Below are 288358 nucleotides of genomic sequence, written 5' to 3'. Positions count from 1 at the left end.
CACTGCTCTTTTGAGGTCTATCCACAGATTTTCGATGATGTTTAGGTTGGGGGACTCTGAGGGCCATGGCAAAACCTTCAGCTTGCACCTCTTGATGTAGTCCATTGTGGATTTTGAGGTGTGTTTAGGATCATTACCCTGTTGTAGAAGCCATCCTCTTTTCATCTTCAGTTTTTACAGACAGTGTGCTGTTTGCTTCCAGAATTTGCTAGTATTTAATTGAATTCATTCTTCCCTCTACCAGTGAAACGTTCCCCGTGCCACTGGCTGCGACACAAGCCCAAAGCATGATTGATCCACCCCCGTGCTTGACAGTTGAAGAGGTGTTCTTTTCATGAAATTCTGCACCTTTTTTTCTCCAAACATACTTTTGCTCATTGCTGTCAAAAAGTTCTATTTTAACTTTATCAGTCCACGGGACTTGTTTCCAAAATGTATCGGGCTTGTTTAGATGTTCCTTTGCAAACTTCTGACGCTGAATTTTGTGGTGAGGATGCAGGAAAGATTTTCTTCTGATGACTCTTTTATGAAGGTCATATTTGTGCAGGTGTTGCTGCGCAGTGGAACAATGCACCACCACTCCAGGGTCTGCTAAATATTCCTGAAGGTCTTTTGCAGTCAAACAGGGGTTTTGATTTGCCTTTCTAGCAATCCTACGAGCAGTTCTCTCGGAAAGTTTTCTTGGTCTTCCAGACCTCAACTTGACCGCCACCGTTCCAGTTAACTGCCATTTCTTAATTACATTACGAACTGAGGAAACAGCTACCTGAAGACACTTTGCTATCTTCTTATAGCTTTCTCCTGCTTTGGGGGCATCATTTATTTTAATTTTCAGAGTGCTAAGCAGCTGCTTAGAGGAGCCCATAGCTGCTGATTGTTGGGACAAGGTTTCAGGAGTCAGGGTATTTATAAAGTTTTGAAATTTGCATCACCTGGCCTTTCCTAACAATGACTGTGAACAAGCCATAGTCCTAACAAGCTAATTAAGGTCCGACACCTTGGTAAAAGTTATGAGAGCTCAAATCTCTTGGGGTGCCCAAACTTTTGCATGGTGCTCCTTTCCTTTCTTTCCCCTCTAAGATTGTACAAAATAAAAATAATACACTTATCTTGCTTAAAATGTTGAAAAGAATGCTTCATCTTTAACTTTATGACTTTGAGAGATCAGTTCATCTTCTACTCACTGAATTATTCACAGCAACAGAAATTTTGACTGGGATGCCCAAACTTTTGTATGCCACTGAATATACTAAGACAAATGTTTGACTAACTGACGCTAATAAAGGCCGGATGTACTTGCTCCGACTTACGTACAAATCAAACTTAAAGACAGACTTGGGAACGGATCTCGTTCATAACCCGGGGACTGCCTGTACACCAGCAGGAAAAAGAATCTCAGGGTTGTATGTGGTGACATGTTTGTACACTGATAACAAATTTTACTTTCACTTTGATATGGAAGTGAGACAAAGCAGCGGCGAGGTCATGGACCCTATACAGATTACAGAGGAGGTCTTTGCTGTCAATGCACATCGGTGGATAAATCTCCAGAGCCGGACAAGGTGTTCCCTCAGACCCTATGGGAGGCAAGTCTAGAAATTGCAGGGACCCTAGCAGAGATGTTTAAATCATCCTTGGTGACAGGAGGGGTAACTGGAGGACTAGAAAATAGCTAATGTTGTTCCACTCTTTGAGAGACTCTTAAGATAAACCAGGAAATTATAGGCCGGTGAGTTTGACATCAGTAGTGGGAAAGTTATTGGAAGGTATCCTGAGGGACCGGATAGGTATTTGGACAGACAGGGATTGATCAGAGATAGTCAGCTTATCCTTGTGCAAGGCAGGTATTGCGTAACCAATCTTAGTGTTTTTGGATGAGATTACAAGGAAAGTTGATGAAGGCAAGGCAGTGGATGTTGTCTACATGGACCTCAGCAAGGCATTTGACAAGGTCTTGTGTAGGATGCTGGTCAATAAGGGTTCAGGGTGGAGTAGTAAATTGGATTAGACATTGGCTTTGTGGGAGATGCCAGAGAGTGATAGTAGAAGGTTGCCTCTCTGACTGCTGGAGGCCCTTGAGTAGTGGTGTGCTGCAGGGATTGGTGCTGGGTCATGTATATCAAAGGTCTGGATGATAATGTGGTTTAATGGAGAAGCAAATTTGTGGATGACATCAAGATTGGGAGTGTAGTAGACAGCAAAGCTTACAGCGGGATCTGGACTTGCTGGAAAAATAGGCTGAAAAATGGCAGATGGAATTTAATGCAGACAACTGAGAGATGTTGCACTTTTGGGAGGACCAACCAGGGTAGGTCTTACACAGTGAATGGTAGGCCACTGAGGAATGCAGAACAGAGGGATCAGGGAATACAGGTCCATAATTCATTGAAAGTGGTGGCACAAGTCATAAAGGCACTTTTGGCACATTGGCCTTCATAGATCAAAGTATCGAATACAGGAATTGGGATGTTATCTTGGAGTTGTTTAGGCCTAATCTGTGTTGAGTTTGGTCACCTATCCACAACAAAAATGTAAATAAGATTGAAAGAGTACAGAGAAATTTTACAGGGATGATGCCAGAACCTGAGCTACAAGATTGAATAGGTTAGAACTTTATTCCCTAGAAAGCAGAAGATTGAGGGGTGATTTGATAAAAGGTATGCAAAATTATGAGGGGTATAGGTGGGGTAAAACACAAGCATTCTTTATCCACCGAGGTCTTGGGTTAAGGGTGAAAGTGTGGCAAGTATGTGGAATGAGCTGCCAGCACAAGTGGTGGATACAATTTTGATTTCAATGGTTAAGTTCAGAGGGGTATGTGGATGGGAGGGGTACAGAGAACTATGGTCCAGGTGCAGGTCGATAAGACTAGGCAGATTAAATGGTTCAACATGGACCAGATGGGCTACAGGGACTGTTTCTATGCTGTAGGTTTCTATGACTCTGTGTAGCCAGATATGGATGAACAGACTCTTCAAATGTATGTGACAAAACAAAAATCAGTAATTTCACAAAAAAAACCAAACATCATAAAACTTTCTTTAAAAAAAAGCTCACTTAATATTTAACTACAGCAGGAATGCAGATCTGTTAAAGTCACTTGCCATTCAGACAATTTTCAGATCCTACAACCTGCTAATGTACAATTTCCTATCTAAATTTATCCCACTAGGCTTCTACTGTCTAGCTGTTGACTTGGATTTACTGCACAACTGCTCCCTTGGTGACTGAACCTGTTGGATCACCAGAGATATTGTTACAATTCTGTGGAAGAAAGGAAGGACAACAAATGGCAAAAAGTGTATCTAAATATAAATACTAAGGGATAAAATAAAATCAATAGCGAGCTGGCTGGTTTGGACATTTATCATTACATAACTGTATAAAAGAGAAGATTTCTGGAATGTCCACAAAACAATTTATTTTAACCAATGGTTATCATAATTCTTTTGTTAACTGGATAAAATGCCTTCTAACTGTTGGCAGGTCACTAAATATCTGTTTTGCCAGTGTTCAATGTTTCAATAAACTCTTTCATTTAAATTTCCTTTCTGTGTAATAGATACGTAAAGAAACTGCAATAAAATGGATTAGAAGGTGCAATTTCAAGGGGAAATCTCATCACAGAAAGCAATTGGGGCAGTTTTGATATTATTGAGACCGACAAATAAAATGCAGTTGATTACAGATAAATGCATATTCACTCTGGAATTAAAAGTACAACGTCAAAGGAGTTTATACATTTGAACTATTTTTCAAGGATGAAACGGTCTGAGAATAACATACCTATTATACATTCTAAATGGAAATTGAAACCACCAAACTGAACTGTCAAACTATTTAAATTTACAGCAAGTAGATTTACTTAACCTGTAGGAAAGTTAAGCAATTGCTTCGGTAACTGACTAAGAGTAGAGCACATCACAAATAGATTAACTGCCCATTTTATATTTGATTGTTCAGTGATGCATTGCTAGATTAATACATAACATGAAGATAGTAGAAATCAAATGCTTTTACAATAAGGAAGCGGGGAAGTACCAGTGGCACAAGAGAATCCAAAACAGAAGGAATTCTATAATTGAAAAATAGTATCTTAGCTGGACTTGTCATTGGTGGATTTAAGCAGTTGGTTTTCTTTTGAGAACATCACTAGCAGGAAAGATAGTGGTGGGTCTATTAATGTTGTCTAAAAGGGCTTCCTCAAGTTATATGATTAGTCTCTGTATAATACACTATAATCATAAATTACTGTGATCTTAGGAACAGGTGACATATTGGTTAGATAGTAGTAGATGGCAGGGCTTGGCAAAAGATGTGATCAGTGGAACTTTTAGATTTTCATCAGGTACATCAATTACCTAGATGAAGGAAAAATAAACTACCTAATTATGCAAGTGACATGGAAGGAAACATTAATCATTTATGCAATGTTATAAAGAAATACAAATCCAATTACTGTGCAAATTACTGTCATGGCTGGAGGTCAGTATGCAGAAGAGCAAAGTTTGAATCCAAAAATGACAATTTTTTCTTGTGTTAAGAGCTTAGTGACTGGAGTATGCTGGTGAATATACTTGTATCACCAAAAGAAATAAAAACATGGCAACAGGTACAAAAAGGTGAACAAAATTTTGGCTTTTAGGTCAAAAGGGAGAAATGTTTCTGTTCAGCAGTCTTGGTCAGATGCAGTCCTACAGTTTTAAGCACTTTCATATTGATGAGGAAGCGATGGAACAGATTTCTTTGACAGAAATGTACATAAACTTGTGGTAGATGATCATAAAAAGTAGTACCTAGCCCACTCTACATGCAATTCTAGTTGGCCCAGCAAACTGAAACACAAAGGTGAAGTGAACATTGGTACAAACTGATTAATTGAGGTGTCTAGAATGGGGGGGGGGGGGTGGCATCACAGTACCAATATAAGGTGTCAACCAATGAGGATGGACAAGGAGAAACTTCTTCACCATGATCATGAACCTTTGGCACTTTCTACCCAAGGCGGCTGTAAGGACTCAGCCAATAAGAGAATTAAGGAAATAGGATTAGTAGACACAAGGGACCAAATGGCTACTCAGTTTATTTTGACTGCTCTTATTGAAGAGAAAACATGTATTATTTGATCAATTGCTGACGAGATAATCAGTGTTGATAACCATGATGCCTTGGCATTTACCCTGTACATCTACAGTTTTGGCTCCTATTCACAAGGCATTTTTCTGCTCTTCTTCCTCTTCCCACAAAGCAAAAAGATTTATTCTGCCAATGTATCATATTAAAGAAAAGCACTCCGTGCAACAGAAACAAAAAATGTTAAGTGTACCAATAGGAAATTTTACAGGATACACATTTTACTTTTATTGTTGTCCCGTCTGATTTCCGCACATTTGGCACATCACAAGGCTGATGATTAGCTTCCAAACATCTGTCAGCATCATTAAGTTTATGCCTGCTGGGACTGGAGCATCTAGTTACAAAACTGACTCTGGGGAAACCAAAACTGAATCCCATTGCTCTGTAAAACTGAAGCTGCAGTATGAAAGTTCACAGAAACATTTAGTCACAACACGTCAAGCAATAATCCAGTGTGGTGCCCGCCCTTCCAGTGGATTTAAGTTTCATTTCAATGGAAATCACATGACCTTTGTGGAACAGGTTGTTTGAAACAAGTTGTTGCTTGGCAGATAGGCACAGAGTACAGGTATCTTGAAGACTAATATAACAAAGCAAACAATCCCACATGGAATGATGAACTATAATAACCATTAAATATGGAAAACATTGAAAAGAATGACCATTGTAATCTGCCTGAAACATCTTTTTAAAAATTTAATGCTCCAATTTCTTCAGTGAGATTTAATAGCCAAGTGTCGGCTTTTGATTTTATTATGCTGTGGGCTATTATTACCATCTTGTCCTAGGAATATGAAGCACTGCAGAACGTTTTTGTTCTATAGGATACAACTTCAGTTTCCATTTTTTCACATGACATGGGGTGGGTGGCCGTGGGAAGCCATATGCCCCATCAACAGCATGCTGACTCTTAAGAGTAATCCCATTAATCCCTCTTCTCATTGGTACCATCAGGTAGGAGGCACAGAAGCCTGAAGGCACACACTCAATGATTCAGAAACAGCTTCTTCCCCTCTGTCATATGATTCCTACATGGACATTGAACCCATGAGCATTACCTCATTGCTTTTTATTTCGGTTTTTGAACTACTTCTTTTACCTTAACTATTTAACAGGCATGTATATACTTACTGTAATTCAGTTTTTCTCTATATCATGTATTGCATTGTACTGCTACTATAAAATTAACAAATTTCACGGCATATGCCAATAATAGATCCGATTAATCACATTGCCCCAATTATTCCCCAACACTCAACTACCAACAGACCTTCACAGGGTAGCTTACAGTAACCAATTAACCTAGCAATCAGTGTCTTTGGGGTGTTGAAGGAAACCAGAAAGCCACAGGGTCGCAGGAAAAATGTGGAAACTTCAGAGACAGCAGACGTCAGGACTGAACCCAGGTGACTGGAGCTGTGCAGCAGCAACTCTTCCATTTGCTCCACTGTGCCTCCCAAATACCCAACTCCTCTGGGTTGCCTCATAGCCAGTGCATCAAACCAATGGAATGTAAACAGAGATTCTTTTATCAAGTATTTGTTGCAACATCAGAATAAAAGTGACACCCAATTACCTAACTGCAGTTATCTTTGCAGGGCAAACTTAGAAATAGGTACTCCCTTCCGGTTATAATTATATACATTTTAAATTGAATCCATAACAAATACAGTTGATTTTCACACGGTAATCATTTTCAACACCAGGAAAACTTTAATTTTCGTAGAAGGGATAAGTTAGAGGGCAATATTTCACTTCAGGGTCACAATGAGTTTTTCCTGCATGATTCACTCAAGCTGTCAGGCAACAGCTTATGGTCTTACTGCATCCGGAATGACCAAAGGGAATTTGTTGAAGTTCTAAAGTCAATTTTCTCATGTTTTGTTTGAAGATTTTCTTTCATGAAACAGAAAGTACTTAAGTCCCATCTATGACAAGGTTAGGTGAAAGTGGGAAAATGATTAGTTAAAGACTATATATAGTCTTTATATGTATATAGACCACAGAGGTTTATCGTATGACATAGCATTTATTTTAACGTTCTTATTGTTCAAGGAACTTCTGTTAAAGAAACTGGAAGCTCTGAGATTTACTTAGCTAAATCTTATAGTGAGAACATTATACAGTGTTATTCAATTTATCTGAAGATTTCATGTAGTATATGGTGATACAGCTTCATAGCAGGCCTCCGAAGTATCAGTGCACTCTGCCTTTGATAAGATCTTGTGTCTGGCAGATTCACCTATTGGGGAAGGGTCCACTGATCTATCATCATTTTAAACAATGGGCTGGGCAGTGCTAATTGGTAATAGGTGTAGTCAAGTGTAGACTTAGGGTCCTGAAAGTCTCAAAAAGCCAAATTTAATGGACATCCTTTGTATAAATATTTGAACAGCTAATAGCTATAAAAAGCACATCAAGAGTAAAGTTAAAATTAGGACTGGGAAGAAAAAGAGCAGTGCAATCCCACAATGTTTGGAACCAGAATGCTCTCTAGCCACTCTCCTTTTGACATCTCAAATTGCAGTACCTTTATTGAGATCGCTAATTCACAACTTAATACATAAATACCAGCAATAAATCATGAGCCCTGGACAAGAGGCATGTAAAAATCTTGCAAAGCATTATTTTTAAAAACAGATAAACACCAGCTTGTAAAAGTGTGGGTAGTGAACAACTCATTTGACATGAACACATTCCAGAAATATGAGTCGCTAGTCTGTACAGGGTTAATTTTAAATAAGACAGTGCTTGGTTCATGACAAATTGCTTTAGATGCAAATGAGCTGGAGAGAAACTGGATATGCTGGATTTTCTTTCCATTGGGATGAGGAGGATGAAGGGGAAAATCTAATAAAAATTGAGGGGCATTAATTGGGTGAATAGTGAGATGGTTTTCCTTCTAATAGATGACTAAAACCAGAGGGCATAGGTTTAGGTTGAGTAAGAGGGGTAGAGGGGATAAGAGGAATGAACACACACACACAGTCTGAGAGTGAAGGAGTTAGATAGTCTCAAAATGTTTTAAAAATATATCAGGATGAGCACTTGAATCACCAAGCCATAGAAGACTATCGAGCAAGTTCTGGCAAAAGATGAGCAGAGATGGGGATTGAACAGTCAGCAGGGGCAGTGTTCCTTCTAGAATCTTTTCTGGCAACTATTGCTAGAAAATATTCATAAAGAAAAGTCAGGAAGGGTTTGGGGTAATTGGAACGCCCTACATAGCTGGGCAGCCTGTTAGTGCTAAATGCCAAAGGTCACAAGAACAGCACTTCAGTACTGTCTCTCAGGAATTCAGGGCAGGCGTGAGAATAAGAATTGTGAGGCAGTGCTGATATACTAAAATTGAACTGTACAAGATCATGGCTTTAAAAGTTTGGGAAAGGGAGTTCCTTGTGGTGCTCCACAAAAGTGTAATTTTGTTTACACTTGCTGAAAAGCCTATTTATTCAGGTGTGGTCTGACAACAGGATATGATTAAACACAAGCACCCATCAAGGATGTACATTGCAAAGACCCGAGGAAATCAAGATCTTTATATTTATACAATGCCTTTGATATTCCACTTTCCTTGAATATCCAGATACTGCTCAGCACTCAGTTATCTTATTTTGGACAGTCTATGAGGCTATTCCAAGCTGGAGTCCATTAAAGCAGAGAGGCATCTGATAACATCAGAAGGTCCTTAAAGGATGAAATCTTTAAGTAAAAGCCAAGTAAAAAAAAATCAAAAATACAAATCTAATACATTGGCAGTAGCTTAATAGGATCAATTCAGTAGCCTCGAGCAAAGTATTGGGAACACCAGAAATCCAAATAGTACATCGGTAGAATGCAGACTTTGTTATTAATATCATTTAAAGATATTCCTTAATGAGGATTCCTTCACCTTGCTGAACGAGATGTGACTTGAATCTAGCAAAGAACCTGTTAAACATGTGAACTGTTTACTGATCTTTAAATGTCACAGATCCAACCCTCTTCCATTCCAATCAACAAAACATGTCAAAAAAAGATTTCACAATTCAGATTGCCCAATTAGTTAATTGCGATAATCTTTTACTTTCATCCTTTTAATACATTGCAGCCTAACAAGCAAGGCAAAAGTCATGATTGACTTACCAGTTCTGTATTTCAGCAAATGCCACTTTCATTTTCTTTATAGAAACATCTATTTCCTCTTTAATAACTGTCCGATATCTGGCTAGGGATACAGTGCATCGCTGTAGGTCTTTTGCTGACTTTTCTATATTTGTACCTTAAGAGAACAAATAAAAAATTAACATTCTAAGTACTTCAGAATTTGAGAATGCAGAAAACAAAAATGCAAGAACTCTTCAGCACTTCTAAGTATATCTGCTTCTATCAACATACCATCAAAAGACAAAAGGTGGGGATATAGGAACTTTAAAAAACATTGTTAACATGGGAGAAACAGTTCCCACAAACAGTAATGTTGTAATGACCAGATAATTTGTTTCTGTGATGTAGGCTGAGGGATTTTGGCCAGTATATTATGAGTTCCCTTCTTGATCTTTTACATTTAGAGCCTTGTAACATTCATCTTCTACATTTAGAGCCTCGATTTCAAAAGACAGAATTCCTGATGTTGCACCACCTCCAACAGCTCTGCACCAAGGAGATTTCTGTTCACTTAACATAGTCTACTGGGAAAGCACAAAAGATATATTTTTAGTTGACAGGACTTCCCCCATGCAAGGTCGCTTGAGCAAAGAATAAATTAAATCAAACCCCCAAAAACTGTAGATGCACTTGGATCTACCTGATACCATAAAATCTGACAAGCAGCATGAACCAGTTCTACAAGATAAATAGATTACAAGATTCTCTATGGGCCAGGAGCTATGACATAACACTGGCCATTAGATAATGCAATTTTGTGTTAGGTAGTACAACAGATTGTAAGTGGAAAAACAAAGATGTCTAAAGCTTGAACTAAATAACCATCCAGAAAAAAGCCTTTGGAAAATAGTACCAAAGAGAACTTGTGGGGACAGATAAGTGAAGATGTGTGATAGAGGAGGAAAAAAAACTAATCATGCCTATGCAAGGTTTCCAAAACTAAAAACGTTAAAATGATCTTGCTTTAGAAATCATGACTGATTTTGCAAACATTTGCACGTCCAGGGGAAGATACTGTCTGGATGCTCTTCCGAGTGTAGCTGTGGTTGAAGCTCCAGTTTAGAAACCCATTATGGATTGCCTGTTTCTCTACAAAACACAAGTTACTATCACAGTACTTTGTGTACCTGAAATAAACTCAGGCCATTATAAACTGTAGTTATGAACAGATTTGCTCAATGTTGTAGAGGCTAGATTCTGGTATGGAGTATACCACCCATGTTAAACCCACCGGTCTGCATGCCATTACAATGTATCAGATCCAACAGCAAGAGCTATAGCATTCCACCAATAGGAAAATACAGAATTTATGGAACATTAAAGGCATGTAAAACATTGGTGTTTAAACATTAAAGCCAAATATTGAAATTCTTTAGTTATTTGCAAAAGAATTTATCAGAACATTACTTAAGCATGCAGCTTTAAACCTTTACTCCAAAAACAAACAAAATGTATCCATTTAAGCTCCCAAATAACAGATTGGTATATGTCTGAACGCACACGAACACCAGGATCTGGGCACAAACAAATATGACAAATAAATTTATCTATTCAGCATGGTAACAGCTGGTCAACAACTTGTGAATAAGTCATTGGCACAAAGAAAACTTTAGAAGTCAGTTTTTGAAAAGTGAATTTTAATAAATTCACTAATGAAATATTCAGCAAAAAAATTGGCCTCAGTTTTTACATATTGAGACCAACTGAATTACCCAAAGAATGTGATCTCAGTCTTGTTTCTGAACGAATAAAGTAGCTATCAATCAAAAACAAATAATTTTGCTCAATCTACTGTTGCTGCTGCAACGTAGAAGGGCAGTGTAAATCAAACATTTTCCAGCTGCTGTTAATTCCCAGTCAGTGCCTCTCCTCAAAATAAAACCTGTGCTCTTAAAATTGTTTCTCAGATAATTCAATTAGAATAAAGTAGCCGGCACCGTGTCAGGCAAAATATGACCAATCCAAGTTAATTTTCTCTTCTGGAACATAATGGAGAAAGAAATTTGCTGTGGCATGAATTGCATAAAAGGAGTACCATCAATTCCCAACTTCTTTACTTATTTGCTTACAAAACCGATCACCATGTATTTCTTTTTCAGTGACCAGAAAATATGCCCATTTTCTTTCAATAAATAAGATGGAGATTTCAACTTGAATGATTTTTACGAGTTAGACCTTTAATAAGTTCAAATAACCCAGCGATGGTGCTGCACCTCAAATCAATCCAGCAGAAATAGTCATTTCAGAAGTACAAGGCAACGATTACTTTTTAAAAAAATAAAACAGCCGGTGCAGTTCTTTTTAGTCATAATTTAGAAGATGATAGGCAGGCCAAGATGAAAAGCCACTGACAGATCAGGAAATGTATGACATGAATAGGGACCTGCACCTTATATTTTAGAAAATTTGTAGTACTGTGTAACACAAACACGATAGCCCCAGTTGCATAAACTTAGCCAGCAGCTTAATGGTCCAGTAATATCAAATAATAAACTTGGCAATTTCACACCTCACAAAATCTGTATAGCACGCACAGTTTCTTGTCTTTAGGATCAAGACACAATGTCAAGCTAATGCTAGTTTTAGATGGAATTATTTGGCAGTATTTGAAACCTGGATATAAACTATGATGGACAGGAAGGACACACTTACGTTGATGTTTAGGGCCAAGTTGTTTGCTTTGAATAGACCAGATGGAAAATTTACTTCTGGTGGCATTCTCACAATTACTCAAAATTAATGCATTACTTTTTTTGAGAATCAACCTTCCAAATTTTCCATGAATAGTCTATGTGTAAACAGGGGACGTTGTACAATCTAGTACAGAGGTCGGCAACCTGCGGCTCCAGAGCCACATGCGGCTCTTTGATCTCTGTGATGCGGCTCCCCGTGGTTTGTTAGCTTTTGAAATGTAATTCGAAATTTGAAGATTATGGTGATCTTGTACAATATGAAAACTTTGCGGAGACACCGTTTCCTGGCACATCCGAACCGGCTCACAATTAGCTACCGTTCCGGCTAAGGGAGATAGCCTACGGGGGTTTGTGAGTACGTGCCTTTTGGAGCATCCACGCCCACGGGGACGGGTTGAGGGAGGCTTTAAAGCAAGGCTGTTTAGTTCGAATAAAGTTACCTTTGACTGCAGTCTTTATTTTAGCGCTGCGTGTAGCACACCGCTACAACGTGTTTTTTATCGCTATTAATATACATCACCACTGCCAATGCCTGACACCCGCCAGTGCGTGCTTTCTTTTAATTCTTCGATCCAAGGTAGGCTACCTACGGAGTAACCTTCAACCCAACGTCTTTTTTTCGGAGTTCAAAATGTTTTTGTTGCATGCAGAAATGTAATTTCGTTTTCTCTGCAGGAGTTCATCAATTTCATAAATGCAACACATTATAGTTTGTTTATACATAGCATAAAGGCAAAAAAAAACCCGTTGTATGCAGTGTTATTTCATTTTGTGGCTCCCAGTGTTTTCTTTTCTGTGGGAAATGGGTCCATATTGGCTCTTTCAGTGGTAAACGTTGCCGACCCCTGATCTAGTACATCAAGGGGAGCTTGGTTACTACCTCCATTTGTTGCTGAACATTGGAATGAGTCCCAAGTTGGGGAGGCAGTTTGTTTTATGAGTAATTAAAGTGATCAATGTGCAAACATGACTACAATTGGTTATATACATACTACTGGGATATACAATCTTAGCACAGACCTTTAATCCTTTGGTTAAACTATTTCGTGCAAACTGGGAAAGATCTTAGCAAGTTATCACAGAAGAAACAAACTTTATGCACGTTGCCTTGCCAGTTAAGGCTTTTGGGTATTTAATTAACATTGGAAAAATTAACCAGAGATCAACTCTAATTAGGGAAGTCAATTCTCAGTGCATTATATTTAGGTAAATCTATTTGTAGACTCTCTAACAACTAATTGTGCTTTTAATATTAACAGACTATTGTTTGAATAGCAGCTTGAAAAATTTTAATCAATTTCAAGTCATGTGCAGAAGCCTGGAAGTACTGCATGTCTGAAATTTAGTTGACATACAAATTGACAATAAGCGATAATTCACCATGTGTTTTTGAGATGTACAATATGGGTAGTACACACAAAATGTTGGAGGAACTCAGTAAGCCAGACAGCATTTATGGAAAAAAGTACAGTTGACATTTTGGGCCAAAAACCTTCAGCAGTCCTGCCAAAGGGGTTTGGCTCGAAACGTTGACTGTGCTTCTCCTCCCCCTCCCCACAGATGCTGCCTGGCCTGCTGAGTTCCTCCAGCATCTTGTGTGCTGCTCGGACTTCCAGTATCTGCAGGTTTTCTCTTGCTTGTGTAGTTTTTGTTCACAATAAAACAAGAATCCAAAAAAATCTCAGGATGATCACAAGCAATTTGTTAGAATACTGCACACAATGAACATGTACTGTCAAACTAATTCACAGTAGATATGGGTCTGAAGCAAAAATGCTCCATTATATAAAAATCCCCAAGGTAGCAAAACCACCTTGCAAAGGATACTTTACAAAAGTTCAAATGTGGGATCAATGAGGTTAGAGGCAATATAGCTTGTTTAAAAACAGGGACATTTAACCTACAGCTGAAATAGAAGTAATTAACCTGGAAGTGCTCAGTGCCGACAAGAGAGGCAAAACTGGGATAGTCATGATATCTACACCAAGAATATTCCAGGAGTTCAAATATATGGTAATATAAAAATGGAGCACAAAGCTGCCAAACATTGACATGAAATAACAATTTTACCTGTGATGGTACATGATGCATTCCTGTTTTTAGTCTTAGCACTGAAGTAGAGGTGCAAGGAAACAGTGAAAACACCAGGACAGGATTATATCAAATATTCAGATGATATGGCAAGGTAATCACATATCTCATGGTTAAAAGGAGATACTACCAGAGCACATGTGGCACAAACACAACAGATGCTGCAATTGCATCTTCAGATCTTGCAGAAATCCAACAGACAACATAACCCTTGGCTTCCCACAATCCTTCAGTTAAATGTTGAATTCACCCAAGAAAGTTGCTCTCAGAATGCTGCCATTTTTATTAAAAGGTAGATCTTAACAAGACTGGACCGCTTTAGGAGTGCAAGATCGGAAACAAAGGTACGGAAAAGACCTATATCAAAACTGAAGTTAAACACCCCCCCCACCCCCAAGGAAAGATGAAAAGGCTGGGTTTCCACACTTTTCCTTAAACCTGGTCATCCAAAACCCATTATGCCCCAAACCTCACCCACTGATCACCCCTCTTATTTCCACCCATGGTTAAGCAGCGCCTCTATTCCCATTTTTATTTTCAATGCCTTCAACAACTTCTTCTTTTGGTAGCTGCATCCAGCTGTAGATCTCTTCAAGAAATCAGTCTCCCTCCCTGAACCTCTTCACTTTTGTTCTCCTGTGTAGGATATTCCTGAAACCCTGTCACTTTGACCAACATTTTCTTTATTAGCTCAGCTTGATAACACTCTTCTGAAAATCCTGGATGCTTATTATGTTAAAGGCATTTTACAAATACAAGACAGCAATAAGAAAAGTCATCGAAAATTTACACAGGAGGCCACTCAGCCTGTTGCGTCTATGTTAACTGAAGAGCTAAGGGCCACAGTTCAAAAGCACATCCAAGGACCATAGATGTGTGATGAGAATTTCTACTTCTACAATACAAATTCCAGGACCTCCAATCTGACTAGGTGATAAACTATTTTCTTCATCTCCCCCTAACCATTCTTCCAATTACTTTAAATCTATGTGCTTCTTTAAAGGGAAACTGGTCCCTCCATTTTGCTCCCAACCATCCCTGATTAATTTAGACATTTTCATAAAATCTCCATCCAGCTTTCTTTATTTCACCTCACCACACAAGGAAAATAATCTTAGCTTATCCTATTTTTCGTAAGGCATTCGACAAGGTTCCCCAAGGTAGGCTCATCCAGAAAGTCAGGAGGCATGGGGTCCATGGGAACTCCTGGTTTTGTTCTTTCCCACACATGCAAACACCTTGCCCAGTCTTTCAAAGCATCTGTGAGAAAGACCAAAACTAGGAGGCCATGAATAAGATCGATAGCAAGGAAAAAATAAAGTGGTACGAATGCAGAACTGACTTATAGTGTAGTTGAGAGACAGACATTAAAACAAAAGCTATGAGGGAGAAGTATTACACAGAGGATGGATGGACAAGGGCTCAACTACAGTGTAAATACAGGCAAGGACTGGTGGCACTGAATGCACAATTTCTGACATATATTTCATGTTATTTTATAAAAAGCAAACACTCTACACTTAAAAGGCTGCACAATTTTTCTCATACATATCTTGATTCAACACACCCAACAATGACTGGACACCTTGATATGGCGAACATTTTTGCTTCCAAATTGGCCCTTAAATAGTAACAGAACTAAATTTAAGTACTTTAAGCCACATAAACCACTTTTGCAAATATCCCTTACCTATTTTTTTATTTTTAGGTGGAACAAATCCACTGTCATCTGGCATGACTACGGGGAGGGAGCCAGAGGACAGTGATCCTGAAGAAACATGCGATCTGGATTTGGCTGCATTGCTCTGTTGCTGCATTCTAGATCTGTGGGACTGTTGATTAGGTTGGAACTTTGATTCTGCTTTACACTTTTCATTCTCTACTGCAGATTCTGAAAAATATTAGTTAAAAGAATTGTCAGGGTGAATGTCGTAGACCAAAACATACATTTTCCTCAAGTCAAATATTTTAAATTTCAAAGATAAAAAGCAAAATCATACAGAGTTTTGAATTTTTCTCATTAGGTTATAGATACAAATCATTTAAAAACTCAAAGATTTAGTCTTTTCAATACAGGCTACAGCAAATATTGTGACTTTGTAAAGCAAGGAAACCACATCCTTCAAAGACTTACCTGAAAGAGCTTTTTCTTTTAAAAAAATAACTAAGATGGATTTTAGTCTAAATGAAATGTACAAGAGCAATGCACAAGCAAGCAGTTTCTCCCCTTCAAAGGGAAGAACTTGAGGGCGCCTGAAGTTTAAGCAGATACAACAGTTAAAGACTACACATTCAGACATACCACCTTATTGATGCAGTTACAAAAATAACTGGCCTCTATGTTAGATGACAGTAAGTTGTATAGTAATAAAATTAGCAAAGTCAAACCTTCACAAATGATTTGCAAAAGGTATTTTAATGCGTTAATTCACTGTTGATGTTTTAAAAATTTGTGCAGGCAGTCCCAAGATTACAACAGAGTTCCAGTTGTAACTGGAACAGTTTGTAATTTGAATATGAACAAAAAGTGTGTGGGAGAGAATCAGAGAAAAAGCGGCGGTGAGAGAGTAAGCAGCTGACTCACCCAATCCAAGTACGTCAGTGAGTCTGCACAGTGCTCCCAGTTCTGCTCAGCTTGACTCAGCCCCATTTGTTGTACTGGGGGGGGGGGGGTAATAGGGGGTGGGTGGCCAGAGAAAGCCCTGAGCCTGCAGCCCTATGGAAGCTAATAAGCTAATTCCACATCAGTCAGCCAAACACTCATCTGTACGCATGAACTGTTTGTATGTCAGGTATTTGCAACCTGCCATAATCGTACATGTACAAAGACACTTTAAGATGTATTAATTTTCAATTTCTGTACTATCATGTGATAAGAGTATTTAGGAATTTAAATATCATCAACATTCATTAGTCATTATTGATGAGAACCTGGGAGACCAAAAAAACATCATAAAGTTATTATTAAATTTTGTTTTGCAGTGGATTAGGGAGAAAAAGTACAGAATATACATTAAAATGAAATTTACTTTAAGTTTCATGATAAAAACCAACACTCGGCACATATGGCACACTTATAAGAAAAGAAAGCTATTTTGTTAGCGCTATTGATTATTGCATACCGGTGCTGGAATAGTGAAGCCAGAGAGCATTGTCATTAACAAGTTTCAGTGTTATATTTAGTTCAGTTTGTGCAGAGTAGAACATACTTTCATATTAGAGTCAACCCACTACCAAAAACAAAACTAGATTCTTAAAATTATTTGAGAGATCAAGAATAACAAAACATAGAAGAATGAATTTAAAAATGTGCACAAAAGAAAATATAATTAATCAATTAGAGTGATATTCAGATACACCGACCTATTATACCATTAATTTCAGGAGTCAATGATTCAGAATCGTCCAGCTCTTGGGCATCCACTGAGAAAGTCTCCAGGTGCTCACTGAGAGAATCCACTGACCCATCTTCATTCACAGATCCATTGATGTGATAACCATTTATTTCCTCCTTCTCCGAAGAAGCTGCAGATAATTCACCACCACTAGCTGCATTTTTTTCTGGCTGCAGTTGTTCTGGTTCTGCTTCGACTTTTGGCTTTGGTTTAATTTTCTTCTTCTTTTTGTTCTAGTATTGTTTTAAAAAACAGATACTTAAAATATTTACAACTTTTAAGACTTCAAATCCTTAAGGGAATTTTTTTTGACATCACAACTAGCTATGGCAAGTTTTCACAAAACTTGCTCTATATGAAATATGTTTTCTTCTTTTCTCTGCATCTAGTGTCGATATAAAAAAATGTCTTTGCTGTATAGGGATCAGGTGTAAGAGCAGATATCTCCTTGCCTGACCCCCAGACTCACTCATTAAATGTCATTCCTACAACATTTCCATTGTGTGCACCAACATCACATAGCTGTTAACTGACTACCCAGTTGAAAGCAAGATTATATTATAGCCCCTGTCTCATTTCAACTTTGTCAGATCACAACACACACTTCAACTAGATGTCTTTGAAGATATATCGAAAAGATCAAATTTGCTGGATGTGAATCTAGACAGCAGAGGTAAAGGTCTCTATTAACTCCATGGGTGAAATACTTTAAATTGTTTCTTTTCCTGTGAAGGAACTTCCAAAGTTCTTCATGCAGCAATAGATTTCTAAGTCAGTAGTTTTCAGATTGGAGAGGAACCTGCAGGTGCTGGAACTTCAATGAACCTGGAGCACATGCTCTTTTTAAGTGGTAAAGGTTATGGGTTTGTGGGTTGTTTGTCAGGATAGCCTAAGTTTTGTAAATGATACATATCATGGCTACGATGCACTAATTGTGCAGGGAGTGAATATTTAGAGTGGCAAATGGGGTGCTTTGTTCTGGATGGTTTTCAAGCTTTTTACAAAAATCTTTGCACTTATCCAGGGAAGTGATAAGCACTCCATTAGGTTTCTGATTTATTTCTTGCTAATGCTGGAAGGGCTTTGGGATTTTAGGTTACTTACCACAGGATACCCAGCTCTTGACCAAGTACGTACTTTGCTGGTCGAGTTGAGACTCCAGTTAATGGCAATATCCTGACATTGATGCTACCAGACTTGACAATTATGCCATTGATCATTAGCCTTGTATAGTTAAACACTTTTGATGGGATATGGTCACTGTCTTGTATTTATGTTACACTCATGTTACTTGCTATTTATCAGTCCATGCTTGTTTAGATTTTGTCAGACGTAGGCACAGGTGGACTCATTTATTGAGAAGGAACCAAAATAGCCAAATCCATATGGATAGAGAAATTTTCATGAACTAATTGCACATTGGTTAGAATTAAACACATATAAGTGAAGTGACCAAGTGGGACAAGAGATTTTATTTGTAGGCATCTTAAAGGGCAAATATTCAATTCCAGTATCTGTCACAGGACAAATACATAAAAGCTGGCAGGAGAGAAGCACTGGAACAAGAGGCTTGTTTGCTCATGTATGTGCAAAAGTTATACAAAATGAAAGAATCAAAGGTTATTGGAAACAGTATCAGGCAAAATTAACGGAGCAAGATTTAACAAAGGGCATAATTCAACAAATCTTGTTGTGATTGGTAGGTGGGGTGGCTGGCTGTTGGTTAAAGCAAATAGTGTGATGAATTAAAACTGCCTTTACATCTTGAAACTTTGTGCTTGAATCCAAGCCATAAGTCCACTAAGATAGGAGCCTTCTCTTATGCTATCTGGATTGTCATTTTAAAAATTAAACACAATAAACCTAATCAAGTTCCTACTTTACTTAACTCCACAGCACCAATTTGGTATTTAAAAAATAATGCAAGCAGGTAAATAAAAAGGCGGCCAGTAAATTAAATACATATTGAGATACTGAATAAAAGCTCATACAGTTTCTTCCTCCAAGCCATTAGACTCCTCAATTCCCAGAGTCTACACCGACACCAATCAACACACACTCAACTGAACACCACTCCATTCCCGTCGCAATTTTTGCTAATTTCTTTCTCAATTCCTGCTAAAACATCATTTACATTATATTGTAATTTGCCCTTTACTGTGCCTATTGTCTTGTTTATTAATTATTGTACTGTTCTGCACTGTTTTGTGCACTTTATGTAGTCTCGTGTAGGTCTGAAGTCTAGTGTAGTTTTGTGCTGTTTCATGTAGCACCATGGTCCTGGAAGAACACTGTCTCGTTTTTACTGTGTTCTGTACCAGCAGTTATGGTTGAAATGACAATAAAAGCGACTTGACTTGATACAACTTGGGTAATATTTGTAGGTATTAAACTGAATTTTCTTTCAAAAAAGTGAAGAGTTGAGTGCAATTACATGTCACAAACTCTACACAGGAGTCTAATCAAGATCAAGGCAATTCCAATAATAAAAGGGAATTGTCATTACTGAATTCCCTAATTAAAAGGATTCAAAAATAATTATTTTTCACTCAATGCCACATTCTATACAGCATTACTAGAACTCTTTAGTTTCATTCAAAAGATGTGGGTGACACTGCAAGAGCATCATTCACTGCCCACCCTTAATTGTACTTGAGATGTTGGCAGGAGAATTTTTGAACTGTTGAAGGCCAAGGTATTCCCACATACTATTTAGTGACTTCCAAAGTTTAAATCTAGCAATGTCAAACAATTATTTCCAAATTAAGACAAGTATAAGCTGCATAGAAGGGGGAAGAGACGGAGAACAAAGGATATATCTTGATGCAGAGATGGAAATGGAGAAAATTAATTAGGTTCAAGATTCGAAATTGTTTCATGTCATTTCCAGTGCACAAGTGTAAAGGAGAGCAAAATAATTGTTACTCTGGCTCAGATGCAGCACAATAAAAACAGTAAGATAAAGAACACAATAACAAAAACATAATAAATATAAATAGCTTTATACATAGACTAATTACATGTCCATAAAGTGATATTGGGCACGAATGTCTGCACATAAGGTGACAGACAGGAAATGATAAATAGTGGTGGCTGGGGTGTGGAATGGTGGGATAGTTGGAGGTGTTGATAAGCCTTACTGCTTGGGCAAAAGGTATTGTTTTTAAGTCTGGTGGTCCTGGCATGGGTGCGATGTAGCCTCCTCCCTAATGGGAGTGGGACAAACAGACCATGAGCAGGGAGAGTGGGATCTTTCACAATGTTAAGCAAATTAATGGCAGCAAAGAGGCAGTAGTGAAGGTAGCTAAAATGCCAGGAACAAATAGGACAGAACTTAGAACTGAAGAAAGAACAAAACAAAAACAAACCATTTTGCAACTGAGATAGCAGTTGTGGAAATCTGAAATAAAGGAGAATGCTGGAAAAGCCCAGAAGGCCAGGCAGTGTCTGTAGAGAAAGAAAAGCCAAATTATTGTTACAAGTCAATAACTTTGTCAAAACTGGTCAGAAATTGAAAAGCATAAAAATAACAGATGCTCAAAATCTGAAGAGAAACCCTAGAAAGCCTCAATGACCAAAAAATTATAAAACAAGAGAAGCAGGAGAATAAACTGCAGATATACAAGTGTAACTAAAGTAGGTGTTGGTCCCTTAGATGTAAGTGAGGAATTAATATGATAAGTAGAGAAATGACAGATTCTAAATAATTATTTTGAACCAGTCTTCATGGTTGCCAAACCATCCAAAGAATAATAGATAATCAAGGGGCTACAGGGAGACAGTAGTTTAAAAATAATCAGTCACTTGGACAGTACTAGGTAAACTGATGGGAGCTAAAAGCTGACAATCTCTTGTAGCTGATGGCATTCTAGTAGTTTAAAGAAAGTGGTTACAAAGATAGTGGATGTATTGGGTATAATCTACCAAAACTCCTCTCAATTCCAGAGGGGTCCCAGAGAATTGGAAAACAGATTTAATGCTGCCTTTGGACAAAAGATGAGACTGAAAGCAGGAAATTATTGGCTAGCTAGCCTAATGTCTGTCATTGGGAAAATGCTAGAATTCATTGAGGAAATAGCGGAGCATTTAGAAAATCTAAAGGCAATCCAGTAGTTAATGTGGTCTTATAAAAGGGAAATAATGTTTTATGAGTTTTGTTCCTGTTTTGAGAAAGCAATAAACATTGTTTTAGATTAAAAGTCAGTAATCAGTGGAGTGCCAAAGAATTTAGTCCTATACCCAGACTTTGCAAGGAAAACTGATAAAGCTAATTATTATTAAAATGGAGTGAGACTATAAAATTGGATACAAAGACATCTGGGAGTTCTGTGTATTAACATAAAGGGTTGACATGTAGGTGCAAAAAGGGATTGAAACAGCCATTATCATATTGAATGGTAGAGCAGGACCAGAGGCTAGTTGATCTACTCATACTCCTGTTTTGTATGCTCTTATGAGTAAGTTCTGCCGAACAGTGCTATCAAAGGCACCTTCCATTATTTTTCCCTAGGATTGAAAAAGCAACTGATGGGGATGTTATTAAATGTTTTGGATTTATCAGTTTCTAATTGTACAGATCGCACATAATTGGTAAATTTTCCATACTGAATCTAATCGGAATCCATGCCATTTTATGTGGTATCAATTAATACTGTCCTCAATCCTTTTTTGTTACTAGCATCACTGGAACATACACAAAAGACAAACAAAGCAAGAAAAACTACTTTTTCATTAACAAAATTACATTTGCAAACACGAGCCACCTTCATAAAATATTGATTTTTCACAATTGGAGTACTGTATTCAGTTCTAGGCAACTCACTTTAGGAAATGCGCAACATCTTTGGAGGGGGTGTAGAAAAATATTCACAAAGGTGATTCCAGGAAAGAGGGATTTCAATTACAGGAAGAGACTTAAGAAACCGGTACTATACCTCTAAGAGAGGAGGTTGTGAGGGGATCTGTCTGAAGTATTTAAATTTATTAAGGGCATAGACTGAAGAGTCAAACTGATCCCATTGATAAAAGGGTCAGGAGAGGATGACATGGTAGCGCAGCAGTTAGCACAATGCTTTACAGTACAGGTGACCTGGGTTCAATTCCCGCTGCTGCCTATAAGTAGTTTGTAGATTCTTCCCGTGACTGTGTGGGTTTCCTCCCACAGTCCAAAAACGTACTGGTTGGTAGGTTGACTGGTCATTGTAATGATCCTGTGATTAGGGTTGAATTAAATTGGGGGATAGCTGGGCAGCATGGCTCAAAGGGATGGAAGGGCTTATTCCATGTTGTGGCTCAATAAAAATAAAGCAGTGGAAACAGAATGGGGGTCACAGGTAAAAGAATTGAGATGAGGTAACACTTTCACATGAGTAGTTTGGGTCTGAAATGTCCTAAGGTAGCACCAGAGCTAAAAGTGGAAAAAGATTCAACTGTGGCTTTCAAAAGGAGGAATAGTACTTGCAGGTATATAGGAAGAGAGCATGGTGTTGAAATACTTAGTAAGAGTTGGTATGAACTCCAAGGGTTTAATTACTTTCTGTATTGCAACCATTTTGCAATCTTATCCCACTAAAACAGTTGGTTGTTTTAACCACTGTTTAAACTTTCCAATTAGAAAGTTTAAAGATAATTGAAAATTAATTGGGAGGCAGGGAATTGAATTGAGATTTGATTGGCAAGACGTAACAAGGGTCTGAAGTACAGCAATTATGATCTACTTGAATGCAGAGGAGCTTAAAAGCTAAGTGGTTTCCTACTGTTTTTATGTTTCTTACCTTCTTTTTCCCCGTTACATTCCATTCTTTTAAAACTTCTGTAGCATAACCTTGATTAAACAAATACACAAATCATTAAATTACAATTATTCAAAAGTAGCATCACCAACTACATTGTGAAACCTTTGAATTAACAAGAATTTATTTGAATTGTTATCTTATTGGCACAACCACAATTTGTACTATGTATTTTTTTGCTGGTGATGTTGATTTGGTGTTTTAGAATTGTGTAAATGCTTTCACATACTGCAGATATTTGCAACACATCTGAATCAAAAGGATTTAGTTGAAGAAAATAGGATGCTGATTTGGGCTCTTCATTGGTAACCACTAGGTTCTAGTTAAGGGTTCCAAAAAAATGACAATCCAAGAGCATCAGAAGAATTGTTATGCTTTTTCCAAGGACAAAATGTTATGCTTTTTCTGTTAAAGTAGGCAAATCAATTACTAAAATGACTAATATGCTGGAAAAAAGTTTCTAATATCTTTCTGAAGAGCAGTCATGGAACAGAAGATGGAGGAGTTGGACGTTAGTCTTTGATTTCCAATACTTGGATTCAAATCCAGCCCAAATTAACAAAATAGTGACCTTTGTCTTGTCTGTTTGCCTCTAAATTGCTAAGTATAGTAAGATTCAATGTCTTTCTAGTGGAAGCAGACACTAAGCACTAAACCATCCTGTTTCAGTATCAACAGAAAATGCTGGAGACACACAGGTGGTCAGTCAGCATCAACAGAGAGAAACAGAATACATTTTCAGATTAATGGAATTAATGGATTCAATGGAATTCAACAAATGCGTTTTAAATTGCAGAGGGGGAAAGAGTGGAAGGAACAAAAGGGATGTCTGAGAAGAGTGAAGACCAAAATTGTCAAAAGTAATCCTACTTTTAATACTAATGGAGACAGAGAAAGGCAAAAGAACAAATTGAAAATGAAAGGTAAAATAAGGTGCTGTTCCTTGAGCTTACATCAAGCTTCAATGGTAATGCCGGAAGCCAAAGGTAGAAGGAGAGGTCAAAATGGAAACAGGGCAGAGAACTATAGTGACAGCACCTAGTGGCTCAAGATTATCCATTCAGATTGAATAGAGGCTTTCTGGAAAGCAATCATTCTTCAACTTCAACCTGACACATTGATTCTACTTTTCTATCCATGGTTGCCACCTGACCTGCTGAGTGTTTCCATCTTTTTCTGCCTCATTTCTAATTACCAGCATCTTTTATGTACTTCTACCACAGAAGCTTCCATAACTTCTGCCATCTTAAACATGCCATAATGTAGCACACCTTCCCTTCCATTCCCTATTCAGCATTCCAAAGGGACAGTTTCCTCTGCAACTTGTTAGTTCACTCCTATATCCCTATCAACCACTCCTCAGCACTTTTCCATGCCATGGCAAGAGATGCCCTTTTTCTCTTCTTGCCATCCAGAAATCAAAAGTCCTTCCAGGTGAAGCAACAGTTCACTTTTATTTCTATCTATTTAGTGTACTGCATTTAGTGCTCACAATGTGTTTTTTTAAAAAAAACAGTGGAGAAATTAAATGCAAGCTGGGTGACTGTTTTGAAGAACACCACTGTTTAGTCTGCAAGGACGACTGAGGTTCCAGTCAACTGTCAATTTAATTTTCGGTCACACTACCTGCCTAAACTGTTGCAATGATGCCTGAAGCAAACTTGAGCAACAGCACCTCACTTTCCTTAGGATTCACCACAGGGCACTCTTCTCCCCCCCTCCACACCACATATATTATCATAGCTTTCAGTTTTAATTTGGTCCTTTTGTTTTCCTCTCGGGCAAGGGTTCCCAACCTGGGGTACAAGGACCGCGTGCTTAATGGTATTGGTCCACGGCATAAAAAAGGCTCCAAATCCCTGCTCTTCAGTAATGTTTGCCTTAATAACTTTGGTCTCCACCTTTTGCAGGCATTCCTGCTTCACCCTGCTCCATGCTTACAACTTAAAATGTTTGCTTTCCCACTTTCAGTTCCAAGGAAGGGTCATCGACTTGAAGCACTGGCCATTTCTCTGCTTAATGCTACTTGACTTGCACCATTGTCTGCTTTTGTTCATTCTGGATCTCCTGTTTCTGCAGTTTTTTTGCTTCCATTTCAGCATTATTTGGCAGATCAGGCACAAGGACAGTGAGTGTAGCAAAGGGAAATACCACAGCAGACTGTACTGTCAAACAACTTCTATATAAAGATAAGGGAAAGTGGTCTGAATAGGACATTCCAGTTTGGATCTCTGGTTAGTATCCAAGATAATGTATGGATTTTAGCTTGAAAATGTAGCTATGATTTGTGTTCAACATCTTTTTTGACCTTTGTTCAAACCTTAAGTGAAGTTTTTTTTGGGGAAGGATTAGCTGGGAAAAGCAAAGCAAAGCACAGAAATTTGCGTTAATATATCACTGACAGCCCAAATATTCTGACAGTAGGAATTCTATAATAGGAAATAACCCTTAGTGATGGTTGGCTGTTTCAAAGCAGAATTATGATGTTCACAGAAAACACAGTGAGCAAATGAATTTTGAAACAACGAACATAAACTCTGAAATTTTATTGCCTGTTTAAAAGTCAGGGTACGGCAAGTTGGCAGTTACATTCAGTACAAGTACAGTCGGCCCTCCTTATCTGCGAGGGATTGGTTCTGGGACCCCTCGCGGATACCAAAACACGCAGATGCTCAAGTCCCTTATTCAACCTGTCTCAATGTGGTGAACCTTAGGACCCAGTGGAACCCCAGACCTTATTTAACTTGTTTCAGTGCGGTGGACATTAGGACCCAGTGGTAGAGCTCTGAATCCAGTGTTTCTGTTCACGAAAATAATCACGAGCATGATTGAAAATAAAGTGGAAATAATAAAGCGATCGGAAAGAGGTGACGCCATCGGTCATTGGAAAAGCGTTAGGCTACAGTCCTGCCCCGATAAAAGGTACAATTATTACTAAACAACGCAGTGGTTTAATTATTAGGTTTTGGGTTTTTGATCCTCCATATCAACCAGGCACGGATGGGAATGTGCTCAGGAATGATCTGTCACTGGATCGAACTTGGGAACTTCTGTTCCCGAGCCCAGTGCTGAAACATACGTTCTTAAGTGTTTTATATGCACAGAAAGGTAAAATATATACTATATACTAAGACAAACGTTTGACTAACTGATGCTAAATAATACCAGATGTACCTGTTCCGACTTACTTAGTAAGAGAACTTACTATTTTTTTCAATCCTGATCCACGATAACCCACCTGTTTACTTTAAATCATCTCTAGATTACTTATAATACCTAACACAATGTAAATGCTATGTAAAATAGTTGTTATACTGCATTGTTTGGGGAATAATGACAAGAAAAAAAGTCTGTACATGCTTGAACAACATGTGCTGGAAGAGCACTTCCGGATTTTCTCGATTCATGGTTGGTTGAATTCACACATGCGGAACTCGCGGATAGGGAGGGTCGACTGTATCTAGAATCAACTGATGATTTAGACCAGTGGTTCTGAACCTTTTCTGATTGTGGACCATGTATAACTTCATTTATCTCTGTGGCCCCCACCCTCCACAGTCTCCATTAGTTGATAAAGTTTTTTTTTGTCATCTGCATTAATTATTCTAATATAGTCAACATTTGTTTTAACAGGTTATAGGTATTATATGTTAAATATAATGTTACAGGTGTATATGAAAAGCTATTTCAAATCTCTGAACAGAATATTTATATTCATCCATTCATTTTATTCATGGTTCCAATTAAATTACTGTATATAAATCAAAAATAAATGAATATGTAAACTTCATCAGAAACTCGTATGCCTCCCAATTTCTGATTTTAGAACACAGTTTCAGATTACAGGTTGGAGCTAATGTAGGACAGAACCCATTCTAATTCTACATTAACTAAAGGATGATTACTATTCAAAATACAATTGGTTGATTGTGCCTTTTAGTTTTAACCAGCAATTGAAGTTTGCTTGCAACAAAAAGAATCACTTAACACTAATGCTTTTACACACCTTAGTTCTAAACTTCCGCTCTCTTTATGCTTAATTTCAATAGCTATTGTCTACGTGCTTAGAGCAACACTGAAGTTAGTTGCATATTCAGTAGGAGGAGAAAAAAAAGGCTTACCTTCCATAAAAGCTTGCACAGCTTTGTCTACACAATTGTCATAATGTTGCAATACCAGAATGATCTCATTGTTACTCCTGTTGGGAACTATTGCACGAACAGCAGTAATCTGAGCAAGATAGTACAAATACATAACAAATCATATCAAAAGATAGTCTTAAAACAATTCTAGATAACATTGCATAAATAGACAACCATTCATTTTAATCTCTGCTGTAGTACACAATGACTTGAAATTATTTAAAATTTGTAAGGTGGCAAGATACAAACTGTTATTCTGACGTGAACAACGGCATCAAAGACATTCAAAAGATATGAATGTAACTTCAGCAGTACAATTGAGCCAATAGAGCATTGGCAGCATGGACTTCACTCTATTTAAATGTTCATTTCCATCCAGCTTTGTGCTGCTGCCCATAATTTACATCTCATTTACTTCTAAATTACATATCACAAGCAATGATTTGTTTAAACATTATCACCAGTGTTAGGGATCCATTCAAACAGCATAATAATTACCTCAAGATAAAATTGTAATAAAAAAAATCCCATCATATCTCAAAGTTTGGAGAAACCCCACCTCAGAGTGGAAGAGTAAAACTGAATAGCTCTCTTAGTGATCTAGAGATATCAGAATAAAAGATTTTGGGAGGATGGTAAAAGGAAATAATGTAATCATAAATGAAGCACTAAACTGTTGAATAGCTGGCAGTGATTTATATCCTTAATTCTTAAAAAGAGCATTACAGTTTCTGAAAAAAAAGTTATAGCTTCATGGGGTTTGTCAAAAGGACATCAAGAAAATGTGGACAGGAGTTACTTGAGGAATGCAAATATGTTTTCTGAGATTGAAATACAGATTGGTTTTAAAATTACTTTGCATGTGAAAAGGAAAACAGATTTCAGAGAAGCAAACCTTCTTGAAAGTTGTATATGATACATCTTAAAAACATATGAGCCTGTTAATATTTTATTATTTGCTATTGATATAATTAGTCCAGCTGAATGTGATAACACTTGAGTGGAAAACGAAGAAAGATTGGAGGTGAGACTTACTGAGGTGGGCCATATTACAAGGGGAGAATAAAAACTAATCAACCTGTTTGCTTCACAAACAAGAGAAAATCTGCAGATGCTGGAGATCCGAGCAACACACACAAAATGCTGAAGAAACTCCACAGGCTTGACAGCATCTAAGGGAAAAGGAAAGTCAACGTTTTGGCCCTTGTTTCAGCCTGAAACATCAACTGTGCTCCTCCCCTCCCCCCCATAGATGCTGCCTGGCCAGCTGAGTTCCTCTGAGGAGTGAGTGAGTGAGGAACCCATTTCCTTAGTAGAGGAGCTAATAACTTGGAGTATAGAGGAAAGATGAAAACCATATAACTTCACTTAAAGGCAGGAGGATTCCAGAACCCACTGTTTAAATGGGAGTTTGGGGCAGAAATCCTTGTCTGATTTAAAATTTACAGGGCTGTAGATATGCTGAGAGTTTGTGTTAGGTTGGGTTGCTCTTTTTATTGAGGTGCACAGGCACAGGTCCTGCCCAGCGTCACACATTTCGTTGTCCTCTCTATCAAACAGAATGGTCTGATAATTTGGGACTAGATTTATTAACTTATCCAAGCTTTTGAAGTGTCAGAACATGGATCCCATGCCTTTCTATTCATATGCCCCTTTTAAAATTGTACCACAAGTTTATGTCAGGTCTCTCTTCATTTTTCCAAAATGCACAAGCCAGTCTTCACTGCTGTTCAGAATCAGGACTGCATCAGTGATGGATCTCCAGCAAAACTGCCTTCCTATTTTCAACAGCAAGGTCACATTAAAACTGGCAGCAAGTCAACATTTCATTCAAAAGACTGAAAACTTTTCTTTGGAAGAAGAATAAACATCTAAATCCAATAAAGTTTCACAACAGTAAAACTAAAGACTGCAACAGAATCCTGGAAATACTCAGCAGGCTAGGTAGCATCTGTTGAGTGGTTCCAGCACTTTATTCTTCTTTCAGATTTTTACCACCTGCAGTTTTTCAACTGATCATACATATTTACTTCAGCTCACTTTAGTCTACTTTATGGATTGCTGATGGCACTGCTGAGAAAAACAAGGAGTAAGTGAGCTTAACAATGCAAGAAGAGGACCAACATCAGGCCCATCAGAGTGCTTAAATGGTGATGTAGTTAAAAAGAAAAGGGCACCTTTTTAAGAATTGCTGTCACAAAGCAAAAGGAATTGCTATAGCACTAGATATCCTGAATGTTCTTAGGGTCCTACGTAACTCACATTCTCTCCCCAAGTTGTTCTTCATCAGCCCAAGTATATACAAGAACAATTACGTGGAATTTAGCTCAGTTTTGGCAAGTATAATATATGACTCTTAATATAGATTTAAGCAAATAAATACACTGCTTAAAGACTTGTGCTATTCCAACAAGTTGCATTTCTAAAGCAAACACAAGGAAATCTGCAGATGCTGGAAATTCAAGCAACACACACAAAATGCTGGTGGAACGCAGCAGGCCAGGCAGCATCTATAGGGAGAAGCACCGTTGACATTTCAGGCCGAGACCCTTCGTCAGGATTAACTGAAAGGAAAGATAGCAAGAGATTTGAAAGTAAGAGGGGGAGGGGAAAATGCAAAATGATAGAAGACCTGAGGGGGTGGGGCAAAGCTGAGAGCCGGAAAGGTGATTGGCAAAAGGGATACAGAGCTGGAGAAGGGAAAAGATCATGGGACAGGAGGCCTAGGGAGAAAGGGGGAGGGGAGCACCAGAGGGAGATGGAGAACAGGCAGAGTGATGGGCAAAGAGAGAGAGAAAAAAAGTTGCATTTCTAGGTTGACACAAAATCTAGTCTTAATTTCCACCCAATGTACAAACAATTCTCATCCTTGAGGGAAATAAAATATACATTATTCATCTACATTAAATAGCTTTGGAGTTACAACCAGAAAAAAAAGTTATTGGAACACCACACTCAACTACTGCATAACAGTGGTCCACCTTCATTGTTTAAACCATGGTAGACACCACTCTCAGGCTCACATTGTCCTAAGCTTTCAAGCTTGCTAGCAATAAGCTTTCAGTCCGAAAAGCACTCTAGACAAGTATTTCCCAAAAAATAAGTGCCACATAAATTTATAACTGAAATAACTTTAGATCTAGAGCAATGTATAAAAAAATTAAAATTTGTTTAATAGTACTGTTAAATGCTTTTGCACTATAAAGGTTCAGAAAGGCTGTTGACAACTATGGACAGGTCAATATTCCCATCATGGCCTAAAAAGCTTAATTAAATTTAGTGCCAGTAGTAAGTAAAATACTAAAATTTCACAATGTAAAGGACATTTTGTTTAACCAAACATAGGTTGTGAAATGTTATTGTCATGCCATTTTGTTAAATATGATATATAAATATGTATTAAATTGAATGCTCATTCTTTAGTCTTCTTTACACTGAAGAAACCAAATGCAGTTTGTCTAAATGGTTTGCAGACTGCCTTCTTTCAGTAGGTAAGATAAACCCACTCACTTTTTATTTTAATTGCTCACCTCACTTCCACTCTGAACCTCCCTATGTTTGGCTCCTACATTGCTCCAAGCACCAAGGCGAGCTCAAGGAGAAGCATGTTCTCTTCCAAAAGCACTTTTACTTTGTTTCTGATTTCCAACACTTCCAGTTTTATTTTGCTCCAATAAATGCAAGTTATTGTTTGAAGCTAGATACACAAAATACCATTACCTTTTCCTTTATCTTGTCATTAGATCCGCCCTGGGCCATCACAGCTTTGGACCGTGTGTCAAACACAACTCCAGTGGGGTCTGTTCAGGAAAGAGTCACAGAATTACGGATTTTCTCTTTTCTATTTCACTTTTGTATGATCTCACTGCAATTCTAACACACTCCGACAGATACAGTGGATTCCAGTTAATTAGGCCATCAGTTAATCAGGGCAACTGCTTATTTGGGACAACTCTAAAAGAACAAAAACTAATTGATTAAATAGCTAGGATCCCTTTCATTTATTTGGGACACTATGCTGCTTAATTTGGGCAGGAGACTTGCTGAACAGTTTCTAACTAGCATCATTTGTGTATAGTGGTGTGGCCGTTACACACTATACCGTGGTTTTAAAATAGCATCAGTTGTGTGTGCTTGTGTTATGTTATCCATTTGGGCTGATAGACACAGATTCAAAAAGTAATTTTTGATAATTGATTTTTTAAAAAATCTTGACGAACATTTCAGACTCTTGCCAAGATGCCACAAAATGGAGACACCACCAGCTGAAAACATTTTACCAACTGGGCCAAATTAAAAAAGGTATTAACAATCATCTTGAATGTTACAATGAAATTGAAGATTTGGAGGGTGCATTTGCCAAAAGCATTGTATCAAAACAACAAGATGGGAAATATGAAGATGACGAAGGTGATGAAGATGACGAAGGTGATGAAGATGACACATCTAAACTTCAGCTAGTGACTACACAGGATGCCAGGAAATTTATTGTTGGATTATGATATTACTTCATGCAGGAATGCTATGAAAGCAGTCCATTATCCACACTAGGTGTTTGTGCTGATTTTGTTCATTTACAGTCATCAAACGAACATGGCAGCATACACGATGAATTTCTCTATTAATAATTATTAGGAACTAATGCAGTTTAATAGTACTGGTATTGGAAGTGTTCTAATTTGTGCTGTACAGTCTGATATGGGAACACTAATACCTTTGAGTGGAAAATCCTAATGAAGGTAGTGGATTACCCAGTACATCACGGGTAAAACCTCCAAAATATTGAGCACATCTAGATGAAACATTGCTGTAGAAAAGCAGTATTCATCAAAGATCCCCACCACCCAGGCCATGCTCTTTTCTCACTGCTGCTATCAGGTAGAAGGTACAGGAGCCTCAGGACTCTCACCACCAGGTTCAAGAACAGTTACTACCCCTCAACCATCAGGCTCTGGAACAAAAGGAGATAACTACACTAATTCTATTTCTGGTGTTCCCACAACTGATAATCTCACTTTAAGGACTCTTTATCTTGTTATTTCATGCTCTGGTTATTTATTGCTATTTATTTATATTTGCATTTGCAGTTTGTTCATTGATCCTGTTTACAGTCACTGTTTTACAGATTTGCTAAGTATGCCTGCAGAATATGAACCTCAGGGTTTTATGTGGTGACATGCATGTACTCTGATAATAAATTTTACTTCAAACTTTTAAATGGCAGTTGGTCTTTTTTTTTAAAAAAAACTCTTTTTAACTATTTCCATGAAACTTTGGCTAATCGGGGCAGTCACTTAATTGGTCCCAAAGTCTCCAAATTAACCAGACTCCACTGTACTTGATATAAACAATGAAGAAATAAAATTAACTGCTCTGCATTCAAATTTAAATATCAGAGAGAAAGCGACATTATTTTCTTACTCAGATGCAGTAACAGAACTTTGTTTTGTGGTGACACAGACGTCCCTTATTCAAACACCACAAAAACTATTTGCTGAAGGATGAAAAGCTTTGAAATAAATAAGGATCTTTTTAAAAGTACATTTGCCCCTTGTTAAATGATGCCAGTGCAATACAGTCCTTCATGTGGGAAATAATGAAGTTTGGCAAATATGAGCAGATCAATTCAATCAATTGTAACTCCCCGGGTCGCCTCAGGCTCGCTCAGCTCGTTCTTGTCTAGGGGGAGCTGCCTTCGGCCCCGCCAAACTGGGTAATCAGCTGGTGTGGATGCTGTGTGATGTCCCCGCCTCGCCCAAAACCAGACAGTACACCAAATGCGATTAAATGAGTACAATTTATAAATGTTACTATAACTAAGTGATTAATAACGATACAGTATATATGAAGAGAAAATTAAAGAAAAGGCGCCAAACTTATCAAAGTCCAAACCACTTTGTGCACAACCGTTGGAGCTCAATTACTGAAGTCTTCTGGCCCCTCCGAACTCCTCGACTCGCAGCTCAGGACCCTCCGAACTCCTCGACTCGCAGCTCAGGACCCTCCGAACTCCTCGACTCTCCAAACAGCTCAGGACCCTCCGAGTGGTCAACCAAGCACATCTAGCTTCATCCCCCCCCCTCGGAGAATCTCCCGGCCTCGGACCCCCCTTTGGGGTCCGATCCTCGCCCAGCTTAGAGCATTGCGTCCTCTCTCTCGACCCCCTCGCGCCGATCTGCCCAAAAGCCCGCCAGCAAAAACTTAGACTCAGAAGAAAGAACATTAATCCCCATTTGGTTTACAAAGGAATACCATTCTCGTTATCAGTAAATTAGCATTCCTGCTAGTTAACAAAAGGAAACCCTTTCCCAACAGTAACAAAGAAAAAAAAAGAAACCCCCTTTACACAATTATCAGGAAAAGGCTTCATTTTTAGATCCTTCCATGGTCTTGTTTGAACTTGAACTCTATTGTGAAGGCCAAGAGATACAGCTGGTACTTCTGAAAAGCTTGAGCTTTTGCTCAAGCTGTTTTATAAATGCAATATTCCCTGTTTAAAAAAAATTCTCAAACCTTTTTACCCCCCTAGTTGTACTTTAAGTTTCTGCGTAAATGGAGATGCAACACATCAGGGATTATGACTCTACAGTTCAAATTAGATTATTTCAGACAATAGGGTATTGAAAACAAGTGCGAAAAGTCCCCTAATCTCAATTTCCACAAACAATCTGCCACATGGAACTGTTTTTGTATTTTATCAAAAGCACAGCACTCAGTAATTTTGATCTGTTCTTTATATTGCTTTCCTAATGACATACTTTGAGTTGTCCTGAAGTACTAATACATTTCTTAAAGATTACATCGTGCATATTTTCAATGAAAAATCTAAATGTGCAGCTTTAAATTTGAAAGAACACATGACAGAACACATTGGCCCTTAATGTAATAATCTTGTTGACTGTAACAGAAGTTGCAACACAGACATTCGATGAATAAATAGAAAAGCTACTTTGTAGTGATGCAGAGTACAGAACATGCTTGGTAATGTGAACATTCTGCTGAAGAAAAATTTTTTAAGGTTAACTAATCTTTACCCAAGAACACAGGAAAGTTGGGTTTAGAGCAGCTTGGTCTGAAGCTATTTTTCTTTTAAATTGATTGATTTTAGACAGTTAAATACTACAGAAGGATTCCATTGGAGGAAATTATCTGAAATTTGGCAAGTGGCAGGATGGCACACAGATGTACCTATATCAATTCTTGTAAAGTGCTCTCAGCGAAGGAGGGGAGGCAAATATCAATGGTCCAAGTAGTAGGAATTGCTACTGACTTAAAGTTCTCTTTTTAGAATAGAAATTTGTCTGTATAACATAAATTACAGTTTCTGCTCCCTACTTAAGGGTGCAGTAGCTTCTATTACAAGGAAGACTCCAGAAAGGTGAAAACTATTGAAAACTATTTGCAGATGATACAAAGGTAGGTGGAGGGGCAGGTAGTGTTGAGGAAGCAATGTGATTGCAGAAGAACTTGGACAGATTGCAGGAATAGACAACGAAGTGGCAGATGGAATATAGTCGAGGGAAGTGTGTGATTACATTCTTTGGTAGAAGGAATAAAGGCAAGGACTATTTTGTAAATGAGGAGAAAATTCAAAAATCTGAGGTGCAGAGGGTCTTGGGAGCCTTCATGCAGGATTCCCTAAAGGTTAACTTACAGGTTAAGTCAGTAGTAAGGAGAAAATGCAATGTCAGCATTCATTTTGAGAGACCGGGTATACAAAGACAGGGATATAATGCTGAGGATTTATAAGGGATTGATCAGACTGCACTTGAGAGTATTGAGAGTAGTTTTGGACCCCTTATCTAAGGAAGGATGTGCTGGCATTGGTGGGGATCCAGAGGAGGTTCACATGATCACAGGAATGAAAGGGTTAACACACGAGGAGCATTTGATGGCTCTGGGCCTGTACTCTTAAGTTTAGAATGGGGGAATCTCATTGAAACCTATTGAATATTGTAAGGCCTGGATAAAGTGGATGTGGAGAGAATGTTTACTACAGTGGGAGAGTCTTGGGCCATAGGGCACAGCCTCAGAATTGAGGGATGTTCATTTAGAACAGGATGAGGAAAAAATTTCTTTAGCTGGAGGGTAGTGAATCTGTGGAATTCTTTACCACAGACAACTGTGCAGACCAAGTCATTGGGTATATTTAAGCTGAAGTTTGATGGGATCTTGATTAATCAGGGTGTCAAAGGTTACAGGGAAAAGGCAAGAGAATGAGGTTGAGAGGGATTCTAAATTAGCCATGATGGAATGGCGGAGTAGACATGATGTGGCAAATGATCTGACTACTCCTAGGTCTTATGGAATCTTACTGATACAATAAGCTGCTTTCTATAAGCTCATGCTTGGGGCTTGGGAAACCTGCATTGTTTTCAGTAATTATGAGATCTTACAAGAGGTGCCACAGTTCTTGTCTTTGTGAAATTGTAGGTTATAGATTATTGGACCTTAGTTTGTGTTAACCAGCTCCAAGCCCATGTATGGAGAAATTAGTAATTCAAGAAAACATTAAGTGCTTTAAAAGAAATGAAATTCCCAATTTGAATTCCAGGGTAAAACACATCAAAAACACAACTCACTTTAGGAGAAGAGTGTTGGGAGGGGAACATTGCATAGGAGAAAAACAGAAATAGAGACACATTTGGGCTTTAAAAATATTTAAGATATTTTAATAAGAAAATCAAACAGAAGATACTAGTGGACATGAGGAAATCTGCAGATGCTGGAAATTCAAGCAACACACACACAAAATGCTGGTGGAACGCAGCAGGCCAGGCAGCATCTGTAGGGAGAAGCACTGTTGACGTTTTGGGCTGAGACCCTTCATCAGGACTTGACGAAGGGTCCCAGCCCGAAACTTCGAAAGTGCTTTTCCCTATAGATGCTGCCTGGCCAGATACTAGTGAATGCTGCATTTATGAATCACATTCATCCATCCTGATTTGCTTTCTGTCTTCCTGAATAATGAATTGCCCATAATAAACAAAACTGATTTCAAAGTTTAAAACTTAAAATTACAGAGTGTACACAAATGTAAGCAATAAGTACAAAGTCGGTGGGCCATGCAAGATATATGCATCTCAAGAACACGTGAAATTGTTAAGGGCACTCTTTATGTGCTTAGTAGCTCCATAAATATGGCACACACCCAGTGGTCCGTGCTATCCAGATATTCAGAACCGAGAAAAATAGAGATACAAATCAAAGACTCACAGACCAGTAATGCAGAGAATGCTCAAAGTTTTACAAGGTGTATTATTTTTCATCTGAAGTGGACATCAGTATGGTTTCAATAATAAGTTATTTCAGAGGTACAAAATAAAATGCAATTTAAGAGACACCCTCACTGGAGACTTTGCTCTATATTCAAAAAATACTGAATTTCTGCATTGATATTAAAGAGGAATTTCTATGGAATGATCAACAAAATAGTTATATTGAAAACAAATCTTTCCCAGTTCTAATTTAAACAAATCACTAACGTGACATTGAAATACACTTGTATTCTCTCACTCCCCTCAGGCTGCCTGACATGGCCATTCCTAGTGCGTTTTAAATTCTGCATTTTCTGGCTTTAACAATGGTGATTAAATGACAGACAAAAATATTTCAGCATCAGATGGAAAAATATGCAAATTTGTCTCAAAATCCAAACTTACTGTTGCCTTAAGAAATGCCTCACCTTTTCAAGTGCTTTTGACTAAATGGATCACTGAAAAGCATCCCATGGACAATATCACACAACTAATTCAGAAATACAAAGTAACCTATGCTGGTAAGAGATGTACTATGAAGTCAACTGGTTACTTTGGGGTTTGGGTGAAGAATAAGCTTGCTAGTGACCAATCTATAAAGTACACAGAATGAACAAGATCTATTCTAAATAAGACCATAAGATATAGGAGCAGAAGTAGGCCATTCAACCCATTGAGTCTGCTCTGCCATTCAATCATGAGCTGATCCAATTCTTCCAGTCATCCTCACTCCCCTGTCTTCATCCCATACCCTTTGATGCCCTGGCTAATCAAGAACCTAGCTACCTCATGACACAAAGACATATTGATTCCAAAATGATTTGTATCTTTGAACATTCACTTGTTAAAATGTTATCGCAAGGCAATTAGAAAAATATGTGATTATCAGGCAAAAATCAAAGGAAATCACACTTGACCAAGTTATTGCCATTCTTTGAAGTTATAGACTGCAAATTGAAGAGGACTGTTTGATATTCTATGCTTCGATTTCCAGAAGGCATTTGATAAGGTGCCACATCTAAGGTAATCATGCAATTTAAAAACTCATGGCATAGTAGATAATATTTGACATAGACTCAAAATGAGCTGGCTAACAGGAAAAAGACAGTGGGCATAAATCCTTTTCCTGGTTGGCAAGGTGAATCAAATGTTGTACCACGAAGGATGGTGCAGGGGCTTCAACCTTTTTTTCCATTTTATACTTAAATGAAGGTACAGGAGGTATGGAGGCTGAATTCACTAAAAGCAAAGGTAAGTAAGAAACTAGAGGATATAAAAAGCTACAGAAAGGTATAGATAGATCATGAGTGGGTACAGTTCCAGTGAAGAGGATTCTGCAGAAACAGCACTACTGGCACTTTTCCAGTGCCATGAGGTGTTTGCTTTAGGTAGCCCAGGTTTCATAAGCAGTAAAAATGAATATAAATGGATACAATTAAATAAAATTGTAGGCATCAAAAATGTTTTTACTTATTGATATTTCTTGGTCACCCAAGTGTTTAGAGGCATATTTCTGGTTGTTTGGTCTCAATGAATAACAGTACAGTACAGGCCATGATGTTGTACTCATTTTTTTAACCTACACGAAGATCACTACCATTTCCCTCCACATAGCCTTCATGTTTCTTTCATCCATTTGCCCAAAGAGTCTTTGATGTCCTTAATGGATCTACTTCCACCCCTGGGAGTGCACTCCACACAGCCACCATGTAAAAACACACATGCCTCCAACCCCCCCCCCCCATAGTTTTCTCCAATCACTATTATGCTGTCCATACTATCTATGCCTTTTTAAAATCAACTTACACACTGCTCATCCTCCTTTGTTCCAAAGAGGAATGCCCTAGCTTGCTCAACCTATCCTCATAAGATATGTTCTCTAATCCAGGCAGTATTCTGGTAAATCTCTTCTGCACCCTCTCTATAAAGCTTCCACATCCTTCTTATGAGGTGACCAGAACTGAGCACAATACTCCAAGTATGGTCTACCAAAGTTGTACAGAGCTGCAATATTTCCTCACAGCTTTTGAATTCAATACCCTGATTAATGAAAGTCAACATATCATATGCTTTCTTTTGAGGGATCTATGGATGTGGACCCCAAGATCCCTCTATTCTTCCACAATGCTAAGAATCCTGCTATTCACCATGTACTCTGCCTTCAAGTTTGACCTTCCAAAGTGCATCACTTCACACTTTTTCCAGATTGAATTCCATCTGCCACTTCTTGGACCAGCTCTACATCCCATCAATGTCCTGTTGTAACCTATGACAATCTTCTACACTATCCGCACCACCACCAACCTTTGTCGTTTGCAAACTTACTAACTCACCCTTCCATTTCCTGATCCAAGACATTTATGAAGTTCATTAAGAGCAGGGGTCCTAGAACAGACCACTACAGAACACCATTGGTCACTGATCTCCAGCCAGAAAATGACCCATCTACGATCTTGTCTTCTGTAGGCAAGTGAATTCTGAATCCACACATTCAAGTTTCCCTGGCTCCCATGCCCCACGACTTTCTCAATGTGGATATCTACCATGGGGAACCTTGTCAAATGCCTTACTAAAATCCATATACAACACATCCTCAGCTCTACATTCAGTTTGTTTTGTCACTTCCTTGAAGAATTCAATCAGGCTTGTGAGGCACGACCAGCCCTCAAAGCCATGCTGGCTATCCCAAATCAGACGAAGCTTCTCCAAATACTCGCAAGTCCTATCTCTAAGAATCCTCTCCAATAGTACTCCCACCACTGATCTAAGACTCTCTGGTCTCTATACCTATGACCTTTCTTGAACAAAAGAATAACATTTGCCACTTTCCAATCTTCTGGTATTACACCTGGAACAAAGATCACCAAAGGCACATCTCTTGCATCCTGCAGTAATCTGGGGTATACCCCATCCAGTCCCTAATGTTTTTCAAAAGTTTAGTACATCTTTTTCTTAAAACAGCAACATGTTCCAGCATATTGGTGAGCTTAACACTGTCCTCACAAACATCAATGACCCTCTCCCTGGTGAATACTAAAACTAAGTATTAAGGACCTTCCCTACCTTGAGGCACCCATTTCCTCTTCCACCCCTAATCGATTCTACCCTCACTCTAGTCATCCTCCTGTTCTTCACATACGTATAGAACACCTTGGGGTTTTCTTTAATCCCACTTACCAAGACCTTCTCATGCCCCCTTCTAGCTCTAAATCCATTCTTCAGCTCCTTCCTGGCAACCTCTTAATTCTCAAGAGCTCTGCCTGATCCTTGCTTCCCGAACCTTAGTACACTTCTTCCTCTTGACTAGCTGTTCCACATCTCTTGTCAACCACAGTTCCCTCACCCCACCATCCTGTCCCTGCCTCAATGGGAGAAACCTCATTAGGACTCTCTGCAAGTACCCCTTAAGGAACCTCCATATTTCCCTGGTCTATTTTCCTGATTACATCTGTTCTCAATTAACACTCCCAAATTCCTACTTAATAATTCATCCTCCCCCAATTAAATACTTTCCATACCATCTGTTCCTAGCCCTGTCCAAGGCTATAGTGAAGGTCACAGAATTGTGGTCACTATCTCAGAATTCTCAGTGGATGAGCATTTCAGTCACCTGACCAGGTTCATGGCCTCTCCTCTAGTCAGCTTGTCCACACGTTTTGGACACCTTTCAAACCCCACCCCATCTAAACCTTTTGAACTAACGAAGTGTCGATCCATATTAGGGAAGTTGAAGTCATCTATAACAAGCCTGTTATTTTTGCACCTTCCTAAAATCCTGACCTGCTCCTCGGTGTCTGTTGCTATGGGGGGGGGGGGGTGAGTCTATAGAACACTCCCAACAGTGATTGCTCCTTTCGTGTTGTTTCTGATTCCACCAGACTGACTCAGTGGACCATCCCTCCTTAACATCCTCCCTGTCTGCAGCTGAGACTCTCTCCCTGATTTACCTCCCTCCCTGTCACTTCTTAAACATCTAAACCCTGGGACAGCCAGCAGTCGTCCCTGCCCTTGTGACAGCCAAGTCTCTGTAATAGCAACAACTTCATAGTTCCATGTACTGACCCTTGCTCAAAGTTCATCACCCTTGTCCCTGATACTTCCATTAAAAAAAATACATTTTAACCCACCCAACTACATTTATGCCCTATTCAATACATATCCTCCCTCAGTCTTTCTATATGCTGCATCTACCTTTACACCAACTGCTCTATCCTCTGACCCATCACTCTGGTTCCCATCCCTATCAAATTAGTTTGAAACCTCTCCCAATAGCTATAGCAAAACTGCCTGCAAGGACATTGGTCCCTTGAGGTCAGGTGTAAACCATCCCTTTTGTATAAGTCATACCTTTCCAAGAAGAGAGCTCAATGATTCACAAATCTGAAACCTGGCCCCCTGCACCATTTCTTCAGCAACACATTTATCTGCCAAATCACCCTCAATGGCATGTGGCACAGGCAGCAACCCAGAGATTTCTACCCTGGAGGTCCTGTTTTTAGCTTCCTACCTATGTTGCTGCTACCAATGTGTACCACAACTTCTGGCTGCTTACCCTCTCCTTAAGAATGCTGTGGGCCTGATCTGAGATGCCCCTGACCCTAGCACTTGGAAGGCAACATACCATCTAGGAGTTTCTTTCATGGTGACAAAATCTCTTATCTGTCCCCTTAACTACTGAATCCCCAATCACAACTGCTCTCTTGCAGCTTTCACACTGCACTGCCTGTTCCCTTTCCCTCTTCTACTAGTCACCCAGCAACCTGCCTCCTGCAACTTAGGGCTGACCGTCTTCCTGTAGCTCCCACCTATCAACTTCTCATTCTCTCAGCTTCAGTTCCAGGTCTGTAACATCGTTTGAAAGGAGCTGTACCCACGTGCATTTATCACAGATACAGCCATTAGGTCTCCCAGATCTTCCACATCTTGCAAGAGGAGCACACCACTGCTCTATAATCTACTGTTGCTGCTTTAACTGGGTACTAGTAAAGAAACAGAAATTTAACAGAAACCTCAATCTATCCGCTACTTCTTCTCACCAAAGCCTCTTGATCCAAAGCCTCAGTTCCCCACAATCGCTGCTCAGCTCAAACCCAATTCTATATATTAATAATTCCTGGCAATTACCTACTAACCCAAAAGGCATCAAGCCCAGCAGAAAATTCCAGAAGTCTTCTTCAGGAATTTACAATACAAAGTATCACACAGCCCAATGGAAGGGTAACACTTTTGCAATCACTGCCCCTGCACACTGTGCAAAAAGAATTTATTATGGGCTGTACCCACACTCCTTAGCAATGGTCAAGGGTGCTCTACAATGTGATTAAGCTACATTATGGTCAAATGACAGGAGTAAAACTTGCAGCCAATGTAAAACTTTTGTCACCTGGAAAGTGAACATTAAATAAAAGATGGAAATGGAGAAAATGAATCCTCAGCAGTACAAGTTCTGGAATTAATAAGCTCCAAGAGAACGAGACAAAGTAGAATTCCATATTGATGATCAATTTACTCCGAATTGATACATTTCCAAAATTCTCTACAGAAATGTTCCTGGAACATCAGTCCTAATAAAATTGAACCCTGATTGCTCTATTTTTATATAACACTCAAATGTTTATACAAGTTGTAGCTTATTTTGCAATTAACAATACAAGGGAAGACTGCACAGACTAGAGTCTTTCAATTTGATGAAAAACATCTGATCTTATAGGTGTATAAGGTTGTTAAGGAAAAGGAACAGATTAACACAAAAAGCAAGATGCTGAAAATACTCAGCAGACAGGCCATACCTGTGATGGGAGAACAGTTGACAATTTGTCTGTTTTGTAGGGCACTTGCAGTTTTATGCTTTTAGTTTAATACAAGATAACTTTAAACATAATGGTGGGAGCATGATAATAAAACTAGTAAAAGATTAGTAATTATTCAAACTAGTAAAAGATTAGTCTTAAAAATTTTATTTCAGGAAATCATTCTTCATGCAATGTGTAATGAATGGAATAGATTTCCAAGGAAAAAATAGGCAAAAGTACTCAATCTATCATTTAAAAAGATGAATACTGGAATAAGAAAGATAGGCAAAATGGACTTGTTCATCTGTAACCATCTTGTTAAATGGAACAAATAGCTCCAAACATACACAACTTTAATCAGGATGTTTAAGATTTTACAAAAGTAAACAGGAAACTGGTAAATTAGTGTCAGGGCAGGAGTCAGTCAAGAAAGATATTAGGGGTGAGACTTCCAAAATCTAGATATGCTTGGATGCCATGAAGCATATTAGCCTGGTAAAGCAAGAAGTGGAAGCTCATTAATCATTTCATTGATTAATATATTAGTAACAACATTATGGATTTGGGGAAAAAGAACAAGTCCTGTTGCTTACTTACATGTATTTCTTGCTTTACTATAAGAGACAAATTGCAATAAATGAAGCATTTTAGAAAACTTGTTCAAAAATTATTAATCTTTAAAAAGACAACTGGAAAATACATTTCTGAACATTATTATAACTGTATTGTATCCAAACACTGATATATACATCAGGTCTGCAAGAATTTCAAAACATATCATCCAAAATCATATTTTCTCGCAGCTGTCTAGCTGGCACCAAGCCAACATGGGATGTTTTTCTGTGAAAACATCTTGCTGCTTTTGGGTTGATAAAAAAGTAAAACAATTTGCTGCTTCATTTGGCAGTAAAGATCATCACTATATATCTTTTTATTATGGGTTGGGTCAAAATAATTGAGGGGTAGCTCTGCATGCCACAAATCAACAACTTAGGCATGTGTGCCACAGCTTTGCCACCCCTAGACTGGAGCATTACAAAAGCCACAGTAGTGAAATTAAGAGAAAATTAAAAGGATGCATGCAAGTTCAAGTAAAATCATGGTGAAATTAAAGATCTTTTATAAATGTGGAAAGGTAGAGAATAATTAATAATGGAGAACCTCTGGCCCACTGTTCTACTCTCTACACCTATGACTGTAGCTAGGCACAGCTCAAATGCCATCTATAAATTTGCTGATTGTTGGCAGAATTTCAGATGGTGTCGAGAAAGTGTATAGGAGCGGGAAATATCAGCTGGTTGAGTGGTGTCACAACAACCTTGCACTCAGTGTCAGTAACACCAAACAATTGATTGCAGACTTCAGAAAGGGCAACGAGGGAATACAAACCAATCCTCATAGACGGATCAAAAATGGAGAGAGTGAGCAGTTTCAAGTTCCTGGGTGTCAACATCTGAGAATCTATCCTGGGCCCAACAAACTGATACAGCTACAAAGTCAGTTATATCTCATTAGGAGTTTGAGGAGATTTTGTCGAGAGCATTCTAACTGGCTGCATCATCGTCTGGTGTAGTGGGAGGGGAGCATTGAACAGGATTGAAATAAGCTGCAGAAAGTTGTAAACTCAGCCAACTCCATCATGGGCATTAGCCTCCCCAGCATCCAGGACCTTTAAGGAGTGATGCCTCAAAAAAAAAGGTGGCATCCATTATTAAGGATCCCCAACACCCAGAACATGGTCTCTTCTCATTGCTACCATCAGGGAGGAGGTATAGAAGCCTGAAGGTACACACTTAACAATTCAGGAATAGCTTTTTCTCCTCTGCCAACAGATTTCTGAATGGACACTGAACCTATGAACACTACCTCACTACTCTTTTTGCACGATTATTCAACTTTTTATAAACATACACACAGTAAATTAGTCTTTATGTATTACATTGCACTGCTGCTGCATAACAACAAATTTCCACAACATATGCTGGTGATTTTAAACCCGATTGTGAAGTGTAAAGCCTATTAGAGATGAATGCAGAATTTGTGCATGGATATAGGAAAAATATCCATACATTTATAGGCAGCAGAGATAAGACAAGTAACTACAGGCTGGTGAGACTCAGGTCACTGTAAGGAAATTATTGGAAAAATCTAAGGGAAGGATTTATATACACTTGGAAAGGCAGAGATTGATCAGAAATAGATCATGGCTTTATGAAGGGGAAATACTGCCTTACTAAATGGATGGAGCTTGAGGAAGTAAAGATTGCCAAAGGCAGTATGTAGTCCTGTCCATATGGACTTCAGTAAGGCATTTGACAAGATGGGTCCAGAAAGTTAGGGTCTATGGGACCCAAGGTTTGATAACAGGAGTGGAGGGCAGCATTGGTAGGATACTTTTCATTCAATCTGTGACCAGAGGTGTACAGCAGGAAATTGCTGGGATCCTCTTTTGGATCTACTGTACATTAATGACTTGGATGTGAAAGCAAGAGCTATAATTAGTTAAGTTTGGGGATAACAAATGTTGGCGGTCTTGTGCATATTGAGAAAGGTTGACCAAGGTGACAGCATTGGCAAATAGAATGTAATGTAATCCTGACAAGTGTGAGGTCCGTGGTCCCCATTATCTTATTTTCACTATGGATGTCCAGTCCCTATACACCACCATCCCGCACAAGGAAGACCTCACAGCTCTGTTTCTTTCTGGACACCAGACCCAACCAGTTCTCCTCCACCACTATTCTCCTCCATCTAGTGGAACTTGTCCTCACTCTAAACTATTTCTCCTTTGGCTCCTCACTTCCTTCAAACAAAAGGGGTAGCCATGGGCACTTGCATGGGTCCCAGCTATGCTTGCCCTTTTGTTGGCTATGTGGAACAATTTCAATGCCTACACTGGTATCACTCCCCAACTCTTCCTACGCTACATCGATGACTGCATTGGGGCTGCTTCAGGCACCCATAATGAGCTTGTCAACTTCAACTTTGCCTCCAACTTTCATCCTGCCCTCAAATTTACCTGGTCCATTTCCATTTCCTGCCCTTTCTCAATCTCACTGTCTATTATAAACCCACAGACTCTCACAACTACCTGGACTATACCTCTTCCCACCCTGTTACCTATAAAAATGCCATCCCCTTATCTTAATTTCTCTGACTCTGCCACATCTGCTCCCAGGATAAGGCTTTTCATTCCAGAACGAAGAAGTCCATCTTTTTTCAAAGGGGCTACTTTCCTCCACCATCAATGCTGCTCTCAACCGCAGCTCTTCCATTTCACACACGCCTACTCTAACCCCATCTTCCCGTCACTCTACAAGGATGAAGGTTCCTCTTGTCCTCACTTACCACTCCACCAGCCTCCATATCCAGCACATAATTCTCTGCAACTTCCACCATCTCCAGAGGGATCCCACCACCAAGTACATCTTTCTCTCCCCCCCACTTTCTGCTTTCCACAGGGATCGCTCCCTATATGACACCCTTGTCCATTTGTCCTTCCCTGCTGATCTCCTTCCTGAAACTTATCCTTGCAAGTGGAACAAGTGCTACACCTGCCCCTACACCTTCTCTCACAACCATTCAGGGCCCAAAACAGTCCTTCCAGGTGAGGTGACACTTCAGCCGTGAGTCTGTTGAGGTCATATACTGTATCCAATGCTCCTCCCTATATATCGGGGAGACCCAACGTAGATTGGGAGACCGCTTCACTGAGCACCAATGCTCCATCTGCCAGGACAAGTGGGATCTCCCAGTGGCCATCATTTTAGTTGCACTTCCCATTCTGATACGTCAATCCATGGCCTCCTCTACTGTCGCAATGAGGCCACACTCAGGATGAAGGAACAACACCTCATACTCCATCATGGCAGATTCCAATCTGATGGCATGGGAAAACAAAAACACGATTTCTCAAACGTCTGGTAACTCTTCCCCCCACCCCCAACCATTCTCTCACCTTATCTTCTTGCCTGCCCTTCGCCTCCCTTTGGTGTTCCTCCCCCCTTTCTTCCATGACCTTCTGTCCTCTCCTATCAGACTCACTTCTCCAGCCCTGCATCTCTTTCACCAATCAACTTCCCAGCTGTTTACTTCACCCCACCCCCCTCCAGGTTTCACTTATCACCTTGTTTCTCACCCACCCGTAGACCTGTAGTGCCATTTTCAGGCAAGTATAGACTTGAACCAAAAGGTCCTGCTGTTCATCCTTATTCCTTGGCACCCTACCATTTACTATACCTGTCCTACCACTCTTTCCAAACTGCATCACCTCACACTTAAGAACAAACAAGCGGAAATTTGTAGATGCTAAAAATCCAAGTAACACACAGGCCAGGCAACATCGATGGAAAAGAGACTTGCCTGAAAATGGCACTACAGGTCTACGGGGTAGTGAAGGCAGCATATGGCATGCTTACTTCATAGATCAGAGCATATAATATAAAAGTTGAGGCAGTTTGCAATTTTAGTGAACACAGGCTAGGCTGCACTTCAAGTATTGTGTACAGTTCTGGTCACTGCACTGGAGAAAGAATACAGCTGTGCTGGAGAGGCTACAGAAGAGATTTATTAGTATGTTTCTAGTATTGGAGAACTGCAATAATGGGGATGGACTGGATAGATTGAGCTCATTTTGCAATGAAGCCAAAGGGTGAGAGACACTGACAGTGTTGATAGTCAGAATCTCCTCCCCCCCCCCCCCCCCCCCCCAGGTCGGGGTATCAAATACAGGAGGGCAAAAGTTTAATGTGAAAGAAAGGAGATTTAAAGTTGATTTCTTATTTTATTTATTTTGTTTATGCACAATACATGATTCAAACCTTTCCATTTCTGTGCTATGTGAATCTTATGATTCCAGTGTTTGAAGCATCAGGACAGTTTACTGGAAGAATTGTTAAAGTCAGTACTAATAAAATAACTTTCTTTACACTGATTATGGAGATCAACCAGTATATTTTTTTCTACACAGTTTGGAATTACTCCAAAAGTTCAGAACTGTGGAGAACATAATAGACAAAGTAGTAGTTCATATCATTTATAAAGTTACCAATGAAATGATACAATAATGACAATTAGACTACAGTTTTTCTCCAAGCTTACACGGCAAAAAAAAAATCTGCTATGAAGAACATTTTATAGGAGCATGGTGAAAATGCAAAAAGCTACATCTTTTCCTAGTGAGATCAATCACAAAAAAAAAATCAGAAATGTCTCTTGATTGTGAAACCAAAATAACTATGTACCAAAACTTAATTTCTCTGCTTTAAGAAACTTGCCCACTTTCTCAGTAACTGTAGAACAATCCACTCTGCACAGCTCTATTGAAGATTTGTACTGTAATTCTCTGCATTTTTATAAGCATTTCTGAATAATCTTTGGGTGTTTTCCAAATGTCACATTATAGCTGGGCACTCCAGTTCCTGTTTGGCCTGCTTCTAATTCTTGTACTTAAGACTATTGACATATTGCCAACAAGGATATTGCATCCCCCTCCACTGAAGGAAAGCATTGTAAAAGCATTGTATGGACTCATATTGGCCACAAGCTCTGATTATTCAATACCTTGTGCTTTAGAGCCTGGATTTTTCCCTTGATCCATGAACTACAAAGAAATCCAAAAATAATGAAACTGTAAACTAAAAAACACTCCACATTTTCTATGGGTACAAAAGATAAATTTGTGCAAAAACATGCTGATCTAAATTAAAAATAAAATTAGAAATGCTCAATAAATGCACAAAAACAAAAACAATTAAAAAACACTGACATTAACTTTTAACATCCAACAATTGAATCCTTCTGAATGATGCAATTGTTAAATGCTATGATTGACCAGGATTACAGATCATTAGTTCTGGTCTATGTTTAAACCCTACTTTCATTCAAATAGTCTTTGCCATGAGGACTATTAATGACAAGAATAATTGGCCCAATTAGTTACAAAGTGATGTCTGCTGCCTATTACGTGATTGTAGCATTCTGTTGAAATCTATTTCAAAAGAAAACCTTGGTTACCAAGTATTTTCTTCTGCTGATTAATTTGTTATGAGTAAAAATAATAAAAGCATGTCCAAAAATTATTGGTAATGATATACTGGAATACAGAATAGAGATTAAATTGCTGTAGACATCTAGAAAGAATTGCTCTAATACATACTGTCAATAGTTACCTCATTTAGCTCTGCATATCCAGATAAATGATTTATGAACCACAATCTAATAATATCATTAACCCAAACACAAGATTGCTCTGACGTACAGAATTATTTTAATACATATCGTCAATAGTTACCACCTTTCTCAAACACTGCAAACTAAAGTGACCTTTTGACAGGAACCTTTATCCTGTTATCAAAATTTTAGAGACAAAGTTAAATTAACATAAGTATACGTCAAAAGTACCCACCCAGCAACCAGAACAACAATTGCTCTACCTATTCTGGAATGTTTGAAAACCAGAACCGGAATTGGCCAATTAACTTTTCAAGATGATTTTGCCATTCATTTAGATCCTGGTTGACCTTCATTTTAATTAAAATCTCAAAATTCCAGTCTTGCAAATTTCTGATGAATCACTCAGCTTTTTTTTTTGAAGTGTAGGTTCTCTATTTCCACAACCCTTTTTTGAAAATGTGTTTTGTGCATTCCCTCTGAAATCAATGGTGTTTAGCTTTAAGATTTTTCTACAGGAGGGCAGATCTCTTGTAGATGTGTGATATTTAGCATCACATTACATGGATTAAAAAATCAAATTTATGTTACATGTCCTTATAATCTAGCCCTCAAAGCCATGTCATTCTGATGCAACTGAAATGCAGAAAATCTATTACCAATACATTCCTCCTGAAATGCAGTATCCAAAACTGAACAGTTTTTCAGAGGAATCTGACCAATGTCAAAGAACAAATTCCTGCCTTTTGTGCACCAGCCAGATAAAAATCCAATATTCGAATAGTTTGACTTTATACATGTGCAGTCTTTAATGATTTGTTTTGTTTCACAATGCAGTCAATAACATGGGAGGAATCTTGTATGATCGTGATCAAGTATACAATGTCCTTCCATCAATTCAACAAGGAGATCTAATGTTAATCCACTGGATAAATAAAATGCAGAAGTTGGTACTAACAAATAGCTCTTTTAATAACTGGGACTCATTTGACTGATCAGCAAATTATCACAAAAGTCCATTCTAACAGCTTTCCAAATCTATTCATTTCTATGCAATTCAAACAAATGAATCTTTGATAGCAAAGTAACCAGTTTGGATTGGCAACTACATCGTCGCCGCAGTTTCTAAAAGCACAGGTGCACCACAAGGCCATTGCTTAGCCCCCATTCCAAAGGCTTTACACCTGTGACCATGTGACTAAGCACAGCTCCAATGCCATATTCATGTTTGCTGATGACACCACTGTTGAGGGTCAAATCAAAGGTGATGATGTATCAGCAGATAGGAGGGAGATTGAAAACCTGCCTGAGTGGTACCATAACAGCAGCTTCTTACCAACAAGATCAAGAAGCTGATTATTGACTTCAGGAGAAGGAAACCAGAGGGCCATGAGCCAGTCCTCATCTGGGGGTGGGGGAGGGGGAAGGAGAGGAGGGAGGGAGAAAGGGAGAGAAAATCAGAGGGTCAGTAACTTTAAATTCCTTGGCATCATTATTTTGAAGGACCTGTCCAATTACGAAAAAAGCCCAGCAGTGACTTTACTTCCTTAGGAGTTTGCGAAGATTTGGCATGACATCTAAAACTTCAACAATCTTCTACTGATGTGTGGTGGACAGTGGAGAGTATACTGACTGGCTGCAACTGAGCCTAGTATGGAAACAACAATGCCCTTGAATGGAAAATTCCACAAAAAGTAGTGGATACGGCCCAGTCCATCACGGGTAAAGTTCATTGAGTATGTCTACGTGAAGTGTTGTCACAGGAAAGCAGCATCTATCATCAGGGATCCCCTACCATCCAGGTCATGCTGTCTTCTACCACCAGGAAGGTGCTACAGGACTCATACCATCAGGTTCAGGAACAGTTATTACTCAACTATCAGGCTTTTGAACCAGAGGAGATATCTATACTCATCACTTGGCCGTCATTGAACTGTTCCCTTAACCTATGGACTCACTTTCAAAGACTCCTCATCTCATGTTCTCGACGTTTATGCTTATTTATTTATTATTTCTTTCTGCTTGTATTTACACAGTTTGTTGTCTTTAGTCCACTGGTTGAATGCCCAAGTTGGTGTGGTCCTTCATTGATTCTGTTATGGTTACTATTCTATGAATTTACTATGTCTGCACGAAAATGAATCTCAGGGTTGTATATGGTGACACATGTGTACTTTAATAAATTTACTTTGAACTTTAAATCCATCCTTAAGGAGATTGTGCAGAAGTGACAATTAATTTACCAAACCTCGTCAAATGCAGTATCTTCCTTAAAGCTCCAACTGAACAGCATTACATCTGACTCACTGTGGCTGACTGCACAATTAGTTCATAAAATACTAAAAAAGAGCATCTTACAGGACTCAACTGACAAAATAAATTCAACTGACTTCTTGCTTCCAAAATGCAAATCTTCAGATTTTAATAAGCATTTTAACATGAATTTTCAACCTAAAGTTTAAAAAAAGATTTTCAACATCTGTGTTTTAATTCATTAAACACTCAACGCATTGGCATCTTCGGATAGGTACTATGAAAAGGTTTTTGATTTAAAACATTTAATTGTTTCTATCTTCACAAATGCTCCCCGAATTTCTGGGCATTTCCAGCATTTTGCATTTTGATTTCACCATTGGTTTATTCTTCTTAGAAAATTTGAAGCACAGTGAACAGTATTCAATCCATTTTGAAAAGTTCTCCTCACAATAGACACCAAGAGCTGTTCTCACAATGCTTGCTAAACAAATACTAAAAGATAGTATTGTGGTACCTGAGTAGAAGAAATAAGAGTTCTCAGTGTTCTGCCCAAAATTTCTCTCCAAATACAAACCAATTTCAAAGCACTTAAGCATAAATGTCTTTGATGCTGAAGGTACAAATGTCCACAGATGTTGCTACTATAGCCCAATGACATTTAAAAAAAAACTATGCAGCAGAGATCAGAGCAACACACAAAATGCTGGAAGAACTCAGCAGGCCAGGCAGCACCTATGGAAAAAAGTACAGTCGACATTTTGTGCCAAAAGCCTTTGGCAGGACCCTTGTTTATAGAGCAGAGATCAGTAGTTTGGTCTTGCAGAAATCTAGTCTTCTGGTCATCAAATATAGACCCAAAATAAACATGCATCAGGAAATGCACAAAGAAGCAACCAGTAAGGCTGAAATCACTTCCGACCTTCATATCTTATCAGTTCATTTTCATGAATGTACAGTTGCAAGAAAAAGTTTGTGAACCCTTGCAATTACCTAGTTTTCAGTGTTAGTCATAAAATGTGGTCTGATCTTAATCAAAGTCACAATAATCGACAAACATAATCTGCCTAAAGTAATAACGAATAATTTTCTTCTTCTGGTCAATACTAAGTACACCATTTAAAGAATTACAGCCTACGTTCAAAAAAGTATGTGACCCTCTGGAGTAACAATTTCTACAAAAGCTATTTGGAGTTGGGTGTTCCAATCAGTGAGATGAGATTGGAGGTGTGGGTTGTAGAGGTGCTCTGTCCTACACAAAAAAAAAGTCAGGTTACTGACAGAGCCTGCTCTTCTCAAGAATGAACTGTTTATGTGCACCAAGTCTCAATCAAAACAACTTTCAGAGGACCTTAAAAGAAGAATTGTAGAGATGCAGAAGCTGGAAAAGACTACAGAAGCATTTCTAAAGACCTGAGTGTTCATCACTCCACAGTAAGAGAAACTGTCTACAAATGGAGGAAACTCAGAACTGTTGCTACTCTCCCTAGGAGTGGATATCCTGCAAAGATCACATCAAGAGCACAACATGCAATGCTGAAGGAGGTGAAAAAGAACCCAAGGGTAACAGCAAAAGACCTGCAGAAATCTCCAGAACTGTTTTTCTTATGGTGGACACATGAACAACGAACAAGAATGGTGCTCGTGGAAGGACACCACAGCGGAAATCACTGATCTAAAAAAAATATTGCTACACGTCTTAAGTTTGCAAAAGACCACATGGATGTTCCACAACACTTCTAGGACAATGTTCTGTGGACAGATGAGACAAAAATTAAAACGTTTGGCAGAAATGCACGTTGCTATGTTTGGAGGAGAAAAGGCCAAGACCAAAACCTCAACCCAACTATGAGGCATAGTGGAAGACAGATCATGGTTTGGGGCTGCTTTGCAGCCTCAGGGCCCGGACAGTTTGCAATCATTGGTGGAAGAATGATTTCAAAATTGCATCAAGACATTTTACAGGAGAATGTCAGAGTAGCGATCCATCACATGAAGCTCAATAGAAGCTAGATAATGCAACAAGACAATGATCTGAAACACAAGAGTAAAACAACAGAATAGTTTAAAAAGAAAAATTGTGTTTTGGAATAACCAAGTCAGAGTCCAGACCTTAACCCAAAGGAGATGCTGTGGCATGACCTGAAGAGGCCTGTTTACACAAGGTAACCCAGAAATACTGGTGAACTGAAACAGTTTTATATGAAGGAATGGCCTAAATTTTCCTCTTGTCATTGAGCAACTGTGTTCAGCAGCTACAGGAAACGTTTGGTGGAGGTTATTGCTGTTAGGAGTTTCTACCGGTTATTAACTACAAGGGTTCACACACTTTTTCCAGTCTGGACTGTGAATGATTAAACAATGTGTTCAATAAAGACATGAAACATACAATTATTCGTGTTATAGTTTAGGCAGATTATGTTTGTCTATTATTGTGACTTAGATTAAGATCAGACCACATTTTGAGTGATTAATGCAGAAAACTAGGTAATTGCAAAGGGTTCACAAACTTTTTTTTGCAACTGCAAGTCAGTTCGCTACCTGCATTTCTATGCTTAACATATCTTGGAAGAAACAGCAATCTGATAATGCCCATTAGACACAGGACTATTTCCATATCTGAAGTTCTTTCTGGTGTTCAAATACAGCATTACACAAAACCCTGTATCACATTTAAATCAAGCAAATTATCAGAAAGCAGATTTAAAATAATATTTTAAAGAAAGGAGACTTTAATAACAAAAAAAGTATACATATGTTGTGTATTTTAGATGTATGCTCATAAAACCGGACATAATTTATTGAGGAATAACCACACCTTGGTTTATGCTTCTTTAAATCTCTGAAGTGGTCAATCAAGGAAGGCAGAGAAAATATAACCACTCACATGCACCGAGAAGAGTTGTCCCCTGAACTGGCAGTCACTTCTTAGGGGTTCCAGACAAGACAATGGAGCAGTTAGCTGACTTTAATACTAGTCAATGAAAAATAGTTTTGCAGGAACTGCTTTAACTATAATAAATTCAATAAACATTAACAAAATCTAGATGTTACCTGCTTGAAAAGGTCATATTCAATTATCCAAATTACTTAGGTGTAAGTACTATTGATTGCATTCAAGTAATTTGAAAAATCAAATTCAGATGTCTTCCCTGGTGCCGGTGTTATTTTTTAGCAAGAGGATTCCTTATTGGATAAGTCAATTCTATGAAAGACATTCATATTGATACCATAACAAAAACATACACGGAGCATAGGATCTGCAAATATGTTGTTCCCACAGTCAATATTAAACTCCATTACCTCTGGAGATTATTTCCTGGTCTGTTTAAAAAAAATACAAAGTAAATCACCAGAACTTCTAACGATGCCCCAAACTACTCCTGACTGATCACCTTTTCATGATCTTAATGTCCCAGAAAGTATCAACTTCCACAAAGCATTTACACTAGACACTGAAGTAGCTTTTCCTTCTGAAATAGCAATATGAATATACCCTTCAGCATTTTTTGAGATACTAGAATGGGAGCTGAAACTACTTGGATATTCTCTTGCACTAACTACATATTGTAAATAAAAATTATCCCTAAGAGAACCTGTCGTGCATTTGATATTGAACACGAACACGCAAGCAGGCACGCACACACACACACACACTAGACTCACATTTCAGACTCCTATGTGTTCCTTTGAATACATTTAATCTATTGAAGTTATAAAACACAAGTGTCGATGAGGTAGTTTTAAAAAAAAGTAAACCTAAGATGGCTACCGATCTGTTGAAGTGCAGCAAGACATCACAGGTTTAAAAAACACTCAGTGAGGAATGGCAAAAAACACACCATGGACAGAGGCTGTAGAGTTTAAAAAAAAATCAGAAAATGGAAGAATTCACTGGTTCATAAACAGGGCCAGGTGATGATAATCATAAAAAAGCAGAAATGGCTGGCTACATTGGAAAGATTGAAGCATTTGATTACACAACAGATAACTGGATTTTATATACTGAATGAATTGTACAGTATTTTGAAGCACATGAAATAACCAATGAGAAACAAGTACCAATTTTGCTGAGTGCATTGGGTTTAAAGGTATACAGCTTGCATTGAAGCTTAACTTCTACAACTAAACCAGCAGAAATGTGCTTTGCTGATATTGTGAAAGTAATGCTGGAACATTTAGAACCAAAGCCATTACAGATTACAGAACACTTTAAGGTTCATAAGCAGAATCAAAAAGGTCAAAAAGGGAGACCAATTCAGCACATTTGGCTAAATTGAAATGATTGAGCACCATCAGTTCAGTAATGGGCTTAATAATGCACTGAAAGAGGGTTTAGTTTGCAGAACCTACTAAAAAAAAAGCAACCAAAAATGGCTCCAACTAAAGCACAACTTACATTTAAGAGAACAGTTGAAATCACTGTTTCAGTGGAATCTGCAGAGGTGCAACTGAGTTGCAGTCAGGATTAAAAGTGAGTGTGAACAAAATTGTAGCACCCTGACAGAGGCCTGCCTGGCCAAACAAATTGTGTTACTGTTGTGGCAGGCACTCACATACACCAGACCAATGTAGGTATAAAGGTGAAATTTACAGAAAATGCAACAAAGTAGGCCCCATACAAAGAATATGTCCGGCAGACAAAAATAAATGGACCACACAGAGAAGAGCAGAAGTTAAGTCAAGTTGCAGTTTCAAAAAGAACACTAATCTGCATGCTGTTGATGGAAAATCTGATGATGATGAGAGTGACACAGGACTGGCTAGCTTTGAGACTTACAATGTGAAAGCTAACCACAGACAAGCAATATGGCTTACACCAGAAGTGAATGGCAAATTAATTAAAATGGAATTGAACACTGGGTTGGCTGTTTCAGTCATTCCATAAAGTGAGTTTGAATGGCATTTCAAAGATACTGAAGCCTGCAGATATCCAACTAAGAACTTGTACTGGAGAAAAGCCATCTCCTGTGGGAATGACATTTGTGAGTGAAATACAACCAACAAGCCACACTGAATTGAGCTTGTATGTGGTAAAAACAGAATGAATAGCCTTGTGGGGCCATTATTGGCTGAGTCAACTACAACTTGATCTCTGATTTGCAAACCACATCCCCTGCAAAAGAGTCAACTGAAAGCAAATTAAGTAAGGTGCTGGATGATGTCACAACTGTCTCCATGCTGAACACCATGAACCATTCCCCAACAGAGGGCAAACAGGTGTTGGTGTCAACCTCTGTGCCTCTGGCTGGAAAGCATATTGGAGCAAGGAAGGGACCATGCTGCTCAGGAATAGGGAAAGTGATGAAAGCAGTGGCCTGACTACAATAGTTTTTGTAGGCAACATATCTGAGAAAGCTTCTGATATGTTAACCAGGCAGTTACCTGTGAATTGTGGCTTGGTTTTAAGCTGGAAGAGAGTTTAGGGAGCTCAGGAAAGTTGCAAGTATTCAGCTTCTGTGGGTATTAAGAACCAGAATCTCCTCTGTGTGCATTAAAGTTATTGCATGATCTTCGAGTGGGAGACAAAAAGCTGCTGGTAAAAGTAGATGCAAAGACCAAAGCCCAGCTGGAGGAATGGAAGGCCAAATAGAAAGGAGTCAATGGAGATAAGAAAACAAGGAGGATTCATTAGATGTTGTAGATGAGGAAGCCAAAAGGAGAGATCAGACTGCAAAGGATACAATAGAAAGATTAAAGAGAGATACTCTAGTGAACTAAATGCACCTTCCCAAGATCAAGATGCACAGACTATTAGAAAAAAAGGTGGCCACTGCTGTCAGAACAACTTCCTGCAGTCTCAGAGTCAACTCCTACAACCACTACGGAGGAGGCTGCAGAACCTGAGATTGTTTCACAGCCACAAGTCTCACCTGCCAAGCAGAGTGACCACTCTCGTCAGGAAAGACATTATCCCACAAGAGTAAGAAATCCTCCACAGCGATTAAATCTTCAGGCCTGTATGGGACAACTTAAAATTTACTATGATGTGGATGTTGTCAAGTATTGTATATCGGAAAATACTTAACAGGCAGTGAGAAGAAATCAGATTAGGCAAGGCTGCAGATAGCATTTAGCCAAACAGCACTCAACATCCATAATTAAAACTGAAAAATCAGAAGAATTATTTTCTTTGACCAGCAACAATTCTCTCCAGGTTTCTTTGCTCCTACACTGTCTGATGCTCTTTTTTTGTTGAACAACGGGTTGAGCCCAAAGTACTGGTATTGCAAAATAATAATTTTTCTCCATTACATTCGGTTGGACACCAATTTCACTGAAATGATAATTAACTTTAAGGCCATTCCTTTTGTCATACTGCATATCAACTCCAACATCTGTGTAATGTGCAGATGGGAATCCTTCAATTAGTTGCCTTATATCCAAAGGACCTTTTTCGTCTGAGAACTCCAAGTCATCACTGACACAAAAGGACACTCTGCTTTTAACAAGTCATATGTTATGTGATTATTCCTTTTCATTCAGGAAATAGTTATTGCCACCTAGCTTCAGCAAAACCAATGAGAACACCTTTATTTTTTTTCAACCTTTTGTATTAACCCAAGACAAGTTTTATTGCAAAAAAGTCCTTTGAATCTTATGATAAAAATAGAATTACTAAATAATGGAAACCCAATTTTGCCTTTTGAGGGTAAAACATACAAGCTTTTCTGTAGTTTTTCATGAATTACATTTTCTGATGAAAATAAATTTTGCTGAGCAGAACAACACTTACAGACAATCTTCATAGTAAGATTGAACATAGAAAACCTACAGCACAATACAGGCCCTTCGGCCCACAAAGCTGTGCTAAACATGTTCCTACCTTAGAACTACCTAAGCTTTACCCATAGCCCTCTATTTTTCTAAGCTCCATGTACCTATCCAGGAGTCTCTTAGAAGACCCTACCATTTCAGCCTCCACCACCATTGTTGGCAACCCATTCCACACACTCACCACTCTCTGCGTAAAAAAAACTTACCCTTGACATCTCCTCTGTACCTACTTCCAAGCACCTTAAAACTATGGCCCCTCATGTTAGCCATTTCAGCCCAGGGAAAAAGCCTCTGTCTATCCACATGATCAATGCCTCTCATTATCTTGTACACCTCTATCAGGTCACCTCTCATCCTCCGTCGCTCCAAGGAGAAAAGGCCGAGTTCACTCAACCTATTCGCATAAGGCATGCTCCCCAACAAAGAGGGATTGTGACAGGATGCAGGTAGGTTTCATTTTGTAGGACAAAACAGATCTAGGAGCCACTGTTGGCAAAAAAGGTGTCACCTATTTAAGGTAGCTGAGGTGACGTTTTTGCTCTCAGAGTTGCAAGTCTTCAGAACACTCTTCCTCAAAGGATGGTGGAATCAGAGTCACTGAACATTTTAAGACAGATAGATAAATTTTTGATAAGGTAGAGAGGTGAAAGGTTACCAGGGGAAGGGGAACATATGGAAATAAGGCTTCAATTAAATCAGCAATGATCACACTGAATGACAGAGCAGGCTTGTGGACCTACTTCTGTCTTAGTTTATTTGTATGCAACATTTACCCTCTTTATCAAGGCAGATATACACCTCCACAGGGCACAATGCCATTAGCAACATTATTAGTTGGGGAGCACAAATATTAGCTTGATCAATCTACACAAGAACTGAATTAATCAAGATCTCTAAGCTAGTCCTTTTTGCTATGCCCATCAATAATATTTTTTCTAAATTGAAAGGGTGGGATGTATTCCCCAGGTAGATCTTGTTTGTATGGCAAAAATAATGAATATCAAAAAAAAACTCAGTTGCACCTGCCAGCTCCTCATAGAACATTTTGAACACAGGAGATAGTGTAAAAATTTTAATGTTCATTTATTTTCATATAATTACTAAAAGAATTGTCCCAAAAGTAACAAGGGACACTTGGACTCATACACAATTTAAACGTGAACATATCATTGACATCTTTCAAAATATGCAGGATGTTTGAAGGCAGCAATAACCAAATAGATTGTGTAATAGCCAATAAATTAATTCAATATATTAACTTGATGTCATTTCTTAGATGACACCACAGAACACCTTTACAGGCTACTTTAGTTATGTTGATATTCAAATACAATTTCTGCTTGCAGTCCAAATTAAATTGATTCTAAAGGGTCAACCCTATAGACTTTTCCACGTAAATTAGTTCAGTATTTATCAACTTCTTTGGCTTGCTTAACCTCTGACTGTCCTCCACACCCCCCCCCCCCCCCACCGGAGGAAATGCTTTCCAGTATGATTGTTTTCAGAAATTGTAATGCCACATCCACATTCTCCTCTCAAAGATATCAATATTTCAGAGAAGATGAAAAATAAACACTTTTATTCCCAGTTTACTAATTATCAGTGCACCTGCCAAACATAGTCAAGAATTTAAGATCAAATACTCTTCATTAATCAGATTTCTCTTCCACAATTGCAGATAATGAATTCTACATTTAGGCTTTGCTGATGTATATGGTTGACAAGTGCAAACAGATTTAAATTTTCAACAAGTACAAGAAACAATTTTAGCCAGACAATGTACCACTACAGGTGAAAATTACCCACTAAGTGCAGTTTCAAGACATTGTTATCCTTGTTTCTAGAAATTGTTTTACAACTATGGGAGTGAATGTTTAATTAACATTTGTTAACACTAACAAAATTTGAATACAATATACATTTCATAGTTCATCTAAACAATTTTGTTGAAGTACATGAAATTACTTAAAATAAATAACATTTAGTCAAGCAGCTGAAGTCAAGTTACCAAATTCTGTGCAGGTGCTCATTTTAATATAAATACATAAGATGGCCGGAACCAGCTGAAAATAAGTTGTAACCACACAAAGCTAACAGATTTTATTTTTCCACCGAGAATCAGTCATGTTTAACTGAGATCAATTTTTAAAACAGCAGTTCTCCACCTCCTTGATCTTTTGCTACACATTTGCAGCAAGTAATTCCCCACATCTTTTTTTGTTTCTAACTGCAATAAGTGGCAGTGAACAATGTCTAGAATAATCTCTGCACAAAACAACTCCAAGAAAAGTAATTGGAACGTGGTTGGGGATGGACGAAGAGGACAAGAAAATCATTTATTTATAACTAAATGTCCAGTAATCAGAATAGCACCACTTTCAATGGTAAGCAAGTGGTGTCCTTTTGAGAGTAACTCATTGTTTGTCATTATCTAGTTAAGCATCCACCACCTTTTCATTACTTTTACAACTCCATAGAAACTGCATGTCTCTATTTTTTGTCTAAACCAGAATTAATTGCCATTAATTATACCACGTTACTTTAAAGAGAGATTAGATATTAGGTTATACAGGTTGAGTACCTCATCTGAAATGCTTGGGGCCAGAATGTTTTGGATTTTGGAATATATATTAAAACAGCTTAGGCTCACCATCATCTCTGACTCAATGTACATGCTACCAGTAATCAGTCTTTCTGTAATGCTCTGGTTAAGATTTCTACTGCTACGCTGTGAGGTCATTTATATTAGCAATTTTGTGTAAAAGCAGTGTGCCATGCTGGAAAGTGTCTTTTTGTTTCGGCTAAGATAAGGAAACGTTGTCCAACTTAAGAGTGTGAGTCAGCCAATTATAATTGTGGGGAAGAGTTTTCTGTAGGACAGTAGTCTGGTTCGGGGCTTTTGGTGGGAGTGGTGGTGCAGTGGGCCAGAAGGGAAGATGCTGCAGAATGCCATTGGAAGGAGAGTCCTTGTTGCACAAAGTGCTTTGTGCAGATGAATACACCCGAGAGGGAGCCAGTTTGAGTTGGATTTTGAGGAAAGATCAGAATATGGTACGTGCTTACACACAGACCATGGCTCCAGTGTGCAAGTTAAAGACAACTCCAATATGCGCGCCAACAGTCTTGTGCACATTGGACTGGCTTAACTGTAACGGGCCCTTTTATTTTCTTTTACTTTTCTCTTTCCTATTAACTGTTTGATAATGCAGAAATTTGTAAATAAACTTTATTTATAATTTTAAGTGGTACTTGATCTATTATTGCTGGCCAACCCAGAATTCTCAAATTGAGGTTTCTTTAATTGGAATATCATGATGTTCCTGTTTGGTTGAACCTCAAAAAAATACAGACCCGAGACGTATATTGTTTTGAAAGGTGGCCTTCTCTCTGCTGAGTCACCAGCAGAACTAGCTGGTGAACCAAGTTTGCATACGAGTCCAGTGAGAGGGTTACACTTGTTCATGTACTGACAGCCATTCAGCTCGCCAGATTTTCATCAGGGACGACCTTGGCAAACTCAATGAACTTCTGTTGCTTTGTGATCAGCAGATGCTTTCTCACCACAAATTTTAAAAAATTTAATGTTGTGCCTTTTCTTAAATTTCTGCATCCTGCCTGCTGAATATTCACAATTACCTTCAATTTTCAAAGTTCATTGTGATAGATCTTGTTTCATGATCAGCATATCATTAAAGTTGCATATGTTCACTCCAATGCTGATGAATTCACTCTTTCAATACACATCAAGACCGTAATTTTCACTTTATGCAGGGTTTTTTTATTTTTTATAACTTCTGTTCATTACATAAGTGAGGTCATTTCTCAGAACTGTCTCTGATGTGCAGAGACCCGCCGATCAGCTGGGAACCTTCCCAGCATCTTGTGGAATTTTTCATTTGTGATATCACGTCAGCGCTCAAAACTTTCGGATTTTTGAACTTCAGATAAAGGGTAGTCAATCTGTAGTAGCTAGGAGTAGACTTTGCAAAAAAGAGAAACCAACTAAGAACTATCTGTCTAATTGTTTTCATGCAGTCTGAAGAATATCAAAACATACCTTGCTTGACCATTCAGTTCATAAACTTGACTCAAATTTCTACCTGTATTCCACACAAAGTCCTGCTCACTCGTTACCCATCCTCTCCAACATGTTCTAATATAGGTTTTCAAAATACCCTCTAATCTAAATGTTGGAGTGAAATTTTCCCCTTCTATACTCACTTTAAAAAAAAACAAATTTAATATACTAAATACCTCACAACATGAATACCATTTAAAAACATGAAAATGAGCCAAAGATTGCAATGGTTCATGCATGTTGTGTTGCTCAAATCCTTAGCCACTGATCTAGAAACATGGCAAAATCTTAAAAGGATTACTCCAAAGAATAATTGAATAATCAGGTCAAATACAAGATAGCTCATTTTCTCTTTTTTAAAAAACATTATCTGGACCAGCTTTAAGTATGTTGGATGAAATATAATAGAAGAGACTTTGAAAGTGAATGACATCACACAACCCTGCCAGAGTTGCTACCTTCAACTAACCTTTTAACAAGCTTCTCCACTTCATGGCAAATCCAAGATGTGAAGTTTTAAATTAAAATAAATGCTTTAATTGTCTGGACCAAGACCAGACCAATTTTGTTAATAATTGCAGCCTACTTCTCTTTGAACAAACCAGTCTTTGTTCAAATGCAGACTTTAAGGCAATAAAATCACTGAGAGGCTTAACTGCTAACAGATTTTGCTGCATCTCTTTGAAAACAAATTGTAGAGGGTTTTAGAGGTTTAAAATATCTTAAGAGCACATGGTACTGAAGTAATTTACCAACATTACAAAAGGGCCCAAAAATACCTCCTTAGCTATAGGACTGGTGCCAGAGGATTGGAGGACTGTTAACATATTGTTGTTTAAAAAAAGGAAGACATTAAATAGTTACAAGTCAATTTGTTTTACATCAGTCGTGGCCAATTGTGAAATTTAATTACTGACAGAAAAACTTTCATTTAGGACAGCTCCAATTAATCAGGGACAGTCCTCTTGGAATAGTTAAAGGACTGCTTGACTACCTTTATTGAATTTTGAGGGGGCAACAAGAAACTGGAGGACAATGTCTTTGATCTAGTCTACAGAGACTTCAGCAAGGCTCTTGACAAGGTTCCATATTACAGGCTGATCAGAAAAGTAAAAGTCGACGTGAAACTGAAGGTAACTAATCTTTAGATGATTCTATAAATCACTTCCAGATTACACACTACAAAAAAAAACACAGAGCATGCTGCAACATTATCAATGCAAACCTATGCTCTGGCCCTAATAAAAACAGAAAATGCTGGAAATGCAAGTCAGTTAGCTCTTGTGCAGACATGGTGGTAATATTTGGCCTGAAAATCTTTGATTTGTCTTTGATGTAGAATAACAAAACAGGAGCTTAGGATGATTTCCAAAATACTTGATAAGATACTACATAAATTAAGAGTCCATGGTATTGGAGGAAATGTATTAGAATTGTTTGAAACAGACTGCATATAGAAGACAGTTGGAATAAATGGATTATTTTCAGATAGGAGGATGTAACTAGTAGAGTATTCCAGGGATTGGTTTTTGGTCCACAATACTCATTATTTACACTAATAATGTGGGGAAGCACAAGGTCATACACTTCAGTACGAGGAAAATTTAGCAAGGGGACAGAGACTGCAAAGTTATTAGTTGTTCCAATGCACAAATCACTGAAAGCTAGCAGGCAGGTCCAACATAGAGTTAAGGTGGCAAACAGCATGTTGGCCATTAGAGTGAAAGGGTTGGAACTTAATAACTGTTACTATTGTACAGTGTGTTGGTGAAGACACCTGGAAAACTGCATAGTTTTGGTCCTCTTGTCTAAAGAAAGGATACCATAGCATTGGAGGCAGACTACAGGACATTTACCCGACTAATTTCTGGGGTGACAGGGTTTTCGTATCATGAGAGATTGCAGAGTTTGGGATGTACTCCTTGGAGCTCAGAAGAATGAGCAGCCACTTGGGTGACGGGATCAATGTTGAGATGTTTTCACGAGAGGTGGTAACTACAAACCAAGGGGGCAGATATAAACTGAAATACATAAGTATTTATTCTCTCAGAGGTTAGTGAATTTCTGGAAAACTTTGCCCCCAAGGTTGGTGGAGGCCAAATCATTTCCAGTCAAGATGGCACTGAGCTGTGGTCTCAATTGAGGTTGTGACTTATATTTAATTGATTTTTAGGTTTGTAGAGATGGTTTTGGGACAGAAGAGAGGCAAGGGATCAGATTAGTGCTTTAGGGATGTTCTGTGTTGTCCTGCGTTGTCCTGCTGAACATTGTAGGCATGCTATGTTGGTACTGGAATGTGTGGTGACACTTGCGGGCTGCCCCCTGCACATCCTTAGGCTGTGTTGGTTGTTAATGCAAACAACACATTTCACTGTAGGTTTTGATGATCATGTGATAAAGTGAATCTGGATCACAAGATGTAGCTTGGATGGAGATAAATACTTGAAAGATCAAGGAATTGTAGGTGAACTGGCAAGAGAAGTGAGGTCAGTACAGATCACCATAGATCAGCCATGATCATGTTGAATGGTATGAGGGGCCTGCTATTTTCTTCTGAAGCTTTCTGAAGTCTAATTTGACCCCAACTTAAATTAATGACAATCCTACTTTTAAAATATGCTTGCCCACCCCCTCCAACTCTATGCACACCCAGCGATGACAGACTATACAATGCAAGGTTTCTCATTTCTCTGTTTTCTCCTGTCCTTTCTCCATCCCTCTCAATAGAATATTTCCTTGCCATATATGTAGAGTGCAGCTTGAACTTGTTCAACATGCAAGTTTAGCCACAGTTTTATGAAATAATTGTAACACTATAATAATCATTGGTTTAAAATACTTTATTTCCAAACCCATTGTCAGGCTTCACTCCAACACACAGGGCAAGGCCAGCATTAAGGCCAGGACCAACAGGCTCCGGGACAGCTTCTTTCACCAGGCCATCAGATTTATCAGTACATGTTGATCAGATTGTGTATGACTGTACAGTATCCAATTGCACAAACATGGTATACAACCTTAGTGTTTGGGCAATATCCTCCCACAGTTCCCTTCCTCATTGCTTGTACATAGCAACAGAGATGCAACAAAGATTTTTATTCCCTCATGTTGTTAGATGGCTGTAAGGAATAAAATTCTAATTCTAAATCTAAAAAAAGACATTTGCCACAATATGCCAGCACAGCGGGAGTAAGGAGTGCTCTTGATCGACAGACGACTGGAGATCGGAGGATCAGCCGTTGTAGGTAGGCCGAGACCCTTGGACCTACCTGGACAGTACCCGAGGAGGAAGGTAAAACTGTGCAAGTGCGGGTGATGTCAGCGGTGAGCACGGGCTTTAAAAAGAGGCCCACTTTCAGGAGCGGGCAGTGGAGTGTGCAGGAGCAGAGTGCTGGGCTTTGGCTCAGCGGGCTTCGGTGCAAGAGGACTTTGGCAAGAAGCCTGCTTTTCATTTATTCTGACTAATCTGGGATCAGGTAATGGGGGAGACAGTTAGAGCAGTGGTGTGCTCCATATGCAATATGTGGGAGGTCAGGGTCGACACAGTTGTCCCTGATGACCACACCTGCAATAGGTGCATCCAGCTGCAGCTCCTATCAGACCGAGTTAGGGAATTGGAGCAGGAGCTGGATGAAATACGGATCATTCAGAGGCAAAGATAGATAAGAGTTATCGGGAGGTCGTCACACCGAAAAGACAGGAGGTAGGCAAATGGGTGACAGTCAAAAGAAGCAGGGGGAGCAGACAGAGAGAGAAGAGCACCCCTGTGGCCATTCCCATCAAAAATAAGTACACCGTTTTGGATACTGTTGGTGGGGATGACCTACCAGGAACAAGTTACAGTGGTCCTGTCTCTGGCACTGAGGTTGGACCCTCGACTAGGAAGGGGAGGAGGGAAGAGAAGAAAGCGGTAGTGATAGGGGATTCTATAGTCAGGGGAGCGGATAGGAGATTTTGTGGGAAAGATCGGGAGTCTCGGATGGTATGTTGCTTCCTTGGTGCCGGGGTCTGAGACATCTCAGATCGGGTGCAGGTTATTCTCGAGAGGGAGGGGAAGAATTCAGATGTTGTGGTCCATGTAGGGACCAACGACGTGGGTAGGATGAGTGAGGGGGTCCTGCGTAGGGAGTTCAGGGAGTTAGGTGCGAAGCTGAAGAGCAGGACCTCGAGGGTAACAATCTCAGGATTGCTACCTGTGCCACGTGCAAGTGAGGCAAGGAACAGAAAGATTTTACAGATTAATATGTGGCTGAGAGGATGGTGCAGGAGGGAGGGCTTCAGGTTTTTAGATAATTGGGCTTTGTTCCAGGGAAGGTGGGATCTGTTCCGACGGGCCGGTTTACACCTGAACTGGAGCGGTACTAACATTCTTGCAGGGAAGTTTGCTAGTGCTTCTTGGGGGTTTAAAACTAAATTTGCAGGGGGCGGGGATCCAGAATGTGAGAGAGGATAGCAAGAGGAAGAATAAAGGACAGGTGGGGACTACACGGTTCCGGAATATTAAGTGTGTAGTAGAGAAAGGTGAGACGGAACAAGTGATAAGGAGGACACATGTACAGAGGGATGGTCTGACAGAACATGGAGTTAGATGTGCAGAAAGAATAAGTAAATTTAGGAAGGACAACAAAATTCTAGGGGCGTATAGCCTGATGGGAGTTAGGGGAGCTGGGTTAAGCACAATAGGCAGCGATTCAAACAGAGAGGAGAAATGGGCTAAAAATTCTATATCTGAATGCACGAAGTGTCAGAAATAAGGCGGATGAGCTTGAAGCCCAGGTGCGAATGGGTAACTATGATGTTGTTGGGATAACGGAGACATGGCTGCCGGGAGATCAGACCTGGGAAATGAATGTACAAGGTTATACATGCTATCATAGGGACAGAAATGTGGGCAGAGGGGGTGGGGTGGTCCTGTTGGTGAGGAATGAGATTCAGTCCTTTGCAAGGGGGGACATAGGGTCAGGAGAAGTAGAGTCTGTGTGGATAGAACTGAGGAACAGTGAGGGCAAAAGGACCCTAATGGGTATTGTCTACAGGCCACCAAACAGTAGCATGGATATTGGGGGCAAGTTGAACAGGGAGTTAACATTGGCATGTGGCAAAGGTAATGTCACAGTAGTTATGGGGGATTTCAACATGCAGCTGAACCGGGAGAATCAGGTTTGTGCTGGACCACAGGATAGGGAGTTTGTAGAGTGCCTACGGGATGCATTCTTGGAACAGCTTGTACGAGAGCCGACCAGGGACAAGGCTATTCTGGATTTAGTGTTATGTAATGAACAGGATTTGATAAGCGATCTTGCAGTAAAGGAGCCATTAGGAGGTAGTGATCATAATATGATGTTTTTATCTGTAATTTGAGAAGGATAAGGGCAGCTCAGAAGTGTCAGTGTTGCAGTAGAACAGGGGAAACTATGGAGCCATGAGGGAGGAGCTGGCCAAAGTTAACTGGACGGATAGCCTAGCAGAAAAGACAGTGGAACAGCAATGGCAGGTATTCTTGGGAATAATGCACAAGGTGCAAAACCAGTTCATCGCCCAGAGAAGGAAGGATTCAAAGGGGGGAAAGGGGCCACAGTGGTTGACAAAGCAAGTCAGAGATTGCATAGCATTAAAAAAAAGTATGACAGAGCTAAGGTGAGTGGGAGGACAGATGATTGGGAAATTTTTAAGGAACAACAGAACTTAACTGAAAAGACAATACGGGAGAAAAAAATGAGGTACAAATGCAAGCTTGCCAGGAATATAAAGGAAGATAGCAAAAGCTTTTTTTTGGTATGTGAAGAGAAAGAAGATAGTTAAGAACAATGTTGGGCCCTTGAAGAATGAATTGGGTGAAATTGTTATGGGAAACAGAGAAATGGCAGAAGAATTTATTAAGTACTTTAGATCTGTCTTCACTAGGGAAGACACAAGCAATCTCCCAGATGTATGGATGGGCCAAGGACATTGGGTAACAGAGGAAATGAAACAGACTGACATTAGGAAGGAAACGGTGATGAGTAGACTGATGGGACTGAAGGCTGACAAATCCCCAGGTCCAGATGGTCTGCATCCTAGGGTACTAAAGAAGGTGGCCCTGGAAATTGTGGATGCATTGGTAATCATTTTCCAATGTTCCTTAGATTCAGGATCAGTTCCTGAGGATTGGAGAATGGCTAATGTTATCCCACTTTTTAAGAAAGGAGGGAGGGAGAAAACAGAACTACCGACCTGTTAGCCTGACATCGGTGGTGGGGAAGATGATAAGAGTCCATTATTAAGGATGAAATAGTGGCATATCTGGTTAGCAGTGATAGGATTGGGCTGAGCCAGCATGGATTTACCAAGGGCAAATCATGCTCGACTAATCTGTTGGAGTTTTTCGAGGATGTAACTAGGAAGTTAGACGGGGGAGGTCCAGTGGATGTAGTGTACCTCGATTTTCAGAAGGCATTTGATAAGGTCCCACATAGGAGATTGGTGGGTAAAATCAAAGCTCAGGGCATCAGGGGGAAGACATTGACATGGATAGAAAACTGGTTGGCAGATAGAAAGCAAAGGGTAGCGGTGAATGGGTGTTTCTCGGAATGGCAGGTGGTGACTAGTCGGGTGCCACAGGGCTCGGTATTGGGACCACAGCTGTTTACAATTTACGTCAACGATTTGGATGAAGGCATTGAGAATAACATCAGCAAATTTGCTGATGATACTAAGCTGGGTGGCATTGTGACATGTGAGGAGGATGTTAGAATTCAGGGTGACTTGGATAGGCTAGGTGAATGGGTAGATACTTGGCAGATGACGTTTAATGTGAATAAGTGTGAGGTTATCCACTTTGGGAGTAAGAACAGGAAAGCAGATTATTATCTGAACGGTGTAGAGTTAGGTAAGGGAGAAATACAAAGAGATCTATGAGTCCTTGTTCATCAGTCACTGAAGGTGAATGAGCAAGTACAGCAGGCAGTGAAGAAGGCTAATGGAATGTTGGCCTTTCTTACAAAGGGAATTGAGTACAAGAGCAAGGAAATCCTCTTGCATTTGTACAGGGCCCTGGTGAGACCACACCTGGAGTATTGTGTACAGTTTTGGTCTCCAGGGTCAAGGAAGGACATCCTGGCTGTAGAGGAAGTGCAGCGTAGATTCACAAGGTTAATTCCTGGGATGTCCGGACTGTCTTACGCAGAGAGGTTAGAGAGACTGGGCTTGTACACGCTGGATTTAAGGAGATTGAGAGGGGATCTGATTGAAACATACAAGTTTATTAAGGGATTGGACAAGATAGAGGCAGGAAATATGTTCCAGATGCTGGGAGAGTCCAGTACTAGAGGGCATGGTTTGAGAATAAGGGGTAGGTCATTTAGGACAGAGTTAAGGAAAAACTTCTTCTCCCAGAGAGTTGTGGGGGTCTGGAATGCACTGCCTCGGAAGGTCATGGAGGCCAATTCTCTGGATGCTTTCAAGAAGGAGCTAGATAGGTATCTTATGGATAGGGGAATCAAGGGACATGGGGACAAGGCAGGAACCAGGTATTGATAGTAGATGATCAGCCATGATCTCAAAATGGCAGTGCAGGCTCGAAGGGCCGAATGGTCTACTTCTGCACCTATTGTCTATTGTCTAATATATTGTCCAAGCACCAAACACTCTTCTTCATTAGCATCTGAAATTCTTCTGTGAACATTACCAAATGTTAAATTGGTAGAGGAAAGAACTGAAAGCTGATAGCATGCAAGACATCAGCAAGCTTTTGGCAAAAGTGAATATTAAGAACACCTCTAGCAAATGAAAGGAATATTCAAGACCTTGTTTGAGGTAATTGGATCTCTTTGGCTGAGTGAGCTAAGGAGCATCTTGTATGCCACCAATTGCAAAATAGCCCAGAATCCTCATTTTATGAAATGTACAGCAATACATGTCACAGTCACATTTCAAGAAGTCTGTACACTGGAATAGAACATTGACATAGTTGCTGAGGCCACAACCATCTTGTACGAAACTACACTATTGAAAATATAGAATGGTTTCACATGCAGGACAGAAAAAGGAATGACAAATCTATCTGTGGTAAAATGAAACTATATTTCACCACACCTGCAGATGATTTACAAATAGAGTCAAAGTGCATTTCATCGCTTCTCACAGGAGATCAGCAAGCAAAACAAGCATCTAATTTTGCTAGGATTGTTATTAACTACATTCGTAGCATTGAGGACACCATATTTTCACTTGACAATTTGCAACCAAAGAAATGCCACATTCAAGTAAAATACACAACACTGGTTAATGCACTATATCCAGAAGGGAGTGGCAACATTCATTTTGCAGCAAAACACTCATAACTAAGCCACAGTGTATTTTGTTTGACCATGTAGCTCCTGACTCACTAGATCACTTGAGTCCTGTGATCTTTTGCAGACCAACTTTAAGAATTCTTTACAGTGTACATGTCATCTCACCCATTACGAATCAGTTCCCATCACCAATCAACAGCTGTGGAGATAAGTAACCAAAGTGAATCCTTTCCTGGATGAGCTCCCTGATCAACTGAGCAGGGTACCAAACAACACACCCTTACCCATCACTTCTTCAGTTCTTCCTACATTCTCCAAACTCAAGCCGCCATGGGCCTCAGCTATGACTGTTTGTTGCAATAGTCCATGTTCCAAGACTTCCCTGGTAGTACTCTCCAATGCTTTCTGAGCTACACTTGATGACTGCATTAGCACTGCTTCATGTCCCCATGCAGAGCTTGTCAATTTTATCAACTTTATTTTCACCTTCAACCCTGCCCTCAACTTCAGTTGATCCATTTCTGACATCTCTCTTGATCTGTCTCCATCCCTGGAGACAAACTGTTTAACAACATATTTTTAAATACCTTCTGATTCACACAGCTATCTTGACTACACCTCTTCCCACACTGTACTGTCTCCTGTAAAAATGTCATTCTTTTTTCTCAGTTCCTTCGTCTCTGCTGCCTCTGATCCCAGGATGAGGCTTTCCTTTTCAGGAAAAGAGATATCCTCCTTCACAGAATAGGGTTTCCCTTCCTCCTCCATTGATGCTGCCCTCACCTGAATCTCCTTTATTTCCTGGACATCCACGCTCACCCCACCTTCCCACTGCCTTAACAGGGATAGAGTTCCTCTGGTCCTCACCTACCACCCCATGAGCCTCCACATCCAACACATCATTCTCTGCAACCTCCACCATCTTCAACAGAACCCTACCACCGAACACACCTTTATCTCTCCCCAAATCTCCGCTTTCCCACAGGGATCACTGCCTCCATGATTCCCTTGCCCATTTGCCCTTCAACACTAATCTCCCTCCTGGCACTTATCTCAGCAAGCAGAAGTGCTATACCTGTCCATTCACCTTCTCCCAACCTCCATTTAGGGTCCCAAACAGTCCTTCCAGCTGAGGCAACACTTCACCAGCGAATCTGCTGGTGTTGTCTATTGTATCCAGTACAATTAAAGATAGGTAAAGGTTAACAATGAAATAGTGGATGAACTGAATAAGTATTTGTCATCGGTCTTCATGGTGGAAGACTCTAGCAGTATGGTGGAAGTTCCAGGTGTCAGGGTTCATGAAGTGTGTGAAGTTACCATTACTAGGGAGAAGGTTTTTGAGAAACCAAAAGATCTGAAGGTAGGGAAGTCACCTGCGCTAAATGGTGTACACCCCAGAGTTCTGAGAGAGGTGGCTGAAGAGATTGTGGAGGCATTAGTAATGATCTTTCAGAAATCACTGGAAATCTGGAATTGTTCCAGAAGACTGGAAAATTGCTAACATCACTCCACTCTTCAAGAATGGAGAGGTGCAGAAGAAAAACTATAGGTCTGTTAGTCTGACCTCAGGGAGTCAATTATCAAGGATGAGGTCTCAGGGTACTTGGAGGCACATGATAAAATAGGCCATAGTCAGCATGGTTTCCTCAAGGGAAAATCATGCCTGATAAATCTGTTGGAATTTTTTGAGGAAATAACAGGCAGGTTAGACAAAGGAGAATCAGTTGATGTTGTCTACTTGGATTTTCAGAAGGCCTTTGACAAGGTGCCACATGAGGTTGCTTAACAAGCTATGAGCCCATGGTATTACAGGAAAGATTTAGCATGGATAAAGCAGTGGTTCATTAGCAGGAGGCAAAGAGTGTGAATGAAGGGAGCCTTTTCTGACTGGCTGCTGATGACTAGTGGTGTTCCACAGGGGGTCTGTGTTGGGACCGATTCTTTTTACATTACATGTCAATGATTTGGATGATGGAATTGATGGCTTTATTGCAAAGTTTGCAGACGATATGATGATAGTTTTAAGGGGTAGGTAGCTTTGGACTTAAGACACATTAGGAAAATGGGTAAAGAAGTGGCAGATGGAATACAGTGTCGGGAAGTGTATGGTCATGCACTTTGGTAGAAGAAATGAAAGGGTTGACTATTTTCTAAATGGAGAGAAAATACAAAAAACCCCGAGGTGCAAAGGCATCTGGGAGTCCTTGTGCAGGATTCCCTAAAGGTTAATTTGCAGGTTGAGTCTGTGATGAGGAAGGCAAATGCAAGATTAGCATTCATTTCAAGAGGACTAGAATATAAAAGCAAGGATGTAATGTTGGGACTTTATAAAGCACTGGTGAGGCTTCACTCAGTTTTGTGAGCAGGTTTGGGGCCCTCATCTTCGAAAGGATGTGCTGAAACTGGAGAGGGTTAAAAGGATGTGCATGAAAATGATTCCAGGATTGAATAGCTTGTCATATGAAGAGTGTTTGATGGCTCTGGGCCTGTATTTGCTGGAATTCAGAAGAATGAAACCTATCAAATGGTGAAAGGTCTTGTTAGAGTGCATTAGGAGAGATTTCCTATGGTAGTAGAGTCTAAAACCAGAGGACACAGCCTCAGAATAGAGGGGCATCCTTTTAGAATGGAGACGAGGAGGAATTTCTTTAGCCAGAGAGCGGTGAATCTGTGGAATTCTTTGCCACAGGCAGCTATGGGCCAAGTCTTTATGTATATTTAAGGCAGAGTTTGAAAGATTCTTGACTGGTCAGGGCATGATGGAGTGAGGGTCATTGTGTGTATTTGCAAGCAAGGTTGAGTACATTGATTTTTGTGACTCCATTAATATCCATATAAACATCATACTTTGGTATAATGAGTGCAAATTGAACATCGAAAATGTTTATAGTCATGATACATCACGGCAAAAACTTGCGATCAGAACTTCTTGCAACACCCATCCACTGTGCTAGGAACTGAGGACATTTTGATAGTTCTCTTGCCACTACATCCCAGGTCCCTTTTGAAACAGCCTTGGCAGGCTGCCTGCATCTCCTAACACAAAGCACATCATCTTCCTTCAATTGCTTCTCCATACCTCTCTGGGCATGTCAGGGCACAGACCTAATGCAATATCTTCTCCACACTGCACTGTCAAATCACTTACTACAGTATGTTTGACAATATTAGAAGGACACATGCAAATCCTTGATACGCACTAGAGTAGGGACCATCCAGATCAGGGGTGGCCAGCCTTTTACATTCCATGCATCAATTTTTCACGCACGAGTTCAGATGCGCCATTCAGCTCTTGTACCTCCATTCAATTCTTGTAATGTTAATATAGACATATTTAGCATTTTACATCATATATTGATTTAATATAAAAACAAGATGAACATTACTTAACTTAATGAGACTTAACAAATATATTTTGTCTTCTTTTGATTTCTTCCTTTTTCTTAATCATATATTCTTTCCGTAACTCAGACCCAAGCACTAGCTTCAGTTTTCCTTCTACTTCAGTCTGATGTTGTGTTTTATAGTGTCTATTAAGATCTTGTCTTCTATTATGTGAGAAAGTGTTTTCACAAACAATGCACAATGGTGTTCCTGATGGACCCGCTATAAATAAGAACTCATTTTCCCACTGTTCATTGAATTCACGCTTACTATCACTTTCTGCTTTTCTTTTGCTTATTTTCTTTTGCACTATGATGGGCAACTGAATGTAAAAACAAGGCTTAGTTTTTGAAGTATAAAACTGCAAATGTTCACAAAGGACAAACAAAGCACAACTCCGTAGCGCACAAGTGTCAACTGTAAACTGACTGGCAAAAACCTGCGACGCACCGCTGATGCAGACGCCTGGCACCTCAGGATCAAACAAGTATCAAAAGTGAATTGAACAGTTATTGAATGACCACTGAACAAAACTCCTTTCCTAGTTTGACTTATTGAACTTCTTTTAAAAATTAAAAACAGATTAATGCAAAAGATAACATTCGCCAAAAGATGTGCATGAAATAATAGTTGCTAAAAATAATTGCTAAGTTTTAGATTTATTCTCAGTAAAACCCATTTCTAGCTCTAAGCTACTTGAATTCCTGTTAGTTTTTTTTCTACAAATCTGTTTTTGGTTAATATTTTTTGCATGAGTAGGCTTACTTTTTTTTAAAATTATTATCACTGGGATACAATGCACCACTTCTAATCATCCAATGCGCCATAGGTTGGCCATCCCTGATCTAGATCATGGGCTCCCAGTCTTTCTTTTAAAACCCCATGGACCCCTACCATTAACTGAGGGGTCTGTGGACCCTAGGTTGGGAATCCCTTGCCCAGATAAACAATCTTAATTAGGTCTTTCCCAGCAAAGCCCAACAGTTCGGTCTCTTTAGTTGTCAGGTGGCAAATATAAATTTGAAATTAATGTTCAAAATCTTTTCCAAAAATGTGATTTTTCCTTAAATGCCATTTTCACTTTTCAATTGCCATTTATTTTACAAGCAAGGATTCCACATTCTAGTTCCAGGTCACTGATGACAGATTAAAAAAAAATCACGCTAAGTCAGAATCTCTAGTATACACAAAAGTAAACATCCTACAGTCATTGGTGAGTGATGGCTTAATTAGCCACAACAAGTGTCAGAAAACAGCCACATCAAATTTTCCCACAGATCTTATAAATGACCATGGAAGGAGTAAACCAAAGCTGCATGACCTGTTGATTGAGCATTTAAACATATTAAAATGCAAGCCCGCCTCTCAGACAAGGAAAAATAGCACACATCTACCTTGAACTTGCTTAATTTGACAATACTGATCCAATCTACTAGATTAACTATGCTACAGGAAAGATTGCTACCATTTTGGACCATATGATATACAAATGGTTGCTACTTAGTTCTGCCTGTTTCAGCGTTACAATCCTGCCATGCTAACATCAGAGAAAGATTAACCATTGTTACCAATGCTACAACAGTACTACAAAACTGTAATAGTTCCTAATAGTTATCAACGGAGGAATTCATCCAGTGTAATTTGTTGTTTTTTTTTGACTGTAAGTAACATCAGTGCAGACACCCAGTGCAGATGGTGGACTGCCTTCAAACAGTACTTTTGATGAATGCATCCTCCAAATCTTCATTTTCATAGTTACATTCAAGATGATTGTTATCTTCAAATCCTTTGTAGTTCCTAACTTGAAGTAGGGAAATAGTTTCAGTTTCACTCCCTGCCACTTCTGGCATCTCCACGCCTGAATGCTTGAAACCGCAGCGAGCATAATAGTTCTGAATTGTCTTACTGCTTACTACTCGGCAATTATCAGTGACAAAAATCACTACTTTTCAAATACAAACACATTCAAGTTACACTATTTAAAAAATGTTCACTCTAAGCATGGTGTAATGTTTAACAACTGCTCAGCAACAGCCTCCTGTCCAATTCGGCTGCATAATGTTCCAAATAAATGAAGGGCATCCTGGCTATTTTCTCATTTAGTTTTTGTTAAGGGTTGTCCCACATTACTGCCTGTCCCAATTAACTATATTTGCTGGCTTTGTTAATAAAAGTATAAATGCCACTGAGACAAAATTTGCTGATGTTGTTTCCTTTAGGTGTAGGCCTCAATGTCTAACATTTGTACAATTTTAATGAAAACAATATTAGACAGAAATAAGGAAGCAATTTCTAACATCTAGCACAATTCAAAAGGACTGCTGAACCAAAAAAAACATACATTAAAAATTTTTTTCCTGAGAAGTTGGAAAATGCAATCTACAGCTACAGTGTATAACGATTTTGCTGCTAAACTATTCCACTTGATAGATATTTAAATCCTAATTATCTACTCTACATACAAGACTAGTTTATAGTTTTATGCCAATGAACCATTAAATTTAGTCACTGCTGTGACGTAGTAAATAGATCAGTCAAACTACCCACAAAAGTCAAAGAAATTGTGAGAAAGTGACCAGATACCCAATTTTAATCATGTTAAGAGGAAATTATTTCCTTGTTGTCCTTCAAAATACCTACCTGCTTTAAGCAGGCTTCACTTATCCAGGTGCCCAAGAACATGGCAACCTGCTTCACAGACCATCATCCAGTCAAAGATGAACCTCATTAACTGCTGCCTGAGAAGCGACTTGGATCTGCTCCAATTTGCCTACCAGAGCAACAGGTCCACAGCAGATGCCATCTCATGGGCTCTTCACTCATCCTGGAGCATCTGGACAACAAAGATGCAAACATCAGGATGCTCTTTATTGACTACAGCTTGGCTTTCAATACCATAATCCCCTCAAAACTAATCAAAGTTTCAAGACCTTGGCTTCAATACTTGCTTGTGCAATTGAACCCTCAATTTCCTCACTTACAGACCCCAGTCAGTTCAAATTGGTACAACATCTCCTCCATGGTCTCTATTAGCACAGGTACACCACAAGGCTGTGTGCTTAGTGCCTGCTCTACTTGCTTTACACCTATGACTACGTGGCTAAGTACAGCTCCAATGTCATATTTAAGTTTGCTGACGACACCACTGTCGTAAGCTGAATCAAAGGTGATGATGAATCAGCATATAGGAGGGAGATTGAAAATCTGGCTGAGTGGTGCCACAACAACCACCTCTCACTCAATGTCAGCAAGATCGAACATTTAATTATCGACTTCAGGAGGAGGAAACCAGAGCCAGTTCTCATTGGAGGAGGAGGTGGAGAGGGTTAGCAAATTTAAATTCTTCTGTGTTATAATTTTGGAGGATCTGCCCTGGGTCCAGCATGCAGGTGCAATTACAAAGAATGCACAGCAGCAGTTTGCAAAAATTCAGCATGACATGTAAAACACTGATAAACATCTATTGACTGGCTGCATCACTACCTGGTTTGGAAACACCATTGCCCTTGAATGGAAAATCCTACAAAAGGTAGTGGATACAGCCCAGTCCATCACAGGTAAAGCCCTTCTCACCATTGAGCACATCTACATGAAACGCTGTCACAGGAAAGTGGCAACCATCAAACACCCCACCACCCGGTCATGCCATCTAGTACAGGAGCCTCAGGACTCACACCACCAGTTTCAGGATCAGTAAATACCCTTCAACCATCATGCTCTTCAAACAAAAAGGATAATGTCATGCAACTTCACCTGTCCCATCATTGAAATATTCTGACAACCTACGGACTCACTTTCAAGGACTCTTCATCTCGTGCTCTCAGTATTTATTGCTCATCTATTATTTTTTCTTTTTTATTTGCAGTTTGTTGTTTTTTGCATACTGGCTGAACACCCAAGTTGGTGCAATCTTTGTTGATCCTATTATGGTTATTATTCTATTATGGGTTTTTTGAATATGCCTGCAAAAAAAATATATAATCACAAGGTTGTATACAGGTACTTTGATAAAGTTACTTTTTTTACTTGAACTTGGCAAATAGTGCCATGGAGTCTTTCAGGTCCATGAATAAATCTTTCCCTTTCTCTGGCAGAGACTCAAAATTGAAAATGACTTGCTTCCAATCCAGTTCTGAGGAGCAGAGATGCCCACGTGCAAATTCTTGTAACATGGGATGGCCATTGCAGACCAGCTTCTACATCACCTTCACTGAGATAGGTCTTAGTTCATTGGCTGAGGTCCAAGATGAGTGGAGACTAGGCTCTGCCATACATGCAATATCTGACCATACCCTTTTCTTCTGCATTGCCCTGTCCTGATCCTCTCTCTCCTTCAGTTCATACTTCAGTCTCCCTACCTCTATTCTCCTCTCCCCAATAGCCAAATCTTTATTTACTTAATTCCCCCTAGATTCTACCATTCACTGACTCACACCCCCCTGGCCTTAGGTTACCATGTATTCTGAAAGAGTAAATTTAACAATATTGTCTCAGTATTGCACTGGGGCATTATTTACAGTACTGTGCAAAAACCTTAAGCAAACATGCTTTCTAAAATATTGAAATGAAGTTTCCAAATATTTAAAAAACTGTAAAGTAAACAGTAAAAACATTGATATTTGGTGTGACCACCCTTTGTCTTTAAAACTGCATCAATTCTCTTGGGTACATTGTTGTGCAGTTTTAAGAAAATCAGCTGGTGGGTTGTTCCAATCTGGGAGAACCTGCCACAGTTCTTCTGCAGACTTTGGTTGTCTCAGTTGTTTCTGTCTCTCCAGGTAATCCCAGACAGCCTCGATGATGTTGAGATCAGGGCTCTGTGGAGGCCACACCATCTGTTGCAGAAATCCTTGTTCTCTTTGCTTAAGATAGTTCCTTATGATCTTGGTCATGTGTTTGGGGCCATCCTGATGGATAAGAATCTGCTTGTACTTCTCAGCGTTAAGGAGTCTATTATTTCTGACCAGACCACCAACCCCATTTGCAGAAATGCAGCCCATAACCTGCAAAGAACCTCCAGAGTGCTTCACTATTGGCTGCAGACACTCATCCATGTCGCAGTCTCCAGCTCTTCTAAGGACAAACTGCCTCCTGTTTGAGCCAAAAAATTGACTCGTGGGTCCAGATCACTTGCCGCCATTGCTCAGCACCTCAGTCCTTGTTTTCCTGCATAGGAGAGTCTCTCGGCTTTGCTTCCGCTTCAGAGGAATGCTTTTTCACAGCAACTCTTCCACGAAAACCACTTCTGACAAGACCTGCCCGGACTGTAGAGGGGTGTACTGTATTTGGGTCCCAGTGGTTTCTGAGTACAGAGCCGACAGCAGTGCTGGATGACTTCTGATTTAGGAGGGACGTCAGTCTGATGCATCTCGTCTGCTGCACTCTGTTTCCATGGCCGACCACTGCGTTTCCGGTCCTCAACCTTGCTCGTTTACTTGCGCTTCTTCAGAAGAGTTTGGACGGCACATCTTGAAACTCCTGTCTGCTGTGAAATTTTTGTTTGAGAGAGGCCTTGCTGATGCAGGATGACCACCTGGTGACTTGTTGCTATGCTCACTCTTGCCGTGGTGGAAGAATTGATGATTTGAAGGTTAAACTGTCACATCCTCACCTATTCGTATGGCTGCCCTTCACCCAGTGTGATCCCTTCTACACCTGTTTCAGTGAATCAGTTTACTTCATTCAACTCATTATGTCATTGATCAGTAGCATCCTGTTTATCTTTATTTAATCATGCACTGGACCACACACATACAAAGTAATCACGTTTTCATTTGAAAAGTGGTTTATTACTTAATATATTACTTGCTTTAACTAAATACAAAAAAATCTGCAACATTTAATTTTTTGGAAAATGAAAGTTTGGAAATCTAAAATTTGCTCTTTTCTATTGACACTCATGCAGAAGACAAAAAAAATGAACATCTAAAACAAAATTTAGATGAAAAATCTAGGGTTTGCACAGTAGTGAATGTTCAAGCTCACTTTGTAGAACTTGAATCATCAGAGCTGATGAACAGCATCATCACTTGATCTATTGTACATCAGATTCCTGTAGTATTTTTGACTAAATTTGACTGCAGGTTTACAGGTACATTCATTCTCCTATAACAATTGGAGAGACACATTCATAGGAAGAATACAATAGCGATATATTCTGATTCTTAGTTATTGGATTAGTGATTTTTTTCTTGATTTTGTATATTATTCAAATGCATTGTTCCAATTTCTGTTCAAACTGAAGGAATGAACCCAAGCTGGCGTGAGAAGTATTTAAGGTGGAGGTAGATAAATTTTGAAAGGATTATTAGTTAAGGGGAACTGACATAAAAGGAATTGAGGCCATCATAATTCAGCCATGATGGTACTGAACAACCATGATGGGCAAGTTTGAAGACCCAGATACCAATTCTTTTTCCATACTTCTTTTGTGCATTAGGCATATGCTTCTACTGTTTTAAAATTAATCAGGGTGGCCACCTTTGAGTTTAGCCAACTCAATTTGAGCAAGCTGTGTGCAATGTTTCTACATTTCCAGCTTATTCTCACATCACTCTCTCTAGCTTCAGCCAAGATTTTATGCTAACAGAATCAGCCTTTTTTAATTGAATAAATCAAAATTATTCCATTTGTGTGTTAATTTGAATGTTCCTCATTGGTATATTTGATTCATTAGGGGCATGATAATTGATGTGAATGGACAAAGCTGGGTAGGAGCTATTTTCATTTACATGATAGTGTACTGGCCTTTAGAGTCCATGGCAATTGAAAACAATGCAATCGCCAAAGAAATCCAAGCTGCTAGCTTTATATTGTTGTTGCTTTGTTCTGATCTATGTGAAGCCAGCAAGAAACTAGTGCAAATTTACATTCCTGATATTCTGTATTAGATTGGGCTTAATGTGTCATCTGAACAGAATTCCCTCGATTGTGACAATGAATTTTGACCTAAAATAATAACTTTATTTTGCACAGATGCTGCCAAATCAGTTGAGTTTCTTCATTTCAGCACTCTATTATTGTACTATTATTAACATGGGTTATTTGCTCTAATACTTGGAGGATCCTATCCAATCTTGTGGTTCAGAGACAGTAGTGTTATCACTGACAAGTTGATACCTGTTAAGATTTATTATTTTAATCCATTATTTTTGCTCTTTTAGAAAATAGAATAGGACATGTGGACCTTGCATTTAAGCTCAGATTGGTTTATTATTGTCAAATGCATTGAGGTACAGTGAAAAACTGTTTTGCATGCTGTCCATACAGATCATTTCGTTACAACAGTGCATTGGGGATGTACAAGAGAAAACAGTATGAGAATGCAGAACTGTTACAGTTGCAGAGAATGTGCAATGCAGGCAGACAATAAGGTGCAACATAGATAATGAGGTGGAGAGTGCTGTCAAGAGTCCAAATCATAATACCATGGGACCAAGGAACAGAAGCTGTCCTTGAGCGTGGTGGTACACGTTTTCAGGCTTTTGTATCTTCTGCCCAATCTGAAAGGGGGAGAAGGGGGAGGTGGGTAGGGAAAAGGAGAGATGGATGGGAGTCGTCCTTGATTATGTTGGCTCTTTACCAAGGCAGCTTGAAGAGTAGACAGTTCACCGGGGGGGGGGGGGGGGGCTGGTTTCCATGATCTCTCTCACTCTCCCAACTCTGTCCTTCCAGGGTAAGGAAATAGAGGTACTTTAAGAAAAACAGTTGTATTCAATGAGAATACAATGTTTACCTCAGTCAGAAGGAGCCATTCTACAGGAATGTACATTGCAGCAAAGTTCCAATTGTGAAGCAACCAGATCAAGTGTCATAAGATATTGTGGTATCTCTCATTTCATATTAGACAAATTCAATGTTATGACGGCTTAAAGAATTCACAATTTCAATGAAGAGACAGGAGGGAAGGGGAAGCACCTTGTTTAAAATATCTTTCGGACTTTGATAACCACAAAAGCTTTGCATGTGCAATATAGAAAACAATGCACTGGTTTCTTCAATTATTAGCAGGTAATTATACCAGAAAATATCTACTTTAGAGGTTAAGATGATGTCTTTCCCACTTTTCATAGGACTGCACAAGTAATATTAATCAATTTTGAAAATAGCTACTTAAAGTTAATAAACTATTAACCAAGGAACATTAATCCAATGCAACTGAACAATTAATGAGCTAATGAAGCTCCATCCACTGTTTAAATATTACCTAAATCGAATACATTCAACCATTTTCTGTTTTAAAGGTGTTAATTTTACAGGTCAAATTTAAATAGGTCTATTTGCATCCTGCCAATTGTCAGTTTTGCTTACCTTCTTTGTGCCAAGCTGGATTGAGCTTTAACAGTTAGCTATTGCAGAGTTTTAACTTCACAAGTACAATTAGATGAAACAAACATGGTTTAGCCCATATCCCATTTCTAAACCTTTCCTATCCATGTACCTGAGCCATATGAAGAGAAGTGTTGGTTATGGAGGCAGGATCGAAGGAGCATATTAAGAGGAGGAAAGAGAGGGCAGCTTAGGAAAAGAACTCCAGAGCATAGGGCCTAGACAGTTGAAGGTACAACTACCAATGGTAGAGGGATTAAAGTCTAGGATTGAGCAAGAGGCCTAAATTGGACAAGACCAGAAATCTTGGAAGGATTGCAGGCATGGAGAAAGTTGCCATTTTCAGGGTGCGCAAACTACAAAATACTCACGTGCTACAAGTGAGCTAAAAAAAGGCTAACCACGTCTTGAGCAATCTCCACTTCAATAAGCTGCTGTTATTTTTATACAACAATTCTAACGGACAAGTAAAAATCAACAGCTTAATAAAGTTAGTTAATGATTTACCAATAGCCAGCAAGTAATCTATTGATTATTTCTGACATCAACCAGTATGTATACTGATAAAGCTGATATTGAATATATTGTTGACAAGGATTCTAAATTCCAATTTTCCAGACATGACCAACAGAATACAAGTGAAATCCATAAAATCACTTGATTGTCATTTTCTGCAACTGAAAAAATTTATCAAAGAATTTTACAATCTGAGGTTATACAATACTTGGTGGTTCCAACATAGCATAAAATACTGGACTTCAATCAGGATCAAATAACGTTCAACTCATCCTGCTACAATATTTTGTAAGAGTGAACATGTTAAGATTAGCACAAAAACTTGAGTTTCAATGTAAGCTTTTTTCAACCATTAATTTTAATTTATGATCTATATTGACAAGGTGCAGTCAAGGTAACAAATAACTATGTTTTACAGCCTTCAGGCTTGCATATTTCAAGATAGATGCCAATATTCTCCCAGTAAAGTGCAAGTACAGATTTGATATTAGAAGATGGTTTTGGAATTCTAGAAACATTAAATGCATGCACTTTAGTCATTAAAAATTATTAGCCTGCATTATTTCTTTTCAGGATGTGCACAGATTGTGTATTGCACAGTGATAATGTTACTGTCAAGAAAACTAGTGGCTACAAAGCTACCAGATTTTACAAGTTGAATGAATGGATTACTTTGTTCAGTGGATAGCTTATTGCGGATATGCTCTCGTACTTAATTGCAAAACACCTGGCATACAAATATAAAGTTCAAATAAAAATATGGATATCCAAATATTGTTACCTTAATTGAATCAGATGGTATGAGAATCACTGTGCAAATTTCTTAAACATAGCGGACTAGTTCAATGCTAAGCAATGCTACAGTAGATCTGACAGTTATAATTACTCCAAAAGTGCTTTAAAAATGAAGTTGTGCACCATCACATTCCAAAAGATGGTCTCCAATTCAGTAGTGTGCACTGACAAACAGGAGCATTAAAAACCAGGAAGCTGAGTTAAGAACAAGAATGTGATGAGTAAAGCACATGAATTATGAAAGAAAAGCTTTATGTAAATATATTCAAAAAGTAGCTCATGCAATCACAGAAATATTTGTGCCATGCATGAGGCTCTGCAATGAAGTTCTTTCAGTTGACTTTGCTACAAGTAGGTAACACGTCCCTTACAAAGCAGAGGAGTACTTTGTTTAAACAAACCCTCTTAGTTATTTATGTAAATATACCACACTGTAGGTGTTAAAAAGAGAATGCCTGCTTTTTTTAAAACCACATTGTATACTATTACTGACTTTGAAAAGCAAATGTACACTCAGTGGCCACTTTATTAGGTACATCTGAACACCAGCTCATTAATGCAAATAGCTAATCAGCCAATCATGTGGCAGCAAAAGAGCACACGGACATGGTCAAGAGGTCCAGTTGTTCAGACCAAACATCAGAATGGGAAAGAAAGGTGATCTAAGTGACTGATTGTGGAATGAGCTGGACGAGGTAGTTTGAGTATCTCAGAAGATGCTGGTCTACTGGGATTTTCACTCATCTCTAGAGTTTACAGAGAATGGTGCGAGAAGCAATAACGCACCCAAGTCAACAGTAGTTCTGTGGGTGAAAATGCTTTGTTAATGAAGTCAGGAGAATGGCCAGACTGGTTCAAACTGACAGGAAAACGACAGTAAACTGAAATAATCAGATACTATAACAGTGGTGTGTAGAGGAACATCTCCGAATGTACATGTTGAACCTTGAAGTGGATGGGCTACAGCAGTACAAGACCACAAACATACGCTCAGGAGCCACTGAGGTACCTAATGAAGTGATCACTGAATGTAACTCATGCTGCAAATAATCAAGTTTAGCCCTAATCAGCAAGTGATCAGTAGAAACACATGCACAGTAATGAATGACGCATTCAATACGCCAACAAAACTATTCAAAGGAAATGCTTCTTTCACTGTTTATCTTCCAGCTTCTCGGCAGTTCATCGCTTTCTGTTGTAGTCATATAATCAGAGTCATTGCACAAGAAATAATTTTTGACAAAAAGAAATATTACTTAACTGGGTGCCAAAACAGAATGGAAGAGGATAGAATGGCAGGATAATATTCCCTCCAAAAGAAAAATGGAGGAGGAAAAAAGTGTTTAAAAAAATCTGCAATTTTAAGGTATATCTTCTGGACCAGTATCACCTGTGTTGGCATGAAATGCAAGAGCCTTGAAATCTTGATCCAATCACCCTTCTCAACTATTTAGCCTCGAGTCAGTACCCCCCCCCCCCACCACCACTACCTAAAAGACTTGATACTTGTTGCCTTTGTATTTTCTATGTCTAAATTCATTAGTTTTGCAAGGTCAGCTGACTTATTTGCTATTTATTCCCAGCATAAGTTCTTTCTTACAAACTGCAATTTACTATTTCTACACTGAGCTGAATATTCATAATGAATTCAGCAACTAGAACTTCCTCTATTAGTGAGCCAATATGCTGATTCAAAAAAACCAACTTTGAGCATACTGTCTAATTGATCTACAAATTGTGCTCTCAAAAGATTTTCCTGTCTGTAATATATACCCGGAGTCTTTCCCTTCCAAGCTTGAGAAACTGAAGTTTGTCAAAATTCGTTAACTGAATGGAGTAACACCACCTCCAAATCAAAGAGCTGTACTTCTGAAATAATCTAAGCTCACTTCTGGAAAATAACTCTTCTCATATAGTAAATTAATGTGAAATTAAACAGATGGTGCTTTTAGAAAGCGGATTTAATACAAAATGAACAGGTATTTTTGAAGATGACGAATTTGAAAAGAAAAAAACATAAATTAGTATTAGAGAAATGCACGTCTTTTATTCCTTTAAACTCACCTTTTTGATTCTGCTTTTTAGCCATTGCCGTTTTCTGTTTCTTTAAAGTATGTAGCAAGCGAGTTCGACTTACTAAGCGAGAGTTCAATAACCACCCTTTCAAGTCTTCCAAGCAGAAGATGCAGCTTCCGTTAGTAAGTCCCTTCCTCTCAGTAGCGCTTCTGAGACGTCTTGGAAACCTTGCAAATCGACAATAATCAATCAGATCATTTGTGTCATATCTATTACAGGCTGTCAGGAAATTTTTGCAGGATTAATGAGCACGCCCGTCTTTAGTTCTCTTGCCCACGCAACAGTGTTTTACAAGAGAGAGATAGAAAGACAAACAACAGGGATAACTGAATCTAATTACCAGAAGGGGTTGTGTCACAAACACAGCCTTTCTTCTTGGGGGCGATTCTGCAGAGGGCCCAGTGGTCAGTCAGTACTTTCTGTCTTTTTGTCTTACAAAGACCCCGACTCCCAGCAAATGAAGCTTTCAGTTAGTCGCCAGCTTCCCTTCTTCGTCTTCAGTTGCTTTCTTTTATTTTCCACATTGGCTAGTTTAGAAGGGAACCTTTAGGGTCTCTTTCTGCCGGTTCCCCTCTACTTAATTGAAACAACCAGGTGGTCAGTCAGCCTGATCTCAACAGGACTATCTTGCAGTCTCAGAGAATCTAAGCCGAATTTTCTTGAAAAACTCACTCACCCAACTGGTGATCTTCCAATTGTTGAGGCTTAAAAAAATGCATTAAATCATTCATTTAATTTGAATTCTAAAGACGTGAACCTCCCTCTGGACAACCGACACCACCAACACCAGAAGCACTTCTCAGTATGGGACTCGCAACAAGCAAGGAAAAAACTCTCAGCAACTCGGCTACACTGCTCACTCCCAATACGTCACTTCCGGTTGACGGTACAGCTCATTGGCGAAAATACCCGATTGGTTCCGAAGTCGAAAGAGAAAGAGAGACGGAGAAGAGAGATGGCGATTAGGTTTCGTTGAAGTGATGAGGGTGAAGAAAGACTGCAATGCTAAAACGCAGAATCAAATTGATTTGAATTTAGTTGGATGTGGCCTGATTTAATCTCTCATTCGTATGCTTCTTTTCAAAATCGGCGTTACTTGTGTAAAACGCAAGTATTAAATAAATAGTATTTAAAACAATTGAAAGATAGGAAGCAAGCCTGTAAGGATCTGGAAAGTTTAATAATGTTGATTTCTATATATTTTTCTGGAAAATTTCCGTCGCTAGACACCAACTCATCCAAGGATAGGAATGATATTTTGGGATACGTTTTTCTTACTCTCTTTTGGGATAAACAGGAAATCAACCCTATTTTTGATAGACGGTTTAAGATGTCCACGCTGCCTTCAGCCAGTGTGTGGCCATCCTGAGGGAGAGCAGCACCACCTGCTGGGACCAAACCCACTCATACACTGCACGTAACCAACTCACTTTTCCCAAGGTACCAAGTGGGAAAAAATTAGGATGCAAAAAGAGATTCCCATCCCATCCTGTCCACGTTGGCTCCAAAATCTGTTGAGACTAAAAATAAATATGAAAATTACTGCAAACAAGCAGCGCTTATTCAGATATGTTTTAAATGTGGCGAGAATTTGAACCTCCATCTTCTCAGGCAGTAAGTTCCTGATGCACACTCGCTCCCCTCTAACCCTAGCAATTTCTTTAGATCTAATGCCCCCAGCCACTGACCTTGTCTTGACCTGTCAAAGCTTCTTCATTATCTACACCTCAATTAAATCTTTCCACAAATTTCCTTTAATCAGAAAAAGACAACCTCTTTCCTCACAATTATAATTCTCTAGACATGGCAATGCCCTACTAAATCTCATCGACATTCTCTATAGTACTGCTACAACCTTCCTGTAGTGTGGTGACCAAAATTGTAGACAATACTGTAGCTGTGGCCTAATTAGTGTTGTCTACTCTTCTAACATCAATCTTCTCTATTCCTTAAGCCCCTAAATGACCATTTACTGAAGCCAGAAATTCGAGAGTACTTGATGGTGTCAACTTCAAGGTCACATCACCAGGTGTTCTTTGGCTGGCCTCTCTAAGAAGGTGGACCAGTCCTGAGGCTTTGACAGACTTGTGGCTTTGTCACATGACTTCATATGTCTCTTAGGCAAAGCTCTCATGAATGAGGGCTTTGGAGCTTTTGTTGGCACTTCTGTAGCTCTGGATTTTTACAGGATGTGCTTGCTAGCCCTGTAGGGCAATGTAATTGGTGGAAACACACAGAATTCACAAACACTGGATTTGAGTTAGGGTACACTTTAAAAGGCTGGTCTGACGTGATGAGGTAATTATGTAAAGGACTTTTACTGCACTTTGTGTTCAGATTTTTTTGGTGTTCAATAAATGAGTTGCTTTGTTTTTTTCTAAACATAAAAACCTACAGCCCATGCCCAACCCTCCTTTAGCAGCTGGGCTTGGGACCATACTTGGCTTAAGACTCTCTGTTGGTCGGAGTCAACCATGGACGTTGTGCCCCAGCTGTGTAGATATGCGAGCCACGGCAGTACAATATGGAGAGCAAGCTGTTGCCTGTACCCCAGGCTCCCCCTCTCCATGCAGCTGATAAATCCAAAGGAACGGCAGAGACCGATACAGTCTAGCACCAGGGGCATCGCAGGAGTTACCAGTCAGTGTTGAGCTCAACATAGAACTGTCTTAGAGACTTCAGTTCTGGATTTTTCTTTGGGGGTTACTCCCAAAGCCTTTCCCATGAGTGGGTCAGGATACTAGGCAGCAGAAATTTGAGATCAGAGCTTTCCTTTTACTAGATAAGCTGCCAATCACAGCTGATGAGCCCCATTTGCCCAAGGTGGTTGGTTTTAAGGTACTGATAACCTGCCTTTGCCCCTCCTCCTATCTGTAGAAACAGTTCCGCTGGGCTTAGTAGCTAAGCCACATATGAAGGCCAGGAGCTGGACTTGGTTGTCAGAGACTATTTGAAATGCCCGTTATTGCACAGTCCATTGAATTATTAAGGCATCTTACATAATCTTGACTCATTTACCCTTATGCATAGATTCATGAGTGGGTGATCCAATTCAATCATGTAGATAAAAAGCAACTATGTTCTTTGATGGGACTATCTAGAGCAAGAGGATATGATCCTAAATAATAGCCCATTCAGGAAAGAGGAATCCATTCTTCACATAAAGTTAAAGAAATCCAGAACTCCCTTCATCAATAAAGATTCAAGAGTGCTTAATGCCACTTCCAGTACACTAGTGCAAAGGAGAAAGAAATAATTGTGTCCTGATGAAGGGTCTCGGCCCGAAACGTCGACTGTACTTCTTCCTATAGATGCTGCCTGGCCTGCTGCATTCCACCAGCATTTTGTGTGTGTTGCTGGAATAATTGTTACTCCAGATCTGATGCAGCACAAAAAAAACACAATAAGATAAAGAACACAATACTAATAACAAACACAATGAATACATAAGATAGCTTATAGATTGATTGTATGGCCATAAGGTGATGTTAGGCACAGGAGTATCTGTACATAAGGTGACTGCAGGAAGCAATAAAGTAGTGGTGGTTGGGGGTTAGTGGGTGGAGGTGTTGTTCAGCCTTACTGCTTGGGGAAAGTAACTTTTTGAGTCTGATTGTCTGGTGTGGATGCTACGTAGCCTCCTCCCTGGTGGCAGTAGGACAAACAGACCTTGAGCAAGGTGGCAAGGGTCTTTTATGATGTCACTAGCCCTTTTCCAGCACCTTTTTGTACATATGTCTTTGATGGTGGGTGGGCTGGTGCCAGTAATATGTTGGGAGGGTTTGACTACCTGTTGTAGAGCCTTCCTGTCCGCCGCAGTACAGTTTCTGTATCACGCAATGATGCAGTTTGTTTGGAAGCTCTCTACTGCGCATTTTGAGGAGTTATATGGGAGGCAGGGTTTGAGGGTCGGCACAACATTGTGGGCCAAAGGGCCTGTAATGTGCTGTACTATTCTATGTTCTATGTTCTATCTGTAGAATGATAGATGTCGTGTGGATGTGGAAAGCCCGGCTCCCTTCAGCTTCCCAGAAAGTAAGGGCATTGGTGAGCTAGAGGAAATCTGCAGATTCTGGAAATTCAAGCAACACACACACAATGCTCGTGGAACACAGCAGGCCAGGCAGCATCTGTAGGGAGAAGTGCTGTCGACATTTTGGGCCGAGACCGTTCCACCAGCATTTTGGGTGTGTTGCATTGGTGAGCTGTCCTGATTGTGTGGGATATGTTCTGGGACCATGAGAGGTTGTGCAAGATGTGCTCTCCCAGCAGTTTGAAACTGTTTGCAGTTTCCACTACCGTGCCGCTGATATGGAGAGGGGTGTGAGTGATGCGAGTTCTCTTGAACTTGATAACCATCTCCTTTGTGTTTGTATTGTTGACATTGAGGACAAGATTTGCCTGGCACCAGGTCTTAAGTTCTCCCACCTCCTCTCTGTAGGCTGTCTCATCACCTGAATGACAGGCAAACAAAAGCTCTTCACTGCATCATGTGCCAATAATAAACCAATTACCAGTTACTTTGAAGATAGACTACCAATATTTTTAAAATTTCATTAAGTCTGTGCATGTGGTTTGAAAGTGAATTGAGATAAAGAGCATGAATGATCTGAATCTGTTTCAACACTCACCTATTCCAGTGCAATCATGGTTGCTTCCCTTTTTCATTCTGCAAACCTGAGGTCATTCATAACTCAGCTGCATCTCTTCCAAGTTTTCCCCTGATGTCACTGATTTAAAATGGCTTCTGGTTCACCAGCACCATAAGTATAACTGACATCCTTGTGTTTGCAGTTCTCCACTGCATTACACTTGCCTGTTTCAGTGCTTCTTTAAAATGAGCATCTGATAGCTAAGCCATCAGCTAGCATGGTGTTATACTTTGGAATTTCCTTTCTACACCTTTTCCTTAAAGTGGTCCTTGAAACCTAGTTTTTAGTTATCTATCTTAATGTCTTCTTCCTTGGCCTTTGCAGATTTTGGTTAATCGGACTTCTTTGAAGTACTTTGTGAGCTTTCTACTACCTTAAAAATATTTATCAACACTGATAAATACAAGAAACACAATAGAATCAATGAAAGACCACACCCAAAAGGATGGACAAACAACCAATGTGCAAAAGACAACAAACTCTGCAAATACAAACCAAAAGAAAATAAATAAATAAATAAACAAACAATAAATATCGAGAACATGAGATGAAGAGTTCTTGAAAGTGAGACCATAGGTTGTGGGAAGAGTTCAGTGATGGGGTAAGTGAAGTTGAGTTAAGTTATTCCCTCTCATTCAAGAGCCTGATGGTTGAGGTGTAATAACCATTCCTGAACCTGGTGGTGTGGGTCCTGAGGCTCCTAAACCTTCTGCCTGATGGCAGCAGTGAGAAGAGAACATGGCTAGAATTGTGATGAATTATTATGGATGCTGCTTACCTGTGACAGCACTCTGTGTAGATGTGCTCTGTTGTGGGGAGGGCATTATCTATGATGGATTGGGCCATATCCACTACTTTTTGTAGGAATTTCTGCTCTAGGGCATTCGTTTCATACCAGGTCCCGACGCAACTGGCCAGTATACTCTTCATCACACATCTATAGAAGTTTGTCAAGGTTTTAGATAATATGCCAGATTTTCACGTACATCTAAGAAAGTAGAGGTGCTGCTGTGCTTTCTTCGTAATGGCACTTATGTGCTGGGCAGATCCTCTGAAATTATAACACCAAGGAACTTAAAGTTGCTGACCCTTTCCACTTCTCATCCCCCAATGAGGAGCAGCTCATGGACTTCTGGTTTCCTCCTCTTGAAGTCAATGATCATCTCCTTGGTCTTGCTGACATTGAGTCATTGAGGCTGCTGTTATGGCACCACTCAGCCAGATTTTTAATCTCCCTCCTATATGCTGATTCATTCCCACCTGTGATTTGGCTAATGACAATGGTGTCATTAGCAAACTTAAATATGGAATTGGAGCTGTGCTTAACCTCACAGTTATAAGTAAAAAGCAAGTAGAGCAGGGGGCTAAGCACACAGCCTCATGGTACATCTGTGCAGGTGGAAATCTAAAATGACTGGGGTCTGTAAGTGAGGAAATTGAGGACCCAATTGCAGAAGGAGGTATTGAGACCAAGTTCTTGAAGCTTTCTCAACACACACAAAATGCTGGTGGAACACATCAGGCCAGGCAGCATCTATAGGAAGAAGTACAGTCGACGTTTCGGGTCGAGACCCTTCGTCAGGACTAACTGAAAGAAGAGATGGTAAGAGATTTGAAAGTGGGAGGGGGAGGGGGAGACCTGAAATGATAGGAGAAGACAGAAGGGGGAGGGATGAAGCTAAGAGCTGGGAAGTGATTGGCAAAAGGGATACAAGGCTGGAGAAGGGGGAGTATCATAGGATGGAAGGCCTTGGAAGAAAGAAGGGGGGAGGGGAGCACCAGAGGAAGATGGAGAACAGGCAAGGATATATTGTGAGAGGGAAAGGGAGAATTTTTTTTAATTAAAAATTAAAAATTAGGGATGGGGTAAGAAGGGGAGGAGGGACATTAATGGAAGTTAGAGAAATCAATTCACTTCCCAATTCCTTGTCTCGGCTCATACAAACAGTTAGTATCTCCTGTCGCATCTTCAAACCCACGACGAACTTCAAATACTTTAACTCGTTTTTAAATACATTCGTTCGAGTAACGCTTGGAGAAAGAATGGAATCGCCAGCACCACCACCCCAAACACACACACACACCCCTCCCCCTCCCCCACCAGTTTAATCACTACAGCTAATTCAATCACACATAATGAACATAATCACTAACTTCCTTCTCTCCTACAAAAGGTTGTGTCCTTCTGGTTGAAAGTAGGCTCATGGAGGCAGGTAAATAGCTTGAATAGATAGTTTTCCTAGTATCCTTTAAGTTTACCAAGACTTTGCATTCCTGATTTGAGCTGCAGTATTGAAACAACTTATTGGTGAATTAGGAAGGTGATACTATATAGAACCGTATAGAACCAGACAAAGAATCAGAATTAGGCCATTCGGCCCATGAAGTTTGTTCCGCTATGTAGAGAAATCTGGCGTAACTCTGCTTTTGTGACATGGAATGAAAAAATATCTGACTGTCTGGCTGTGGAGATAGATGTCTTGGATTTTCAATTGAATCTCTGAGTAATGAGATATGCTTTCACTGAACGTCCAGAGAAATTCTTACTTTCTTGCCATCTATATTCATTCATTTTCCCTCTTTCTCCCCTTGTTTTAACACCTGTTATCCCATTTGCTGTGCAGCAAGCAACAACAATGCCCTCATTACAGCTAGATTGTGGAGCAGACAACGACATCCAGGGATTCAAGCAGTCTTTCGGTACACTAGACCCAACCTACTGTACTGTATTTAGTGATCACAATGTGGTCTCAGCATCATTGCAGAAACCACGTGCAGATTGGGTAACCATTTTTCAGAGCAGCTGCATTCAGTTAACTAATGTTGACCCCGAGCTTATTATTGCCCGCTATGTTAATTCTACATCGTGCTCCCACTATGGGCTGTCTGTGGCCTTTTGAAATGTTATAATGAGGCCTGAAAGAAACTCGAGGAATACCTATATCTCTTGATGATGACCTCTAGTTTTTTAATATGCTTTGTTAAGTACTGCCTGTAATGCCACTGGTGTTTAGGCCAGCTACGAAGGTCCTCCATCTCTGTCTGGCCTTGCCCTTGCCTATGCTTTGTAACTCCAAAACATAAAAATAATTGTAAGAAAAATACAGGATCCCAAGAGAATGTAATAGAGTCATAGAGAAATATAGCACAGAAACCGGCCCTTTGGCCCATCTAGTCCATTCCGAAACCATTTAAACTGCTTACTCCCATTGACCTGCACTGGGACTGAAGCCTTCCATATCCCTACTATCCATGTACCTATCCAAACTTTGCTTAAATGTTGAAATCAAGCTTGCATGCACTACTTGTGCTAGCAGCTGGTCCCACACTCTCACAACCCTTTGAGTGAAAAAGTTTCCCTTCATGTTCCCCTTAAACTTCTCACCCTTAAACCATGACCTCTGGTTATAGTCCCACTCAACCTCAGTGGAAAAAGTCTGGTTGCATTTACTATATCTATACTCATCATAATTTTGTATGTCTCTCTCAAATCTCCTTTCAATTTTCTCTGCTGTAAGTATACAGTCCTAACCCATTCAATCTTTCCATGTAATTCTGATCCTCCAGACCCATCAGCATCCTTGTAAATTTTCTCTACACTTTCTTTGTTTACATCTTTCCTGTAGGTAGCTGACCAAAACTCCACACAATGTTCCAAATTGGGCCTCACCAACACCTTATGTAACATCCCACCTTCTATACTCATTGCACTGATTTATAAAGGCCAATGTGCCAAAAGCTTTCTTTATGACCTTATCTACCCATGACGCCACTTTCAAGGAATTATGTACTTTGTATTCTCAGATCATTTTGTTCTACTGGACTCCTCAGTGCCCTACCCTGGTTGGTCCTCCTGAGGCGTAAACCCTCGCACTTGTCTGCATTAAGTTCCATCTGCCAATTTTTAGCTTATTTCTCCAGCTGGTGTAGTTCCCTCTGCAAGCCACGATAGCCTTCCTTACTGTCCACTACACCCTCAATCTTGGTGTCATCTGCAAATTTGCTGATCCAGTTAACCACATTATCATCCAAATCATTGATATAGATGACAAACAACAAAGGACCCAACACCGATTGCTGCAGTACGCCACTAGTCACAGGCCTCCCACATCTCCCACAAAGCCAATGTCTAATCCAATTTACTACCTCACCCTGAATGCCAAGTGACTAAACCTTCTTGACCAGCGTCCCACACAGGGCATGGTCAAATGCCTTACTAAAGTCCATGTAAACTATATCCACTGCCTTTCCTTCATCCACTTTCCTGGTGACTTCCTTGAAAAACTCTGTAAGATTGGTTAGACATGACCTACCATGCACAAACCCATGCTAACTACAAACAAGTGTTGCCATGCTAACTATCCTTAATCAGTCCATTTCTATCCAAATACTTATATATCTGGTCCCTTAGAATACCTTCCAATAACTTTCCCATTACTGATGTCAGACTCTCTGGCCTCTCATTTACTTGTTTTTGTTTAGTCAATTTTAAACAGGAACAACATTAACTATCTTCCAATCCTCTGGTACCTCTCCTGTTGCTAAGGATGTTTTAAATACAGTGCCTATAAAAATTATTCACCCCCCTGGATGTTTTCATGTTGTATTATTTTACAAAATTGAATAACAGTGGATTTAATTTGGCTTTTTTGACACTGATCAACAGAAAAAGACTCTTTAGTGTCAAAGTAAAAACAGATCTCTTCAAAGTGATCTAAATTAAACAAATATAACACCAAATAATTGATTGCATAAGTATTCACCCCCTTTAATATGACACACCAAATCATCACTGGTGCAACCAATTGGTTTTAGAAGTCACATAATTAGTTAAATGGAGTTCATCGTGTGCTGTCAATATGTTTCATTGACTGTGTTAAAAATACACCTGTACCTGAGAGGTCCAATTGCTGGTGAGTCAGTATCCTGGCAAAAACTACACTGTGAAGACATAAGAACACTTCCAGCAACTCTGTGAAAAGGTTATTGAAAAGCACAAGTCAGGAGATGGATACAAGAAAATTTCCAAATCACTGAATATCCCTTGGAGTTCAGTTAAGTCAATCATCAAAAAATGGAAAGAAAATGGCACAGCTGTGAATCTGCCTAGAGCAGGCCACCCTCAAAAACTGAGTAACCATGCAAGAAGGGGACTAGTGAGGGAGACTACCAAGAGACCAATGACAACTCTGGAGGAGTTACAAGCTTCAGTGGCTGAGATGGGAGAGACTGCACAAACAACAACTGTTGCCCGGGTGCTTCACCAGTCGCAGCTTTATGGGAGAGTGACAAAGAGAAAGCCACTGTTGATAAAACCTCACATGAAATCTCAGCTAGAGTTTGCCAGAAGGCATGTGGGAGACTGAAGTCAGCTGGAAGAAGGTTCTGTGGTCTGATGAAACCAAAATTTTTGGCCATCAGACTAAATGCTACGTTTGGTGTAAGACAAACACCACACATCATCAAAAACACACCATCCCTACCATGAAGCGTGGTGGTGGCTGCATCATGCTGTGGGGATGCTTCACTGCAGCAGGTCCTGGAAGGCTTGTGAAGGTAGAAGGTAAAATGAATGCAGCAAAATACAGGGAAATACTGGAGGAAAACCTGATGCAGTCATCAAGAGAACTGCGACTTGGGAGATTAGTTTTCCAGCAAGACAATGACCCCAAGCGTAAAGCTAAAGCAACACAGAAATGGCTTAAAAACAACAAAGTTAATGTCCTGGAGTGGCCAAGTCAGAGTCCAGACTTCAATCCAATTGAGAATTTGCAGCTGGACTTGAAAGGGCTATTTTCTCACGATCCCCATACAATCTGACAGGAGTTTGAGCAGTTCTGTAAAGAAAATAGGGGAAAAATGGCGGTGTCCAGATGTGCAAAGCTGATAGAGACCTGTCCACACAGACTCAAGGCTGTATTTGCTGCCAAAGGTGCATCTACTAAAGACTGACTTGAAGGTGGTGAATACTTGTGCAATCAATTATTTTGTGTTTTATATTTGTAATTACTTTGGATCACTTTGTAGTGATCTGTTTTTACTTTGACATGAAAGACTCTTTTTCTGTTGATCAGCATCAAAAGTGCCAAATTAAATCAATGATTCAATTTTGGAAAACAATAAAACATAAAAATTTTCAAGGGGGGGGGGTGTGAATACGTTTTATAAGCATCTCTGCTAGGGCTCAGGCAATTTCTGCAATTGCCTCCCATAGGGTCCAAGATAGCACGTTGTCAGGCCCTGGGATATTTATGCATCCTGATTTGCCTCAGGATAGCAAACACCTTCTCCTCTGTAATCTGTACAGGGTCCATGAAGTTGATGCCACTTTGCCTCACTTCTATAGACTCTATATCTGTTTCCCGAGTAAATACAGATGCGAAGAATAAGACTTCCTCCATATGATTTGGCTCCACATATGGATTAACATTCTGGAAGACCATTTTGTCCCTTGCAATCCTTTTGCTCTTAACATGTCTGTAGAATCCCTTAGGAATCTCCTTCACCTTGTCTGCTGGAGCAACTTCATGCCTCCTTTTAACCCTACTGATTTTTTTTCTTAACTGTTCTCTTGCATTTTTTATACTCCATAAGAACCTTATTTGTTCTACCTGATTATGCCTGCTTGCACCTCCTTTTATTCCTTAAGCAGTACTCCTTTCATTCCTTAAGCAGTACCTCAATAGTTCTTGAAAACCAAGATTTCCTACGCTTAGTATCTTTACCTTTTATTTTTACAGGCACATACAGACTTTGTACTCTCAAAATTTTGTTTTTGCAGTCCTCCCACTTTCCAAGTATACCTTTACCAAAAAACAGCCTGTTCCAATCCACACTTACCAGATAATTTCTGATACCATCAGAACTGGCCTTTCTCCAATGTAGAAACTCAAACCGCAAACTCGACCTATCTCTTTGCAAATTTACTTTGAGATTTTGGCATTGTGGTTACGGGATGCAAATGTTCCCCTACACAAACTTCTGTCATTTGCCCTGTCTCATTCCCGAATAGCAAATCCAGTATCACACACTCTCTTATCGGGACTGCTTCATTTCATTTTAACTTTGCAAAGGAGCGCACGTATGATGTGGTAGCATCATAATGTATCCAATTCATGTAGTTTTATGTATAACCCATAATGCATTATTTGAGCAAAGAATGCTTAATCAAACAATTTATTTAGAACAACACACACAAAATGCTGGTGGAACGCAGCAGGCCAGGCAGCATCTATAGGGAGAAGCACTGTCGACGTTTTGGGCCGAGACCCTTCATCAGGACTAACTGAAAGGAAAGATAGTAAGAGATTTGAAAGTAGAAGGGGAAAGGGAAAATGCAAAATGATAGAAGAAGACCGGAGGGGGTGGGGTGAAGCTGGGAGCCAGAAAGGTGATTGGCAAAAGGGATACTGAGCTAGAGAATGGAAAGGATCATGGGATGGGAGGCCTAGGGGGAGGGGACCACCAGAGGGAGATGGAGAACAGGCAGAGTGATGGGCAGAGAGAGAGAAAAAAACTAAATTTATCAGGGATGGGGTTAGAAGGGGAGGAGGGGCATTAACGGAAGTTAGAGAAGTCAATGTTCATGCCATCAGGTTGGAGGCTACCCAGCCGGTATATAAGGTGTTGTTCCTCCAACCTGAGTGTGGCTTCATCTTGACAGTAGAGGAGGCCATGGATAGACATATCAGAATGGGAATGGGATGTGGAATTAAAATGTGTGGCCACTGGGAGATCCTGCTTTCTCTGGCGGACCGGGCGTAGGTGTTCAGTGAAACAGTCTCCCAGTTTGCGTCTGGTCTCACCAATATATAAAAGGCCACACCGGGAGCACCGGACGCAGTATACCACACCAGCCGACTCACAGGTGAAGTGTCGCCTCACCTGGAAGGACTGTCTGGAGCCCTGAATGGTGGTGAGGGAGGAAGTGTAAGGGCAGGTGTAGCACTTGTTCCACTTGCAAGGATAAGTGCCAGGAGGGAGATCGGTAGGAAGGGATGGGGGTGGGGATGAACGGACAAGGGAGTCACGTATGGAGCGATCCCTGCGGAAAGCAGAAGGGGGGGAGGGAAAGATATGCTTGGTAGTGGGATCCCGTCGGAGGTGGCGGAAGTTACGGAGAATAATACGTTGGATCCGGAGGCTGGTGGGGTGGTAGCTGAGGACAAAGGGGACTCTATCCCGAGTGGGGTGGCGGGCAGATGGGTTGAGGGCAGATGAGTGGGAAATGGGAGAGATGCGTTTGAGAGCAGAGTTGATGGTGGAAGAAGGGAAGCCCTTTTGTTTAAAAAAGGAAGACATTTCCTTCGTCCTGGAATGAAAAGCCTCATCTTGAGAGCAGATGCGGTGGAGACGGAGGAATTATGAGAAGGAGATAGCATTTTTGCAAGAGACAGGGTGGGAAGAGGAATAGTCCAGGTAGTTGTGAGAGTCTGTAGGCTTATAATAGATATCAGTAGATAGGCTGTCTCCAGAGATGGAGACAGAAAGATCAAGAAAGGGGAGGGAGGTGTCAGAAATAGACCAGGTAAATTTGAGGGTAGGGTGAAAGTTGGAGGCAAAGTTAATGAAGTCAACGAGCTCAGCATGCGTGCAGGAGGCAGCGCCAATGCAGTCGTCGATGTAGTGAAGGAAAAGAGGGGGACGGATACCCGTATAGGCTTGGAACATGGACTGCTCCACAAAGCCAACAAAAAGGCAGGCATAACTGGGACCCACGCGGGTGCCCATGGCTGCACCTTTGGTTTGGAGGAAGTGGGAGGAGCCAAAGGAGAAATTATTGAGAGTAAGAACTAATTCCGCTAGACGGAAGACAGTGCTGGTAGAGGGGAATTGGTTAGGACTGGAATCCAAAAAGAAGCGGAGGGCTTTGAGACCTTCCTGGTGGGAAATGGAGGTATATAGGGACTGGATGTCCATGGTGAAAATAAGGCGGTGGGGGCCAGGGAACTTAAAATCATTGAAAAAATTCAAAGCGTGAGAAGTGTCCCGAACATAGGTGGGAAGGAATTGTTGAAATATTAAATACACAACACTCCTCACTGCTTTGTTATAAACTCCAACTCAATGTAGAATGCATCTCAACTATGCACAGTATATTATATAATACAATACTATGTAGACATCCACAGCATAGTAAATTTTAAATTGTCCTATTCAGCCCTAAAGAATTAATCACAGTGGAGAATTTCTTTGTCTTGTGGAATACATCTTTACTGGCAAGGCTGGTCACTCTGCTTGTCAAGTGAGACTTGTGGCTGTAAAACAACCTCAGGTTCTGGGGCCTCCTCCGTGATGGTTGTAGAAGTTGACTCTGGGACTGCAGAAAGTGGTTCTAACAGCTCTGGACACCTTACTTCTGGATGTGTTGGCATCCCAAACATCACATGGAAAGCTTCGCTGGATGATGTGGATCATAATGTGTAAATACAGTGTCTGACATCACAATTTCCTTTACTTTTTGGAAAGCCACCTCACATTGCTTTGTTCATTGCCATTTCTTCCTGATCTGTGGTAATGAGTTCAAGGGGTGGAGCACAGTAGCCAGGTTTGGTGGGAACATCATAGAGTAATTGATGAATAATAAAAACGAACGCAACTATGACACATCCTTTGTCATTGGGGGAATCCACCACAGCTTAAATTTTTTCAGCACATTTTTGTAAATTCTTGTGGGTCAGTTGGGTAACCAAAGTAAGTGATGCTTGGTTTAAAGAATTCACATTTATTGCATCATGCTGTGAGCCCATAATTTTCTAATCTTTATAAATCTGGCTTGAGATTTTGGAGATGTTACTTCTCATCCTTACAGGTAACAATGATGTCATCCAGGTAACACTGAGTGCCTGGGCAGCCTTGCAGCACTGGTCCATAGCATTCTGCCAGAATGCAGGTGTAGATGCTACTCCAGAAATAAGCCTATTACAGTGATAAAGCCCTTTGTGAGTGTGCAGAGGGTATTGATCTTCTTTCAGTACTGGGTTGATGGTGACCTTAAAATGATCACGGCTCCAGACAGACTCATTCTTCTTGGCTACTGGGACCACTGCCATTTCCCATGGGCTCCACTCAACCTTGGACAGAATTCCTTCAATCTCCATGTGATCATGCTCACTGGCTACTTTATCACCGATGCTATAAGAAGCTAGATGGGCTGTGTAAAACTTGGCATTTTCTTTTAACACTTTTTTTTAACTTTGATATGCTTGAGTTTTAAAATGCCATCCTTTGAACACAGCTGTGGCATCATCCAGTACCTTTCTTAATTCACTATCAGTTGACTTTAATGGTGGATGGATCTCCAATCAAGTTGTAGTTGTCTCAGCCAATCACTATCCCACATTGCTGGCCCTCCTGTTTTTATCACATACAATCCTAATGTGGTTTGTTGGATGTTGTATTTCATGGTTATGAATGTAATTTCCACAGGAGCTATCATTTTTCCCCCAGTATAAGTCCTTAATTGAATATCTGCAGACTTAAGTTTAATATCTTTGAAATACCATTCAAACTCATTTTGCGGAATAACTGAAACAATTGACCCAGTGTCCTATTCCATTTTCATTAATTTGCTGTTCACTTTTGGTGTAAGCCACAGTGGTATTCTATTGTTAGTTCTCACCTTGTAAATTTTTCAAGGCTATTCAGTCCTGTGTTATTCTTATCATGATCAGATTTTTCATCAATAGCATGTAGATTACTGCTCTTTTTGAAACTGCAACTTTGTTTTTGAGCTTTTTCTCTTCCATGTGCAGTCCATTTATTTTTGTCTGCCAGAAATTCTCTTTGTATGTATCCTACTTTGTTGCATTTTCTGCAAGTTTCACCTTTAAGCCTGCATCGGTCTGGTACATGAGAACCCCTGCCAAAACAATAACACAATTTGTTCGGCCAGGTTGTTTTCTGTTTCTGACAGTGCAATTTTGTTCATGTTCACTTTCGTTCCTGACTGCAACTTGGTTGCATCTCTTTCTGCTGTTTTCATCAATACAGCTATTTCAGCTGCTCTTTTAAATGTAAGTTGTACTTCAGTTAGGAGACATTTTCAAATACCTTCTTGTAAGATTGCACAAATGAAACGATCTCTGAGTGCATCATTAAGCCCATCATTGAATGCTTAGGCAATTCAGCCACCTACATGGAAATGGACTCCTCTTCCTTTTGATTCTGCAAATGAAACCAAAAGCATTCTGCTATCAACAATAATTGTGATTCTAAATGTTGCTGCATTATTTTTACAATATCAGCAAAGCTCTTTTCGGCTGGTTTGATTGATGCAGTTAAACTTCTAAGCAAATTGTATGCTATTAAATGCAATGCACTCAACAAACCTGCTACTTGCTTCTCATTGGTTATTTAATTTACTTCAAAATACTGCTCAATTTATTCAGTATATAAATTTCAGTTATTTCCTGTGCAATCAAATGTGTCTGTCTTTCTGATGTAGCCAGCCATTTCTGCTCTTTCTTTGTACTTATTATTATCACCCAGTACTCATTGTTTATGAACCTGTGAATTTTGTCCATTTCCTCCCCTTTTAAAAACTCAAACATTTTTCTCCACTTGCGAAGAAAGTGTGCTGTGCTTTTTAAAAACTTGAATGTCTTGCTGCACTTATTAAAAACTTAAATGTCTCTCTGCACTTCAACAGGTAGGCAGTCGTCTCAAGTTTGTTTAAAACTTCCTTGTTGCCACTGTATTGTTTTGTAACTCCAACACATAAACTGACTGAAAACTAAAATATCGAGCCTGGGACAACAGGTCTTAGTTTTGTTTTAACTTTAGTGAGATGCTCGTGTATGATGTAGTCGCAATTCACATATTTTTACATATAACCCATAATCTTTTTAAGCAAACAAAGAATGCTTAATCAAACAATGTATTTACAATATTTCTCAAATATTACTGAAATAGTAAATATGCAACAGCCATCTTCTCTATTGTTCAGGATCAGCCATGCAAGTCCTGGGTGGAGACTCAGGAAAACTATCACACACAAATGTAGAAGGATTCTTCATTGCTGTTTCCATAATAGCTTTGTTTGACCAGTCAGGGTTGTTAGCCCTGAGCTAAACCACTAAACCTGGAGGATCAGTGGACCACTCTTAGGCTGGCTTCTACCCTTTGACCTATATGGTATAGGTGACCCTACCAAGAGCCAAAGTATAATGCCCTGGCTCCAGCCAGCATAGCTCTCCAGGTCATTGAGGCATGCAAGTCTCCAAACCACAACAAGGTTGTGGTCCTCTTGGAGGATGCTTTGTTAACTTTGCTAATTTCCCCTTTCTTTCCTTCTGTATATTTTATCATTCCCACAGTTTTACTCTGTCTTATCTTATACTTGAAGAATATACAGCAGAGAAGCAGGCCCTTTTGGCCACCAATGGCCATCAATGCTGACCATGATTTCTATCTACCCAAATCCCATTTTCTCCATTAAGCTGGTAATCCTCTATGCTCTTCCTATCCAAGTACCTGTCCAAACATCTTTTAAATGCTGTAATTGTATTTGCCTCCACCACCTTCCTGTAGATGGAAGGTGACAATCATTCCAGGTAACCATCACCCTCTTTGGAAAAACTCAAGCATTTCCTTTAAATTTCTAGTCTCTCACCTTAAATCTTTGCTTACTTTTAGATTCCACTATTCAGGGACAAGGATTTTGACTATCCATCCTATCTATGCCCCTCATAATTTTATAAGCTCCTAACGGTCACCACTTGACCACCTATGTTCCATTAAGAATGCACCCAGTCTATCCAATCTCTACTTATAACGACAATCCTCTATTCCAGGGAACACCTTGGTGAATTTCCTCTCCTCTCTATTGCTGACATATCCTTGCTGTAGTGTGTTGATCAGAACTGTACACAATACTCTTAAGTACAAACTGCAACGTGACATCCCAACTCTCATACTCAAAGCCTTGGCCTATAAAGGCAAGCAATGCCTTCTTTACTACTCTATCCATTTGTGTTGCAACTTTTAGGGAACTATGAACTTGAACACCAAAGATCCTCTGTTTATCAACATTTCTTCATGCCCTCCCATTTACTGTATTTGTCCTAAAGTATTTGACTTCCCAAAATGCATCATCTTGCACTTGTTGGAATTAAATGCTTTCTGCCCCTGCTCTGCCCACTTTCCAGCACTACAGCACTACGTCCTGCTTTATCCTTAGATAACCTTCTTAGCTATCTATGTCTCCACCAATTTTTCTGTCAATTGCCGGCTTGCTAATCATACATTCTCATCCGTATTATTTATATATATTAGCAACAACAAGAGTTCTCACACCAATCCCAACAGCACTCCACTGGTACATATTTCCAGTCAGGAAAACACCCATCCACCAATACCCTCTGCATCATGTCATTCAACCAATTTGGTTTCAGTTTTCCAACACACCTTAGATCCTTTGCGCCTTAACCTTCTGGGCCAGACTATCATGTAGGACCTTGTCAAAAGTCTCACTGAAGTCCATGTAAATCTAATCTACCACTCTCCTCCATCAATTTTCTTAGCTTTTACATGCCTTTTTGTTTCCTGATATCTGTTCACTATGGAGCTACATATTTTGATATATCCTCTATATTTCTTGTCAGAGTTTTAAAAATGGTACGTTATGCACAATATATTTCAAAATAGGGGACTGTTTGCGTTGCCCCTTTTTAACTGTTTTTATGGGTCGGGTCCTCTTTCATTCAGTTAACTTATAATTCAAGTACCTTTTTTCATTAACTCCTTCCTCTGCTTTTAGTACTGTTGCTATTACTCAACTGCCCATTTAACTAAGTTTGTTTACTTGTGCTGCTTTGCTTCCCAGAAACATCATCATTCATGGTTCGATGTGGAACATACTAATGAAGGAAACAATCTAACTTTTCTTTTTTTATCTTATGCTGCATTTGGATATTTCAAATTTAGAAATCTCTTATTACTGCAACTGTGTTATTACTGTAAATATCTCTAAATTAGCTTGATTTCTTTCCCTCTATAATGTTGTCTCAATATGGTAATGAGATTCCTTTTCTTTCTTCACTGAAGGTGGTCTTCCCTTCACAATACTTATTCTTATTGAAAGAGCCTTAAGTGAATTTGGGTTCATTTTTCTTTCTTAATGTCTCCCCATGGGCTGTCAGATAAATTTCTCCCTTGAGTTTAATGCTTTAAACTTACACCCACGCCTTTATCTATTTTTGGTACCATTGCTGCCTCTTGAACTCATTTATGCCAGATGCTTCAATTGTCTTCCTTGGTAACTTAATTAAAGATGTTATTATACTTTACAACAACATGGCTGGATAGGACTTAAGAGAACTAGATTTTGCTACCATGCAAAACATTGCAGAGAAGTAAATTGAAAACAGTACTTGACAGGGAATCATGAAAAATGGAATATATTTAAATCTGTTATGCAGGACAAGGAAATAAAGTACATTTACCTGGAACTCTTTATGCACTTGATCTAAATGGAATACCCACAGCAGTTTTGTATATGGCTGTTGGAGATTATTTTTCTTATGTTTTTTCATTTCTTGGCTTTCAGTGTGAATTTTAAACGTCATGAATCCTGGGCCTTCTAGAACTGCGCATTTCCAGCAATCTGAATAACCTCTGCGCATTAGGAGCTCTCAGTGGAACTTCCCAAATGGAAATTTGTGTCAGTCCTGACAGTTTTGTCTTTAAGTAGCAAATGAAAGATGGTAAATAGCACCTCATGTATCTGACAGGCAATAGGGTATCAGAGATGGATACTCGGGCAAGTTTTGGAGTGCCTGCCCTCTTTACTCTCCAAAGAAATAAGGCGTGACGCCAGTGACACCAGTGAAATCAAGACTATCAGTAAATATTCATGGCATGCTTCTCTGATCAATATCTCTGACAGAAATCAGCCCTTCAACTAATGGTAGAATAGTTTTTCACCCCCAAGGCAGCCAAATGTCATGTTTACTCTGCTTGTTTGCAGGATACATTATTGCAGCAGCAAAGGCAAACATACTTTGCACACTGATTAATGTCAATGACTGCCAGCAACCTCTGCACGCATGCATGGAGGTGCGTGGTACCATCCACGTAGACACCTGTGGAAGTACTCATTTCTTTTAACAATAATTTAAGCATAAAAACATAATAATATAATGCATAGAAACCTTTTGCTGCAAGATAGAATTTCTAAAACATTATGTTTAAGTAATGAATAAACCTAGCTAGGCTTGGACCATTATTTAGAAGACCAAGGCTTAAACAATTAAACTAATTTTTCTCTGGAGGGAAGGAAATTGAGGAACTACTGTGAGAACAATACACAGTAGTTAATGTTGTAAATGCATAGGTAATTAGTTATTGGACGGGAAGCAATAGTATGAGAACTGAGACTGTGTGCTGCCTGAAACTATAAATAAAGTAACCATTTTTGAAGAGGCTGAAAATGAGAAGAGAGATAGCAAGGCAGCAGAGTTTGTGGAGGAAGATTGAGACGTTGAGGTGAATGCAGAAGGCGAGCGAGAGTTCAGCGCCAACTGATCACTGCCAAGAAAGAGTCTGTGAGCGGCCTATTGCTGAGTGGCAGGTGGGTAGGCCTCTTTGGCTTGTGTGGTGTCCCTCTCTTTCAACGAATGCTGGTGACATCAGAAGATGGCATCGTGGTTCTGTGTTTATGGACTGTGGACTTTTTCACACTTGTGGTTTTCATATTCTGTGTTTTTATCGCCTGTTTCTTTTCCATTTTGTTGTGCGAGGGGAGGGGGTTTGGGTGTTGATGTTCTGTTAGTTTTTTTTTGTGCAGGGAAGGGTTGTTATTTTGGGGGTCGATGTACCTGTCCATTTCATGCAGGGGGAGGGAGGTTTTGGGAATTGATGATCGGGATGCCATTCTTTTCCGTACGGGGGTGGGGGGGGATGGTTGATGTTTCTCTTGAATGACTTTCATGTTAATTCTTTGTTTCGTGGTTATCTGGAGAAGACAAATTTCAGAGTTGTATATGGATACATGCTTTGATAATAAATGAACCTTTGAACTTTTTTCTTACTATCCTCTCACTAATATCACTGAAATACCAAATTAATTCCAAAAATGAGATTGCATGCTCCATAATGCTCGATGAAACTGCTCATGTGTGTTTCACCTCTCATTACTAAAACAGCTGCCAGATGCAGAATAGCCATCTGTTGATTTGTTAATGACTTGATCATGAGCGGAAAGGAGAATCCGTGTGTATGCTCTGTGTATATAATTTACATCTGTTTCTTAAGAACTGTCATAAAATGGTGAAAAGATTCAGTGGGAGGTCAGTTTTCTTTTTAAATACAGACACAAGAGATTCTGCAGAGGCTGGAAATGCAGGGCGATACACACAAAATGCTGGAGGAACTCAGCAGGTCAGGAAGCATCTATGGAAATGAATAAACAATCAATATTTTGGGCCAAGACCCTTCTTGAGGACTGGAAAGGAAAGGGGAAGATGCCAGAATAAGAAGGTTGGCGGAGGGGAAGGAGGACCAGCTAGAAGGTGGTAGGTGAAGCCAGGTGGATGTGCGAGGAGGATGAAGTAAGAAGCTGGATGGTAGTGGGTGGGATAGGTAAAGGTCTGGAGAAGAAAGAATCTGATAGGAGAGGAGAGTTGACTGTGTGCAAAAGGGATGGAGGAGGGGCACCAGGGGGAGCTGATAAGCAGGTGAAGAGAAGAGGTAAGAGACTAAACTGTGGAATTGAAGAGGGAAAGGGAAGAATTATCAGAAGTTGGAGAAATTGATGTTCATGCCATCAGGTTGGAAGCTACCTAGACAGAATATGAAGTGTTCTTCCTCCAACCTGACTGGCCTCATGTGACAGAAGAGGAGATCATAGACCAACATGTTGGAACAGGAAGGGGGGGGACAGGAATTAAAATGATTGGCCACTGGGAAATTCCACATTTTGCAGACAGAGCAGAGGTGCTCGACAAAGCAGTCCCCCAATCTATGTCAGGTCTGACCAATGTAGAAGAAGCTACATTTGGAGCTCCGGATACAGTAGACAACTCCAAAAGATTTGCAGGTGAAGTGTTGCCTCATTTGGAAGGACTGTTTGGAATCTTGAATGGTGGTGAGGGAGGAGGTAATGCTGCCAGCAACCACATCTCCTCCATTTCCCAGACATCCGCACTCACCCCATCTTCCTACCACCTTAACAGGGATACAGTTTCTCTTATCCTCACCTACCACCCCATGAACCTTCTCATACTATACATCATACTCTGCAACTTACACCATCTTTTACGGGACTCTACCACCAAATGCATCTTTACCTCCCCCTCCCAATTCTTTGCTTTCCGCAGGAATCGCTCCCTCCATGAGTCCCTTGTCCATTCATCCCACCCTGCTGATCTCCCTCCTAGCACTTACCCCTGCAAGCAGCAGAAGTGCTACACCTGCCCCAACACCTCCTCCCTCACCTCCATTCAGGGCCCCAAACTGTCCTTCCAGGTGAGGAAATACTTCACTTGTGAATCTATTGGGGTTGTCTACTGTATCCAGTGCTCCACATGTGGCCTACTCTACACTGGTGAGACCTGTCGTAGATTAGGAAGTGCTTTGTTGAGCACCTGCATTCCAACTGCAAAAAGAGAAATTCCAACCATTTAAATTCCTATTCCCATTCCCATTCCGTCATGTTGGTCCGTGGCCTCCTCTTCTGCCATGAAGAGGCCACTCTCAGCTTGGAGGGGGAACACCTCATATTCTGTTAAAGGTAGCATCCAACCCGATGGCATAAACATTGATTTCTCCAACTTATGGTAATTTTTTTCTTTCCTCATTCCCTCTTCTTTAATTCCTCACTCTGGTCTCTTATCTCTTCTCTCACCTGCCTATCACCTCTCCCTGGTGCCCTTCTTCCTTCCCTTTCTGAAATGGTACACTCTCCTCTCCTGTCAGATTCATTCTTCTCCAGCACTTTGCTTTTTTCACCCATCATCTCCCAGCTTCTCACTTCATCCCCCTTCACCCACCCACTTGGCTTCACCTATCACCTTCTAGCTTGTACTTCCCCAACCCCCCACCTTCCTTTCCAGGCATCTTCCTCCTTCCTTTCCAGTCCTGATGAAGGGTCTTGGCCTAAAATGTCGATTGTTTTCCATAGATGCTGCCTGACCTGCTGAGGTCCTCCAGCATTTTGTGTGTGTTTCTTTGCAATAGTTGGTTTTGTCCACACTCCCATTTAAATTTTACTTAGTTTCCTTCTGCGCTGAAAGCATTAACCATGTGCTAGATAGTTAGATACTTAGAAACATAGAAAACCTACAGCACAGTACAGGCCCTTCTGCCCACAAAGTTGTGCTGCACATGTCTCTACCTTAGAAATTACTAGGCTTACCCATAGCCCTCTATTTTTCTGAGCTCCATGTACCTATTCAAAAGTATCTTAAAAGACCCTATCATATCCGTCTCCACCACCGTCGCCGGCAGCCCATTCCACGCACTCACCACTCTCTGAGTAAAAAACTTACCCCTGACATCTCCTCTGTACCTACTCCCCAGCACCTTAAACCTATGTCCTCTTGTGCAGCAATTTCAGCCCTGGGAAAAAGCCTCTGACTATCCACACGATCAATGCCTTTCATCATCTTGTACACCTCTATCAGGTCACCTCTCATCCTCCTTCACTCCAAGGAGAAAAGGCCGATTTCACTCAACCAATTCTCACAAGGCACGGTCCCCAATCCAGGCAACGTCCTTGTAAATCTCCTCTGCACCCTTTCTATGGCTTCCACATTCTTCCTGTAGTGAGGTGACCAGAACTGAGCTCAGTCCTCCAAGTGGGGTCAGACCAGGGTCCTATATAGCTGCAACATTACCTCTCAGCTCCTAAATTCCACGATTGATGAAGGCCAATACACCGTACACCTTCTTAACCACAGAGTCAACTTGCACAGTTGCTTTGAGTATCCTATGGACTCAGAGACCAAGATCCCTCTGATCCTCCACACTGCCAAGAGTTTTACCGTTAATACGATATTCTGTCATCATATTTGACCTACCAAAATGAAGCACTTCACACTTATCTGGGTTGAACTCCATCTGCCATTTCTCAGCCCAGTTTTACATCCTATCAATGTCCTGCTGTAACCTCTGACAGCCCTCCACATTATCCACAACACCTCCGACCTTTGTGTCATCTGCATACTTACAAACCCATCCCTCCACTTCCTCATCCAGGTCATTTATAAAAATCATGAGGAGTAAGGGTCCCAGAACAGATCCCTGAGGCACTCCACTGGTGACTGACCTCCATGCAGAATATGACCCGTCTACAACCACTCTTTGCCTTCTGTGGGCAAGCCAGTTCTGGATCCACAAAGCAATGTCCCCTTGGATCCCATGCCTCCTTACTTTCTCAATAAGCCTCGCATGGGGTACCTTATCGAATGCCTTGCTGAAATCCATTTACACTACATCTACTGCTTTTCTTTCATCAATGTGTTAATCACATCCTCAAAAAATTAAATCAGGCTCGTACGGCAGGACCTGCCCTTTACAAAGCCATGATGACTGTTCCTAATCATATTATACCTCTCCAAATGTTCATAAATCCTGCCTGTCAGGATCTTCTCCATCAACTTACCAACCACTGAGGTAAGACTCACTGGTCTATAATTTCCTGGGCTATCTCTACTCCCTTTCTTGAATAAAGGAACAACATCCGCAACCCTCCAATCCTCGAGAACCTCTCCCGTCCCCATTGATGCAAAGATCATCACCAGATGCTCAGTAATCTCCTCCCTCACCTCCCACAGTAGCCTGGGGTACATCTCATCCGGGCCCGGTGACTTATCCAACTTGACAATAACCACAAAGTACACTGCAGATGCTGTGGTCAAATCAACACGTACAAACAAGCTGGATGAACTCAGCAGGTCGGGCAGCATCCGTTGAAATGAGCAGTTAATATTTCGGGCTGAGATCCTTCATCAGGACTGAAGAAGGAGGGGGCAGGGGCCTTATAAAGAAGGTGGGGGAGAGGGTGGAAGGTGCCAGGTGAAAAAACAATCAGAGGAAAGATCACGGGGTGGGGGGAGGGGAAGCAGGGATAGGCAGGAGAGGTGAAGAAGGAATGTAAGGGGAATGCACTATGGGTAGTAAGAAGAAGGCAGAATCATGAGAGAGGTGCTAGGCAGCTGGAAGAATGAGGCAGAGTGAAAGTGGGATGGTGGAAGGGAGAGGGAGGGAATTTCTGGAAGTTGGAAAATTCGATGTTCACACCAAGGGGCTATAGACTACCCAGACAGTATATGAGGTGTTGCTTCTCCAACCTGAGTTTGGCCTCATCATGGCAGTAGAGGGGAGATCCTGTCTGTGGCCACTGAGTGTATGTCTGTGGTCTTTTGATGCTGTAGCCCATCCACTTCAAGGTTTGATGTGCTGTGCATTCAGAGATGCTCTTCTGCACACCACTGCTGTAATGTGTGGTTGAGCTACTGGGGTCTTCTTGTCAGCTTGAACCAGTCTGGCCATTCTCCTCTGACCTCTCACATCAGCAAGGCGTTTTCAACAACAGAACTGCCACTCACTGAATGTTTTTTGTTCTTCACACCATTCTCTGTAAACTCTAGTGACTGCTGTGCATGAAAATCCCAGGAGATCAGCAGTTTCTGAGATACTCAAACTCTCTCCTCTGGCACCAACGATCATTCCACAGTCAAAGTCACTTAGATCCCATTTCTTCCCCATTCTGATGTTTGGTCTGACAAACAACTGAACCACTTGACCATGTCTGTTGTGGCAGACGGAGCGGAGGTGCTCAACGAAGCAGTCCCCCAATCTGCGTTGGATCTCGCCGAGGTAGAGGAGGCTGCACCGGGAGCACCAGATGCAATAGATTACCCCAACAGACTCACAAGTGCAATGTTGCCTCACTTGGAAGGACTGTTTGGGGCCCTGAATGGTGGTAAGAGAGGAGGTGTAGGGGCACGTGTAGCACTTACGCTTGCAGGGATAAGTACCAGGTGGGAGATCTGTGGGGAGGGACTTGTTGTCCAGGCAGTTACAGAGGGAACAATCCCTGTGAAAAGCAGAGAGAGGTAGAGAGGGAAAGATGTGCTTCCATGAGACCGTAAGACAAAGGAGCAGGATTAGGTCATTTGGCCCATCGAGTCTGCTCCACCATTCAATCATGGCTGATCCTTTTCTCCCTCCTCAGCCCCACTCCCCAGCCTTCTCCCCATATCCAACCAAGAACCTATCCACAATAAATGGCCCCCACAGCTGCCTGTGGCAATAAATTCCAAAATTCACTACCCTCTGGCTAAAGAAATTTCTCCCCATCTCTGTTTTAAATGGATGTCCCTCTATCCTGAGGCTGTGCTCTCTTGTCCTAGACTCCCCCACCATGGAAAACATCCTTTCCACATCTACTCTGTCTAGGCTTTTCAACATTCGAAAGATTTCAATGAGATCCCCCCCCATCTTTCTAAATTCCAGTGTATACAGACCCAGAGTCATCAAACGTTCCTCGTATGATAACCCTTTCATTCCTGGAATCATCCATGTGAATCTCCTCTGTACCCTCTCCAATGCCAGCACATCTGTTCTAAGATGAGGGGCCCAAAACTGTTCACAATACTCAAGGTGAGGCCTCACCAGTGCCTTATAAAGCCTCAGCGTCTCATCCTTGCTCTTGTATTCCAGACCTCTTGAAATGCATACTAACATGGCATTTGCCTTCCTCACCACCAACTCAACCTGCAAGTTAACTTTTAGGGTGTTCTGCACAAGGACTCCCAAGTCCCTCTGCATCTCAGATTTTTGGATTTTCTCCCTGTTTAGAAAATAGTATGCACATTTATTTCTACTGCTAAAGTGCATGACCGTGCATTTTCCAACATTGTATTTCATTTGCCACATTCTTGCCCATTCTTCTAATCTGAGTCTTTCTGCAGCCTACCTGTTTCCTCAACACTACACACTTGGCAACAAAGCCAACTATTTCATCATCTAAATCATTTATATACAACATAAAGAGAAGTGATCCCAACACTGAAACCTGCGGAACACCACTAGTCACTGGCAGCCAACCAGAGAAGGATCCTTTTATTCCCACTCACCGCCTCCTACCAATCAGCCAATGCTCTAACCAATCCACTAACTTCCCTGTAATACCATGGGCTCTTAACTTGGTAAGCAGCCTCATGTGTGGCACCTTGTCAAAGGCCTTCTGAAAGTCCAAATATACAACATCCACTACATCTCCTTTATCCATCCTTCTTGTAATCTCCTCAAAGAATTCCAACAGGCTCATTATAGACTCTAATGGCTGAGGGTAAGAATGACCTCATATAGTGCTCTTTGGAGCAGCACAGTTATTTTGGTCTATTACTAAAAGTGCTCCTCTGTTCACCCAAGGTGGCATGCAGAGGGTGAGAAACATTGTCAGAATTGCCAGGATTTTCTGTAGGGTCCTTTGTTCTACCACAGACTCCAATATGTCCAGTTTGACTCTTATAACAGAGCCAGCCTTTCTAATCAGTTTATTGAGCCTGTTGGCATCACTCGTGTTAATGCCATTCCCCCAACACACCACCACACAGAAAATTGTACCGGCGAGGTATTTGTAGGTCCTCACCACATCCTCACCATCAATAGTAACAGGGAGCAGTGCAGGCTTAGTCTTCCTAAGTCCATCACCATCTCCTTTGTCTGACTGAGCTGCAGATGATTCAGCTTGCACCATTTGACAAAGTCCTCCACAAGGGCCCTGCATTCATCCTCCAGTCCTCCCTTTACACACCCAACTATTGCTGAGTCATCAGAGAATTACTGCAGATGACATAACTCAGTGTTGTATCTGAAGTCCAAGGTATACAGGGTAAACAGGAAGGGAGCCAAAACAATCCCCTGTGGGGTCTCAGTGCTGCTTATAGCCATGACAGACACACAGCTCTGAAGCTGCACAAACTGTGGTCTGCCAGTCAGGTAATCCATTATCCAGCATACAATGGAAGTGCCAACCTGCATTGAACGGAGCCTTTCCCCCAGCAATGAGGGCTGTCTGGTATTGAAGGCACTTGAGAAATCGAAAAACATGATCCTCACGGTAATGCCCTGCTTATCCGGATGGGAGTAGGCTCTGTTCAGCAGGGAGACGACAGCATCTTCATCTCCAATGTTCCCCTGGTAGGCAAAGTGCAGGGATCGAGGGCTGATCTGACCAGTGGTCGGTGGTGAGACAGGACCAGCCTCTCTAGGGTCTTCATGATGTGTGAATTCAGGGCCACTGGACGGTAGTCATTCAAGACTTTTAGTTGGCCCTTCTTGGGTACTGGGACCACACATGATGTTTTGCACATATTTGGGACCCTTTCCAGATTGAGACTCAGATTGAAATTGTGCTGGAGAACTCCACACAGCTGCTCAGCACACTCCTTCAGGACCCTGGGGTTCACACCATCCGGTCCCAATGCTTTGCCATGTCTGAGTTTCCCCAGAGCCCTTCTCACCTGCTCAGAGGTGAAGGAGAGTCCATGACGACCGGGGAGCTGGTGAAAGGTAGGGGCTGGGGGAGGTGAAGATTAGGACAATATCAATTGGTACGTGGAGGTGTTGATGGTAGGTGCAGGGGTAGGAGGGGATGTAGACAGTTGTAGCCTGTGTTGTTCATCCACGTGTTGAACTAGAGTGGGGAGGAGGGCAGGTGTTGGTGCTGAGGGATCATTGGGTACCTCTGCACCTGGACTGGTGTGCTGAGGGGAGTACGAACAGGAGGGCAATTGTCAAGCCTATTGAAGAATTGGTTTAAATCATTAGCCCAATCACAGCTGCATTCTGAGGCTCTACAGCCAGGCTGATTGAAGCCAGTGATGTTCTTCATGCCTCTCCACACCTCCCGTGTGCTACTCTGCCCAAGCGGTAACACCGAAATGAAATAATGAGGCTTAAGAATATGACTTATAACTTTACAATTACCATTAATAATCACCAGGCAGAATAAGCACCTAGCTTTTAATTTGATCCAGATGGGGAACCCTAACATATCTAGACACAGAAGAAATCACTGAAAACTGTACAAAGTAGTGATATTTGGATCTTATTTAAACCCAGGTACAGCCTTGCCTCCCTCCTCCCTCCCCCGTTAGCTCACACCTTCCCTACCAAAACCAAAATTCCATAGCCCATTCTCCTTCAGCTCCTCACACCAACATCCTAACACTAAGCTTCACAACCCCACCTACCCCAGCCCCATATACTTGCCAACATGAAACTCCACAACCCTATCCCCCCAGCCCCACATAGACATCTTCCAACTGTACCCTTAACCCTAATCCTAATGTCCAGAGGCCCACATACCTCAACTAACCTGGACCGCACCCAACCCTGGCCACACACCCACAACCAAGCTTATCTAACTCCAGATCCCATCCTCACCCTCTCTCCCCTCCCATGGGGAGGCCTCCCAACTCTACTCCTAAACCTAACATCTACAAGTCTATAACACCTTAACACCCGAGCTCTCTCTCCACCAGAGGGCCAAGTTCACCCCACATCACCAGTTAACCCTATCCGCCACAGCCCCACATACCTCCCAACACTAAATTCCACAACCCTATCTCACTCAGCCACACAAAGACATCCCCCAACTCTACCCTTTACCCTAATCCTAATGTCCAGAGGCCCACATATCACAACTAACCTGGACTGCACCCCGACCAACCTTGGCCATACACTTACAAACGAGCTAACTTAACACTAGGTCCCATCCTCTCCCCCTCTCCCCCCACAGTGAGGCCTGCATCTCCATCCCCCAACTCCACCCCTAAACTTAGCATCTACACCCCTCATACACACCCTCATAAACCCAAGCTCTCTCCCCACCAGAGGGCCATGTTCAGCCCTCAGCACCATTAGTTCTTTTACTCTCCCTCTCCCCCACGCCTCCCCCCCCCCACTGCCGGGTTCCATACAAACCCTCCCCACAAGTTGGTGCACAACCTCCAAATCACAGCACCCATTCCCAATATTAAAACCACTCCAACATTAAACATAGAATCATAGAAAACCTACAGCACAATACAGGCCCTTCGGCCCAAAAAGTTGTGCCAAACATAACCCTACCTTAAAAATTACTAGGCTTACCTATAGTTACATGTACCTATCCAAAAGTCTCTTAAAAGACCCTATCATATCAGCCTCCACCACCATTACCGGCAGCCCATTCCATGCACTCACCACTCTCTGCATAAAAAACTTACCCCTGACATCTCCTCTGTACCTACTCCCCAGCACCTTAAACTTGTGTCCTCTTGTGGCAACCATTTCAGCCCTGGGAAAAAGCCTCTGACTATCCACACGATCAATGCCTCTCATCATCTTATACACCTCTATCAGGTCACCTCTCATCCTCCATTGCTCCAAGGAGAAAAGGCAGAGTTCACTCAACCTATTCTCATAAGGCATGCAGTAACATCCTTGTAAATTCCAGTGAGCTATCTGTGTTTTTAAAAACGGATCTATGATTTCCACATCCTTCCTGTAGTGAGGCGATCAGAACTGAACACAGTACTCCAAGTGGGGTCTGACCAGGGTCCTATATAGCTGCAACATTACCTCTTGGCTCTTAAATTCAATTCCATGATTGATGAAGGCCAATACACCATACGCCTTCTTAACCACAGAGTCATCTTGCGCAGTTGCTTTGAGTATCCTATGGATTCGGAGCCCAAGATCCCTCTGATCCTCCACACTGCCAAGAGTCTTACCATTAATACTATATTCTGCCATCATATTTGACCTACTCCATCTGCCACTTCTCAGCCCAGTTTTGCATCCTATCAATGTCCCACTGTAACCTCTGACAGCCCTCCACACTATCCACAACACCTCCAACCTTTGTGTCATCAGCAAACTTACTAACCCTTCCCTCCACTTCCTCATCCAGGTCATTTATAAAAATCACGAAGGGGAAGGGTCCCAGAACATGAGTAGTAACTCCATAATCTTAACATACTGATAACTTTAAAGTTTAAAATAAATTTGATGAGGAAGAAGATCCTAATGAAGGCAAGTGGGGAATCTCGATAATGAATACGTGGGCCAAAAACAAAGTGGCAGGGTTGTACCGTGGAGAGCATTCTGACAGGCTGCATCACTGTCTGGTATGGAGGGGCTACTACACAGGACCAAAAGAAGCTGCAGAGGGTTGTAAATCTAGTCAGTTCCATCTTGGGCACTGGCCTACAAAGTATCCAGGAGATCTTTAGGGAGCGGTGTCTCAGAAAGGCATCCATTATTAAGGACCCCCAGGTCGTGCCCTTTTCTCACTGTTACCATCAGGTAGGAGGTACAGAAACCTGAAGGCACACACTCAGCGATTCAGGAACAGCTTCTTCCCTTCTGTCATCCGATTCCTGAATGGACATTGAAGCTTTGGTCACTACCTCACTTTTTCTTAATATGCAGTATTTCTGTTTTTTGCACATTTTAAAAAGTATATTCAATACATGTAATTGATTTACTTGTTTATTTATTATTATGTTTTTTCTCTCTCTCTCTGCTAGATTATGTATTGCATTGAACTGCTGCTGTTACTAAGTTAACAAATTTCACGTCACATGCCGGTGATAATAAACCTGATTCTGATTCTGAAGTGATACAGCATCTCCAGTACGAGATCTACAAACACGAGAGGGATATTTCTCCCAGGCCTGCATAATCACAGAGTACAGCTTCCCAAAGTGGATCACCCATCCAGAACTTCTCTTAGATGGATATTGTGTGAAATGTTGAACAAGATTATTTTGTATTTGCCAAAACCAGCTAGAGTTTTTGAGCTGAGCTTCCAGTCACATATGCATGATGTTTTTTAAGCTGCCTGTTGAACTTGTACTTGGCTTAGCTCTTTCTTTTTATGTATTTGTTGATAAATTGTGAGGTTTAGGTAGCAAGACCAATATTTAATAGCCATCTCTTATTCCCTGAGTGGTTTGTTAAGCTATTTCAAAAGGCAATTCAAAGCAATTCACATTGCTGTGGGTCTGGATCATGTATAGCTTAGTCTGGGATTGGATATGAGTGCATCAGATGAGTTCTTCTGAAGGTCTGGAACTTTCTGGTCACCATTACTGAACTAACTTAGATTTACATTTATTGGCTGTTGTTGGATTCAAATTTGTGGCTTGGAGTCATCATCCAGGCTTCTAATGGCCAGACCATGTGTCTGAATACTGTTTCTTTTTCAGTTACTTCCACCTTTACTCAGACAATAGCAGGCCCATGAAATGTTGCAAGGCATTCCTATCTTAAATCCACTGCCATGCTGAACATGGTCCAAGATGGTGATGTTTGAGATCAGCTGACAAGCTAGTAGCCAAACTTACCCTTACCCCCCACTGCTGAAGCTCTCATTTTATGATCTGTATTCGATCATTCCAAAATACTTGGAAAACTACCATCTTTACATTCTATAAACTTAAGCTTGTCTTAAGATGAAGGGCTACATGGAAATAAAAAGAGGTGGGTAGGCCTAATGCAATTGCTCCTGAGTCTGAGATGAACTTGATGGGCCTAATTCTCTCCTTCAGTGTTGATACATATCATAGAAGGAACCACAACCTGAAGAAAAATTTCAGAGTTGTGTACTTCAATAATAAAATGAACCTTTGAACCATGCCTGCTCACCAGTCCCCTCTTTGGGGTTTCAGCAAGGTCATGATACTACTCATCTTATCATTGTTTTCATCTGAAAATGGTAAAATTGAAGTCAGCAAACATCAAATGGAAAACACTTCGATGACTAAAGTTATCGCTTGCAAAAATGAAATGGTTCTGTTTATTGGAAGTCATTTTTTTCAGGCCCAGGACATTCAGGAATTCCTGTAGGCAGGGTTGTCTTCTTCAGTCTTTCTTCCATCATATGATCAGATGAGGGATGTTTAATGATGATTATGCAACTCAGCAAATGAAAGAGTCCATGGCTGCATTTAGCAACACCTAATCAACTTTCAGCCATGGGCTGATTTGTGGTACTTATTTGACACTTAAGTGTCAGGCAGTGACCATCTTCAACAAGACCTGCACTTGGAATTCAATGGCATTTCCATTACTGGGTTCCCAACTATCAACATCTCGGTGATCACCATTGTTCAGAAATTCAACCGGATAAACCACATAAATACCATGGCTACAAGTGGAGACCAAAAGCTGGGTATCCTACATCAAACAAGTCTCCTGATACCTTGGAGCATTTCTACTATCTGCAATGCACACGTAGGTTAGGTTAATTGGTTATTGTAAATTGCCCTTGATGTATGTGGGTGGCTGGAGAATCAGAGGGCATTTATAAAAGAGTAGGGTACAAGCAAAAAAGTAAATAGGGAAATGTCACTGATAGAATATTTAAGGGCTGCCATAGACTTGATGGGCAAACTGCATCATGTCATAAGTAATACGAGAAAAATCAGAAGCATGATGGAATACTTTTCAGTTGCCTGGATAAGTGGCATTCCAACAACTTTCAATAAGCTCAACACTATTCAGAACAAAACAGCCCATTTGATTGGCATACTATTAACTATTATAAGCTTTATTTCCACAACCATTGCATAGTGAATACATTGTGCACATCTACTAAATGTGATGCTTTAATCAGGAATCAGATCTGCAATGGCTTTGGTTGAGCTACACATTAGCAAAATGATCAAGCCATTGAGGAGGTAGAAGGGAAGCAGGGACTGCAGGGCTAAAAGAGTATTTTATACTAACATAAATAACTGGTACATACTGTAAACACGAGAAAGTCTGCAGGTGCTGGAAATCCAAAGCGACACAAATAAAATGCTGGAGGAACTCAGCAGGTCAGGCAGCATCTATGGAAATGAATAAACAGTCTACATTTTGGGCCGAGACCCTTCATCAGGACTGGAAGTGGTGGGGGGGGGGGGAGGTGCCAGAATAAAAAGGTGGGGAGAGGGGAAGGAGGCTAGCTAGAAGGTGATAGGTGAAGTCAAGTGGGCGAGAAAGGTCTAGGGCTGGAGAAGAAGGAATCTGATAGGAGAGAAGAGTGGACCATAGGAGAAAGGGAAGGAGGAGGAGATCCAGGTGGAAGTGATAGACAGAAGAGATAAAAGGCCAGAATGGAGAATAGAGGAAGGGGAGGGATTTTTTTTACTTGAATGAGAAATTGATATACATGCATCAGGTTGGAGGGTACCCAGACGGAATATAAGGTGTTGCTCCTCCACCCTGAGGGTGGCCTCATCTTGGAACAAGAGGATCGGGAACAGGATCGGGAATCAGAATTAAAATGCTTGGCCACCAGTAAGTTCCTCTTTAAAGAAGTAGGCCCCCAATTTACAATGGGTCTCACTAATGTAGCAGAGGCCTCATGGGGAGCACCAGGCACAGTGGGTGACCCCTGCAGATTTGCAGGTGAAGTGTTCCTTGCTTCAACATTGGAGAAGGTTTGCTTGCCAGCAGATGGCACCCACACTCTGCAGATGATCCATAGTACAGGAAAATAAAAATATGACTGCTTTGCTCATTTCAAGTTAAAGTATATTTAGAATTTAGAGAACAATCAATACACTGATACAAGTGCAGTTTGGAACATGACCAGCAAAAGACATCAGTGCCTTACAAAATCAGATACTCATGTACTATTGATAGAGCAATTTGTACTGATGCTATAGATGACAAATTCAGGCATATATTTTTGAAGAATTGCACAGTTAACATTGAACTATTACAGGTACTGGCTTACCTGGGTATGGTACTTTGTTGTGTGTATTGTTTACCTGCCTTGGGCAATAGTTTTTATTCACATTCTAGCTTAGAAATATGCATGGCACTAAGCAGATACTGTTCTGATGTAAACATGATAAAATTGATGCAGGTGGCAAGAGAAAGCACAGTAATTTGGAACTGTATAATAATTACCAGTATAAACTATTTCCTTTCAGGACTAATTTGACATAGCAAGCCAACAGATGATACAAAATTAAGTTATGAAACAATGTAGTCACCTCCAGACACACATGAGAAAAAATTGCCAACAGATAAATTACTTCTTTTCATGAATAAAAACAGAGAATGTTGGAAACATTCAGCAGGTCAGATAGCGTCTGCGGAAGAGTCTTCATCCTCAACTGTTGACTCTTATTTCTCTTTCTAGAGTCACTGTTTGACCTGATAAGTATTTCCAGCATTTTCTATTTTTATTGTTGCTTTGCAGCGTATGCAATTTCTTTGATTCTCATTCAGTTCCTTTATACATGACACTGTAGTTTTGGACCCTGATTTAAACATACAGTGCTCTAAGAAAATCTGTTGAAATGTCCCAGATAGTAGTTCCAGTCTATCCATTGAACTTTAGTTAATGCATGAGTGCATGATTTTAATTTGAGGTCCATGGAGTCAATTTAGGCATCAAATTACTAATAATTTATAATAAAATATTTGTATCTTTGGTTTATATTTGCATTATTTCTTTTGCTGTGTGTAAATGAAACATATACAGTGGTATATTTTCCTGTGAAATATAACAGAAGGCAAGGAGTCCAGTCTTTTCTGTGTTTGAAGTAATTTTGATCAGCAGGACATAATGATGAACAGCAGTCTGACAGCAGACAGACAGTGGAGGGCTTAAGAGAGGCAGTTTTGATACCAAGTTGTGTGCTTTTAGTGAATGTGTCTGTCTAGTCTCTTTTTTCAAATTGTTTTGTCATGAAACAGCATACAGGTGATAAAAACAGAAAGGACTAAGAATAAAGGGCTGGGGGTGGGGGGAGAACTGAGGTTACATGCATGAGTGGAAATAGAAGGTATTGCAGGAAATTCTTTTACTATAGCTACATACACAAGAGTGCAACCAGTTTGACTTTGCTGGATGGACAACAGCTATTGGAGGCGTATGAAGTAATGAACAGTACCATAGATTATGGACAGATCAAGAAAGATGAAACATAGCTTACATGGTGGTTAACATTAGCATGGTGAGGAAAAATTAAGGTGTGTAGTTTGCTAATAATTTGAGAAAATATCAATGCACGACACTGTAACTTATCAGGAAGAAAATGCTGCTAAAGGCCAACGAGACTCCCAGACTTGAAGGCCTGGTTCCTGGAGGCCTAAAGGTTCTAGAGACAGTGGATGCAGTGGTTATAAGCAACTAAAAATCACTTGATTATGGAGAGGATTGGAAAACAGTAAGATTTAATGTTCCTATTCAAGAAAAGTGGAGCCAGAAAGCAAGAAATTGTTGGTCAGGTAGTCTAACATCTGTCTTTAGGAAAATGCTAGAGTCCATTATTGAGGAAGTAATAGCAAGGCATTTAGAAAATCAAAAGACAACCCAGTAGAGTCAATATGGTTTTATAAGAGGGAATTAATGATTGACAAATTTATTAGCATTCTTTGACAATGTAATAAACAGGATGGATAAAGAGGAACTAGTAGATGTAAGAGTATTTGAATTTCCAAAAGAAATTCAATAAGGTGCCACATAAAAGATTACTGGTCAAAGTAAGGATTAGGGAGAAAAACATTGGCATGGATACTTAATTGACTAACAGAGTGAGGTTACTTTTGATTGAAAGTCAGTCATCATGGAGTGCCATAGGGACTGATACTGTATCTCAACTGTTTATGGTCTATATTAATGCCTTAGATTAAGGAACTGAGTGCACAGTAGACAAACTTGTTGTTGATGCAAAGATAGACAGATTAATCAAAACGCACGAAGGTAGGTTAAGTGAGTGTGCCAAAAGTTACTAGATGGAATATAAGATGGAAAAATATGAGCTAGAAGAATGATAAAGCTAATTATTATTAAAATGGAGTGAGACTATAAAATTGGATACAAAGGCGTCTGGGAGTTCTGTGCATTAACATGAAGGGTTGACATGTAGGTATAACACGGGATTAGAAAGACTAAGGGAATGTTGAACTTTATTGTAGAGGACATGTACTACAAAGAAAAAGCTGCTGGTGAGACTGCACCTGGAGTACTGTATACACTTTGGTCTCCATTCTTACAGAATCATATACTTCCATCGGAGGCAGTGCAGACAAGGTTAATCCCTGGAATGAAGAAAAGTCAAGCTTATATTCATTGGAGTTTAGGAAAATGAAATATATGTGATTCCGAGAGTGATTAACAGGCTTGACACCGAGGGGATGTTTCCCCTGTGGGAAATGAGTTATAAGGGACATAGTTTTAGAGTAAGGAAGGAGTAACTCATTTAAGATGGAGATGAGAAGAAACTTCTTCCAGAGGGCCATGATTCTACCCCAGATAGCTGTGGAGGCAATCACTGAATGAATCCAAGGGGGAGATCGACAGAAATTTGAACTTTAAGGATCATATTGAATATTGAAGTGGTTCAAGGAGCTGGTTTTCATGATTTTAATATATGGACAAACAGCCTAAAGAGCACACTTTTCTGAAACTATTAGCAAAGATTTTAATAGTGAATAATGATATTTACCATGCATTTGTAAAATATTGTCCATTATTCCCCTATTTATATAACAAGTACCTTTGAAAATTTTCTACATTTACATCATTGCAAATGCAAATTAAAATCTGAAAAAAAGTCCATGACTAAAAAATACTCAGTGCAGGTAAACCAGAAAAAAAATCTTAAGATATCAGATTTTAAAATGTTTTCACTGGAATAATTGATGCTTTTTAGGACAGAGATTTGAAGAACTTTCTTCATCCAGTGAGAGTCGAATCTGTGGAATTCTCAACCCCATTAAAAGAAGTGAGGTATGGTTCTCATAGCTCTGGAAGTCATGGCGTACAGGGAGAACGCAAGAATGAGATACTGAATTTGGATGATCATTTATGATTATATTGAATGCTGGAGCATATGTGAAGTGCAGAATGGCCTACTGTTCTTTTTTTAATATGAGTCTAATTTCAAACTTGACTCAAGCTCCAAAAATAGAAGTTTCTTGAGTCTGTTGTTATTTAGACAAGAAAACATGCTAGGAAAAGCGGGAATCTGGACTTGACTGATGAATGAAGTAATTCTAGGCAGATATAAATAAGAAATCCAGACAATGATATTCTCATCTGACTACCTTAATTGTACAATATAATCTTTGACGTTAGAATTAAGGGAGAATCCATTGAACTGTAATATAGATGGGGCATAAATACTCCGGCTAACCTAGAGAACAAGGAAAAATAACTGAAGACTTAGCCCCAATTCAATTCATCCTTATTCAATGCCACAATTATAACAAATTTATATCATAAATTGAAAGCAGCCATAAAGCCAGGAATCTTGATATTTTATAAATGATGTCACAGCTCTTGAATGTCTCTTGTCTGCTTTTTCGTAAGTACTTCATATGCTGCCTGTATCTCAAGAAATTGTTGTTCTGCTTCATTTAAGTTATATCGGTTGTGGTCAGGGTGCCAGCGTTTCACCAACTCTCTATAACTTTTGTTAATTTCTTCCAAGGTTGCTTCCTGGTGTAGTCCCAGCACCTGAAGTTTAAAAATAAATACGAGTCTTAATTTAGAAAGCAATAACTCAGAAAGGCCTGTGTGCTGTTTAAAATATTCCACTGCATTACTTACAAATTGCTTTGCATCCTCTACAAAGCCAGAGAGGGCAAGATCTAACCAGGATTAGGAAATTATATCACAATGAATTACATTCTTTGTCACTTTGTTAAACAAAAGACAGATTTTACTCAATGTTTCATCTGGGGAATATCTGGGATTAGAGTAATTGAAATTACATCTGTTTTAGAAAAGCATCTGGGAGATTGGCTAATAAAATCACGGGGATGCACATTTTCAAAATTAGTTCTTTGAACGAATGGGCCATTTATTGCAGAAAGAAACAAATGTTCTGTCGTACAGGAAAAGAGAAAATGCACCCCCTTTTAATACAAAGAAACAAAAAGTTTTGAAATGTATCATCATAAAATGTGCTGCAGGCTCTCAGACCTTTCACACTCCCTGCCTACTGAACTCACTTGCTCTATCCTCGATGCTTGTTTCAACTTTCTCATCTGTTAGACTACTGCTTTGGGTACCACCACCTGTCAGACTACTTTAAACCCACTCTTTTCATATACCCCCAGAAGGTCTTTCTATTCGTTTTTAGATTACTTGTCAGTTTTCTTTCATAATCAATTTTCTGTTTCCCTACTAGCTTTTCAGTCTTGTTTTCAAGTCTTGCCACTTTGTGTACCTGTTTTTTTTATTTTTTATTTTACCATTAATCTCCTTTGTCAACCAAGCATTGTTCATCTTTCTCATGAAATCCCTCTTTCTAATGAGAACACATTTCAGCTGAGCACTATGAGCCAACGGCATAAGCATCTGCCACCGCTCATTCACTAACTTATATCTTAGTCTATTTACTCAATCCACTCTGGACAGCTATACTTTCAGATCTTTGTAGTTGAGCATGCTAGTTTGAGATTGGAGTGTTTACCCTCAATTAATCCTACTTCATTGCACACAACCAAATCTAAACAAACTTTTCCCAGGCAGCTCCTTTAACATACTGCTCTCAGAAGCAATCCACAATGAATTCCATAGATTCCTCTTCCAAGGTACTTTGCCAGTTTGATTAGTTCAATCAATGTGCAGCTTGAAATCACTGATGATAATTACTGCTCTCTTCTTACATGTTGATGATAATTCCCCATTTATGTTTTGTCCTGTTGAGAGGCACCACTTTTGGGGCTCCGTAACCTACTCCCACCCATATCTTCATTTCCCTGCTATTTGTTATTTCCACTTAAACTGATTCCACATCACCATCCACTTGATATTGTCACAAGTCAGCACCATGCTCATAACTTCCTCTATTAACAAATACCATTCTACCTCTTTTTGCCTATCTATGTATTCTTTTTGGAATGTTGAATAACCTTGAATACTGAATTCCTAGTCCTGGTCATTCAGCACCATGCCTTTGTAATACATATTAGATCAAACTGATTTGTGACTATTTATGCCAAATATCTTGTTACAAATGCTATGTGCAATCAGATAAAAAAACATAATCTTTGACTTTTTTGTAGATTTAACTTACTCTGGATTAACTTTCTGACACACATTTGCTTATATTTTGTGCCTCTTTCTGTCGTATGTTGATTTTCATTTCTGCTTATAGCATCCTATAGCACTATCTCTTATTTGTTTTTGATTTAGTAACCTTCATGTCACTCAAACTTTACTCACCTGTAATTAATCTAAAGCCCAGATATTAATCTTATTTATGCAATTAGTCAGGTTACCACCCCAGCATGGCTCAGATTAAACCCATCCCAATGAAACAGCTTCCTCCTTTTCCAGTACTTGTGCCAGTGCCCCATGAATTAGAGCCTATTTCTCCCTCATCAAACATTGAGCCACACATTTACTGCTCTAATTTTATTTACCCTTTGCCAATTTGCAGGCTGATTGGGTAATAATATGGAGGTAATCTCCTTTGAGTTTTGCTTTTCAGTTTTGCCTCTGCTGTTCATAATCCCTCAACAGAACCTCCTTACTTGTCTTATCCATGTAGTTAGTGCCTGTGAGGATCCTCCCATCCCCACTCCAAAGTTCTTCTCCATCCCAGAAGAGATGTCCTTAACCCTGATAGTGAACACACAATACAGCTTTCAGAAGTCTATGTGTCTCTTGCAGAGAGCAGTGTCTATTCTTCAAGCCAAGCTATCTCCTATGATTGTAGCATTTTATATATATACACACACATATATAAAATTCCAGATTTCAGTACATCTGTACAGTGAGAATGGAAATAGTTTCAGTTGGAGTGTAAAACAGACATGCAATCTAAGGTGGAGGAAGAAACAGCAATCTAGACCAATTAGTATTATTAATTTGTTTATAGTTACCTTGTATGCTAACCTTTCTCTTTCAGTCTTTATGGTAGTGATAGATTCAAATAACTTTTCCCATTCTTGATTGTATCCATAGCCTAATCCAATTCCACCAGTGGAGAGCTTCCATGCATAATATGGGAGAAGTAATATAGATTCAAAGAGACCACTGACCAGTGGGAAAATTCGGAGTGAATCTAGGATAATATTAATAGTGTCTGAGATGTATGTAATCGTAACTGTGGTATTGTGAAACATACAATAGAAGATTGGCATTGTGAAAGCCAGCCAAGCTAAAGTTAATCTGTAAAGTCGCACCCTTAAGTTGTCTTCTGTGTCACTTGAAGTCTTGTAGAGGCGGTGTTGCATAGAGACAACAGTAGCAACAATACTGATGGGTATTGTTGCAATGGGTCTTCCATAGAATATGATGGAAGTAACAATGGAGGCTATCATTGTTGCATTTATATTGGAAGTTTGCTCACCAACATTAGCTACAAGGTGAACACCCAGTGTGATAGCAAGTGGCAAGACCATGATGTAGAAACCACTTAATGGAGATAGACTTATGAGAGCAACTATACCAAAGTAAACCCCAACTACAAATTGGCCAAAAGTTCGGATAATTTTCATTGATGGTTGTTTCTCTCTTTTCCTTTGAGTCTTTTTGTGGCGAAAGTTTGCATTTTGCACGTATTTTGGCAAATGCCAAAACTCACGAATCCACCCAAACCCAAATCCACCAAATGTCACCATCCACAGTAAGGCATGGCTATCTCTCCCAAGGTAGATGTGATGGAGACCTAAAGGTCCACCTAATGACCAGAGAACATAAGTGATCACCAAATTTTTGATCATCTCCACAGCTAAAACTGATAAATGTTGATGTCAAAACTTGAGGATTAGGAAGACTCTGCTTTATAGTTCAGTAAAGGAATTGATGGATCTGTCCATTTCATTGATTGGGTTCTTGATTGAAGCATGTCTTTAGCCTAGATTTCCATCTTATACAATCTGAAGAAAAACAGAATGAATAATAAGAATTTGCCAATCACTATATGGTCAGGTCTACATTTGTACATTCCAAATAGAAGCAATTTTCATGGTAATATGTGGAAAACAAACAGCCTTTACCAAATATATTCTTATCTACTAAATGCTGGTTCAAAAGCTCCCAGGCCATGGGTTATATGCTTAGTATGAGATTAATACTTTCTATTTCATAATTGAGTATTTCTAAAAACCTTGAGTAAAATGTATTAATACTTGAGTTTTAAGGAAGCCAACCATGTGCAGGAGTACTGCTGAAACTCAACTGGTTGAAACCACATGGGTTACCTGTAATGTGCATTGATAGACATTCCACTATTTTTCCAGATCAGATGCTTTGCTTGCAGGGTAATCTGAACCTGATTGGGATATGCCAGTCTGTGGTGATGGAAACCCCTAATTAAATTCCATTGTGTCTGGATTGTTAACAATTAATAGTGCTTTGGAATACTACAGACTATCTTGGTTAGGTGCAAGATTATTTAATCTGTCACAGAGGACTGTTTTGGTTCTGAATTTACATCAGCAGGTCACTCCAACATGATGTTGACTATCAACCTTCCTCCTCCACTCCCCCCCACCAACTTTCCCAAATTGGTCAAAAAATTGACAAATGTGACTTTGATCCCACATAAGGCAGATAACAAATTCTACAAACACCTCATGAGAATACAGCATTTATAAAGTATGCAAGCCCATTGCCAGGTCTCAGTGTAGGACATAGATACCACCAGCTGAAATAATGATGTCAATGTTCTCTTAGTAAAATCCAAAGATAAGCATGTGTTTACGACAATATATTGCACAGAATAAGATTCCCCTGCATTGCTGCAACTTTCAGATTTACAAACATGAGAGAATCTGCAGATGCTGGATATTCAAGGCAACACACACAAAATGTTGGAGGAGCTTAGAAGGTCAGGCAGTATCTTTCCACAGATGCTGCCTGACTTGCAGATTTATATAGTACAAGGTAACAAAGCTTGTCTAACAGAGAAATCACATTTAATATTAACACTGCTGTGTTAATTTATTACGATTTACAAGCTCATAGGGTTTCAACAGTCTATTAATTAGGTTTGATTTGGTTAGGCCCATGAGAAAGGGTGGCTCCTAATTGAAGAGGAATAAACTTTGCCTCCTCAAGCAAAACTTTCATTTACATAGACTGAAAAATTTAAGTACTTAGCATACAGTACATAAGTAATAGTCTTAAGAGAACTATCAATTTAAGAGGGGGGATCAGGCAACTTTGAAACAAGAGAAAATTTTAAAGCATGCTTACCAGACACTGTAGTGTAGCTCTGATTAAATCCAAAAGACTTTTGCCCCCTGAGGATTAATCTTGTGTTGACTCAGGGCAGTTCATTATTGCGTAAAATTACAATAAACTGGAATGTAGCATTTTGCAACAACTTACTTCACAGTAGTAGAATATTAACTCACTAGGTGCAAATTCTAAAGGCGCTAAACAGGTCAATGGATAGAGTCAATTTTAATGATAACCCTAATCAGCATGAACCTTAAACCAGGTTAGAACTTACTTTAGATCTGTCCCAAGGTAATCTTTGAGGTATCTGCAGTTTAAAATAAATTGTATTTTGAGCATAAATTGTTTTATCACAAGGACAAAAACATTTTATATACTTTTAATGCTGGAAGATGAGTAATAATAACTTGCGCACTGGTCTTTTAAGAGCTGTGCACTTGGACAAACAAACCCCTCTGTATCTCAGAGGTCTGTAATCACTCACCACTTCTACCAGGAGGTTGGTAACCAGTGGTGTTCTGCAGGGATCTGTTCTGGGACCCCTGCTCTTTATGAATTTTATAAATGACTTGGTTGAAGAAGTGGAAGGGTGGATTAGTAAGTTTGCAGATGACAGGAAGTTGCTGGTATTGTGGATTGTCTAGAAGGCTGTCGTAGGTTACCATGGGGCATTGATATGATGTAGAACTTGACTGAAGAGTGACAGATGAAGTTCCACATGGAAAAGTGTGAAGGTCGAATATGAAGGCAGATACAGGATTAATGGCAGGATTCTTAACGGTGTGGAGGATCTAAGGGACCTTGGGGTTCACATCCATAGATCCCTCAAGGTTACAGTGCAATTTGATAGGGCGGTTAATGTTATGTTTTGTAACTCCAAAACATTAAACTAATTGAAAGGAAACATGGAGCTGGGAATGCGTGCCTTAGTTTCATTTTCACTTTAAGAGAGGCATGCACTTATGATGTTGCAGCGTCATGACGTGTGCCATTCAGTTCATTTTACGTATAGCCCATAATGAATTATTTAAACAAACAAAGATACACTGTATGTTTATATACAGTACAATATATACTACAACTACCGGACATCCATGGCACAGTAAATTTTAAATTGTCCCATTTAGGCCTAAAGGTTTAATCACTGTGGAGGATTTCTTACTCCTGTGAAATAACGTCTTTCCTGACAAAGGAGATCACTCTGGCAGAGAGACTCGTGCCTGTGAAACACTCTCAGGTTCTGGGGCCTCCTCCATGGTGGTTGTAGGAGTTGACTCTGGGACTGCAGGAAGTGGTTCTGACAGCTCTGGACAGCTTTCTTCTGGATGTGTTGGCATCCTGAACACTGCAAGGCAAGCTTCTCAATCTGCTGATCTATCCCAGGCCACCGGACAAAACTTAGAGCCTATGATTTCATTTTGACCATGCCTAGATGATAAGCATGAAGATCCTCCAACACTTTAGCTCTCAGCTTGGATACTACAACAACTCTCCATCCCCACATAAGGCAAACCCTGTCGAGCGTAAGTTTATCCCGGTGCTGGTAAACATGGGGGAATTGGAATTTCTGCTGCATATTCCAGCTGTTTTGGGTTGCCACGTAGACTTGAGACAGTGTGGGATCCTTGCTGGTTTTCCTTCCGATCATCTCTGCCATAATGGGGATTCTTTCAATTTGCATTAGGGAGAATGCGTCAAGAGGAGTGTCCTCCTTTGTAAATTTAGATGGATATCTGCAGGCTTCAGTTCAGTATCTTTGAAATGCTGTTCAAACTCATTTTCTTCTTCTGACTTTTAATGGTGGTAGGCAGTCCAAATTAAAGGTGCCTTACCTTACCACCACCAACTGGACTGGAGTGTGGTGTGGAGAATTGGGAAATAAAACCCCTACTAGCTCTTTATTAAATGAAAACTAAATTACCCCGAAAAGCCCTAAAGATTGTAAATAATGAAAGACAACTAATTTTGTAGAATAATGGCTGAGTCAGTGCCCAATTCCATTTTAATGAATTTGCCGTCCTTTTTACCTACCACTGGAGTTCTCCGGGATCAATTTGGTAGCAGTATACATACCACCTCAGGCCAATGTTAAAGTGATCTGAGCAATGGGATCAACATGCATGAAACAGCGCACCCTAACACCCTCACCATCCTTTTGGGAGACTTTAACCCGGCTAGTCTGAAAAAAATCACTAAGCAACTACCATCAACAGATCACTTGCAATACTAGAGGAAACAACACTCTGGACCATTGCTACACCACCATCAAGAATGCCTACCGTGCTATTCCATGCCCTCACTTTGGGAAGTCTGATCACCTGGCTGTACTTCTACTCCCTGAGTACAGGCAGAGTCTGAAGACTGCAGCACCAGCACTGAGGACCAAGAAGGTATGGACAAGGGAAGCACAAGAATGCCTACAGGACTGCTTTGAATCAGTTGACTGGACTATTGATGCACCTTCAATAACTCTTTCTGAGACGTAAAGGCGAGATATCAGCTTTTATTGACTGGAAGAAGGAACAGGCAGTGGTTGACCACCATACTACATCCTGGAGACTGAGGGCCGGGCTCAGGCCTCAATCGCATTTATACAGGGGTCTGTGGGAGGAGCCACAGGAGCAGTCAGCAGGGGGCATGTCCAGACAGGTATACATAGTTCACCACATTCACCCCCCCCCCTTTGTTTTAAAAAAGAGTCTCCATGTGGCGAAGTTTCTTACAAGTATATTTACAGGTTAAGTCTATCAGGTGGTCGAATCTGTCGCTGTGATCTACGTAGCTCCGGCTGTGATTGCACAGGTGCCGGTGGTGATTGCACCGGAGACAGTGGTTGTGCTGGTTCCGGCCTAACTGGAGGTGTCAGCCCACTAGGCGTCAGTGATCCCTCATGCGTGTGCGAGGGGCCTGGTATATGCGCGTGCGACACGCCCGGTATAGGAGTGTCGTGAGGAGTCTGTGTAGAGCTCGGTGTGCGCGGTGTCACCTCGGGTACAGGGTTCACAGTTACCGGGGAGTGTTCGGGGTAGTGGTCTGCTGCTCCCGCGGGCGCCAGGTCGCGGACAGAGACCATGTCCTCCTGCCCATCAGGTAAGACCACGTAGGCATACTGGGGGTTCGCATGTAGAAGGTGAACCCTCTCGACCAGCGGGGAGTATTTATTGCTCCTCACATGTTTCCGGAGCAGCACTGGCCCTGGGGACATCAGCCAAACTGGTAGGGTGGTCCCAGTGACAGACTTCCTGGGAAAAGAGAATAGGCGTTCGTGAGGGGTGGCATTGGTGGACGTACATAACAGAGAGCAGATAGAGTGGAGTGCCTCAGGGAGGACCTCCTGCCATCGAGAGTCCGGCAACCCTTTTGACTTAAGGGCTAAAAGTGTGGCCTTCCACACTGTGGCATTCTCCCTCTCCACCTGTCCATTTCCCCGTGGATTATAACTCGTGGTCCGACTAGTAGCAATGCCCCTAGACAGCAGGTACTGGCGCAGCTCGTCACTCATAAAAGAGGACCATGTATCACTGTGGATATAGCTGGGATATCCGAACAGAGTGAAGAGCTGGCGCAGGGCTTTTATGACAGACGTGGTAGTGGTGTCGGGGCAGGGGATGGCAAAGGGGAACCGTGAGTACTCGTCGATAATGTTGAGAAAGTAGACATTGGGGTCGGTGGAGGGAAGGGGGCCCTTAAAGTCAACACTCAGTTGCTCAAAGGGGCGGGTGGCCTTGATAAGTTGCGCCGTTTCAGGACGGTAGAAGTGCGGTTTGCACTCAGCGCAGATTTGGCAGTCGCTGGTCATCGTCCTGGTGTCCTCTAGGGAGTACAGCAGGTTCCGGGCTTACACGAAATCGTAAAATCGGGTGACCCCCGGGTGGCAAAGATCTGCATGGAGGGCGTATAGCTGGTCGAGCTGTACGCTGGCACACGCTCCCCGGGATAGGGCATCAGGGGGCTCATTAAGCCTTCCAGGCCGGTACAGAATATCATAGTTGTAGGTGGAGAGTTCTATTCTCCAACACAAAATCTTATCATTTTTGATTTTGCCACACTGTTGGTTGCTGAACATGAACGCAACTGAGCGCTGGTCGGTCAGCAAGGTGAACCTTTTGCTGGCGAGATAGTGCCTCCAGTGCCTAATAGCTTCCACTATGGCCTGGGCTTCTTTCTCTACCGCGGAGTGCCGAATTTCAGAGCCTTGAAGGGTACGAGAAAAGAATGCTACTGGCCTGCCTGCCTGATTGAGGGTAGCAGCCAGCGCGAAATCGGAGGCGTCACTCTCTACTTGGAAGGGAATGGTCTCGACAACCACATGCATTGTTGCTTTGGCAATGTCCCTTTTAATGCGGCTGAAGGCCGCGCGGGCCTCAGCAGAGAGGGGAAACGTGGTAGACTTGACCGGGGGCGGGCCTTGTCTGCGTAATGGGGGACCCATTGGGCGTAATAGGAAAAAAAACCCAGGCACCGTCTGAGGGCTTTGAGAGTGGTGGGAAGAGGGAGTTCTAACAGGGGGCGCATACGGTCGGGATCAGGGCCAATGACCCCGTTTTCCACGACATACCCAAGGATAGCGAGTCGGGTGGTTCTGATCACACACTTGTCCGCAGCTCCGCATGCTGTTCCGCCGTGAGAGTTTTGCAGTCACAAGTTCGGACGAGCACCTCTAGTGCTTGGAGAAACTGGGCGCTCGACTCTCCAGGCCGCTGCCGTCGGGTAGCTAAACAATGTCTTGCGTAGACGGTGTTCACCGGCCGCAGGTACTGTCTTTTGAGGGCGTCCAGTGCCCCTTCGTAGGTCGGCAGGTCTCTGATAAATGAATTCGGTGCAGAACAGCAGGGTCAGTTGCACGAACCTCCTCCAAGTATGATTGGAAGCATGCAAGCCAGAGTTCAAAGGCAAGAGCTGCTTCAGGGGCTTGGGGGTCCAAATCCAATCTTTCCAGATGGAAAATGCTTTCCACGTTTTAAAACTTACAGTCAATAAAATTTTTGCACCATCAATAACTCTCTCTGAGACGTAAAGGTGAGATATCGGCTTTTATTGACTGGAAGAAGGAACAAGCAGTGAGTGACCACCATACTACATCCTGGAGACTGAGAGGCCGGGCTCAGGCCTCAATCGCCTTTATACAGGGGTCTGTGGGAGGAGCCACAGGAGCAGTCAGCAGGGGGCATGTCCAGACAGGTATATGTAGTTCACCACAACTGTATTCAGGGATATATCTTCAAACTGCAGTTGTTACTGACTTCATTAAAACCTGTGTGAATGAGTGTGTGCCTACAAAGACTTACTGTACATTCCCAAACCAAAAGCTGTGGATGAACCAGGAGGTAAGTCATCTGCTGAAGGCTAGATCTGTGGCATTCAAGTCTGGCAACCCAGGCCTGTACCAGAAAACCAGGTATGATATGCCGAGGGCTATTTCAAGGGTGAAGAGACAATTTCAAATGAGGTTGGAGGCGACATCGGATGCATGGCACTCTGGCAGAGTCTGCAAGACATTACTTCCTACAAAGAGAAATCCAACAGTATGAATGGCAGTGATGCTTCACTACCAGATGAACTCAACGCCTTCTATGCCCGCTTTGAAAGGGAGAACACAACTACAGCTGTGAAGATCCCTGCTGCACCTGATGACCCTGTGATCTCTGTCTCAGAGGCCGATGTTAGACTGTCTTTAAAGATGGTGAACCCTCACAAGGCAGAAGGTCCCGATGGAGTACCTGGTAAGGCTCTGAAAACCTGTCCCAACCAACTGGCAGGAGTATTCAAGGACATTGTCAACCTCTCATTGCTATGGGTGGAAGTTCCTACTTGCTTCAAAAAGGCAACAATTACACCAGTGCCTAAGGAGAATAATGTGAGCTGCCTTAATGACTATCGCCCGGTAGCACTCACATCGACAGTGATGAAATGCTTTGACAGCTTGGTCATGACTAGACTGAACTCCTGCCTTAGCAAGGATCTGTAATAGGTCAACTGCAGATGCAATTTCAATGGCTCTCTACACGGCCTTAGACCACCTGGACAACACAAACACCTACACCTATGTCAGGATGCTGTTCATTGACTATAGCTCAGCATTTAACACCATCACTTCCCACAGTCTTGATTGATAAGTTACAGAACCTGGGTCTCTGTACCTTCCTCTGCAATTGGATCCTCAACTTCTTAACTGGTAGGATACTGAGGAGTGCAGTAGAACAGAGGGATCTGGGAGTACAAATACATAATTCCCTAAAAGTGGCGTCACAAGTAGATAGGGTTGTAAAGAGAGCTTTTGGTACATTGGCCTTTATAAATCAAAGTATTGCGTATAAGAGTTGGAATGTTATGGTGAGGTTGTATAAGGCATCAGTTTGACCGAATTTGGAGTATTGTGTGCAGTTTTGGTCTCCTAATTACAGGAAGGATATTAATAAAGTTGAAAGAGTGCAGAGAAGGTTTACAAGGATGTTGCCGGGACTTGAGAAACTGAGTTACAGAGAAAGGTTGAATAGGTTAGGACTTTATTCCCTGGAGCGTAGAAGAATGAGGGGAGATTTGATAGAGGTGTATAAAATTATGATGGGTATAGATAGAGTGAATGCATGCAGGCTTTTTCCACTGAGGCCAGGGGAGAAAAAAAACCAGAGGTCATGGGCTAAGGGTGAAGGGGGAAAAGTTTAAAGGGAACATTGGGGGGGCTTCTTCACGCAGAGAGTGGTGGGAGTGTGGAATGAGCTGTCAGATGAAGTGGTGAATGAGGGCTCACTTTTGACATTTAAGAAAAACTTGGACAGGTACATGGATGGGAGGTGTATGGAGGGATATGGTCCAGGTGCAGGTCAGTGGGACTAGGCAGAAAAATGGTTCAGCACAGCCAAGGAGGGCCAAAAGGCCTGTTTCTGTGCTGTAACGTTCTATGGTTCTAAGTCCACAGTCTATGTGGATTGGTGATAATATCTCCTCCTCGCTGACAATCAATGCTGGTGCACCTCAGGGATGTGTGCTTAGCCCACTGCTCTACTCTCTCTATACCCATGACTGTGTGGGAAGGCATAGCTCAAATACCATCTGTAAACTCGCTGACGATACAACCATTGTTGGTAGAATCTCAGATGGTGACATGAGGGTGTACAGGAGTGAGATATGCCATCTAGAGGAGTGGTGTCACAGCAACAACCTGGCACTCAGTGTCAGTAAGACGAAAGAGCTGATTGTGGACTTCAGGAAGGGTAAGACGAAGGAACACATACCAATCCTCAAAGAGGGATCAGAAGTGGAGAGAGTGAATAGTTACAAGTTCCTGGGTGTCAAGATCTCTGAGGATCTAACCTGGTCCCAACATTTCGATGCAGTTATAAAGAAGACAAGGCGGTGACTATACTTCATTAGGAGTTTGAAGATATTTGGTATGTCAACAAAAACACTCAAAAACTTCTATAGATGTACCGTGGAGAGCATTCTGACAGGCTGCATCACTGTCTGGTATGGAGGGGCTACTACACAGGACTGAAAGAAGCTGCAGAGGGTCGCAAATCTAGTCAGCTCCATCTTGGGTGCTAGCCTACAAAATACCCAGGATGTCTTTAAGGAGTGGTGACTCAAAAAGGCAGCGTCCATTATTAAGGACCTCTAGCACCCAGGGCATGCCCTTTTCTCACTGTTACCATCAGGTAGGAGGTACAGAAGCCTGAAGGCACACACTCAGCAATTTTCTGCCATCTGATTCATACATGGACATCGAACACGTGAACATAACCTCACTTTTTAAATAAATATTATTTCTGTTTTTGCATGATTTTTAATCTTTTCAATATATGTGTACAGTAATTGATTGATTTATTTATTATTACTATTTTTTCTTCTTCTAGATTATGTATTGCATTGAATTGCTGCTGCTAATTTAGCAAGTTTCACGACACATGCCAGTGATAAGAAACCTGATTCTGTTGCTGATATCTTTCTCTTCCCTGTGCAGACCATTTATTTTTGTCTGCCCAACATGCTTTTTGTGTGTCATCTACTTTGTTGCACTTTCTGCAAGCTTCAGCTTCAAATCTACATTGGTTTGGTGAATGTGAGCCCCTGCTACAACGGTAACACAATTTGTTTGGCTAGGCCAATTTCTGTTTAGATGTTACAATTTTGTTCACACTCACTTTCATTCCCACTACCACTCAGTTGTGTCTCTGTATGTGGTTTCCATTAGAATCACAGAAAAGTACAAGACAGAAACAGAAACCATTTGGCCCATCTAGTCCATGCCGATCCACTTAAACTGCCTACTCCCATCAACCTGCACTGGGACCATAGCCCTCCCACCCCTACCATCCATGTTCCTGTTCAAACTTGCTTAAACATTGAAATCGAGCTTGTGCTGGCAACTTGTTCCATCTCTTTTGACCCTCTGAGTGAAGAAGTTTCCCCTTAAGTTCCCTTTAAACTTTTCACCTTCAACCCTTAACCCATGACCTCTGCTTTTATAGTCCCACCCATCCTCAGTGAAAAAAGCCTGCTTGCATTTATCTTATCTATATCTCATAATTTTGTATACCTCTATTAAATCTCCTCTCAATCTTCTACTTTCTAAGGAATACAGTCCTCACCTATTTGATATTTCCTTATCACTCGGGTCTTCCAGACCTGGCAACATCCTTGTAAATTTTCTCTGTACTCTTTCAACCTTGTTTACTGTAGGTGACCAAAACTGCACACAATACTCCAAATTAGACCTCACCAATGTCTTATACAACTTCAACATAACATCCCATCTCCTGTACTCAATACATTGATTTATAGAAACATAGAAAACCTACAGCACAATACAGGCCCTTCGGCCCACAAAGTTGTGCCGAACATGTCCCTACCTTAGAAATTACTAGGCTTACCCATAGCCCTCTATTTTTCTAAGCTCCATGTACCTATCCAAAAGTCTCTTAAAAGACCCTATCATATCCGTCTCCACCACCGTCGCTGGCAGCCCATTCCACACACTCACCACTCCCTGAGTAAAAAACTTACCCCGACATCTCCTCTGTACCTGCTTCCAAGCACCTTAAACCTGTGCCCTCTTGTGGCAACCATTTCAGCCCTGGGAAAAAGCCTCTGACTATCCACACGATCAATGCCTCTCATCAACTTATACACCTCTATCAGGACACCGCTCATCCTCCATTGCTCCAAGGAGAACAAGCCGAGTTTACTCAACCTATTCTCATAAGACATGCTCCCCAATCCAGGCAACATCCTTGTAAATCTCCTCTGCACCCTTTCTATGGTTTCCACATCCTTCCTGTAGTGAGGCGACCAGAACTGAGCACAGTACTCCAAGTGGGGTCTGACCAGGGTCCTATATATACTTATTGAAACAATAAGTACATTTAATAACATGATTATTCTTTGGCTTTTTAATTTTACTTTGTAATTGTAAGCTTGATATATTTGAATAGATAAACCTTCGATGGAGATTGGATGATCATTATTGGAATTTTCCAATTTTCATTACAGAATGAATAAACTGTAAGAGAACGAAGATTCCAGATCTGATCAAGGTACAGTGAATGCTATGTGTCATGACCAGAAAGAGGTGGGAGTGAGATTTGTACAAATAGATGAGTAATGCTCTTAGAGATCAATGAATTCTGTTGAGGTGTGGTTGTCCAGTGCTCCACTTCTGATATTGAATCACATTAAAATGAAGAACGTACTCAAAAAGGAGCTATAATGTTACAGGCGAATTCTGTGATTTACGTGATAATTGATTAAGGCTCCGTGCCAGCAGTGATGTTGTGTAAGATAAGCTCTGGTCAATTTGAAAAGTTTGAGAAAAATACCATTCAGTATCATTAATACAGGCAGCAACTCGGGCGGTTCGAGGCTGCCGTTCTAATTGCTCATCTTCTCTCTTGCAAGGTACGCTTATGGAAATAAAAATGCAACAGAATGCTTTTCATGGGGCAATGAAGTATCTTTCAAAGTTGTTTTGAATGATTTTAATTTGAAAGGATTAACAAGATGAGATGTTGATAAACAACGAATGAAATCTCAATTTATAATTTTCTTTCTCATGGTCTGGCAACAAAACTAGAAGTAAGTGACAACTTTCTCTGCAAAATTGTTGAAAAAGCTCATTAGAAATAAATAATGACTTAGTAAACAAATTATAAAATTTACAAAAATGCAGTGAGTAGAAATGAAATATGCAGTATTTCATAGGAAAATAAAATAATATGTTCAATCTAAGCCTGCATTCTATATTCCTAACAGGATATAGAACAGGGCTTGTTCTTTTCAAGTCTCGTACACTTTTCACATTTCATATGACTGAAGTCATTGTGACTTAATGTGTTCAATTTTTTCAATTGTTCCATTAGAAAAAAAAAATCCCGCTTCAAGACCCTTCTCCTTTCATGCTTTATCAAACACCTTAATCAAGAACGTGGTCAAATGATGTGCACAGAAATTTCTGCCAATATTTCCCTTGAGTTGCCAGCTGGGAAAGTATTGACACATCCTACCTGTTGGTTAACTCCCAATGAGGTTTGAAATCAGATCCAACAATTTTGGCTCATATTTTTGTGTTTGTAAACGTTTATACACAACTTTAATTACATTCATAATTGCTTTGCCAAATGAATAAAATTCAGTCCTGACGCAGGGTTTTGACTTGAAACATTGACAGTTCCTTTCCTCCCTTCAGATGCTGTTCAACATGCTGACTGCTGCTCCATATTCAAGCATGCGTAGTCTTTTGTGTTGCAATAAAATTTAAATTCTTGATTATGTGGAAAATATGGTGTATACTTTCACATCTGCTAAATTTCTGGAATTTTTTGATTTTAAAAGTGTTCTTGTCTAGGCTAGTTAACCTCCAAAGGTGTTATTGACCAGTACCAGTTTGCTAGTGGTCATGAATACGTCTCCTCCTTCTGCAAGAAAGAGTGCATCTTGCAACGTATCTAGGTCATATAGTAGCTACAGCTGAATAACTCGGAGTATGAGTAAACAATGGTTTTTGAACCTTAGGGTCATGCTTTGTTGGGATTGATGACGGGAAAATGAATATTAGGTAGGTGGGTGTAGAGATTGATAGTTTTTTGTTACGTGAATGGTAGAGGTGTAGAGATGCATTGGTTTGTAAGGCTAGTGGTGTACTAAATAATGGGAGGTTCAGAGAAATCAGATAGGAAGGATTTATTTCCCTAAGTCAATAACTAGAGAGTATAGGTTTAAAGTATTTTGTAGAAGGATTAGAAGGGAATTGCTGAAATATTCTTTTCCCATTTATAACTGATAAGGGTCTATTACTTGGTGATTGAATGTCAGAAATATGATATCAGAAACTTTCATCACATTAAGAAAGACTTGGATGTACTGTAATCTACAAGGCTATAGACCATGAGATGAGTAATGGGATTAAGATGGATAGCAGTTTGTCAGCTGATGTTGATCCAATGGCTCAATGGTGTTCATCCATGTCATACATATTTAGCATTCTATGCTGCATTTATTGGGAGGAGAGATTTGATGGTGTCTTAATGACACACATATGTACTAAGTGCTTAGGCTTCCTGGTGTTTCCCTCTTTCCATTGATACCATTCATGATCTCCTTCCACTGGCATTTTATGGTGGACCTGGTCAGCTTCCTACACCCTTTGGTGGAGCTTTGCAAAGTTTGGAAGTTTAAATGGTTTAGCACAGTGGATGGAGAGAATGGCCACATTCTCTTTAAGGGATTCAATCATTAATCAATGCAAGCTCATGAAATTACACTTTGAAAATAAGCAATAATGTCTTCATCTACATGTCTGGCACTGGCTCAATGCTGATTCTTGATGATGAGATAAGAGCATGGATTTTGTTTGTGGTGAAACTGATACAAACTAAATATACATTGTGATTCCAGCACATTTCAACCCCATTTTTCTGTGGAGAGATAGAAACAAAGAAAACCTACAGCACAATACGGGCCCTTCGGCCCAGTAGGTTATGCCAAACATGTCCCTACCCTAGAAATTACTGGGCTTACCTACAGCCCTCTATTTTTCTAAGCTCCATGTACCAATCTAAAAGTCTCTTAAAAGACCCTGTCGTATCTGCCTCCACCACTGTTGCCGGCAGCCCATTCCACACACTCACCACTCTCTGAGTAAAAAAAAACTTACCCCTGACATCTCCTCTGTACCTACACCCCAGCACCTTAAACCGGTGTCCTCTTGTGGCAACCATTTCAGCCCTGGGAAAAAGCCTCTGACTATCCACACAATCAATGCCTCTCATCATCTTGTACACCTCTATCAGGACACCTCTCATCCTCCATCGCTCCAAGGAGAAAAGGCCAAGTTCACTCAACCTATCCTCATAAGGCATGCTCTCCAATCCAGGCAACATTCTTGTAAATCTCCTCTGCACCCTTTCTATGGCTTCCACATCCTTCCTGTAGTGACACAACCAAAATTGAGCACAGTACTCCAAGTGGGGTCTGACCAAGGACCTATATAGCTGCAACATTACCTCTCAGCTCCTAAATTCCACGATTGATGAAGGCCAATACACTGTATGCCTTCTTAACCACTGAGTCAACCTGCGCAGCTGCTTTGAGCGTCCTATGGACTCAGACCCCAAGATCCCTCTGATCCTCCACACTGCCAAGAGTCTTACCATTAATACTATATTCTGCCATCATATTTGACCTACCAAAATGAACCACTTCACACTTATCTGGGTTGAACTCCATCTGCCATTTCTCAGCCCAGTTTTGCATCCTATCAATGTCCCACTGTAACCTCTGACAGCCTTCCACACTATCCACAACACCTCCGACCTTAGTGTCATCAGCAAACTTACTAACCCTTCCCTCCACTTCCTCATCCAGGTGATTTATAAAAATCACCAAGAGTCAGGGTCCCAGAACAGATCCCTGAGGCACTCCACTGGTGACCGACCTCCATCCAGAATATGACCTGTCTACAACCACTCTTTGCCTTCTATGGGCAAGCCAGTTCTGGATCCACAAAGCAATGTCCCCTTGGATCCCATGCCACCTTACTTTCTTAATAGGCCCTGCATGGGGTACCTTATCAAATGCCTTGCTGAAATCCATATACACTACATCCACTGCTCTTTCTTCATCAATATGTTTAGTCAGCAGTCCTCGCATGACCTTTATCCACCTCACCATCTGCTCTAACACTCTGGTTCCCCTCCCCCTGAAAATCTAGTTTAACACCCCCCCCCCCCCCCCCCCAGAACAGCACTAGCTAACCTACCCTCAAGGATGTTAGTCCCCTTCCAGTTCAGGTGCAAACCGTCCCTTCAGAACAGGTCCCACCTTCCTTGGAACAAAGCCCAATTGTCCAGAAACATGAAGCCCTCCCTCCTGCACCATCGCCTTAGCCACATATTTAGCTGCATTATCTTCCTATTTCTAGCCTCACTAGCACGTGGCACGAGGAGCAATCCTGAGATTACAACCCTGGAGGTCCAGTCCTTCAACTTCGCACCTAACTCCCTAAACTCTCTTTGCAGGACCTCCACTTTCTTCCTATCCATGTCATCGGTCCCTACATGGACCACGACATCTGGCTGCTCACCCTTCCTCCTGAGAATACCGAGAACTCGATCCGAGATATTGTGGACCTTGACACCAGGGAGGCAACAGACCATCCGGGATTCTCGATCTCTCCCACAGAACCTCTTATTTGTCCCCCTAACTATTGAATCCCTTATCACTACTGCTCTCCTCTTTTTCCCTCCTTCCCTTCTGAGCTGAGGGTCCAGACTCAGTGCCAGAAACACAACCACTGTAACTTGTTCCTGGTAGGTCATTCTCACCAACAGTATCCAAAATGGTATACTTACTGTTGATGGGAACGGCCACAGGGGTGCTTTACTCATTCTGTCTATTCCCCTCCCCTCTCCTGACAGTCACCCAGACACCTGCCTCCTGACTTTTAGGGGTGATTATCTCCCTGTATCTCCTGTCTATTTCTGCCTCTGCCTCACGAATGATCTGAACCAGTTCCAGTTCCCGAACTTGGTTTGTCAGGTGCTGCAGCTGGATGCACCTTTTACAGGTGTAGTCATCAGGGACTTCTGTTTGTGAGACCCAGCTGTATGCAAATTAATTGTTTCCTCTATATAACTTCAGTTGTTTCCTCCAATAACTTCATTAATTTTAAGGTGCTTTGTGATGTCTTAAGGTCATGAAGGCGTATTATAAATAGAATAATTTCTTATTCCACAAAGGTTTATGTTCTAGCCTTTTCTCTATTTAAAATAGACATGATTCATACACAGATAAGTAGAGAAGCTTGGTAGAGACCTTCTCATTTAATGTCTCATTAAAGCAGAAAGTAATTTGATTGAGTTGTAGAATAAGCGGTAAATGTTTAAATTGTGACAATAACCAATGTTTTTAAAATCAAGCTATTGATTTTGGTTTTGATCATACTTGAAGTTAGAATAGCCCAGTTTAAGATAGTCTTGAAATTAATCTTGACATCTTCAAAAGGAGCAGGAGCCTAATTCTAATCAGTACAACTACATAATAGGCAATTGGGTTTTAAATGCAATTATCTTGTTTTGTAGCAATTAACTGAATGCTAACAAAATTCCACAATTAATTAACACAAATTTGTTAGAATGGGATGTTTCAATTGGGATAGACAGATACTGCAACCTCGCTGTGCTTGCTTAAAATCAGTTATCTCATTGACAGGATGGACTAATATATTGCAAGTGTGTGCCAAGCTGCAATTTAATTTACTTCCCAAAGGATGTCTGTACACCATGTCTTTTAGGAGCTTGACACACTTTTAGTTATTTTCTTCTAATAAATGTTCAATAACTGATTTAAAAGGACTTCTAATGCTCTTTTAGATCTTTACAATTAATTCCTTAGGGGTATGGATCAGGAAATGTTTTTGCCTGATGTAAAAGTGATTCTAACCTTTTCAGATAAAGAATGCAGTACTGGAATAATACTAGATTTTTTTTTGAAATATATGAAGGTTTTGTTATAGCTTAAGGAGGAAAGGGGGTGTAACATTTCAGGCAATGTTCTTCATGAGTTAATTGAAAATTTCTTACAAATTCTGATGAACTCATTACATGCTTACAGCAATCTGTTTTTGAACGGATTTCTAGGATTTGTAATTTGTCTTTAAAATTAAACTATATATATATATCAAACTTTAATGAAGGAAGTGTACAGCTATGTTAGAATCAGTGCAGAAAAGTTTTATTTGACTAATATCTGAAATAGACAGATTGTCATTCATATAAAGAAATGTTGGATAGGCTAGTCTTGTATTAGTTAAGGGTTCAGCAGAACAGAGTTCTTCATTGAAACATGTAAGAATCTAAGTGGTCTTGAGAGTAGAGGAACAGAGGACATTTTTTGATGTGGGAGAACTTAGAAATAAGGGGTCAGCCATTTAAGACACAGATGAAACAAATATATTTCTCCTCGAGGATTGTGAGTGTTTGGAATTCTTTTCCTCAAAGACTGTTGGGAGTAGAGACCATGACTATTTTTAAAGCAGAGGCAGACGGATTCTTGATAGGTAAAGGGGTGAAAGGTTATTGTTGGTAGATTGAGATGTGGAATTGTGATTTCTCCTATCCCTGATTTGTACATTCTTAAGAAAAACCTTTGTTTTTATGAAGTTATATTTGTATAAAGAGCTAAATTTTGATTTAACTATTTCATGTGGGACCACAGAATTAAGCATGAATGGGGTTGGTTAGGTATACCACCTTGATTCAGATAACAGATTGGTGTTCTATTAAGGTTATTCTGGCCAAAGTAAATAATATTATTTGTACTTTAATAAACATGGTTTAGCTGGCATGTATGTATTAAACTCAATTCCCAGAAGATTTATTTATTTAGGAGGGAATGGAGGTTACTGAAAAACACAAATAGCATTAGTAAAGCCTTTTTTAAAACTGCAAATGTTCTATGATACATTCATTTAAACATATATATTCACAATAACAAAATTCTTTATAAGTTTATAGATTCATTTGAAAATTCATTGTAGCATTCTTCACTAGGTGGCTTCATAAAAACCAAGAAGTTTCAGTTTAATTTGTCCAGAAGACTTACGCTTCTGTAGCTATCATTAAGTGCTTGGATGTGTACAAACTCAATACTAAATTTGAAGGAAAGTGACCCTACCTCTGAACCAACAAAACTTAATAGGAGCAGCATTAATCATTGGGAAATTGATGGGATTGGGCTTAGTGCTGGTTTTATTCCCAGCTTACTTTTAGACTCTATTTAAGTCAATGGAGCATATGAATGGAAGGGATTCAACCCCCAGTGGTCCAAATTCCATCAATTTCCATTGGGGAACTTACCTTATAATTATCTCTGTGGCATTTTGGAACTGTAAATTTGACACATGTGAATGATATTTTTGTTAGTTCATTTCTAACCGCACATGTTTTTACCTTGTTAATGTAAGCAATTTTCTATTTTAACAATGTAACATCTTTTAATACTATCTAAGTACTATCTTTTAATACTATCTATGTTCAAAGCACCGTCATTCATAATTAACCTACTGACATAAAAATGTAGTGGTCCTACTTCAGTTATTTTGCTCTAAAAGAAGTGATGGTCCCTGAATAAAGCTAATTTCCATATTCCATCAACCTGCATGAATTTAGAGCAAGTGATTGAACAGAATAAATAAAAGAAAACAAGTTAATATGATGTATTTTGCAAGAGACCTTCTATAAGGTACCACACAAGATGATTGAACAGAATTAGAGCACATGGCAATATCCTGGCATGGATTAAGGATTGCTTAGCTGTTGGAAAACGGATTGTCAGAATAAATTAGTCATTTTTGGGTTGGGAGGTTGTTACTGACAGGGTGCTGCAAGGATCATCGCCAGACTTCGGCTATTCATAATCTATATTAATGATTTGGATGAGAATATCATGTGTAATATATACAACATTGCTTAAGTTATAAAGCTTGGTGGCAGTGTAGATGATGCACAGAACCTTCTGGGGATCTAAACAGGTTAGCTGAATGGACAAATGGAATATAATGTGGAAAGATGTGAGGTTACCCACTTTGGTAGGTAAAATAGAAAGACAGAATATTTGTTATAAATGGTAAGAGATTGAAAGGTGTTAGTGTTCAGAGCAACCTGAGAGTCCTTGTCCATGAATCACTGAAGGTTAATACACAAGTGTAGCAAACAATTTGGAAGACAAACGGTATGTTGCCTTCTATTGCAAAAGGATTTGAGTGCAAGAGCAGATACTTCTTACTCCAATTATATACACCTCTGCTGAGGGTGTATTTGGAATAATTTGTAAAACTTCTGATCTCCCTATCCAATGAAGTAATGTGATGGAAAGAAGGTTCACGTTCTTTGTTACCTGCTGCTGAGGTAATGAATGGTGGATCAGACACCAGCAGTGAAACAGCCTAGTCCTGCTTCTGTATCTCATGCTCCTAAGATATAGTACATTATCGTATGTACATGCACTGCACTCCAATTACTGACTCTGCTCAGTCTTTTTCAAAGTTTTCAGCAGCTGCAGACTTTTCCTGATCAGAGAGCTGTGGCAGTTTCCCTGATAAGGTCATGTTTTAAATACAATCGGGCTTATATTGATGTAATTGATTCCTGATTTGCTATGAATCATAAGGTCTATCTGGTTTAGGCAGTGAGCCATAAAGGTAGCTTGCATCACAATTTCAGCAGGAGTGGGTAAGTAAACCAAAACACTCCATTTTAAAGGGATTGCTAGATTATTCATTGCAGGCAGGGTGGGTTAAAATTGATCTTGCTGTATACAAATCTCAATAGTGTGCCCCTATAGGTGTGATAGATATTTCAATGAATGTGGTAACCAACCCAGCAATTTTAACAAAGAACAGCAAATGCTGGAAATACTTGACAGCATCGGTAGAAGAAGAAATATAGTCAGTTTCATGTTGAATCACAAACAAGAGAAAATCTGAAGATGCTAGAAATCCAAGCAAAACACACAAAATGCTGGAGGAACTCAGCAGGTCAGGCAGCATCTATGGAAAAGAGTAAAGTCAACATTTTGGGCCGAGACCCTTCAGCAGTTTCATGTTGATGAGCTTTTGTTAGAAAAGTTAGAAATCACAGATTTGGGGAATGGGGATTGGAGGTGGAGTTAAAGAGAACCAAGGGAATTTTTTGATAGAGACCAAAAGAGACTATGTGACAGAATAATAATGGTGAATGCTTACTAATTGTAGCTGATCTATCTGGAGGAGATACAAAGTAGGAGGAGATGGATGGAAGTATAGGAAAGGGGAGTAAAAAAAAATCTTGGAACTAAGATGCAAAACCCTATAGATGCTGGAAGCCTAAAACAAAATGGAGAATGCTAAATATACTCATCAGGTCAGGCAATGGAAGCAAATTGGAGAGATTGGTTATCCAAGGTATTGATTTCATTGTTTTCTCTTGAGGGATGCCATAGGCCAAGTCAGAAGATGAGACAAAAAGCAGAACATTTGGAGAGTCAAGCAGCATCCGTGGCGGCAAAGGGAGTAAGCCAATGTTCTGGGTCAAGGGTTGAAAAATGTAGGTGGATACTGAGTAAGTGTGGGAAGAAAACATCAAGGTGTGATTTATCTGAAATTGGAAATGTCAGTGTTCAAATTACTGGATTGTGAGCTTCCCAATGGTGAGGAGGCCCCTCCTCTGAGAATCCCCAGAAAGCCTTTGACAGCCAGCAAAATTGTGGGGGGGGGGGGGAACTTTGCTGACTGTAAAAGCTGTGAAGTATTTTGAGTTTTTATATGTCCATTCAGAGCCCAAAATCAGATTAGACTGGCAGATTCTGCTTTATCTATCTGTCATTCCTTCAACGACAATGATATTAGGATAAGGTCAGTTGTTCCTTAATTGCTTCACCCCTCATCTCACAGTGGATTTTTTTTGGCTGTATTCTTTTACTATCTGCAGAATAGAATCAGGTAACATGTTTCTTGTAAGGACTTCCCAAGCTCTGATCTTCGCCAGATAGAATGAGACGGACAGCAAGTACATCATGTCCAAATTCTTCTCCAAACCACAGTCCCACCAACCTAACTCAGTGACTTATTTTGCAATTCCCTTCATTGTCAAAATCCTGAAAGTCTCTACCTAATAACAGTCCAAATTCCTTTACACCAACTGCAGCTGTTTAAGAATACAAGCAAATAGGATCAGGAATAGGCCATAAGGCCCTTCAAGTCACCTCACCTTTACTATGATCACAGCTGATCAATGCTGGCCCCAACTCCTCTTCTGTGTCATTTCGCGTACCCTCTATTCCTCAATCAATCCAACTCCACTTTAAATGCTTCTAATCTAATGATCCAGCTTTCACCCTCTGCCAGGGAGAGCCAACCATCACTTTCTCAGGCCAGCTGGACCAGACAATAGAAACTGGCTATGACGACCATGGCCACTTCCCCAAAATTAACTCTGAACATCTTAAAGCTTTAGTGGAATTTTAAACTCTCTCATTTGTTAAAACTGCTGATTGCTTTATGTCAAGGGGAATGAATCAAACCAATTCAGTTCAATTTGAATCACACAAATACTAATGTCATGCTCTTTCCTGCAACTCACAAACCTTGACAGCTCTTATAAAATGTAGATTGAATGCTGCTGCTGTCTCTGTATAAAAAATTAATAGCTCTGAAAATGCCAGCAATTGGAATATTTCAAAATTATACAGTCATGAAGATATGTTAGTTTACTGTGTTTACACAGGCTTCACTGTGTTATTTCAATAATTTACATAGATTACTGAAGGTCAGACAGCAAAATACAATCCAATTTGTACTAATTCATTATTAAACAAAGCAATCTACCGGCACTGGGAGGAATTGGCAAAGATTTATCCTTCCAATTGCTTATTATAAAGTGGAAATATATTCAGTAATTTTGAGCACATAGTATGTGATTTTAATGAAGTGATGCTGAATTTTGTTACAAGATTAGAAAATAATAGATTTTAGAAAACCTTTTAGAAATTTTGTGAATAACTTTAGTAGGGAAACAGCAATAAAGAGCAAACATCTTGCAGTCACCTCTAGCCCCCTTCCCTCCAATGAGGATATGAGGCATGAGGTCTTTTTGCTATGCTGAAGACAATTAATTTCTGATTTTATTAAAAAGAATGCAGCGTTGTAATGTGTTTTAAAATATGAGGGTTAGAAATGCCTGAGAGCAAAACTAGCTTATGAATTGTATTCACTGGATAGCTTGCTTGTATCAAATTCATCTCTCTGCCATTTTAACTGAGAATTTAACTCATTTAATATAAAACAATTATATAATTCTCATTTTTTATGGCATGAGGGAATGGAAAAGTATAGGGTAGGAATTGGAAAACAGGACTTAAATTAAAAAATAAAACTGCTTTTAGTCCTTTTATTTAACAGTCAAGAAAGCCTGGGGGTTAAATCTGATAATCTTTGAAAATGAGCATGGCAATTTCAATGAATGACTCTGACTGATGGGTTCTGATGAAAGATTATTGACCTGTAATATTGTTTCTCACTCAACAGGTGCTGCATGACCTGCTGTGCTTTTCTGGAATTTCTGATTTTTATCATCTAGGCCCATTCAGTATAATACCAACCAACTTCACTCAACCAGCCCTGTAGAATGATTGTTGTATCTTGCTAACATTAAGCATCCTATTAAGTGGTCAGACAGTAGTAATGGCCTAATACTGTGAGTGGGTGCGGCTGGTTAAAAGGTGGCCCGCACATCTTAAAGCGGAGGTGGAGACACAAGTGATTGCATTTGCTGGAATCTGCAGCAAACAAGCAAACTGTTGAAGGAACGCAATGGGACAGGCTAGCCATGATTGGTGTAGCTATTGCTGATCATGTGGTTAACAGTGAGGCTGAAAGTTTCTATAATACTTATATTCTAATCCCTTTTATATCACTCCTTTCCATCAATGCATACTCATTTCAGATTTGCAAGTTGCATACAGAGTAACCTACATTTCTCAACTCCACATTGCCACTTCTTCACACTGCCCCTCAGCGCAGCCATTATCTTGTTCCTTTTCCATTTCAGAAACCTAAGAACTGCAGTCCAATGATGTAATGCGGGATGAGGAATGGATGATGAACAAGTGCTTTTAATCAGTTTAACTCAAAAACTGACATAGTGCATAACAGAGGTAAGCTTCTGAGCACAGGTGTCCTACAGCCAAGGTTGGGAACAAGGATAGTGCATGTCCCAGCTTTCCGGAGGTAGAGTATATACATGAGTTTTGCTGCAAAGGACTCATGATATCATTCAGGGCTGGCTGCTGAAAGAGAGGCAATGTGTCTATTCATTGAAATGCCTCATGCATTGAAAACCTTCCCAGCTGTCGAGGAGCATGGAAGGGTTCAAAACCAATTTGCCATGGAGTTTTGAGAAAAGCTTGAAGTTTGTACTTCCCAGTTTCGAAGAGGTGGTGACTACATTTTGCACACTTTGGACCCAACAAGGATGGTCAATGCTGTAGCTTTCATTGCAAAATGGCATGTTGCTGCAAACAACCCATCAAATGCTCACCTTGCTATTTCAATGTAACAAAGGTTTCTGCATTTATCACCACCTCAGAACCCCACCACCACACAGAGAGAACAAGATTTCCCCAACTCCTCTCTGATTCCTTTACTGTCACTTTGAATCTATGCCCCCTAATTTTCTGCTAATGGTACCATGCCCTTCCTTTACACTGCATTTAGGGAGATATAATTCATAATTTTATACAACTTGATTAATGTTCCCCTTGGCTTCCTTTGATCCAAAAGAAAGAATTGACCCATCTAGCCAAGCTTTCCTTTGGCATAATTCTAGTAAGCCTTCTCTGTACTATTTTAAGCGCTATTACCCCCTTCTAATGTTGTGACCATAGATGTATGTAAATATCTAGCTGAGGCCTAGTTAGTATTTTATATGGTTCTGTCTCAGCCTCCCTGCTCTGATATTCGAAGTACATTTATTATCAAAGTATGTATACTATATACAACCTTGAGATTCGTCTCCTTGCAGGCAGCCACAAAATAAGAGACCCAAAAGAACCCAATAAAAAGAAAAGACTAACACCCAAAGCACAGAGAAAGAGAAAAAAACAAACCGTGCAAACAATAAAGCAGGCATCAGCATTCAGAATGAAATTGAGTCTGTAAACCTGAAGCCTGGGGCAGCCAGAGCAGGCCCACAGCCTCCGCCTCAGCTTATCACACCTGCAGCAAATCGCCATGAAGCTCAGAGACAATAAACCCAGAGCAGGGCAAATTGCCATGAAGCACAGCCTCAGCGGCGAGGAGAGGGGAGTAAACATTATGGAGCAGAACTGACCCTAACCCTGACACCCTGCCTTTTCAGTCCATCTGGCCCACTGCTTAAATTGCTCAAACATCTGGTCATTCCCTGCACTCGGACTCAGATCCTGCCGCAGTGCTACAGTCTTGGCCTGGGCCTTATGTTCTGGCTTATGCTCGACTTTTCCAAATTGGCCCAGAGGATAGATGGATCCAACCTCACTCTTGGTTCAGGTGAACTGTCTCCGAAAGAACTCTGCTCCACTCTCTCCAACTCCGTCTCGAACACGTCTTGATCTCACTCCAGCCACTTGAACATGCCTTGACCACACTCTGGCTCCATCTTGCACTGCTGATCAGCCTCACCTTCACACACCTCAACATTGTTTGCGATGATTGTTTACCACAATTTTCCACAGAAAAAATTGTTATTAAGGGTATTTAGTTAGTCAAAGCATTTCTTGCTTTGAAAACCTCCAGTAAGGTGTTGTCCAACTTCAATGGCACCGTCTTAAACCAGAAGATGATAAAGGCAGGTACCCTATTTGCCTCCTTTACCAGCTTCTCTACCCTTCAGTCTACCTTTAGGGATCCATTGATGTGCACTGAGGCCCTTCTTGTTGCTCTACATTTATCAGTATTCTACCATTTATTGTGTATTTCTTTGTATTGATTGTTTTAACCAAGTGCTTTATCATATATTTCTTCAAATTGAATCCTATTTGCTGCTTTTCTCTGCACTTCATCATTCCACCAGTGTCCTTGCTTTTGGCCTATTAGCCAGTCAGCCTGGATGGCTGTTATGAATGGCTCGATGACACAATTCACAGCTAAACCATCTAGCTCCTTGAGGGCATCATCCAAAGCCAGGTGCTGCAACCATTGGAGTAGCACTACAGAGCAGAATTATTGTATAGAACATTGACATGATTTAATTTACAAACTTAATTGGAATGTTTATTTTTTGCCAACTTGCAAATGGTCACTCATGTTCCTAATGGCAACATGGCTTTCACTATATTCAGATTACCTGTACTGAAGTGGGATGTCCACAAAAGTTATTAGCCATTTTGACTGGAATTACTTTTTGTTGCTCTGTGGCCACCCTTTTACTTGTTTTGCGATTCCAAAGTAGCTAGCCAAAAGACTGCCAAAAATGTTGGTATCAGACGTTTTCATGTGTAGGGCTCTCAGTACCATCAACTGCGGTGTTAACTGTTCGGGCTAACAAAGTGGCTTCTCTGTAATGTTACTTAATGCTGTAATGGGTTTCTGTGTCTGGAATGTTTGGGTTATAACTGCAGATAAGGGGGGAACTAACCAATGGAGAGTTGCTATGCTATCTTGTATCTGTGAGCTGAGCAGGAGTTCGCAGTCTTTCTTGGGAGGAGTGCGAAGACGACGGACGTGTGAGGAGCGGACAGCAGTTCCAGGGCAGCGGATACTGGGCGTCTGCGGTTCAGACGGTGGCCAAAGGCTCGGAACGTCATTGTGGATGGAACCGGAGGCGTGAGCTCCAACGTATTAAAGTATTATGTACACAAACTGATAAACTTACTGATTTGGTGCCTTTAGGTTATCTGTTTCTACTAACCCATCACTAAGAAATAACTATAAAGTGGCAATTATTTACTCACCTTTGATGTATTGTCTGATATTTGTGTTGCAAGCGTATACTGGGGGGGGATTTACACCGTATTTACACCAAGGTATTGCGCTATTGGCGGGACGATGGCGGTTCACCCTAGGCAAACGGGGGTAAATTGGGGGCAGGATGCTACACGTGTATAATCCTCTTCCCATTATACAAGCAAAGTCAAATCTCTACCTGATGGTGTCTGACAAGAGAATAAAATGTTGTTGGGTGTCTTTGAATAAGGGCTGTCATTGGTCTCCCTTATACAAGATGTTTCAAATCTCTCTAGCTACAACCAATGGTGATAAACTTATATTGCCATAATCAACTCGACTGCTTTTACAAAATGGTGTTCACTTATCTGAGGCTGCAGTTGTACCGAAAGCAGATAGTAGATTTCAGTGAGGATACCTAATGGAAACTTGAATGGCTGGCACATTCTTTGCTGGGTTAGGCTGGAAGAGTTGCTTCTGAGTAGATCTGACTTCCCTTTTTCTTCTCCGTTTCCCACTCCTTCAACTGACTTATATACGTACATTCAGAGGCATTCGCTGTGCACAAACCAACGCTCACCAACTTATTATGCTGCACAAATTGCACAGTTATATATGCTACTGTGGATACCATTTCAGATCAGTAAGGCCTTTTGTAATGGCCCAAAATGGGTATTATCTTATCTAATTTTGCTCACCTTATCGATCGAACATCTTTGACCACCTGCAGCTAGAAGTTTCTAGCCTTTTACCCATAACTGCCATCTTTGTTGAACCCTATGTAACGGAATTACACTCCTTGCCAAGCTCCACCCCAGTTCCTGAGCATGTCTTTGGACTTAATTGTAAATTTGAAATCATTAACCATCTCCCAGTTTATATTAGATCTGCTATATTATCTGTCCTTGGAATTATATATCTCCAGGTTAAGAAGACTATACAGGGGACAATTTCTTTAGCGAGTTATTTGTAACAGCGTTATAATCTTTTTTTTCTATTTTGGGTTATGACATTGCAGAAATAGGACAATGGAAATGGAAATACTCATGGTTACTTTTTTTTGTAAAACGTACATGTATTCTTCTAAATTTCTCCTAATTTTTCTAATGTTATATAAGTGTCTTTCTGTCATTATTATTACTATGTTGAAATGCTAGTTCGGGCAGTCTGAGGGCTGACAGATTGAGCAGAACTTTCCCTTAAATGGCATAAGACACATTACTGCATCCAAACAATTAGTCCATCTTCCTAATGTTTCTCCTCTGGCCAGTTAATTTATTTTACAACTATTTTGTCAAATGTTTTGTGATATTTAATACATTTCAGGTATTATATGCTTAGTTCTATTCAGCTTAAATGAGTACCTTTATGAGAAACACTGCGGTGGTTCAAGATGACAGCTCACCATCACTTTCTCAAGACCAATTAGGGATGAACAATAACCGCTGGCCTTGTCAATAGCACCAAATCCTGGAAAATGAATAAATAAAACATAAAATCAAAAAAAATGTGTAAGTGATGTTACAATATGTTTCTAGTTTCCTGTAGCTACTAATATACTGTTTTGAAATGCCTTTTTCTGTTCATTGTGCTGATTTTGTAGGTGGTGCAAATAGAAATGGATATTAGATACACAGGAACGTAAAAAATAAAAGCAGAACTAGGCTATTTGACTGCTGGTGTGTGGTCCCCTGTTCAGTAATATGGCTAATCTTTTAACTTAACTGCACCCTGTATCCCATGATTCATTTAAAATCAAAAAATCTATTGATCTCTCTTGAATATACTACACTTCTGGGGCCTCTTATAACCTCACAAAATTCTAAGTTTTGTCAAACATGATTTCTCTTTCATAGTGTTATATATGATCCATCTATTAAATTTGAAAAGACTTGGAGGCTTTTTATTCAACATTTTCATATGATGTGATTTGACCTCTTTCCAAACCTATTCTTGTGTTAATATTCTTGAGGTTCGGAGTTGATGACACTAATGGTCCTTTTTTTTGATGTTATAAACAGCCCATGTTCTTTTCTGTTCTTAGTTTTTTGGTTAGTATTAGTTAGCATAGTTTTTTTTTGCGGGGTATATTTTCTTTTTTTTCTTTTTTTCCTCTTTTTGGATATGTTAATCTTTTTTTATATTCTACATTTGTACTCGAACATTTTTGGGAAGTTTATTACTTTTGTATTAACTGAATATATAATTATATATGTTATCCATTAACAATGTAATCCCAACGATTGTGTAGCAATATTATGTTATATCCATTATTTTGATATTAATAAAGATTGAAAAAGAAAGAAAGATTTCTCTTTCATAAATTCATTTTGAATTATAAGAGTTTTCTTTGCACTCTTCTGCAAAAACAAAGAAAGTTTTCTTTTAAAGTCTCCGCTATTTTTGTATTCCCCAATATAATTGATCTTAAATCAAGCTGTAAGGAGCCCTCATTAACGTTAGCTAATCCTTTACCTCTTACATATCTATAGACACTGTTAGTGTTAGGAGGCCTGAAACAAATGGACTGATCAAAAGATAGCAACAGAGTTCGTACTCTTCTGGAAACTTATGTCCTGTGATTAAAATTCTACTTACTTTGAGAATTATCCCTCTTTTTACATATTCTTGAAGCTTCGTTTCAATATAATCTACAATTGAACATTCAGATTCCCAGACGTAAGTAAGTGGCTGAAACACTTTTCCCTTGCCTCCCAAAATTCCCCAATGGAGCCACCTATCCATCAGCTAAAATTGACACCATAACTCACTCATCATCTTCTACGATACTAACTATGAAAATAATAACAGTATATACTGTATGTAATAGTAGCATCTGTGTGCCAAGGAGCATTTATATTTCTCAATTCCTTAAATTCTCAAACATATGCTGCACTTTCCTGAAGTTTTTCTTAAGCAGGTAAAAGATTCAAAACACAGTGGATGAATCTAAATGATAAAATAACATTTACAGTGTAAAAAATTACTATTGACCTTATCAATCACCTGAGCTTTCATGAAGTGCCTGTGATTACAGTGGTATATGGCTACCTCAGCAAGCAAGGTAAAACTTATGCCATTCCTGGAGCAATGTAGAAACATAGAAAACCTACAGCGCAATACAGGCCTTTCGGCCCACAAAGCTCTGCCGAACATGTACTTACTTACTTTAGAAATTCCCTAGGGTTACCCATAGCCCTCTGTTTTTCTGAGCTCCATGTAGCCATCCAGGAGTCTCTTAAAAGACCCTATTGTATCCGCCTCCACCACCGTCGCCGGCAGCCCATTCCACAAACTCACCACTCTCTACGTAAAAAACTTACCCCTGACATCTCCTCTGTACCTACTTCCAAGCACCTTAAAACTGTGCCCTCTCGCGCTAGCCATTTCAGCCCTGGGAAAAAGCCTCTGGCTATCCACACGATCAATGCCTCTCATCATCTTGTACACCTCTATCAGGTCACTTCTCATCCTCCGTCGCTGCAGGAACTTTGCCATTTCTCACTTGGGGATGACGGATAGACTGTGTATTGTTATCCCAAATGACAACAAAACTGCAGGCTCTGCAAATCTAAAATATCAGAAAATGTTGGAAGCACTCAGATGGTCAGGCAGAGTCTTCAAGCTGAAGCATTAACTCTGTTTCTCTTTCCATAGATGCTGCCTGACCTGCTGAATGTTTCCAGCTATTATGCATCACCTACTTTTTTTATTCCACCTACTTTGCATCATATCACAACCAGCTAAGTTAAAGGAATAAGAACAAAGCTTGACACGTTTATGCATACTGTAAAAATTGATGTCTACTTCACAGTAAATGGGAAACCTTTCATCAGCGGATGACTTGCAGATTTACATTTTGACCTAGATAGCACATTTGGAATTAACTTGATAATCTCAAGGAGTGAAGGCAGAAGAAATCAGATCTATTTAAATAAGAGGTTGACATGCTTTTGCATTTTAATCTGAAGGCTTCAGATTTCTACTGATAGCTAAACAATACATTGCATTGACAGCAGTGAGTTTATGATCATTCCATTGGGCTTTTTTTTTGGAGAGCTAATGACACAGCCCTATTGAATTGAAAAGAAAGTTATCGCATCCAGTTGTCACTTGAATGAATTCTGCAACAAAGACAATATAACCTGTCATTAACTCTTCGATTCCAGGTGGAATTCTTAAATGAATATTATCAGATTTAACATAAGAGAAATAGGAATCAAGTATAGTGGGGCATTCAGTACCATTATTCCCTCAGTATTAGTCACCAAACTCCTACACCTGAATCCCTGTATCTCCCTCTGCAACTGGATCCTCGACTTCCTTATCAGGAGACCACAGTAATAACATCTCCTCACTGACAATCTACACAGCTCAAGGATGCATGCTCAGCCCACTATTGGTATGGACACCACCTCTTGAAGATGCCCTCAATGGCGAGGAGACACACTCCCTACACCAGGGGATCTCAATCTTTTCAATGCCATGGACAGCAGGTTAGCAACCCCTGCTCTACACCCACATCTGTCATGCTAAACACAGCTCAAATATAAGTTTGTGGATGACGCCACCGTTGTTGGTAAATTCCCAGATGACGACGAGGAGGCATACAGGAGTGAGAGTGACCAGTTGATTGGACAGCCTTGCACTCAGTATCAGCAAGACCAGGGAATTGATCGTGGACATCAGGAAGGGGAAGTCGGGAGAACGTAGAAAAGCCTTCATGGAGGGGTCAGCAATGGAAAGGGTGAGCAGCTTCAAGTTCTTGGATGTCGACATCTCAGAGGGTCTATCCAGGGCCCAACACATTGATACAATCACAAAGAAGGATTTTGAGGAGACTTTATATGTCACCAAAGAATCTTGCAGATTTCTATAGATGTATGATGGAGAGCATTCTGAATGGTTGCAATACTGCCTGCATGGAGGCTCCATTGCACAGGACAGCAAGAGGCTGCAGAGTGTTGAAGGCTCTTATTTATTTTGTCAGTTTATGTCTTTGCACTGCGCTGCTGCCACAGAACAACAAATTTCATGTTACGCAAACATGAGGAAATCTGCAGATGCTGGAAATTCAGATAACACACACAAAATGCTGGTGGAACACAGCAAGCCAGGCAGCATCTAAAGGAAGAAGCACAGTCAACGTTTTGGGTCGAGACCCTTCATCATGTTGCATAAGACAGTGATAATAAACCTGATCTGAATCAAAAAATGAAAAACAGCTGAGTTATATTTGTTCTTTCTTGAAGTTGTTGGCAAATTGTTCTGTTTTTATCCATGATTGCAAGTTGGTTTTGCGTGGTTCACATTTGGTTTGAAGAACTGTGCACTCCATGAGGGCTGAGACTTCACTGTCCCGCCCATGCTTAACCCACATGAGGATGTCAGCATATTCCCAGAAGTAAGATGCGGTGCTTCCACAAGTTGTCTAACTCAACATCTCAGCTAATAATAGATGAACAAGGGTGATTAACCTGTTTTTACAATTTCCCGATAAATTCCATTTGTTTCGCATGTTTAAAAATATATTCAAGACTCGAAGATTCAAAGTGCATTTATTATCAACAAATGTATAAATTATATAACCTTGAGATTTGTTTGCTTAACAGGCAGTCACAAACCAAGGAACCCAAAAGAACCCAGCTTAAAAAAATAAGACCAACTCCTCAGTGCCCACAGAGAAAGACAGAAGAAAAATCGAAATGAATCGTGCAAACAATGGAAGCGAGCAACGGCAACAGCATTCTGAACTAAACTGAGTCCTTAGATTCAAATCCCTGGAGCAGCTTGAAGGAGGCCCAAAGCCTCAGTATTCAGTTCATCATATTAATGGGGCAAGTTGCTGAAAGGTTCACAGACGTGAAGCACAGCCTCAGCGTCTCAGAGAAAGGAGCCCCCAGACTATCAGAATATATGGTTCTGAATTTGAAAAGAAAAAGCATTAGGTATGAAAATGTCAGTCTAGCAATGCTGACATATCTTTTTACATGCTATATGCATCATGGTGACAACACAAATGTGATGTCTCTGCATAGGAAAGGAAGTGAAGGCAGTGTAATTGCTTTTTAAAAGAAACCTTGTTCAACATCAGCAGGCACTGCCTTGAGGTTAGCAGTGTTTATAGTGCAACTAATGTCATTCTTCCATGTCTAGTTCGATATGAACCAAGGACAACTACTGAAGTTGGAGATTATCGATCAAAGGTCGACTTGGCTAAACAATCAATGTATTGCTTTCTAAGATCAATAATAGAGCTTCTTCCATTTCCAAATACATATTCCCAGTTTCACCAGATTTATTTTGTAGGTGGGACATGGGGGTGAGGGTGGAGGAGGTGGTTTTCTTTATTTTATACTGAAGTTATTTTCAAAAATTATTTTAAATTGGCAATAAGAACTGACCGTAATAATCCTCATATCCTCAAAGTCTTATCTGCTGTGAACCTGGTCGAGTCAGATATCTATCCCTGCTGGGACCTGACTCACTTCTGGATAGAACAACTTTCTATTTCAATAATAATTGGTTTGCAGCTTAATTATATTATTAAATAGCATTGGCATTTATCTTACTGGTGCCTGCTAAGAGTTCTGTTATTTCCATCTTTTACACCTTAAAGCTGCTATTCTGAGGTAGTGATTGTGCAAAGTTCTCTCTTCAATAAAGTCATGAAATTCTGCTTCCATGGAATCATAAAGTCAGTCTTTAATGCCCATTGTTTCAGAGAATGAAAACAGGAATTACATGGGATGCAGAAAATAGAAACAGGCCATTTAATTCAAGCACTTCAGGTGTTTATTCCTGTCTCCTCCTGTCTTCACTCATCTAAATCTATCTACCCAGCTCTCAATTTCTCCTTCGTGCCTCCTTAAAATATATCTATCCTATTCATTTAAACTATTCCCTGTAGCAACAAGTTCCATATTATCATCACTTTCTTTTAAAGACATTTCTTCGTTTTTCATTATTGGGTAACCATCTTACATTGGTGACCACTAGTTGTGCTCTTCTCAGCTAATGGAAACATAGCTCTAGGTTCATGTTCACATCAAGTGGAAGTGTCAATTCCACTAGGCAAGTCATTTTAGTTGTGGATTGAAATGGTTACCAATGGGCCATTCAAATTGAAAATTGTCCTGAATTTTGTGTCAAGTTCTGGATGTGCACACTGTGGAACACAAGTAATAAGGACTTATTGACGGGGTCAAATCTGTTGGTATGCCAAGATGCTGGACTCCCCCTGAAGTCTAATAGGAAGGCCGATTCTTATTGGAATTCCCAGTGATTCCTAGTGAATCTCTACTCAGATCCTATGCCAGGTTAAACTGAGTGGAAATCTTCTCTAATAAGGAGAAGTTAAGTAGACTGAATCTATATTGCCTGGAGTTGAGAAAAATAAAAGGAGATCTCATTGAAACATACACAATTCTTTAGTGCTTTGACAGGTAATGGGGGGGGGGGGGTTAATGCTTCCCCTGGTTGGAGTGTCTAAAGCCAGAGTCACTAGGTCTCAAAATAAGGGATCAACCTTTTAAGATAGAGGTAGAAAGGAATTTCTCTACTCATACAGCTTATATCTTCAGACACTTTATTGAAGAAAGCTATGGAAGCTTATCCCCAAAGTATATTCAATCGAGCGATCAGTATTTTTAAAAATATTAACAGACAGACAGACATACTTTATTGATCCCGAGGGAAATTGGAATTTGTTACAGCCACACCAGCCAAGAGTAGTGTAGAAATATAGCAATATAAAACCATAAATAATTAAATAATATTAAGTAAATTATTCCAAGTGGAAATAAGTCCAGGACCAGCCTATTGGCTCAGGGTGTCTGACACTCCGAGGGAGGAGTTGTAAAGTTTGATGGCCACAGGCAGGAATGACTTCCTATGATGCTCAGTGTTACATCTCGGTGGAATGAGTCTCTGGCTGAATGTACTCCTGTGCCTAACCAGTACATTATGGAGTGGATGGGAGACATTGTTCAAGATGGCATGCAACTTGGACAGCATCGTCCTTTCAGACACCACCGTCAGAGAGTCCAGTTCCACCCCCACAACATCACTGGCCTTACGAATGGGTTTGTTGATTCTGTTGGTGTCTGCTACCCTCAGCCTGCTGCCCCAGCACACAACAGCAAACATGATAGCACTGGCCACCACAGACTCGTAGAACATCCTCAGCATCGTCCGGCAGATGTTAAAGGATCTCAGTCTCCTCAGGAAGTAGAGATGACTCTGACACTTCTTGTAGACAGCCTCAGTGTTCTTTGACCAGTCTAGTTTATTGTCAATTCATATCCCCAGGTATTTGTAATCCTCCACCATATCCACAGTGACCCCTTGGATGGAAACAGGGGTCACCGGTGCCTTAGCCCTCCTCTTAAGTGAATAAAGGAATCTTTAATTAATAGAGGAAGTAATCTTCAGGTAAAAGATCAGTCATTATTTCAATGGATGGTGGAGTATACATGAGGGGCTAAATAACTTACTGCTTTTATTACTTAGGTTCTTAAATCCATTCCATGGCATAATTGCTATCTATTGAGCTATAGCTGACAAACGCTATTGCATTATAATAAAAGCAGAATATTCTGAGAAAATTTAGTAGGTGATTAAAAGTATCCAAATATCCTTGTACATGAAATACCAGTAAACTGTTCTGATGAAATATCTCAGATATGAAACATTAACTCTTGTTCCTTTCTACAGATGCTGTCTGACTAGTTAAGTTTTTACAGTATTTTCTGCATTTGTTTGCATCTTTTCTAATATTTAGGTTTTGTTACAGGTTGTGTTTAAGAATATGTTATTACAACCCAGATTTCTGAACAATACATTAACCACATTTTAAAATCATTTTTGACTAAATCCACCAATTTGACAGCCACACTCAATTGTCCCTCTCTTGCAGCTGTATCTGATGTATGAGTCCGTTAAGCATATATTCCCACTGGGAGTGTTGGATTGCTGAATTTTCCTTTAATTTCTATGTTGCTGATGTAGCAATAGATGAGCATTATTTTTCAATGTCTGTTAAGATAAAGCAAAACAATAAACCTTAGCTGCATTAGATACAAACTTCAATAATCATATTGGCCTTCTTTAAGTTGAATTTCTTATTTCTGTTCAAGCTTTGTGTAATATCTGCATCTTTCTCCCAAATTTCTTGCTTCAGCTCTAGTCCAAATTTTGTGTGAATTGAACTAGCCATTTGCTTGACTGAATAAATCAAAATAATTATATTTAAATGTCAGTTTGAATTTGTGTCTCAGTGGTAGATTTGATTAATTAGAGGCATGATACTTGATGTTAAAACAGTCTTGAAAAAGGCCGAGTAGAATTTGTTCATAGTTTGCATAGTGTCCTAAATGGTGCTCTGGCTGTAGAGTTCATGGCAATAAGAAAGTTAAATTATCTCCAAAGCAATTTAATTATGCTTCTTATTGTATTTATATTGTTTTGTGAACTGGTCTCTGTTTAGTCATCAGGAAACTGCTCCAAACCTGCATAACTGATTATTCTGCACTTGCACACCATATCAGACCGTGAGCAAGCTGATTGCTGAATAAAACTGGTAAATAGTTAGCAGGCTACCACAGGGGCTCTTTGTCCTGACAGTACATCTGACCAGCAGAAAGGTGGGTTTCTACTGTGTGACAATCAATTGCATGAGTTTATGGATTGGGTGTGACCTGAGTATTAAAGGCAAAAGTCATTTGAACTTTGCTTTTAATTCTTTGAACAAAACCATTGTGAATTTGTGAAATTAAAAAAAAACATGTTGGGATTTCTTAGAATCTCTGATACTGTCACACTCTATATTCAAAATATCCAGAAAGTACCTTATACAGGCATTAAATGTTAGAAAAACAAATTGCACAGACCCGTTCAAATCTTAGTGCAAATTTAAGACATGATTTCACTGAATATCTTGAAGCAAAAGTTTTGGAACCTGCCAGTCATACAGTGGGGCTTGGGATTCAATCAAATGTGACATCACATGAAATTGACATTCCCAAATGACACTTAAACCAAATGAATCACTTCACCCTCAGTCAGTTTGTCACAATTATTCAGACATCACAGCAGCGAATTGTTTTCTGAAAATATTCTTTTACAAACTCAGGGGCTGGAAGGGCTTTGAGTCTTTGACCTTGAGGTCCATTCAAGGATGAAGTTACAGAACATTGAAGACTTGGAAGGATGGAAAATAAGTGTTTGTGCTTCTTATATTGTTAGTAGGATGCTGTAACTTGTACTCCCAGAAACCTCTTTACCATGACGACTGTATTATAGTGACAGAACAAAAAGGAGTGATGGTGCAATATCTCAAGGATAGTTTATTCATTGTTATGAACCCCGTAACTGGGTGTCTTACCAGCAAAGATAGGAGTAGCCGTTGAAGTCTGATGATACTATTTTAACAGTATTTATTAGTAAAAATAACAAAAATAATATCAATGCAAATATACAGATAATATACATCATCAATACTAAACCTGAAAGTGCGGGTATAATAATAATCAATAAGAAATAAGCTCTATCGTTGTCTAGGGGATAGTGAATTGTCCGATGGAAATATAAAGTCAGTTCAGTTCATACAGACTGCAGTCATTGCTGATCACCGTGTGGCAATTGTTAGAGAGCGAGAGAGAGAGGGAGAGAGAGAGAGAAACTTGCCGACCTTCCTTGTTATGATCTTGATCCGTATCTATCCTTTCGCTAGACCGTTCCATGGAGGGCTCGTCACCCAGGCAAGGATGGACACACACACAAGCCCCCACCGGTCTCATAACGTTTCTCCTGGTGTGCCTGAGGGGTGTTCCCCAGACCCTACTTTTATCCTCACTCACGGGATCTCAGATGTCAGTCAGGTTGGGATGATGCAATCCCTCAACCAGACCACTCTGGCTGCCCCCTGAGGGGTTTCAATGAATAGTACAGTACTCAATACACAATTCCTTCTTCAAGAGACAATAGCAGTAATCAGTGGTTCCGTTTCGCTTTCGTTAGGAGACATTCCACTTTTTGTGTATTCCTGCGTTGTCAATAACAACTGCTTTCCTGTTATCCTGCGTCTCTCTCTCTCTCATTACTGACATGATGTGTATCTCTCTCATTTCCTGGGTATCAGACCCAAAATAATAGCGATCTTGCGATTCTCAAAAAGGAGGGGGGGGCGGGCATTGGCGATTCTGTACCCTTCTGCCCATTAGATTTGCTCCTCATTCGTAACATCATAACCTTAGAACACCCTAAAATACTACATGAAGGAATGCTTCAGAAGTACAGTCACTGTTGTACAGTAGGAAGTAGCGTAAACATCAGTGAGGTAAACAGCCATAATCCCCTTCAGAAATGCCAATAACCCCTTGGAGAAATCCCTCGCACCTCTTCAAAAATTTCATGGGATATTTTAAACCCTTATAAATAGAATGCATTAGCTATTACATATCTAATATATGTAGGTTCTAGAAAGAACCATGGGATAAGCAACTGTTTTGAATGTGCTGAAAGAGGAATATTGACCAGAACAATGGGGGAGTGCTCCTGCTCTTTTTCAGACGGCACCACGGAATCTTTCATTCCTCCGGTAGAAGAGCAAGCTGGACCAGGACAACCTACCAGCAATTCTACAGTCATGCCACTCAGGGGCTTGGGTTGTATTATTATCTTTTTCTTTGTGACTGTATGTTTTTCTGAAATTGCACCCAGGTGTGTTATTTGTACTGTGTGCTATGTTACAGTGTATTGTGTGCCATTGATAATGTGTCTTGCACTTTAACCCTGGAGAAGCGCTGTTTCATTTGGCTATATTCATGTAGGTTTGAACTTGAACTTGAACTTGATTTCCATATGAGAGGGCCTTGTTTAAAAATCTCAACTAAATAAATATAACTCCAACAGTGCAGCACCTCCAGTAATACACTGAGTGGGCACTGAACTCTCGATCTTAGATTAAGTGAAAGAGTGCTACTTCTGAGCAAAAGCTGACAACTCTCAGAACAGATTAGAATGAACTTCACTTTACTGGCATGAATCTTAATCGTTCTGTGGTTGATGTGGAGTAGGTGGAAAAGAAAATGGACTTAATTCATTCTTCGTTTTGCTCTATTGCCTGAAAAACAAAACTACACTTAAATCTGCACTTTTATCATGGGTATAAATATTTATAAAAATGTTTTTACACAGTGAGTGTTAGGCTCTGGAATGCACTACTACTAGTCGTAAGGCAGGTACAGTTCCAGTATTTAGGAGTAAGATGTATAATTATCTGTAAAGGAAAGAATTTGTAGGGCTATTAAAACCATAAGACAGCAGCAGAATTTAAGGTGGGGGGTTATATGAGAGGCAGGGTTTGAGGGTCGGCACAACATTGTGGGCCAAAGGGCCTGTAATGTGCTGTACTATTCTATGTTCTATATAATTAGGCCATTCAGCCCATCAGGTTTACTTTCCCTCTGAACCCCATTCTCCTTTAGTCCTTTGCCAAGGTTCCCCATCATTCTTCAAAATTCCAGCATGTACAGGCTCAGCCATCAAATGCTCCCCATATGTTAACCCTTTCATTCCTGGGATCATTCTCGTAAACCTCCTCTGGACCCTCTCCAATGCCAGCACATCCTTTCTTAGGTATACTCCAAATGTGGTCTGACCAATGCATTATAAAGCCTCAGCATTACATCCTTGGTTTTATATTCTAGTCCTCTTGAAATGAATGCTAACATTGCATTTGGCTTCCTTACCACAGACTCAATCTGTAAATTAACCTTTAGGGATATCCTACACAAGGACTCTGACTTCTGAACTTGCTCCCTGTTTAGAACATAGTCTATGACTTTATTCCTTCTACCAAAGTGTATAACCATACCCTTCCCAACACTGTATTCCATCTGCCACTTCTTTGCCTATTCTCCTAATCTTTCTAAGTCCTTCTGTAGTCTCCCTGCTTCCTCAACACTACCTGCCCTTTCAGCTATGTATCTCTGTATCATCTGCAACGTTGGCCACAAAGCCATCAATTCTGTCCACACGTGGGATTGAGAGACGGTGGGGGAATAGGACGAGCTGGATTTCTCTTAATGAAGCTGGTAAAAACTTAATGGACCAAATGGCCTTCCTTGTTTAAATTATGATTATCGTATATCTCCTACTTTGACGACAAATCTTTTGCCCAATTTTATACACAAGATTGTTTTTTTTTAATTTAAAAGCTGTTTGGTCAAAGAGCTAAGTTTCAGATCTAATCTGATATTTAAAATATTCCCTCATTTACATTAATTTTGACCGTCAAATGACATCATGTAAGATTCATATTTGAGAAACCAATATAGAGTTTTAAGTCAGGATTCATTGAAAAACTCAATGGTTAGAAATATCTCTTGTCAAACACCTTTTGTGGTAAAATATTTGGAAAATGGGTTGGGTTGAGAACTTAAGCTGCATTAGTTGACCCTCTAGGCCAGGGTTTCCCAATCTGGGGACCATGGTTAATAGTGGGGTCCACGGTATAAAAATTGTTGGGAACCCTTGTTTTAGGGTGCAAAGTTTTGTCAAATGATAGAAGCTGGATAGGAGGATAAATGACATTAATGTATCACCCTTCACTGTTTCTCTTTAACATAACTCATGACAGTGAAGGACTTCACTAGTTAAAGAAATTCTACACATCACCAGCATTGGCAACTTAAGGCAAGTCTTAAGACTATAAGACCATAAGATGTAGGAGCTGAAGTAGGCCATTCGGCCTATCGAGTCTGCTCCAACATTCAACCTCTCACTGCTACGGGCGGAAGTTCCCACTTGCTTCAAAAAGGCAACAATTATACCAGAGCCTAAGAAGAATAATGTGAGCTGCCTTAATGACTATCGCCCAGCAGCACTCGCATTGACAGTGATGAAATGCTTTGAGAGGTTGGTCATGACTAGACTGAACTCCTGCCTCAGCAAGGACCTGGACCTGTTGCAATTTGCCTATCGCCACAATTGGTCAATGGTAGATGCAATCTCAATGGCTCTCCACACGGTTTTAGACCACCTGGACAACACAAACACCTACGTCAGGATGCTGTTCATCGACTGTAGTTCAGCATTTAATACCATCATTCCCACAATCCTGATTGAGAAGTTACAGAACCTGGGCCTCTGTACCTCTCTCTGGAATTGGATCCTAGACTTCCTAACCGGAAGACCACAATCTGTGTGGATTGGCAATAACATCTCCTTCTCTCTGACGATCAACACTGGGGCACATCAGGGGTGTGTGCTTAGCCCACTGCTCTACTCTCTCTACACCCATGACTGTGTGGCTAGGCATAGCTCAAATACCATCTATAAATTTGCTGACGATACAACCATTGCTGGTAGAATCTCAGATGGTGACAAGAGGGAGTACAGGAGTGAGATATACCAACTAGTGGAGTGGTGCCGCAGCAACAACCTGGCACTCAATGTCAGTAAGATGAAAGAGCTGATTGTGGACTTCAGGAAGGGTAAAATGAAGGAACACATACCAATCCTCATAGAGGGATCAGAAGTGGAGAGAGTGAGCAGTTTCAAGTTCCTGGGTGTCAAGATCTCTGAGGATCTAACCTGGTCCCAACATGTCGATGCAGTTATAAAGAAGGCAAGACAGCAACTATACTTCATTAGGAGTTTGAAGAGATCTGGTATGTCAAGAAATACACTCAAAAACTTCTACAGATGTACCGTGGAGAGCATTCTGACAGGCTGCATCACTGTCTGGTATGGAGGGGCTACTACACAGGACTGAAAGAAGCTGCAGAGGGTTGTAAACCTAGTCAGCTCCATCTTGGGTACTAGCCTACAAAATACCCAGGACATCTTCAGTGAGTGGTGTCTCAGAAAGGCAGTGTCCATTATTAAGGACCTCAGCACCCAGACACGCCCTTTTCTCACTGTTACCGTCAGGTAGGAGGTACAGAAGCCTGAAGGCACACACTCAGTGATTCAGGAACAACCTCTTCCCCTCTGTCATCCAATTCCTAAATGGACATTGAAGCTTTGGACACTGCCTCACTTTTTCTAATATATCATAGTCCTGTTTTTTGCACAATTTTTAATCTATTCAATATACGTACACTGTATAAAGTATACGGAATAAGAGTTATTTATTTATTTATCCACCCATCCATCTATCTATCTGTCTATCTATCTATCTATCTATCTATCTATCTATCTATTTATTTATTTATCTATCCACCCATTTATTTATTTATTTATTTATTTATTTATTTTCATTATTTCTTCTATATCATGTATTGCATTGAACTGCTGCTGCTAAGTTAACAAATTTCATGTCACATGCCGGTGATAATAAACCTGATTCTGATGGGCTGATGCAATTCTGCTAGTCATCCCCACTCCCCTGCCTTCTACTGTGATTGCTTTCTGGGTAATATGCAGTAACCACTATTTGGGTAGGGCTGCAGACCGGTTACATATTGAACGCCTTTGGAGTTATGGAATATTTCATGCTTCAAATGCTGCCAGTTGCATTCAGGTCCAAGTTAGCAGCATCTGTGGTAAATCAACATCAGGTCACCTCCTCAATTTCTCTTTCATGGTGTTGAAAAACCTGCATGTCTAGGAGCAACAAAGTTGGGCAGAAGCTGAGAATTCAGGATACTTCTGTTATACCTCCCTGGAGACTGCAAAACTGTGATGAGGTGTGCATACATTAACAGAATTTATCGACAACCAAACAGGCACTATCAATCACTACCAGACCAGTAAATAATTAGTAAGTACTTTAAATGCTGTAGGCAGGATTTGGGGTTTTCTTTCTACTGCTGAGCACCAGGTTCTCCGTGTGAGATGTACCCATGTTGTGAGCTGGGTTTAAGTCCAATTTAGTGCCACCTATGGTAAATCGACATCATTCCAGGAATAACGTCAGAGTCTATCTGCTTCCTTTGTGTATGAGCATTCCTTCCCGATGTGGCAGTCAGCTTGAGTTGCATGATACATAAACGTTGTGTTACGAAATTCCTGTAACTGGATCACTTACCAGCAAAGATCGAGAGGTCCGTTGAAGTCTGATGGTACTATTTTTAAAAGTCTTTATTTATAAAGAGGCACAAAAATAAGATTAATACAGACATTCAGAGAATATACGTCGTCAATACTAAATCTAAGCGCGGGTATCATAATAACCGATAAGAAATAACTCTGTCGTTGTCTAGGGGTTACTGTAATGTCAGATGGTAAGATAAAAGTCACTGTCCTTTCAAGCTGCAGCTCTTTGGGTTTAAGAGAGAGACGGTTTGAAACTTGCCCGGGTCTTTTATGAGGCCAATCCGTTGCGTTGGGGGAGTTGGTTCCCCGTTGTTAGTTCCAAGTTGTTTTCCGTGGTATCAGCCACCAGCCCCCAGGCAAGGGAACCGAACGCACGTGGCTTCCTTCAAATGGCTTCCCGCTATTACGGGATCGCTGGCGTTTCTTCTGGTGCGTCTGAGGGGCTGTCCCTACAGCCCCTCTTTTATCTTAACTCGCCGGGTAGTAGATGTCAATCAAGTTGGGGTGATGCAATCTCTCAACCAGCCCACTTTGCCCGAGGGCTTGCATGTAGCATAGTCCCCAATCCACAAACGTTGTCTCCAGGAGACAATGGTCATGTCTCTCTCTCATTTCCTGGGTCCTCTGACCCAACCCAATAATGCTCTTACGATTCTCACAAAGGAGGGGGCTGCAGGCGTAACAACTCCCTTCTTCAAAGCGTTTTTACCAGCGGTTAAAAACGAAGTAGTACAGAGTCTTACAGGATTGGGGAAGCTAACACAATACCAAAGTTGTTCTTTTCTACAGAGTAACACAGTGATACATTCAATTCAGCATCTAAACAGTTAACGATTTCAGTGTCACTTTCTTTAATATCTTAACATCTTGTACCGTACCAACGTCTTGTAGCATCAGACTTCAATTTAATAACCACCTATTTTTTTTTCAGCAACAAAACTAAGGAGGTGTGCTCTTAGCTTACGTGCATCTACAAAAGTTTATGTAAATACTAGTCTTTCGGTCGTTTTCAACTTAACAGGCAGGCTTCCAAGGGGGCTGTCTTTATTATTCACAGGCTTTGGCGAAATCCCGTATAACCGGCTTTGCTATTTAAAAATGGCATCCCCATTAACGGTCACCTCTTTTCTGGTGAGTTCCCACGTGGGGAACTTGAGTAATCTGGCGAGGTAAACTCCCGCCCGCCTTTTTCATAGGGGTTATTTTATCAACACCGTGTCCCAAACTTAGACCATTTCCACCCAATTCTTTAATTTTACACAGGTGGCTAGCCCTCTCGTCAGGACCCTTCAGGCTATTGGTTTTTAATTCGAACTCTTCGTTCAAGCAGCATTTCGAGTTCGGCCTCTTCACACCACATCCTGGCATAACAATAGAGTGGGGGGCCCCGCTATCTCCCGGCTCACTCTGTAAGCAATCTGCCGGGTTTAAAATTTCTTCATTCGACTTGGGAACTACAGACTTTCCGTTTCCTTCAATAATAATCCTCATCTCCCCATTCTTAAATTCTGCATTAACTTTGAACACACCTTCGAGCACAAACACCTGGGAACTCTCACTTCCCACGGTTACCAAGGTTAACCCTTTTCCCACTGAACCAAGTCTATCTGACCCACAAGGATGGCCGGCCCGTTCCACTGAATCAAATACCTCAGACTTCTTCTGAGCTCCGTTACTAGGTTCAGTACCACGTGCATCCACATCTTGGACACACTCAAACGGGATATTGGCCTCTTCCAGGCTTTCAATACCCGTACCCTTTTCAAATTCTAAGTTCCCCCGATCCTCCCAGGTACTCTCTGGGCAACTCCCTTCTGGAGTAAACTCAACCCCGTGGGTTGAAACAACCTCATCTGCCAACTTCTTCGAGGTAAGGGCACCCTTTTCATCTAGGCCTGCCCTCATTTCATTATCAGGAACACCTTTAGAATTTTCAACTTCATCAAACAGTTCTGCCAAACCAGACAGGTCATCCCCGTCCAACTCTGGACCTCTTAACCGCTCTATCGGTTCCTCATCTTTATTTTCTGCCTCTAGGACCTTTCTTCTCACTAAGGGCAGATCTACCTCCACTCCCTTACCCTCTTTCACTTTACTACTCTTCATTTTACCACCCCCTAAACCCTCGTGGTACAGGGTTGGTAGAAACGTCTCGGCCAAATCAAAACTGGCCAGATTTAAACTGCTCTCGTTCTCAGCTGCCTTTCTCGACATGCTGCGAGTGACCGCACATGCGGGATAGATCTGGGATTCTAGGGGCGGAGCCTCAACACTCACCGGCCGGCCGGTCCTCGTCATGGCTGCCCAAACCTTACCACCTGCTAAATCGTTACCGAGAAGGACGTCCACGTCAGTTCTCAGGGACTCTGATGGCATCCCTATTTCAACGGGTCCAGACACCAGCTCACAATCCATAATGACCTCATGTAAGGACACCATTTCTATACTTTTACTTATCCCCTTTACAGCTACCATTCTCGTCTTTCCACCAAACTCTAGTACCTTACTGCTGATCAATGATAGCTCAGCCCCCGTGTCTCTCCAGATCCGTACTGGAACTGGTGCGTCTCCCTCCCTCACAGACACAGTTCCGTGTGACAGACAAGTCTCAAACCCTTCTCGTACTCTGTCTACCCGGGGCTCTCTTGTCGATCTACTGATTACCACTGCACATCCGAGAGGGACTGCTGCTTTCCCTTTTCCCGTCTCCCTCCTCGGAGCAAAGCACTGAGACGCAACATGCCTGCTCTTCCCACAATTAAAACAGGTCAAGCCCTGAAATCTCTGGCCGTCTGGCCTTTCCCCCTCAACCTTACCACTAGCTCCCGGCGGGACCTCTGCCTCTGCCGGCAGACTTTCTCGATCGTTCCCACGGTCTCTCGGGGAACTTATATTCGAGGAAAACTTTGTCTTGTGGGTTAGGGCATATTCATCTGTGAACCTAGCAAATTCTGAGATGGACTTATTCGGCTTCTCGTTCAAATACATCCGGATCTCCTCCAGAACACGGCCTTTAAATTCCTCAATTAAAATTAACTCCCTGAGACGCCCATAATCCTCGTCCACTATTTCTGCGGTGCACCAACGGTCCCAGAGCACACCATTCTCATAGGCAAACTCGGTATACGTCTGATTCCACCCTTTCCGTAAAGTTCTGAACTTTTGTCTATATGCTTCAGGTACTAGCTCGTAACCCCGGAGAATGGCCGCCTTTACTTTGTCATAACTCTCCTCCTCTTCCTCCTCCATGGACAACGCCGTATATGCCCGCTGTGCCTTCCCCTTTAACACACTTTGTAACAACGCCACCCACTGCTCTTTGGGCCACTCCTGATTCACTGCCACCTTTTCAAAAAGCAAGAAATAACTATCAACATCCGTCTCCTCGAACGGGGGTACTAACCTCAACGCCCGACTAACATTAAACCGCTCCTCTCGGTCTGACCCCTGACCGCATTGCTCTTGCTTTAACTTCTCCATCTCCATGTCATGTTTCCTCTGTCTCTCTGCCTCCCTCTCCTTCTCGGCCCTTTCCTTCTCCTTCTCAGCTGCTTCCAGCTTTTTTAACTGAAGTTCATGCTCCCTTTGCTTCTCAGCTCTTTCCTGCTCCCTTTTCACCTCTAATGCCCTTAGCTGGAGCTCATACTCCCTTTGTTTGTTGGCCCTTTCTTTCTCGGCTCTTTCTCTCTCTTTCTCAGCTGCTTCCAGCTGCTTTAACTTAATTGCATGTTCCAACTTTAATTTCTCCAACTCTAACTGAGCTGTCCCACTAGCTGGTACCTTTTCAGGGATATTTTCCAATACCTCAGCTGCAAACACATTCTTCTCAATATAATACTGAGTTATGGCCCTTCGCACCTCCCGCTTTTTCATTGACAACCTCACCTCTGCGAGGTTTAACCCCTTCGCTATATTTATCAAGTCCGATTTGGTGGCCGCCTCTAGCGCCTCCAGAGTCGGGTTTTCTATAAATTCATCCACGTCCACCTTTGCTGGTTTCCCGTCTGGCTACCCGCGTAACCAGATCCAAGTTTGGACTTACAAGCCCAATTCACTGGCTCCCCAATTTGGTGTCAAATCTCGAGACGAGAACCCCAATATTGTTCTGAAATTCCCGTGACTGGATCACTTACCAGCAAAGATAGAGAGGCCCGTTGAAATCTGATGGCACTATTTTTAAAAGTCTTTATTTATAAAGAGGCACAAAAATAAGATTAATACAGACATTCAGATAATATACGTCGTCAATACTCAATCTAAAAACGCGGGTATAATAATAATAATCATCAATTAAGCAATAGCTCTATCGTTTGTCTAGGGGATATTGTATTGTCCGATGGAAAGATAAAAGTCACTATCCTTTCAAGCTGCAGCTCTTTGGGTTTCAGAGAGAGACGGTTTTAAGCTTGCCCTGGTCTTTTATGAGGCCAATCTGTTGAGTTGGGGGAGTTGGTTCCCCGTTGTTAGTTCCAAGTCGGTTTCCGTGGTACCAGCCACCAGCCCCTAGGCAAGGGAATCGAACGCACGTGGCTTCCTTCAAATGGCTTCCCGCTATTACGGGATCGTTGGCGTTTCTTCTGGTGCGTCTGAGGGGCTGTCCCTACAGCCCCTCTTTTATCTTAACTCGCAGGGTAGTAGATGTCAATCAGGTTGGGGGATGCAATCTCTCTCTCTCACCCAGCCCACTTTGCCCGAGGGCTTGCACGTAGCATTGTCCCGAATCCACAAACGTTGTCTCCAGGAGACAATGGTCATGTCTCTCTCTCTCATTTCCTGGGTCCTCTGACCCAACCCAATAATGCTCTTGCGATTCTCACAAAGGAGGGGGCTGCGGGCGTAACAGTTGCATCTTCACTGATTCAATATTTTAAAAATTTATTCACAGAACGTGAATGTTACTGGTGCAGCCAGTGTTACTGCGCACCTAAGATTCTGCTGAGAAGATTGTTGTGATTAAGTTTTTTGAAATGGACACGTTAGTTTGGTAAATTAAGTGGTTTGCCAGACAGACCAAATTCAAAGGTAGTTCATAGCCAGCCGCATTGTTCTGGGTCCTGCGAGGCTAAGCAAGGACAGCAGATTTCTTTCCCTAAAGAGCATCAGTGAACTCGATGTCATGGTCATTGTCACTCATACTAGTTCTACATTCCTAATTTATTTAGCTAACTAAATTTATGCTCTCCAACTATAGTGGAGAGTTTTAAATATCATTCCAGATTACTAGTCCATGACATTCAATTACTTGTCCAATAATATATTTACTATATTACAATGCCTCAATTTCACACCTTATATAGACAATAGACAGTAGGTGCAGGAGTAGGCCATTCAGCCCTTCTAGCCTTCATCTAAATCATTAATGTATATTGTAAACAGCTGCGGTCCCAGCACCGAACCTTGCGGTACCCCACTGGTCACAGCCTGCCATTCCGAAAGGGACCCGTTAATCACTACTCTTTGTTTCCTGTCAGCCAGCCAATTTTCAATCCATGTCGGTACTCTGCCCCCAATACCATGTGCCCTAATTTTGCCCACTAATCTCCGATGTGGGACTTTATCAAAAGCTTTCTGGAAGTCCAGGTACACTACATCCACTGGCTCTCCCTTGTCCATTTTCATAGTTACATCCTCAAAAAACTCCAGAAGATTAGTCAAGCATGATCTTCCCTTCATAAACCCATGCTGACTCGGACTGATCCTTCTACTGCTATCCAAATGTGTCGTAATTTCCTCTTTTATAATTGACTCCAGCATCTTTCCCACCACTGACGTCAGGCTAACCGGTCTATAATTCCCTGTTTTCTCTCTCCCTCCTTTCTTGAAAAGTGGGACAACATTAGCCACCCTCCAATCAGCAGGAACTGTTCCTGAATCTATAGAACATTGGAAAATAATTACCAATGGGTCCACGATTTCTAGAGCCACCTCTTTAAGTACCCTGGGATGCAGACCATCAGGTCCCGGGGACTTATCAGCCTTCAGACTCAACAGTCTATCCACCACCGTTTCTTGCCTAATATAAATTTCCTTCAGTTCATCCTTTACCCTAGTTCCTTTGGCCACTATTACATCTGGGAGATTGTTTGTGTCTTCCCTTGTGAAGACAGATCCAAAGTACCTGTTCAACTCATCTGCCATTTCCTTGCTCCCCATAATAAATTCACCCGTTTCTGTCTTCAATGGCCCAATTTTGGTCTTAACTATTTTTTTGCTATTCACATACCTAAAGAAGCTTTTACTATCCTCCTTTGTATTCTTGGCTAGTTTACCTTCGTACCTCATTTTTTCTTGGTGTATTGCCTTTTTTGTTATCTTCTGTTGCTCTTTAAAAGCTTCCCAGTCCTCCGGTTTCCCCCTCATCTTTGCTATGTTATACTTCTTCTCTTTTATTTTTATATTGCCCTTTACTTCCCTCGTCAGCCACGGCCGCCCCTTACTCCCCTTAGGATCTTTCTTCCTCTTTGGAATGAACTGATCCTGCACCTTCTGCATTATTCCCAGAAATACCTGCCATTTTTGTTCCACTGTCTTCCCTGCTAGGGAATTGTTCCATTGAACTTTGGCCAGCTCCTCCCTCATAGCTCCATAGTTCCCTTTGTTCAACTGTAATACTGACACATCCGATTTTCCCTTCTCCTTCTCAAATTGTAGGTTAAAACATATCATATTATGGTCACTACCTCCTAATGGTTCTTTTACCTCGAGGTCCCTGATCAAATCCAGTTGCACAACACTAAATCTAGAATTGCCTTCTCCCTGGTAGGCTCCAGTACAAGCTGTTCTAAGAATCCATCTCGGAGGCACTCCACAAACTCCCTTTCTTGGGGTCCAGTACCATTCTGATTCTCCCAGTCTACCTGCATGTTGAAATCCCCCATGACAACTGTATCATTACCTTTGCGACATGCCAATTTTAACTCTTTATTCAACTTACACCCTACATCCAGACTGTTGTTTGGGGGCCTGTAGATAACTCCCATTAGGGTCTTTCTACCCTTAGAATTTCTCAGTTCTATCCATACTGACTCTACATCCCCTGATTCTATGTCCCCCCTCGCAAGGGACTGAATATCATTCCTCACCAACAGAACCACCCCACCCCCTCTGCCAGTCAGTCTGTCCTTTCGATAAGATGTATACCTTGAATATTCATTTCCCAGTGATGCACCATCAATAACTCACTCTGAGACGTAAGGTGAGATATTGGCTTTTATTGACTGGAAGAAGGAACAAGCAGTGAGTGACCACCATACTACATCCTGGAGACTGAGAGGATGTTCAGGCCTTTATACAGGGGTCTGTGAGAGGAGCCACAGGAGCAGTCAGCAGGGGGCGTGTCCAGACAGGCACACGTAGTTCACCACACCCAGGCCCTGTCCGCTTGAAGCCATGTCTCTGTTATTCCCACAACATCGTACCTTATATCTCAACCATTAGCACCCATGTCTTCAGGTGCAAAGACCCTGAGCTCGGTCTCAGTCTTTTTCTTCCTCTTTTAAGATATTCCTTAAAAATCTGTCTGGATTTGCACAGATAACCAAGCTTTTGGGTATCTGTGCAAATCCAGATCTCTTGATGTGCTTGTAGTATTGAATTTTGTTTGATAACACACCTATGAAGTGTCAAGTGACACTCTACCACAGTAATAGTGCTGTATAGAAAGGAGGAGTTGTTGTTCCTTTTGTTTATATCAGTTAAGACCATAAGAGCATAAGATACAGGGGCAGAATTAGGCTATTTGGCCCATCATGTCTGCTCTGCCATTTTATCATGGCTGACCAATTTTCCTCTCAGCCTCAATTCAGATTCAGATTCAGTTTATTGTCATTTAAAAACTCACAAATGCAATGCAGTTAAAAAATGAGACACCTTTCCTCCAGAATGATATCACAAAAGCACATGACAAAACAGACTACACCAGAAAATCCACATAATGTTTGGCAATCCCCAATCTAGAGTCTGGAGAGGCTGCTGCGTATTAATATCGCGCTACCATCTTAATGCGTTCCCCGGAAAGGAGCTCCAATTCCACCAGACAAACAAGACCAAAAACTAAAGCTACAAGTCCTGCACAAAACCACATAATTACAACATATAGTTACAACAGTGCAAACAATAGCATAATTGATAAAAAAACAGACCATGGGCACAGTAAAAATAGTCCAAGATGTTAAAAGACTATCAGTCCAAAAGAAATCACCACAGTTTCTACAAGTCCCCAGGGTCCTGACAGACTCGCCATCCCACACCGGCGGCAGAAGGGAATACCCCCACTATGGACTTCCGACTCAGCCTCACAGGCACAGCACACACTGAAAGCAACCTGAGTCCATCGAACCTCCGAGCCAACGACCATCCCCTCCGGCACAGCTTCTCCGAGCACCATCCTCTGCCGAGTGTATTAAGACCAACGCGACCCCGAGGACTGGGGGCCTGTTCTTCCCAGCAGAGTCCTGGACTTCACAGCAGCAGCAGCAACGAAGAAGGTCTTCCTGGAATTTCCCGATGTTTCTCCATGCTACCACGTCCATTTTCAATCGATTATGATTGCGCACGGCACTCCACTTCACAAATAACAGGTAATCAGTTCCGGAGTGACCACTGCAAGCTCCGTCGCGCCGCCATCTTGGATAAAAAAAGTCTCCTGCCTTCTCCCTGTGTCTCTTCATGCCCTGAACAGTCAAGAATCTATCATTCTCTGCCTTAAATAAACATAAAGACTTGGCCTCCATAGCTGCCTGTGGCAACAAATTCCATGGATTTCCCACTCTCTGCCTAAAGCAATTCCTCCTCATCTCCATTCTAAAAAGATGCCCCTCTATTCTGAGGCTGTGTGCTGTGGTCTTAGACTCTTCCATCATAGGAAGCATCCTCTCCATATCCACTCTATCAAGGCCTTTCACCACTCGATAGGTTTCAATGAGGTCACCCTTTATTCTTCTGAATTCCAGTGAATACAGGCCCAGAGCCATCAAACACTCTTCATATGACAAGCTGTTCAATCCTGGAAACATTGTTGTGAACCTCCTTTGAACCCTCTCCAGTTAAGCGCTAATAGATGCTGCTGAGAAGCAAATAACGTCCTGATGGTTTCCTAGACTTTTCCAGTATAACCCTGAGATATTTGTCCCGATCAATATGCAATCCCACTTCCATTTAATGCATGCTTTTGTTTTATGGTTTATGTTTCACGCTGATTATTTTATGCTGATTCATATCGAGCTGCTTCATATATCTATTGGACCTTTTTCAAAGGTCTGAAGATAAATTTGACACAGTTACTCAGAAATGCCAATTTTCTGATTATTTTCCAGGTGCTCAAGCTTATAAAATCATCCCTCAATCGTTCAGAATCTTGATGAGTTGTTAATTATCTGCTGCTGCTCTTATTCTGGTGTGATCTGTAAATTTGTCATTTCTGGTCAAAATGTTGTCTTCAGAGTTATTAAAACTGGCAAATGGCATATTTTGTTGATATGGTTTTAGCTTGAAAAAGCTTACATCATGTTTGCAATTTCATAGTTTACTTCTTAAGAAATTCCATCTTAGCTATTAATCTCTGACGTGGATCCATGTCAAAAACCTAGTAAAAATCTAGGAATAAAATATTATTTATATTTTTATATCAACTGGGTTAGTACAGTGCAATTCAGATGGGTACCGCCAAAATGAAAACCAATTATTGCTGAATGCAGCAGTAAAGTGATGGTGTGATAAAAGAACAGCCATAATCGAATTCAATACCATCATCCCCAGTGATTCAATACCATCATTTAGCTTGGCATTCAGTACCATCATCCCCTGAAAATTAAGCAATGAGCTTTAAGACTTTGGCCTCAATGCCACCTTGTGCAAATGGATCCTCAACTTACTCACTTCCAGACCCCAGTCAGTTTGGATTGACAAAATCATCTCTTCCACAATCTCCATCAACACAGGTATACCGCAAGGCCGTGTGCTTAGTCCCCTGCTCTACTCGCTTTATGCTATGACTGCGTGGCTGAGCACAGCTCCAATGCCATGTTTAAGTTTGATCACAACACCACTGTCATTGGTCGAATCAAAGGAGGTGACGAATCAGCATACAGGAGGGAGATGGTCAAACGACAACAACCTCTCACTCAATGTCAGCAAGAAGACCAAGGAGCTGATTATTGACTTCAGGAGAAGGAAACTGGAGGTCCATGAGCCAGTCCTCATTGGGGGATCAGAGGTGGAGAGAGTCAGTGACTTTAAATTCCTCTGCATTACTATTTCAGAGGAACTGTCCTGGGCCCAACACATTAAGTGTCATTTTGTAGAAAGCATGGCAGGGCCTCTACTTCCTTAGGAGTTTGCAAAGATTCAGCAGTTATGTTTTGTAACTTCAAATCATTAAACTAATTCAAAGGAAAATAGGAGGGCCAGGAATGGGAGTCTAACTTTGTTCTTTACTTGAAGTGAATTGTGCACTTATAGAAACACAGAAAACCTACAGCACAATACAGGCCCTTTGGCCCACAAAGCTGTGCTGAACATGTGCCTACCTTAGAACTACCTAGGCTTTAATCATAGCTCTCAATTTTTCTAAGCACCATGTATCCGTCCAGGAGTCTCTTAAAAGACCCTATCATTTCTGCCTCCACCACTCCCACCGGCAGCCCATTCCACGCACTCATCACTCTCTGTGTAAAAAACTTAACCCTGACATCTCCTCTGTACCTACTTCCAAGCACCTTAAACCTGTGCCCTCTTGTGGCAACCATTTCAGCCCTGGGAAAAAGCCTCTGACTATCCACATGATCAATGCCTCATCATCTTATATACCTCTATCAGGTCACCTCTCATCCTCCGTCGCTCCAAGGAGAAAAGGCCGAGTTCACTCAGCCTATTCTCATAACTATGTTGTGCCTTCTAAGCAGTGCCTGCCTGTACATTGATTGAAATGCAGGGCTCTTAAAAAATGCTAGTCTGCTGCCGAACCCTTCTGAGTAATGGAGCCCTCCACACTATCCACAACACCTCCAACCTTTGTGTCATCAGCAAATTTACTAACCCATCCCTCCACTTCCTCATCCAGGTCATTTATAAAAATCATAAAGAGTAAGGGTCCCAGAACAGATCCCTGAGGCACACCACTGGTCCATGTGGAATATGTCCCGTCTATATCCATTCTTTGCCTTCTGTGGGCAAGCCAGTTCTGGATCCACAAGACAATGTCCCCTTGGATCCCATGCCTCCTTACTTTCTCAATAAGCCTTGCATGGGGTACCTTATCGAATGCCTTGCTGAAATCCATATACACTACATCTACTGCTCTACCTTTATCAATGTGCTTAGTCACATCCTCAAAAAATTCAGTTAGGCTCGTAAGGCACGACCTGCCTTTGAGAAAGCCATGCTGACTATTCCTAATCATATTACGCCTCTCCAAATGTTCATAAATCTTGCCTCTCAGGTTCTTCTCCATCAACTTACCAACCACTGAGGTAAGACTCTCTGGTCTATAATTTATTGGGCTATCTCTACTCCCTTTCTTGAATAATGGAACAACATCTGCAACTCTCCAATCCTCCGGAACCTCTCCCGTCCCCACTGATGATGCAAAGATCATTGCCAGAGGCTCAACAATCTCCTCCCTCGCTTCCCACAGTAGCCTGGGGTACATCTCATCTGGTCTCGGTGACTTAACCTGCTTGATGCTTTCCAAAAGTTCCAGCACAACCTCTTTCTTAATATCTACGTTCTCAAGCTTTTCAGTCCACTGCAAGTCATCCCTACAATCACCAACATCCTTTTCCATTGTGAATACTGAAGCAAAGTATTCATTAAGTACCTCCATTATTTCCTCCAGTTCCATACACACTTTCCCACTGTCACACTTGATAGGTCCTATTCTTTCACATCTTATCCTCTTGCTCTTCACATACTTGTAGAATGCCTTGGGGTTTTCCTTAATCCTGTCTGCCAAAGCCTTCTCATGGCCCCTTCTGGCTCCCCTAATTTCATTCTTAAGCTCCTTCCTGCTAGCCTTATAATCTTCTAGATTCAAATCATTACCTTGTTTTTTGAACCTTTCATAAGCTCTTCTTTTCTTCTTGACTAGATTTTCAACAGCCTTGTACCCTAACGTCCTTTCCCTGTCTCATTGGAATGTAGCTACTCAGAACCCCACACAAATATCCCCTGAACATTTGCCACATTTCTTCTGTACATTTCCCTGAGAACATCTGTTTCCAATTTCTGCTTCCTGCCTGATAGCCTCATAGTTCTCCTCACTCCAATTAAACGTTCTCCTCACTTGTCTGTTCCTATCCCTCTCCAATGCTATGGTAAAGGAGATAGCATTGTGATCACTATCTCCAAACTGCTCTCCCACTGAGAGATCTGACACCTGACCTGGTTCATTTCCCAATACCAGATCAAGTACAACCTCTCCGCTTGTAGGCTTGTCTACATATTGTGTCAAGAAAACCTTCCTGAACACACCTAACAAACTCCACCCCATTTAAACCCATCACTCTAGGGAGATGCCAATCAATATTTGGGAAATTAAAATCTCTCAACACAACAACCCTGTTATTATTACTCCTTCCCAGAATCTGTCTCCCTATCTGCTCCTCGATGTCCCTGTTACTATTGGGTGGTCTATAAAAAACACCCAGTAGAGTTATTGACCCCTTCCTGTACCTAACTTCCACCCACAGAGACTCTGTAACTACCCCTCCATGACTTCCTCCTTTTCTGCAGCCGTGACACTATCTCTGATCAACAGTGCCACGCCCCCACTTCTTTTGCCTCCCTCCTTGTCCTTTCTGAAACATCTAAAGCCTAGCACTTGAAGTAACCATTCCTGTCCCTGCACCATCCAAGTCTCTGTAATGGCCACAATATCATATCTCCAAGTGCTGATCCACGCTCTAAGCTCATCTGCTTTATTCATAATACTCCTCGCATTAAAATGGACACATCTCAAACCGGTCTGGGTGTGTCCCTTCTCTATCACCTGCCTATCTTCCCTTTCGCACTGTCTACAAGCTTTCTCTATTTGTGAGTCAACCTCCTCTTCCCCAGTCTCTTCAGTTTGGTTCCCCCCCTCTAGCAATTCTAGTTTAAACTCTTCCCAGTAGCCTTAGCAAACCTCCCCACCAGGATATTGGTCCCCCTGGGATTCAAGTGCAACCCATTCTTTTTGTACAGGTCACACCTGCCCCAGAAGAAGTCCCAATGATCCAGAAATCTGAATCCCTGTCCCCTGCTCCAATCTCTCAGCCACGCATTTATCCTCCATCTCATTCTATTCCTATACTCAGTCCCGTGGCACAGGCAGTAATCCCAAGATTGCTACCTTTGAGGTCCTGCTTTTCAACTTCCTTCCTAACTCCCTGTAGTCTGTTTTCAGGACCTCCTCCCTTTTCCTACCTATGCTGTTGGTACCAATATGCACCACGACCTCAGGCTGTTCTCCTTCCTACCACAGGATATCTTGGACGTGATCAGAAACATCCTGGACCCTGGCACCTGGGAGGCAAACTACAATTTGAGTTTCTTTCCTGCATCCACAGAATCGCCTGTCTGACCCCCGACTATAGAGTCCCGTATCACTACTGCCTTCCTCTTCCTTTCCCTACCCCTCTGATCCACAGGGCCAGACTCTGTGCCAGAGGCACGGCCACTGCTGCTTCCCCCAGGTAGGCTGTCCCCCCCCAACAATACTCAACCAGGAGTAATTATTGTCAAGGGGTACAGCCACTGGGGTACTCTCTAGTACCTGATTCTTCCCCTTCCCTCTCCTGACTGTGACCCATTTCTCTGTCCCCCTTGGCCCTGGAGTGACCACCTGTCTGTAACTCCTCTCTGTCACCTCCTCACTCTCCCTGACCAGACGAAGGTCATCGAGCTGCAGCTCCAGTTCCCTAACACGGTCCCTTAGGAGCTGCAGCTCCACACACTGGGTGCAGATGTTGTCGTCTGGGAGGCTGGGAGTCTCCAGGACCTCCCACATCTGACACCAAGCTCAGAAAACGACCTCACACACATAGTCTCTGACTTTATTTTAAACAGATAACTTACCTGGCCTCGACCCGTTATCGCCAAAACCCCGTTCAGCCAAAGCCTTCCTACTCTATCTCCCACTACTCCATCGTCCGCTCTGTAAATCTGTCTTCTTTTTAAACTCTTCCCGCTGTTTTCACTGGCCGACCACCACGCGCTTGTGCAGTCGTGCCCCATTCAAACTGCTGAAGAAATATCATGTGAGAGCGTCATGATGTATGCAGTTCATGTATTATTACATAGAACCATAATGAGTTACAGAAATAACAAAGCATGGCTAATCAAATAATAGATTCACAAAATTACTGAAATATTAAATATTCAACAGGCATGGCATCTAACAAACTTCTTTAGATGTGTGGTAGAGAGTATATTGACTGGTTCCATCACAGCACAGTATGGAAACACCAATTCCCTTGAACTGAAAATTCTACAAAAAGTAGTGGATATGGCCCAGTCCATCACTGGTAAAGCCCTCTGCACCATTGAGCACATCCACACGGAGTGCTGTTGCAGGAAAGCAGCATCCTTCATCAGGGACCTCCACCACCCAGGTCGTGCTCTCATCTTGCTGCTGCCATCAGGAAGGAGGTCCCACACCACCACGATCAGTTATTCCCCCTCAGCCATCAGGCTCTTGGACCAAAGGGGATAACTTCACTCAAGCAACACACACAAAATGCTGGAGGAACTCAGTAGGCCAGGCAGCATCTATGGAAAAGAGTACAGTCGACGTTTCAGGCTGAAACCCTTCGGCAATCCTGCTGAAGGGTCTTGACCCGAAATGTTGACTGTAAGTGTCCTGCTGAAGGGTCTCAGCCCAAAACGTCAACTGTACCCTTTTCCATAGATGCTGCCTGGCCTGCTGAGTTCCTCCAGCATTTTGTGTGTGTTGCTCAGATCTCCAGCATCTGCAGATTTTCTCTTGTTTGTGATTGGAGAACTTCACTCGCCCCATCACTGAATTGTTCCCACAACCTATGGACTTCCTTTCAAGCACTCTTCATCTCATGTTCTCGATATTAGTTGGTTATTTATTTATTTTTATTACTTCTTTTTTTTTCTTTTGTATTTGCACATTGGTTGTTTGTCCATCCTGTTGGGTGTGGCATTTCATCAATTCTATCATGTTTCTTGGATTGTCTGTGTATGCCTGCAAGAAAATGAATCTCAGGGTTGTATAGGATGACATATATGCATTTTGATAATAAGTTTACTTTGAACTTCGAATTAAATAGCTGAGCAGGCACAAGGAACCAAATGGCCGACTCCTCCTTTCTTGATTTTTAAATTTTTTTTTATGTTTCCATAATAAACCACTGTAAACATTGATTAATAATTACCATGTTGCATTGGCAACAATTAGAAATTATTTTAGCATCCTCAATCCCATAACAAGTGTTGTCAGTCTTTTGTAATCATGAAATTCTGATAAGATGGCAATGCACTCGGATGCAGTGGCCACTCTAGGTCCAACCAAGGGTGCAATTGTTCATCCTTTACGTCTTCTTTATGATCACAGGACTCTGCTATGAACTTCAAGTACCGTGGGTCTACCCCATCAGCAAGTTGCTCGATAGCAAAGGAGCTGAACATACGATGTTCCATTGTCGTGTTGTCACCTGGACTTGTGGCATGCCATCGTGCTGAGGCAGTGTGTGATCCAACAAATGGAGCAAGTGATTGTCTTGTGTGTTTTTCTTATGATTGCTAGAACTTGTGGGACATTGGTAATGTAGAATTCTGCAAGTCCAATTCACTGGCTCATCAGTGAGGCTGACGATAGAGGAGCGGTTGCCTCGGTTGTGGCATGGACTGGGCCCTCCTGCTGCGGTCACCATCCAGGAGAGCAGATGATGTGAGGCAGTGTGAGAGAGAGCAGAGGCCTCTGCACTGGGTTGGGGCTTGGTCCCTCCAGGGTTTGCTCAGTGCTGCCCTCTGGAGTTTGCTCAGTGGAAGAACAAACTGGACCTGGACAACATCGCATATACAATCAATCTACAGACTGTGCTACACAGGACTTGGGCTATATATATTTTTTATCATGAGGCTGTATATTCTCTGCTATCATAACTATATGTTTGATGTGGTATGTGCTGTTGGCTGCTTGCAATGTGTTTTGCACTTGGCCGTGGAGGAACACTGTTTGGCTTGGCTATATTCGTATATAGTTGCATTATAATTAAACATTAACTTGAAATTATATGAGTTGATTGGACAAAACTAATGGAAGGTACTGTAGAGTAAATCACGTAGGAAGGAAACACAATAAGATACGCACTTCCATTAAATTTACAGATGATGAATTTCTTTGGAATCAGGAATTTTGCTATACCCAAATTTCCAGATAGCGTGGAGGACTACTTAACAAAAGCAGAAGAATATTGAGATTTGTGGGCCCCAAACTAATCTTTTGCATGATGTCCTTGGATGTTGAGCTCTTTGGTGAAAATGATGTCCTGGTTACCCCCAAAGGTCATAATAGCAGTTACCTATTTAATACAGCTGCTTCCTTCAGACTGGGAATCATTAGAAGTGTCTCCTGTCAAAGGAAGTAAGGCTCTAGTAACATTCAGATCTTTTGGAAAACCATGGAGGTACACGGATATACAGGAAGCTCGGGTGGCCTATGGAAGACTGGATGAAGAAGGGCACACTGATCTTTAAATCAATCCAAAGAAATGAGACTTGGTCAGTACAGGACAATAAGCTAGATATCACTTCTTTTCAGCAGACTCTTCTCATCCAATGCCTTCTCGTTTCTTGTACTAGTTGTCAAAAACACTGCTGCCCTCTTGTTGCAACCTCTTGACTCATATAAGCCTTGGCAACAACGGAATCCAAGGTAAGTGAATAAGGGCTTGCCAGTACAGAAACTCAGAAAGGAGCAAGCTGTAAGCCCTCTTACTCATCCAACAGACATCCTGTGATCCATTTGCCTGCACACGAATGTCTCTTCATATATATAGCTTTGAGTCCTATTAGGATTTACTGATAGATTGGACACAGAGCAGGACTAATGTGATTTTATGTTAAAGTGTATAGCCAGGCACAGTTAAACTTGGGCTTCAGGCACAAAACTCTGAGAAGGAAGCAGAGACTGCGATACTACTTAAACTGTCATACTTAATGCTATTAATTTGCACCTGTTTTTAAATCTGATTTTGTATTCTGAACAATTGCACAGGACAGAGCTTTAGTTATGCATGCCAGTTGATTAATTCTGAGCTTGTTTTCACTGGCTAACCCTTTCATTAGGGCTAAACGTCTGATGAGGCAGAGTGATTGCTCTGTGCTTGCTTCTCGCACGCTTGGCTGCTGCTGGACTTTAGGATTTGCCCTCAGGAGAGTAACAAGCACCTCCATGATTGATCACTAAAGATGCTGGCAGACAGCAAAAGGGACCCACTAAGGCTTTTAAAAATGACAGACTGACCCCAGGGGTCATAGGTCAAATGATTATGTAAAGAGATGACACAGAATATGAGTCTTCAGGGGTGATTCTTAGTCTTTAAATCAGGATCGGATTAAATAAATTACCCCAAGGAAGTTGCAGCAAAAATTAAACATTTTAGTACCTTCAGAACATTTCAATTTCAAAAAAGAGAGTTTAATATTAAATAGGTATTTACAATTCCTTTCAACACTTCAATAAATAATTTATAAACCTTGTGATTGAAACTGCACAATTTTAAGACAAAAATCATCGTGCAGGCAGCAACACTGGGCAGATTTTATTTACACACATAAACACTATTTTTTATTAATTCTTCTTTCTTACTCCAGCCTCCTCTGAATGTTCAACTTTCTTGCAAGGGGGAGGGGAACAAATAAATGAAGGGTCTGATGAATCGCTCACAAGCACCTTAGTTTCTACTGAACCTCGTGTTCACTCCATATGATTCCTGAGATAATAGGAATGGATACAGGCATAGAACCTTATATTGTCATAAAGCTGTACAACCATGGTATTCAAGTCTCAGGAGTGTGGTATAGGACATGCAGACAATATGTTTCCTAATCTGACACCATTCCCGATCGGTTAAAGCATGAGTGCTAACATTGTCAAAATGTGTACCCCACTTATTGAGATTCTAATTTGAAAGGGACCTGCCAGACGATGATGAAATAATGCATTGTTATTTCTGATGGATGGAGAGGGAACAAACAACAGGAAGAAAGTTAAAAGCTTCACATCAAGGTAAGTAATTTTCTTGGTATTTGACCTCCATGAAATCTTTACCCCAAAGATGCTTCCTGACTTGCTAAGTTCCTCCAGCAACATATATGTTACTCAAGATTTCCAGCATCTGCAGTTTATACTTTTCCATTAAGCTATGGACAGAGAAATACAATGTGAATGTGTTAAACTTTACACATTCTTGAATATTAATTTCTGGACTCTTATTGCTTTTCATTATGGATGGGAAAATGCTTACATTTACATGTAAAAAGTTAAAAACTCCAAATAATTACATGTCAGCTGAATAAAAGAATGAGATCAAGATTAAATTATTTGAGCATCCAAGAGAGGTGGTATTTCAATTGTAAATTCAATTGGCCAACAACAGAAATCTTTCACAACAGGAACAAATTTCTTGTGGATGGTATAAATTGTATTAAGATGTGCGCACCTGAATTCGCTGATACTTCTGGGTGTTGGTCATCTAAGTAAGCCAGCCACTTACCTTACACTTGCCTTCCATCCCAGTCGGACTTAACACCACAAAGTAATGAATGCATTTCAAAAAGTTGTTGGTAGATCATAAGAGGTGGATGTGGCATTGTGATACCAGAAATAAATGTATTCTTAGCTTCTTTTTCCTGCTGCCTTTCTTCACTGAGATCCTCCTTTATAAGCAGGCATTGGTCATAAAGCTATCCTCAGTACTACATTGATTGTGCAGTCACACAGGATTGGCATAGGAGAATTTGCATAAAATAGCCCTACTTGTTTATGTACATCCCTATCACACAAGAAAATGCCCAGTGCCTGCTCAATCAACACAATGCTGAAGATAACTGGCCCTCGGGTTCTGTACCCTGGGGAGAGGGTATACTGTAGAATTAGAGGGGATTGGAGGGGGACCTTTTTCATCCAGAGAGTGGTGAGTACCTGGAACGTACTGTTGGAAAGAGTGGTGCAAACTTCAGTGCTAACAGCATTTAAGAGGTGTCTAGATGAGCACTGAAATCACTTAGGCATTAAAGCCTACAGGCTAAGTGCTGGAAGATAGGATTCATACAGATGGGTGCTCATTGACATGGTGAGCTAAATGGCCTTTTTTCATTCTGTATGACTTTATGATATGAGAAGAGGCAGATGCAAGAAGGTGAGCTGAAAAAGTCTAAAGTGCATTTTCCTTTCCAACATTAAGCGAAATACTGAAAATCTCCCAGCAATAGAACGGGATAAAGTTCTGACAGCTCAATTCCTTTTCCCTGCATTGTCTGCTCAGATATTAACCATTACCTGATATGTACGATCCCCTGCCTCCCACGAGCCAGACATGAGGATCTATTTAATATAGTCCTTTAAATTTCAAATTCTTGAATTCGGAAAATGTTTCAAGTATCAGCAATTATTATTCAATATAATTTAATGTCAGATAAAATTAATGAACAATATTTCAGGAGAGATGACAAAGATACTTAGTTAACTGATTTTTCTGGGGGGAGTAAGTTTGTTGTCCTTACCTCATCTCAGCCAACATGTGATTCAAACCCACACCGATGTGATTGACTTATCTGGTCTCCGAAATTGTCTAGCGTTTATTTCAAGGCAGTTCAGGATCAACATTAAATGTTCGTCTTGCCTGTGATGTTAACATCCTGAGAATGCAAACAACATCTTACAACTCAAAACTGGCCATCCATGAAGTCTTCCTGACCAGCTGCAACAGCATTGCACTTGCCACAATCTGTCACTCTACCACTTAGCCAAGCGACCAATTCTAGTCCAATTAAGGATATCACTGAAGCAGCACTAGGGTACCAGGTCCTTTACTACCCTCAGTGTAGTACTTTTGACGGTGACGGAAGGCAGCACAGCAGCGGATCTAGGAGCAGACTGAAATAAGGCCTCTGGTTTGTCTAAACCGGTGGCGAGACCAAACGAATGCAAGGCTTCTGCAAACCCGTCAATAACCAGTTGCAGATCAGACATTAGAGCACAGTCGTCCACATAGAGTACTTTGAGGATGAGTCTTTTAACCTTCTTAGATTTTGATTTTGAGAGACGCCCATCAAACAATGTTCCATCAAGTCTGTACTGTAAGAACACCCCATGTTCAAGGTTCCTGACCGTGTGGTTGAGTACATAGAACATATAAATCTACAGCAGATTACAGGTCCTTTGGCCCACAATGTTGTGCCCACCATGTAACCAACTCTAGAGACTGCCTAGAATTTCCCTAGCGCAGAGCCCTCTATTTTTCTAAGCTCCATGTACATTGAACAGCACGGAGGTCAGCACACACCCTTGCTTCACATCATTTGGCAACTTCTACTTTAAAAAAAGGACCACTTGACAAGTTCACGTCCAAAAGAACATCTTTATCTGGGACAGCAAATGATATTTACAATACAGAGGCTTCCAGGTACCTCGTGCGTGAAGGAACTATATACAATGCACACCGGGAGTAAAAACCCCGCCGACTCCGGAACCAGCCTCCTGTTTCCAACAGCTTCTCGATTAGTATTAACTTACTTTTAATAATACTCACATTACAACAATAGCTCTGAGGCTTCCCCATTTGAGAGGAGTGAAAATGAAAGTACATATTGTTAATTTGCTGAAAGGGCTCACTGCTAACGTTTGTGATAAAGACTGTGCTCCTTTCATTATCTGATGTTTACATTGGGGCTTTCTTATGTTTGTTAACAGTAGGAAATTTATTCTTTGCATAGACAACTGACAAGAATTCAGCTTTAAATGTGCATGTTACAATAAATTTAGCTGTCAAGTGAGATGTGATGGTTGCACATTGTTTTAAATCCCCAATCTGTATTATTAATGAGGATTTTTTTGCTGTGATATGCCTAAGTTGCTAATATGCTACTTAATTAAAAATATCAAGTTGACGAGCAATGAATACTTCAAAACACTCAACAGTACAAAAGATTGAATAAATATTTAACATGTATTCAGTTTTATTGTTGCATTTGTGCTACTCTTCTGGTGATTAATGGACTTCGATCAATAATATCATGTAAACAATTTTATTTTATGGTGCCCCCATGATATTTCCTGGGTGGAAATGAGGTGGTAGTAGTATCCTAAAAAGTGTAGGGGAAACTTCACTCTTGTTAACAGTACTCAAAAGGGGTCTTAAGGCTAAGTGACCTTCGTATCACTTATTTTCAGTAGCAGATTTCTTCAAATATACAAATTTACCCAAGTGAACAAAAGAGGTTGGTTGCTATTTTGGATTTAACTGAGTAGAGCATGCATTAGGCATATTTTGGCCGATCTCACCTGCTGGTAAAGGTGAAGTAGAACAAAACCAGGAATTGTAATTTTAAAAAATGCGTAGCCAGGAGAAGCTGGAGTGTTCTACACATGTGTTCTACTCGCCTTTTTTCACTCAAAAGTTCTTCGTTTAAAATAGAAAACTCCAATTTTTTTCTTTCCTGACCTCATTTAGTCTGGTATTTTTAGCTGTATTTTCAGTTACTCTTGATTTAACATTTTAGCTCAATGAAAGTTTCAAGATTTTCACATTGTGTCTCAAGAGTCTCACATTGTGGTGTCATTTTGATTTCAGGTTAGGGGTTTATCTAACTGCATGAACACTCTTACCTATGATGTTTCCAATTCTCCTGGCTCTTATCTTCAGTGGTCCTTTTTCAGATTTTGCTGAATGCAGAAAAATTAATTGATTTGGAAATAACATTCATATGACTTAAAATAAATTATTATAAATGGAAAATTAAGATTGGCTGTCATTTCTTCCTTCTAAAATAACAAAATAACCTTGGTATTATATTTTAATTTATCAATTAATTTGTAATCTTTTTAAACAAATCTTTTTAAGTCAAATGTATCCGTATTTGAGCCCACATGTCTTATACTGCTCAGTCAGATGAAGTGCTCAAAACTTCCTGTGAAGGATTACTGCTCCTTTTAAATGGCCAATTTAATCAAAATCTCTACAAAATCACAGTACCAGTCACAGCACAAAAGTGAATTAATCATTTTTTAATTATTTTACTGCAGCATGGTGATTTTTAAATATGTCCCTGAGGAAAACTTCATCCCTGGGATGTGAGAATGATGGTCATTTTGAATTCCTTTCATTATCACTTCCCACATGTTGTCATTTTTCTGACAAAAATATAATTATTCCAAAAAAAAATCTCCACTGTACTACAGCATCTGAATTACATTGCATTTCGGGGGACTTCTGCAGTTTCAAAACATCAAAAATAGTTTGCAATATCTAAATTCATTTGGTTTGTGATTAGTACAAGAATAATTTATCCACTAATTTTATTCCTGGCTCTGGTTGATGGTTTGTTCGGGGATTTTGAAACCTGCATTTCAAATCAGCCAACTTGCAATATTTTTACATTAGTACCTTAGTGTATTTAATCAGTAATTTTGTAATTTAATTCAGAAAACAGGAGTTATTTCAATATTGTTCCGGGATTCCGTTGCAGAATCACAAGCATAATATAAAATGGTCTTTTGACATCCAGTGCTATTCATCCAGAGGGCACCATTTTCCCAGAGCAACATTAATTAATTCTACCAGTGTTTCCTTTATTAGTTGACACCGCAGGCAGCGCAGTGATGTGGCAGGTAGTACTGCTGTCTCACTGGTTCAACAATCCAGGTTAAATTCTAACTTCCACTGTTGTCCGTGTGGGGTTTACGAGTTCTCCCTGCATGAATTCCACACAGGTGCTCCAGTCCTCACCTATGAGGCAAAGACATCCTCATTAAGAGAATCATTTGTCACTGTAAAGTATTGGTATTAGTATTGGTTTATTATTGTCCCATGTACCAAGATACAGTGAAAAGCTCATCTTGTATACTGTTCGTACAGATCAAATCATTACACAGTGCATTGGGGTTAGAATAAGACAAAACAATAGAAATGCAGAAGAATGCATAAAAGTTACCAAAAAAGTGCAGTAAATGATAAAGTGCAAGATCATAATGAGGCATATTGAGAGGTCAAGAGTCCATCTTATTGTACAAGTGGTCTGGTCATGAGTCTGATAAGAGTGGGATAGAAGCTGTCCTTGGGTCTGGTTGTAAGTGCATTCAGGTCTTTTGTATCTTCTGCCAAATGGGAAAGGGGAGAACAGAGAATATCCAGGTGGATGGGGTTTTTGATTACTGAGGCAGCAAGAAGAATAGACAGTGTCCATGGAGGGGAGGATGGTTCATGTGATGTGTTGAGCTGTGTCCACAACTCTCTGCAGTTTCCTGCGGCCACATGCAGAGCAATTGCCATATCAAGCTGTGCTGCAACCAGACAGAATGCTTTTTATGGTGCATCTATAAAAATTGTTAACAGTCAACAGGTTCATGCCAAATTTCTTTAGCCTCCTGAGGAGATAGAGGTGTTGGTGAGCTTTCCTGGTTGTGACATCAACTTATCCCTTGTAAAGGTAGATGATAGGACAATCTGGATAGGGTAAGACTATAAGATCTAGAAACAGAACTAGGCCATTCAGCCCATCAAATCTGCCTTCTATTCTGAGGCTGTCCCCTCGGTCCTAAACTCTCCAACTATTGGAAACATCCTCACTCTGTCCACTCTATCTAGACCTTTCAATATTCCATAGGTTTCAATGAGATCTCCACTTCATTCTTCTAATCTCCAGTGAGTACATTAACCCTCTCATGCCTGGTATCTTTCTCGTAAGCCTCCTGTGGACCCTCCCTTGATGGGCATGTGAGAGGGTATAGGTTACAGGGGAAATCAGATCTATGGGATTTTCTCTCAGAGTTAGAATAAACTTAATGGCTTCCCTCTACATCATGAGAAAATATGAACAATAGAATATGAAGTAATTGAAAACAAAGAATTGCATATGATGAGGTATGGTGGTGACCAAGAGAGAATGAAAGACACTGGATGAGAAAACACGGTGAAGCATTGTTAACTACAGCTGATCTGCTTGGAGGGGGTTGTGAGTAAGCAGAGAGAAATAAAACAATGCTGGAACTCTGAAATGAAAATGTTGGAAGTATTTAACAGGTCGGGGGCAGATGAGAGTTAAAACATGTTTACATGTTTTAACAAGTTGATAACCTTTCAACAAAATGCTGGAAACATTCATTGGTTTAGACAGCACCGAAGGAAGAAGAGCCTTCATCAGAACTGATGTTTCCAGTAGTTTCTGATTTTATTCTAGCATCTGTAGTGTTTTTGATTTTCATCAGAACTAGTCAGTTCAGATTCAGATTGTCTGATGTTCATTGATTTTACTGTTGTACCCAGAGAACTGTAACATGCTGGGTCTGAAAGTGAGGTGTAACTCGGTGCTTATGTTGGGCTTCATCGGCCACTTACACTGTTCCAAAGACAGAGAAGTCAAGGATGGAGTGGGATGGAGAATTAAAGAATTATGCCACTGGAAATCCTATGGACATCACACAGGCAAGTGTTCTGTCTCTCTAATGTACAGCAGGCTGAGCAACTGAATGTAGTATACTAAATTGGAAGTTGTGTGCCTGGAAGGACTGTTCAGACCCCCAGCTGGTGGCTGAGAAGAGCTAAAAGGGCATGTGTTCCATCTCCTGCAGTTGCATGGGAAGCTGCTGTGAGGAGGGTGGGTGTTGATGACGGTGGATGAGTAAAGTGGGAAGTCACAGAGAGAATGGTCTATTTGAAATGAAAATGGAAGGGAAGGAAGGATCTGCGGTGCTGTCATCAGAATCAGGTTTATTATCACTGTTCATATGATGTAAAATTTGTTGTTTTGCACCATCAGTACAGTGCAAAGAATTCAATTACTATAACTTATAAAATAAATCAACAGTGCAAAAATACTGAGGTTGTGTTCATGGACTATTCAGAAATCTGATGGCAGAGGAGAAGAATCTTTCTGAATCATTGAGTGTGCGTCTTCGGCCTTTTGCACCTACTCCCTGATGGTTGTAACAAGAAGAGGGCATGTCCTGCATGTGCAGGCTCCTGCCAGTTTTCACCCAGCTAACAGGAGTCACCTGCCACTCATTTCCAACTCATGATCTGCAGCCTATTTAAACCTATCCACAGTCCTTGTTCACTCACACAAATCAGCCGGACTCTCTAGCCTTCAGTTACCTTGTGCCTTGTCATGTTAAGTATTTGTTCCCTCTTGTTTTGTGGCTCCTCGTGGCTTGTGATTTTCAGCTTATTAGTAAAGTTATCACTCACTGCTAACTCGCCTCCACTGCTCTGCATTTGGGTCAAACCTCCTTTACATTTCCTGACGGGATGGGTGAAGCAGTGGTTGACCCAGCAGAGTTTGCTCACCTGAAGGAGGTCTTCCACCATCCCGAAGCAGCAGGAAACCATTGACCACCTGCTCGTCACTCTCTGTCAACCTTCTCCCTCTGAGCCCTGGATTCCAGGGCCTGAATGCTTCGATTGCAAACCCAATGCTGCAACTTCCTGGCCCAGTGCATCTTACACTTCGAGCTTCGGCCATCTCTGTATTGTATGCATCGGGCCAAAATTCCCTTCGTCGTCTCTCTTGACTGAGTGAGCTCTGACCTGGGCCACTGCTAACTGGGACAATAATACCAGCATTTGCAGTAAATATGGGGAATTCACCGCTAAGAAGCACTGTGTTTTTGACTATGGGGTAGGTGGAAGGGGGGCAGTGGCTCTGTGCACACAGAAAGATAGAAACATAGAAAATAGGTGCAGGAGCAGGCCATTCGGCCCTTCAAGCCTGCACCGCCATTCAGTATGATCATGGCTGATCATCCAACTCAGAACCCTGTACCTGTTTTCTCTCCATACCCCCTGATCCCTTTAGCCACAAGGGCCATATCTAACTTCCTCTTAAGTATAGCCAATGAACCGGCCTCAACTGTTTCCTGTGGCAGAGAATTCCACAGATTCACCACTCTCTGTGTGAAGAAGTTTTTCCTCATCTCGGTCCTAAAAGGCTTCCCCTTTATCCTTAAACTGTGACCCCTCGTTCTGGACTTACCCAACATCGGGAACAATCTTTCTGCATCTAGCCTGTCCAATCCCCTTAGAATTTTATACGTTTCAACAAGAAAGCTTATGGCGGATTCCAGCACAACAGGCAACATTCTGGACTGGACTCTGTGTGTGCAGTTTGGTCTCTCTACTGAGCCTATCTCGCACCCTTCTGATCCACGGCCGTTGATGGGGTCTGGGATGGTCAGAGTGTACACGAGCATCAAAGAGCACCATGAGTCCATTCAGTTCCTACTTAACGACTCACCCAACACTCCTCTCCTCTTGGGTTGCGAGAGAGCGGCTGTCCAGTCGTGACCCACGCTTCGCCTGTACACTGTTTTGTTGAGGACCCAGCTGCCTGCAGCCTTAGTAAATCAGTGGAGACAGATGAAGCCTTCAACGTCACCAAACGTTCACAGGAAAACCACGACTTAGCCATCGCCTTCAGTAAAAGGGAGGCCATTGACCTGCCACCTCACAGGCTACACGACTGCACGATGAACCCCCTCCAGGGCACCTGTCCTCACCGAGGATGTCTGTTCTTGCTCTCCCCTTCTGAGATCCCAGCCATGAACAACTGTATTGGCAAAGCGCTACAACAAGGCTTCATTCAACCATCTGAGTTCCCGGCCGATACAGGAGTCTTCTTTGTCAAAAAGAAAGATAGGGGTCTTCATCCCTGTATTGACTATCGTGGACTCAACAAATTCACCATTAAGTCCATTACCCTCTCCCCTTGATGGATAACTCCATGGGCTCAGATCTTCACTAAACTGGACCTGCAGAGCACATACAACCTGATCCACATCGGCCAGGGGAATGAGTGGAAGGCAGCATTCATAACACCCACTGGCCACTAGGGATACTTGGCCATAACCAAGAGAAAATCTGCAGATGCTGGAAGTCCAAGCAACACACACAAAATGCTGGAGGAACTCAGCAAGCCAGGCAGCATCTACAGAAAAGAGTACAGTCGACATTTCAGGCTGAGACCCTTCATCAGGACAGGAGAAAAAAAAGAGTAGAGTTAAAATGTGGGGGGAGGGGAGGGAAAAGCACAGGGTGATAACATCTGTAGTCGGGAAAATGCTTGAAGCTGTCATTTAGAAAGAACTGGTTCCAATAGACAGATGCAGCATGGATTCAGAAAGGGCAGGTTCTGTTTGACAAACTTACTGGAGTTCTTTGAGGACATAATGAGTGCAGTGGATAGAGGGGATCAGGTGGATGTCGTATACTTGGATTTCCAGAAGGCGTTCGATAAGGTGCCGCACAAGAGACTTATAAATAAGATACAGATGCATGGAGTCAGAGGAAATGTATTGGCATGGATAGTGGATTGGTTAACCAACAGAAGGCAGACAGTTGGTATAAATGGGCGTTTCTCTGGTTGGCAGTCGGTGGTGAGTGGGGTGCCGCAGGGGGCTGTGCTGGGTCCGCAGCTGTTTAACATTTACATTGATGATTTGGAAGAAGGGGCTGAGTGTAGCGTAGCAAAATTTGCTGATGACACTAACTGAGTGGAAAAGCAAATTGTACAGAGGATGTGGAGAGTCTGCAGAGGGATATAGATAGGTTAAGTGAGTGGGCCAAGGTCTGGCAGATGGAATATAACATTGGTAAATGAGAGATCATCCACTTTGGAAGGAGTAATAGAAGGGCAGATTATTATTTAAATGGTGAAAGATTGCAGCATGCTGTTGTGCAGAGGGACTTGGGAGTGCTTGTTCATGAATCGCAAAAAGTTGCCTTGCAGGTACAACAGATAGCCTGATAGCCTGACATTCTGTCAGATAGCCTGACATTCAAACGGAATGTTGGCCTTCATTGCTGGAGGGATTGAATTCAGGAACAGGGAGGTCATGCTGCAACTATACAGGGTGCTAGTCTGGGACTATACTCTCTGGAATTCAGAAGAATGAGAGGGGATCTTACAGAAACAGTTCTGGTCTCCATACTTGAGGAAGGATACACTGGCTTTGGAGGCAGTGCAGAGGAGGTTCACCAGGTTGATTCCAGAGATGAAGGAGTTAACCTATGAGGAGAGATTGAATCGTCTGGGACTATACTCTCTGGAATTCAGAAGAATGAGAGGGGATCTTACAGAAACATTCAAAATTTTGAAAGGGATAGTTAAGATAGAAGTAAGAAAGTTGTTTCCATTGGTAGGTGAGACTAGAACTAGGGGACATTGCCTCAAGATTCAGGGGAGAAGATTTAGGATGGAGATGAGGAGAAACTGTTTTTCCCAGAGAGTGGTGAGTCTGTGGAATTCTCTGCCCAGGGAAGCAGTTGAGGCTTCTTCACTAAATATATTTAAGATACAGTTAGATAGGTTTTTACATAGTAAGGGAATTAAGGGTTATGGGGAAAAGGCAGGTAGATGGAGCTGAGTTTACGGACAGATCAGCCACGATCTTACTGAATGGCAGGGCAGGCTTGATGGGCTGGAAGGCCGACTCCTGCTCATATTTCTTATGAGCACCAGAGGGAGGTGATGGGCAGGTAAGGAGATAAGGTGAGAGAGGGAAATGGGAATGGAGAATGGTGAAGGAGAGGAGGGGTGTGAGGCATTACCAGATGTTCGAGAAATCGATATTCAAGCTATCAAATTGGAGGCTACCCAGCCAGAATATAAGGCATTGCTCCTCCAACTTCAGTGTGGCCCCATCGTGACAGTAGAGGAGGCCATGGACTGACATGTCGGAATGGAAATGGGAAGTAGAACTGAAATCAGTGGCTACCGGGAGATCCTGCTTTTTCTGGCGGACAGAGCGGAGGTACTTGGTGAAATGGTCTCCCAATCTATGCCAGGTCTCACCGATATACAGGAGGCCACACCGGGAGCAGCAGATACAGTGGATGACCCCAACAGATTCACAGGTGAAGTGTTGCCTCACCTGGAAGGACTGTTTGGGGCCCTGAATGGTGGTGAGGGAGGTGGTGTAGGGGCAAGTGTGGCACTTGTTCTGCTTGCAAGGATCAGTGCCAGGAGGGAGATTAGTGGGGAGGGACGAATGGAAAGGGAGTTGCATAGGGCGCAATCCCTGCGGAAAGCAGAAAGTGGTGGGGGAGGGAAAGAGGAGCTTGGTGGTGGGATCCCGTTTGAGATGGTGGGAGTTACGTAGAATTATGTGCTGGATGTAGAGGGTGGTGGGGTAGATGGTAGGTGATGACAAGAGGAACCCTGTCCCTGGTGTGGTGGGGTGAGGGAAGACGGAAGAGATGTAGTTGAGGGCAGTGTTAATGGTGGAGGAGGGGAAGCCTCTTTCTTTGAAGAAGGAGGAAGGAACAATCTCCTTTGTTTTGGAATGAAAAGCCTCATCCTGAGAGCAGATGTGGCAGAGACGGAGGAATTGAGAGCAGGAGATAGCATTTTTAGAACAGGGTGGGAAGAGGTATAGTGCAGATAGCTGTGAGAGTTAGAGGGTTTATAAAATCTATCAGGAGATAAGCTTTCTCCAGAGATAGAGACAGAGAGATCGAGAAAGGGGCGGGGAGTGTCAGGAATGGACCAGGTAAATTTGAGGGCAGGGTGGAAGTTGGAGGCAAAGTTGATGAAGTCGACGAGCTCAGCATGGTGCAGGAAGCAGCCCCAATGCAGTCGTCGATGTAGTGCAGAAAAAGTTGGAGTGTGACACCAGTGTAGGTTTGAAGCATAAACTGTTCCATGTAGCTGACAAAAAGGCAGGCATAGCTGGGATCCATGGCTACACCTTTTGTTTGAAGGAAGTGGGAGGAGCCAAAGAAGAAATTATTGAAATTGAGGACAAGTTCCACTAGTTGGCGAGGAGTGGGGGCAGAGGGGAACCGGTTGGGTCTACTTGGAGAAACTTTTTGGACTTTCCAACAGTCCAGCTGTTTTCCAAGCCTTTATCAATGAGATCTTCCAAGTCATGCTACACAGGTATGTGTTTGTCTACCTTGATGGCATCCTCATCTTCTCCAAGGACCTCCCCCAAGACACGTCTGTTACGTTCAATCAGTCCTTCAGCATCTTCTTGAAAACTAACTGTACTGCAAGTATAAAAAATGTTAGTTTCAGCCCCCAATCTTTTCCCTCCTGGGTTATGTCCTTTCTCTAATGAGTTTTTTGGGTCTGCGCGGGGCGTCGGAAAGCGTTGGGCTCTGAGGTTTTAAGAGCACCTGAATTGATTAATTGTTGTTTAACAGCAGTCGTTAATCATTGATAGTCTCTTGTGTTTTTCTTGAGCGACTCGCTTCTAGTTTTAAGAATGTTTCCTCTCATGGTGCTGCTCAGCTGAGCCACCGATGGTCTGTTGGAATTATTATGAATAAACTTTCTTCGCCATCACTACATCGGAGTCCGTCGTTCCTCTGCACTTGGGCTCCAATATTGCCAGCATGCATTGTGACTCTTTAACCATGGATCTAGAGAAAGCATGCGCCATTGTTGAATGGCCTCGACCGCGCTCCCGCAAACAGCTACAGCATTTCTTGACCTTCTCCAACTTCTATCGGAAGTTAATCAGAAATTACCGCCAAGTTGCTGCTCCTCTGGTCTGCTGCTGCTTTTAGAGGAACTCGAGATGCTTCCCCACTGCTCCCATCCTCTGCCATCTGAACCCCTCTGGACCTTTTATGGGAGAAGTGGATGTATCTGATGTGGGTGTCGGGGCCATCCTCTGCTGGCGAGGACCAGACAGGAAAGCACACTCTTGTGCCTTTTTCTCACACAAGTTCAACTCAACACAGCACTGTTAGGGAGCTACTCACCATCAAATCGGCCTTGAATGGAGACATTGGCTGATCAGAAACATCAAGCCCTTCCTGACCTGATCTGACCACCAGCCCTCTTCTTTGAGCAATTCAACTTCACCATCTCCTACCAACCCAGCTCCTAGAACACAAAGGCCGACGCCCTTTCATGACAGTTCAACCCAGCTGAAATGAAGATTAACACTCAGCTCATCATTCCATCCTCCCAGATCCTTGCCCCAATCACCCGGAACCTTGAGAATCAGATCTGCCAGGCCCTGCAGCACGGGCCTGCTCCGGGTAACACATCTAATAGCCACATGTATGCTGCTGTGCTCTGAGGCACTCCAGTGGGCCCTCTCTTTACCGCTCTTCAGCCATTCAAGTGCACGATGGACTCTGGATTTTCTGAGACATTGGTTCTGGTGGCACCCTATGACGGCCAATGTACTTCAGTTTGTTACCGCCTGACCTCAATGTTCCCAGTCCAATCCACCCAACCAGCGGCCCTCTGGGCTCCTGTAGCCCCTGCTGGTCCTTCAGTGCCTGTGGTCCCACTTCGTCATAAATTACACCACAGGTTTGCCACCTTCTGATGGGGCTACGATGATCATGGCAGTGATGGACCTTCTCCAGAGCCGTGGTTCACCACTACTGGAATGCCTGGATGAGGGCACGGAAGGCTATTCTAGCTGCCAACCACACCTACTGCCGCCAAGCGAACTACAGTCAGCACCCAGCCAGAGTACGCTGACCTGGGAACCGTGATTGACTGCCCACCCGAGATCTGCCCCTGGGCACTGACTCCCAAGAGCTCTCACTCCGGTTGATTGGTCCCTTTAAGATTGCCCATCACATCAACCCAGTCACCAACGACCTCCAGCTGCCGCCCCTCAAGGCAGGCTTCTCCCAGTCTCTGCCCAGCTAACAGGAGTCACCTGCTACTCGTTTCCAATGCATCACCTGCAGCCTATTTAAACCCAGCTCTCCTCCACCATCCCTGCTCACTCATATGAAGCAGTCAGCCTCCAGTTATCTTCTTGCCTTGTTGTGCTTGGTAGCTGTTCTCTATTGTTTTGTGGTCTGTTATTTTGCCAATTATTATTAAAGTTATCGCTCACTGCCAAATCATCTCCACTGCTCTGTGTTTGGGTCAAGCCTCCTCTACGTTTCCTGACACCAGGTGTTAAGGGCCCTTGGTGATGGGTATTGTTTTTTTTGAAGAGTTTCTGGATGGTGAGGAGGGTTATGCCCACGATAGAGCTGGCTGAGTCTATAACCCTCGGTGGAATCTTGTGATCCTGTGCGTCGGAGTCCCTGTTCCAAGTTCAGAATGCTCTCCACTGCATCTCTATAGGAATTTGTATGTCATTAGTAACTTACAAAATCTCCTCAAACTCCTAACGAAGTTGAGTGGCTAGTGTGCCTTCTTTTTGATAGCATCAATGTGTTGGGCCCAGGATAGATCCTCTGAAGGTGCTGAAAGTGGTGGAAATTAAAGGGTAATTTGTTGAATGTGAAGGTTGATAGGTTAGAAGCTCTGAATGGAAAGAGGAGGTAAGAACAGAAATGCTGGAATTGAAACTGATGCGATTGAGAACTGTCACCTATGATGCTGTGTTTAAGGAAAATGGAAGTCACCTCAAAAGCATTGTTGTTGGATGGCATCCTTGTCAGAATGGATATAATAGAGCTGGGGAAACTCAGAATAGAATAAAGTCCTTACAAAAAGCAATATGAGAGGTAGTCAAGATAGATATGGGAATCTGTGGGCTTGTAATGGATTTTGATTGTTAACCTATGCCCAAGGTGACAAGAAAGGAAAATGAAGAGTTAGAAATGGATTATATGAAAGTTGGGGGAAGAGTGGAAATTGGCAGTTGATGTAATGAAGCTTTGGTCTTCTGTACAAGAGGAGGAAGTGGCTCCAGTCCAGGCATCAATGTGCTGGATAAAGAAGTGAGGAAGTGGTCTTGTTTAGGGCCAAATCAAAGACTGTTTTACTAAGAAGTAGATGTGGCTTGACCCCACCTGGTTGCCATTGTCATACTAAGTCTCTGGCCCACAAATTGCTAAAGAGTTGAGAGTAGGGAAGCCATTTATTGCCATTATTCCACGGACACTCTCTTAGCAATAGTGAAATACAAGCAGTAAGGGGGCTCCAAGCTTCTCATACCCAGTGCATCACACGGACTATGAGTATTGCAAGCTCAAGCTATAGCCCCTGCAGAAAGGTCTGAAAATTAACATAAAAATAATAGAGATTGGGTATGGTAGGGTTCTTGACCTGTGCCCTGAGGAACAGGGGTTACATAGATGCTGGCTCCTGCATAATTGGTTGTTTCAATCTCAAAAGAAATTTTTATTTTATAAAATCTTATTCCTAGTAATAACTTAAGTTCATTTCAGTTCAGTTGTTCAAGAGTATGAGGTTAATGTGCATTTGATTTTATTTCTATCGTGTCTTGGTGTCTTGATGAGCCCAAGAAAGCTAAACAATGAAATATGAATAATAGAGGAGCAATTTAAATTTGGGTTATATATTTAATTATTGTACCAGAATTTGGTGATGTTATATAATGGAAATTAATAGACAATTGATTTGATCCTCTGCACCAATATATATATAGAGCAGTAGAAAGTAATTGGGTTCTTGGGTTCCTTGGAACTATATGCATTGGGATAAAACATAACGATTTGATTGATTAGAGCTGTAACAAGAGTGATAAAAGGCAATCTGTTCATAGAAAGGTATATATGGGATGAATAGAATGTGAGTCAAACCATTGATCTTGCATGTTGTTGGAATGATCAAGAAGTAATCTGATCTATATAATTGTGTATATATATGGCGTGTTCTCTAAGTATAATTTTTTTGGTTTTGATCCAGATCTCTCACTACCTGATGTATCTGGTCCTTACTTTATTGCTTGGCTTCCATTCTTAAGAGTGATAACATATGAACTGTGGGGCATGGGTCCATAAGGAAAGATATAAACAAGTTGGCTTAGGCCTGATTAAAAAAAAATTCCATCATTTTTACACAAGGCAGCCAAAACACGGTTGAGTTATTGAGTTAGTGAATTGGTGGTGCGCTATCATTTGATGCAGAAGCTTCTGGGTCTATAGTGCCATTCCAGAGACTTCAACTCAACAATTGAAGATGTCATTCCAGTTGCAGGAAGAAGAGCTTCTGTTCTTTCACCGAGACATTGGACTGAGGTTGCATTTGCTCTGTGCTGCTGGAACCAAAAGATCGCATGGCACTATTTTTAAGAAGAAGCAGGTGCTTAATGGTTATCCCCAGTGTCTGAGCCAATGCTTACATTTTATTAACAATAGTAAAAATAACTATCTTGTCTTTATCACGTTGCTACAATCTCTGGAAGCTGCTGAAATACAACAGTACTTCATTGGCTGTTGTGGGACGTTGTGAATTAGTGAAATCTGTTATATAAATATGCATTTTTTTACCTGCCCCTACCTGCAGGAATGTTCTACTATACATAGGGCTCAAGGCACTGTGAATAATAGAATTAGTCTTTCACATTAAAAGGTGTACAAAGGCCATTCCCCCATTATGGAGCAAGCAATTTATGAGGTTGCAGTTCTTAAGGTGAGGAAAGGCTGCGTGGGTATTGACAGAGGCCATGTCAGGAAAAGTTAGACTTTTGGTTGCATAGCTCAAGGACTTCGTGTTCCAGGGCTTTAGCAAGGGACTTTGGGATCATTTCAGAGATCTGGTGATAGTGCTCTTAAAAACATCTGCAATGAAGGGATGGTGGTGGTTGGCTGGAGGGCGTGAGACTGCAACCAAAAGGTTCCCACACTGGGCTCCAAGTCCATGAACGAGGTCAGGATGTACCTCTTTAATTAGCATGGAAGCAGCCTTTATCTGTTTTGTGAAGCCTTACTTTTGTATGAGTGACCTGAGGCGTTAGTGGGTCACATGATGCCAAAGCATGCCACCATTGGGTATCACTGCAAGTATTGATGCTGCTGTGTGTACAAGCACATCATATCTGTATAGAACTGAGAATACATTGAATATTTTATGGGATTTTCATAGTAAGTACTCAGTCACTTTGATTAAATTCCTTCACATAACTAAAATATTGCATAGCACAGAAGAATTTCTTTAGTCAGAAGGTGGTGAATTTGTGGAATTCATTGTCACACAGATGGGTGTTGAGGCCAAGTCACTGGGTATATTTAAAGTGGAGGTTGATAGGTCTTGATCAGTAAGAACATCAAAGCTTACAGGGAAAAGGCAGGAGAATGGAATTGAGAAACAAAATACAGCTGAGGTTGAATGGCAGAGCAGACTCAATGGGCTGAAGTCTAATTTCACTCCCATGTCTTATTCTGCAACTTGCTTCACCACTATGCTGAATTTATTCTTCCAAAGATGACTGTACATTTTGTCTTTAATATATAGATTAAAAAAGCAAGAAATACATTCTGTAGGAAGCCATGGTCACTAGGAATACTCCTATTGAATTGATCTGGTTATAGTCACTGATTGTAATGCAGAGGCAACTAGTGACTATTTGAAGTGAAAAGAATAGGTAGAAAATGTGGGAACGTGGATGGCAGCTGTCAGAAAAGTGGGCACAAACCTCCATGATCTCTGGGCGATCATTCACTTGCTATTTGAGCCTGAAAAGAAGCCCTGTTGTTAATGAAAGCAGTCACACTCTGTGGAGGAATCCTTGGGGTGTTATAGATGTAGTCAATGACCAGGATGCAGAATCCTATCTGGGGAAAGTAACAAATGAGTTTGTTCTGGTAAATAACGTATCGGTATCTGCTTAATGCAAGCATGAACTCCAAGCTGACTAAAACCCTGAGCTCTACTGACACAAGAAATTCTCATGAATATTAATTTTGGTAACATTTTTTGTATTACTAAATTATTAAATACAAGAGTGAAAATTGTCATGCCATTCTGATTGAACTGTTTAGGATTTATTAATTATTGATAGGATAATGTTTCATTTCATTAGTGAAATTACTTGACATGTATCTTGGCTCTCAAAGTGCCAACTTTGTGTGTTTTATATTAATGAATCAATTTTTTTATTTAAAACTTCTCTTGGCAAGACAGGCCAGCAGCAGTATTTGATTAACAGCCGGCGTATGAAATAGGCAGTGTTTATTCCACAGGTTGCTGAAGGTGAGAAAAATGTTTTTACTGTACTCTGAGTTTTAACATAACTCTAAAGCTAGAGATTAGAATTCTGCTTCAGGGGCTTTGTGTTTTTCTTCTTCAGGCCCATATTTCTACTCCCCTAATGTGAAACTGGAGTATAGATCCACAAGTATTTGATGGGTGTTTTCATAACTAAGTGACCATTCTAATAGGAATGGGGGACTGTAATAGTCCTGCCCAGTGTAGTCCTGAACATTTAATTTTAACCAACCAGCTGCTACTTCTTTTGACTCTTTTCAGGTGGGGGGATGGCTGGTGTAACAATAATGAGACCCGGAAGTTAAAGCAGTCTGGTCCAAATGTCTCCATTTAGTGCAGTCTATACTAAATGGACCATTTGGAAAATTATTGGTTGCATGCATTTTTGAAACTCGTGTTTAATGCCATGCCTAATTTGCACACAATTGTATTTGCATATATTAGATATAAAGCGATAATAATTACAGAAATGAAACTAGATTAACACGGTTAACTACTGTCTCCACACCCACAAGAATTATTTCTCGATAGGTTAGTAAACTAATTTTCATTCGGGTCAATGATTTCTATTGAAAACAAGACCAGAATGATTTCTCCTGTTAATTTTACATTCATTTTTTTCACATACTAAATGGAGAAATGACCTGGAGTTGCAATGAGGGTTGTGAAATATCTGTTAAATGTCAAGTAAATTATAGCAAAATTCCCATGCTTTCAAGTTGCCACATTTTGTGTGTTTCTAGTCAATATTGGTTTGGACAATGAACTGGTTCTTGTTCCAGAATTGTGCAGCATACTAGAGTTTAGGATAAGATTGTACTTTTGTATTTGCAGTATTATTGGTACTAGATAAAGTAATATGGTGGAATTCAAGAGGGACGAAGGAAAAGGACATATTGGAACTGTATGAAACACCTGGATCTCAACAAGGGGCTGTGCATTCTCAGGGAGATAGTCACTAATGGATGTCTTCTCCTTGAAACTAACCTGCAGGCATACACAGATATAAGCATAATACTTCATCGTGACCATTGCCCTTAATCCTTATGTAACAGGGCCGTTCCAGACAGCCTGGCATCGCTCAATTTCTTGTATAGCACTATATAAGAGAAAATTTAAAAGGCACACCGATGCCTACCGATTCTTTGGCACTGAGCAGGTGTAGAGGAATGAACTAATTTCTTTACTTAATGTTTTAAATTATATATGCGCTGGATGATATTTAGTGCACGCATGAGATAATAAGGAGGCATCACAATGTTCTAAGTCTGACTGAGGACATTTCACGACTCACTCATCATTTGTCAATTCCAAGTAGGGACAATTTATGCTGTTCTAAACAACCATGCAAAAACAATGCAAACTTTTGTTAAAAAGACACACAATAGAAGGAGTCTTCTACTTTACTCAGACAAATTGAATAATTGTGGATATGCATATTTAAGCTATATTGCACCAGCTGACATTTTAAAGTGTTGGTTATACATTGTGATGATCTTTGGATTTAATTTTAAAATTAGTGTTTCAGAACTAATTATTAAGAATACTGTACAGTCAATGAAGCAATAAAAATATTTCATTTATTTTTAGAGTTGTGTTATGTGCATACTTAAAAATACTGCAGAGTTTTGATTTGTTTTTAGAAGTGGTTAGCGTACAGTCCATTTGTGCTTTTAAAAGAAAGCTGTTCTTTTCATGTTATAAGGGAACTGTTCAACAGCTGTTCTTTGGGATTTCTCAATTGAAGTTCTGTGCTACGAGTAAAAGCAACAACAGACAATGGCTTTGCGGGTACCCAGGCTGAGAAATTTAATCATGTGGCACTGTGGTTTGGTGCCATATGACTGGAAATCAATATTTTTGTGAGTAAATACCAAAAAATGTGGTGAATCTGAGTACTATGTAGTTTGCAAAGTTAGTCCAGCACTCTTGCTTATGCTGGACATCGATATTCAGGATTTGCACAGTGCTGTTATCCATTGGGCATTGCTTGTTTTGAATAGTTGCAGCTGAAATTGGCTTATGCTTTCCTGCCTGTTGGTCACTTACTCCAAATGCACTGCTTAAATGTCGGCATGTCCACTTGATGTTTGCTTCTATAGGAACTGATGGAGGCCGGCTGGACATTCAGGGGACAAATGCAATGTCACACCACTATTTAAGTGAAGTGCACAAGCACTCCTCCACACCACCATCTTCCCAGGGTGCTTCTCTTCAATGTGATGTAGGAGCACATAATTTACTTCTATTTTTTTATTAACAATACTATGGTTTAGTGGAGAGTGCCCTTTAAAGACTAGAGCCCTGACATCAATTAGCAGAGAAATGGGTTGGCAGGTGGATGGTGCTGAGCCATTAATCATTGTGATCCAGGCATTAACAGCTTAAAAGCAGCATTGTGAACTCAAAGCACAATTAGATATTTTCACAAGAATTCCAATCAAATACCACCCAGGTTAATTGGAAAATATAAATTTAACTTCCTTATTTAAGAATGAACCAATTTCTAGGCCATATTCTTCAGTGATTTCAGTACCACAGATCATTACCAAAATTATCCTGTGTTCATGTTCTCCCCAAATGTGGCAACAAAATGAGCTAAACAAGTTTCAGTTTAAATTAATGAAAGGTGCAAAAAAAAAGAAAATATCATAATTTATTTAAAGGTGCTGCCCTGATATAGTTCAAGAAAAATACTAGGAATGGTGTTTTGGGCTGTTACATGAAACACAATCATCAGCAGGTCAGGCAACACCTATAAAGAGAGAAACGTAGTTAACATTTCAGATCAGTATAATTTCATCAGAACTGGAAAAGTGAGAAGCAAATGTGTTTTCTTATTTTGCCTGTTATGATGAAAGGGCATTGACCTGAAAAATCGACTCTTAGATGCTTCATAGATGCTGCCTGACCTGCTGAAGATTTCTGGTAGTTTCTGTTTTTGCTTCAGAATTCTACAACGGAAAATGTTTGCTTCAGTTTGTCATCTAAGATCTTTTGGTAATTGAAATGTCTGCAAGATTGCTTCATTTCAATACTTAAGAGCCCAGCTGACTTTTAAATGAATATATCTTGGCTGAAGAAAACTTGAAAGAACAGTACAGCACAGATGGGCCCTTTGGCCCACGATGTTGTGCTGACCTTTTAAACAACTCCTCTCTTCTACATAGCCTTTGTGCCTGTCTAAGAATCTCTGAAATGTCCCTCATGCACCACCACCCCCAGCAGTGCATTCCAGGTCCTTACCACTCTCTGTGTGTAAATAAAACATCTACCTCTGACATCTCCTCTAAACTTTCCTCCACTTACCTGAAAGAGACGTCCTCTGGTGTTAGCCATTTCCACCCTGGGAAATAGGCACTGGCAGTCCACTCTATCCTTTTATCCTGTACACCTCTATCAAGTCATCCTCATTCACTCCAAGGAGAAAAGCCCTAGCTCTCGCATCCTTTCCTTATAATACACGCTCTCTCATTCAGGCAGCATCCTGATAAACCTCCTTTGCACCATCTCCAATGCTTAAACATCCTTTCCATAATGAGGAGACCAAAGAGAGATGAGCAAATAAGGCTCCAAACAAACCAGTTAAGCATTTATTTCAATGACATTAAGATCCTAAAAAATTATAAAGTACTTGATTGAAAAGGTGTAAGAAATGTTATACTAATGAGAATTAATAACGTTTACATCTTCAATAGATTTTGAGTGCATATAAAGAATTAATTTATAAGCTAACTCTGCAACCTTGTTGATCTTCCAAACTACTGGACAATTAATCACTTCAGTATTTCATCCATATTTCTGATATACTTATCTGTTTCTATGTAATTTCCCACAAATCTCCTTAATCACTTGACTGTTTTCAATTAAGAGCAATATTTGTCTTGATTTTACAATTTACTGTTTTAACCTGAATATTGTTTATGCCATTAAATGGAAGCACCAATCCTTGATCTCTAAATAATCTCTGGGTATGTCTTCTGGCAGTTAATTTGAAGGATAAAGTACGTGAACTAAATCGATGAGGCAGATCACTCAAAATCAGTGATGGCTTTTTATCCATTATTAGGTCTACACTGAGTTTTTTAACCACAGTTTCTAATGGATGTACTCAACTTAGTAAAACCAGCTCAAGGACAAGCTCTAAAACAAGCTCAGACAACAACCAGGTCTCTGACACTAAGCCTGGCTCTGTGGCTCAGAAGAGAAGGGGGGGAAAGAGGAGTGTAGTCGTGATTGGGGATTTCGTAGTTAGAGGAGATTCTACATACGTGAAAGAGGCATGCAGATGGTATGTTGCCTCCTGGATTGGGCCCACAGCATTCTAAAGGGGGAGGGTGATCAGCCAGAAGTCATGGTACACATTAGTACCAACAACATACTGTAGGTAGGAAAGGAGATGAGATCCTGAAGAATATAGAAAGTTAGGTAGAAAGCTGAAAAGCAGGACCTCAAGGGTAGTAATCTCTGAAGTGCTGCCTGTGCCACGTGCCAGTGAGGGTAAGAATAGGATGATTTGGCAGATGAAAATGTGGTTGAGGAATTGGTGCTGGGGCCAGGGTTTCTGGATCATTGGGATATCTTCTGAGGGAGGTATGACCTGTATAAAAAGGATACGTTACACCTGAACTCAAGGGAAACCAATATCCTTGCAGGCAGGTTTGCTAGATCTGTTAAAACTAATTTGGCAGGGGGATGGGAACCGGAGTGGTCAGGCAGAAGATTGAGCAGTTAGTAGACAAGCAGATGCGATGTGTAGTAACACTGAGGAAGGACAGGCAGATAATAGGGCAAACCTGAGGGATGAGATAAATGAAGTGTCTTTAAACTAAATAGTAGGTTTGACAGTCCAATGGTTTGGAAAAGTGAGGATAAAATAAGCAGAGGAGAGTGCAAGAGAGGTTACAAAAGTCTCCAGAGTAAAAGAAAAGATAAAAAGTTTAGAAAGGGATAGGAAATTAACTTTAGTAGAAGGAATAAAGGCGAAGACTATTTTGTAAATGGGAAGCCAATTTAGAAATCAGAGGTGCACAATAACTTGGGAGTCCTCGTGCGGGGTTCCCCGGATGCTGCAGAGTGAGTTGATGGTAAGGAAGGCAAATGCTAGCATACATTTTGAGAGGACTAGAATATAAAAGCAATGAAGTGATGCTGAGCATACACATCGGCCAGAGCATACCTGGAGTATTGCCGACCCCCTTATCTTAGAAAAGATGATTTGGCACTGGAGAGGGTCCAGAGGAGGTGCACGGGAATGATCCTGGGAATGAAAGGGTTAACGTGTGAGTAGTGTTCGATGGCTCTGGGCCTGTACTCACTGGAGCTTAGAAGAATGGGGTGGGGAATCTCATCAAAACCTGTTGGATATTGAAAGACCTAAATAGAGTGATGTGGAGAGGATGCTTCCTATAGTGGGGGAAGTACAAGACCAGCAGGCATAGCTTCAGAATACGAGGACGTCCCTTTAGAACAGAGGTGAGGAATTTCTTGAGCCATGGTGTGGTGATACTGTGGAGTTTATTGCCAGAGTTGCCTGTGGTGGCTGAGACACTGGGTATATTAAAAGCTGAGGTTAGAGTCATAGAAAACTGCAGCACAGAAACAGTCCTTTCGGCCCATCAAGTCTGTGCTGAACAATTTTGAGCCGAGACCCTGTACTCAATACATTGATATGTGGAGGAAATGTGGCAAAAGCTTTCTTTAAGAACCTACCTACCGGTGACTCCTCTTTCAATGAATTATGGACATGTATTCTCAGATTTCTTTGTTCTACCGCACTCCTTGGTGCTCTACCGCTCGAAGTGTAAGACCTACCAAGGTTGTCCTACCAAAGTGCAACATCTTGCACTTGTCTGCATTAGGTTCCATCTGTCATTTTACAGCCTATTTTTCCATCTGGTCAGATTGATGGTATAGATAGTCATAGTCATTGTAAGGTAGAGCACAGAAACAAGCCCTTTGGCCCATCTAGTCCATGCCGAACCATTTAAACTGCTTACTCCCATCGACCTCCATACCCCTCCTGTTCATGTACCTACTCTTTTGGAAGAGGACAGCGAGGCTTGAGAGGAAGTGCGGCGGCGGCCATTTTCAATTTGTCCAATTGCTTCTCAGATCGGAGTTCTGAGAGGCGGGACTGTATATGGATTTCAATGAGGAACTTGATGAGGTTCCCCTTGCTAGGCTCTTTCAGAAAGTCAGGAGGCATGAAATTGAGGGAATTGGCTTTCAGAATTGGGATTCAGAATTGGCTTGCCCACAGAAGGCAGAGATTGGTAGTAGATGGAGGATATTCTGCTTGGAGGTCGATGACCAGTGATATTCTACAGGGATCTCTTCTGGGATCCCTGTTATTTGTGATTTTTATAAGCGACTTGGAGGAGTAAGTGTTAGGATGTGTTAGTAAACGTGCATATAACACAAAGGTTGGTGGTGTTGTGGATAGTATAGAAGGTTGTCATGTGTTATAACAGGACATTGATAGAATGTAGAGCTGGGCTGAGAAGTGGCAGATAGAGTTCAATCTGGAAAAGTGTGAAGCAATTTTGGAAGAGGACAGCGAGGCTTGAGAGGAAGTGCGGCGGCGGCCATTTTCAAATTGTCCAATTGCTTCTCAGATCGGAGTTCTGAGAGGCGGGACTGCGCAGGCGCGTGAAGGAGGCCCGGGAAGGAGGGAAGATATATAAAGAACGCCGCCTTAAGAAGCGGGCAGCGGAGTGAGCCGGGCGCAGAGTGTAGGGCTTGGGCTCAGAGGGCTTAGGCGGAAGAGGGCACAGTAGGCTTATCTTTTAGTTCTTGTATTTTCAGTTATTTGGGAGGTATGAGTGTGAGGGCAACTTGTTGTTCTCGGTGTCGGATGTGGGAGATCCTGGAGTCTCCGAGCCTCCCGGACGTCCATATCTGCGCCAGGTGCGCCGAACTGCAGCTCCTGAGGGACCGAGTTAGGGAACTGGAGCTGCAGCTCGATGACCTTCGCCTGGTCAGGGAGAGCGAGGAGGTGATAGAGAGGAGTTACAGGCAGGTGGTCACTCCGGGACCACGGGAGGCAGATAGGTGGGTTACAGTCAGGAAGGGGAAGAGGCAGGTACTAGAGAGTACCCCAGTGGCTGTACCCCTTGACAATAAGTACTCATGTTTGAGTACTGTTGGGGGGGGACAGCCTACCTGGTGGGAGTGACAGCGGCCGAGCCTCCGGCAGAGGACAGCCCTGTAGCTCAGAAGGGTAGGGTTAGAAGAAAGAGGTCCATAGTAATAGGGGACTCAATAGTCAGGGGCTCAGACAGGCGTTTCTGTGGAGGTGACCGGGAGTCCCGGATGGTAATTTGCCTCCCTGGTGCCAGGGTTGGGGACGTTTCTGATCGCGTCCAAGATATCCTGAAGTGGGAGGGTGAAGAGCCAGAGGTCGTGGTACATGTAGGTACCAATGACATAGGAAGGAAAGGGGAAGAGGTCCTGAAACGAGAGTATATAGGGAGTTAGGAAGGCAGTTAAGAAGAAGGACCGCAAAGGTAGTAATCTCGGGATTACTGCCTGTGCCACGCGACAGTGAGATTAGGAATAGAATTAGGTGGAGGATGAATGCGTGGCTGAGGGATTGGAGCAGGGGGCAGGGATTCAAGTTTCTGGATCATTGGGACCTCTTCTGGGGCAGGAGTGACCTGTTCAAGAAGGACGGGTTACACTTGAATCATGGGGGGACCAATATCCTAGCGGGGAGGTTTGCTAGGGCTACAGGGCGGACTTTAAACTAGTAAGATGGGGGGGGCAGGAGACTATGGGAGAGGAGGTTAGTTCACCAGTGGAGCAAGTAAGTAGACAGTGTGTGAGGGAGGAAAGGCAGGTGATGGAGAAGGGATGCGCTCAGCCCGAAGATGTAGGGGAGAAGAAAGAAAAGGATAATAAATTTGAATGCATTGTTAGGGATGGAAAGAGAGGAGGAGATGGAGAGTATCTTAAATGTATCTATTTTAATGCTAGGAGCATTGTAAGAAAGGTGGATGAGCTTAAAGCGTGGATTGATACCTGGAATTATGATGTTGTAGCTATTAGTGAACCATGGTTGCAGGAAGGGTGTGTTTGGCAACTAAATATTCCTGGATTTAGTTGCTTCAGGTGTGATAGAGTAGGAGGGGCCAGAGGAGGAGGTGTTGCATTGCTTGTCCGAGAAAATCTTATGGCGGTGCTTTGGAAGGATAGATTAGAGAGCTCCTCTAGGGAGGCCATTTGGGTGGAATTGAAGAATGGGAAAGGTGCAGTAACACTGATAGGAGCGTATTATAGGCCACCTAATGGGGCGCGTGAGTTGGAAGAGCAAATGTGTAAGGAGATAGCAGATATTTGTAGTAAACACAAGGTGGTGATTGTGGGAGATTTTAATTTTCCACACGTAGACTGGGAAGCTCATTCTGTAAAAGGGCTGGATGGTTTAGAGTTTGTGAAATGTGTGCAGGATAGTTTTTTGCAACAATACATAGAAGTACCGACTAGAGATGGGGCAGTGTTGGATCTCCTGTTAGGGAATGCGATAGGTCAGCTGACAGATGTATGTGTTGGGGAGCACTTCGGGTCCAGTGATCACAATAGCATTAGCTTCAATATAATTATGGAGAAGGACAGGACTGGACCTAGAGCTGAGATTTTTGATTGGAGAAAGGCTAACTTTGAGGGGATGCGAAGGGATTTAGAGAGAGTGGATTGGGTCAAGTTGTTTTATGGGAAGGATGTAATAGAGAAATGGAGGTCATTTAAGGGTGAAATTATGAGGGTACAGAATCTTTATGTTCCTGTTAGGGTGAAAGGAAAGGTTAAAGGTTTGAGAGCACCATGGTTTTCAAGGGATATTAGAAATTTGGTTCAGAAAAAGAGGGATGTCTACAATAGATATAGGCAGCATGGAGTAAAGGAATTGCTCGAGGAATATAAAGAATGTAAAAGGAATCTTAAGAAAGAGATTAGAAAAGCTAAAAGAAGATACGAGGTTGGTTTGGCAAATAAGGTGAAAGTAAATCTGAAAGGTTTCTACAGTTATATTAAAAGCAAGAGGATAGTGAGGGATAAAATTGGCCCCTTAGAGAATCAGAGTGGTCAGCTATGTGTGGAACCGAAGGAGATGGGAGAGATTTTGAATGATTTCTTCTCTTCGGTATTCACTAAGGAGAAGGATATTGAATTGTGTAAGGTGTGGGAAACAAGTAAGGAAGTTATGGAACCTATGACAATTAAAGAGGTGGAGGTACTGGCGCTTTTAAGAAATTTAAAAGTGGATAAATCTCCGGGTCCTGACAGGATATTCCCCAGGACCTTGAGGGAAGTTTGTGTAGAAATAGCAGGAGCTCTGATGGAGATCTTTAATATGTCATTAGAAACGGGGATTGTGCCGGAGGATTGGCGTATTGCTCATGTGGTTCCATTGTTTAAAAAGGGTTCTAGAAGGAAGCCTAGCAATTATAGACCTGTCAGTTTGACATCAGTGGTGGGTAAATTAATGGAAAGTATTCTTAGAGATAGTATTTATAATTATCTGGATAGACGGGATCTGATTAGAAGTAGCCAGCATGGATTTGTGCGTGGAAGGTCATGTTTGACAAACCTTACTGAATTTTTTGAAGAAGTTACGAGGAATGTTGACGAGGGTAAGGCAGTGGATGTAGTCTATATGGACTTCAGCAAAGCCTTTGACAAAGTTCCACATGGAAGGTTAGTTAAGAAGGTTCAGTCATTAGGTATTAATGCTGGAGTAATAAAATGGATTCAACAGTGGCTAGATGGGAGATGCCAGAGAGTAGTGGTGGATAATTGTTTATCGGGATGGAGGCCGGTGACTAGCGGGGTGCCTCAGGGATCTGTTTTGGGCCCAATGTTGTTTGTAATATACATAAATGATCTGGATGATGGGGTGGTAAATTGGATTAGTAAGTATGCCGATGATACTAAGGTAGGAGGTGTTGTGGATAATGAGGTGGATTTTCAAAGCTTGCAGGGAGATTTATGCCGGTTAGAAGAATGGGCTGAACGTTGGCAGATGGAGTTTAATGCTGAGAAGTGTGAGGTTCTACATTTTGGCAGGAATAATCCAAATAGAACATACAGAGTAAATGGTAGGGCATTGAGGAATGCAGAGGAACAGAGGGATCTAGGAATAACTGTGCATAGTTCCCTGAAAGTGGAGTCTCATGTAGATAGGGTGGTGAAGAGGGCTTTTGGAACGCTGGCCTTTATAAATCAAAGCATTGAGTACAGAAGTTGGGATGTAATGCTAAAGTTGTACAATGCATTGGTAAGGTCAAATTTAGAATATTGTGTGCAGTTCTGGTCACCGAATTATAGGAAGGATATCAATAAATTAGAGAGAGTGCAGAGACGATTTACTAGGATGTTACCTGGGTTTCAGCAATTAAGTTACAGAGAAAGGTTGAACAAGTTAGGTCTCTATTCATTGGAGCGTAGAAGGTTGAGGGGGGATTTGATCGAGGTATTTAAAATTTTGAGAGGGATAGATAGAGTTGACGTGAACAGGCTGTTTCCATTGAGAGTAGGGGAGATTCAAACTAGAGGACATGATTTGAGAGTTAGGGGGCAGAAGTTTAAGGGAAACACGAGGGGGTATTTCTTTACTCAGAGAGTGATAGCTGTGTGGAATGAGCTTCCTGTAGAAGTAGTAGAGGCCAGTTCAGTTGTGTCATTTAAGGTAAAATTGGATAGGTATATGGACAGGAAAGGAGTGGAGGGTTATGGGCTGAGTGCAGGTAGGTGGGACTAGGTGAGATTAAGGGTTCGGCATGGACTAGGAGGGCCAAGATGGCCTGTTTCTGTGCTGTGATTGTTATATAGTTATATGGTTACTCAAACATCTCCTGAATGTTGACACTAAGCTTACATACACTCTTTGCGCTGGTGGCTCATTCTGCACTCTCACAACCCTCTGAATGAAGAAGTTCAAGTCAATTCAAGTCAAGTTCATTGGCATTTAAAGGTATGAACAGTATTCACCCCCCTTTGGAAGTTTTCATGTTTTATTGTTTTACAACATTGAATCACAGTGGATTTAATTTGGCTTCTTGGCACTGATCAACAGAAAAAGACTCTTTCATGTCAAAATGAAAACAGATCAATACAAAGTGATCTAAATTAATTACAAATATAAAACACTAAATAATTGATTGCATAAGTATTCATCCCCTGCAATACGACACACCAAATCAACACTGGTGCAGCCAATTGGTTTTAGAAGTCACATAATTAGTTAAATGGAGATCTGTTTTTGGAGATCTATGTGAAGTCAAGGTGTTTCAATAGATTGTAGTGAAAGTACACCTGTATCTGGAAGGTCCAGCTGCTGGTGAGTCAGTATCCTGGCAAAAACTACACCATGAGGACAAAAGAACACTCCAAGCAACTCTGAAAAGGTTATTGAAAAAGCACAAGTCAATTTCCAAGTCATTGAATATCCCTTGGAGTACGGTTAAGTCAATCATCAAGAAATGGAAAGAATATGGCTCAGCTGTAAATCTACCTCGAGCAGGCCATCCTCAAAAACTGAGTGACCGTGCAAGAAGGGGACGAGTGAGGGAGGTCACCAAGAGACCTATGACAACTCTGGAGGAGTTGCAAGCTTCAGTGGCTGAGATGGGAGAGACTGAGCATACAACAACTGTTGCCCGGGTGCTTCACCAGTCGCAGCTTCATGGGAAAGTGACAAAGAGAAAGCGACTGTTGGGGGGGGGGGGGGAACTCTAATGAAATCTCAGCTAGAGTTTGCCAGAAGGCATGTGGGAGACTCTGAAGTCAGTTGGAAGAAGGTTCTATGGTCTGATGAAACCAAAATGGAGCTTTTGACCATCAGACTAAACACTGTTTGGCATAAGCCAAACACCACACATCATCGAAAACACACCATCCTGACCATGAAGCACGGTGGTGGATGCAACATGCTGTGGAGATGCTTCACTGCAGCAGGCCTTGGAAGGCTTGTGAAGGGAGAGGGTAAAATGAATGCAGCAAAATACAGGGAAATCCTGGAGGAAAACCTATTGCAGTCCTCAAGAGAACTGGGATTTGGGAGAAGAGCAACACACACAAAATGCTGGAGGAACTCAGCAGGCCAACAACATCTAGGAAAAGGGTAGAGTTGACGTATTGAGCCGAAACATTTTGGCAGGACTTCCAGCATTTGCAGATTTTCTCTTGTTTGTGACTTGGAAGAAGATTTGTTTTCCAGGAAGACAATGACCCCCAAGTGTAAAGCCAAAGCTACATACGAATGGCTTAAAAACAACAAATGTCCTGGAGTGGCCAAGTCAAAGTCCGAACCTCAATCCAATTGAGAATTTGTGGCTGGACTTGGAAAAAGGTTGTTCACCCATGATCCCCATGCAATCTGACAGAGCTTGAGGAGTTTTGTAAGAAGAATGGGGGGAAATCTGCAGTGTCCAGATATGCAAAGCTATCCAGACAGACTCAAGGCTGTAATTGCTGCCACAGCAGCATCTACTAAATACTGACTTGAAGGGGGTGAGTAATTATGCAATCAATTATGTTGTGTTTAATAATTGTAATAAATTTAAACCAATTTGTAGAAATTTGTTTTCACTTTGACATGAAAGAGTCTTTTCTGTTGATCAGTGCCAAAAAAGCCAAATTAAACTCACTGTGATTCAATGTTGTAAAACAATAAAACATGAAAACTTCCAAGGGGGGAATACTTTTTATAGGCACTGTATTTATCATATATAACCATATAACGTATATAGAAAGGAGAAAATGTTTCTCTGAACCAGGCTGTAAAGCACAGTAGTACACATGATATGTTTATGAAGGTAAGGAGAACATCTACAGCTGAATCACACATAATTAACAAACTAAAGTGCATTAATATTAAATATTGTAAGGTACGGAACACTGACACTTTGAATATGATGTGGCAGGGAGTTCAGAAGCCTAATGGTGAGGGGGGAAAAACTGTTTCTCATCCTGACCGTTCTTGGTTTTGTTGCATTTGTCACCTGCCTGATGGTAGAGAGTCAGAGGATGCTGGATGGATGGGTGGGATCCTTAATAACGCTAAGAGCCCGGCATACACAGTGCTCCTGATAAATGCCCCTGGTGGATGGTAGGAAGACCCCTCTGATCCTCTCAGCTGTTCTCACAGTCCTTTATAGGGACTTCAGGTCCGATGCTCTACTGCTCCCAGACCAGATGGAGATGCAACTTGTCAGGATGCTCTCAGTGGTGCTCTTGTAAAACAGTTAAGATGGGGGTGGGGGGCTTTGCTTGTCTCAATCTTCTTAGGAAGAGGAGGTGCTGCAGTGCCTTCTTTTTCAGGAAGGTGGTATTGAGGGACCAGGTCAGGTCATCCGTGCTGTGAACTCCCAGGAACTTGGTGCACATAACTCCCTCTGTGGAGGAGCCATGTATTCGCAGAGAGAGATGGTTCTTTTGCACCTTCCTGAAGTCCTACTGTCTTCTCCATGTTCTTCTCACACCACTCCACCAGCTGCTCCACTTCCTCTCTGAACTCCGTCTCGTCAAAGTTCTCGATAAGGCCAACCACTGTTGTGTCATCCGCAGACTTGATGACAGGGTTTGAGCTGGATCCGGCGACACAGTCGTGTGTCAGCAGTGTGGGCTAGGCACACAGTTGTGTGTCAGCAGTGTGAACAGCGGTGAGCTAGGCCTAGGGAGCACTAGTGCCCAGCATAATGGGACGAGAGATTTTGCTGCCCACTTGGACTGACTGTGGCCTTATCATTAAGAAGTTCAGTATCTAGTTGCAGAGGGAGGTGTTGAGACCCAGTGAGGGCAGTTTCCCGACCAGTTTCTGGGGTATGATGGTGTTAAACGCTAAACTGAAGTCTTTAGATGAGAGCCCATTTTCCAGGTGGGACAGGGCTGAGTGAAGGCCAGAGGCTTTTGCATCGTCGGCAGCTGGGAGAAAGGCTTTAAAGTGCTCCTTAACCAGCCGTCAAAGCATTTCATAATGGCTGATGTTAATATCACTGGACGAATAGGCAGGTTACTGTCACTGCCTTTGGCACTGAAATGACGGTTGCCACACTGAAAACCGAGGGGACGATAGATTGTTCCAGAGAGATGTTCAATGTATCTGTCGCATCACCATCAGCTGGGCTGCACAGTCTTTCAGAACCCGACCTGGTACGTCATCGGGCACCACAGCTTTGACTCTGGCCAGGGTCTTCCTCACCTCAGCTTCAGATGTACGGAGTGTCTGCTCCCCTGGGGGGGTCGGGGGGGTGCCTTCCTTGCCAGCACTTTGTTCTGCCCATCAAATATCTTATGCCCTCCCTCCTTAGCCACATATTAAACTGTATAATCTTTCTAGTTCTGCACTCACTAGCATATGGTATGGGTAGCAATCCTGAGATCACAACCCCTGAGGTCCTGTCCTTTAACTAACTCCCTGAACTCACTTTGCAGAATCTCGTCCTTCTTCCTACCCATGTCATTGGTACCTACATGGACCACAACCTCTGGCTGTTCACCCTCCCACTTACGAATGCTGAGGACTCCATCTGAGATGTCCTGGACCCTGGCACCCAGGAGGTAACATACCATCTGGGAATCTCGTTCTCGTCCACAGAATCTCTTTTCTGTTCTACTAGCTAATCGATCCCTTATCATCACAGCTCGACTCTTCTCCCCTCGTCCCTTCTGAGCCACAGGGCCAGACTCAGTGCAGAGATTCTGTGACCTTGTTCTGTTTGGCCATCCCCTACCCACCCCCCTTGACAGTATCCCAAGAGGTATACCTGTTGTTGAGGGGGATAGCCACAGGGGTTCTCTGCACTGGCTGTTTAGCCCCTTCTCCCCCCCCCCCCAAATGTCACCCAACTTCCTGTGTCCTGCACCTTCGGTGTAACTATACCTCTCCAAATGTCCTGTTTATCACTCCCTGAGTTTCTGAAATTATTCAGAGTTCATCCAGTTCCTGAATGCGGAGTGTTAGAAACTGCAAATGGATAAAAGGCAGGAGAATGGGATTGAGATGGATAATAAATTGTCAATGATGGAATGACAGAGCAGATTCGATGAGCCCAATGGTCTAATTCTGCTCCTATGTCTTATGGTCTAAGATTTTTAAGTTAAATGCTATTCCTAAAAAAGTAGTGCACAGTAGCACAGAGAGTCCCGAATTGCTACTCAGGAGGAAAATCGGTTCTACTGTACATCACATGCAATAGGCAAGAACGAAACATGCTGCCCCACACTGTGATTACTGAACTCTTGTTGCACTCAACTCCACGCCCTTGCATCCACAGGTATGGAGAGGTGTGTTGTCAAATAGCACAGAAAATGAACTTCATGGCCTGAACTCTGGATTCACCACAGGCATTCACAGAACTGTGTGTGGAAGTTCTAGCATATTATTATAATTAGGTGACGTTAGCTATGTCCAGTCACCAAAGCCTCCTGCGACTTGCTAAATTGTTCATGTGGGTCAAGAGGGATTTCTGTGAAGTTTTAAACAAAAACCAAAAATGCCAGAAACACTTAGTGGGTCAGGCATCATCTGTGGGGAGAAAAACAGAGTTAACATTTCAGGTTATTTCAATTCTGGTAGAAAGACATTGATCTGTTTGTTCTTTTACAGATGCTGCCTCACCTGCTGTGTACCTTTGGCACATTCTGTTGATATCCGAGGGTAACTTTGTGACGTTATTTATTAAATTGTCTTTGTATAACAGCATGTTTATAACAGGTTATTCTAAAGTATGTACTAAATCTGGATTTATATAATTCAAAGCAAATATTTTAGAATTGACTGAACACATTTTAATTTCAAGAGCAGGAAATAGTATACAGCTGAACATTTCAGTTGAACTGTAGATAGTTATGCTAAGCCAGGAAATTTAAAAAAAAGCAGATACCCTACAGTCAGCTTTAGTGGCAAAGAAATATACCCTAATGCGTACAGTCTGCTTGGATATTTGAAATCCCACACCTCCTTTATAATGAAGCCTGTCTAATGAATTAATTCTCCATATTTATGCTAAATCAAGCAAAACTTAAACAAGTCTGCACAGCATAGTTTGTTCTGTATTTTAAAAACATCTGAAAGGAGATGTTAAACAATTGTGCAGCTCCTCATTTCTCACAGTTCAACTGAGTGCTGTCATTCAAAAATTCTGACAAATTCAACCACACTTCGTCCACTTACTTCCTTCATCCTTGTTATTTTTGTTTTTACAGCTTTGAGGTTTATTTCTCCAGGTTGTCAGCTGGATGATTTTGATTTTTTTTCAGCCTTCAAATGTATTCATGTGTGCCATGCAAACTCTGCTCTGAGCCACTGGGACTGAAACATCAGTTTCTTAAATGCTTCAGTGAAAGAGTTCGGCAATAGGACAGCTGAATGGGAGAAATGATACTGCTGTTGTCTCTTTTTTTTTAAGCTTTGTATTTATCCTACCTCTTCTCAACATACACTGCTTTACTTCTAAATTATATACCTTACCCTACTCCCTGCCACCTGCTCTACTCGCTTTATACCTATGACTGTGTGGCTAAGCACAGCTCCATATTCAAGTTTGTTGACAACACTACTGATGTGGGCCGAATCAAAGGTGGTGGCAAATCAGCATATAGGAGGGAGAACGAAAATCTAACTGAGCCATTTTATAATAATCACCCCTCGCTCAGACAAGTGCAAGGTTTTGCATTTCCGTAGGACCAACCAGGGTAGGTCTTACACAGAGAATTGTAGGGACACTGAGGAGTGTGGTAGAACAGAGGGATCTGGGAATACAGGTCCATAATTTGTTAAAAGTGCGTCACAGGTAGATAGGGTTGTAAGGAAAGCTTTTGGTACATTGGCCTTTATAAATCAAAAAATCAGAGATGGCATTTAATGTTGAAGTTGTATAAGGCATTGGCAATGCCTAATTTGGAGTATTGTGTCCAGTTTTAGTCACCTACCTTCAGGAAAGATGTAAACAAGGTTGAAAGAGTGCAGAGAAAATTTAAAGATGTGCCGGGTCTGGAGGACCTGAGTTAAAAGGAAAGATTGAACTGGTTAGGACTTTATTCTGTAGAACGTAGAAGATTGAGAGGAGATTTGATAGGGGTATACAAAATTATGAGGGGTATAAATAGGGTAAATGCAATCAGGCTTTTTCCACTGAGGTTGGTTCAGACTGCAACCAGAGGGTCATGACTTAAGGGTGAAAGGTGAGAAGGTTAAGGGGAACATGAGGGGTAACTTGTTCACTCAGAGGGTTGTGAGAGTGTGGATAGAGCTGCCAGCACAAGTGGGGCGTGCCAGCTTGATTCAAATGTTTAAGAGAAGTTTAGATAAGAACATGGATGTGGAGAGCCATGGTCCCGGTGCAGGTCAATGGGAGTAGGCAGCTTAAATGGTCTCAGCATGGACTAGATGGGCCGAAGGGCCTGTTTCTGTGCTGTACTTCTCTCTGACTCAATGTCAGCAAGACCAAGGAACTGATTATAGACTTCAGGAGAGGGAAACCAGAGACCCACGAGCCAGTCCTTATCTGAGAGAGAGAGGGTCAGCAGCTTTAAATTCCTCTATGTTACTATTTCAGAGGACCTGCCCTGGGCCCAGCATGTAAGTGCAATTGTGAAGAAAGCACAGCAGCGCCTCTGTTTCCTTAGAAGTTAGTGAAATTTCGGCATGACATCAAAAACTTTGACAAAGCTCTATAGATATGCCACAGAGAGTATATTGACTGGCTGCATCACAGCCTGGTATGGAAACACCAATGCCCTTGAACGATTCGGCCCAGTCCATCACAGGTAAAGCCCTCTCAACCATCGAGCACATCTACATGAAACGCTGTCACGGGAAAGCAGCATCCATCATCAGAGATCCCCACCACCCAGGTCATGCTCTCTTCTCACAGCTGCCATCAGGTAGAAGGTACAAGAGCCTCAGGACTCGCACCATCAGGTTCAAGAACAGTTACTACCCCTCAACCATCAGGCTCTGGAACAAAAGGGGATAACTACACTTGACTTCACTTGCCCCATCAATGAAATGTTCCCGCAACAATGAACTCACTTTGAAGGATTCTTTAGCTCATGTTCTCATTATTTATTTATATTTGCATTTGCACAGTTTGTTGTCTTCTGCACTCTGGTTGATCTTTCATTGATCCTGTCATAGTTACTCTTCTATAGATTTGCTGAGTATGCCTAAAGAAAATGAAGCTCAGGGTTGTATGTGGTGACTTTGTACTTTGATAATAAATTTACTTTGAACTTTACTATCTTAATATTTGTATTTGAAATTAACTGTTTTCAGCTGTTACCAGAATTATGTCTGAATTTTCTAAATGGTACTTTTCCTACCTAGTAGTAACTACAACTAAAACGGAGAGGTGAAATACCCACAATTTTAAGTCTGTTTTTTTTAAAAAAACGCAAGCCTGAAAGTTTGCTTTGAGATACATATGAATAAATGTTTGGATTATCAACCAGAAATTCCTGCAGGAGCTGTTGCGTTGGGGCATTAATTTAAATAGAATGGCTATTGTATTCATGAAACTGAAGGAAAGGAGATTTTTAGAATATCTTAAACTGATACCTCACAGTACAATCTCAAGTCCAATGGTCACCTAAAACATATCTGCCTAAAACTTGTGTTGGACTCTTTTAAGTACATCACGACAGTCATGCATTGACTACAAATGCTGTTTTGAATCCCCGTGAAAATTGTAAAATTGATTGTTGAAATTGTGTTGACTTTATTCTTATTGTGAAATAAGTGGTATCTTCCAAGATGTGTTTCCCAACAAGGGCTCCAGAGCATTATCATTGCTGCATGTCTTTGCTGAGCTGTGCACAGGAAAGTTTGCTGGATCTTAAAGGACTTCTTTACATGGGAACTACAGACTAGCTGCATAAAATAACGCCATGTTGTTGAGGGAAGTTGAGGTCCCATGCCACAATGAGGTATGAGATAATGCACTGAAGTGCATAAAATAAGGTTGCAAATGAAGATGATGCAGTGAAAATTGATCAGACAAATGCTTTGACCATTGGAATACGTAACTATCAGACATTATGATTAAGTCTTCAGTCAGATGGCGAGCTTTATAATGCATGTTCTATTGGAGGTTTCAGTGGTTTGTGTACTATAAACTTTAGTGTCTGTCTTATGACTGACATTCTCCTGACATGGGAAGCGAGGTCAAAGATGTGGTTTCAGTGATGTAACATAACTGTAGGCATATCTTCCACTGCACAGATATCGGGCATGACAGCATTTATTGTGACCAGAAGTGGCTGGATCAACTTCACAGGCTGCAGTTTCACTTTGAAATGATTCCTGACCCAAATCACTCCAGATAAAATCAATTTGGGTCGCATAGTATTGAAAAACCTACATGCAATAAGCTCCAGTTTGTAGACCACCTTTTCTGAATATTTGATACCAGTCATGCATTCTATTCTTGCACAAGGCTCCCTAAAATATGTACATTGTCCATTCAGTACCCAGTGTATCATTTCCAGCTATGAGAAATTTTGAACATATTTCAAATGGATCAATAAATTAATTCATAATTATTTTCAGATAAGTAAAGCAACTCTTGTATTCAAGGTAATCAGCCTAGACAAATCAACACAGAGGAATTGTTCGATAATGAAATATGTTTAAGAGGCCTGAGGTTGTATGGATTCCACTGAGGCAGCTGGATTGATTTGAGCAAAGGGCCTAAATTTTTTTTAAATCCTTCAATCATTGACACCTCGTCCCTCATCTTTGGTCCTTTTGATGTTCTCCGCATTCCAAGCACAACACTTGTCATCGGGTGGTTGTGTTGCCAAGAATTTACATGACATGCCAGTGAAAATATCAGTTTACATTTCATTGACACAAACCCTCTGTGGATAATTATAGTGGCTGGAGACATCTTAAAGAGGTTTCACCAAGCCAGGCTACATTTCCATAATACGATAACTAAAGAAATGAAAGAGCACAAGGATCAACATCGATAGGCCTCTAACCACGGAACTATTGATACTCTGTACAGCTACAGGACTGTAACACACAGAAATATTTGTTACAAGTATTTCAAGAAAAATTGCCTTTACTAGACAGATATGCAGAAAATTCAATCTTTTTACAGTATTTTTGAAGAATACTAACTCCATCATAGTTTAGTTAATTGCTGTAAGTACCGCCTGGCCCAACACCCCAACTTCTCCCTCAGGTCCCCTCGTCAGCAAGCGAGTGCGCAGCCTCCAACTGTGACTCCAGCCTTGAACTCCAGGCCGGGTCTTCACCACTCTGTAATCCCCTCTCCCTCAGATACCATTGTCAGCTCCTGGACCCTCAGAGGCTCCATCTTCCTCTCACCCCAACCCTCCCCTCTCCACTGACACTACCAACCTCCCTCCCCCACCCCCCCCCCCCCCCCACCGATGCTGGCTGTCATCTGTGCCGGGTCTTCACCATCCCCTCTGACCTTCCATTCTTTGAGGCAGAGCGCTCTGTCCTCAGTAAGGGCCTCACCTTTGTCCCCCTTCGCCCACACCTCAGTGAGTTCCGCGTACACCATGACGCTGAACTCTTCTTCCGCCAGCTCCATCTCCGAGCTTACTTCTTCAGTAAGGACTCTTCTACCCCCACCGATGACCCCTTTTCCCGTCTTCAACCCTCCTCCTCTTCATGGACACCCCGCTCTGGTCTTCTGCCTGCTCTGGATCTCTTTATTGCTAATTGCCGACGGGACATCAACCTTCTTGACTTCACTGCACCGTGTTCCAATTCAAACCTCACTCCTTCCAAACGCTCTGCTCTCCGCTCCCTCTGCACCAATCCCAACCTCACTATAAAACCTGCTGATAAGGGGGGAGCTGTTGTTGTCTGGCGTACTGACCTCTACCTTGCCGAGGCACAGCGACAACTTTCTGATACCTCCTCTTATTTACCCCTTGAACATGACCCCACTAAGGAGCACCAGGCCATTGTCTCCCACACCAACACCAACCTATCAGCTCTGGGGATCTCCCATCCACTGCCACCAACCTCATAGTTCCCACACCCCGCACTTCCCGTTTCTACCTCCTACCCAAGATCCACAAACCCGCCTATCCAGGTAGACTTATTGTCTCAGCTTGCTCCTGCCCCACCGAACTCATTTCTGCATACCTTGACACTGTCTTATCCCCCCTTGTTCAATCTCTTCCCACCTATGTTTGTGATACTTAGCATGCTCTGGAGTTTTTTCAAAGATTTTAAGTTCCCTGGCCCCCACCGCCTTATTTTCACCGTGGACGTCCAGTCCCTATATACCTCCATCCCCCACTGAGATGGTCTCAAAGCTCTCCGCTTCTTTTTGGATTCCAGGCCTAACCAATTCCCCTCTACCACCACTCTCCTCTGTCTAGCAGAATAGGTCCTTACTCTTAATAATTTCTCCTTTGGCTCCTCCCACTTCCTCCAAACCAAAGTTGTAGCCATGGGCAACCATATGGGTCCCAGCTATGCCTGCCGTTTTGTTGGCTTTGTGGAACAGTCCATGTTCCAAGCCTATACGGATATCCATCCCCCTCTTTTCCTTCACTACATCGACGACTGCATTGGCGCTGCCTCCTGCACGCATGCTGAGCTCGTTGACTTCATTAACTTTGCCTCCAACTTTCACCCTGCCCTCAAATTTACCTGGTCTATTTCTGACACCTCCCTCCCCTTCCTTGATCTCTCTGTCTCCATCTCTGGAGACAGCCTATCTACTGATATCTATTATAAGCCCATGGACGCTCACAGCTACCTGGACTATTCCTCTTCCCACCCTGTTACTTGTAAAAATGCTATCCCCTTCCCACAATTCCTCTGTCTCCGCCAAACCTGCTCTCAGAATGAGGCTTTTCATTCCAGGACGAAGGGGATGTCTTCCTTTTTTAAACAAAGGGGCTTCCCTTCCTCCACCATCAACGCTGCCCTCAAATGCATCTCTGCCATTTCACGCACATCTGCTCTCACTCCATCCTCCAGCCACCCCACTAGGGATAGGGTTCCTCTTGTCCTCACTACCACCCCACCAGCCTCCGTGTTGAACATATAATTCTCCATAACTTCCGCCACCTCCAACAGGATCCCACCACCAAGCACATCTTTCCCTCCCCCCCTTCTGCTTTCTGCAGGATTGCTCCCTACGCAACTCCCTTGTCCATTCGTCCCCCCACTTTCAGTCATCCACAGATGAGTTTTGTATACGGGCAGCCATGTGATTTCATTCCTGATGTCACAACTGCCTGGTCGGCCTCTCAACAGCGTTCCACCCTCCTCAGTAAATTCAATTCCTTCACACCTATTCCTACCTCCCATCATGCTGTACAGCACTCTTGGGTTCCTGTTGCCCTACACTCCAACTCGTTAGTTTTCATCCACCATGACACACACCAAAATTCCCTGAGGCCCCCTTATGATAGCTCATTCCACGTTTTGGAACTGGGAGAAAAGGCATATCATAGAGGAGTATTTCAGTAGATTGCCTTAAACCAGCCCAACAAGATTTGGAGTATTCTGCTGCCATGCCCCTGTCTTCAAAATGTGACCGCCACGGTGTCAACACACCTCTGGATGAGCCAGAGATACCTGCTGTTCCTCTACCCATGGAATGCAAGACTCGTCTGAACCCTGGACAGGCTCAATGCCGACTTTAGTGAATTTTGGGAAGGGCCTGTGTAGGGTGATGTAATTGGGAGAAACGTACATAATTCACAGCCACTGGGATTTCACTTAGAGGCTGGTCTGACTTGATGATGTTATTATGTAAAGACTTTTTAGCGCGCTTTTGTGTTTAGGTTTTGGAGTTCAATAAATGTATTATGGGTTTCATTAAACCTAAAACACCTCACTTCATTTTATTTGGGAAATAGTGTTTTCACAGGCATACTCAATAAATCCATGATAGAATAATAACCATAATAAAATCAAGGAAAGAATGGGTGTTCAAAGAGTATGCAAAAGACATCAACCTCTGCAAAGACAAAAAAAGGGGAAAGAATAATAAACAAGTAAATAAACAAACAATAAATATCAAGAACATAAGATGTTTAGGAAGGACAACAAAATTCTAGGGGCGTATAGCCCGATGGGAGTTCGGGGAGTTGGGTTAAGCACAATAGGCAGTGATTCAAACAGAGAGAGGAGAAATGGGCTAAAAATTCTACATCTGAATGCACGAAGTGTCAGAAATAAGGCGGATGAGCTTGAAGCTCAGGTGCAAATGGGTAACTATGATGTTGTCGGGATAACTGAGACATGGCTGCAGGGAGTTCAGACCTGGGAAATGAATGTACAAGGTTATACATGCTATTGTAGGGACAGAAATGTGGACCGAGGGGGTGGGGTGGCCCTGTTGGTGAGGAATGAGATTCAGTCCTTTGCAAGGGGAGGACATGGGATCAGGAGAAGTAGAGTCTGTGTGGATAGAACTGAGGAACAGTAAGGGCAAAAGGACCCTAATGGGTGTTGTCTACAGGCCACCAAACAGTAGCATGGATATTGGGTGAAAGTTGAATAGGGAGTTAACATTGGCATGTGACAAAGGTAATGTCGCAGTAGTTATGGGGGATTTCAACATGCAGGTGAACTGGGAGAATCAGGTTGGTGCTGGACCCCAGGATAGGGAGTTTGTAGAGTGCCTACGGGATACATTCTTGGAACAGCTTGTACAAGAGCCGACCAGGGACAAGGCTATTCTGGATTTAGTCTTATGTAATGAACAGGATTTGATAAGCGATCTTGAAGTAAAGGAGCCATTAGGAGATAGTGACCATAATATGATAAGTTTTTATCTGCAATTTGAGAAGGATAAGGGCAGATCGGAGGTGTCAGTGTTGCAGTTGAACAAAGGAGACTATAGAGCCATGATGGAGGAGCTGGCCAAAGTTGACTGGACGGATATCTTAGCAGAAAAGACAGTGGAACAGCAATGGCAGGTATTCTTGGGAATAATGCACAAGGTGCAAAACCAGTTCATCCCCTGGAGAAGGAAGGATTCAAAGGGGGGAAAGGGGCCACAGTGGATGACAAAGGAAGTCAGAGATTGCATAGCATTAAAAAAAAAGGAAGTATGACAGAGCTAAGGTGAGTGGGAGGACAGATAATTGGGAAATTTTTAAGGAACAACAGAACTTAACTAAAAAGGCAATACGGGGAGAAAAAAATGAGGTACGAACGCAAGCTAGCCAGGAATATAAAGGAGGATAGCAAAAGCTTTTTTAGATATGTGAAGAGAAAGAAGAAAGTTAAGGACAACGTTGGGCCCTTGAAGAATGAATTGGGTGAAATTGTTATGGGAAGCAGAGAATTGGCAGAAGAATTTAATAAGTACTTTAGATCTGTCTTCACTGGGGAAGACACAAGCAATCTCCCAGATGTATGGATGGGCCAAGGACATAGGGTAACAGAGGAAATGAAACAGATTGACAATAGGAAGGAAACGGTGATGAGTAGACTGATGGGACTGAAGGCTGACAAATCCCCAGGTCCAGATGGTCTGCATCCTAGGGTACTAAAGAAGGTGGCCCTGGAAATTGTGGATGCATCGGTAATCATTTTCCAATGTTCCTTAGATTCAGGATCAGTTCCTGAGGATTGGAGAATGGCTAATGTTATCCCACTTTTTAAGAAAGGAAGGAGGGAGAAAACAGAGAACTATTGTCCTGTCAGCCTAACATCAGTAGTGGGGAAGATGCTAGAGTCCATTATTAAAGATGAAATAGTGGCATGTCTAGATAGCAGTGATAGGATTGGGCCGAGCCAGCATGGATCTACCAAGGGCAAATCATGCTTGACTAATCTGTTGGAGTTTTTCGAGGATGTAACCGGGAAGTTAGACAAGGGAGATCCAGTGGATGTAGTGTACCTCGATTTTCAGAAGGCATTTGATAAGGTCCCACATAGGAGATTGGTGGGTAAAATCAGAGCTCATGGCATTGGGGGGAAGATATTGACATGGATAGAAAACTGGTTGGCAGATAGAAAGCAAAGGGTAGCGGTGAATGGGTGTTTCTCGGAATGGCAGGTGGTGACTAGTGGGGTGCCACAGGGCTCGGTATTGGGACCACAGCTGTTCACGATTTACATCAACGATTTAGGTGAAGGCATTGTGAATAACATCAGCAAGTTTGCTGATGATACTAAGCTGGGTGGCAGTGTGACATGTGATGAGGATGTTAGGAGAATTCAGGGTGACTTGGATAGGCTGGGTGAGTGGGCAGATACTTGGCAGATGATGTTTAATGTGAATAAGTGTGAGGTTATCAACTTTGGGAGTAAGAACAGGAAGGCAAATTATTATCTGAACGGTGTAGAGTTAGGTAAGGGAGAAATACAAAGAGATCTAGGAGTCCTTGTTCATCAGTCACTGAAGGTGAATGAGCAAGTGCAGCAGGCAGTGAAGAAGGCTAATGGAATGTTGGCCTTTATTTCAAAGGGAATTGAGTGCAAGAGCAAGGAAATCCTCTTGCATTTGTACAGGGCCCTGGTGAGACCACACCTGGAGTAATGTGTACAGTTTTGGTTTCCAGGGTTAAGGAAGGACATCTTGGCTGTAGAGGAAGTGCAGCGTAGATTCACGAGGTTTATTCCTGGGATGTCCGGACTGTCTTACGCAGAGAGGTTAGAGAGACTGGGCTTGTACACACTGGAATTAAGGAGATTGAGAGGGGATCTGATTGCAACATATAAGATTATTAAGGGATTGGACAGGGTAGAGGCAGGAAATATGTTCCAGATTCTGGGAGAGTCCAGTACCAGAGGGCATGGTTTGAGAATAAGGGGTAGGTCATTTAGGACAGAGTTAAGGAAAAACTTCTTCTCCCAGAGAGTTGTGGGGGTCTGGAATGCCCTGCCTCGGAAGGTAGTGGAGGCCAATTCTCTGGATGCTTTCAAGAAGGAGCTAGATAAGTATCTTATGGATAGGGGAATCAAGGGATATGGGGACAAGGCAGGAACCGGGTATTGATAGTAATTGATCAGCCATGATCTCAGAATGGCGGTGCAAGCTCGAAGGGCCAAATGGTCTACTTCTGCACCTATTGTCTATTGTCTATGAAGGGTTCTTGAAAGTGAGTTCATAAGTTGTGGGAACAGTTCCAGTGATGGGGTGAGTGAAGTTATCCCCTCTGGTTTAAGAGCTTGATGGTTGAAGGGTAACAACTGTTCTTGAACCTGGTGGAGTGAGTCCTGAGGCTCCTGAACCTTCTTCCTGATGGCAGCAGTGAGAAGAGAGCATGGCCTGGATGGTGGGGGTCCCTGATAATGGATGCTGCTTTCCTGCGACAGCACTCTGTGGAGATGTGCTCAATGGTGGGGAGGGCTTTACAGCAGCCGTATCCACTACTTTTTGTAGAATTTTCCATTTAAGGACATTGGTGTATCCAGACCAGGCTGTGATGTAGCCAGTCAGTATACTCTCCACCACATATCTATGGAAGTTTGTCAAGGTTTTAGATGTCATGCTGGAGTGGCTGGAGACCAATGACAATGTCTCCAGCCACCATATTTATCCTCAAATGGTTCATATCAATGAAATGTAAATTGATACCTTCAGTGGCATGAAACTGCTTGGCAACACAACTACTCGATGACAAGAGTTGCGCTTGGAATGTGGAGAACATCAGGAAGGTGACGGGGTCCTGGAAGGTGAATTCAGGGAGTTAAGTTAAAGGAGAGGATCTCCAGGATTGTGATCTCAGGATCACTACCTGAGCCATGTGCTAGTGAGGCCAGAAATAGGAAGATACTACAGTTTTGCACATGGCTAAGGAGATGGTGGAGGAGAGAGTGCTTCAGATTTTTGTATCATTCAGCTTGTTAAACCAGGAACCAAAAGTTTGAGCATGGTGAGAAGAATGTTCTGAGTTTCAATGCAAGTAGAGTGTTGTAGGTAAGGTGGATGAGCTTAGAGCATGGATCAGCATGTATAATTATTGTACTGTAGTCATTAGTGAGACTTAATTGCAGGAGGGGCAGGACTGGAAGCTTGTTCTGGGGCTCTGTTATTTTAGACATGATTGAGTGGGAGTTACCAGTCAGGGAAAATGTCACCACAGTGCTCAGACAGGACAGACTGAGTGCTCGTCTACTCAGGCTATATGGGTGCAATTGGGGAATAAAAAAGAGATGACCACGTTAATGAGATTATATTATAGACCACCCAATAGTCAGATGGATTTAGAGGAACAAATTTGTAGTAAGATCACAGACTTTTGTAAGAAACATAAGGGTTGTGATAGTAAGTGAATTTTGCTTTCCACATATTGGCTGGGACTTCCATACTGTAAAAGGACTGGATGGGGTAGAGTTTTTCAAATGTGTTCAAAAAAGTTTCTTAATCAATATCTAGCGGTCCCAACTAGAGAGAGTGCGATACTACATCTCCTGTTAGGGAACAAGACAGGACAGGTGACAGAAGTGTGTGTATGGAAACACTTTGGATCTAGTGATCATAGTTTCATTAGTTTCAAGAAAAGGATAGGATTGGTCCTTGGGCTGTGATTACAATTTGGAGAAAGGCCAAGTTTGATGGCATCAGAAAAGACCTGGCAAGTGTGGATTTAGACAGTTTGATAAGTGGGAGGCCTTCAAAAATGAAATCTTGAGAGTACAGAGTTCATATGTTCCTGTTAGAATAAAGGGCAAGGCAACCAGGTTTAGGAAACTTTGGTTTTTGAGGGATATTGTGGTCCTGGTTAAGAAGAAGAATGAGGTGCATAGCAGCAAGGAACTAATGAGGCAATTGAGGTGTAGAGAAAAAGCAAGGGGACATTAGAGAGGGAAATCTGGAGGCTGAAAGAGGCACGAGGTTGCTCTGACAGACAAAGTGAAGAAGAATTCCAAGATAAAAAGGGTAGCAAGGGACAAAATTGGTCAACTTGAAGATCAGCATGGTCATCTATGCATGGTGCTAAAAGAGATGGGGAGATATTACATGGATTTTTCTGCATCTGTATTTACTCGGGAAATGGACACGGAGACTATAGAGCTGAGGCAAAAAGCATTGAGGTCATGGATCAAATACGGATTCGAGAAGCGGAGGTGCTTGCTGTCCTGAGGAAAATTAAGGTGGATAAGTCTCCAGGGCCTAACAAGGTGTCCCCTCAGACATTATGGGAGGCTACTTCAGAAATTGTATGGACCCTGACAGAGCTATTTAAAAAATCCTTAGCCACAGGTGATGTGCTGGAAAACTGGAGGATAGTTACTGTTCTGTTGTTCAAGAACGGCTTGAAGAATAAGCTGGGAAATTATAGGCTGTTAAGTCTGATGTCAGTGGTGAATAAATTATTGGAAGGCATTCTAAGGAACTGATGTATAAGTTGATAAAGGAAAGACAGTGGACATTGTCTACATTGACTATAGCAAAGTCTTTGACAAAATGCCATATAGGAGGCTGGCCAAGGGGATTCAGTTGCTTGGCATTCATGATGAGGTAGTAAATTGGATTAGACATTGACTTTATGGGAGAAGGCAGAGAGTGGTAGTAGATGGTTGCATCTCTGAGTGGAGGCCTGTGACCAATAGTGTGCCACAGAGATCGGTGCTGGGTCTTTTGTTGCTTGTCATCTATATCAATGACCTGGATAACAATGCAGTAAACTGGATCACCAAATTTGCGGGTGACACCAAGATTGGGGGTTTAGTGCACAGTGAGGAAGGCTATCAAAGCTTGCAGTGGGATCTGGACCAGCTGGAATATTGGGCTGGGAAATGCAGATGGAATTTAATGTGAGGTGGTGCACTTTGGCAAGGTCAAGCAGAGTAAGCCTAACACAGTGATTGGTAGGGCACTGAGGAGTACTGTAGAACAAAGGGCAGATCCATCATTTCTTGAAAATGGCACCACAGGTAGAGGGTCAGAATGAGAGCTTTTGGCACATTGGCATTTATAAATCAAAGTATTGAGTACAGGAGATGGGATGTTATGCTGAAGTGGTTTAAGATGTTGGTGAGGCCTAATTTGGAATATTGTATGCAGCTCTGGTCACCTTCCTACAGGAAAGATATCAATAAGATTGAAAGAGTACAGAGAAACTTTACAAGGATGTTGGGACTTCAGGCTATAGGGAAAAGTTGCATAGGTTAGCACTTCATTCCCTGGAGCTTTGATAGAGGTATACAAAATTATGAGGGGTATAGCCAGTGTTAATGCAAACAGGTGTTTTCCACTGTGGTTGGGTGAAGCTAGAACTGGAGGTCATAGGTTAAGGATGAAAGGTGAAATATTTAAGGGAACCTGAAGGAGAACTTCGCTCAGAGGGTGGTGTGAGTGTAGAGTGAGAAAGTGGTGGATATGGGTTTGATTTCAACATTTAAGGGAAGCTTGGATAAGTACGTGGGCATGAGAAATATAGAGGTCTATGGTCCAGATACGGGTCGATGGGACTAGGGCCAGGGGTCAGCAACCTTTACCACTGAAAGAGCCACTTGGACCCGTTTCCCACAGAAAAGAAAACACTGGGAGCCGCAAAACCCGTTTGACATTTAAAATGAAATAACACTGCATACAACGTTTTGTTTTGCCTTTATGCTATGTATAAACAAACTATAATGTGTTGCATTTATGAAATTGATGAACTCCTGCAGAGAAAACGAAATTACATTTCTGCATGCAACAAAAACATTTTGAACTCCGAAAAAAAGACGTTGGGTTGAAGGTTACTTTTAAGTAAAATACTCAACGTCTATTTGAGTCCTTCTTGTATTTATGAAAAATGCCAAACTTAAATTTGCCGCCAGCAGCAAACCAAAAATAACGTCAGCCAGCTGTCAACCTGAAAAATAAAAGGACTATTTCACTGAACAATGAAAACATATGAATATACGTAAAATAATAGGCAATTAAAATATTTATCATACTTGTTCAGGTTGACTCACACCTGACAATGCAGTCGTATTCAGTAGAGATGAATCGATGCTTAGGGGAGTGACCGGGAAGGATAATGTGTTTTTTTCCTCTCTGAACTCACAAAAGCGTTTCCCAAACGATGTTTGCATTGCGATGATTGCAGAATGTAAATACTCCGAATTTATCATGTCGTGACCTTGTTTGAACTCTCTCAAATTGGGGAAGTGAGACAATGTGCCTTTCTGTAAATCTCTGGCAAGCACTGTCAACTTGCGCTCGGATGCCAAAACATCCTCCAACATGTGCAGGGCTGTACGTCCTTACCCCTGAAGAGCTGTGTTCAGCGTGTTCAGGTGCGCTGTCATGTCTACCATGAAGTGTAGCTTTTCCAGCCACTCTGGCTGTTCCAGCTCAGGAAAGTTGAGCCCTTTGCTGCCCAGGAAAGTTTTCACTTCTTCCAGACACGCGACAAAGCGTTTCAGCACCTTCCCTCTGGACAGCCAGCGATAAAACCACGTTGTAGCGGTGTGCTACACGCAGTCAGTAAACTGCAGTCAAAGATAGCTTTATTCGAACTAAACAGCCTTGCTTTTAAGCCTCCCTCAACCCACCCCCCATGGGCGCGGATGCTGCAAAAGACACGTACTCACAAACCCCCGTAGGCTATCTCCCTTAGCCTGAACGCTGGCTAATTGTGAGCCGGTTCGGATGTGTCAGGAAATGGGTCGCCACAACGTCTTATTTAGATTGTACAAGATCACCATAATCTTCAAATTTAGATTTACATTTCAAAAACTAACAAACTAACATAAAATACATTTTAATTAAATACTGACCATGTAGCGGTGTGCTACACGCAGCGCTAAAATTACGACACGGAGTCGGTAACTGCAGTCGAAGGAAAAAACTTTATTCGAAAACTTCAGCCTCACTTTTAAGCCTCCCTCAACCTGCCCCCCATGGCGCAGAGGCTCCAAAGCTCTGTGCTCGCAAACCCCCGTAGACTATCTAATTGTGAGTTGGTTCAGATGTGCCAGGAAAAGGGTCGCCACAACCAATTATTTCCCAAAGCAACAGGGAGCCGCAGCACAGACTTAAAAGAGCCACATGTGGCTCCGGAGCCGCGGGTTGCCGACCCCCGGACTAGGCAGAATAACAGTTTGGCCTGGACTAGAAATGTTGAAGCGCCTGTTTCTGTGCTGCAGTGCTTCATGACCCTTTGACTCTAGGTGAAGGCACATTGTTTTGATGTACTGCTGCCCCCAGTACCCATGAAACAGACTTTGTTTTATGTCATGGAGGAGCAATAGCCAGAGGACCAGGGTCTATTAGTATCACAATAGCTTTGCATGTGAATGACATTTCAGCATTTGTGCTGATACAGAAAAGGGTTGCCAAGTATTTCTCTAGTAATTTCTGGCTGTAATTTGCATAATTTTTAGCATCCATTAATGTGCTTCCTCAATAAAATTTTAGTGGAAAATTGAGTACATTCATCAAAAAATAATTTGTATGCTTTACAGTACAATCAGCATGCATTAGAACAAAGTAAGAGATCCTACAACCAATGCATTCTGTCAAAGCCTTGCAATGCTGCAGCATCAATTTGTGAACTATCATGGACAATTAAACAGCTTATCAGAAGAGATGGCTCTGAGTGTATCCTATCCTCAGTAATGGCTATTGCATTTGCCTGCATGTTCTGCCAGAAGTGCTAAGTGCACAATCAATTTCGTCATGCCACCATCAGAGAAACTCACCTTCAACCAATTTGATTCAGTCAAATGATATTAGAAAAAAAGGCCAAGAGTACTGGGTACAGAAATAGCAATGGGATCTGACATATTTTACAAACCCACTGACTCCCACCATTATCTTGAATTTTCCTCTTCTTGCCTTGTCGGTTGTAAGAATGCTGTTCTTTTCTCTCAGTTTAAAATGGGGTTTCCCTACCACCACTATTACTGCTGCCCTTACCCCTATCTCCTCTATTTTCCATTTATTTGCTCCCATCCCATCTTTACCCCTCTTACTGACATAACAAAGGTAAGGTCCCCCTGTCCTGGCCTCACCTACCACCCTACCAGATGAACGCATCATTCTCCACAAATTCCGCCATCCCCTATGAGATTCTACCGCATCTTTCCCTCCCCTCCCCCTCCCAGCTTTCTGCAAGGTTCGGTCTCTCTACGGCTCCCACTCATCCCTCCACACCAATCTAACCCTGCTACATCTGCTTCTACATCTCCTCTCTCACCGCCATCCAGGGCCCTAAGCAGTCCTTCCAGCACTTCACCTGTGAGTCTGCCAGGGGTAACTTATTGCATCTGGTGTTCCCAGCGTGGCCTCCTCAATTTTGATGAGACCCGGCGCAGATTGGGGACCAGCTTCGTTGAGCACCTTCTCTCCATTTGCTGAGGCGACCAGGGTCTCACAGTGGCCACCCATTTTAATTCCACTTCCCATTACCACATGGATATGTTTGCCTACGGCCTCCTCTACTGCCAAAATGCAACCAGACTGGAGAATCAACACCTCATATTCCATCTGCATAGTCTCCATTCTGATGGCATGAATATCAATATCTCTAGTGTCCGGTAACCACTCCCCTCTGTTTTCCCTCATTCTAGTGGCCTTTTCACCCCTTCTCTGCCCTCATGGCGTATGTGTCAAATCCCTCTGGTTCCCCATCTCCTTTCCTTTATTCCATGGTCTATTGCCCTCTCCTGTTAAATTTCTTTTTCTTCAGACCTTTTTCTCTTCCACCTATCTTCTCCCAGCTTCTCACTTTATGCCCTCTCCCCCACCCACTGCCTTACCCTTCACCTGGTCTCTCCTATCACCAGCCAGCTTGTAATCCTTCTACTTTTCCCACTTTCTTATTCTGCCCCTTCCTTTCCAGTCCTGATGAAGGGTCTCGGCCCAAAATGTCGACTGTTTATTTCCCTCTGTAGATGCTGCCTGACCTGCTAAGTTACTTGCTGAGCATTTTGAGCATGTGTTGCTAAGTACTGCACATCGGTCTCCTCTAGCACATCTTAAAGTGACAGAAATTGTGTCAACAGTTTGATCAAATGGCACTCGTTTTTCAATAAGCTTCTCACCAATACCAGCGTAGGTTTCTCCAGGACTACGTAGCTTCAGGCATCATCATAGCCTCAATGCAAACCTGAAGCAAAGAGCTGAATTCCAGAATCTTCTTCCATCTTCTTCAAGTCCTTTTCCCATTTGAACCACTGTAAAGGCAGTAGTTGTATTCCAGGGTTTTTCATTTGTTCATAATATACGAGGGGTAGAATGAGATGAGTTATACAGCTCCCGTTACATGCACATGCAGGTCAACTCTTTGAGTGATTATGCAGAAAGTTTGAAGTTAATAACTCATCTTCTACCTTAGAACATGAACTTATCAATCACCCTGATGAGTTATTAACTTCGAACATTCTGCATAATCACTCAAAGAGTTGAACTGCATGTGCATGTGACGAGAGCTGTATAACTCATCTCCTCACCTTAGGCCACGAACTTATCAATCACCCTTTGTATAAGGTTAAAAAAGTAATTGTAGAAGAAGTCCTTTTACCCTAGGCCACAAACTTATCAATCACCCCCCCCCCCCGATGAGTTATTAACTTCAAACTTTCTGCATAATCACTCAAAGAGTTGACCTGCACTTGCATGTAACGAGAGCTGTATAACTCAGCTCCTTCTACCTTAGGCCACAAAGTTATCAATCACCCCTGTTGTCGACACTTTCTGGAGGTCCAAGATCCGTATGCTCCACGACCACTGGACTAAGTGTGTAAATGTAGGAGGGGACTATGTTGAAAAATAAGTGTGCTAGATTTTCTAAAATTGACTCCTACCTTAGGCCATAGAATTATCAATCACTCCTCATATTTCATGGCACTTCTGAGCTTGCTGCACCTCCTATGGTAGAGGTCAACTGAAGGATCTCAGTCCTTGGCTTTCTTCACTCTTGAGTTTTCCCTTGAGCCTGTGCTTGGTGTAAACCCTTACACTTTCAATCAGTACCTTAAAATAAAAAAGCAATTGGCCTCTTCTTGGGATAGCTGGAACTACTTGTGTGGCTGTAGGCATGCTTTTGGAGTGAAGGACAGATGTTTTGCCTAACTGGGAAAGAAGGTGCGTTTATTGTGATTTTCATTGCTGACTATGGCACTTAAAAAGTACATTCAATGAAAATAGACTATAATGTCACTTTGGTCCGTTTTATGACAATACGTACGCAGTAAGGATCTTTGAATATGATTCAACAAAATACAATATATTGCTGGTTGGCCAAAGCTGCTGCTGCCGATGTATGGTCGGAAAGGCAGCGCTTGTGGGCTTGCTGTGCACTCTGATGTACTGGGACCGATTTTAGCTCAACGTGATAACCGAACAGGCGGAAAACATTGCAATTATGTCACTCAATCGCTTGCAGCCATAGGAGGCCCAACCTGTGTTGTGGTCAAGCATTTTTAATGCATGGCTAGCGACTGGTTGCAACTCACCCCTTTGTGAAGTCACCCAGATCCAGCACTGGCGCTGGTGCTGCTACCTTCATACTGGCACTGGAACAAAGTATCTCTGTCTAGCAAGAAGGATCACCATGAAAAGAAAAGGGAAATCGTTTGTTCAGTTTTGAAGCACCACTTTGTAGAGTGCTGTATATACGCGCTACTCATTGGCTCTGGAAAATCACATCAGGATACCACAACTGGCGAGGAGCCCAGTTCAAGTATCTACTCCAGGTTTACCCGAGAGCAACGTATTGCAGGTCTTGAAAATTTAAAATAAATGCAGAAAATACAGGCTTCATTTGTGGAGAGAGAAATGGAGGTCAAGTAACTTCATTGGGTTTTGATAAACAAAGTTGACTGGTTTGGGGCAAGGAATGCGTTGATAATCCAATTGTCTGTGTCCTTTTTTGGACTTCCAATTGCCCAAAGCGTCATTTCCTTAGATACAGATGGGGATTGGCAAACAAAACTTAGCTTCATTAATAGTAACACAGGACAGGAAATCCATTGTCCTGCTATTGAATTGCTCAGCCAGAAAGACCAGCATTATTAGCAAGCTAAAGTAAAAACGACACTTGGTAAGTACAGAACAGCAATGTTATGGTTGTTATTCTATAAGCATTGCTCCAGTGACCTAAGTTTGCATCCCACCATAGCAGTTGAATGTAAGTTAAAATAATTAAATAAATCTAAATTGTGAAAATCAAAGCTAGCTTCAGTATGAAACTATAGAATTACATCCTCAGTTCTGGTCAATAAATACAGTATTGCCAGGAACATGCAAGTTCTGTTCATTAGAAAGGAAAAAGTTTTTGAGTGGGCAGATTTGAAGAATAAAGTAAAGGCAAAACAGAGATGCAGGCGCAGATCATCATTGAGTGTAAAAATGAATATACCCACCAGAGGCTGTTCAACAAAAGGAGTTGATTCAAGGGGCTGCTCGTGTCTATTCTCTGTTCTAAAGGGATGTCCTTTTATTCTGAGGCTTTGGCATCTAGTCATAGACTCTGCCACTATTGGGAACATTCTCTACATGTCCAGTCTATCCAGCCTTTCAATATTTGATAGATTTATATGAGATCCCTCCATCTTTCTTCTAAATGCCAGTGAGTACAGACCCAGAGACATCAAACGCTCCTCATACATTAATCCTTTCATTCTTGGGATCATTGTGAATTTCCTCTGGACCCTCTCCAATGCCAGGACACCCTTCCTTAGAAATAGGGCCCAAAATTGCTGAAAATACTTCAAATATGGTCTGATCAATGCCCTATAAAGTCTCGGAATTATATCCTTGCCTTTGTAGTCTAGTTCTCATGAAATAAAAACTAATATTACATTTGCCTTATTACTACCGATTCAACCTGCAAATTCAAAGCTCAAAGTAAATTTATTATCAAAGAACATATATGTCACCATATACAATCCTGATGCATTTTCTTACAGGCATATGCAATAAATCCATAATGGAATAATAACTGTAATAGAATCAATGAAAGCCCTCACCAGCTTGGGTGTTCAAACAGTGTGCGAAAGACAACAAACTGTGCAAATACAAAAAAAAATAAATGAGCAATAAATATTGAGAACATGGGATGAAGAATCCTTGAAAGTAAGTCCATAGGTTGTGGGAACATTTCAATGATGGGGCAAGTGAAGTTGAGTGAAGTTATCCCCTCCGGTTCAAGAGCCTGATGGTTCCTGAACCTGCTAGTGTGAGTCTTGAGGTTCCTGTACCTTCTTGCTGATGGCAGCAGCAAGAAGAGAGCATGGCCTGATTTGTAACACGAAAATACAACTGCAGATGCTGTGGATCAAAGAATACCTACACAACGCTGTCTGACCTGCTGAGTTCTTCCAGCATTGTGTAGGTATGGCCTGATTTGTGGAGGTCCCTGATGATGGATGCTACTTTCCTGTGACAATGCTCCATGTAGATGTGCTCAATGGTGGAAGGGCTTTACCTGTGATGGACTGGGCTGTATCCAGTACTTTTTGTAGGATCCTTTAGGGAATCCTGCACAAGGATTCTCAAGTCCCTTTACACCTCCAATTTCTGAATTATTTCTCCATTTAGAAAATAGTCTGCACTTCTATTCCTTTTACCAAAGTGTATGCCCATATATACCCCTGCCACCTCTTTTGATCATTCTCCTAATCTGTTCAAGTTCTTCTACAATAGACTCCCTCCTTTCTCAAAACTACTTACCCCCATCTATTGTCCACAAACTTGGCCACAAACTCATTAATCGTATCATCCTGATCATTAACGTACAAGGTGAAAAGTAAAGAACCCAACACAGATCCCTGTGGAACACCAGTAGTCACCTGCAGCCAACCAGAAAAGGCGCCCTTTAGTCCCACTCTTTGCCTTCTGCCAGTCAGCCAGTCTTCTGTCCATGTTAGTATATTTCCTATAATACCACGGGCTGTTATCTTGTTAAGTAGTCTCATGCACAGCATCTTGTCAAAGGCCTTCTGAAAATCCAAGTACATGACATCTACTGACTAGCCTTTGTCTATTCTATACCATCCTAGGGCATCAGTTTTCTGTTGGACTTCTTCCTTCAGCTACTTGTAGAGCCGTTTCTTTTCTCTTAAGGGACAATGGAACTGCCAATTCTGAAAGGCATTGCATTTACAGTTAATTATCTCTTCAATCTGCATCATTCTCATTAAGCCAGTCCTGATTATTCTTGTAGAAAAGCTAAGAGTCTCTTCAAAGCTGTCAATTATAGGGACTTCAGGGCTTCTATAACCTATGGAAACTCTGAAACCCCTGTAGGCTGTGAATTGATAGGTTGTCTGATAGATGCGACCTTTGTGGGGTCCTTGAGAGCATGGACGTTGATCTTTTTGCTGTATTGTCTCTGTTGATGTTGATGTTTTAGAACCATGATGGAGATAATGTGAGTATGGTAGAGGTGGTCCAACATTCCCTGGTGTCCATCATGACATGAGCAGGATGGCCATCTTTTTGTTCCTCACTCAATGACAATGACAGGTGCCATTGTGCACAACAGAGGCTCCACTTGTAAGGGCAAAATCCCTTCCTCTCAGTGTATTCACCTGCACTGCATCTGTTTTTGAAATGAGGCTTTTCACTCTAGGACATTTGAGATATCCTCCTTTTTCAGTAAGTGTGGCTTTGCTCATTCCACTGCTGTAGCTGATGGTGCCCACATCTCCTCCATTTCCCCACTTCTACAATCACACTAACTTCCCCAGATAGCACAAGGACAGAGTTCCCTTGGTTCTTACTTTTCTGCCAGATACAATGTGATCCCATCACCAGTCTCATCTTCTCACCCTTTTCTGCTTTCCGTAGGGACTGCTCTTTCATAGCTCTCTGGTTAGCCCATCCCTCTCCTGCCCCAAGCACCTACCTCGGAAACCAAAGCAGGTGCAACAATTGCCCTTATACCACCATCTAGAGACCTAAACAGCCCTTCTGGGTGAGACAGAGGTTCACATGCACCTCCTCCAACATTATCGATAACATTTGGTGCTCTCGACGTGTCCTCTATATGTTGGTGAGGCCAAGCGAAGAATAAGCAGCCACTTTTCCGAGCATCTTTCTCCTTCTTGTTCCAATCTACAGTGGTCCGCCCCCATCACTCAATTTCTTACCTGACCCTCACTTATTTCATCTGCCCATCACCCACATACTCCTCCCACTGTCCCCACCCCCATTGTCCACATCTGCCCACCTTCCCTCCCTTATGTGGCTCCCCTTCACCTTTTTTCCCTATCAAATTCCATAAGCCGCAACCCTTTGTCTTCACTCATCACCTCCCGGTCTCTATCACTATCTCCACCCTTCCCCCCCACCACCAAACTCCATCTGCCAATCAAGCCCTTCTCACCTGGCTCCACCTCTCACCTGCCAACGCTTGCACAACTCCTCCCCCTCGTCTCTTTTTGCCGATCATTTCCCCTCCACTCTTTCAGTCCAGATGAAGGGTCTTGACCCAAAGTGTCAGCCATCTGTTTACCTCCACAGATGCTGCCTGACTGCTGAGTTCCTCCAGCAGTTTTTTGCAGCTGAGACAGGTGGTTTCCTAGCTATGTCTTTTACCAGATGCTGATAACCTTAGTCTCTCTGTAATTCATTGGCTATTGGTTGATAGATTGTTACCTTGTTTCAATCACTCCACAGACTGCTCCTCAAGTAGAAACATAGAAAACCTACAGCACAATACAGGCCCTTCGGCCCACAAAGCTGTGCCGAACGTGTCCTTACCTTAGAAATTACGCAGGGTTACCCATAGCCCTCTGTTTTTCTAAGATCCGTGTACAATTTAAGCTCCATTTTTCTAAGCTCGGTGTTGCACAAAGTCAGGTCTGATAACCTTCAGTGCACAACATCACTGAAGGGCAACAGGGATCTGATTATCAGGCACCAGTAATTTTACAATACTTCTGACTGCATTGGTTCTACTTAGCTGGGGAGAGAAAATTAGGCTCAGTCTTTTGAAACCATACATCAACAATCAGAAAATGGGATGACAAAATGTGATTCTACTTTAGAGGAAGTGGCCAATCACTGGAAAGCTGACAATGTACTTCTTGGCACTTCTTGAAGTATCTATGATGACTGAGACACTTTACAACCCCTCAAGATCCACTATGAGGAATTGAATATATTCTGGGGTCTCAGTAAGTCAGTCCACAAGCCTTGAATGCTCAAGATGCTTCACATCTGCTTTGATCTGCACTGTATGCAACTGGCGCCTATTTGATATTTGTGCAACAAATGCTGTTCCATCACAGAGAAACCTGCACACACCTGGCTCTTCACGCAAGTCTCCTATCAGAATATCACATCTATTCACCCACCTTGGGTGATGATTTCCACACAAGACAGCTGTTGTACACGCACAGAAGAAGCAAGTAAAAGCTGCCATGTTTTCAAAGGACTTAATCTTCAACATTTTTACCACAGAAAGCAGATAACAGCTGGACAGTATACATAGCTGTCACTGAATTTCCTCTAATCTCCAATCCTTTCTTTGATTTACGTGTCAGTCGAATTAATCTTCCTGTGCATCCCTTCTCTATTTCTTTCACCATCTATTTCAAGTCCCCTTTTAATCTTATCAGTTGGAAAGAGAAAAATAAATTTTCTCTGGCATTCATTGGAAACATTGAGCTGATAGTTCATAGATGTGCTGAACTTTATTTCTGCCTCTAGAGTGCAACTAATTATAAGTCTTTCCTGATGGACAAAAAGGTTCTGAAAGGATGTCAGGAACCAAAGTTTAAGTGGATAATCCTTGACCTCTAATCTTTCCTGCACTTCATGCCCAACAAAGGAATATTTCATACCTAACCTTGGAGGGTCCTTCATCCCTTATAACCCGCCCCTTACACCTTGTGGGAAATTCTGTCTTCCCTTCAGGTGGGGTTAGAAAGCAATTGGGACTCCACAGGATTCTGATCTGCAACAACCCACAAATTCCATCTTGTTTTTTATTCTGTCTGCACTCCTATCAACTACTTTAGATTCCACTACTCATCTACACATAGAAACATAGAAAACCTACAGCACAATACAGGCCCTTCGGCCCACAAAGCTGTACCGAACATGTCCTTACCTGAGAGATTACCTAGGGTTACTCATAGCCCTCTATTTTTCTAAGCTCCATGTACCTATCCAGGAGTCTCTTAAAAGACCCTATCGTATCCGCCTCCACCACCGTCGCCGGCAGCCCATTCCACGCACTCACCACTCTCTGTGTAAAAAACTTACCCCTGACATCTCCTCTGTACCTACTTCCAAGCACCTCAAAACTGTGCCCCTCATGTTAGCCATTTCAGCCCTGGGGAAAAGCCTCTGACTATCCACACGATCAATGCCTCTCATCATCTTATACACCTCTATCAGGTCACCTCTCATCCTCCTTCACTCCAAGGAGAAAAGGCTGAGTTCACACAACCTATTCTCATAAGGCATGCTCCCCAATCCAGGCAACATCCTTGTAAACCTCCTCTGCAACCTTTCGATGGTTTTCACATCCTAAGTTAAGGTGCAATTTACAAAGGTTAATTAGTATAGAAACCCACACATCTTTGGGATGTGAGAGGATATTGGAGCACCCAGGGCAAATTCAGTCATCAAACAGCTCACAGATAGCACCCCAGGTCAGGATTCAGCCTGGGTCTCTGAATAGCAGTTCTATGAGTTGCACCACCCAATCCAAACAGCAAAACTTGTTCCAGTAATTAAGTTTCCTTTTAATGGAGAAGTTTGATTTCAAATTTCAAATTGTAAAGTTCTTTTTGGTGATTGTATCTAGTTGCTGATGTTATTGTCCCCAATAAATATCTCTTGTATTTAATATTAGAGTTGTCTGTATCAAAAAGCTTAAAGGACTGTACTTGTGTGATTATTGTGTTACTATATCAGCCTTAAAATCTTAACATGAATATTGTTCAGGTTTAAGCCTTATCTGTAAGTTGGAGAGAGGCAACCCTTTAGATATTCCAATATCACCTCTGAAATGCCCATGATCCCAAGGGCTTTGGATAATTGAAGGTCCACTGTACTGCGAACTGGTTTAATTGTAAGACACATTGTAATCACAGCTTTGACACTATTGGGAAACAAACCCATGTCTGAGTGAGTTTGACAGCCTGTAGGCTGATCAGCTGACTGCTTGTCAAGCACCTGTCTCAGCCCTTTAGATAAATCACAGATGGAAATGCCACACGTCGACTCTGCACACTCAGATTGCTGAATATTCAGTTGCATATCATCCGAGATTTAACCCTCCGAGGACCCACAGTAACATTTCTCAACCTGTCACTGGGTGTAGTCAGATGAGCATTTTTCAGCTCATCTAAGGAATATTGATGAATGTCCAATCAATTCTGTACATAAACCTTTCCTGTGGTCTTGACATTTTAAAAAAATCCACTTCTAAATGCAATAGCTTTAATCCATAAGATTTTTTAAAAAATATCAATTTCTTAATTTTTAATAGATGAAACCCAATAGGTTAATCAGTTCTCAATAACTCCCAATCTATCAAAATTTCAATGAACTGTCCATTCCAATTCGATCGCATTCTAAGAGATCAAATCTCTCTCCATGCTCTCAACTTTTAGAGTTTTCTAAAGGGCCAAGTCTTCAAACCAATGACTCATAACTATTTTCAATTTCCCAAAGTTTAAGTGGATTTTTGATATTTCGATATGATGCCAGATTGATACCATAAAGCTCCCCTGTCTGTGGGCTATAATAATCCTGGTTGGGACTGGTTTTGGTAATCTAAATACAGCTCTGAACAACTCTGAGTCCACTTTGCGGAACCGCCCTTATGCTGGTATCAGAATCAGAACCAGAATCAGATTTTAAATCACTTATATACAAGGGGTGATTGATCAGTTCGTGGCCTAAGGTAGAAGGAGTCAATTTTAGAAAACCTAGCACATTTATTTTTCGGCAGAGTCCCCTCCACCATTTACACACTTAGTCCAGTGGTCATGGAGCATACGGATCTTGAACCTCCAGAAAGTGTCCACAGGTGGGTGATTGATAAGTTTGTGGCCTAAGGTAGAAGGAGATGAGTTATACAGCTCTCGTTACATACATGTGCAGGTCAAGTCTTTGAGTAATTATGCAGAAAGTTTGAAGTTAATAACTCATCGGGGTGATTGATAAGTTCGGGGCCTAAGATAGAAGGAGATGAGTTATTAACTTCAAACTTTCTGCATAATCACTCAAAGAGTTGACCTGCCCATGCATGTAACGAGAGCTGTATAACTCATCTCCTTCTGCCTTAGGCCATGAACTTATCAATCACCCCTGCTGTGGATCACTTCTACAAAGAAGTGATATGCTCCACGACTGCTGGACTAAGTGTGTAAATGTAGGAGGGGACTATGTTGAAAAACAAATGTGCTAGGTTTTCTAAAACTGACTCCTTCTACCTTAGGCCACGAGCATATCAATCACCCCTCATATGTCGTGAAATTTGTTTTACGGCAGCTGTACAGTGCAATACACGAAAAGAAGCTATTAATTGCAATCAGAAATATTCTACAATGAAATAAGTAGTGCAAAAAGGGAGCAGAAGTAGTGAGGTAGTAGTGTTTATGGGTTGTTGGTTCATTGACCATTCAAAAATCTGATGGCGGAAGAGAAGAAGCTGTTCCTAAAACATTACAGGTAAAGCCCTCCCAACCATTGAGTACATCTACATAAATGCAGAAAGGCAGAGATCCCTACCACCCAGGCAAAACTCTTTTCTTACTGTTGTCATCAGGTTGAAGGTACAGGAGCCTCAGGGCTCGCAACACCAGATTAAAGAACAGCTACTCCCCCTCAAATTTCATGACACATGCCAGTGATGATAAACTTGATTCTGATTCTGACCATCAGAATCTTGAACAAAGGAGGATAACTACATTCGCTTGCCCATCCATTGATATGTTCCCACAACTAATGATCTCACTCGAAGGACTCTTTATCTCATTATCTCATGTCCTCATTATTTATCGCTATTTGTTTATATTTGCATTTGCAGAGTTTGTTGTCTTCTGCACTTTTATTGATCTTTTATTATCTTGTTACAGTTACTATTTTATAGATTTGCTGAGTATGCCCGCAGGAAAATGAATCTCTGGGTTATATATGGTGACATATATGTAGTTTGAAAAATTTACTTTGGACTTTGAGAACTGTTCTCTAGAAAGCTGTTAGCCTGAAATGTGAACTGTTCCTTTCTCTAGAGATATTGCCTGACTGGTTGACTATTTCCAGCTTTTCATGTTCCTTTTGCTCTCATTTATCTAGAATCTGCAATATTCTGCTTTTGCAGTATTCCTGCTGAAGTCAGGCTGTGTTGTTAGATTAGGATATAATCAGATAATTGGATGTATACCCGCTTATGGTACACCCAGCCTAATAGTGACTGAAGTTGAGGTTGGGTACTTATTTTGGGACAGGATTTTCATTCTAAACATCCATGTCATGTCACTTATTTTGATGTCATGTCAATCAGGCTGTTGCTAAAGTCACTTTTTTTTGCTCTTGTAAAATTGATTAAAGTTCAAAGGTCATTAATGTGATAATCTTTCAGAAACGTTCCCATTCATGCTTTGTTATGGCAACAACAGCCTTGGAGAACCAAAGGGAAGGAATTTCAGAGCCATGAATTAACACTGATCTATCTATTGTATGAATGAAAATCCTCACACTTGAACATCTGATTGTTAATTCATGAATTGGTCTTCTGAGATCCCAAGTGGAGATGTGCCTCTTGTGAGACATTGATGTGATGTGGTCCACGGTTTTGTACTCATGGTCACAGATGCATGTTGGGTCACTGTACATCTCCCATTTGTGGAACTGGTGGCCACATCCTCCAAGGCTGCACAAACTGTTGAGTCCTTTCCAATGTCTTTGAGGGAGGTTGAAGTCAGGGACTTCTGTTGCAGAATCAGTGATAAAATATTTGTTCTTCACATTGTATAGTCTGAAACTAAGGACTTTTTTTAAACCATGGCCATCCAGAATCCTATTGTGGCCCAGTAATGCAGTGAGCATTCACTTGATCCAGCACTGCAAGACCTCAGTATGACCCTTTTTAAGAATGTATTTCTTTACAAAGTAGTGTATTATTTATAAAGCTCATGAACTGTAGCACATTTATTTATGAGGAGTTGGCCCAGCCCAAGTCTAACACTTAATCAAGTCTTATTGGGTTCAGGTTAGTAAGCCAGCATTTTTAGTCATTTTTTGCTCATTTTCAACAGCCATCTTATTAGATAACAATTATTCAGTGACCCAACAATTTGATTATGTGCAATGTACATAAAAATTGATAATTTCCTGAATGAAACTCAGCAAAATGGTTTCCAGGTCACTTTGCTTCATTTTGGAAGTTTGGCTAAATGGAATTGCAGCTGCCAAGTTTTTGTTATCAGAATGTATCTAATGACACCATTCCCCATGCAACACAGTTTTTAAGCAGTGGCTAAATGTATGGATAGTGTGCAAGTTGTGAAATACTCACAGGCAGTTTAACTTTCACTTGGTAAGTCAAATCAGAAAACAAAAAATTTTAAAAACTGCAGAGGTTCAAAATTTCAAATATAATCAGAAAATGATCTGATATATTGGCTTTGATTTCTTTCCACAGCTACTGCTTGACCTGCTGAGCAAAAGTGGTCTTTAGGTCAAGTTCAATGAGTATCCTAAAATAAAATGTTATGGACCCAACCAGGAAACAAGCTATTTAATTGAGTGTCATGTCTCGGGTTTAATCAGTTATCTCATAGTAAAGCAACCTCTGAGGAAGAGTGAAAATGATTTAATGAATTTCATTTCCAGTTTGAGATTGAAAAACTCAAGTCATTAGTACAAATTTAGTAAGTTAGATTAAAAGGTATGATGGTAGGTGAACAGTTGTGGACAATTTTAAGACGTATTTAAATATCACAGAAGTTGATGGAAACATCAGCAGGTCAGGTAGCATCTGTAAAAATAGAAGCAAAGTTAACATTTCAGTTTGAAAACCCTTCATTAGAACCTGCAAATTGTTTCCTGCTATATTTCAGATTTCAAGCATCCACATTTTTTATTTACTAAAGAAATAGTTTATAATTCTCAATCAATACATATTTCACTGTGAAACGGACTCAATTGTTCATATGTGATTAACTAAGGTAGATAAGGATGGGGCTAAAACAGGCTCATAAGATTGCAAACAATAATAGTGGCCCTGAAGATTGGGAGAGTTTTGGAAATCAGGAAAAGATGACTAAAAATTGATAAAAGAGGGGAAAATAGAATTTCAGCTTAAACTTTCTTGAATTGTAAGTTTCTACATGTACATTAGGAGGAAATGAAAACAACAGTAAGAGTTGGAAAAGGAAATTAATAATAAAGAAATTGGAAAGATAGAAAGCAATTATTTTGCATCTACCATTAGGTTAAAAACTCTCAAGCACACCAAAAATTGTAGATAATCAAAGGAGCAAATGAGAGGGAGGAACTTTAAGTAATTAGCATCATTAGAAAAAATCATGTTTGGCAAATCAATGAGATTAATTGCTAATAAATTTTCTGGATTTGACCTGCATCCTGGGCTATCGTGATGGTGGAAGTATTGGTTGCCAACTTCCAAAGCTCCCGAGATTCTGTAAAAAGCTTCCAGTAGATTAGGAAACAAGAAAGATAGAAGAGGGGAAGCAGGAACCAATGGATCAGTCCGCCTCACGTTGTGATGGAACTTAACAAGCAGTATTTTGATTGGTTACATCAGCAAAATTGCTGATCCAACTGTCTCTACATGCCATACTGACCACCAAGAATTAAAAAGCAAATGTCTCATCTTTTCAAAGGGGAAATTTCAGATTTTGTGCCCTTTAAGGTGACCTCCTTGCTTGAGGACAGTCTAACATAAATAAGACACAATCTTATGACCTAAGTAAGCACAATCCATATTCACAGAGGTTCTGAGCAGAAAAATAAGAAACATTCACAGTATTTTGAAAACAAAAGAAGACAGCACAATAAGGAATTATCGAAAGGCAGGAAGTTGTCAATTTGGCCTAATTGCATCATGCACTGGGGTGCTTTCTTCAGTTACTTGATGAGGTAACCGTAGCCTTTGGCCAGGAGCAGATGTTGTCAAGTGGTGCTCAACCTTCATAGAGTGTTTTGACCCTTAACTACTATACTCTCCAGTTGGCGGGTCAGCAGTGGTGGTCAAGTCACTGCCCATCTGCTCTTGACTTTCAACTTAACTCCTCTCGCCTGCTCCATACCCAGCAAGAGGCTCTTTCTGCTTCCTCCCCCATCCTGAGAGCTGCTCGGTTCTTGCTCTTTTCGTCAAGGCCCAGTGCAGACAGCAACCTCCATGCCAACCTTGTCAGGAACCCTCTGCAGCCGATCTCTATGGGGAATAGCCACGTCTGCCATCGTTTGTCCCTGCACTCCTGGACTAAGGATTGGTACTCAGGGCCTTCCTCTCATGAGCCTCCTTATATCTTTCACGGTACTGTCAGCTCCACCAGGATGATCTTCTTGTCCTCGGTGGACCTCAGTACTATGTCTGGTTGAAGTGTGTTTTGCACCACCTCCGGGAACTGCAACTTCCTCCCCACATCAACCGTCATCTCCCATGACAAGGCAGTTTGCAGCAGATTGGATTTAGGCCTCTTTGATATGACTGGTGTGGCCCACTTCTTGGTGAAAATGACTGTCCTGTTTGGCTCTCTGCCAGCTGGTCTCTTTTTACACCTCTCCTGCTCCAGTGTGTCAGCGAGGGACAGCAGGATACTATCCTTGTGTTAAAACTGTTTTGCATCCTGACAGTATGTGTGCCTGTGAACCCTGCTGATGACAAAACTTGCAGTTAAGGCCCCATGTGCGCAGTTGTGATGGGGTAGAGAGAGTGTCATACATGGACTGCAGGAGGAAAGAAATGTGGATGGGCTCCAGTCTCTAAAACTCTGCCCAAGTGATCTTGTGCTTGGGAAGATCCCATTTCATCCAGGTGCCCTGTGACCCCAAGTCCACTGCCTTTCGTCCTCATGGTTCTGTACTTCTGCCTGGACCATGTCATGCCCATCCCTTACACTTGCACCCCCCACCATTCAGAAATGGGGATACAATAAAGTCATAGAAAAGTACAGCACAAAACAGGCCCTTCGGCCCATCAACATGGCACCGGGACCATAGCCCTCCATACCCCTACCTTCCATGTACCTATCCAAGCTTCTCTTAAACATTGAAATCGAGCTTGCATGCACAACTTGTGCTGGCAGCTGGTCCCACACTCTCACAACCCTCAGAGTGAAGAAACTTTCCCTCATGTTCCCCTTAAACTTTTCACCTTTCACCCTCAACCCATGACCTCTGGTTGTAGTCCCACCAACTTCAGTGGAAAAAGCCTGCTTACATTTACCCTATCTATACCCCGCATAATTTTGTATACCTCTATCAAATCTCCTCTCAGTCTTCTATGTTCTAAGGCATACAGTCCTCACCTGTTCAATCTTTCCTCATAACTCAGGTCCTCCAGACCCAGCAACATCTTTGTAAATTTTCTCTGTACTCTTTCAACCTTGTTTACATCTTGTCTGTAGGTAGGTGACCAAAACTGCACACGATACTCCAAATTAGGCATCACCGCCATCACCACCATCTTAGAAACATAGAAACATAGAAAACCTACAGCACAATACAGGCCCTTCAGCCCACAAAGCTGTGCTGAACATGTCCTTACCTGAGAGATTACCTAGGGTTACCCATAGCCCTCTATTTTTCTAAGCTCCATGTACCTGTCCAGGAACATCTTAAAAGACCCGATCGTATCCGCCTCTACCACCGTCACCGGCAGCCCATTCCACGCACTCACCACTCTCTGAGTAAAAAACTTACCCCTGATATCTCCTCTGTACCTATTCCCTAGCATCTTAAAATTGTGCCCTCTCATGCTAGCCACTTCGGCTCTGGGAAAAAGCCTCTGAGTATCCACACGATCAATGCTTCTTATCATCTTATACACCTCTATCAGGTCACCTCTCATCCTCCATTGCTCCAAGGAGAAAAGGCCGAGTTCACTCAACCTATTCTCATAAGGCATGCTCCCCAATCCAGGCAACATCCTTGTAAATCTCCTCTGCACCCTTTCTATGGTTTCCACATCCTTCCTGTAGTGAGGCGACCACAACTGAGCACAGTACCCCAAGTGGGGTCTGACCAGGGTCCTATATAGCTGCAACATCACCTCTCAGCTCCCCTCTAAGACAACTTCAACATAACATCCCATCGCCTGTACTGAATACTTTGATTTATGAAGCCCAGTGTGCTAAAAGCTTTCTTTACGACCCTGTCAATCTGTGACACCACTTTCAATGAACTATAGAACTGCATTCCCAGATCCCCTTGCTCCAACGCATTCCTCAGTGCCTCCTGAGGAATGGATTTGCTGAGTTTCGCTCCTGGCGTGGAATCACATACAAAATAAAGCCAGAGCCTAGACAGGATTGTGATATTAAAACAAATGCTCACTCAGTTTTATGCCCCATGCATGTGACTAGGAAGACTCCATCCCAATACTGCTTTCTTGTCCAGGTGGATTTGCTCAAACCACTTGTTCTCCTTTTGAGTAGAAAGCTCATTTGCAAAGGTAAGTAAAAATGAAACAAAAGAACCTATAGATGCTGGAAATATGAAATAAAAAAACAAAGCCTATACTTTATTAGGAGTTTGAGGAAATTTGGCATGTCAATAAATACACTCAAAAACTTCTATATTTGTACCGTGGAGAGCATTCTGACAGGCTGCATCACTGTCTGGTATGGAGGGGCTACTACACAGGACCGAAAGAAGCTGCAGAGGGTTGTAACTCTAGTCAGCTCCATCTTGGGCACTAGCCTACAAAGTACCCAGGAGATCTTCAGGCAGCGGTGTCTCAGAAAGGCAGCGTCCATTATTAAGGACCCCCAGGTCATGCCCTTTTCTCACTGTTACCATCAGGTAGGAGGTACAGAAGCCTGAAGGCACACACTCAGCGATTCAGGAACGGCTTCTTCCCCTCTGATTCCTAAATGGACATTGAATCTTTGGACACTACCTCACTTTTTTTTAATATACAGTATTTTTTTGCACTTTTAAAAAATCTATTCAATATATGTAATTGATTTACTTGTTTATTTATTATTAAGTTTTATATCTATTTTTTCTCTCTGTCTGCTAGATTATGTATTGCATTGAACTGCTGCTGCTAAGTTAACACATTTCATGTCACGTGCCGGTGATAATAAGTTCAAAATAAATTTATTATCTTAAGTACATATATGTCTCCATATATAGAACCCAAAGACTCATTTTCTTGTGGACATACTCAATAAGTCTATAGAATAATAACCATAACAGAATCAATGAAAAGATTGCACCAACTTTGGTGTTCAACCAGTGTGCAGAAACTGTACAAATAGAAAAAAATAAATAATAATAATAATAATAAATAAATAAGCAATAAATATTGTGAACATGAAATGAAGAGTTCTTGAAAGTGAGTCCATAGGTTGTGGGAATATTTTAATGATGGGGCAAGTGAAGTTAGTAAGTCATCCCCTTTGGTTCAAGAGCCTAATGGTTGAGGGGTAGTAACTGTTCCTGAACCTGGTGGCGCTAGTCCTGTACTTTCTTCCCAATGGCAACAGCGAGAAGAGAGCATGTCATGGGTGATGGTTCAACTGAAATTCCTCATAAAAGTCAGCTGGTCGGGCAGCAACTGATAAAGTAAAATCCATCAACGTTTTACTTCCGCAGCTGCTGAATGACATCGATGCCAGTTCTGCCAAAGGGTCTGCGATTTGATTTATTGATTGGGCTTCTCTTTCCATAGATGCTGTCTGACATGCTAACTGTTCCCAGCATTTTCTGTTTTTGATTCAAAGTTCATCTACTGTATTCTCCACCTGATTAAGAATCTGTTTAGGTTTTAAACCATTTATTGTACTTGGCAGCCCTGTCTACAGGTTAAGAAATGCCAACTTAGAACTATCACTATTGTAATATATCGCATTGTTTTGCAAGATCCAACCAATTTCAAAATCAATTTTCAGCAATATCTGAGATCCCATGACCTTTCAGCTTCAGCATGAGCCTCCACATGAAAGACCTTATCAAATGTATCCTGAGAGATGAAATATACAGTCTTTGCTTTCTTCACAGCCTCGGTTACACTGTCAAAGGATACCAATAAATTAATCTGGCACATTCTGGCTTTTATAAACCCAGGTTAAACTGGATTTATTGCACTTATGCTTGTTTGATGCTTGTGAATTGCTTGCTTTATAATAGATGCAAGTTTTATCTGCATTATAGATGTCAAGATAACAAGTCTTCAATCCCTAGGATTATGTTTCTGACATTTTTGCTTGAATCGCTGCTTTCTTGACCTCAAGCATCACCCTGTATTTGGCTTATTTTTCCAATTTTCAGCTATTTGTCTTTCAGCTCGATTTTCTTTTAGGGAAAGCTGAATTGGAGATATGCATTTAATTCCTTTTAGTTTTCTTTGAGAGACAATTGAAAGAAACAACAAATAAACGATCATGCATGTACTGTTCAAAACCCCAGTTAATAGTATAAATCCAAGCTGGAAGAAGTGTAATTCTGTGACGACTTTTATAAAACTATAACTGTAATATTCATGACCCGATCCAGAAATACCCCAAGCCAAAGGGTAGAATAGTCCCAGAGGACACTTAAGTGCACAAACAAAATTTGCAATTATGTACAATTTGAGTAAAAAAGTCTTTTCACTTCTATTCTGAAGTTGTGTTGTATCAAAGAAACCATAAAAGGTGAACAAAACCTTTAAAGTCTATGCATTATTTACTAAACAGAGCAACTGAGATAAACTTCTGTTTTCAAGAATATGCACAAAACTGCTTGGTAGCTCACGGAATATTTATAAAAAATAATCTTGATTTTACATGGCATATGGTGTAGAATAGAGACACAAAAGAACATTGGAGTTAAGTATGATTGCAGGTGTTTTAAGGATTGCAGCAAATTTTCAAAGTACTATTTTGACAGTGAGTCTTTGAGCTGTTCCCCAGTGCGTGCTTTGATTGGTTGATTGCATTCTAGATACAGAATTCAAAAGCAAATGTCGAGTATCAATCTCGAGGCCAAATCCATGAATAGACCATAGCCAACATTGTAGCACAAATGAATGGCGGTATTTAGAAGATATTGACATTCACTTAGGCTGCAATCCAACCAGCGTAAGAAAGGAACTACAACAGCTGTTTGGTATGCTGGGGAGAAACAGGTGGGGTAAGGACAGCAATGACTAAATATAGTCCAAGACGACTCAAAGCCACTGACTGCATTTCATGTATGGAACCTTGCTCAACTCTGTTAAGTATAAATTGGTGGAAAGCACCTGATATTCTCTCAGCCAAGGGTCCTGAACCGCCCATTTTTCAGATTCCATTTCTTGTCATGGCCATGATGCAAGAGTATTCCGTGCAATAAGCTTTCTCATGGCTACTGTCTAAAAAAAGCATGATTTAACTTGTTGGGTGCAGAACAATCACTTCTTTTACTGGGAGGTGTAGAAGACTGCTGACACTCCCTTCTGAGATTCTAAAATCTGAGAAAACTAATTACAGCTTCCAAAGCACATTCTTATAATAACTTTTCTTACTCCTGAGGTGTTACCTTTATCTTGTCCATTCCCTTCCCACCCCCTCCACCTGGGCAAATTTTGCTCTCATTTGCCCTATATTATTTTACACTAGACACGGACTTCTGACTCTTTTCTACTTTAAAAACTCTCCCATGCATGTTTCCTGTCATCGTCAGACACAATGGCAACGGCCATACAATGACAAACAATGTCTTTGTTCACTTAACCAACTGAATAACTGGACACCTCCAGGTCTTCACAAGCTCCTAATATTTATTTTTCTCACTCTCTCTTCATACTCTGCTAGATGATTTCCATCAGATTGTTTTCATTGTGTTAATTGCTTGTTTAATTCATTTTGTCTTTTAAGTCATTCTAACTATACTTTTGGTGACCCATTTAAGTATCTCCTTCTCTGGTCACTTTCATTTGCACGGCTCCTGCGCTGGGTCATATTTCACTAAAGTAAAGGTGCAGTAGACATGGTCTTTGCTGTTGTATTATGACCATCTGGCTGCTGAGCTGGGCTGATAATTCGCAGAGCAACTCAACATTGTGCTTAGATACAAAGGATCATGTGGAGCTAGTATATGGAGAGACTAAGCAAAAATGAACATAACAGTCAAGTACATTCACTTATATGGATATGAAATCAGGTGGTTGCGCTTCCAGCATGCAGTCCTCCTATTTGATTTTCCCCTATGTGCTGCATCCAAACAATTTGTTACACCCAACAAGAGGAAAATCATCAGATGGAGACATACCCAGGCTCAAAACAATTGAAGATAGCTTGTTTTGCAGCTCCTGTTAGATAAAGGCCAATGTTATATCAACCTCTTCTGTACCCATGTTTTTGCTTTTTGCGATTTGTGCAGTTACAGTAAGTACCAAATCCCTTTGTTCCTCTTCACTTTTCATAAAATACACTGGTTTTTCCTTTCCCAGATCCAAGGTGGATTAGTGCACACAGTACAGGACTCTCGTGAGGATGGTTGATTATGCTGGATAACATGGATATTCATATGCCTGGATAAAACTATAATGTACAAACTGATCATAGTACTGCAGCCATGAAAATATTTTATCACAGTCATTAACATTGATAATAATATTAGTAATTTCTGTTCAAAAGCATTGAATACAGCTATAATTGTATGTGTAACTTTGGATTTTCAGTGATGAGATCCACAAATGAATTAAATAGTATTGGCTATTTAATGAATTAAATAGAACCAGATCATAGTCAAAAGAGATTAATATTTTGGACTGGGAATAAAAGAAAGATTTTTGAGTTTGAGGGTCAGGCTTCTTTGTCCCAGAGTTGTTCATTTGCAAAGTACATTAAGAAAGATTGGTAGAGTTGTGACTATTAAGGGAATCAATAGATACGAGAGTAAAAGTAGAAAGTGATGGAAATACTCAGAAGGTCAGGCAGTGTCTGTGGAGAGAAAAAAACTAATTGATGTTTCCGATCAATGACCTTTAATGATGGATAATTAGATAGGGCCAACAAGGTGTAGTTGAGGTAAGAGGTCACCAAGGTATTATTGAATGGTGGAACAGGCTCAAAGAATGAATGACCTCCTGCAGTTCCTTGTTCTTTATTAATAAAATATGCCTCAATGAGATGCTAATTTCTTGCTAGTTCCTTTGACGGAACAGGAGGACGCAAGTTGTTCATGAAAGGAGTTTACTCTCTTTCCCATGTATAAACTAAGGAGTGTGTTGTCAATGGTATTGAGTGGGCCTTGAGCCTTAGAAGTATGAAGGGTGTATGGTGGATGTGGGGAAGGAAGGGTGAAATAAGAACAACTTCCTGATTTAAAAAAATTATTAAAATAGGTAGAAAGGATAAATTAGTGATTGTCAGGAGGAAGTGTTAATTGGAGAAGCAGGGACATACCCCTGTCCCAGCCTGCCTTCCCACTGGCTGAATGTGCTCCTGTAATTACTTCGCTAATTTTCAATATTCTCCATGCAAAGAATTAAAGGGATATTACAGTTGGCACGGTAGCTACTCACTGTTATACCAATGTCTCTTAAATACTGCAGAAGGAAAGTTAATTTTAAAGCATACAATTTGATCAATGAGCATGCAATGGTGCCAATTATTGCACAAATTACTGCAACTTAATCATGACATTTGGTTAAACGGTGCTTCAATTTATTTTTGTATTTTAATTTACAGCAAAAATATAGGTTCACTGAGGCAGAAAGGCTGGGGGAGATGGAGTGTGTGGATCATATTGATTAACAGTGACAAGGATTAGTGTATCATGTTTACAAGCAGCCTAATTACTGCCAGTGGCAGCTCAGTAGGAAAAAAAGCCGCAACTGAAACACTTAATGACAGCAGAATTTCCATGGAACAATGGAAAAATAAAAGTTGTATCTTCTGAAATTCAAAAGAACTTTGGTAAGAATGAACTTGTTTTCATTCACCTTGTTCTGTTTTGGTACAAGAGCCCTGGACTAAAACAATGGATTGGTAGATTATTAGCTTTAATTGGGAACGACAAATTGCCCATGAAGCTATTACCCTGATTTGCAATCCTATCTGAACCAAGGTAACAGATATGGCACAAAGTGATGCACTGGTGCTGCAAAGGTCACTGCTTTATTAATTAAGTACCCTAAGCATTTATGTTATGTAGAAAAGTCTATAGAAAGTTAAGTAAATGCATCATATTTAAAGGGATGTGTAAATTTAAGTCGGCATCTAGTCATCTTCCTGTTCCTCACATGCGAGTAGAATACCTCAGGGTTTTCCCTAATCCTACACTCCTGGACACACCTAACAAATTCTGCCTCATCTAAACCCCTTGCGCTAAAGAGGTGCCAATCAAGATTCAGGAAGTTGAAGTCACCCGTGACAACAACCCTGTCATTTTTGCACTTTTCCAAAATGCACCTAGGGATCTGCTGCTCAGTGTCCCTGTTGCTGGTGGGGGTCTACGGAATGCTCTCAGTAGAGTGATTGCTCCTTTCCTGTTTCTAACTTCCACTTACACTGACTCAAAAGATGATCCCTCCATGATGTCCTCCCTTTCTGAAGCTGTGCCTGCAATGACGTTGATTCCTTCAAGTTCATCCTTTTGTACAAGTCATACCCTCCCCAGTAGAGATCCCAATGATCCAGAAATCTGAACCCCTGCCCCCTGCACCAACTCTTCAGCCACACATTCATCTGCCAAATCATCCTATTCTTACCCTCACAGGTAGAAATCCAGAGATTACTACCTTTGAGGTCCTGCTTTCTAGCTTCTTTCCTAACTTCCTATATTCTCTGTTCAGAACCTCATCCCTTTTCCTACCATCGCTATTGGTGCCAATATGTACCACGACTTCTTCATAACACACACATTGCCAAGTGCAGTCACTTTCACCTCACCTCACCTCAGTTTTTTAGTCCACGTGTAGACCAATGCTGTGATGACGTGTTTCTGGCAGAACCCTAACTGGACAGGTTGCTTGAGAGAAAGCACTCTTGCCGACAGCTTCCATCGCCATGCTGATATTTGAGAGTAGAGTGACGATTGAGAATCAGTTAGGTTGTATTTATCTTGCTTTTTCTGTGAACAGGACGTACTGTAAGTGCTGATATAATTTAAAACTTGTGAGCAAATACACTGATACAGATTGTAGTGTGAATGGCAACAAGTGAATCCACTGTGTTATATATATGCAAATTTTGTGAATGAGGTATATTTTTGAAAAAAATAATCTGATGTTGATGAAGTGGACAAAGTAGTAAATGATTCTGGATAAATCCAGCACCTACCTTACTTAGCAGTATATGATGAGTAAGCACTTTGAAAAAAAGCTTAGGCTTTTATGCTTTTATCTGAATGGACTGGTGTGCTGCCTTTAGGTTTTATTTCTGAATGTAAGAACACATACTTGGAGTACTGTTGTGCTCTCAAAAAATGGTCAGATTTCAGGAATGGGTAGCTGGTAGTTTCTGTAGAATATTTTCTCATTCTTCTTTCATGTATTTAGTATCATTACACATCATGTCTATGGTTGCAGGAGGCAGTTGGGCCAAAGTGCTGCTCCTGGGATCTCCTGTTACACAGTGGAGCTTATGTGACCCTGTAATGGTTGGAATAAAAGCTAATCCCAAAAGCTAATCATATTTTCCCATATCCCTGTAAACCAGTGGTTCCCAAACATTTTTATGCCATGGGCCAATACCATTAAGCAAGATGTCCATGGACCCCAGGTTGGTCTAAAGCTTTCCTATCCACATACCCATCCAACTGTTTTTTAAATGTTGTTAATGCACCTCCCTCAACCACCTCCTCTGCCTGTTACCAGAAGCTGTGATTGGTAGCTGCTGAATGGGGAGTGATAAGCTGGAAACAGGGGAGAAAGGCTGCTGAGCTGGGACACAAATCGAGGGCATCAAACAGATAACTCTGGGTAGTGAATGGAGGACGGAGAACAATAGGCAATGGACAGTGAGTGGATGAATGCAATAAATTTAAAAGGTGTGATTTATGACTTATAAATCAAATTGAATTGGCTTTAGGTAAATCTTTCTACCAAATTCTTCTAATTTTCCCCCAATGTGACAGATGAACCAGTCTGTAATTATTAGGTTTTGAATCTTGGAGCTGCATTTGGTCACTTTTGTTTCCGAGGTGCTTCTTTGAAAAGCATCAACTGAAGCATTTCCTCTATTAAATCAAGAAAACTGAAGATGCTGGAAGTGTGAAATAAGGATAGAAGGTATTGGAAACAAAGTTAACATTTCAGATTGAAGAACATTTTCTGGCAAACTTCTCGGTGTTATCATTTCAGAGGACCTGTCCTGGGCCCAGCTTGCAAATGCAATTATGAAGGAAGCACAGCAGCACCTCTACTCCCTTAGGACTTTGTGAAGATTTGGGATGACATCTAAAATATTGACATACCTCTATAGATGTGTGGTGGAGAGTATATTGATTGGCTGCATCACAGCCTGGTATGGAAACACCAATGCCCTTGAAAAGAAAATCCTACAAAATGTAGTAGACATGATCAGTCCATCGTGGGTAAAGCCCTCCCCACCACTGAGCACATCTACACTGAGCATTGTTGCAGGAAAGCAGCCTTCATTATCAGGAACTCCCACCACCCAGGCCATGCTCTCTTCTTGCTGCTGCCGCCATTTGGAAGGTGTTACAGGAGCCTCAGGACTCTCACCACCAGGTTCAGGAACAGTTATTACCCCTCAGCCATCAGGCTCTTGAACCAAAGGGGATAACTACACTCAACTTCAGTCGCCCCATCACTGATCTATTCTCACAACCTAAGGACTCACTTTCAAGGACTCTTCATGTCTTGTTCTTGATATCTATTGCTTATTTATTTATTATTATTATTTCTTTTTGTATTTGCAGAGTTTGAACTTGCACACTGGTTGAGCACCCAAGCTGGTGCAGTCTCTCATTGATTCTATGATGGTTATTATTCTATTATGGATTTATCAATATGAATCTCAGGGTTGTATATGGTGATATATATACTTTGAACTTTGACCTTAGCTCTTGCTCCTCTTTCCAGAGATACTGCCTGGCCTACTGAGTATTTCTTTCATTTTCGAATTGTATTCCTCTACTAGTTCCTTGACAATTTGAGGACCCATCTAATCAGTGGTGGTTCTGGAAATTTGTGGATAATCCTCCCAGTTCCTACATAATATATTCCAATATATCTTTTGATAAAATATATTGTTTTTGATAATGAAATTTGTCCTTGGAAAGAACGATCTCCTGGATTGAACAAGGTTGACTAATTGATGCCTCAGGCCATGAAATGTAAACACCTCACAAAATCATCAAGCTGTCAACAAGATGTATATGTTCAAGCATTACACTGGACATTACTACAGCCAATGAAACTCCAATATTTTCTATAAGCTTATTCCCTGGATGTCAACCATAAATTAAAGCTGGGATTTGAAAATCTGGAAAAGGCACAAATTGAAAATAATTTGTGTTAATTAAGAGAAATGATTTTTAGGTTAGGATAAATATGAAGAATTGGTTCATTATTCACAGACTACTGGCTTCAATTTTTACAGCAAATAAAAGAAAATGATGATGAAGATGCCAATATTATGGTTCTACAGAAACCAGCTCCAGAAACCTACTGAAGTTTTTTTCAAAGTCACATTAACAATCTATCCCATAGTTAAAATAACACACTAAGATCAACCATTTTTAATGTCCAATATAAAGCTTACAAATTCAATAGCATAGCTTTATTTTTGCACTTACTGAATGAAAAATTTCTTACTACTGGAATTGAATACAATTCTATTTCCAGGTCAAATCTCACTACTCTGGATACTTGTTATCTACCACTTTCATTTGGGACTTGTGAGGGTGATTTTCCAAGTCATATGTGAATAATGTCACATTATAGAATAATGTAACTCCTTGTGCAATTTTGTTTGAGGCTGGTACAAGTAGAGATTAGGTCACATTAGTCTAAAACGTGCCTGCCACCGAACTGAGATTCTAACATCAAAAATGTGCCGCAGAGAGCCTTGAGCTTTGGTGAAGACGGTGTACGGCAAGCTTGCCTTCATCGGACGCGATATCAAGTTATGTTACAGCTGTACAAGATATTAGTGAGCCTGCACCAGGGAATATTGTGTGTAATTCTGGCCGTCATAATATAGGCAAAAAAGTGAATGAGCTGGATAGGCTTCACCAGGATGTTGCTGGGACTGGACAGTTTGAGTTATAAGGAGAGATTGGATAGGCTGGGACTTTTCCCTTTGGTGCAAAGGAAACTAGGGTGACCTTACAGAGGTGAATAAAATTATGAGGCACATAATTTGTGGATGATCACAGTCTTTTTCCCATGGTAGGGGAGACTAAAGCTAGAGGGGTGTGGTCGAAAATGAGAGGGGAAAGATTTAAAGGGGACCTGAGGGTGGTGGGTAAATGGAACAAGTGACAGAGGTCTTTAAAAGACATTTCAACAGATTCGTGGACAGGAAATGTACCACAAGCAAGGTTAAGGATCTCAAGGGAGGAAGCAGAGGTGCTCTCATATTCAAGTATCCCATCACCATGGAGCCTATGAAGATCCACACTCTTGCTCCAGCCAGATTGCCTTACCTAAAGAAGTCAAGATCAAAGTTAGAATGTCCCAACCACAGAATCATTACTGATCTATGCCACATATCGGATTGTTTTACTCCTGCAGTATTAGGGAAGTTACTCGTGCTACGTAGTCCTAGTAGAGGGACTTCCTCTCTTTCTTCGAATACAGAAGATCAGACTTTTCTAACACATGGATATGTCACTTTACTGATCTCCCTCACACACTGAACTAAATTGTTGTAAGACAACTGACCTTTCAGAAAAGCACAGAAGGCCATGCATGACCATCAGGGAGTCTTCAATCAAGAGCATAGCGTTATTGTACCCTAAATGAAAGAACAAATCCTGAAAGGTAAAAGTAAGCAGTTAAGTCTTACCTTCAAAAGTATGCCACACTGTGATTGAATCCTTTACAAGATTGATCAGATCATTTAGATGCACAGTTCTTCAGTTTGATTAAGTTATTGCCATCAAAACACTTTAAATTCTGATCAATTCTCCCTGCTTCTATCGAGCAGCAGATACAAAAGACTGAAAGCACGCACCACCAGGCTCAAGGACAGCGTCTACCTCACTGTTATAAGATCATTGAATGGTTCCCAAGTACAATCAGATGGACATTTGACCTCACAATCTATCAGAACCTTATTGACTACCTCCACTACGCATTTTCTCTACCTGTAACAGAGACTGAAGCAACACTGGGTTGTCACACAAGCAAGTCCAGTGACTCAGATGGCAGTGGAACGGACGATGGATTTCAAGTATAACAACTCTCCCAATGACCATTGCAGCAAGTTGAAAGGGATGTGCTTATGACTGGAGAGACTGTGAGGGTCACAAGCCATGGAATGATTTAATACTGAATCAGCATGAAATGAAAGGCTCGAGTTCCCAATACCTCATCGAAAAACGTCCTGCAGTGAGCGGGCAACTCTCAACATAGCAGACTTCACAGACATACGTGAGCACAGATGAGGCGTGGTGTGAATCAGATGCTGTTCGATAACTTAGACAGCCAACAGTAAAAAATAGCTCACTGACAGAGGCCCTCGGCATGTCGCAGGACTTCCCTCAATAGTACAAAAGAGGATTCAAAATTCTGAAGAAGAAAGAGAGAATCCCTGCAGTGCATCAATGATTTCTTAGGATCATTAATGAGCTTTAAACATTGATTGATTATAAACATCTGAATAAGGATATGTGAAGAGATGATTAAACGGTTGCTGCTCTCATGTTGACATTTCTATTGAGGTTGTGATACGTTTTGAATCATTACCCCAAACTGCACAGCATTTCACTAACGATGCGCAAAACTGCCCTGATGTGCAGGTGAGAGACCGTCTTGACGTGGGGTTGAGGGACTGTCCACACGTGGAAGTGTGGCACTGTCCTCACGAGGGGGTGAGGTACCGTCCTCAAGTGGGATTGTGGGGATGTCCTGACGAGGGGGTGTGGGGTTCTCCTCACGAGGGGGTGAGGAACTGTCCTCACGAGGGGGTGTGGGGTTGTTGTGGACTTCCTCACGAGGGGGTGAGGAACTGTCCTCACGAGGGGGTGAGGGACCGTCCTCATGAGGGGGTGTGGGGTTGTCCTCACGTGGGTGTGAGGGACCATCCTCACATGGGGGTGAGGGACCGTCCTCACGTGGGGGTGAGTGACCGTCCTCACGAGGGGGTGAGGGACCGTCCTCACGAGGGGGTGTGGGACATTCCTCACAAGCCGGAGAGGAACTGTCCTCACGAGGGGGTGTGGGGTTGTCCTCACGTGGGGGTGAGTGACCGTCCTCACGTGGGGGTGAGGGACCGTCCTCACGAGGGGGTGAGGGACATTCCTCACGAGGGGGTGAGGGACCGTCCTCACATGGAGGTGTAGGATTGTCCTCACGAGGGGGTGAGGAACTGTCCTCACGAGGGGGTGAGGGACTTTCCTCACGTGGGGGTGAGGAACAGTCCTCACGAGGGGGTGAGGGACTTTCCTCACGAGGGGGTGAGGAACCGTCCTCACGAGGGGGTGAGGGACTTTCCTCACGAGGGGGTGAGGGACATTCCTCACGAGGGGGTGAGGGACTTTCCTCATGAGGGGGTGAGGAACCGTCCTCACGAGGGGGTGAGGAACCGTCCTCACGAGGGGGTGAGGGACCGTCCTCACGTGGGGGTGAGGGACATTCCTCACAAGCCGGAGAGGAACTGTCCTCACGAGGGGGTGTGGGGTTGTCCTCACGAGGGGGTGAGGGACCGTCCTCACGTGGGTGTGAGGGACCGTCCTCACGAGGGGGTGAGGGACCATCCTCACGAGGGGGTGAGGGACATTCCTCACGAGGGGGTGAGGGACATTCCTCACGAGGGGGTGAGGGACCATCCTCACGAGGGGGTGAGGGACCGTCCTCACATGGAGGTGTAGGATTGTCCTCATGAGGGGGTGAGGGGTTGTTGTGGACTTCCTCACGAGGGGGTAAGGGACCATCCTCACGTGGAAGTGTAGGATTGTCCTCACGAGGGGGTGAGGAACTGTCCTCACGAGGGGGAGAGGAACTGTCCTCACGAGGGGGTGAGGGACTTTCCTCACGTGGGGGTGAGGAACCGTCCTCACGAGGGGGAGAGGAACCGTCCTCACGAGGGGGTGAGGAACTGTCCTCACAAGGGGGTAAGGGACTTTCCTCACAAGGGGGTGAGGAACCGTCCTCACGAGGGGGTGAGGGACCGTCCTCACGAGGGGGTGAGGGACTTTCCTCACGTGGGGGTGAGGAACCGTCCTCACGAGGGGGAGAGGAACTGTCCTCACGAGGGGGTGAGGGACTTTCCTCACGTGGGGGTGAGGAACCGTCCTCACGAGGGGGTGTGGGGTTGTCTTCACGAGGGGGTGAGCGACCGTCCTCTCGAGGGGGTGAGGGACCGTCCTCACGAGGGGGTGAGGGACCGTCCTCACGAGGGGGTGAGGGACCGTCCTCACGAGGGGGTGAGGGACCGTCCTCACGAGGGGGTGAGGAACCGTCCTCACGTGGGAGTGAGGGACATTCCTCATGAGGGTGTGAGGGACCGTCCTCACGTGGGGGTGAGGGACCGTCCTCACGAGGGGGTGAGGGACTGTCCTCACGAGGGGGTGTGGGGTTGTCCTCACGAGGGGGTGAGGAACCGTCCTCATGAGGGGGTGAGGGACCGTCCTCACGAGGGGGTGAGGAACCGTCCTCACGAGGGGGTGAGGGACTTTCCTCACGAGGGGGTGAGGAACCGTCCTCACGAGGGGGTGAGGGACTTTCCTCACGAGGGGGTGAGGGACATTCCTCACGAGGGGGTGAGGGACTTTCCTCACGAGGGGGTGAGGAACCGTCCTCACGAGGGGGTGAGGAACTGTCCTCACGAGGGGGTGAGGGACCGTCCTCACGTGGGGGTGTGGGACATTCCTCACAAGCCGGAGAGGAACTGTCCTCACGAGGGGGTGTGGGGTTGTCCTCACGAGGGGGTGAGGGACCGTCCTCACGTGGGTGTGAGGGACCGTCCTCACGAGGGGGTGAGGGACCATCCTCACGAGGGGGTGAGGGACATTCCTCACGAGGGGGTGAGGGACCATCCTCACGAGGGGGTGAGGGACCGTCCTCACATGGAGGTGTAGGATTGTCCTCATGAGGGGGTGAGGGGTTGTTGTGGACTTCCTCACGAGGGGGTAAGGGACCATCCTCACGTGGAAGTGTAGGATTGTCCTCACGAGGGGGTGAGGAACTGTCCTCACGAGGGGGTGAGGGACTTTCCTCACGTGGGGGTGAGGAACTGTCCTCACGAGGGGGTGAGGGACTTTCCTCACGAGGGGGGTGAGGGACTGTCCTCACGAGTTGGTGAGTGACCGTCCTCACGTGGGGGTGAGGGACATTCCTCACAAGCCGGAGAGGAACTGTCCTCACGAGGGGGTGTGGGGTTGTCCTCACGAGGGGGTGAGGGACCGTCCTCACGAGGGGGTGTGGGGTTGTCCTCACGAGGGGGTGAGGGACCGTCCTCACGAGGGGGTGAGGGACCGTCCTCACGAGGGGGTGTGGGGTTGTCCTCACGAGGGGGTGAGGGACCGTCCTCACGTGGGGGTGAGGGACCGTCCTCATGGGGGGGTGAGGGACTGTCCTTAGGAGGGGGTGTGGGGTTGTCCTCACGTGGGGGTGAGGGACCGTCCTCACGAGGGGGTGTGGGGTTGTCCTCACGTGGGGTGCGGGACCGTCCTCACGAGGGGGTGAGGAACCGTCCTCACGTGGGAGTGAGGGACATTCCTCATGAGGGTGTGAGGGACCGTCCTCACGAGGGGGTGTGGGGTTGTCCTCACGAGGGGGTGAGGGACCATCCTCACGAGGGGGTGAGGGACCATCCTCACGAGGGGTTGTGGGGTTGTCCTCACGAGGGGGTGAGGGACCGTCCTCACGAGGGGGTGAGGGACCGTCCTCACGAGGGGGTGAGGGACCGTCCTCACGAGGGGGTGAGGGACCGTCCTCAAGTGGGGGTGAGGGACTTTCCTCACGTGGGGTTGTGGGGTGTCCTGACAAGGGGGTAAGGGGCTGTCGTTAATGGAGGCCTGATCAATAGCTTATATTTTCCCAATGCTTTTTGAGTGTGAGCTGCCCCCCCTCTTGTTAAGCCACTGGAAAGGTGGTGGGAGGGATGCCTCTGATCAGGCAAATCCAGTGGTAAGCATGGGGATAAGCTATTCTGAACATTATCAGTAAATGAATGGGGGCAGTTAGAGACCTCTTGGATCTATCCCCCTCCCAGTCTAATCTGTGGCCCATATTACTCCAATGAGGCTGAAAAAAAGCATGTTGCAGCCTTCTGAACACCTTCTGAAATTCTATACCTGGATCAGTTTTCCTTCTGTGTCGTTGGCTTAGCTTTCTCTCCACCACCCCTCTATTTCCTCTTTGTTTCCCTCTGGGAGTGGAGAATATGCCCATCCTGATCTCCCTGCTCTTTTGTCTGTGTTCTCACTTTTTAACTGCTCCCATTCACTTATTTACCAGATACCCTTGCTTACAGCCTATCCCCATGGCCCTATTAAAGACACTTCCCCACCCTAACCCACCAGCCCCGGCCAGCACCATCCTTGAGGTTTAACAAGCTTCTTTTGTCTCCTTTCCAGCTCAAAAAAATCATCATCAACATGAAATGTTGATTCTGTTCTTCTTCCCTCAGATGCGGACTGACCTGCTGAGTATTTCCAACATTTTCTATTTTTATCTTTGATTTCCAGAATCTTCAGGTTTTTAAAATTTTCATTTTCTTATCTGGATTAGCATGTAATGATTTTTTTTAGATTGGAGCTGGACCCCATGTTAGACTACCTGGACATTTGTCAGTAGAAAATGCTTTCCAGGAGCTTCAATCTTCCAAAGAGCTTTGGCATCACCCTAATTATAAGTTGTTTGACACAATTAGGCTGAGGGCAAAATTATCCAGGGATTCACAACATGGTCATAACTGTGTGTCTTCACACGTACTACCTGTTGCTTACGTGCTGCTCATTTATAATACCTGAAACCTCTAAACTCTTTGGCACGTGTTGTTTGATTGCTCTCACTGAGATGATCAAAGCTGAAGCAAATGTACAATCAAAATGTTTAGCAAGAAACAGGGCCATGGAAGTGGTGAGATGGAACAAAGGTAATTTTCTTAATTTTTTTTAATTAAAGGGTTTAACTTTTCAACTAATATCCTTTCTTTTTTTTTCTACTCTTGTTTTTTTTTACTGTGTTGTCCTACCAAGGATTTTCCAGAACTAGGACAGTGGCCAAGCAAAATGGCCCTAGATTGCCTTGGGGCAAGCTAGCATGAACAGAGCCTAGCGACACACAAAATGCTGCAGAAACTCAACAGACCAGGCTGCATCTATGGAAAAGAGTAAACAGTCAACATTTCAGACTTGATGAAGGGTCTCGGCCTGAAATGTTGACTCCTTTCCATGGATTTCCAGCATCTGCAGATTTTCTCGTGTTTGTGAATGGAGCCTAAAATAAATGTTAGATGCTTGTTGGAAGTATAGAAAGGGACTAACTTGTTTTTAGATATTGACAGCAGCCCTACAATCCCTGGGTAGCGGAGAAGTGGAGGCAACATTTAAATTACAGGGTTTTATTCTCAAAAACAAATTTAAAATTATCGTTCCTCTGTCTTACTCGAGTAAGGCATGGAAATCAAACGGCTGCAGTTGGTCTGCCAATTCGCCATCATTTTCCCTTTTAACTTGCCCACTTCACAAATTTAGGCCTTTGCTGAACATTAAAGTCAGTTTCCCACCTCCACAACCCTCCTTGAGCAGAAGAATCTGGACGAGCAATCCAATGCAAATTTGAGGGAATACTACAGTCACGGTCATAAGGGCAGTTTTGAAAATGAGGTGTTAAACCAAAGACCTGTTGTTTCAGGTGGACTTTTAAAAAACACATCCCATTGCATTGAAGAAGGGCGGAGCAGTTCTTATTTGCTGATTTAAGTATTATTGCCTTGCTATTTGTGGGAAGTTGTTGATTTCTTTTCTGCATTACAATTTAGAAATACTTCATTGGACGTAAGGCTGTTTGGAACATATTGAGGCATCGAAAGGTTCTATATAAATGCAAATCTTTTTTTCAGTAACCTTGTATCTCTTCTCAAACACACTGATGGAACTCCACACAGAGGTCCCGAAAGGGATTGTGTACAAAGGAGTCATTGTTGACATGACAATGCAGTATTCCACAGATCCTATCTTCCACAGCAAATTAGTTTTAAATAAAATTTACAAAAGAAATTTCAGATATTTATTGAGGAATGGCACTGAAGTGTTGCACCCATGACACCGATGGCCTTTGTCTAATTGCTCGTATGTTTAGATACATTTCTCATTTTCATTTTATAAAAGCCTTACAAAATCAGATTGCATTGCCAGCATTTCTATAATCAAACTCTTAATTTGTGCAAGTGATGAGATATCTTTAATAAAAACAGACAGTTAAAGAGATATATATATAAAATATAGATGAAAGCCAATAATCAACAATCAAGATGGTGGTGTGTTTGGATGCAGCAGCCTCTCCGAAACTAACCAAAGGTATTCTGTCTTTTTTTATGATTGCAGGACATTAAAAAGTTCAAATACTGCAGGTCTACCCCGCCAGCGAGTTGCTCGTTTGTAGAGGAGCTGGATTTCGTGAGGGCTGCGTTGCTGCCTGCTATAGAGTGTCAATGGGCAAAAGCTGTGGGCAGTCTAACGGTGAGTGATAGTCTTGGATCGTGATTGCAAGACCCTGCTGGATGTTGGTACTGTAGATAGCTGCGAGTGAGTTTCTCTCGTTCATTGGTAAGACAGACTGTGGGGGAACTGTGTGGCCTTGGCTGTAGCATGGACTAGGCCTCGAGGCACAGGCTTGCCTGTTGCAACAGTCCAGGTGTGGAGGCGCCAGAGGCAGTGTAGCGCAGCATCCGTGCTGGGTTGGGTGCCTGTCCCTCCTGTCGGTGCTGCTCTCCAGTGTTGGTTTGGTAGAGTGACAAGTTGGATTGCGTGCGTGTGTGCATGTGCACATTCGTCTACAGACTGATAATACCCATGCACCATCAATTAAAGGGCATGTCACTCAGGGACGTGGGGTAAATATATTTTTGTGTGACTGTATGTTTACTTGCAATCTTATATGTGCTTTGTGCTGTGTATGACTGCTGGTTCTGTGTTTTGCACCTTGGCCCTGGAGAAACACTGTTTCGTTTGGCTGTATTCATGTGTGTGGTTGAATGATAATTAAACTTGAACTGAACTTTGACCTATGCACCATCGCATATTTACTACAATTTATCTTTGAAGTAAAAAAAATGTCACATCACAGTAATGCTTTGAGGGTTGGGGAGATGAGTCGTGAGTTGAAAATTGTTTGCCAATTCTCATAAAAGAGGAACAACGCACACACTGTCGATGTTTCGGGCCGAGACCCTTTGTCAGGACTAATGAATTATTATTGTCCTGACGAAGGGTCTCGGTCTGAAACATCGACAGCGCTTCTCCTTATAGATGCTGCCTGGCCTGCTGCGTTCCACCAGCATTTTGTGTGTGTTGCTTGTATTTCCAGCATCTGCAGATTTCCCTGCGTTTGCTCATAAAAGATGAGCTATTTAGTGAAATGCAATAAACAAGAAGTGGTATTAAATAAGATGTAGAAAGAAAATTATAATCAGTATAACGGTATAATCACTTGAAGTATTGTATTGTTGAAAAATGTATAAGGAATTACTTTTGTCAGACTTAAAAGGTAAGCCAGCAGAATAGCTTAGAATAAATCAATGCGTTTACTCTAATCTATTCTGATGTGGTTTATTTGGACTTTCAGAAATCTTTAAATAAAGCTAAAACAAATGGATTTGATGGTTAGATCCTGGTGTGGACTGTGGACTGGTTAATGGACAGAAAACAGGATAAGATTAAGTGGGCTACTTTTGAAGTGAATTGGTGCTAGTGTAATGATCATGTGCAATATGTACAAGTTTGATGTTTGCTGTAAGACAATTTGAGCACAAGAGTAGAGACATCTCATTCCAATTGTGGAGTGAGATGGCATTTAGAATATCGTGCACAGATGCAATCTCTCTATCTAAAGAGGGATATGATACGCATGAACCTGATTTTATAATTCAAACTGAAGACAGGGTTGGGATCTCTGAAAGAGAACCAAAGCTGGAAACCTTATCTCGTGGATGTCCCAGTACGTGCTCTTTAACTTAGAATATTCTGTTCCCTCAAAAAAGCTCTATGGGTATGTTAAAGCAAGATGTGCTCTCTCCTACCACATATTATTTTGTGTTATTTTCAAAGTATTATTTTAGCTTACTTTTAATTGTTGATGTCAATCATTTTGTAATTCAGGCTAATGAGTTTGTAATTCTGTATGTATAACAAGAACTCAATAGCTCAAAGCACACTGAAAGCTGAATTTCAGAGAGGTAGACTGATACTAAGTTAATGTAATTTAATGCAGATATCTTGTGCAAAAATCAACAGGTTAGGAAATACTTGTATTACTTTTTTCTCATTGGGTATCTCCAGGTGTGGTGAGCACAACATTTGCTTACATTTTCTTTAATCACTTAAAGATTAGGGGAATAAATGGTCAAAGTGAAACCAAATTATTATTGACTAGTTCCTTATTTATAAAATATTGATATAAGTAGATTTGTATCTGACTTCTCATTTTAACAGTATCCATGCTGGTTCCCCTACAGCACTGTGGAAAGCACAAAAGAATTGGAATCCTATGCATTGATCAACGATATTTCAACAGCCTCAGTACATTTACAGAATTTAAGGGACATAATAAGACTTAGGAGGGGCATTTAATTCACCATTATAGCCTGCCTTTACCAATAAGACTTCAAAGTTTAAAGATTTCAAGAATATTTTAGATAGCTTATATACATACACACACAAAATGCTGGAGGAACTCAGCAGGTCAGGTCAGGCAGCATCTATGGAAAAGAGTAAACCGTCGAATTTTCAGGCCAAGATCCTTCATCAGGACTGGAAAGGAAGATGAGAAGTCAGAATAAGAAGGTGGGGTGGAGAGGGGAAGAAGAAGTACAAGGTGGCAGATGACAGGTGAAACTGGGAGAGGGGAGGGGGAATAAAGAGCTGGGAAGTTGATTGGTGAAAGAGATAAAGGGTTGGAGAAGGGGGAATCCAATGGGAGTGGACAGAAGACCATGGAAGAAAGGAACATGGGAGGAGCACCAGAGGGAGGTGATGGGCAGTTAAGGAGATAAGGTGAGAGGGGGAAATGGGAATGGGGAATGGGGAAGGAGAGGTGGGGGGGGCGCAATTGGCAAAAGTTTGAGAGATCGATGTTCATGCCATCAGGTTGAAGGCTACCCAGATGGAATACAAGGGGTGGCTCCTCCAGCCTTAGTGTGGCCTCATCGCAGCAGCGGAGAAGGCCAGGGACTGACATGTCGGAATGGGAAGTAGAATTGAAATGGGTGGCTACTGGGAGATCCCGCTTTTTCTGGCGGACTTCTGTAGGTGCTTGGCAGTGAGATGGTGTCTTAATCTACTTTGTACATTGGGTCTCAGTGACGTACAAGAGGCCACATTGGGAGCACCAGATACTGTAGATAATCCCAACAGACTCACAGATGAAGTGTCGCCTCACCTGGAAGGACTGTTTGAGGCCCCGCATAGTAGTGAGGGAGGAGGTGTAGGGGCAAGTGTGGCACTTGTTCCACCTGCAAGGGTAAGTACCAGGAGGGAGATCAGTGAGGAGGGACGAGTGGACAAGGGAGTCACGTAGGGAGCAATCCCTGCAGAAAGTGGTAGGGAGGGAAAGATGAGCTTGGTGAAGGGATCCTGTTGGAGATGGTGGAAGTTACGGAGAATTATGTGATGGATGTGCAGGTTGGTGGGGCGGTAGGTGAGGACAAGAGGAACCCTCTCCCTGATAGGGTTGTGGAAAGATGGGGCAAGAGCAGATGTGCATGAAATGGAGAGATGCTGTTGAAGGCAGCATTAATAGTGGAGGAAGGGAAGCACCTTTCTTTGAAAAAGGAGGACATCTCCTTCATTCTGGAAAGAAAAGCCTCATCCTGGGAGCAGATGTGGCAGAGGCAGAGGAATTGAGATAAGGGGATTGGCATTTTTACAAGTAACAGGGTGGGAAGAGGTATAGTCCAGCTAGCTGTGAGAGTCTGGGAGTTTATAATAGACATCAGTAGATAAGCTCTCCAGAGATAGAGACATAAAGATTGAGAAAGGGGAGGGAGATGTTGGAAATGGACCAAGTGAATTTGAGGGCAGGGTGGAAGTTGGAGGCAAAGTTGATGAAGTTGACAAGCTCATTATGGGTGCCTGAAGCAGCCCCAATGCAGTCATCGATGTAGTGTAGGAAGAGTTGGGGAGTGATACCAGTGTAGGCATTGAAATTGTTCCACGTAGCCAACAAAAGGGCAGGTATAGCTGGGACCCATGCAAGTGCCTTTGGCTGCACCTTTGTTTTGAAGGAAGTAGGAGAAATGATTGAGAGTGAGGATCTGTTCCACCAGACGAAGGAGAGTGGTAGTGGAGGGGAACTGGTTAGGTCTGTTGACAAGAAAAGAGCGGAGGGCTTTAAGGCCCTCCTGATGGGGAATGGAGGTGTATAGGGACTGGACATCCATGGTGAAAATGAGATGATCGGGGCCAGGGAACTTGAAGTCATTGAAAAGATCAAGAGCGCGTGAACTATCACAGACGTACATAGGAAGGAACTGAACTGAGCTGGGGGGGTGTAAAACAGGGTCAAGGTATGAAGATATAAGTTTGGTGGGGCAGGAACAGGCAGAAACAATGTGTCTATCTGGACAGACAGGTTCATGAATCTTGGGTAGGAGGTAGAAATGGGAGGTGCAAGATAACAAAACTATGAAGTTGGTGGCAGGGGATGGGAGATCCCCAGAGTTAATAAAGTCAGTGATGGTGCGGGTGATAAAGTGAGAGAGGGAAACAGATGCTCCTTAATGGGGTCCTGTTCGAGGAGTAAGTAAGAGAAGTTATCCGAGAGTCAAGGTAGAGGTCAGTCGGCAGACCACCACAGCACCCCCCCTTATCTGCAGGTTTGATGGTGAAGTTAGGATAATTATGGAGAGAGTGGCGCGCAGCACTTTCAGAAGGAGTGAGGTCAGAACCGGAGAGAGGAGTGGTAAAGTTGAGACAGTTGGTGACTTGTTGGCAGCTAGCAGTAAAAAGATCCAGAACAGGGTGTCCAGGAAGAGAAGGAGTGTTGAAGAAGGGAGAAGGGGTCATTGGTGTGCAGTGGAGAGTCCATGCCAAAGAAGTAGGCGCTCACTGAGGTGGGGGTGCAGGGGGACAAAGGAGAGGCCCTAACTGAGGACAGAGCATTCTGCCTCAGAGAGGGAAAGATCAAGCACAGGTGACAGAGGGGGAAAGAGGGTTGACTTTGGATGTTCAGCATCTGCAGATTTTCTCATGTTTGTGAGCTTAACTGATTGTATGTCCATAAAATGATGCTAGGCACAGGAGTGTCTCTCCATAAGGACAGGAAATGATGAAGTAGTGGTGGTTGGGGGTTAGTGGGTGGAGGTGTTGTTCAGCCTCACTGCTTGGGGAAAGTAACTGGTTTTGAGTCTGGTTGTCCTGGCAAGGATGCTACGTCGCCTCCTCCCTGATGGAAGTGGGACAAGCAGACCATGGGATGCTTCATGATGTTATTGGCTCTTTTCTGGCAACTTGCTGTATATGCCTGAATGTTTCTGATGGTGACGGTCGGTAGGCTGGTAATGAGTTGGGCAGTTTTGACTCCCCACTGTAGAGGCTTCCTGTCTGCTGCACTGCAGTTTCCGTACCGTGCAGTGATGCAGCTTGTCAGGATGCTCGCTACTGCATATCTGTAGAATGACGAGTATAGATGTGGAAAGTCTAGCTCTCTTCAGCCTCCTCAGAAAGTAAAGGTATGCTCGAGCTTTCCTGATTGTGCATGGCATGCACTCCCAGGAGTTTGAAACTGCTCCGATGTAGAGAGGGGTGTGAGTGCTGTGAGTTCTTTTGACGTGGATAGCCATCTCCTCTTTTTTTCATCGAGGAAGAAGTTATCTGCCTGGCGCCAGGCCTCGAGCTCTTCCATCTCCTTTCTGTAGGCCGCCCCACCATTTTTGGTGATGATCCCCGCCACTGTCACATCATCAGCGAACTGGACAATGTGATCACTTGGGTGTTTGGCCACGCAGTCGTGGGTAAGCAGAGAGTACAGCAATGGGCTCAGCATTTCGAATACAGCACGGAGTGGGCCTTTCCAGCTGTTTGGGCCAGGCCTCCTCAGCAACCCCAGAACCCCGATTAACTCTAACCTAATCACGGGACAACCTACAATGACCAGTGAACCTATCCAGTACGTCTTTGGACTGTGGGAGGAAACTGGAACATCTGGGGTAAATCCCAGCTGTCCACAGTGAGGATGTACAGAGACTCCTTACAGAACAGTGCCGGAATTGAACTCCGAACTCCAGAACATCCTGAGTAGTACGAGCATCTCGCTAGCTGCTACGCTGCCTGTGGATGATGGGTAAGGAGGAGTGGCTGTGTGTCCTGTTGATGATGGGGGGGGTAAGAGTAGTTGTGCATCCTGACTGTCTGAGGCCTGTTGATTAGAAGGACCCACCCCCAGTTGCGCAGTAGCGTATTCAGACCAAGGAGGAGTTTGTTCACCAAGGTCTGTGGGACAGTCGTGTTGAATGCCGAAATGAAATCCATGAACAGCATTCTGACACAAGTGTCCTTGTTTTGTAGGTGTGTCGGGACCAGGAGAATGATAGATGCTAAACCACCTGGCATAGAGCAGTTCTATCAGTCAGCATATTGGTGAGTGCCTAGTGCGGCAGGAATGGAGCTCTTGTACGTGCCATCACCAGCTGTTCAAAGCACTTCATGATGATTGGCATCAGTGCCATCACAGAGTAGTTCTGAAGTAGAGTTCCTGGATGATGGTGGCTGATTTGAAGCATCTGGAGAAGCAGCCGGGATGAGTGAAGTGTTGGAGACGTCCCAGAAGTCATCAGCGAGCTGGTGTGCACGCTCCCTAAGTACACAGCCTGTGATGTTGTCTGGCCCAGCCGCCTTATAGGGATTTACTCTCTGCAGAGCCCTTTTCACGTCTGCTGCTTTTGTAATAGATATATACAGAAGAATTCTTATTCTTCTGAATCAAAATGCAAGTCATTTTTGGGTGACCAAGCCAGCACTAAACCAATATAGATGAAATGAGGTATTAGAGAAAATATTTTGATGGAATAATAGTTAACTAACAGGGGAAAGGGTATAAAACAGCATTACATATCCAAAAAATCAAAACAACAAGACACTTTCAAAGTCTGACATTGGAAATATATGGGCTTAGAAATTCAACTCTGTCATGCATATTTTTAAGTGCCACATGATTGATTTTGAATGTGAGTTTGATGGGGAAGCAGAATCATTACCTTAGTGTTCATGGTACATAATCACGGTACTTAATCACTTCTTTGATCAACTACTTTTGTGCGGGCGATGCACGGAGAGCAGGCATGTGGTATGTCAATCGACATGTAACATCTAATTATTGCTCCCCTGTGAAATTAAATCACAGAAATGTAATTAACACCCAGTGTGGACAACAGATAGGAAAGCAAGTCTGTGCAGCAAGCTCAAAGCCTGCACCTGTGATATTTAAAGAGATTATTAATTGCTTGAAGGTTTATAGGGGATTTAGTTGAAGCTAACATTATTCCATTCTATAAGCAGAAGCTACAATTATGTGTTGAGTGAGTGTTGTTTGTCTTTTATTACTTCTTCCAATAAGATCTTTAGCAGTGGTTCCACAGGCCCTCCAGCATGGTTACGATACAAGAAGAGGAGAAATTGGGAAGGTGGGGAAGGGTTCTGGGTGGAAAGCTGATTCCCCAAAATTCTTGCAGGAACTATGCTCCTGGTACGACTTGTTCAAAGATAATGTATCAAAAAACCTGTTACTACAGGCAGGATTCCATCCACACCCCTGTGGATGGGCTGCTCTGCCTGTCATTGTCACCCTGGTCTTCTCAGCCTCCCAGCAACGGTATCTATCAGGTACCTTTTACAATTTGTTGGGAATGTCACAGATGTTCTCTACTCAATGAGAGCAAATCCACTCCTTTCTTGTCGAGGAGAGAGCACCAGGTATCATGGGCTTTCTGTGAACCGTAGTCTTTGCAAGTGACGAGAAGGTGTGTGGCTATCAAATTAAAGTTGTATGGTCAATGTAGATTTGTCCAGTATTCCATAAGCCCACTGGTGCTTACTTAGAGCTGGCTAAGCTATCAGTTGGAGGATAGATCACTGGAGTATCATCTTAGAGAGCTCTCTGTGGCTACACAGTCAGATGTCTACTTTCTTGAAGATGGTTAACATTACAGAATATCTGAGATCACCTTTGCATTGGGACTGACTGTAGAAAATCCTCTTCAAACTTCACAGAAATTTGTTTCCACTTTATGCTTGTTTGACGATACACTTCGAAGCCCTGGACCACCTACATCTCAAAGGAGATGAGGGACTGGTGCACACTCATCCTGACAGAAACCTGGCTTCAAGACATCGTTCCAGACTCAGCCATCCAGCTAAAAAGCCTAATCCCCTTTTGGGCGGACAGAAGTGCTGTGACCTCTGGCGAGACGCGTGAAGGAGGTGTGTCGACATCAATAAGAACTGGTGTGTGAATGCCTTGGTAGTCATGGCCCACTGCTCACCCCAGATAGAGTTTTTAATGGTGAAGTGCTGGCCCTTCTACGTACTGAGGGAGTTCCCTGCCATTGTGATTATTTCTGTTTACATCCCCCCCATGCTAAAACTGGGGAAGTGATGCAGGAGCTTTACGGCACCATCTGTAACCTCAAAGCCACGCACCCCGATGGCATCTTCATTGTTGCTGACGATTTTAATCACGCCAACTTAAAAACAGCCCTGCCAAAATCCTACCAGCATGTCTACTTTGCATCCAAGAGAGAGAATGTATTAGACCTTTGATTGGAGGAGGAGCTTAGGAGGAGACAATGGCGACTAACGGCAACTCCTTTGCTTGCATCTTTGGAAACAACTCTGTTTCCATCTTTATTATCTCTATTTTCCCCTTTCAGGGTTCTTTTGAAGACCCTGACCTGGAGTTACACGCTGACTATGGGTCTTTGTGGGAATGGGACCCACTCTCGGGGTTTCACGGATGGCCATTATTTGATATGCCAAGGATGCGGCCTAAGAGATTAACTCGCCTTCAGAGTCCCGGGAGACAGGCGGACCAAAGGTTGGCATCTCCTCGGGAATCTGGTGCGTCGTGGGAGACAGAAGATTGAAAGAAGCAAGCTGGCTGCTGGCTGTGTGCCCAGAGACCCGAGTTCTTTGGGCACAGAGCTCGGAAAAAGCGACGCAACAGATTTTAACACTGTAAACCAGTGAGTTGTTTGTTATGTCTCCCCTCTCGCTGTGAAACGGTGACACCTCTTTCTCCTTTATAAGGGAGAAAGAGAAGGAGAGCGTGTGGTATGTTGAATGAGTAGTCTTTGGGGTACTGCAAGTCAGTGTTGTTTATGCTGTCGCTTTGCTGCATGCTTGAGTGCTTGATGCGGGGGAACGCTGATGCTTTTTTACTGGTGGGGGGGGTCGCTGCTATGCTGCTGCTTACACATGACAGGGAGGGGAGCTGGGGGGGACCTTGTGGTTCTAACGTTTATCTCTCATTCATTCTTTGGGGCACTCCTCTGTTTTTGTGAATGGTTGTGAAGAAAAAGTATTTCAGGATGCATATTGAATACATTTCTCTGACATTAAATGTACCTTTGAACCTGGTTTATACTAACGTTCGTGAAGCCTACAAGACTATTTCCCTGGTCCTCACCTCTGATACTCAGACCACAAATCCAGTTTGCTAATCCCTGTTAAACAAGTCAAATCAATTCACAGGGAAACCAGGACATGGCTAGAAGGTGCCTACTCAACTGGAAAGCATTCAGGGAGGAGGCTACCTATGATCATCATGTCAACATTCAGAGAAGACTGAGCTGTGCAAGACTCCCTGTCCCCATTCTAACACCTTTCTACAGGTCTACCATTCAGAGTGTCCTGCCTGGCTGCATCACTGTGTGGTACGGAAGCTGCAAGTCATCGGACTGCGACACCCTACAGAGGACAGTAAAAACCACCGACAGGATCATCAGGGTCTCCCTCCCCCACTATTGGTGATATTTACTGGGAGCGCTGTAGACGAAGGGCCAAAAACATTGTTGAGGATCTCTGCCACCCATCCCTCAATCTCTTTGACCCACTACCGTCAGAAAGGAGGTAAAAGAGCATCAGGACTAGGACTGACAGACTGGGTAACAGGTTCATCCCTCAGGCTGTGAGATTAATGAATACCCTGCCACCATTGAGGTCTCGTCACTAGGACAGCGAGCTGTTTATTGTTTACTGTTCACCTGTGCCATGCTTTACTGCTTGCATTTTGAATTTTATTTTATTAACTCATCTATAGTATAATATTTTAGCTTATTTACTGTGTATGATATATATTGAATAGGTGTACTGTGGTCCAGAGGAACATTGTTTCATTTGGTTGTATATATGTACAGTCAGATGACAATAAACTCAAACTTGAACGTGAAGGCACTAGATAAATACTACCATTGTCTCTGAAAAATCTTCCAAGTTAACTGGACAGATAAGCTAACCAATGTCAGTGTCCACTATGCCGTCAACATCCCTAGTAGACAGGCTCAAATGGCTGAGGTGGGCAGGTCATTACATGCATAAGCCTAACACCAAATTCCTGAAATAGACATTCTGTTCCAAGCTTTATCATAGGAAAAGTTCACCAGGAGGGGTCAAGGGTGTGCTCAAAGCCTTTTTGAGGAAATGGAACATCCCCACTGGCTCTGACCTGTGGCCATTCAAAGTGGTGTAGGTAAGCATTTGGCATGTGTTGAGAAGTTTAAGGCAATGCTTAAGAAATACACAGAGACCCTGCGTAAGTAGTGGAAGGGACAGGCCACCTCACAGGTTACCTACTTGCCCATCTCATCAGGGTCCTCCTGCTCCACCTGTGGCAAAGTCTGCACATTGGCTTCATCAGTCACCTCAGAAACCACAAAATTCAAACTGGAGTAAATGATCGTGAGGGACCACTTGAGAAGAGTGTACCATCATGTTCAATGGGATCTAACCCGCAGGTGGTCATGGATTGCATAGCGGCAGACTCCATGATCAGCAGCAATCTTTCCTCTTACTGACCGAGCCTTCAGCCTTTAGATCCAGCAGCCAGCCCCATCCTGCTAGTCATTCTCAGCTAGAGAGAAGGAAGAGTGTTTGTGAACACATTATCTTGAAATATACATAGGAAATTGTTTCCATGGTTGAAGAACCATAACTGTGTGTGATTGTTCTGGAGTAATTGTGTGCTACTATAGTAGCTGGTTCCACTGATTTGGAACAACCATATGAGCTAACACCTAAACACTAAACAATTCCAAACATTGATCTCCAGCTACTTCCTTCTCTTGGTGATTCATTTCTACCCTTGAGGGTTTCTTTGGCACCCTTGTGCATAGGCATCTCTTCCCCCAATGAATTAGGGTATCTATTCAGTATCAGTGAACTATTTTAGAGCCATTGGGTCATAGAAAAGTACAGCACAGAAACAGGCGTTTTGGACCATCCAGTCCATGTCGAAACATTAATCTGTCTACTCCCATCGACCTGCACCCTGACTACAGCCCTCAATATTCCTTCCACCCATGTACCTATCCAAACTTCTCTTAAGCATTGAAATCAAACCCACATCCACCACTTCCACTGGCAGCTCGTGCCACACTCTCACCACCCTCTGAGTGAAGATGTTTCCCATCATGTTCCACTTAAACATTTCAGCTTTCACCCTTAATCCATGACCTCTAGTTGTAGTGTTACTCAACCTCAGTGAAAAAAGCCTGCTTGCATTTACCCTATCTATATCCCTTACAATTTTATACACCTCTATCAAATCTCCCCTCATTCTCCTACACTCCAGGGAATAAAGTCCTAACCTAATCAACCTTTCCTTATGACTCAGGTCCTCCAGTCCCAGCAACATCCTTGTAAATTTTCTCTGTACTCTTTCAACCTTGTTTACATCTTTCCTGTAGGTAGGTGACCAAAATTGCATACAATTCTCCAAATTAGGGTCGCCAGCATCTCACACAATTTCAATGTAACATCCCAACTTGTGTACTCAGTGCATTGATTTATGAATGCCAATGTGCCAGAAGATTTCTTTATAACCCTGTCTACCTATAATGTCCCTTTCATGTAGTTATGGATCTGTACTCCCAAATCCTTCTGTTCCACCACACTCCTCAGTGGCCTACCATTCACTGTGTAAGACCTGCTCTGGTTGGTCCTCCCAAAGTGTAACACCTCACACTGGTCGGCATTAAATTCCATCTGCCATCTTTCAGTCCATTTTTCCAGCTTGTCTAGATCCCCTCGCAAGCTTTGATAGTCTTCCTTGCCATCCGCTACACCCCTAATCTTGGTGTTATCCACAAATTTGCTGATCCAGTTTACCACATTATCATCCAAATCATTGATATCAGCGACAAACAACAAGGGACCCAGCACCTGTCCCTGCGGCACAACACTGGTCAGAGGCTTCCATCTACAACCACTCTCTGGCTTCTCCCACAAAGCCAACATCTAATCCAATTTACTACCTCAACTTGAATGCCAAGCAACTGAACCCTCCTGACCAATCTCATCTTGTCAGAGGTCTCGTTAATGTCCATGTAGATAGCATCCACTGCCTTGTCTTCATCAGATTTCCTGGTAACTTCCTTCAAGAACGCTATAAGATTGGTTGGACATGATCTACCACACACAAAGCCACGCTGACTATCCCTAATCATTTCCTGTCTATCCAAATACTCATGTATCCGGTCCTTTAGAATACCTTCCAGTAACTTTCCCATTACTGATGTCAGGCTCACTGACCTATAATTTCCTGGCTTATTCTTAGAGCCTTTCTTAAACAACAGAACAATATCCTCCAATCCTCTGGCACCTTACCTGAAGGATGTTTTACATATCTCTGCTAGGGCCCCTGCAATTTCTGCATTAGCCTCCCACGAGGTCCGAGATAACACCTTGGCAGGTCTTGGGGATTTATCCACCTTAGTTTGCCTCAAGACAGTAAATACCTCCTTCTCTGTAATCTGTATCGGGTTCACAATCTAGCTGCTGCATTTCTATAGACTCTGCTTCAATTTCCTGAGTAAATGCAGACGCAAAAAGTCCATTTAAGATCTCCCCATCTCTTTTGGCTCCACACATACATTACCATGCTGACCTTCCAGAGGACCAATTTTGTCTTTTGCAATCTTTTTGCTCTTAAACTATCTGTAGGTGTCTTTAGGATTCTCCTTCATCTTGACTGCTGGTGCAACCACATGTCTTCTTTTAGCCCTCCTAATTTTCTTATTAGGCATTCTCTTGCATTTCTTATACTCTATAATCACCTCTTTTGCACTTTCCTGCTGGTACCTGTTATGGACTTTTTTGTTTCTCTTAACCAGGACCTCAAGATCTCTCAAAAACCAAGGTTCTCTTAACCTGTTATCTTTGCCCTTTATTCTGACTGTACTCTCAAAATATCACTTCTGAAGACCTCCCATTTACCATCTCCCTTTTCCAGAAAACAACCTATCCCAAACCACACTTTCTGATACCTTCAAAATTGGCCTTTTTCCAATTTAGAATCTCAACCAGAGAGCCAGATCTATCCTCTTCCATAGTGACCTTGAAACTGATGGCATTATAATCAAAGTATTCCCCTACACAAACTTCTGTCACCTGCCCTGTCTCATTCCCTAATAGGAGATCAAGTACCATGCTCTCTCTAGTTCTACACACTGATTAAGATAACTTTCCTGAACACGTTTGAGAAGCTCTTTCCCATTCAGCCCTTTTACAGAATGGGAGTCTCCGTCAATATGTGGAAAGTTAAAATCACCTGCTATCACAATCTTCAGTTTCTTGCAACGGTCTGTGATCTCTCTACAAATTTGCTCTTCTAAATCCTGCAGACAGTTGGGCGGTCTTTAATATAACCCCATTAACGTATTCATGCCTTTCTTATTCCTCACTTTCACCCATAAAGCCTCACTAGCCGAACTCTCCAGTCTGTCCTGACTGAGCACTGCAGTGATGTTTTCCCTGACTAGTAACGTCAGCCCTCCCCCTTTAATCCTTCCCACTCTATTGTGTCTAAAATAACAAAACCCCGGAATACTGAGCTGCCAGTCCTGTCCCTCCTGTAACCAAGTCTCACTAACGGCTACAATGTCATAATTCCACATGTTGATCCATGCCCTAAGCCAGGGGTCGGCAACGTTTACCACTGAAAGAGCCAATATGGACCCATTTCCCACAGAAAAGAAAACACTGGGAGCCACAAAATGAAATAACACTGCATACAACGGTTTTTTTTTGCCTTTATGCTATGTATAAACAAACTATAATGTGTTGCATTTATGAAATTGATGAACTCCTGCAGAGAAAACGAAATTACATTTCTGCATGCAACAAAAACATTTTGAACTCCGAAAAAAAGACGTTGGGTTGAAGGTTACTCCGTAGGTAGCCTACCTTGGATCGAAGAATTAAAAGAAAGCGCGCACTGGCGCGCATTGGCAGTTGTGATGTATATTAATAGCGATAAAAAACACGTTGTAGCGGTGTGCTACACGCAGCGCTAAAATAAAGACTGCAGTCAAAGGTAACTTTATTCGAACTAAACAGCCTTGCTTTAAAGCCTCCCTCAACCCGTCCCCGTGGGCGCGGATGCTCCAAAAGACACGTACTCACAAACCCCCGTAGGCTATCTCCCTTAGTCGGAACGGTAGCTAATTGTGAGCCGGTTCGGATGTGCCAGGAAACGGTGTCTCCGCAAAGTTTTCATATTGTACAAGATCACCATAATCTTCAAATTTCGAATTACATTTCAAAAGCTAACAAACCACGGGGAGCCGCATCACAGAGATCAAAGAGCCGCATGTGGCTCTGGAGCCGCAGGTTGCCGACCTCTGCCCTAAGCTAATCCGCCTTTCCTACAATATTCCGTGCATTGAAGTATACGCAGCTTGGAACATTAGTCCCATGGTGCTCATCCTTTTGATTCCTGAGTTTTTATGTAGTCTTAACAACAGCTTTCTCCACAACCACTCCACTATCTGTTCTGGCACTCCGGTTCCCATCCCCCTGCAACCCTAGTACAACCACCACCCACCCCTACCCCCCACCCACTAGCAAACCTTCCCACTAGGAAATTAACGCCCCTCCAGTTCAGGTGCAAACTGTCCCACCTTCCCTGGAAGAGAACTGAATGATCCAAAAATCTGAAGCCTTCTTCTTGCACCAAATCCTTAGCATGATCTTCCTATTTCTGGCCTTACTAGCACGTGGGGGGCAGGGGGTGGGGGGGAGGTGACAGTCCTGAGATCACAACACTGGAGCACTGGAGGTCCTATCCTTTGACTTAGCACCTAACTCCTTGAACTCACTTTGTAGGACCTCGTCACCCATCCTACCCATGTTCAGTGATACTGTTGTGGACCACAACCTCTGGCTGCCCACCCTCTCACTTAAGCATGCTTTGAACTCAATTTGAGATTATCTTGGAGACATCAAACCATCTGGCAATCTTGTTCTTGGCCAGAGAATCTCCCTTCTGTTCCACTAGTCAATGAATCTCCTACACTACAGTGTGCCTCTTCTCCCCTCTTCCCTTCTAAGCCACAGAGCCCCACTCATTTCCAGAGATCTGCTCACTATGGCTTCTCTCTGGTAGGTCTTCCCTCTCCACCCCCAACTGTATCCAAGGTGGTATACTTATTACTGAGGGGAACAGCCAGAGAGGACCTCTGCACTGGCTGTCCATTTCCTTTCCCCACTCCTGACAGTTACCCAGGTACCTTGCCTCCTGCAACTTGGGGGTGACTATCTCATATGAGCTGAAGGTCATCTAGCTGCAGCTCCATTTCCTTAACATGGTCTCTAAGAAGTTGCAGTCTGATGCATTTTGTACAGGTGTAGTTATCAGGGAGACTGGAAGTCTCCCAAAGTTCCCACATCTCACACAGGGAACATACCATTAACTCTGGACCAATTCTCAGTGCACTAACTATGCACTAACAAAAAAAAACTTACTTTAGAGCTGAGTCTGTTCTCGCCTAAGCCTACTGAACTAAAGCTGGACCACTCTAACAGTGTCCACTCCAACAATGGCTGCCTGCTTACACCTCCTTTCTTTTTATTGGCTTAAACAGTGACTCACTCTCAACAAGACGTGCAATTTTCAAGTAGCTTCCCCCTGCAATATGTCACTCTCTCACTCACTACTTCAAACAGTGACTCACTCCCAACAAGACGTGCAATTTTCTCATCTTTTCGTATGAGATTTGGCCCATCAAACCTTTGCCGGCTCAGTCCCATTCACCCACTTGTTTTCATGTAACCAATTTTCTCCCTCACAAACCTATTAACTCCACTTTGATGTTCCCAGCTCCCACTAATACTTGGGATAATTTATAATAACCTGTAATTAACCTACCATCCAGCAACACTTCAGGATGTGTGGAGGAAACCAGGCCATGGGGGGAGGGGGGAGAAATCCACACGGTCACAGACAGGAAGTGCAAACTCCAAAAGTGAAGATTGAACCCAAGTTTGATGATTCTCATATCATGCACCATTGTGATCTCCATACTTAAGTCTGCAAAACCATAGACTTACTGATTGTAAACAATCACCCTCAAGGAACTGGGTTCAATTCCCTCTAGAAAACTTACACCTATACCTTTTTTTTGGAGAAGAGAGAGAGGAAACTGAATTCCCTGTAAAGTCATTTATTTGTGTGAGAGATGTAGTTGCTGGGAAATTTTTCCATTTTTAGGCAATTCCAGGACTGACCATCAGACAGAGAACAAGCCAAAAATGTGCCCCAGCCAAGGTTCCCTTCCTGTGATTCGAGTCTCTATTTACTGTGGCACTGATTCTGTGTACTTGCTATCCCACCGGATCAGGAACCGTTTTATTTGGGGGGGGGGGCAATCTGCAAATTTGGCCTTTGCACCAGTAGAGAAGAGAACTTTCAATGATGCCCAGATCTGAAAGGACAAAGGACAGGGCTTGATTTACCTCTCCACATTTCACTTTGGTTGATCGCGGCTATGATGCAAGTCAATGAATGTTTGCTACTTGGAACCTGGAGTTTCTCTGCAGTACTAATAAAGCTCAGCAGTATGATTATCAATACAATATATTGGGACTGACCCTTCTAACCAATTTATTTATTGAGATACACCTGAAAAACCACAAAGTCATTTAATCGAGTCCCAGAGACATTTGTCAGACTCACAGCTCAAGTATAATTCACGGTAGGGTACCATTTTTCTTAGCACCTCGACAGTCTGGCTGTCAGAATTTAAAATTAATTGCAGCAAATAATTTTTTTCTCACTTTAAGCAAACTGGTTTTGCATCAGAGCTCTGCAACCAGCATTAAGGTCAGAGTTATTGATTCCCCTCCACTGCCTCGGCCGTCGTCTCATTTGAGGAGCCAGCCTCTGTCAAACGCGATGTCAGGGGAATGGCTTAAGCAGAAAATCCTGACAAGCAAATGAAATACTCCTACTGTGTGTACAGGATAACAGTCATGCCAGGCACCAGAGCAAAAACTAAAAGGAAAAGGCACACTCCAGCGAGTGGAAATTCAAATTAATACGACATGTTGGTTGCCAGAATCCTTAATGTGAATCCAATCCCTCTTAATGTGGCTGAGAGGACCAATTACTGGAGAATATGATGAAAGATCTTTCTTTGCATAAAGGATAGTGGAAATGTTGAACTCCTTCTCCTAGCAAGCTGATGAGGCTTGTGGATCCATAGGAAACTGATTGATAGATTTTTGTTAGGTAAGGTTTTCGAGGAAAACGAGCAATGGTATATAAATGGACTTGTGGTATAGATTAACCCTGATCTCATTCAATAATAGAATCAACTGAAGGGCTAAATGTGCTACTCCCATTTCTATATTCCAAACCCTCTCCAATCCTGGTTAACGTAATCAGAGATCCTGACCATGCATGAATACCCTGTTGTGAAACGTATGCAAAGTCATTTCCTACTGGAAAACAAGTTGCAAAGTAACATGGAAGGTGTCAGACAATAGATGGAGCTCAAGATGGTATTAAACAAAATCACTTGGCTTCGTTTTAATTGTTTAGAGAGGTAGGTGGAGTACAGGAACTAATTCAAAGAGTGATATTTGCATGAAATTTGCACTAGTTTTGCACAACTAATGAAAATGGACTGCAAGTTTCAAGAAGACATTATCTCTACTGTGTTATTCTAGAGCAGGGGTTCCCAATCTTTTTTATGCCAAGGAGCCTTATCATTATCCAAGGGGTTCACGGATCCCAGGTTGGGAACCCCTGTCATCTAGAATATCTATTTCCAGACTCCACCCAGCATTGTAGAACAGATCCAGAGAAATTAACCCCCCCCCCACTCATATGGTGTGATTACCTTTGTTGATGATAGGTCTGAGTGTTTACAGTAATGTTTGTTTCTATACCCAAGCAGACAAGGAAGGTCCTCTGATCCAACTGATCAGTGTTGTGTTAGTTACAGTTCTTAATTTTGGTAAAACACTGCTGGTAAAGGTGTGTGAGTGTTGAATGAAAGTAGGATCTGGTTTGTCTATGGTGTCCTCTGTTGTCAGATAGTTTGGGGATATTCACTTTTCTTGCTCATAAAAGAAGCTTGCCCGCTTGGGCAAATTACACAAGCACTGGTTCTCTTGCAAGAATTACTCCCTTCATAGTCAGAATCAGGCTTATTATCACTAACATTGTGGCTTTGTGGCAGCAGTACAGTGCAGGACACAAAAATTAGTATAAGTTACAGAAATAATTGGATAGTGCAAAAAACAATAATGAAGTAGTGTTCATGTCAATCTTGTGCATTGGAGCCTTCATACCAGATGACGATGCAACCAGTTAGAATGCTCTCCATGTGAAATTTGTGGAAATTTACAAGAGTCTTTGGTGACATGTCAAATCTCCTTAAACTCCTAATGAAGTAAAGTGCTGGCATGCTTCATGATTACATCAATGTGTTGGGCCCTGGATAGACCCTCTGAGATGTTGACATCCAGGAAC

General features: G+C 41.6%; 3 protein-coding genes across 6 annotated transcripts in view; all 3 read right to left on the bottom strand.

Annotated features, from left to right (window-relative positions):
• LOC132384617 (spermatogenesis-associated serine-rich protein 2-like) overlaps positions 1-85925 on the bottom strand; it is a 115234-nt gene extending 29309 nt beyond the window's left edge. The window contains exons 1-8 of one of the 4 annotated variants that reach the window (XM_059955888.1): positions 85439-85925; positions 85087-85265; positions 31116-31195; positions 27375-27483; positions 23236-23285; positions 17439-17694; positions 15757-15957; positions 9262-9397 (exon numbers count right to left, since the gene is read on the bottom strand). In XM_059955888.1, coding sequence (XP_059811871.1) covers positions 9262-9397; positions 15757-15957; positions 17439-17694; positions 23236-23285; positions 27375-27483; positions 31116-31195; positions 85087-85111 — 857 coding nt within the window. In that variant the 5' untranslated portion in view covers positions 85112-85265; positions 85439-85925. Of the gene's footprint in view, positions 1-9261; positions 9398-15756; positions 15958-17429; positions 17695-23235; positions 23286-27374; positions 27484-29062; positions 29174-31115; positions 31196-85086; positions 85266-85438 lie in introns of those variants that run through there. The other 3 variants (XM_059955886.1, XM_059955887.1, XM_059955889.1) reach the window with 3 other exon arrangements.
• A 34534-nt stretch (positions 85926-120459) lies between these two features.
• dnajc22 (DnaJ (Hsp40) homolog, subfamily C, member 22) lies at positions 120460-127972 on the bottom strand. The gene is made up of 3 exons (XM_059955885.1): positions 127915-127972; positions 125595-126593; positions 120460-123216 (listed from the first exon to the last, which is right to left on the bottom strand). Exons 2-3 carry the CDS (start codon positions 126435-126437, stop codon positions 123031-123033), a joined length of 1029 nt encoding a protein of 342 aa, XP_059811868.1. The 5' UTR covers positions 126438-126593; positions 127915-127972; the 3' UTR covers positions 120460-123030.
• Positions 127973-150898: 22926 nt separating this feature from the next.
• Positions 150899-285160, bottom strand: LOC132384996 (basic proline-rich protein-like). The gene is made up of 5 exons (XM_059956721.1): positions 285111-285160; positions 280177-280266; positions 264046-266399; positions 153255-153319; positions 150899-151093 (listed from the first exon to the last, which is right to left on the bottom strand). Exons 1-5 carry the CDS (start codon positions 285158-285160, stop codon positions 150899-150901), a joined length of 2754 nt encoding a protein of 917 aa, XP_059812704.1.
• Positions 285161-288358: the final 3198 nt, after the last annotated feature.

The sequence above is a fragment of the Hypanus sabinus genome, chromosome X1 (genome assembly GCF_030144855.1).
Source record: "Hypanus sabinus isolate sHypSab1 chromosome X1, sHypSab1.hap1, whole genome shotgun sequence".
Lineage (NCBI taxonomy): Eukaryota > Metazoa > Chordata > Chondrichthyes > Myliobatiformes > Dasyatidae > Hypanus > Hypanus sabinus.
Note: the sequence above shows the minus strand (reverse complement) of the source record. Positions and strands in the feature narration are given on the sequence as shown.

What these genes read in the sequence shown, in the direction of transcription:
- dnajc22 (XM_059955885.1), bottom strand. Translation starts at nt 126,437, where the DNA reads ATGATCAAAAATTTGGTGATCACTTATGTTCTCTGGTCATTAGGTGGA. An exon ending in GAGAAAGGTTAGCATACAAG is followed by an intron (nt 123,217 to 125,594) that starts GTAACTATAAAC and finishes TTTAAACTTCAG; the next exon opens with GTGCTGGGACTACACCAGGA.
- LOC132384996 (XM_059956721.1), bottom strand. Translation starts at nt 285,160, where the DNA reads ATGACCTTCAGCTCATATGAGATAGTCACCCCCAAGTTGCAGGAGGCA. An exon ending in GACCCTGATGAGATGGGCAA is followed by an intron (nt 266,400 to 280,176) that starts GTAGGTAACCTG and finishes TCGTGAGGACAG; the next exon opens with TTCCTCACCCCCACGTGAGG. An exon ending in CACAATCCCACTTGAGGACG is followed by an intron (nt 153,320 to 264,045) that starts GTACCTCACCCC and finishes TTCATTTTCCAG; the next exon opens with GATTTGGTGCTATTGACAAG.